The sequence below is a fragment of the Loxodonta africana genome, chromosome 13 (genome assembly GCF_030014295.1).
Source record: "Loxodonta africana isolate mLoxAfr1 chromosome 13, mLoxAfr1.hap2, whole genome shotgun sequence".
NCBI classification, from domain to species: Eukaryota; Metazoa; Chordata; class Mammalia; order Proboscidea; family Elephantidae; genus Loxodonta; species Loxodonta africana.
In genome coordinates, this window is record NC_087354.1 from 59,704,963 (window position 1) to 59,918,730 (window position 213,768).

The 213,768-nt window shown below is 41.1% G+C and overlaps 1 protein-coding gene across 7 annotated transcripts; it reads left to right on the forward strand.

Moving 5' to 3' along the window:
- Positions 1–12,130: 12,130 nt before the first annotated feature.
- Positions 12,131–133,529, forward strand: NEDD4 (NEDD4 E3 ubiquitin protein ligase). 7 transcript variants are annotated; one of them, XM_064267520.1, is made up of 30 exons: positions 12,132–12,261; positions 23,507–23,580; positions 28,435–28,513; positions 28,586–28,644; positions 55,914–55,967; positions 62,702–64,284; positions 91,163–91,213; positions 92,609–92,670; positions 95,016–95,118; positions 103,933–104,099; positions 106,267–106,384; positions 106,466–106,633; positions 109,988–110,053; positions 113,572–113,691; positions 114,987–115,190; positions 116,294–116,374; positions 116,587–116,641; positions 116,729–116,787; positions 117,815–117,880; positions 120,518–120,747; positions 121,093–121,214; positions 121,304–121,374; positions 123,040–123,135; positions 123,468–123,541; positions 123,813–123,873; positions 125,337–125,396; positions 125,484–125,591; positions 126,315–126,411; positions 131,058–131,130; positions 131,636–133,529. In XM_064267520.1, the coding sequence occupies exons 6-30, from the start codon at positions 62,782–62,784 to the stop codon at positions 131,736–131,738; spliced, it is 3,918 nt and encodes a 1,305-aa protein (XP_064123590.1). In that variant the 5' UTR covers positions 12,132–12,261; positions 23,507–23,580; positions 28,435–28,513; positions 28,586–28,644; positions 55,914–55,967; positions 62,702–62,781; the 3' UTR covers positions 131,739–133,529. The 7 variants fall into 7 exon arrangements, with proteins under 7 accessions (XP_064123592.1, XP_064123590.1, XP_064123589.1 ...); XM_064267519.1 differs by lacking the exon at positions 28,435–28,513 and having other exon boundaries at positions 28,606–28,644; XM_010597990.3 differs by lacking the exon at positions 62,702–64,284 and having other exon boundaries at positions 12,137–12,268; positions 28,606–28,644.
- Positions 133,530–213,768: the final 80,239 nt, after the last annotated feature.

Sequence of the window (213,768 nt, forward strand, 5' to 3'; positions counted from 1 at the left end):
TCACTTTACAAGTTTCCAAATAGAGTTTTGACTCTCCTGGTAGAGAAAACAGGCTGAGAGAAAGGGGTTTTTGAGTTTCAAAAGCCTGGATTTTGAGTCCAAGACTCATAGTTGTTGCCATATGCAACAGATTTGGGAAGAGTGAATGCTGATCAAAGAGCCATTTTTCCTAACCTGGAGACAGAGGTGGAGATGAAAGCAAGGTATAGATGAGTGTCTCTGAGAAAGGACCCTGCTTCCTGCCTTCGTCCTCACTGCTGAGCTAGCAGTAGGGAGCAATTATAGAATTCCCAAATAATTTTGGAGACCCAAGAGAAATTGTGACAGGCCCACTTCCATCAGGAACCCTGCCAAGCCGTAAGCCCCAAACAGTTCTCCCTCTGCCAGAAGACCTAGCAGCAAAGGTTGTAGGAGAAAGGGCAGAATGGTGTGACTTGGCAGGATAAACTGGGGACCAGCCCCCAATATGTCTGCCTCCAAAGCAGTAGGGGATAGCATCTGGAAGTTTCTTCAATCCTAAAGGACTCTTTCCTACAATCCAGAATAGTCCTTGGAGATGGGGCAATAACCAGACAGTGATCAGTAAACCAACAACAGCTGTGTGTTCCAACACAGAGACATAATGACAGTAAAAAACCAAATGCCTCCTCCGCTGACATGACCAGCAGAAGCTGCTCGTACTTACATTCTGCTTGTGAGAGAATGAGAAGAGAAAATACGTATTTGACTAAGTTAAAACATGAAAAGACAAAGAAAACCTGGAATGACTAAAACCAAAATTTAAAAAATCCATTTCTGTTTGACTCATAGTGACCCTATAGGACAGAGTAGAGCTGCCCATAGGGTTTCCAAGGAGTGGTTGGTAGATTCAAACTGCCGACCTTTTGGTTAGCAGCTGAGCTCTTGACCACTACACCATCAGGGCTCATATACCTAGTTCACTATTACAACTTTCCTACGTTAGACAGTCTAGGAGCTCAACCTGGAAATTAAGTTGGAAAACAAGGTTACATTTTCTCCCCACAATCATCAGTAGCCTGAAATATGATGCCTGTTACAAGGTCAAGATTTCAAAAAATTCTTGTGTAACGTATATCTGCACCTCAAGCTAATTAAGACACTGAACTGAAACTAGGCTGGAAATGTCTGTGCCTCTGAAAGAATTAGTGTGCAGAGAGGATTGAGAGTCTACATGACTAAGCCTGGAATTAAATTACAAAATGCTTTAAATTCTCTGGGCATAGCTGCAGAGGGAAGAAGGCGAGGGCATGGGAAATGGTTTTTAAATCCTCTACCTCAGGCTTTAACATTTCTAAATTCAGGCTCTGAGATTCTAAAAAGTTGGAGCTGCTTCTCACAGAAGGAAGTGTGATCATAGTGGAAACAGCTTGGATCTCTGAGCGAAGGAACCCTGTTACCCCCCAGTGTGGTACAATCCTGGCAGAACTCCTTCCTAGCTAAGAGTTTAAAGTAGATCAAGTGCTCATCTCTCAAGTTACCTCAGGGAAAAATGAACTCTGTTTGTAGTGGAACGTTACATATTTATAAAGGCAGGCTTGGGAATTCTCTGGAAATTTGAAAAGGACCAGATTACTGATATCTCAATAGTGAAGACTCAACTGACACTTCTTTTTCTCCTTAAGGCAGGTAACCAGAGTTCAGAGCTATAAACAAGATTCATGGCCAGAGCCTTTGGCCAGGGAAGTAGCCCAAGTTATTTTCCATCTCTAAACAAAAGATAGGTCCTCGCCTCAAACCCACACCTTGAAAAATCAGTTTTATAAGCCAATCCAAGTCAACTCAGGGAAAGACTGGTCTGCTTGCCTGTGACAGAAACTGGGAGGAGGGGTGAAGATAGTCCCAAATGGTCCTGAAACCATGGAATGAGTAGTTAAATTTTCCCACAAGGAAACATAAGACCCAGATGAATTTTACAGCAAAGTTTCACCAAATAATCAAGGCAGAAGTCATTCTAATCTTACATAAAACCTTCTAGAAAATGGAAGAAGAGGAAACACTCCTGAAATTATTTTATGGAGCTAATAAAACCTTATTAAAACCTTGGTATCACATCAGACAAGAACAACATGAAAAAGAAAAATTACAGGCCAATCTTACTCATGAACATAGATGAAATATCCTAAGCAAACTATCTGAAAACTGGACTTCCACTTTCAGTTATAATGGAGTACCTCGTGTCAGACCCACACTGCTACTGAGAATGAATAGAAAAGTCATATAAATTTTTAAAAAATCTGTTTGTAGACATTGAAAATCTTCTGAGGCAGCCAGGACTTGAGGGGCTAAAATCTTGGAAAGAAGAGGACTATCAAAGGTGAGCTTATTCCCTTAGGACATGTGCTGAGTCTCAAGGTGAAAGATAGAAAATGGCCGCTAAGAGCTAGAGAAACCATCAGAGCTTTTGACAATTTCATGGGGTTTGGGAGATGAAATTGGAGCTTAGGGCACTCAAGATAGTCAACACTTGAAGGCACCCACTGTCATCAAGTTGATTTTGACTCATAGAGAGCCTGTAAGACAGAGTAGAAGTGCCCCATAGGGTTTCCAAGGAACGTCTGGTGGATTCAAATTGCCAACCTTTTTGTTAGCAGCCAAGCTCTCAACCACTGTGCCACCAGGGCTCCACTTGAAGGGACAGGATCTTGGAGGAATAGGATCTTGGAAAGAGTGAAAAAGAGAAAAACAGCCCCTGAGAGCCAGGAGCTGGCCTGACACCGGAGCTAGGCCATGGTGCAGCTAAGCGCTGACCTGGCACTCACAGCTAGGCCATGATATTTTCCTGTTGAACATAGCAATTTCACAGAATACCCAAAACAGACAAAGCCACTCTGTGATCATGACTGAGCAAGACAAAACAAGATCATTTCATAATCACATCAACTGAATAGAGAAAAAACTGTTATCTAAACCAGAATCATGACCAAATATCCCCTTTCCTGGCTACAGTGAGTGATTCTGCATCTTTACCAATCATAGCTTTAGCACAGCTAAACAGCTATAGTAATACTATAGTAAGTTCCTTCTTACACCCTCTTACTGAAACACCCTACAGTTCTCCACAGTGTGTGTTCCCCCTGTTGCAATGAGTCAATAAACTCAACTTTGTTGTTCTTGGCCATCTTTGGCTGAAGATACTAACAGAGGGAGACACAAATATGTAGCTCCAATACTAGGTGGCTTCCTAGTCTTGAGGCATTTAATAAATGTTTAAGCTATGCTGTGTGAGAGGACAAGAATCCATATGGAAAGCCACTGAAAAGGAGAGCAGAGTTTTCACCAGTCTTATAGAGTTCTTGTGACTTCTGAAGGGCTCCATCCTAGGAGAAGCAGCAAATCAAAAGTAGACCAAGCCTTACAAAGACTGCAACCCAAATTTGAGATGGTACCATCCCTGTTTGGATTAAAGTGATTTGCCCCCACTCTAGCTGCCTACCACAAATAGGGTGAAACCACTCTGGAGAAAAATAATATTATCCAGAGCCTCTACAGTTTTTTATACAAAATATCCAGCATGTCATGAAACATTTCCAGCATACAAAGAGATAGGACTAAGAGAAAAAAGCAGGCAATAGAAATAGGCCCACAGATAATCCATCATTATCAGACATAGTTTTAAAAATAACCATGATTCACATGTTCAGGAAAATAAATAACTATAAAAAAGTTAACTGGTGAACTGGAATTTTTAAAACACAATTAAATGGAAGGTCAAGAAATGAAAGCTAAAATAAATTAAGCACTAATTGTTGTTATTAGTTGCTGTGGAGTCGATCCTGACTCATGGTAACCCCATGTATGCAGAGAAGAAGTGCTCCATAGGATTTTCAAGGCTGTGACCTTATCGAAGCAGATCACTAGGCATGTCTTCCGAGGCGCCTCTGGATGGGTTCAAACTGCCAACCTTTTGGCTAGTAGTTGAGCACTTAACCATTTGTGCCACCAGAGGCTCCTAATTGCTCAATAAAACCAAAACCAAATGTGTTGCCATTGAATCAGTTCTGACTCATAGTGATCCTATAGGACAGAGTAGAACTACACCATAGGGTTTTCAAGGAGCGGCTGGTGGATTTGAACTGTCAACCTTTTGGTTAGCAGCTGAGCTCTTAACCACTGCACCACCAGGGCTCCTCAATAGATGGATTTAATAGTACATTAGACACAACTAAAAGTAAGATTAGTGAACTAGAAGACAGATTAGTAGAAATCATGCAGGCTGAGGCACAGAGAGAAAAATAAACAGGAAAAAAAAGACAAGGAACATTGTGGAAAGGTCTAACATATGTATAATTGAAGTTTGAAGGGGAGGAAAGAATGTATTGTCTGGAAGCCATGAAGAAATAATGGCCAACCTATAGTAAAAATAACAAAAGCTATAACCCTCAGATTCCAAAAGCCTGACAAACTACAATCAGGATAAATACAATGAAAACCTAGGCACACAGTAGTCAAACTGCTGAAAATCAAAGACAGAGGAAATTTGCATAGGTTTTATTTACCCTTAAATTAAAAAAGAAAAAAAGATTTACATTTGGCTTCTCAACAGAAACCGTAGAAACTAGAAGATAGTAGAATGACATCATTAAAATGTGAAATAAATTAACTGTAAACATAGAATTCTATACTAGAAAAATACCTTTAGAAGTGAGGATGAAATAAAGACATCTCCAGACAAATTTAAAAAATTCAGACAATTCACTGTCGTCTATTGCATTGTTACACAAATAACGTGCACTTTCTATATTTGTTTGCAACTTTGCCCTCCTCCGTGATGTATTTTCATAAATACACTATGCTAATTTTTTTAAACATGTTTAAAAACTGGCATAGCAGCGCTTATGAAAATACCTCATGGGGGGAGGACATGATAAAGTAAACACAAAACACAGGAAATTATTCTGGTAAAACAGACTCTTTGCCTTCCAGACTGATTACCCAGAAGGTAAAGAAAAACTTTTTGCAACTTCTTATTAAGAGCAGACCAATAATCCAAGAAAATTTTGTCATTTTAATCAAGAAAAAACAAAATTCTAGTTTTACCTCAGTATACTAACCCAAAACCAAACCAAACCCAGTGCCATCGAGTCGATTCTGACTCATAGCAACCCTATAGGACAGAGTAGAACTGCCCCATAAAGTTTCCAAGGAGTGCCTGGCAGATTTGAACTGCATACCCTTTGGTTAGCAGCCGTAGCACTTAACCACTATGCCACCAGGGTCTCCCCTCGGTATACTATTGAATATTAATCAAAACCTGTTGCCATCGAGTCGATTCTGATTCACAGCAACCCTATAGGACAGAGGAGAACTGCTCCATAGGGTTTCCAAGGCTTTATGGAAGCCGACTGCCACATCTTTCTCTCATGGAGCTACTGGTGGGTTTGAGTACTCAACCACTGTACCACCAGGACTCCTTTATTGGATACTAGTGCTCTTAAATATATATATATCTCTTTATAAATAAACTTAACAAATTTTACCAAGCTTTGACCATCAGAAATAAATTCTTTTTCTCTGAACCTTCTACAACTTTTCATTTCCATTCAGGTTTGTCCTACATTTTCCTCTTTCTCATTCTGGAACCATCAGACATTTCACTTTAGAACAAAATTTCTCTCTTTGCTTCTTAGGCAGGAATATCACTGTAGTAATGTTATGTTCTTGCATCCTATCAGGTTGTGCAAGATTTTGATTGTCCCATTACTGATGTTCATTTTGATCACTTGATTAGGGTGGTGTCTTTCCTTTGTAATGTGTATATATATATGTACACTTAAGGAGCCCTGGTGGTGCAATGGTTAAGCCCTCAGCTGCTACCAAAAGGTTGATGGTTTGAACCCATCAGCCTCTCTGGGGGAGAAAAGACCTGGTGATCTGCTCCCATAAAGAATATAGCCTAGGAAACCTCATAGGGCAAGTTCTATTCTGTCCTATAGGGTTGCTAACGGTTGCTATGGGTTGGAGTTGACTTGACAGCACACAACAACAACATAGCACACATACACATATTATGTATAAATATGCAATACAGGTACATGTACACTCATTTCTAAATGTATCTGTATGTATTGAGAACACAGGGTTTTTTCTAGTTTTCTCCCTTTATGTGTTTCTAACTCTCTTCTTCAACAGTGAAAAACCTGGTTCCTGTTATCATTCATACATTTACTTATTTGATCAATCCTTCTACAAGCAACCAATTTCCCATCCCTACTGTCATCTCTAAAGAGGCCTGGTGGTACAGTGGTTAAGCACTTGGTTGCTAACTGAAAGGTCAGCGGTTCAACCACCAGCCGCCTGTGGGAAAAAGGTATGGCAGTCTGCTTCCGTAAAGATTACAGCCTTGGAAACCCTATATGGCATTCTATCCTGTCCTGTAGGGTCTCTATGAGTCAGAATCAACTTGATAGCACACAACAACAACAACAACCATCACCTGTACACCATACAGATGCCCTCCTTACCACCCTTAGGTTCTGAGACCCTGTGTCTGGCTGTCCCCCTCATCACGTCCACTGCTATGGTTATCTTCCTCACCCAGCTGGGGTTCTTACACTCCACCCTGCTTACCCCCTAAGTTGGACTCCTTCATCTTGCTCCCAACACCAGCCACCCCTCCATGAGAATGCTGTCCTCGCTCTCCCTTGGCTCTGGCAGCCCACACCGGTAAACCCTCATGTGGAACCCTCTTTACCCAACTTGCGCTTTGTTATGGATTGAACTGTGTCCCCCAAAATATGTGTGGTAATTCCTAGCATCTATGCCTGTGGTTATAATCTCATTTGGGAATTGGTTGACTTTGTTATGTTCATGAAACAGGATTAGTGTAGGATGTGTCTTGAATCAATCTCTTTTGAGATATAAAAAAGATTAAACAAGCTAACAAGCAGAGATGGGGAAAAGACATGCTAAGCCACATGAAGATCGCCCAGGAGTAGAAGCTTAGAAAAGACAAAGACATTCCTCCAGAGCTTACAGAAAGAGAAAGCCTTCCCCTGGTCCAGCACCCTGAATATGGACTTCTAGCCTCCTTGACTGTGAGGAAATAAACGTCTTTTGTTAAAACCACCTGCTTGGGGTATTTCTGTTATAGCAGCACTAGATGACTAAGACAGGCTCCAACACCTCATCCTGAGGCACCACAGCTGCCCCATCAGGCATAGATTCCTCCCTTCCTCTTCCCTACCTAATTGCTTTATGGAAAAATTGTTTAGAAAGGGAAAGGAAAGAACAGAAACAAGAGCAGGAAAAGGAAAGGAAGAGGAATAGGGCAGATCTATTTAAATAGAGAGACAGAACATGTTCATAGATTGGGAGATACAGTATCTTACAGATGTCAATTTTCCACATATTGGTTCCCAAAAGTTTCTTTCATGGAACTTGACAATCTGGTTTGATCATTTATATAGAGCTAAGATATTTCTGAAAATGAGCATGGAGCCATGAGGACCATGCCATCCCCCCATGCCCAAGACAACGAAGTACCACAACAGCCTGTGTGAACTTAGAATGAATTGATCAGAACTAAGTTTTCTTCCACTGGCAGAGATGAGGCTTGAGGTGAGCTCTGAGTCTGAGGGGGACTCTACAAGGATTGTACTGAAACCATGGCAATGGCAATGGATCAGGTCCAGAGAGTGTACAGTGGAAGAAGAGAAGAGGAAGAAAAAATGAACCTTAAAGATCTGAAGAATTTAGTTAGAGAGAAGGGGCTTCCAGCAAATATTGAGAAAGAATTAAAGGGCTTTTAAGCAAAAGACTTTTATTTTTTTCCTGAAAGAATTAATAACTAACATTAAAGTACCTTTTGTGATGGTTAAGATTCTGTGTCAACTTGGCTGGGCCACGATTCTGTGTTTTGGCAGTTGTATAACGTTGTGATCACTTCCCTGTTGAAATTTGATATGTGATCACCCCCATCATGGAATCTGCTGAGTGGTACCAGCGGGGTGGGGCCTCTGGTGGCTCTCTGCCCCCTCAGCCTTCATCTCTCCGCCTTCTGCCACCTACTTCCTTCCTGCTCACCTTGCCAAGGTTGTTGGCTTGTTCTGGATCTAGCAGCTGTCTCTGGTTTGACCTCTGGTTCTTGGGACTTGAGCTACCAGCTTACCTGTCCATCTGGGGATTCGTCAATCTTCACAGCCTGCGAGCAAGAGTCCTGCTCCCTGATCTGCTGATCTTGGGTTCACCAGCCCCTGCAGCTACATAAATCAGGAGAAACTTTGCAGTTTTGCTGCTGGCCTTGGGGATTCCTTGACCTTCACAGCCTGTGAGCAGAAGCGCTGCTCTCTGACCTGCAGATATTGGGTTCACCAGCTTCTGCAGTTCTGTGAACTGGGAAAGGCCTCTATCCTGATCCATGAACTTGGGACGTTCCAACCTCTACAATCGCATGAGCTGTTTCCTTGATATAGATCTCTCTCTGTATATATATATTGCATGTGAAAGCTAGACGATGAATAGGGAAGACTGAAGAAGAGCTGACACCTTTGAATTGTGGTGTCGGTGAAGAATATTGAATATACCATGGACTGCCAAAAGAATGAACAAATCTGTCTCGGAAGAAGTACAACCAGAATGCACCTTAGAAGCAAGGATGGCGAGACTGTGTCTTACATACTTTGGACATGTTGTCAGGAGGGTCAGTCCCTGGAGAAGGACATCATGCCTGGCACAGTACAGGGTCAGCGGAAAAGAGGAAGACCCTCAGTGAGGTGGATTGACAAAGTGGCTGCAACAATGAGCTCATGCATAACAATGATTGTGAGGATAGCGCAGGACCTGGCAGTGTTTCATTCTCTTGTGCATAGTGTCGCTATGAGTTGGAACTGACTTGACGGCACCTAACAACAGCAACAAATATATACATATATCTGCTTTACCGGTTTTGCTTCTGTAGAGAACTCAGCCTAAGACATTTGGTGCTGAGAGTGGGTGCTGCTCTAACAGAAACCTAAAATGTGGAAGCGGTTTTGAAGCTGTGAACGGATAGAGGAGCAGCAGCGACAGAGGGCCAGCAGTAGCAAAGAATTGGTAGCAGCAGAGAACCAACAGCAGCAGAACCAGGAGACCAGCACGAAACTGTGCTTGAGCCGACCCACAGAGCAAGAGAGCTGAGTGCCTGTGCACAGGAGGCTTCCTGGTGGAGTGGGGAGCCTCTGGGCACTTATCTGTGGAGCTACAGAGCTTTGAAACACTTGCCCCAGCAGGGCAGATGCAGGCGTGAGGCCTGAAGCTGAAGAGACAAGGAACACAAGAAGCTGAGCTCAGTCTCAGAAGGTATGGCCATGACCTCAGAGGTTTCAAAGGGTGGAGCCATGGCCTCTGGCATTTCTAAGGGTGCAGTCACCACTCAGCCGGACTAGGAGAGTGGCGCCTAAAGCAAGGGAGCAGAGTTGCTGTCCCAGAGAGCCTGGAAGGAGGAGCTGAAGTCCAGGGCGGTGGGGCCTCCACTCAGAATCTGGAGAGTGTGGCCAATACCTAGAGTCTGGGGGTCAAGGCCATTGTGTAAATTGTCTCAGAGAGCAGAGGATTATTTTCAAAGCTTTGAGGGCTAATGTGCTCTGCTAACTTGGTTGGTGCCTGTTATCCCTTCTTTCCTGCACTTTCTCCCATTTTTAATGGAAATGTCTAGCTTGTGCCTGTTCGGCAATTGTACCTTTGGAAGCAGATAACTTGTATTCTAGATTTCACAGATGAAGAGGAACTTTTGGATTTTGGACTTGGAGTTAAGACTTTTGCTATGAATGTTTTACATGTTGCAAAGATGTGATTTTTGGGGGGCCAAAGGGCAGAATGTCATGGATTGAGTTATGTCCACCAGAAATGTGTTTATTACTTTGGCTAGGCCATGATTCCTGGTATTGTGTGATTTTCCTATATGTTGTAAATCCTGCCTCTATGATGTTAATAAGGGAGGATGTGTGGCAGTTGTATTAGTGAGGCAGGATTCAATCTACAAAATTGGATTGTGTTTTGAGGCAATCTATTGAGATATAAAGGACAGAAGAGAGCAGAGAGACAGGGGGAACTCATACCACCAAGAAAGCAGTGCTAGGAGCAGAGCGCGTCCTTCGGACCCCGGGTCTCTGTGTGGAGAAGCTTCTAGTCCAGGGGAAGATTGATGAGAAGGCTGACAGAGAGAGAAAGTCTTCCCCTGGAGCTGACACTCTGCATTGGAACTTTTAGCTTACTTTATTGTGAGAAAATAAATTTCTCTTTGTTAAAGCCATCCACTTGTGGTATTTCTATTATAGCAGCCCTAGATGACTAAGACACTTGTATATTGTTGCCTTATTAGGTCATTTGACACCAGAATTTCTATCCGACGGTATCTGTATTTAAAAAAATGAAAGCCCCTTCAACTTCTGCAACATAACGAATACTATAAGCAGAGATAGAGAGGGCTACGTTACATATATAATACTAGAAGGTCTAGACCAAGTTTACTGATTTTCATTCATTTATTGCTCCTTTATCAGTTTGGGAGCTCATGTAAAGGATATTTGAATGGAGGATAGATTCAAGAACAAGGGATAGAATGATGATGCCATTGAAGCTTGCTAGACCAGCATGGGCTTTTACTTACGGCAATCCCTAGCAGAGTTACGAGGCTTATTATGGACAATATCACGTTTTCTCACACAAGCCTTTTAAATGGTTATGCACAGTAGTTCAAATCAAGTCAACAAGAATTTAACTGAAGGCAGCTTAGGTGGGCAAAGATCTTCACCAGGGTACCAGCCACTGAGTGATATGTCGAAGAGAAAAGGGTTTTCCCTTTCCACACAGCTTTCTCCACAGTGGTGGTGGTTACTGGACCATCTGATGTGACCTTCTGTATTTGAACTTCCTCATAACTCCAAGTGCCAGATGCACAGGGGCCCTCCTAACTTTCAGCTGGGAATAGTAATTACTCTAGCTGCTCATGTATCAGTAGCTGCCTGTTTATTTCTTCATTATGATTTTAGACCCAGACAGAAAGAATAAGAAATCCTGAGTCAAATTAGTGGTATTTGGGATTATCTTCATTACTCCTATCAGTTAACAAATGCTTTATTTTATAAGCATGGAGGATTTCTGGTTGATTATTTTACTAGTTTTAGACTGTGTGTATATATTTTAGTTTGGAGCCCTGGTGGTGCAGTCGTTCTGCTAACCAAAAGGTCAGCAGTTTGAATCCATCAGCTACTCCTTGGAAGCCCCAAGGGGCAGCTCTACCCTGTCCTGTAGCGTCATTTTGAGTCGGTATCGACTGGATGGCAACTGATAATGGAAGTTGTTTCTATACCTATTTGTAGCTATGCCCTGAAATGACATGCGTGTTCGACTTAAAAATAAAAAACATGCAGGAGAGAGATTAGGAGTATTATTCCCAAAGTAAAAGTACACACTGGATATTTTCAGATTACTTTATTCCTAACCCAGTAGAAACACAGGTTTGGGACAGTTTATAAAACAAAGAAATTAACGCTATCACGGCTTTGCATTTAGTTAACTCGACAATTCCCAACCACTCTGGAATTCTGCACTCATTGGCATCTCTTTCCCTCTAATAACATACAGTACAGTCTGGGCTCTGTATTAATAGAATTCTGATACATAATACAAATCAAATGGAACCTGCCAAACACAAAGTTTAACAAAATCTTAGGTAGTAAACCAAATAATATGGGCTTTAGTCTTGTTCCTACATATAAGCATTTTAAAACTGTTAAGACTGCATACCTGAAGAAAAAAAAATTAGGTTCTGAGATTTTAGAATTTTGCAACATTTCTGCAGCAAGTGTAGGAAAAAAAACAAAACAAGATTTGACTTATACAATGGGTGCTTCTTATTTTCCCCAATCTCTTGGGGGTGCTTTATTTGTTGGGGGTTCTTTGTATAAATACAAAACGATAAAGCTCATCAGACATGAAGAAATTGCCACTCAGCGCAGAATGCCCTACCTAGTTCATTTCATTTCCCCCTTCTTCGCTACCTTCCTGGGGCGCTGCAGGTCCCCGCTTAACCAGGCGGGCTTAGAGGTTTACGTCTGGCGGCTGGACGTTATTGGTGGGCTTTCTTTAGATGACAGATCTTATGACAGGAAATAGCTGATGTTCTGGCACAGGGTTTACAAATCACACGGAGAGGATTTCAGACCCTCAGTCTGATGAGGTCCCGTCGGGCCTCTCCCTCTGCGGCCACACTCTGAGGCTGGCTTCCTGGGGAGCCTTTGCAACGGGAGAGCGCTGTTCCCGGTGTGTGGTGAGGCATCTTATCTCCTCGCTTCGGGGGACGCAGACTCCTGCTTCCAGGCCTCCAGCCAGCGGTTCTGGGGCGGGTCGCGGGGAGACTTGTTGCTGAGGAAAACCGCAGCCTCCAGCCCCAGCCCCGCCGCGCGCCCCCGCCTGAAGCCCCCCACCCGCGCCCCTCCTGCGGCTCCCCACGCACGCCCCCGCCTGTAGCCCCCACGCATGTCCCCGCCTGCAGCCCCACCAACCTCTCCCGTATGCAGCTTCTCCCCGCCCCGCCTGCAGCCCCCTGCCCGCGCCTGCAGCCCCCCACGCGCACCCCTACCTCCAGACCCTCCGCACGCCCGCTTGCAGCCTTCCACGCGCGCCCCCGCCTGCAGCCCCACCGCACAAGCCCCGTCTCCAGCCCTTGCCTCCCGCCGCCGCTCAGCCCGGGGAGCGCGCCCCAGCCCCCACGCGCGCTCCCGCCCCCACTCGCGCCCCCGCCTTCAGCCCCACTGCACGCGCTCCCGCCGCGCGCGGCCGCTCAGCCCGAGATGCGCGCCCCCGCCTCCCGCCCGCCGCGAGCTGCCCCTCAGCCCGGGGAGCGCGCCGCCGTGCCCGCCGCTCTTCCTCAGGCAGTGGCGCCGGCTCGCCGCGGGAGGCGCTGTTGCCGCTGGGGCGCGCCACCCCCTCTTCCTCCAGCTCCGCCCCTCCTCCTCCTCCTCCTCCACCTCACTAGGGCTGCCAGGCCTGGCGGGGGCGAGCGTCCGGTTTGCGGGAACCCTACGGAAATGGCAGCTTGCGCAGTGGAGGTGTTCGGGCTCCCGGAGGACGAGGTGCGGGGGTCGCGGCTTGCAGGGCGGGCGTCCCGGCGCGCTGCCGTCAGCCGGCCCAGGCGACGGCGCCCGCGGCTCCGCGCTCAGCCCGCCCTCCGTCGGCGCGGCCCGGGGGGCCGGGGCAGCTGGCGCGGGCTCGGGGCAGCCGGCGCGGGCTTGGGCTTGCTTTCGGGTCGCGCTTTCCTCGCCAGCCTGTGCCCTCAGCCCCTCCGCCTAGTGAGCTCCTGCAGCAAGTGTGGGGCCCGGGCAGTCGGGGCTGCCTGCGCCGGCGTCGCCCTCACCCCAGCCCCTTCCAGCCGCCCACGGGACACGAGTCGACCGGCCAGCGCCCGCTGCTCAGCATCCCCGGGCTTGGCCACCTGCGCTGGCGGAGCGGGCGACTGTGGGCTTGACCTGGAAACTGTAGGGAATGGTCGTCAACATTGCTTCTTTTCTTTGTCTGAAATCCTTTTTACCCCCGAGTCGGGGCGGGGAGGGTGGGCCTGCAGATAGATGAGCAACAAGTGTCAGTGTGGGACCCCAATCCGTTAGCGACCCTATAGGACAGAGTAGTAGTGCCCCATAGAGTTTCCAAGGAGGGCTGGTGGATTCGAACTGCCGACCTTTTGTTAGCAGCCCGAGGGGTGGTACAGTGGTTAAGAGAGCGTCTGCTAAGAGGTTGGCAGTTCGAATCCACTAGCCGCTCCTTGGAAACCCTAAGGGGTAGTCCGATTCTGTGCTGTAGGGTTGCTATGAGCTGGAATCTATTCATGGCAATCGGTATGGTTTTTGGTCAGTGTGGGACGGTCATTCTAACTTTCATTGTCTTCATTGATATTTAAAAATAAAGCCGGAAAAAGTATAAAGACTTAGAAGAACCTCCTACAGATGTTCATTCTGAAAAGTACGTTCAATTCCGGGGCTTGAAGAAGAAGGCGAAGCTGTCTCTTCTCAGCTAAGTAACGTAGGCCGGTTATGCCTTACGATGATTAAGAAGAAGGCCATTTTGAGAGAATTGTTCTGTTCTAAATGAGATGTGGTTTCCTTCTATTCTTTGTGATTGCCTCAAAAACGGGAATGCGTGTAAGTGAAAAGGCTGTGTAGTCTAACAGTGAACAGTTCAGACTGAAAAGAAAATTCAGCGTTCTTACTGACAGACTAAGCTGTCACATGTGTGCTCTTTATCAAGATGGGACTCAATTAAGTGTAAACACGGCAGCGTAGCTTAGGTTTACTGCCTGGGTTACCTCTAATAGGGTTTTAATGGTGTCTGCTCTCAGTGACTCAATGTCTTCTACATTTCTCTGGGGTGTCCTTGGTTTGTAAACAGTAGGCAATTTATTAACGCAGGAAAGTTAAGTCAGGGTATTGTCACAATGCTTATGTGATGTGATTAGAGCTTCGTTTCTTAGTTCAAGTTGCCAGAAGAGAAGCAAAATGGTGGTGGAAAATGGTGGCAGCTTCTGGTAGGCCCTCAGAAAGGACAGTCAGTGTGTTACCGCTGAGGAGAGTTCTCTGGCTACTGTCCCGTTATTGCTCTGTAGGACACATTGGAGGGAACCCTGCAGCATTGCACCTGCGATGGGCTTCTTATCAGGCCAGTCTTCCTGCTGACTACAGGAGTTGCTCGCTGCAGATAACCCCAAGCCAGCCTCTGACCCAGTCATGCTGGCTGGACTTTTCCTCCTGTTGTTGTTACTCAGAGCCAGGCGCTGCTATTCTCCTCTCATCCCCTTTCAGCGGAGCTGATTGATCAGAGGCAGAATATTGGCCACAGGTATCCTTCGCGGTCTGTTCCCTCCCTCTTGGTACAGCCTCTGTGTTTTCAATTAGCTGCTTCTCTGCCCAACTGAAATAAAACTAATGGTGGCAGATGGGGGTCAGTCAGCGGCCAGGGCTGAAGGCCAGAAGCTCCACCCTTTGGAATCAGTGGTTCCTGAGCTAGCTGAAGGTTTTGCACTTCCGGGAAGTTTCATGTCTGTGCGAGGCCCCCCCTGTTTGCATGATGGGGATCTGGCCGCCAGTCCTGTGACTGAAATTTCTTTCCATCTCCCTAATCCTCTCTAGCATGGAGGAAGAGGGTGAGGGAGGAACCTGGGAGCCATGATGATGAACTGCCTTCCACTTACGCCATTATAATTTGGGCCGTTCATTCAGTGACGCTTACTAACTTTCTGCCCTGTATGCTGTATTGTGCTGGCCACTGAGGATATAGGGGAAAAACAGTCTCAGCCTTTAAGGAGCTCGCAGTCTGGTGGGAAGGGTGAAAATCACAGTGTTCTGGTAGAGGTTGCCATCTCTTGACTATGGTTTGCGTTTAGTTTCTGGCCAATTACAAAAGTAAGAGAGGGCTTAGAAGACTCCCCCTTTCTCTTAGAAGGAAAACGTTGCAGCTATGTCATTTCTAAAACGCACAGACTAGCCTGGGAATAGGTAGCCCTCTGCTGTTGATTAAAAGTAAGGTAGCTTTTCTATTGCAGCCAAAGGAGAGGATTCTTATTTTAAATTTGAAGCTGAAACAAGGAGAAAAATATAGAAACAGAATAGAAAATAGTGAGAATTGTTATTTAAGCAGCACATACTGAATAGCCACTGAGCCACACTGTGTATTAGTCCTGAAGTATTCTAAAGTTTACATCGTGATACTTCTTTCTCATTTTTCTTCCACGTGAAAGTGTCTTCTAGTAAGAAACAGCCCTGGCTTCGTATGCAGAGCTTTGCACAGGCATTAAAGCATTAATAAACTAAGGAGGAAATTTAACATAGATACCAAGCTTTCTCTGACAGCTTCTTGGGATTAAGAGTAGAAAGTAACTCCCGCTAGTCTTTGGTGGGGAAGGGTGTGGTGGACATGAGAGCTGGAATTCAGCATCCCTTCCAACTTCCTTCTAGTGGAGTCCCTGGTATGCAGGCTGGAAAGCTAAACACTGTGTTCCCCTGACTCCCTAGCACATAGTGTTCTGGGTGTGAAGTAGGTCCCCCCTGTTAGGTGAACTTTCTTGAGATTTGGAAGGTGGAAGTGAGGCGAAGCATGCCTTCTGTGTCTTTGGCTTTCTCTGCTGAAGCACATAGTTACGGAGACATTGAGTTTTTCTGCAAAAGCGTTCTAGAGCCTGGCCACTTGTTTTGTGGGTGTTGGTAGGAAGTTGCAGAAGTAGTGATGGTGGCTTCCTGATGTCTAGATGGCAGCGATAAGGTGTGTTCTTTCTGTTCTTGAGGTCAGCCGTTCTGTTGGTGGCTCCTGGTTCCCTGCCTTCATGGGGGCAGAGGAGGCAGCTTCCTGGGTGGGCCAGCTCTGCGATGTTGTTCTGGCCTCTGAAGGCCAAGCCTAGAACCTGCACCTAATTCTCGGTATTAACTTCTTTCTGTGTAAAACTGCTGAGGTTTCTAATAGAGTAATATTTCTGTTTCCTGCAACTGATCTCTGACTGAAGGAAGGGAAAGGGAGAGAAAGAAGAGAAATAAAGAGGGAAGAACTGAGTGTCGCCTGCCAGTTTGGAAATATGGTTGGCACATATGTAAGAAAGATGCTCTTGATGGCGCCAACCTGTGCAGTGCACAAGTGAGAGGGTAACGAAGAAGTGCGTATTCTGTCACTTTGGGACCCACTGAAGCTGAACAGGAGCAGACCCTACCTCCCCAGGCATTGTGCAGAGTCTGGGAGCAAAGTTCCCATACCTTTCTTCACTGCCCACAAAGAAGGAGAGGCACAATTCCAGCAGCATTAGTAATCTGTCTCAGCCTTTCATATACAGTCAGGGATCACTTCACATCCATGATATCTTCTGTGAAATAGGACATTATGTGGTTTGGACGTTGTGTGAACACCATATCCTATACCATGTAGAGATCACCTTGAGGTGTAGCTGATGGATGCGATCTTTGGTCCCGGTGGAGAGCACATCCAGTGTGTGTTACAGACCATTGACCGAGTGAGTCAGATGGACCACAAAGGCGAGGCTGAGATCTTGATATTTGGGCGATCTTATTACCAGAAGGACACAGCAAACTATTATAGCCAGCACTGGGTGCAAAGTTCAGAGAAGGGCCCTGCCCCGGAGGCTGGCACCCAGCAGGCTCCGGAAGCTGCAGAGGTCTGGGTTACCAAGCTTTGAAGGTAGTTTGTGCCCTGAGGTGGGAGCCATGCAGAGGTTAAAGTGGAAGCTCTGTCTTGAATTCCTTGTAGGTCCTGCTTCTACCCTCTGGGTTGAGAATGATGAGGTGGGATTTTTTTCTTTCCCTAAATTAAATATTAGCAAACACGAATTTAAAGAGTTCTAATAAAGAATCGAATTTCCAAAAGAAAAAAAAAAATGACCACAGATATATATATGGTTGAACATTGCCCTAAATGTATGGTTGAACATTGCCCTAATGGATGTTATGCTGCGCATGACTGTATTGTTTTTTGACACTATTGCTTTTTTGCAACTCTTTAATTCCACACTCACCCCAAGCATTTTTCATGAGTTTCCATGGGACCAGAGTGGTGAATAAATATAGTTTTTAAAAAATAATTTATTTTCTGATTACTTTAAACTGATGTAAAAGTCAGAAGTACAGTACGAAGAACTCCCATATCTTCCTCATGCTGTTTCATCAACTAACATGAAATTAACTAGCTAATTACCAGAAATTCAAGCTAGTTCAGAAGAGGTGATGTGGTTCCTGGCCTCTGAAGAAACCAGGGATATCGTTGCTGTTGTCAGATGGATCCTGTCTAAGAGCAGAGAATACCAGAAATATGTTTACCTGTATTTTATTGATTGTGCAAACGCATTCTACTGTGTGGATCATAGCAAATTATGGATAACATTGTGAAGAATGGGAATTTCAGAATATTGTGTTCATGAGGAATCTGCGTGGATCAAGAGGCAGTCATTTGAACAGAACAAGGAGATACTGTGTGATTTAAAGTCAGGAAAGGTGTGCATTAGGGTTGTATCTTTTCACCATAGCATGTTCAATCTGTATGCTGAGCAAATAATCTGAGAAGCTGGACTATATGAAGAAGAACGGGACATCAGGATTGAAGGAAGACTCATTAACAACCTGCATTATGCAGATGACACAGCCTTGCTTACTGAAAGTGAAGAGGACTTCAGGCACTTACTGATGAAAATCAAAGACTATAGCCTTCGGTATAGATTACAGCTCAACATAAAGGAAACAAATGGACCAGTGAGCAATATCATGATAAATGGAGAAAAGATTGATGTTGTCAAGGATTTCATTTTACTTGGACCCACAATCAACATCCATGGAAGGTGCAGTCAAGAAATGAAACAATGCATTGCATTGTGCAAATCTGCTGCAAAAGATCTCTTTAAAGTGTTGAAAAGCAAAGATGTCACTTTAAGGACTAAGGTGCACCTGACCCAAGGCATGGTGTTTTCAATTACCTCATATGCCTATGAGCTGGACGATAAATAAGGGAGACCATGATGTCTTTGAATTATGGGATTGGCGAAAAATATTGACTATACCATGGACTGCCAAAAGAATGAACAAATATGTCTTGGAAGAAGTACTTTGTACATGTTATCAGGAGGGGCCAGTCCCTGGAGAAGGACATCATGGTTGGTAAAGTGGAAGGTCAGTGAAAAAGAGGAAGACCCTCAATGAGATGGATTGATACAGTAGCTGCAACAATGGGCTCAAGGATAATGATTGTGAGGATGGTGCAGGACCAGGCAGTGTTTTGTTCTGTTGTACATAGTTTCACTATGAGTCGGAACTGACTTGATGGCACTTAACAACAACAGTGCTTTCATCTTTAAAAGTAGTGTAAGTTGTAAAATAACAGTGAGCTGTTATTTATTGGAAATTGTATTGATTGAATAAAGTTGTGGTATTCTAAATTTGTAATATCCTTGTAACTGCATTAACTATAGCACACTTTTCCCAACCGTCACCCATGCACTATATCTGTGGTTCTCAAACTTTAACGTCGATAAGAATCACCTAAAGGTTTTGTTAAGAAACATAGGTGGCTGGCCCCACCCCAGAATGTCTGCTTCAGTAGATGTGGCATGGAGCATGAAAATTTGCATTTCTAACAAGTTCCCATGTGACACTGGTACTACTGGTCCAGGGAGTATACTTTGAGAACAACTGCTCTGTCCTAAATCTACAGATTCTGTGTATTCTTTGCCATGGTTATTACTGTCAAAAATTCCTGAGGAGTTTGGACTCCTGCATAGCAAATATAGAGCAATCATATACTCCAGCTTTATTAGGACAGTTCTGATTTCATTTACTTTATTTTCCAGGACGGTCATCTAGCATTTATGTTGTTAGGTGCCTTTAAGTTGGTTCTGACTCATAGTGACCCTGTAGGACAGAGTAGAACTGTCCTGTAGGGTTTCCAAGGAGTGGCTGGTGGATTTGAACTACTGACTTTTGGTTAGCAGCTGAGCTCTTAACCAGTATGCCACCAGGGCTCCATATTTTCACTAAAACATTTCAAATAAATTTACATGCTGGGGAGAAAACTGCTGTCAGTCCATTTGTTGTTATTGTTGTTAGGTGCCATCCAGTTGGTTCTAACTCATAGTGACCCTATGTAACAACGAAACACTGCCCAATCCTGCACTATCCTCACAATCATTGCTATGTTTGAGCTCGTCATCGCAGCCACTGTGTCAGTCCATCTTGTTGAGGGTCTTTCTCTCTTTCGCTTACCCTCTACCAAGCACGATGTCCTCCTCCGGGGACTGGTCCCTCCTGATAACATGTCCAAAGTACATGAGACGAAGTCTCGCCATCCATGCTTCTAAGGAGCATTCTGGCTGTATTTTTTCAAGACAGATTTGTTCATTCTTCTGGCAGTCCATGGTATATTTGGTATTCTTTGCCAACGCCATAATTCAAAGACATCAATTATTCGGTCTGTCTTATTCATTGCTGTCAGTCCATAGGTTCCAATTTTTCTTTCGGAAAATATGGTCACTGTAAGTTAGATACATAATGTTGCTCAAAAAGAAAAAGAAAAAAATACACTTCCCTTCCACTTTAGCAATTTCTTTTGTTAGATATTTAATATTTACGTTAATAAATCCATTGCCGTCAAGCCAATTCCGACTCATAGCGACCCTATAGGACAGAGTAGAACTGCCTCATATGGTTTCCAAGGAGTGACTGTTGGATTCAAACTGCCTATCTTTTGCTTAGCAGCCAGGCTCTTAACCACTGTGCCACCAGGGCTCCATTTGTATGTAATAATTTACATTATGGAATAAATTACATTATTATGACTATGTAAATTCAGCATTCACATCTGAACCATCGTACCATGTTTCTAATTTATTGTACATCTTTTTTTGAGTATTTTTTATTTGCTTGATTGACAGAGTGGGAACTGGGCTTTTAGGGCCAATGGAATACTCCAATTGGCATATTTACTCAGTGCAACTACCAGGAAAAAAGAGTAGTTTATAAATCCCTTCAGATTTTGGGGAATCATAATCGCCCCAGAAAAACTGAAACTTCAATTTATATGTTTTCACTGGTGAAAAACAAGCCTCCGGGAATTGATGGAATACCAATTGAGATGTTTCAACGAACGGATGCAGCGCTGGAAGTACTCACTTGTCTATGCCAAGAAATATGGAAGACAGCTACCTGGCCAACCGACTGGAAGAGATCCATATTTTTGCCTATTCCCAAGAAAGATGATCCCACTGAATGAGGAAATTATGGAACAATATCATTAATATCACATGCAAGCAAAATTTTGCTGAAGATCATTTAAAAGCAGCTGCAGCAATATATCGACAGGCAACTGCTAGAAATTTAAGCCAGGTTTAGAAGAGAATGTGGAACTAGAGATATCATTTCTGATGTCAGATGGATCCTGGCTGAAAACAGAGAATACCAGAAAGATGTTTACCTTTGTTTTATTGACTACACTAAGGGATTTGACTGTGTGGATCATGATAAATTATGGATAACATTGTGGAGAATGGGAATTCTGGAACACTTAATTGTGCTCACGAGGAATTCGTACATGGATGATGAGGGAGTCTTTTGAACAGAGCAAGGGGATACCGCATGGTTTAAAGGCAGGAAATGGGTGTGTCAGGGTTGTATCCTTTCACCATACTTATTCAATCTGTATGCTGAGCAAATAATCCAAGAAGCTGGACTATATGAAGAAGAACGGGGCATCAGGATTGGAGGAAGACTTATTAACAACCTGCGTTATGCAGATGACACAACCTTGCTTGCTGAAAGTGAAGAGAACTTGAAGCACTTTCTGATGAAGATCAAAGACTGCAGCCTTCAGTATGGATTACACCTCAACATAAAGGAAACAAAAATCCTCACAACTGGACCAATAAGCAGCATCATAATAAATGGAGAAGAGATTGAGATTGTCAAGGATTTCATTTTATTTGGATCCACAATCAATGCCCATGAAAACAGCAGTCACGAAATCAAAAGATGCATTATATTGGGCAAATCGGCTGCGAAAACCTCTTTAAAGTGTTGAAAAGCAAAGACGTCACCTTGAGGACTAAGGTGTGCCTGACCCAAACTATGGTGTTTTCAGTCACCTCATATGCATACAAAAGCTGGACAATGAATAAGGAAGACCAAAGAAGAATTGACGCCTTCGAATTGTGTTGTTGGCGAAGAATATTGACTATACCAGGGACTGCCAAAAGAAACAAATCTATCTTGGAAGACGTACAGACAGAATGCTCCTTACAAGCATGGTTGATGAGACTATGTCTCACATATTTTGGGCATATTATCAGGAGGGATTAGTCCCTGCAGAAGGACATCATGCTTGGTAAAGTAGAGGGTCAGTGAAAAAGAGGGATACCCTCAATGAGATAGACTGACACAGTGGCTCCAACAGTGGGCTCAAGCATAGCATCGATTGTGAGAATGGCACAGGACCAGGCAGTGTTTTGTTCTGTTGTACATACTGTTGTTATGAGTTGAAATCGATTCAACAGCACCTTACAACAACAACAACAGCAATTAGTTATTACAAAAGATTATGAATTTTTGGGTTATCGTGTACAACAATGATAAATTCATGTTCTTATAATTTGACTATATTTTCTTAGAAGCAATGATAAATTCTTGTTCATTTTAGTAATTTGACTCTAGTTCTATTTGACTTTTCTTTGTAGGTAATCATGTTATCTACAAGTAGCAATTTAGTATTTGTTATTTTCTCCTACATATTTTTAATCAAATTAATTCTAGAAAAAGCAGCTTCTTCCAATTAGTTTTAATATCATTCTGTAAAAATGGAATGGTAGACAGCATCTGACATCCTCTAACTTCATGAGGGGGAAGGAGAATCAAGATCAACAGCCCAAGACTGATTCCTATCAGGTGGAGGTCAAATACACCTCCACCCTCCAATCAGTTCACCAATTCTGACACCAGCCATCCCCCCTGCAGTGCTTTCTACTTCTCTGCTGGATTTGATAATTCATTGCAAATGGCCACACAGAACTCACAGGCAGTATTCACAATTATGGGGTTTATTAGGGAAGTTACAGGTTACAGTTCAGGATCAAGAACACTCAGGGTAGAGTTCTTCAGACAGGACAGCCTCTTCTCAGCTGTGCCCACAGGCACACCTCTCTCTGACCCTTGGGCCCTTGGCCCCTGCTCTGCTTGGGTACGTGTTACAGAGCTCTTTAGCTCTGCCAGTGAGTACTCGGGGACACCCCACCCTGCCAGTAAGCCTTGGCCCAAAGGCACTCAGCTCCCTCATCCGTGGGCTGGCAAGAGTAGTTCTACTACCAAGTGCCCAGAGTCAACTCACTCTGCCAGGAAGCCTCCTGTCTGAAGACTCTCAGCTCTCTTATTCCATGGGTCAGCATATCCACTGTAGCTGCCTTGCTCCATAGGCCAGGAAACTCACTGCGCCATCTCATGCCAGTCTCCTGGTTCTATTACTGCTGTTTCTCTGCCGCTGCTTCTTGCAGTCTTATGCCATCTCCAGTGTTACAGCTCTCTCTTTCTGTCCCCTGGGTCTAGGAGGTTCTCAGTACAGGGATCATGGGACTAAAGAATGTGGTCTGCTTCTATCTTTTCTTGGTGGTAGTGAGGTTCCCCCTTTCCTCTGCCTTTGGGATGGCTCATTTTAAGCCTAGCAGGATGGCAAAACTGATCAATCCCCTTATTAGGGTTCCATATATCTCATTTGCATGTTCCCAACCCCACAAGGGTGGCATGTACCTTATTTGCATTACTGACAAGCTGTCCATTCCCCTTGGTGGGTCACAATCACCTTATTTGCATAGTCCCACCCATTCATTTGGTGAGAGTTACAAGACCATGGGTAGAAAGGCCATGTGGAAGCGATCCATTGTAGCACATATTCTAATTCATTTGAGATATATATATATTTCTTTTTCCAAAGGTGTGTGTTTTAGCTAAGTTATAAAGTACTTGAAAATAACATACAAATTTTTGTATTTCAGGAAAATTCACGAATCGTGAGGGTAAAAGTTATAGCTGGAATAAGCCTTGCCAAGAAGGATATCTTGGGAGCTAGGTAAGTGTATATCAAATTGGATTGTAATTCTAAAACTTAATATTTGTTAATGAATTTAAACTTTTTTTTCCCTTTTAAATTTCAAATTTTTTCCCTAAACCTTGATTAAATGAAAAAATCTAATGACATTATTAGCAAATTGTTGTGCTAGGTGGAATTTCCAAGTTGGTGGCTTACTAAATTTATTGATATCTGATTTTGTGAAGTTAGCAAAGGGCACAAATCTGAGTGGCAGTTATAAGATATGCTATTGAGCTTGTTTCCAGGAATGGAAAATTTTAACAGGCCGACTCTCTGAGTAGATAACAGCCATGAACGGTGGACATAATACAAAAAGCAGCAACTAGAGACTGTGGGGGTGAACAGAAGCAGACAGATTATGATGGGAGCCACATTTGGAGGAGAAGAGTTGTACTGAGTCAGTTCCTAAGTTTATAAATTTTAGTCTGAGGCCACGTAGAGTCAGAACCTGGAAAAATTGTAGTCTTCCTGGCCTGGGGAACCAGAAGACTGAATCTGAGGAGAAACATGGCAGTGAGTGAGGGGGGATTCTAGAAGGGAAAGAGCTAGAGAGGATATCACCAAACTATGTCTGCTGATGTTGCTTACTGATCCTGAACCACATGTGTGCATACCAGATTCAAAACAGCTCAGCAAAAGACAAAAGATCTGAACAGAGATCAGAGCTGCTGCCCAAGAAACAGGGTTTGTGGTTCTTGTCCAAACAGGATGATTAATCACATGCTAAAGTAAAAGACAAAGCACTCACTGGAGTGAAATAAGTCAGACACAGGAGGACACGTATGATCCCACCTACATGAAATATTGGCAGACGCAGCATAGGGACAAAGCCTACTAGTGGTTACCAGTGGTGGGTGAGGGGAAGGGAGCTATAGCTGAAGGGGTGCCGAGTTTCTGTTTGAGGTGGTGAAGAACTTTTGGAAACAGATTGTGATGATGGTAGCACAGTATGATGAATGTAATTAATGCCACTACATTGTGCCCTTAAAAGTGGTTAAAATGGCAAGTGCTTTATATATATATTTTACCACAATAAAAACAAACAAAAACCTACTCATGAGAGAAAAGTGGCAGAATCCAGTCTCCACAACTTCACATTTATGATATCAGGATATAACTCAAAATTACTTGAGCTATAAAATATGGAAAATGAAACACATGCTCAGTAGAGAACAGAAAATATTCTCATGTTAATCAAAAGATAGGAAACCTTGAATTAAATAGAAACAATAAAAACTGAAAATTCTAAAACTGAAAACTACAGTATTGGAAATTAAAATTATTGGATGGACTTAACAGTGGAGTGGAAATGAATAGGAAAGCTTATTGAACTTAAAGATAGATCAGTAGAAATTATTTCCCAACTGGAAAGTGAGAGAGAAAAAAGATTGGGAAAAAAAAAATGAACAGAACCTTGGAGACTCGTTAGATAATATCAGATGGACTTAACATGTACGTAATTGTAGTTCCAGAGGATGAAGAAAGAAAGAAATTGAGGAAAAACATTGTCTGAAGAAATAGTGGCCACATTTTCTGCAAATTTGATGAAATAAATAATAATATCAAAAAAACACCAAACAGTGTAAACACTAAGAAGAACACACTGTGGCATATAATAGTCAAACTGTTGAAAGCTGAGTATAATGAGGAAATCCTCACAGCAGAAAGAGAAGAAAATAACACATTACATACAACAGAAGTAAGATTCTAAGAACTGACTTCTCACTAGAAAATATGGAGGCTGGAAGAAAGTACAGCACTGTCTTTTGAGTGCTGAAAAAAATAACTATCAATGCAGAATTCTATATTCAGTGAAAATATCCTTCAAGAGTGACAGCAAAATAAATACATTTTCATATTAAAAAAACTGAAAGCATTTGTCACTGGCAGACATGCATTATAAGAAATGCTAAGGGAAGTTCTTCCAGCTGAAAACAGTTGATAACCCATTGCTAGTGAGTCAATTCTGACTCATAACAACCCTATAGGACAGAGTAGAACTGCCCCACAGGGTTTCCAAGGCTGTAATCTTTACTGAAGATTGCCACATCTTATTCCTGTGAAGCGGCTGGTGAATTTGAACTGCCAACCTTTTGGTTAGCAGCTGAGTGCTTAACCACTGCACCACTAGGGCTTCTCAAGACAATTGATCAGGTGGAAACTTGGATCCTCAGAAAGGAATAGAGAGCTTCAAAATGGTAAATATCTGGGAATATACAAAATACTTTTTCATCATAACTTTTTAAACAAAACAGGCCTATTTAAATCACAACTTATAAAATTGTCTTGTAGGGTTTATATTGTATGTAGATGGAATACATGTAACAACTATAATTGAAAGGATGGTGTAGGTGTGGGTTATGGACCTATTTGGTAAAGTGGTATGATATTAAGTGTAAGTAGAATAAAAACTTAAGGAAGTATATTGTACATCTACATAAACCACTAAAAAATAATGCAGACAATTACAGATAAAAAACAATAGAAATTTTAAAATGAAAAGCCTAGGAAAGGAAGAACAAATAAAAAAAAAAGGAAAAGTAGAAAACGAATAATAAATTGATAGACCTAAATCCAGTGATATTAATAATTACATCAAACATTAATGGCCTGAGGCAATTATGAGGTAGGAGTAAATGGATGCAGATAGATATGCCATGTGTTATGGGTTGAATTGTGCCCCCCTCCGTGAATACACAGGTTACAGTCTTATATAATGTAATCAAATCTTGTCACCTTTGCCATATTCTATTGGCTAACATGCACAGGTCCTGCCCACACATAAGGAGGTGTAGACCAATGGAGCAGACCTAGACTCTGCCTGCCATGGTATTATTCCGCCTGCCACAATATGATGGACCATAAAAGAATATGTCAGACAGTTACAAAATACACATGCTTTTCAAGTGTTCATGGTACGTTCACCAACACTGACCACGTGTGGGGCCTCAATAAATTAAAAAAAAAGAAAATTATATAGAGGATGTTCTCAGACAACAATAGAATTAAGTTAGACACCAAAACATTGAGATACCTAGGAAAAAACTCTAAAACATTTGAAAATTACAATCACAGTTTTGAATAATCTATAGGTCATAGAAGAAATCACAAGAGAATTTAGAAATTTGTTGAACTGATAAAAAATGAAAATATAGCAATATCAAAATTTGTGGGATGCAGCTAAAGCAGTACTTAGAGGGATATATGTAGCTCTTGGATATGTATTTACATTTATATTTGAGGGTATGTTGTTAGTTTTAAAACCCTGGATGAGATTGTCTAGGGAATCATAGAGAAAGCAGAGGCCAGGGGCAGTACTCTAGTGAATACCAATATTAACTTGTAGGTAGTAGAAGAGGAACCCAAGAAAGAAACTGAGAGAACAGTTAAAAGACTACAAGGAGAATTGAGAGAGTATCATGAAAACTAAATGAGATGAGTTTCAAATAGAAAACATTCAATAGCATCAAATATAATAGAGGATCAATAAAATAAGGACTTGGAAAGTGTTGATTGTTTTAGCAGGACTGATGATTTTTCAGGAGTATTTTCAGAAGAATGGTTCTGTAGGGAAGGGGCAGAGACCAGATGGCAGAGTTTTGAAGGGCAGTGGGAGTTGAGCTGGAGGGATGAAGAAAGGGAGGTGGTATTCTGTGGTGGTTAAGACCATGGGCTCTGGAGCCAGGCTGATGGAGTTTCAATCCTGGCTGTCTCGCTTACTAGCTGTGTGGTCTGCGATGAGTTGGCTTATCACTCTGTCCAAAATGAAGATAAGAATAGTGCCTATTTTGTAGGTGCTTAAAGGGTCACTATGACTTGGAATCGACTCAGAGATGTTGGGTGCTTATCAGGATTCCAAGAGTTAATGTATGTAAACTGCTTAGAACAGTGCCTGGCACAGAGTAATTGCTATGTAAGTGCTAGTTGTTATTGTTATTATTGTAGATTAACCCACCCTTGAAAAACTTGACTGTGAAGGGAAGGAAAGAGTTGGTTTTGCTTTTCTGAATGAAGGAGGGAGAATCAAGGGACGGTTTTAAAGAACACGTTTAATTACCTAGAGTAAAAACCTAGGTCAAAGGAGTGGTTGAAAGTATACAAGAGAAAAGTGAAAAGAGATGGCGCAAGATTTCAGAGACAGTAGGCAGGCGTGAGGAGGGACCCTTGAATCACCGAGGGGAGGGGCAAGGATGGGCTCTGATAAATACCAATTTATTGGAAGTGGTCTCATGGTTTTGATTTTTTTGTCAATTACAGTAAAAGTTCAGATTATGTGAGGAAATGGGAAGGAAATTGATGGGTGTGGAATAGGGGTGTATGAAGGAGGATGGTGAATACCTGGGATACCCAAGAGAAGTGGAAGGAATTTGACCATGGGCAAGTATCTAGAGTCTTTTGCTTTGCAAACCTAATTATCTTGATAGTAGAGGTTACGTGGCACATAATGATTTATACTGAAAGCAGGTTGTCTTTATTTTATAAAAAAAAGTTTTCAGCCGTGAGATAACGTGAAACTAGGCTGTGTAGAACCAGTCTTGGGACTCACTGAATTAACTCAGAAGAAGAAAGAACATAATAAAAACGAAATGAAATTTCAAAAATCTAAAAAGGTTGGAAATCATTAGGCTTGTGATTAAAAGGTTTTATTTCTAGTTCTTTGTGTTATTTCACTAAAATATCTTTACTTTTTGGCAAGATGCAAAAATCGCAATAAATTCTGAAGTAGGAAATAACTTTAGAAATTGTTAACAAGGAAAATTCTGTTTCTCGTACTTTGGGTCATTTGGACTTGAGATAAGCAACAATTAAAACTTCTTTTTTAAATTTTAACAGTGATCCCTATGTGAGAGTGACGTTATATGACCCAATGAATGGAGTTTTTACAAGTGTGCAAACGAAAACCGTTAAAAAGGTTAGACTTACCAGTACTTAACATTTTTTAGTGTACTGTTTTAATTTAAATAATGAAATATAAAAAAATTAGTTATGTTTATTATCTTTTAGACTTTGAATCCGAAGTGGAATGAAGAAATATTATTCAGAGTAAGTATGCATTTTATTTCATTAAGACAATAAAAAAAATTTTTTTCTGAATATGTTAGAATAAGTTCTCACTTATTGCTAAATATATATTTGATAAGAATTTGCCTTAGTTGTTAAACAATTCAAAAAGAATTAAATTAAGTGTTCCTGTGATGACATGATCCTGAAACGATTTATCTTATTATGAGAAATATAAATGTAAGGTAATGAAGAGGTAAAAGATGATTGTAGAACTGGAATATTCTTATTCTAATAAATGAAACTGATTTAGAGACTGTGTAATAATCATATTCCAGTTTAGCAGATTTTGGTGTGTTTTCCTTTAAAGATGATGTGGTATGAACGTCTACCCAATCATTTATCAAATAGACTGGTCCAGGTAAGAGATGATGTTGGTGTTGTTGTTAGGTGCTGTGGAGTCGGTTCCGACTCATAGTGACCCTATATACAACAGAAAGAAACACTGCCCAGTCCTGTGCTATCCTCCCAGTTGTTGTTTTGCTTGAGCCCATTGTTGGCAGCCACTGTGTCAGTCCATCTCATTGAGGGCCTTCCTCTTTTTCGCTGACCCTCTGCTTTACCAAGCATGATGTCCTTCTCCAGCGACTGGTCCCTCCTGATAACATGTCCGAAGTATGAGATGATGAGGGGCTATCAATAAGTAGGCGCGTTTTTTCTTATGGATTCTTTACTCGCATTTTGATAGACACCTTTACCTCCCTCTCTGTATGTAAGAGCACACTCCACCCAGCAGTTATTTCAGACTCCTTGGAAGGGCCCTCAAACTGAAGGTCTCCCTGTTCCTATCTAATTCCAGAGTCCTTACTGAGGCCATCACCCTCTCAGCAGTGGTAGAGTTGGTTGTTTTTGTTAGCTGTTGTCACGTTGGCCCCCGACTCATGACGACCCCACCCACAACAGAACAAAACACTGCCCAGCCATCCTGGTGATCAGTTGCAGATTGGACCGTTGTGGTCCATGGAGTTTTCATTGACTGGGTTTCAGAAGTAGATTACCAGGCCTTTCTTCCTAGTCTGTGTTAGTCTAAAAGTTTCGCTGAAACCTGTTCAGCATCACAGCAACACGGAAGCCTCCACTGACAGACAGGTGGTGGCTGCCATGAGGTGTATTGGCCAGGAATCAAACCCAGGTTTCTCTCATGGAAGGTAAGAATTCTCCTTTTCCTCTCTGCAGGATTATTCCCGTCTGTATGTCCATCCTTAATCCCATTTTCCCCTTTAGTTTTTAACTCATTTCCCTGTCCACCTGAATAACCAACATTCTCAAAGGAGTTGTCTGCCCCTCATTTCCACTTCTCTATACTCATTAAGCCCCCTAATGGAACTCACACCCCTGCCACACAAATGAAACCTCTTATTAAGGTCACCACTTGCCAAGTTCAGTCCCCATTTTCTTTGGAGAAGACATTTAAATGCAAACTTTTATTTTCACCCTGAGTTTGTAATTAGATGTCAAGTGGTCTGAGTTTCCTCCAACCTATGTGTCTTACTGAATGGCAGTAAGGCTTTGCATCGTGTATGCTTTTACATGTAAGTAGGAGATTCTTGGAAGATAAAAAAGGCTTTAAATCTTATCAGATTTGTTACTGAAGAATTTCAAGGAAGGGGGTCTTTCTTTGAAACTGGGAACAACCTACACTGCTTACTTTTTTTTCCCTTTTTTTAATTGAGGTGAAAATTCACATAACATACAATTAATCATTTTTAAGGGTACAGTTCAGCCACCACCTTTCTCTAGTCTCAAAACGCCGGATCGCTCCAGAGGGACACCCCATACCCGTGAAGGAATCACTCCCCAGGTCCTCTCCCCTCATGGCCTGGCCACCACGAAGATGCTTTCTGTCTCTATGGGTTTGCCTGTTCTGGATATTTCATACGAAAGAAGTCATACAAAATGTGACCTTTTATCTCTGGCTTCTTTATTTAGCATAATGCTTTCAAGGTTCACCCAACTCATCGTATGTATTGGTACTTCATTCCTTATTATTTGGTTGTATGGCTTTACCACAATTAGTTTGTCCACTCATTCATTGATGGACATTTGGGTTGTTTTGGATATTGTGAATAATGCTGCTGAAAATATTAGTGTGCAAGTATCTGTTTGAATCCTTGCTTTCAGTTCTTTTGGGTAACTACCCAGGAGTGAAATAGCTGGGCCCATATGGTAATTCTGTGTTTAACATTTGAGTAACCACAAATCTGTTTTCCACGGTGGCTGCACCGTTTTACATCCCTACCAGCAATGTACAAGTATTCTAATTTCTCCAATTTTTTTTTTTTTTAATTTTAGCCATCCTGGTGGATCTGGAGTTACATCTCAATGTAGCTTTGATTTGCATTTTCTTAGTGACCGATGATGTTGAACATCTTTCCATGTGCTTGCTGGCCATTTGTCTATCTTTGGAGAAATGTTCATCAAGTTCCTTGCTCATTTTTTAAATTGGGTTGGTTGTCTTTTGGTTATTGAGTTGTAAGAGTTCTTTAAATATTTTGGATATTAAATCTTTATCAGATATATTATTTCCAAATATTTTCTCTGATTTCGTATTTGTCTTTTTGCATTCTTGATAATGCCTGTTACACAAAAATTAGTAATTTTTCTGCAGTCCAGCTTGTCTACTTCTTATTGTGTTTCTGGTGCTTTTGGTGTCAAATCTAAGAAACCATCACTAATTTCAAGGTGACGAAGATTTACTCCTGAGCTTTATGGTTTTAGCTCTCATTTTTAAGTTATTGATATGTTTGAGTTAATTTTTCTACATGGAGTGAGGAGAGGTCCAACTTCATTCTCTTGTATGTGGAGATCCAGTTTTCCCAGCACTCTTTGTTGAAGAAACTGTTCTTTCTCCATTCGGTGGCCTTGGCATACCTATCAAAAATCAATCCATGGCCATATTTGGGTTTATTTCTGGATGCTCGATTATATTTCATTGGTGTATATGCCCACCTATAGGGTCGCTATCAGTCGGAATCGACTCCATGGCAGCCGGTATATGCCTGTCCTTAGGCTAGGACCACGCTCTTATGATGACTGTGGTTTATAGTAAGTTTTGAAATTGGAAAGTGTAAGTCCTCCAGCTTTGTTCTTCTTTATATATATATATATATATATATATACATATATATATATATTGGACTATTTGCAACCCCTTGTATTTCTTCACAAAAGGCCATTGAGGTTTTGATAAGGATTGTATTAAACCACTTTTGGGACTACTGTCATTGTAACAATTTTAAGTTTCTCAATCCATGAACATAGAATGTCTTTCCATTTAATTAGGTCCTTTTTAGTTTTTTCAGTAGTGTTTTGTAGCTTTCAATGTACAAGTCCTTCACCTCCTTGATTACATTTATTCCTAGGTATTTTATTATTTTTTGATACTATTGTAAATAGCTTTGTTTTCTTAAATTTCCTTTTCAGATTATTTATTATTAGTATATAGAAACACAGTGGATCTTTGTGTGTTGATCTTGTAGCCTGCAACTTTGCAGAATTTATTAGCACTAGTGATTTTTTTGTGATTTCCTTAGAATTTTTTACATGCAGAATCATGTCATTTGCAAATAGAGATATACTTCTTCCTTTTCAATTTGGATGGGTTTTGCTTATTTTCTTGCCTGATTGCTCCAGCTAGGACTTCCAGTAGAATGTTTAATAGCAATGGCAAAAGTGGGCATACTTAAAGGAAAGACAATACACAATATAGGTGAAGTCAGCGCAACTTCCAGATGCTCCTTGGAAACCCTATGGGGCAGTTCTACTCTGTCCTGTAGGGTCACTATGAGTCAGGATCGACTCAACAGCAGTGGGTTTGGTTTGGGTATACAGCCCTACAACAACAGTAAAAACAAATAATAACTTACAAGCAGATACATAGGCAGGTACATATGCTGAATAGGGGAAGGAGGGCGTATAGGAGTATACCCATGTACGTATATAGGTTAGGCTATGCATATTTTTACATATATATTTGTATGTACAGCATGTATATTCATATATATAATAGAGCACAAAGAGGGCACAGAGGGGGCATAGAGGCTTCCTAGACACATCCAAATACCTTGAGGGACCAAGTTACTGGGGCTTAGGGCTGGAAACCATAGTCTCAGGGGACATCTATGTCAATTGGTATAACAGTTCATAAAGAAAAGGTTCTACATCCTTCTTTGGTGAGTCATGTCTGGGGTTTTAAAAGCTTGCAAGTGGCCATCTAAGGTACATCTATTAGTCCCATCCCGTCTGGAGCAAAAGAGAATGAAGAAAACCAAAGACACAAGGAAAATATTAGTCCAGAGGACTAATGGACCACATGAACCACAGCCTCCACCAGCCTAAGCCCAGAACTAGATGGCTCCCAGCTACCACCACCAACAGCTCTGACAGGGATCACAATAGAGGGTACCAAAGAGAGCGGAACAAAAATGCAGAACAAAATTCATATTCACAGAAAAGACCAGACTTACTGGTCTGACAGGGACTGGAGGAACCTCCAAGACTGTACCCCCTGGACACCCTTCTGACTCAGAACTGAATTCACTCCCAAATTCCACCTTTCAGCCAAAGATTGGACAGGCCTATAAAACAAATAATAACACATGTGAGGAACATGCTTCTTAGATCAGTCAAGTATACGAGACCAAATGAGTGACACCTGCCCAAAAGCAAAGTTGCAAAGTCAGGAAGGGACGAGAAAACTGGACAAATAGAAATTGGAAACCCAGGGTGAAAAGGGGGAGAGTGCTAGCACGTTGTGGGGATTGCAACCAATGTCACAAAGCAATTTGTATATACATTTTTGAACGAGAAACTAATTTGCCCTGTACGCTTTCACCTAAAGCGCGCGCGTGTGTGCGCGCACGCACACACACACACACACACACAGAGTAAGTGGCATACTTATCTTCTTCCTGATCTTAGGAAGAAATCTTTCATTCTTTCACCATCGAGTATGATGTTCGCTATGGGTTTTTCATAAATGTCCTTTATTATGTTAGGGAAGTTCCCTTCTATTCCTAGTTTGCTGAGTGTTTTTATCATGAGTTTTGTCAAATGCTTTGTCTTTGTTCATTGTATTCCTGGGGTAAATCCTACTTTGTCATGGGTCACATTTTTTAATCTCATTTTACACATGCTCTTGGCAGGATTTGACATAGCTGGCTATTGGTAAACACTTGCTTCTCTGGAGGCTTCTGTCTTACCACTCTTGATTTCAGTCAGGAAAACAGAAGCCACTCTAGTGTATTCCATGTTCGAAGGGCTTTTTTTGTTTTTGTTTTGTTTTAATAAAGTGAACTGGAAGTTTATGTAGTCATAGTAAGGGAAGCTATTGCTAAAGCTCAGGTCAAGGAGGCTGTTACTGAAGGTCCTGCCAACGGCATCTACCAGGGTTTTCCTTGTTCAGAGAAGGATCTCCCCACTCTCTCTGCTATGGCATAAAAAACAGCATTCTAAATCATTTTGGAAAGTTTAGATTATTGAGGAAATGGTTTTGGGTTGATTGGATGGTCACATGGAGGAAAGTGAAGCTAAATCTGTCTTCTTTTTCCAGAATAAACTCCATATTTGATAACATCTGGTTTTGATTGCTTCTTTGGCACAAGTATTGCTTAGGAGAGTTTTTAAATTCCCAAGTGGTTGGGTTTTTTACTTATTTATACTTTTATTATTATTTTACTTATTTTATTGCCTTTTTCTCAGATATGTGTTTTCAGTGTGTTGAAGCTATGTCTTTGTTCCCTTTCCTAACTGCATTGGCTTACGCACGTCAAATAACAGTTAATGGTAGTAGTGATGGATGTATCCTTGTCTCATTCCTAATTTTAGTGGGAATGCATCTAACATTTCTCCATTAAGCATGAATTAAAAAAAAAAAATAGCTTTTATTGTTTTTCTTATTAAAAATGTTTTCAGCTACTGCTATTTTTTCAGGTGTTAAAAAGTAATATTGACACTTCCAGTTTCAGCCATGATGGAGTAACAGGGTGTTGGCCTTAACCTGATGCTGTAAACAACTATAAAGCTGGAACAAAATATATGAACCAACTGTTTTAGGCACAGGCCTGACAGAGGGAAAAACACAAGGCGAGCTCCACATCCATGTTCTTTGAGATTCAGGACAGTGGAGCCCAAAGTGACAACAGGAATTTTTTTGGTAAGGTGTAGAGATCAGAAATCAGGACAACTGAGGTGGCTGGAATTTATGAGGCACGTTACTAGAGAGGAAGGAGCTGCATAGAGAAGGAGCCCCGGAAATCTTCATTAGTGCCCCCTTGAGTCTTTGGCTGAATACTAAGCTATGTGTGTGCAGGACAGGATCCCAAAATGCCTGGCTGAGAATAACCACCAGTAGGCTGTGAGCTGAATGGAAATTCTGGAGGTTTCACAGTGCTGGCGGACTTTAGAGTTCCAACCACCCAGAGCACAGAGACCTTACCAGACACTCAGTGCATTCAACCGGGGACACAGAAAGGCTACATCTTAGGGGGAGGACTACTTTAGCCATAAAGTAAAGGCCACTCTAGAAACCTATTACACATCCGTCAGTTTGTCATACCGTGGTGGCGTGTATGTTGCTGTGATGCTGAAAACCGTGCTGCCAATATTTCAAATACCAACAGGGCCACCCATGGTGGTTAGGTTTCAGCAGAACTTCCAATCTAATATGGACTAGGAGGAAATCCTGGCATTCTACTTCCAAAACTTAGCCAATGAATACCCTATGAATCACAACAGAATATTGTTCAATATAGTGCTAGAAGGTGAGCCCCCTAGTTTGGAAAGCACTCAGAATATACAGTGGCTGTAACAGTGAACTCAAGCATACCAGTAATTGTGAAGATGGCGTAGGACCAGGCAATGTTCTGTTCTACGTGAGACACCATGAGTCTGAGCCAACTCTATGGCACCTAACAATTAACACTCTAGATCCATCCTACTAAAGCCTAAAACCAAGCCTCCACAGGAGCAAAGGGTGTCATCGGTAAACTAACGGCCTACTAGAAAAAAACTCAGCACTCTTTAAAAGAAGACAGCATAAGTCAGACCTTCTACAGTGTACCATCTACACTGTCCATCATACAATGAAAAATTTAAAAAGATGTGAAGAAACAGAAAATATAACCAAACAACCAGGGGAACAAACAGTCAATATAAATAGATCAAGAGATGACCCAGATAGTCTGATTATTCATATACTGAAGGATTTGAAGGAAAAGTTAGGCATAATGAGTGAACAGCTGGGGAGTCATCAATAAAGAAATAAACATGATAAAGAAAAGAATCAGGCACTTCCTTTGCTGGTCCAGAAGACGAAAATTATGCAACATGTTTTTAAATAACCAATAGATCAAAAAAAGAAAGTAGAAAATAAATATATTTTTAATTTAGAAAATATTTTAACATCAATAATTAAAAAATAGCATATAAAAATGTGAGATGATGCTAATTCAGTGCTTTGCTTAGAGACAAATTTATACTTTTTAAATACTTATATGGAAAAGAAAGATTTAAAGTAAGTGATCTAAGCTTTCATCTTAAGAAGCTAAAAAGAAGAGAAAATTAGCATAAAATAAATGTCTTTGTTAGGTGCCCTACATACAAGAGAACGAAACACTGCCCAGTCCTGCACCGTCCTCACATTTGGTGCCATGTTTAAGCCCATTGTTGCAGCTACTGTGTCAGTCCCTCTCTTTGAGCATCTTCCTCTTTTTCGCTGACCCTCTAATTTACGAAGTATGATGCTCTTCTCCAGGGACTGGTCATTCTTGATATCATATCCAAAGTACATAAGACAAAGTCTTGCCATCCTTCCTTCTAAGGAGCATTTTGGCTGTACTTCTTCCAGGACAGATTTGTTCTTCTGGCAGGCAGTCCATGGTATATTTAATATTCTTCGATAACACCATAAAGGCATCAATTCTTCTTCAGTCTTCCTTATTCATTGTCTAGCTTTCACATGCATATGAGGCGATTGAAAATACCATGGCTTGGGTCAGGCGCACCTTAATCCTCAAAGTGACACCCTTGCCTTTTAACACTTTAAGGAATTCTGTTGCAGATTTGCCCAATGCAATACCTCATTTGACTTCTTGACTACTGCTGCTTCTGTGGGCATTGATTGCCGATTCAAGTAAAATGAACTCCTTGACAATTTCAATATTTTCTGTTTATCATGATGTTACTTATTGGTCCAGTTGTGAGGATTTTTGTTTTCTTTATGTTGAGGGGTAATCTATACCAAAGATTGTAGTCTTTGATCTTCATCAGTAAGTGCTTTAAGTCATCTTCGCTTTCAACAAGCAAGGTTGTATCATTTGCATATCGGAGGTTATTGAGCCGTCGACAAATCCTGATGCTGTGTTCTTTTTCATATAGTCCATCTTCTCAGATTATTTGGTCAGTGTGCAGATTGAATAAGTATGGTGAAAGGATATAGCCCTGACACACACCTTTCTTGATTTTAAACCACACAGTATCCCCTTGTTCTGTTTGAACAACTGCCACTTGGCCTATGTACAGGTTCCACATGAGCAAAATAAAGTGTTCTAGAATTTTTTTCTTTACTTTTTGCCCATTTTCTGGTTCAGATATTTTCACTCTTATTTCCGTCCTTGTATTTAGTATTTTAAGAGTGAAAATATCTGAACTAGAATATGGACAAAAAATAGAGAAAAAAAAAATGAAACCAAAGGGTGATTCTTGAAGAGATTAATAAAATTGATATCCTGTCCCAGTTGCTGTCAAGTTGGTTCTGACTCATGGCAACCTCATGGTGTCAGAGAAGAACTGTGCTCCATAGGGTTTTCAGTGGCTGATGTTTTGGAAGTAGATAGCTAGCCCAAGTAAGACAGACAGACAGATTCAGAGAGAGAACTCCAAAAGCCAATATTAGGAATGAAAGGGATTGGGGGGTCTTTACACAGACCAAAAAAAAAAAAAAAAGGGAATATTATGGGCAACTTTATGCCAACAATTTTAACAATCTAGCTAAAATGTACAGATTCTTTAAAAGCAAAAACATAGCAAAACCAATATGAGCAGAAATAGAAAATATAGATATTTGTTAGAGGAATGAAAATTGTCATTAAATACCTTACCAGAAAAAAGCTCCAGACCCAGATGGCTTCATTGGTCAATTCTGTCAAATGTTTAAAGAAAAAAATAATACTTACCTTACACAGAGTCTTTCATAAAATAAAAGGAAATGTTCCTAATTTGTTTTATGAGGCCAATATAACCTTAATATCAAAACTGGACAAGACGTTACAGGAAAATAAGTTTATAGACCAGTATCCCTTGTGAACATAGAAACAAAAAAATATTTTAATAATTAGTAAAGTTAACCCACATGTATAAAAACAATAATACAGCATGACCAGGTAAGATTTAACCCAGAAATACAAAGTTAGTTTACATTTGTTAAATCAGTCAGTGTAATTCACCACATTACAGAATAAAAGAGAAAATTATATGATCGTCTATAAAAAAGCATTTTAAAAAATTCAGTACCTTTTCATGACAAAAACTGTTAGCAAACTAAGAATAGAAAGGAAGTTTATCACCTGATAAAGGGTATCTTTGAAAAACCTAACACTAACATTATACTTACTGAGAAAGACTGAACAGTTTCCCCCTAAAATCAGGAACAAGGCAAGGATATCCACTCTCACCAGTGTTCTTCATCAGTGGGCTGGAAATGCTAGGTATGTCAAAAAGGTTAAAATAAAATGAAATAAAAGAAAAAGATTAGAAAGGAAGTAAAGTCACTCTTTTTATTCACATATGACAGAATTGTGTGTATAGGCAATTCTAAGGAATTTATGAGAAAAGCTATTGAAACTGATAACTGAATTTAGCAAGGTTGCAGAATACAAAGTAAATATATTTAAAAAATTTATATTTCTATATACCATATCAAGGATAACTAGATAAATTTGTGGAGGCCAGTGCTAATTCATCGCAGCTAGGCAAGGAACTGAAAACACTTCGTGATTTAGTATCGTCTGTACAAAGGACATTATTATGCGTGGTCCAGTGTTTTCCTCTTTGTCATGTATATCATCATTTATACATAGCACAAAATGTTTTCAATAGAATGTATTTACCATAAAAATGTCTGCCAAAATAATATATTACAGTAATAACTTGGTTAGTGGGCATTTAGCCAAATGGAAGTTGTAGTTCCAAGTTGAAGGGCGCCTTTATATCATTGAAAAAACATGAAGTACAAAGGAAGTTAAAGTGGGGAAACGTTACTGGGAAGTTAACAAAATTGAAGCACTAAATTGAAGTTAGTGCTTAGGAGCAAATTATAGTAAAAAGTTGCTCAGAGAAGACCAAGGGAGGCAGCTATGGGGAGAAAAGAGTCCAGGAGATTAGGTGCCACACTCTGCACTTTCAGCATCTGAAAAAGACAACACCACTCCATTCCCTATATCCCCACGATGCTCCATTTGTGCCTTGTGCTCATACTTCTCATGTTATATCTCTAAGTATGTGCATGTGTATATTTGTATTATGATATATATAGAAGCAGTGTACCTTGTACATAGTAGATACTTCTGTATAGGGAAATAAAAATCAGCCGAAGTTTCATCTCCATAAAATCACCACTGATTGTGTCATCTTCCAGTATTTTTCCCTGTGTTCATTTATCCATATATTAGTACTCCACCAACTTCCGTAATAATTTTGGTGTCATGTATTTTGTTTGCCAGGCACTTTACTTGTTAATGAAATGGCACTGTTCCCCACGCTCAGTGAAGCTTACTGTCTGGTGTAGATGACTGAGAACAAGTTATTCAAAATAACTACAAGTGGGCTGAGCCTTATCAAAGGGGAAGCATAGAGTGCTGGGGAGTGACTCTCAGGAGGGGCTCGCTTAGTCTAGGGGTTTTAGGGGAGGCTCTCTGAGGAAGTTATTGTTTAGAATGCTTCTAGCTTCAAGTAATAGATTTGAAGTAATAACTAAGATTGGCTTCAACAGTGCACATCCGTTACCTCTAATCACAAGACTCTGAAACTTGCTCACGAATGTCGAGTAGCTAAAGCAAAAGGAAGAAATGATGAAGAGAAATGAACAGAAGATTTCAAAGGGCAGCTCGAGAAGACAGAGTAAAGTATTATAATGACACATGCAAAGACCTGGAGTTAGAAAACTAAATGGGGAAAACATGCTTGGCGTTTCTTAAGCTGAAAGAACTGAAGAAAAAATTCAAGCCTTGAATTGCAATTTTGTAGAATTCTATGGAGAAAATACTGAATGATGCAGGAAGCATCAAAAGAAGATGGAGGCCACAACCAATGACTGCCCTGACAGGGAGCACAACAGAGAACCCCTAGGGAGCAGGAGAACAGTGGGATGCAGACCCCAAATTCTCATAAAAAGATGAGACTTAATGGTCTGACTGAGACTAGAAGCATCCCGGCGGTCATGGTCCCCAAACCTTCTGTTGGCCCAGGACAGGAACCATTCCCGAAGACTACTCATCAGACATGGAAGGGACTGGACAATGGGTTGGAGAGAGATGCTGATGAAGCTACTTGTATCAGGTGGACACTTGAGACTGTGTTGGCATCTCCTGTCTGGAGGGGAGACAGGAGGGTAGAGAGGGTTAGAAACTGGCAAAATCGTCACGAAAGGAGAGACTGGAAGGAGGGAGTGGGCTGACTCATTAGGGGGAGAGTAAGTGGGAGTATGGAATAAGGTGTATATAAGCTTATGTGTGACAGACTGAGTTGATTTGTAAACTTTCACTTAAAGCACAATAGAAGTTATTTAAAAAAAAAAAAAAAGCTTCAGTCACAGCCTAAAAAAAAAAAAAAGAAGAAGATGGAAAGAATACACAGAGTCACTGTACCAAAAAGAATTGGTCGACGTTCATCCCTTTCAGGAGGTAGCGTATGCTCAAGAACCAATGGTATCAAAGGGAGAGGTCCAAGCTGTACTGAAGGCATTGGTAAAAACATGGCTCCAGGAATTGACAGAATACCAATTGAGATATTTCAACGAACAGATGCAGTGCTGGAGGTACTCACTTGCCTATGCTGGGAAATTTGGAAGGCAGCTACCTGGCCAACTGACTGAAAGAGATCTATATTTGTGCCCATTCCAAAGAAGAGTGATCCAACAGAATGTGGAAATTATTGAACAATATCATTAATATCACACAAAAGTAAAATTTTATTGAAGATCATTCAAAAGTGGCTGCAGCAGTATATCAACAGGGAACTGCTAGAAATTCAGGCTAGATTCAGAAGAGGACATGGAACCAGGGATATCATTGCTGATGTCAGATTGATCTTGACTGAAAGCAGAGAATACCAGAAAGATGTTTACCTGTGTTTTATTGACTATGCAAAGGCTTTCGACTGTGTGGATCATAACAAATTATGGATAACATTGTGAAGAATGGGAATTCCAGAACACTTAATTGTGCTCATGAGGAACCTTTACATAGATCAAGAGGCAGTTGTTCAGACAGAACAAGGGGATACTGATTGGTTTAAAGTCAGGAAAGGTGTGCATCAAGGTTGTATCTGTTCACCATACTTATTCAATCTGTATGCTGAGCAAGTAATCCAAGAAGCTGGACTATATGAAGAAGGATTGGAGGAAGACTCATCAACAACCTGTGATAGGCAGATGATATAACCTTGCTTGTCAAAAGTGAAGATGACTTGAAGTATATACTGATGGAGATCAAAGACTACAGCCTTCAGTACGGATTGAATCTCAACATAAGGAAAACAAAAATCCTCACAACTGGACCAATAAGCAACATGATGATAAACGGAGAAAAGACTGAAGTTGTCAAAGATTTCATTTTACTTGTGTCCACAATCAACGCTCACGGAAGCTGCAGTCAGGGAATCAAATGATATATTGCGTTGGGCAAATCTGCTGCAAAAGACCTCTTTCAAGTGTTAAAAAGCAAGGGTGACACTTTGAGGACTAAGGTGCACCTGACCCAAGCCATGGTATGTTTGATCACATCATATGCATGCAAAAGCTGGACAGTGAATAAGGAAGACTGAAGAAGAATTGATGCCGTTGAAATACGGTGTTGGTGAAGAATATTGACTATACCATGGACTACCAGAAGAACAAAGAAGTCTGTTTTGGAAGAAGTATAGCCAGTATGCTCCTTTGAAATCAGGATGGCAAGATTTGGTCTTGCATACTTCAGACATGTTATCAGGAGGGACCAGTCCCTGGGGAAGGACATGCTTAATAAAGTAGAGGGTCATTGAAAAAAAGGAAGACCTTCGATGAGATGGATTGACACAGTAGCTGTAATGATGGGCTCAAAGATAGCAATGATTGTGAGGATGGTGCAGGATGGGGCAGTGTTTTGTTCTGTTGTACATAGGGTTGCTTTTAGTTGGAACTGATTGGATGGCACCTAACAATAACAAAAACAACATTCATGAGAAGTAAAGAGGAAGGTTGGTTACTGCAGCAGCTAAACAAAGCCGTGTCTGACCAGCTTCTCTGGGAATCCTTTGGCTTTCTCTCTATGGTCACAAGACGCAGCACTTCCAAACACCATCTTCACATGATGATGTCCAGAGGCAGGAAAGGGGGAGCCTTTCTCCATGTATCTGTTTTGAAAAGTGAGGAACCCTTTTCTAAAAGCATCCACCTCCCCGCCTGCCCAACCAGGAGACTGAGTTGTATCAGTGTATATTTCTAACCCAGCCACTGGTAAGGAGAATGGAATTAATGTGTGGGTTAAAGGAATCAGGATTCTGTCCCTGGGGCAGAGGCGGTGCCATCAATCCCTGATGACATTGTCATCCAATATGTGAATAAAATCAGAATCCTTTTAGCTAGGAAGAAGAGGGTGCCAGCTACCCCACTGAAAGAGCATTAAGTAAGTTATGGTATATCCATACAGTGAAGTTCTAGTCAGTTGTTTAAAAAGAGGTGGATCTGTAGGTATTATTAGCGAATTTCACAGTGTGTTAAATGAGGAGACAAAGGTGCAGAACATTGTGTAAAAACTGAAACAAAAAATGATCTCTCATATGCTGGTATTTGCAGAAAATACTTCTGGAAGGATCTCAGAAATAGTTCGTGGTTTTGCTCTGCGGGAGGGACAAGAGTGAGAGAAATATTTATAATTCACTATATTTCCTTTTAAGGAGTTCTGGTGGCACAGTGGTTACAGTGCTCGGCTGCTAACTGAAAGGTCAGCGGTTCAAACCTACCAGCCACTTTGCAGGAGAAAGATGGGGCAGTTTGCTTCCATAAAGATGACAGCCTTGGAAATCCTCATAGCAGTTCCACTCTGTAGTGTAGGTTTGCTATGAGTAGGAATTGACTCAACGGGAACAGGCTTTGGCTTATAGATCCATTTGTACTGTTTGGGTTTTCCCCCATGACCACGTATGTGCGATTTATTTTTCTATTTGTTCATCAGAAATAACTGTGTCTAGAGAAACAAAGTAGAAAAACATAACATGTAAATAAAAATACTGTGATACTTTCTATTTAAATAATGCTTTATGCATGTAAAAATACTTTCTTGTCTAATTCTTCTTGTGACACGTGCCCACACAAAAACTTTTACACAAATGTTCTTATTACCATTTTTCCTAATAGCCAAAAAGTGGAAACACCCCACATGTCTGTCAGCTGATGAATGGATAAATAAAATGTGGTGTATTCATGCAGTGGAATACTATTTGGCAATAAAAAGAAACGAAATACTTACATGCTACTACATAGGTGAACCTTGAAAACATTGTGCTAAGTGAAAGAAGTGAGATGCAAAAGGCCATATATTATATAAACCCATTTATGTGAAATGCCTGGAAGGGGCATGTCTGTGGAGACTGGAAGTAGAGTTGTGGTTGCCTAGGGCTAGGAGGTCCGTGTGAAATGAGAAATGCCTGCTAAACGTACAGGGTTTCTTTTTGGAGTGATGAAAATGTTCTAAAATCGATTGTGGTGATGGATTCACAACCCTATGAATATACTAAAAACCCCTGAATTGTCACTTTAAATAGGAGAATCGTATAATATGTGAATTATGTCTTAATAAAGCTGTTTTTTTAAAATGTACCTACTCTTCTTAGTTCAAGTAGATTCTCGAGACTAAATGGGCAGCTCCTGTCCGGAGGTGAGATGAGAAGGCAGAAAGGGACAGAAGCTGGTTGGATGGACACAGGAAATCCAGGGTGGAAAGGGGGAGTGTGCCTTCACATTATAGGGAGAGCAATTAGGGTCACATAACAATGTGTGTAAAAATTTTTGTATGAGAAACTAACTTGAGCTGTGAACTTTCACCTAAAGCAGAATAAAAAAATAAAATGTACCTACATTTTTTTTTTCTAGAACCACCAGCAAAACTTTCAGGAGCATTGCAGTTCTTTGTAAACACAGTAGGATATAACTGACACTTATTAATACCTCTCTTCTTTTTCTAAAAATTATTGACTCCTCTGGCAAGTTTTTTTCTCTCCTTTTTTGCATGTGTGGCCTCATCTGTTTATCTTTTTTCCAAAAGCGTGTCACAGATAGTTTTATTTTTGTTTCTCCTGCTTTCATCTTTCCTTTAAATATGACCCTGCAAACTCTGTTTTTTGTTACCGTAGCTACTCCTATTTTAATAATTAAAAAAAGAAAACCTCATGAAAGAATTCACACAAAATTTAAAGATAAGGTGGTTTTAAAGGCTTTTTTTTTTAATATGTATATATATCTTTTAATGTAAAGAAGCAGACTGATACCCATCGCTCCCCTTCTGATTTCTGCTTCCCAGAGGGAATAGGTTTGTCAACTGTTTCTCTTTGTTATTTTGGTCATTATTCCTGTCTTGCTGAATAGCTTATATATCCATGTCTCAAACTGACTTCTGTCTAAGATAGATGAGTAAATAGCCAACAAATGTTTGACAGTAGTTTGGCTCTACATAGAATTCTAGGTATTGCTTAATCATCTTTTATCATCGTGTTGCTTGTTCCTTTGGGAGTGTCTTAGTCATACAGTGCTGCTATAACAGAAATAGCACAAGTGGATGACTTTAACAAACAGAAAGTTATTCTCTCACAGTTTAGGAGGCTAGAAGCTGGAATTCTGGGCACCAGGTCCCCAGGAAGACTTTCTTTCTCCCTTGATTCTAGGGGAAGTTCCTTGTCATCAATCTTTCCCTGGTCTAGGATTTGGCCCGCAACTACATTTGCCCTGTAAGATGAAGATTTCCCAACTCCTGTTTTAGGGCATTGGGGCTTATTCTGTCACTGAATCTGGTCAGAAGAACCTCTTTTATTTTCTCATATTTTTTTTCAACTTCTTTTTGTTCTACATTTTGAGAGATTTCTGCAAATGGATCTTAAATTGCTTTTATTTTTAAGTCATTTTTACTTCCAAGACCCCTTCTGTGTTCTCCGACTGTTTCCTTCTTATAACATCCTAGTTTTGTTTTATGGATGCAAGGCTTACAAAATATTTCTAAGGATACTACTTAACAGTTTTTAGAAGTGTTTTGTTTCCTAAATTATCTCTTTTTCCTTTGGGGGCAGTTTTTCTGTTTGTGTGTCTGTGACTTCTGGTTGTCAAACAGTGATACAGTAGAAAAATCATCTGTTGCTTCTACACATAGAATGCGTAAAGATACAAAAATTACATGTTATATTTTTAGTTACCATTTATATTTTATATATTAAACCCGATGCTTGCATTTTTGTTAAATCTCTACCTGAAATCAGACACAAAGAGAAAATCTTTGATGATGTGTGTGTGTGCGCATACCATCCAGGTGTTGAGATGGTGTGTGAAATGTTTTCTCTTAGGGCTCGTTGCCTCCTGTGTTTCAGCACTCTTTGTGTTTTGTTTTGTTTTTTAAACAGTTTTCAGCTTTGTCCACCTGCTTCATCACTCCCATCCCTGCTTCATCTGCTTACTAGGGAGTTGTTGAAATCACTTCCCTGCTGATGGCACTCTCATAGTTACCTTGATGGTGATGGTTTTATACCTTTACAAACTCCGTTACTATCATTTAATAGGATCTCTGGAGAGAGAGGATAAATGTTTATGTTCAGGTTGACTTTTTGAAATAGAATTCTCACTGCACATTTTTAATTGTATTTTTGCTTTATTTTGTGCCTCCGATATACAAAAAAAAATAAAATAACACTAAATAAGTATTTATAATTCGGTAGGGAAGATACCACATATTCTCAGTTAACTTTAATAAAAGGCAGAGTGTAGTGAACTGCTTTAAAAACAGAGGGTTAGGAACGACCTGGAAAATACGGTTTAAAGGAGAAGTCGACATTTGAGCCGAGCTTGAACTTGGGTAGAATTGGGGCTTGTCAAGCTGGAGAAGGTGTGGCGAGTGGAGAGATCTTAGTATGTACAGAAGCACAGATCAGAAACGCAGAAAGCAGCGAGTGGCCTGTTCCTGGTGTGGTTAGAGCGTAGGGTACAGTGTATTTGTGTGAACAGGGAGCAGTTGTAGGAAATGCAGCTAGAAGGGCAAACTGGGCTCAGCTTATGAAGAATCGGGCCATGCTGAGACATCTGGACTTTATTCTTAGGCCCTTGGGCACAGCTTTGGAGCAGGGTGGTAGTATCGTGATGAGTCATCCTGGTTGTAATAGGAAGGACAGATTAGAAAGATAAGGTAGCTGAGGTGGAGAACCCTGCTGGGAAGCTATGAATTATAGCCTGAACCAGGGCAGCAGAAGCCTGATGAGATCAAACATTACAGTTTTTTTTCCCTTAGCAATAGTCATTGAATGTCTACATTGTCTGCCAGTACTTTGACGGACACTGATACTTTTGATTTATTTTCTCAAAATGTTTTTCGTGGCCATGTCTCCCTCCTTGTTCTCACTTGGACATCCTAGCCAGAGCACTCATCGCTTAGTGCCTGAGTTACTGAAGCTGCAGTCCTTACGGACTCGAGGGTCACTCCCCAGTCCCATTCATCTGTGAACCACTGACAAAATAATATTTACATACTACCCACATCATCTCCTTTAAAATAGCTGCCCCCATCTCCACCCCCCCCCCCCCCCCCACAGTCAAGCCTTAACTCCTTTTCTGGATTTCAGTGCTCTTAGTTCTGGCTGTACGCTAACTAACCAAATTTTTCTCACCACTCTCTAAAACAAAAATGTTCTTGTCAGCCTGATCTCCTTAAAGGAGATCATTCTGCCCCCGTGCCTTCGCTCATGTGACTTCATTGCTCTGAATGTTCTCGCTGGTCTCTGACTCAAATTCTTCACATTCATCAAGTCTCAGCTCAAGTTTCGTCTCGTCCCCAAAATTTCTACGTCCTTATTAGAAAAGATTATCATCTTACCTATTTTTCTATCCCCATGTTGTCTAGCACTTGACTGGTGCATCTATCCTCTGAGTTGCTCCGTGGTTACAGTATGGCTGCAGGGCTGCCAGCTATCTTCACCAAGTTCCAGGCCGGAAAGAAAATTGCCAAGGGCAGAAGCTGAGTTGGCCTCCATTAAAGAGCTCTCCCACAAGTCCCATCCAGTAACTCCTACTAGGTTGGCATCATTCTTTATCCCTACCTACAAGAGAAACGTTTATAGACGGACATATTCAGGGTCTCCATGTTGGACAATTCCAGGGGCACTGTTCACATAGAAAACAACACATAGAGTAGAGTGGGAGCGTTCGATATCTTATCTGGGTGATGATTGTACAGTATGCCTAGGTAAACACTCATCACACTGCACACTTAAGATCAGCACACTTTATACTTTGGTGAATGTGTTATACTTCAATTAAAAAAAAAAAAGAATGGTCCGTGAAGTGTAGTTTCCTTGGGCACCGTGCTACAGATAAAATTCCGATTATGTTCTCAGAAGGAAGGGAAATCGGATATTGGGTTAGGTAGCTGCATAGCCTAGTTACTCTTTTAGGTCTTTTTCCTGAAGGCTGTGGATGTTTTTTCTTTTCTTAATTTTTATTGTGCTCTGGCTCTGGGAATGGTTCCTGTCCTGGGCTAACAGAAGGTCTGGGGGCCATGACCACCAGGGTCCTTCTAGTCTCAGACCATTAAGTCTAGTCTTTTTATGAGAATTTGGGGTCTGTATCCCACTGCTGTCCTGCTGCCTCAGGGGTTCTCTGTTGTGTTCCCTGTCAGGGCAGTCATTGGATGTGGCCGGGCACGCATCTAGTTCTTCTGGTATCAGGTTGATGTAGTCTCTGGTTTATATGGCCCTTCCTGTCTCTTGGGCTCGTAATTACCCTGTGTTCTTGGTGTTCTTCATTCTCCTTTGGTCCAGGTGGGTTGAGACCAATTGATGCATCTTGGATGGCTGCTTGCTAGTGTTTAAGACCCCAGACATCGCTCTCCAAAGTGGGATGCAGAATGATTTTTCTTTATAATTTTTATTGTGCTTTAAGTGAAAGTTTACAAATCAAGTCAGTCTCTCACACAAAAACTTACATACACCTTGCTACATACTCCCAATTGCTCTCCCCCTAATGAGACAGCCCACTCCCTCCCTCCACTCTCTCATTTCATGTCCATTTTGTCAGCTTCTAACCCCCTCTACCTCCTCATCTCCCCTCTAGGTAGGGGATGCCAGCATAGACTCAAGTGTCCACCTGATCCAAGAAGCTCACTCCTCACCAGAATCCCTCTCCAACCCATTGTCCAGTCCAATCCATGTCTGAAGAATTGGCTCTGGGAATGGTTCCTGTCCCAGGCCAGCAGAAGGTCTGGCGGCCATGACCACCAGGTTCCTTCTAGTCTCAGTCAGACCATTAAATCTGGTCTGTTTATGAGAATTAGAGGTCTGCATCCCAGTGTTCTCCTGCTCCCTCAGGGTTTCTCTGTTGTGTTCCCTGTCAGGGCAGTCATTGGTTGTAGCCGGGCACCATGTAGTTCTTCTGGTCTCAGGCTGATGTAGTCTCTGGTTCTCGTGGCCCTTTCTGTCTCTTGGGCTCATAATTACCTTGTGTCCTTGGTGTTCTTCATTCTCCTTTGATCCAGGTGGGTTGAGACTCATCCATGCATCTTAGATGGCTGCTTGCTAGTATTTAAGACCCCAGATGCCACTTTTCAAAGTGGGATGCAGAATATTTTCTTATGCCAATTGATTAGATGTCCCCTGAAACCATGGTCCCCAAACCCATGCCCCTGCTACGCTGGCCTTCGAAGCATTCGGTTTATTCAGGAAACTTCTTTGCTTTTGCTTTAGTCCAGTTGTGCTGACCTTCCCTGTATTGTGAGATGTCTTTCCCTTCACCTAAAGTAGTTCTTATCTACTATCTAATTAGTGAGTACCCCTGTCCCTTCCTCCCTCCCTCCCCCCTCTAGTAACCATCAAAGAATATTTTCTTCTCTGTTTAAACTATTTCTCGAGTTCTTATAATAGTGGTCTTATACAATATTTGTCCTTTTGCAACTGACTAATTTCACTCAGCATATGCCTTCCAAATTCCTCCATGTTATGTTTCACAGATTCCTCACTGTTCTTTATCGATGCGTAGTAGTCCATTGTGTGAATATACCATAATTTATTTATCCATTCATCAGTTGGTGGGCACCTTGGTTGCTTCCATCTTTTTTCTATTGTAAACGGTGCTGCAATGAACATGGGTGTGCATATTTCTGTTTATGTAAAGGCTCTTATTTCTCTAGGATAAATGTTCCAGGGAGTGGGATTGCTAGATCGTATGGTAGTTCTATTTCTAGCTTTTGAAGGAAGCACCAGATCGATTTCAAAACTGGTTGCACCATTTTACATTCCCACCAGCAGTGTGTAAGTGTTCCAGTCTCTGCACAACCTCTCCAACGTTTATTATTTTGTGTTTTTTGGATTAATGCGAGCCTTGATGGAGTGAGATGGAATCTCATTGTAGTTTTGATTTGCATTTCTCTAATGGCTAATGATTGTGAGCATTTCCTCAAGTATCTGTCAGCTACCTGAATGTCTTCTTTAGTGAAATGTCTGTTCATATCTTTTGCCCATTTTTTAATTGGGTTATCTGTCTTTTTGTAGTTGACTTTTTGCAGTAGCATGTAGATTTTAGAGATAAGGCGCTGATCAGAAATGCCATAGCTAAAAACTTTCTCCCAGTCTGTAGGTAATCTTTTTACTCTTTTGGTGAAGTCTTTGGATGAGCATAGGTGTTTGATTTTTAGGAGCCCCTAGTTATCTAGTTTTTCTTCTGCATTCTTAATAACGTTTTGTATACTGTTTATGCCCTGTATTAGGGCTCCTAACGTGGTCCCTATTTTTTCTTCCATGATCTTTATTGTTTTAGATTTTATATTTAGGTCTTTGATTCATTTTGAGTTAGTTTTTGTGTATGGAGTGAGGTATGGGTCTTGTTTCATTTTTTTGCAGATGGATATCCACTTATGCTGGCACCATTTGTTAAAAAGACTGTCTTTTCCCCATTTAACTGTTTTGGGGCCTTTGTCAAATATCAACTTCTCATATGTGGATGGATTTATGTCTGGATTCTCAATTCTGTTCCATTGGTCCATGTATCTGTTGTCATACCCGTACCAGGCTGTTTTGACTACTGTGGCAGTATAATAGGTTCTAAAATCAGGTAAAGTAAGGCCTTCCACTTTGTTCTTCTTTTTCAGTAATGCCTAATTTATCCGGGGCCTATTTCCTTTCCGTTTGAAGTTGGTGATTTGTTTCTCCATCTCATTAAAGAATGTCCTTGGGATTTGGATCGGAATTGTATTAAATCTATAGATCGTTTTTGGTTGCATAGACATTTTTACAATGTTAAGTCTTCCTATCTGTGAGCAAGGTATGTTTTTCCACTTACATAGGTCCCTTTTGGTTTCTTGCAGAAGTGTTTTGTATATTTTTTGTATAAGTCTTTTACATCTCTGGTAAGATTTATTCCTAAGTATTTTATCTTCTTGGGCTACTGCAAATGGTATTGATTTGGTGATTTCCTGTTTGGTGTTCTTTTTGTGGATGTAGAGGAATCCAACTGATTTTTTATGTTTATCTCGTATCCTGATGCTCTGCTGAAGTCTTCTATTAGTTTCAGTAGTTTTCTTGAGGATTCCTTAGGGTTTTCTGTGTATAAGATCATGTCATCTGTAAAAAGAGATACTTTTACTTCTTCCTTGTCAATCTGGGTGCCCTTTATTTCTTTGTCTAGCCTAATTGCTCTGGCTAGGACCTCCAACACAATGTTGAATAGGAGTGGTGATAGAGGGCATCCTTGTCTGGTCCCCAGTCTCAAGGGGAATGCTTTCAGGCTCTCTCCATTTAGGATGATGTTGGCTATTGGCTGTGTATAAATGCCCTTTATTACATTGAGGGATTTTCCTTCTATTCCTATTTTGCTGAGAGTTTTTATCATGAATGAGTGTTGAACTTTGTCAAATGCCTTTTCTGCATCAATTGATAAAATCGTGTGATTCTTGTCTTTTGTTTTATTTATGTGGTGGATTATGTTGTTTTTCTAGTGTTGAACCACCCCTGCATACCTGGTATGAATCCCACTTGGTCATGGCGAATTATTTTTTTGATATGTTGTTGAATTCTATTGGCTAAAATTTTGTTGAGGATTTTTGCACCTAAGTTCATTAGGGATATAGGTCTGTAATTTTCTATTTTTGTGGTGTCTTTACCTGGTTTTGGTATCAGGGATATGCTGGCTTCATAGAATGAGTTTGGGAGTATTCCGTCATTTTCTATGCTTTGAAATACCTTTAGTAGTAGTGGTGTTAACTCTTCTCTGAAAGTTTGGTAGAACTCTGCAGTGAAGCTGTCCAGGCCAGGGCTTTTTTTTGTTGAGAGTTTTTTGATTACCTTTTCAATCTCTTCTTTTGTTATGGGTCTATGTAGTTGTTCTATCTCTTTTTTATTAGTTTAGGTAGGTAGTGTGTTTCTAGGAATTTATCCATTTCTTCTAGCCTTTCAAATTTGTTAGAGTAAAATTTTTCATAGTAATCTGATATGATCTTTTAATTTCACTTGGGTCTGTTGTAATTATCACCTATCTCATTTCTTATTCAGGTTATTAACTTCCTCTCCTGTTTTTCTTTTGTCAGTTTGGCCAATGCTTTATCAGTTTTGTTAATTTTTTCAGAGAACCAGCTTTTGGTCTTGTTAATTCTTTCAATTGTTTTTCTGTTTTCTATTTCATTTAATTCTGCTCTAATTTTCATTATTTGCCTTCTTCTGGTGCCTGAAGGTTTCTTTTGTTGCTCTCTATTTGTTCAAGTTGTAGGGATAATTCTCTGATTTTGGCCCTTTCTTCCTTTTGTATGTGTGCATTTATTGATATAAATTGACCTCTGAGCGCTGCTTTCGCTATGTCCCAAACGTTCTTGATAGGAAGTGTCTTCATTCTCATTGGATTCTCTGAATTTCTTTATTCCATCCTTAATGTCTTCTATAATCCATTCTTTTTTTGAGCAAGGTATTATTTAGTTTTCAAGTATTTGATTTCTTTTCCCTGCTTTTCCTGTTATTGATTTCCACTTTTATGGCCTTATGGTCAGAGAAGATGCTTTGTAATATTTCAATGTTTTGGATTCTGCTAAGGCTTGCTTTATGACCTAATATGTGATCTAGAGAATGTTCGATGTGCACTAGAAAAGAAAGTATACTTAGCTGTTGTTGGGTGGAGTGTTCTGTATATGTCTATGAGGTCAAGTTGGTTGATTGTGGCATTTAGATCCTCTGTGTCTTTACTGAGCTTCTTCCTGGATGTCCTGTTCTTTACCGAAAGTGGTGTGTTGAAGTCTCCTACTGTTATTGTGGAGCTGTCTGTCTCACTTTTCAATGCTGATAGAGTTTGTTTTATGTATCTTGCAGCCCTGTCATTGGGTGCATAAATATTTAATAAGGTTATATCCTCCTGGTATATTGCCCCTTTAATCATTATATAGTATCCTTCCTTATCCTTTCTGATGGATTTAACTTTAAAGTCTATTTTGTCAGAAATTAATATTGCCACTCCTGCTCTTTTTTGATTGTTGTTTGCTTGATATATTTTTTCCGTCCTTTGAGTTTTAGTTTGTTTGTGTCTCTAAGTCTAAGGTGTATCTTTTGTAGGCAGCATATAGACAGGTCGTGCTTTGTAATCCATTCTGCCACTCTCTGTCTCTTTATTGGTGTATTTAGTCCAGTTACATTCAGCATAATTATAGATACATATGAATTTAGTGCTATCATTTTGATGTCTTTTTTTGTGTGTTGTTGACAGTTTCTTTTTCCCACTTAATTTTTTGTGCTGAGTAGATTATCTTTATATATTGTCTTTTCCTCATATTTGTTGTTGATTTTGTTTCTGGTGAGCCTCTATTTTTTCTTGTATTTTATTTTGATGTGTAGTATAGTTTGTCTCCTTTGTGGTTACCTTATTACTTACCCCTATTTTCCTAAATTTAAACCTACCTTTTATTTCTTTGTATTGCTTTGTCTTCCTCTCCATATGGAAGATCTATGACTGCATTTCTTAGTCCTTCTTTATTGTTTTAATGTCTTCTTTTATATAATTTTTATGTAATAACATCACTGTTTCCCTGTTTTGAGTGTTTTTTTAATCTTGATTTATTTTTGTGATTTCCCTGTCTAGGTTGACATCTGATTGCTCTGCCCAGTATTGTAGTCTTGGGTTGATACTTGATATTATTAATTTTCTAACCAAAGAACTCCCTTTAGTATTTCTTGTAATTTTGGTTTGGTTTTTACAAATTCCCTAAACTTATGTTTATCTGGAAATGTCCTAATTTCACGTTCATATTTGAGAGACAGTTTTGTTGGATATATGATTCTTGGTTGGCAGTTCTTTTCCTTCAATTCTTTATATAAGTCACCCCATTGCCTTGTTGTCTGCTTGGCTTCTGCCAAGTAGTCTGAACTTATTGACTCTCCTTTATAGGTGACTTTTCATTTATCCCTAAAAAAAAAATTCTCTCTTTATCTTTGGTTTTGGCAAGTTTGATTATAATATGTCTTGGTGACTTTCTTTTAAGATCTACCTTATGTGGGGTTCAATGAGCATCTTGGATAGATATCTTCTCATCTTTCATAATATGAGGAAAGTTTTCTGCCAACAAATCTTAATCAGTTCTCCCTGTATTTTCTGTTATCCCTCCCTGTTTTGGTACTCCAATGACTCTTAGGTTATTTTTCTTGAGAGAGTCCCACATGATTCTTAAGGTTTCTTCATTTTTTAAATTTCTTTTATCTGATTTTTCTTCTAATATTTTGGTGCCAGGTGCTTTATCTTCAAGTTCAGAAATGCTGCCTTCCACTTGCTCAATTCTGCTTCTCTGACTTTCTGTCGACTTGTTTACTTCTGTAATTTTATTGCTAATCTTTTGAATTTCTGATTGCTGCCTGTCTATGGATTTTTCCAGCTTCTTAAATTTTTCATTATGTTCCTGAAGAACCTTTTTAATTTCTTCATCTGCTTTATCTGTGTGTTCCTTGGCTTGATCTGCGTATTGCCTGATTTCCTTCCTGATGTCTTGTAGGGTTCTGTATATTAATCTTTTGTATTCTGCCTCTGGTAATTCCAGGAAGGTACTTTGATCTAGAAGATCCCTTGATTCTTTGTTTTGAGAGCTTGCTGAGGCAATCATGGTCTGTTTCTTTTAATGACTTCATATTGACTGTTTTCTCTGAGCCATCTATAAGTTATTGTATTAGTTTATTTTATGTTTGCTTACTGTATTATAGTTCTTGCTTTGTTTTGTTTGGTATTCCTAAGTGGGTTGCTTGAGTGAGCTAACTTGATAATTTTCATCTTTGGAGCTCTGACGTCCTGTCCCCAGATGACTAGAGCTGTTGTCAGGTATAACAGTCTAGGAGTCCATTCATTTTTCTTGTATGAATTCAGCTTAGGTGTCAGGTAGCTGATCATCAAGTGTGTGGTACAGGCTCTGTCTTACAGTCTTAGAGGGGCAGGGGTGATTGGTGTAGTTACCGGTATCTGATTGCAACAGAAGGTCACGCTCTGAAGAAGGCAGTGGTCTGAGAATCGTTTCGCAAGTGTCTCTGAGGAAAGCGTGTCCCTGTTCCCTAGATTGTACAGGTGGGTGGGTTCTGCAGACAGACCATGGGCACCCAGTGTTTTGGGTTGTAAGGACTGGGAGGTACCAGTTATCCTTAGACCCATATCACGGGTGGCTGGGTGACCTGAGTGGAGCCACGAGTTCTTAGGCCCCTGATGTGGATAGGTGAGGACCCTGTTTAATAGGGAAAGTGGTGTCGATCATCAAACACTCACCTCTCCACCGCACAGCTGAAACAGTTGTAGTCTGCAAACAAGGGCCTATTCTCCTGAAATAGGCCCACACAAGTCGTTGCAGAGGGGAAAGGTACTCAAAGTCCACGGACCATTTATGCCTGGACAGGAGCTGCTCTGTCCTGAGCTCCCCTGGTTAGTGGAACTGCCAAATTATCTTTTCCCCCAATTGCAAATTTATTCCTTCTCCATGGCCTGGAGGATTGCTCTAGGCACTCAACGGGGCCTACCTCAGGCCCGGGGAAATGAACAGCTGCTGAAGCCAGCTGGGGGGGGGGTGTGGGGAACGCAGTAAAATACACACAAGTACCTAGCTTTTTCCAGAAGCTCCATTCTTCTCTGGTTTTGGAGGTGTGAGTAGGCTGTGTTGCTGGCTGATTCTCCCTGAGGAAACTGCAGCCAAACACTAGTACCAGCCCACCACCACTGCTCCTGGGAATGGTGCCTGAGGGCTCCCTGCAATTCAGGTCTGGTAACTGCTCTCTGCTTCTGAACCATCTCTTCCTCCCCCTGCCCCTCAGTTCGTTTTCTAACCTTGCCTTTGATGTTCAGGGCTCCTAGCTTATCATAAATATACTCATTTCACTTGTTTTTTTTGGGTCTTTGTTGTAAGAGGGCTCGCCGAAAGCGTCTGTCTATTCCACCATCTTGGCTCCGCACCCCCAAAAACCAAGGCTGTGGATATTTTTGACATGTAAGCCAGAGTTTAAAATATTGCATTGATTAGTGTAATATGTGTGTCTTAAAGATAAAACATAAACCTAAGTGTGAGACTTTTTTGTACATCAAATTAACCTCTGGTGTAAGAAATGCATTAAAGATTTTCTTTGTGTTTGTTGTTTTGATAAGACTGTTAGAAAATGCTTGGCACCTGACTTGTCTGTTTTAGCATTAGGACTTTCATGTAATTTAAAATGTGTCGTAAATAACGGGAATTTAGAAACAGCAAAAAGTCCGCGTGTTTATTTCTCAGCGTCTGTGAACTGATAGTCACTTGTTTTTAAAAAAATGTGTTTTCCTTGCCTAGGTACACCCTCAGCAGCACCGGCTTCTTTTTGAAGTGTTTGATGAAAACCGATTGGTAAGTTATCTATAGAACTGCCCCACGGAGTTTCCAAGGAGCGTCTGGTGGTTTTGAACTGCTGACCTTTTGGTTAGCAGCCGAGCTCTTAACCACTGAGCCACCAGGGCTCCAAGTTATATGGTACTAGTGTGAAATATGAAGTCAGGGTATAAGTCAGTTGAGGAGGAAGGGGAAGTGTGTTGAGAATCTGTGCTTTAGAAGGTGATTGGGGTAGTTAGGAAGACTCCTGGAAAATGGTCACGTAGATAACGGTTTTCCTCCTTCTTGGTGATCTATTCTATCCTTCACTCTCCTCCCCAGCACCTGTCCTGACTGTCAGCTGATTGTAGATGTTCTTATTCAAGGCCTGTCATGACAGCAGACAGCAGAGAAACTAGCCCCCTAGTCTTGGCTTTCCTCAGACTTGTCTGTGGACCCTGGTCTGTAGCTCAAGGTGCAGGGAGCCTCCTCCCTGCAGTGGCTTTTCTTGGGTTTACTTGTATCCACCGTCTTATCCGCACTCTTCTACAGAGAACTATCCTCTTTCCACTGGTAAAGTAAAGAGCAAATCAAGTTCTCTAAGGGATCTCCAGCTCTTATAGAGGAAAAAAGCAAAGTAAAGCTTGATTTTATTTTTATAAAATAAGAGTTGCAATTGCTTATTTCCTAAAGACTGCCTTTAAGTCCTACGCTTCAGATTTTGTCTCTTTGGGATCCTATTTCAAACTCTCTTCTTAACATCTTGCATTTTAAACTTATCAGATTTGAACATATAGGTATAAGAACTGTTATGTGACAAAATGTATCAGTTTATTACACATATTACCAAAAAGAAACAGTTTTATTCATTTTTAAGCTAACAAGGAAACTGGAGGTTTTAAAGCATCTGTTTCTAGTGTTAGAATACATAATATACTTTTTTGTCTTGATAACTGTACCAGTCACTGAAATATTGCAAACAAAATCTATTAATTAGCATCTTAAAAAGCAAAGGTGATTTTTTGCTGCCAAGGAGATCTTCATTGATGACTGGCAATCTAATTTTTTTTAAGGCTGAGTGACAGATGTTGATTAGGTACCAAATATGGTAAGATGTGGAGCTTTTTGTTTTCTGTGTTTTGCTTTTTATATAGAATAGGAAGTGCTTTCTTTTTTCTTGTGTCTGCACAAATCTACTTTCCTTCTAGGTGGGACCAGATGAAATTTTGTATCAGTGTATTTTTAAATCATAAAATGTATCATACATACAAAGAAGGCATGTTATATAAATCTTTATTTTTTAAATTATGAGACAAAATCTGTACTTATTTCTCAACTAAGAACTAGAATACCACCAACGTCTCTGAACTCTCCCCTGACCCCTTCCTAATAGAATGACCTTTCCTTCCTTTTTAAGTAGCTGCTAGTCTGAATTTTGTGCTTATCATTTATTTGCTTTGCAAAATGTTTTTATCACGTATGTCTGTATCCCTAGTATACTGTTTCCTTTTGCATATTTTTGAGTTTATAAAAATAGTATCACTCTGAGTACATTCTTCTGTGACTTGCTTTTTTGCTTAATGTTTGTGAGATTCGTCCATGGTGACGTGTTTTCAGTGATGCATAGTGTTCTGTCATAGGCAAATGTCATAATACCGTAATTCATGTGTTTATCCTCCTTAATAGATACTTGCATTGTTTCTAGTTTTTTGCTATTATCAATCATTAAACCTTCTTGCTCTATCTCTAGGCACATGTACGAGGGTATCTCTAAGACACTATGTTGGAGTTGAATCTCCGGGTCATGGTGTTAGTGTGTTACTTTTCCTGTTGTTACTGATACTGATGTGAATTTCTCCCTGATTTTTGGGTGAATTGTTGGTGAACTGCTTTATTGTTTGAGTTTTTTGCATGTTATCTATAAGAGGCACAGCTTTCTAGCCTGCATAGTTGTCTAGTCCTTCTTGACAGTAACTTTAGTGTGGTCTGACTGTTTATTGCTGAAATTGATATTTGTCATTTACTGATTGGTACATTAACATTTGTTGAGCATTTGTTATAAATTTAGTAGTGTCCTTTAGTTGGAAAGGAGCCTAGTGGCACAGTGGTTAAGTGCTCAGCTGCTAACCAAAAGGTCTGCAGTTCTAACCTACCAGCTGCTCTGTGGGAGAAAGATGTGGCACTGTGCTTCTGTAAAGATTACAGCCTTGGAGACCCTATGAGGCAGTTTTACTCTGTCCTAGAGGGTTGCTGTGAGTCAGGCAGAATTGACTCGATGGCAGAGGGTTTGATTTTTTAGTTTTTGATGAGTTGGAAGAAAAAAAAAAGTTACTCTGATGTTAACAATTGGATGTTTCCAGATTGGTAAATATAACAAAAATTAAAAAAAAAAATTTTTAAGTAAAAGCAAAAACAAAAAAAAATGCATTAATCATGATATTGTCTATCTCCACACCAAGGAGTCAGCAGCCCTGTTGTAACCCTGCGTCTGCTCTGGCATGTTAGCTTGTAACCCTGGGCAAGTCATTCAGTCCCTCTGAAAATAGTTTCTCGTGTTTAAAAATCAGGGATAACAGTATTTGCCCTGCTTATCATAAATTTATTGTTAAGTTTAAAATGAGACAGCAGCTATGAAAGCGCTCAGAAAATTATTCATGTTACAAATATGAAGTGTTATTTAACATTTGTGGATACATGTGTTTATGGCTCTCTGATGCCATATTTTTGTATTAACTGAGGTTGCCTTTTAGTGTACCTACTGAGTTAGATGACTGCTATGCATTAGAAATACAGCTACTTTTCTCAAGAAGCTCACTTTACCAGCCAAAGGGAGCAAGAGACAATTAGAACAGAGTGGTGTGTGTCATTCTGGTCCTTTGATTTGTTGCTAGTTCTAGCAGGTAATTGAAATGTGTAGGTCACTGAGATATCATAGAAACTGTGGCTATAGTTAAGCACTCGGCTGCTAACCAAAAGGTCGGCAGTTCGAATCCACCCGCTGCTCCTTGGAAATCCTGTGGAGCAGTTCTCTTCTGTCCAGTAGGGTCACTGTGAATCGGAATCGACTTGACAGCAGCGGGTTTGGTTTTTGGTTATAGCTGTTGGTGGAGTGAGACGTGATTCTCCAGCAGTGACTGGCCTGTGCACTGTGATGTCATTCTACCTTTATTCTCCTGTAGCGTTCACAGCTAAATTAGGGACACATCCTTTTCTTAGCAAATTCTCCTGGGAAATGGAAGGAGACGGCACAGTTAGAAATCTAAGCAGAAACCATTTCTTGTCATCTGGAAAAGTTTTACAATATAACTGATATTTGCTTTTGAGAAAGAGGTGGCTTATAGACCTCTTTTTCAGCCAGTTTAATACCGAGAACTATAAGCTGTAATAGTGGCTTGGTGGGTCGTGGTGGTGGTGTGGACAGTGTTGGAATGTTTCAGAGTGGTATGCCTTTAAGAAGATTTTACCCACCAGTGCAAAAGTTGGTGCCTCTGTTCACCGACCTAAAGTTCTATATGCACACATCTAGCCACCAAGGATTTAGCAGACTGCTTTGTCTTGAGTGGAGATGCTGTGCTTCTCAGGTTTAATGGTCTCTAGCCTTCAAAGCTCTAGTCAGTGGTTAGGGTTACTCAGAGCCCACCCACACCATGTATGCAATCACATTGTTTTCTGTGTGTGCAAATAATAATAACCAAAATATCTCAGAATGTGGGCCATAAGCTTCCATCTAATCCTGAGACATTATCCTTTTAATTCCAGAATATGAAATTCTATAGGCCTTGCATAGGTTCCTGCTATAAGGGGCTACCTCTAAGCTTCTACTCTCTAGCTCTTTCTTACCTGAGTGAGGGCTGAGGCTTTTCTTTTGGCAACTGCTGGGCTAAAGGCCTACATTTTACCCCAGGTTCCCCAGGCTCCACATGGCAACTCCTGGGCTAAGGGCCTACATTTTACCCCAGGCTCCCTAGGCTCCACATGGCAGCTACTGGGGTAAGGGCCTACATTTTACCCCAGGTTCCTCAGGCTCCACATGGCAGCTGCTGGGGCAAGGGCCTACATTTTATCCTAGGTCCCTCAGGCTCCACATGGCAGCTGCTGGGCTAAGGGCCTACGTTTTACCCTAGGTTCACCAGGCTCCACATGGCAGCTGCTGTGATGGTTCTACAGATCCTGTACGATCCCAGACCTCAGCCCACAGTGCGGGCTGTTCAACCTCTCTAGAATTTAAACTCAGACTGGGTTTCTAGGAAATGCATGTATTTCTCTTACCTTTCCTTGGCTGGGTTCCTTTCTCCAAAATTTTCAAGCATCACTCCTTCTTATCCAGCTGCAGTGTTTTTTAATATTTCTTTACAAGTAGCAGCTGGATCAACTTAAGTTAAAAAAATAACACAAAACCTGAAAGGCAGTGTTGGGCAGTCAGAGTGACTGCATGACCGTCCATCCACTCAGCCTTCTCTCTGGTTCTTTAGTGCTGAGTCTGCCTGACATGAGCCCAAGAGGTCAGAAGAAATGTACAGTTGTGGTCCTCACATTCTGGAAGCTTTAAAATCTAGTTAGGGGACATGAAACTAATGCTTACAGCGAAGCTTACCAATGAGAAGACATTCATCTGGTCACATACATGGGTTCATAATTTTATATTAACTGTCAGGGGAGCTTTGCTTATTGACTGGACACTTTAGGCCAGAGACACGAGTGGTTAGATCTCTTTTGACTAGTCGTCTAAAAATAATCTGTTCTTCGAGTCGTTAGACCTCTAACTTAACCCAAAAAGGAAAGCTGAAGTCACTTGAAGGCAAAGTAAAAAGACTGACTGTTTCTTCTATAAAGAAAAAGGATGATAGGAGAATATTTGCAGAAGTCTGTATAATCGTAAGGGAGGCTATATGAAACCAAAATAACATGAACTTTATCGCTAACTTTGTAACTACTGTACACTTTCTAAAATATAGTACTATCTCATTCTTGTCAGAACTATAATAAATTCCCATATTTCTAGTTTGTCAAGTCTTAACTAATTAAAAACACTCTTCAGAAAATTGTGATTGAAAGCAGATTTATCGTAAGCAGTTTTTTAAAAAAAAAACAAGGTACAAGTATATGTTTTATATGTTTGCTTTTGCTTAGGAAAAAAACTTACTTAGAAAAATACAGCTTGGGTGTAGTACCATGTGGTATAAACAACGGAACTATTTTACTTTTCACTTTCCTATGAATGAGCCAGTATATATTTATTACTGGAGTTCCAACTATAAAATTCAGGTAAGGGGTTTAAATATACCCTAGAGTATTATTTAAAAATAAATTTGTTTCTTTCAAGTAGAATACCAACCTTGGTCAACGACATTTGGGGGAAAAATTAAAATATTAAACTTTTATTACCTAGTAAACTGAAAATAAATGAAAGGTTAAATAAATACAAAACAGAAAAAAAAGCATATGTACAAAAATCACAACATCTAAGAGGACAAACAGTCTACTGTTTTCCGTGGTAGGAGCTTTATCGGTAGTAGTAAGTAATTCCACCTCGGGGGCAGTGCTTGGTACTCAAAAATGTAAACAAATATGCACTTTGTTTATCTAAAGAAATATGCAGCGTGGCTTGTATTTCTTCGGGGATATCTAACAGCTAGAAGGATGGTTTCAAAGCACCAGCAGGGGCCAGCAAAGGGCTCTTCCAGTTCTTCAGAACAGAATTGGCGCTGAGATATGTTTATTTGATGTGTTAAATCTTTTTTAGACTTCTTTCTTACCACAGCCCTCTCGTAGCTGAATGAATTGCAGAGACAGTGGAATAAAATATTCTATGTGCTCCAGCTATATGGGCGTATAGTTTTTCTGCCTAATCTGCATGTATTTTTAATGGAATGTTTGCTTAGCCTATTTCTTGGCAGAGTTTTAATAGTCAAAATATAAATGGCATCATTTAAAGACTGTGCTACTTGGCTGGAAAAGGCCTTAAGATTACAGGAGAAAATGCTTGGTGACAGTTTCTCTTAAACTTTTTTTCCCTCGGTCCCATGCTCAATGTTTGTAGTAGTATTACTATGCTAATTTTGTAGTTCTGTTCCTTACAGTTTCAGCTTTTATAACTAGCAATTGGAAGCTAAACTGTTTGTCTATTTGATTTAATGGTAAAGTTTTATTTCACCCCAAAGTTTTCGTATTTCCAAATTTTGAACTGTTTGAACTTACCATGTAAAAAAATTAACTGTATATATTCCCTTCTACATTAACTTGACCGGATTCCTAGTATGGCAACTATTTGGAAATTCAATCCTTGATTTGATACTCAATTACATGAGGTTTCATTCCTACCAACTTCCTGTAATTCTATACCTACGGGTAAAAATATTAGTGGCCAAAGTCGGCCGGAGAAAGTACAGGCACAGTGGTTCCAATCGTTAAATGTGCATTTAGTAGAGCTGGAGGGAAAACATACTGTTTCAGCTTGAAATGCTAGGAGATTGTTGTTCCTGTGTTACTCACTCATGCAAATTGGAGAAGGTATAATTGAAACAAGGTTGGCAGTGTTTGAGTCAGTGTGCTGCTGCTGAGCTGAGCTGAGCTTAAAGGTCGCTGGAAATCAAGTGCTTTGTGAGTGAAGGCGTTTTGACTACAAGCGATTCAAGACATTTTGGAAACGTCGTTCTCAGGACTGGGTCGTCTTTTTCTTTCTGTGATATCTGGTATCTAGCGTTTTACTAAGGGTGAAGGCTGCTGCTTAAGACTCTTTCAGATACCACAAATGATTTTTTCTTTCGATGCAGTGCAGCTGCTTCTAGCCTGTCTACGGCCAGAGATCTTTGTTATGACTTTCAGCCCTTAACATGCTTGGAAATGAGAACAAATGGCACAAAGCTTACGATTGCACTTTGCAGCCAGAAGAAGCAATACTTACCCTTTGTCAGAAAGCTCTGGAGATGATTTGGAGAGCAATGTTCACATGTGCTTCAGGAGACCAACACGGATTTCAGCGTCTAACGTGGTTCAGATGAAGCTGACTCCCCGACAGGCTGCACTGGCTCCTTTAGTAAAGTCTCAGGAAAGATCGTCTGAAAATGTTAATAAAAAGAGCAGCTGTCTACAGATTTCACTACAGCCAGCAAGGTACAGTGGATGTCTTCAGTCTAGCAATGTCTTAACCGATGGTAATGACGCCTCCCTTACTTGTGTCTTGAAGGAAGGCACTGACAGCAATACTGTGGTTGATCATGAACTGAGTGCTGTCTGTAGTGGTAGCCTTAGTAACTTTTTAGCCAGTGATAACGGGTCTTACAGCAGCAATGGTAGTGATTACGGGTCGTGTACAAGCATCACGAGTGGAGGCTCGTACACTAACAGTGTCATCAGTGACAGCAGTGGCTGTACTTTTCCACCAAGCGATGATCCTTTTTTTGGTGGAAACTTATCTTCTGAGACCACGTCCAGTAGGAGTGTGCCAGACAGGAACCCTACTCCATGTGATGTTTTCTCAAGAAGTATGAGCACAGTTCCCTTTGTCCAGGATGACCTGGACCATGGGATAGAGATTATGAAGTTGCCGGTGAGCAGGAACTCCAAAATTCCACTGAAACGTTGTTCCTCCTTAGTTGTTTTTCCTAGGAGTCCTTCAAATACCCCACCAACTTCTCCAACAAGTACAGGCACTCTTTCAAGCAAAGGATCCTATCAGACTTCACACCAGTTTATTATTTCTCCCAGTGAAATTGCGCACACTGAAGATGGTACTGCTGCTAAGGGATTTCTTTCAACGGCTGTCAATGGACTGCGGTTATCTAAAACAACTTGTGCTCCTGGAGAAGGGAGAGACATAAGGCCACTTCACAAAAAGGGCTCGTTACAGAAGAAAATGGTTATTTCAAGTAATAGTCCAAAGCAGACTGTCTGCGAAGAGTCACCCGATGGATATTCTTGTGTTTCAGTGCATTTCACCCAACAGAAAGCAACTACGTTTGATTGTGAAGCAGCAAACGGTGACTGTCAACCAGAGATGTCAGAAATGAACCGAAATTCCGATTCAGAGTATACTAAGCTCACGCATAGGACATCTGCTTGTCTACAACCCAACCAAAGTACCGATTATCAAATAAATATCAGTGGACAGTTGGAAAGACCAAATTCACAGACAAACAAAAACCATGCTACTTTACAGAGGAGCATTTCACTGGGAGGAACTTATCCAAACGTTTCCTGTTTATCCAGCCTTAAGCACAATTGTTCCAAGGGGGGACCATCTCAATTACACATAAAGTTTGCCACTGGAAATGTAGGTAAAGTTAGTGATTTATCCAGAGACGGCAACAGAGATGTCACAGATGAACCATCTCATTCTTTGAAGCATTCTCGAAAGGTACGTTTCCTTGGTCTTAGTAAATGTTAATTTATACTAGAATAACTTAAAGAAATATTTGGCTAAAATTTGCTATAACTTAACCCAGAACCCAGTGCCGTCGAGTTATAACTTAGCAGTTTTACGTAATTCCTTGGTTCTTAACTAGCAAGTATTTTGTAGTAATGAACTTTGTATTTGAAAATCTGAGGAACTCCCTAATAGTATTCCACTCCATTTGTTATTTTGCCAATGTAAAAATTATATACATTAGAAAAAAAAAAACTTTCCTAAGTGATTTAAGCCATAAACATTTCTGTAGTATTAAAATAAGCTTTGAACAATAATTTATTTCATAACATTTTATCTTGATATGTTTTCCTTCAAGTGACATGGTATTTTCATATCTAACTTCATATTCTATCCTTACTTTAGAAAAGGATCATTTAATTTTCTCCCCTCCTTAGTCATTATGAAATAAAGTAGAATGTAAAATGCTTATTTAAAATACTAAATGATAAAAACCCACATAAAGATGTGAAGATCTTGTTATTAATGAACACAGAGGAAATGTTTCTCTAAAATGTTTGTATTTATTAGATCATTGATAAAAACTATGATGTTGCATGCTTAGCACAGAGGAAGAGTAGGTAGCGTTTGCATTTGTATATACCCTTAACCACAGGAATTTTGTTTCTACCCTATTTTTCTTTAGCCACCAGTTTAGACTGCTTTCTAAAATGTAACTCAATATTTCAACAGAATTAAATTCTAAATTTTATACTTAAAAATTTTTTTGATTGCTAGGCATTTCCCAGAATTTTCTAGTTACCTTATTAATAATTTTGTTGTTTTGATATTTTTGCTTTATTATATTAGTAATTTAACTCAATTGAATCTTAACCCAAACATTTCCTGCTACAATTTGACTTTCTGAAGTGTTTCAAACTTAAATTTTTTGAATTTCTATATTTGGAAGGTCTTGCCAGATTCTAGGACATTTAAAAAATTATGTGACTAAACCAGTTCTGGATGTCGGTATGCAAAAAGTAAGCTTATCTGTTTATTACTGTGTTTATATAACGTCCGATGTATTAAGGGTTTTAAAAACAAAACAACTGGTCGAATAGCTTTAGGTAAATAAAATACTAGGTAATTGTTAGTTTTCTGTTTTGAAATTTGGTAAATATAGTCGTTGTTGCCCAGTGCCCAGATGCCAATACAAGCAACTTATTTTACAGAGGATAAAAAGATGAGATTTCAAATTCTGATCTATGCTTTATAATTATTAATTCCATTTAGAAAACTTTTTAAAAACTAGTTTTTAGGAGATTATAAGCCATTCAGCTGTTTTCTCCCCAAAAGAAAGCAGTGAAGTGATATTATGGATAAACAGATTAATAGTTTTCTAATTGAATTACATGCTGCTGATAAATTAATTTTACACTTAATGAAATAATTAATCTGAGTGGAAAAGTTAACTTAGAAGTATTTATAGAAATACTCTTAAAATACTTATTTTATGGCAGTAGTATAGTTTGCTGTTGATGTTTTGAAAGAGTATTTTTAATGTGTTTTTTAATGAAGTGTGAATTAAATGCCTTTTGCATGGCTAAAAATATACATTTTTAAGTCAATTTTATTTAAACGTAGGTGAACTAATTTAATTTTTTGTGGCAGTCAGCTGCCCAGGTTTTTGTAGACTGTGATTTTTGTAGCATACTGGATTGTAGAGTAGTGCAGAAGTGAGCAGTTTGCTGGGAGCTTTAAGTTACTGTTCCTCCTTCTCATGACTCAATAGCTCTTCTTTCTAACAGTACTGTAAACAATGTAGTCACAGTTAAATTCAGTTATTCTAGGTCTAAACTGATCTAATTGATTAGTGATAAATCAAGGGCTTATTTTAAGAGGAAAATATTAGTGTTACTTTTTCTAAGCATAGCAGTGGCAACAATAGTGGGGTTTTAGAAATAACCCTGTGTTTATCAATAATTATATTTTAATCTAATTATAGTGGCATATTGTAACTCCTTTATAAATAAACAGCTCCCAAAATATTTCCCATGACTCCAGTTAGTCTGGGTTAGTATTCTGATATGCTGAGTCCGGAGTCACATTTAACAAGTTGATATTGGAGTAGCATTTAGTAATGTCAGCTCTCTGTACTGAGCAGCCGTGAAATTAAATCACTGCTCTGGTCCGTTTCTCAAGCACTGAGAGGTCCACAGATGCCTTTCTTATGTGTTTTGCTACCAGTCTCTAGCAGCGTGGTATCAAGTTTCTAACCCTCTGTAATCAACAGCTTGTTAATGGCTAATTTTTTTAATTTAATGAGAACTTTTACCTCTACCTGAGACACAGCCTCCATTCTGTGTTTACAACTTAGAATGAAAAGAGGATAATGTTTATTTTAGGAATACCAAAAAACAATAATAACTGGCATGTATTCTATTACGTATACATTTTGAAACACAGCATTACTTTTGTAAAGGCTGTATAAGGACTTTTGGTCTGAGAATAGATATTTTATGTTTTAATGTTATGTGTATATTTTGTCAGCTCTATTAAGAAATAGATTAAGAAATGAAGCTATTTCTAATCCAGTTACAGAAATTACTACTATTCAGATTTCTAAAATCTGTATAATAGTTTCTCTATTATTTTTTTTTTTTACTTTTCCTTATCTGTTGTTTTCTGAATTATATTATTAGAATGCTCAGAGATTTCATAGCTATATTATTTCAAACCTTAGCATTTTGCCCAGACTTGTACATGTCTTTCATTCTTCATGTATATGCATGTTTTTATCAGAAATTTTGGGTTTATATTTTTTCTTTTTGTTACAAACATTTTTGTTTATTATTAGTAACAACTTAATCCCAGGTAGGTAAGTTCCTTAAGCCTCTTGTAGTGGAAATTTAAAAAATTTATATCTCAATTATTTCAAAAGCCTCTAAGACTAATCTCAAGGTTCTGTATCTCAATAATTTATTTAGTTGCCTTAAATATACATTTATCCTAGCATTCCATTGTTTTCCTAGTTCTTAATTTATTAACTTTAGCAGAATATTTAGAGAATTTTAATTAACTTTATTTTGAACAACCGTTAATCTCTGATATAAAAACCAGTGTACTTTGTAAGATGTTGCTATGTGCTGTCGAGTCAGTTCAGACTTGTAGCGACCCTATGTGACGGAACAGAACTGCCCCATAGGGTTTGCTAGGCTGTAATCTTTACAGAGCAGATCACTAGCTCTTTTCTCCTAAGGAGTGGCTGGGAAGTTCGAACCACCAGCCTTTCAGTTAGCAGCCGAGTGCTTAACCATTGGGCCACCAGGGCTCCTTAATTTATAAACACCTACTTATAAATTTATAAATACAGAACTGTGATACAACAACATTACTGACCAGTTTTAAAAATTTGTTGAGAAATGTATACTTATCTGTGTATATTTCTTAGAACTGAGGAATTGAAACACTGATTTCAGGGAGGTTCAGGGAGCTGAATTGTTATTCAGAAAGACTTTACGCATCTTTGTAGCTATGTCTTCTAGTCATTTATCCAGCATACCTTTGAATGCCTGCCACCTGCCAGGTACTGTACCAAGCACTGGGAATAAACGGTGAATAAAATAGTCTCTACCCAGGAGGGCTCCCATTCTAGTGATAGAAACAAACTGGAAAACAAAAAATTTCCAATAAGATGTGTGATGTGCTAAAATAGAGATGTGTATGGAAAAGTGAGAGAGATGTGGCAGTGTTTTTCTGGAGGAGAGGGCCTGGTTGGTAGAAGAAGGCTTGAAGGCTTCCCAGAGGAGGTGACATTTGTGCTGAGCAGTGAGTTGGGAGTCACCAGGCTGAGAAATGGAGAATAACCTCGGACAGGGCATCTCAATCTCAGCTCTGTGTGGTGGCCCGAAACTGTGTTGTGCATTGTAAAATGTTTACTGACCCCCTACCTCTACTCACTAGATGTCCTTAGCACTCCCTGCCTCTAGTCGTGACCATCAGAAAAGGTCTCCAGGTATTGCCAGGTGTCCTGGGGGGGTGGGGAGGGGGTCACCCAGTTGAGAACAGTTTTTTTTTTTTTTTCTCAAATTGTGCTTTAAGTGAAAGTTTACAGCTCAAGTTAGTTTCTCATATAAAAATTCATACACATCTTGTCATGAGGCCCCAGTTGCTCTCTCTATAATGTGACAAGAGCAGTTGTTTTAAGCAGAAGACATGTAACGTGCAAGGCTGGAGGTTGGAAAGGGTCTCACACTGTAGGTAGTTCTGGGGATGTGGAAAGATGATGTGATGAAGTCTGTAGAGCTCCACTGGGCCTCTTGTCTGATGCTGCAGAGAAGACAGTGTGTTTCATGCCAGTAGACCATAGTAAGCCAACGGAAGTCTTTATATTGAGTGTAAAGTGCTCGTTTTTATGTTATTGAAAATAATTTTTTGTGGCACTGTGGATGATAAATGAGTCCAAGTTCTCTTAACCTGGATGACTGGGTGAATGATAACGTCATAAGGTGAGACAGGAATTCAGGAGCAGAGACTGGATGGGGAGGGTGAAGAGGAAGCCGTATGTTATGAAGCTGATGTGCGGGAAGGCTGTCCTGGTAGCTGCTGTCAAGCAAGGCAGCTGGAGATACAGGAGCAGGGCTCACGAGAGAAGTGACAGCTGGAAATATCAGTTGAGGGTTACAAGTCTAGTTGAATACATGAAAGTTAGACGGGAAGGGGGAAAATCAGAGCTCTAGGGAACACCAACTTTGGTGAGACTGTGAAAGAAGAATGAGGAGGAGACTGAGAAAGAGCCACGAAGCACTGGGAGGTCACCTTCCATCCAGGAGACCTGGGCTGCATTCCTTGGCCTGTGCACCTCATACATAGCCACCACCCACCTGTCATTTGGGGCTGGTGTGATTGCTGTGATGCTGAACAGGTTTCAGAGGAGCTTTTAGACTAGGAAGATTGGCCTGACACTGTGCTTCCAAAAATTAGCCAATGAAAACTCTGTGGGTCGCAATGGTTTGGTCACAACCTGTCATGGACTGGGTAGCACTTAGTTCCATTGTGCATGGAATCACCATGAATTGGGAGCCACCTCAAGGATAAGTTACAACAAGAAGAGAGAACCACTTCAGAGCCTGAGACCAGGAAAGCATGGTGCCATGGAGATCAAGGGAAGGAGGGAGCATACAGGGCCACACAGAATTAAAGTATCCATTGCTTGTGGCACTTAGAAGATCCTTGGGACTTTAGGAAGAGTAGGCTCAGGAGAATAGTGGGGTTAAAAGCCAGGCTGAAGAAAGAATGAAACAGGTAAGGAAGCAGAGACAGCAAGCACAAGCTGTTGGCTAAATGTCATAAAAGGTAGGAGGAAGATATGGAAGGCAAGGTACATGAGTTGCAATCGACTTGATGGCCGTAGGTTTGGGTTTTTTTTTAATGTATTTATAAGACACAGTATTCAGTGGGTGTAAGATGTGTAAGACAAACTCCCAGTGTACAAGGAGATTACAGTTTCTTTTCCAGAAGAAAAAAAGGCTGTAGCTCTTTGTTCTTTCGCCTTAAAATTATAGAGTAAATGAGTACGGGCAGTGAGAACTGAAATGGAGATGCAGTGATAGGAAGTGAAGGAAGCAGAAGTCGTGAGAAGTTGAAACTGCCTGTGAATATCCACACTCATTTTGAACATTAACTTCCTCGGCCCACTCCCTACCACCAAAAATAAGATAAAAGTAAAGCTTCCATGTAAAAAACAAGCCAGAGTTTAAGGCTTATTTCTGGCAACTACCTGGAGAATAGCTGCCCCGTCCCAGTCTCCTTCCAGGATGTGGAGCCAACCTGTGCTAGCTGTTGTGAGGCCTTACTCTGCGACGCCCACTCTCACTCTGCATTATGGGTGATGGTGGAACGAGACAGACCAGGAGCCTGTTTAGTCAGAAGGGGCTTAGCAGAGTCCCTGGGTGTAGCCAGGCGGTGTGCTGAGGTCAGGAGGGTGGTTAGCAGAAGCAGGGAATGGGTACTGAGAAAGGGACCCAGTTCTGGTGTCAGCATATCCAGGAAATATCTGAAGTATTGCTCAAGTGTCTGGTTCAGTATTTTTTATTTGCCCACATGTGAGATTGGAAGACTAGGGTCAGATGAATGCAGACGCTGAGATACAAGAAAGCCTTTCAAAACAAGAGGTGAACAGAGCCATCCCAGTTCTGTGACATGTTTTTGGGGAGATTCAACATGAGAGGAATTATTGAAAATATTGCAACCGTACCTTCTCTGAGATTTAACCAAAGTGCTTAGGCATTGATATAGTTACAGCAGCAGGTCTGAGAGCTTGGAAGGCAAGCAGCTAGCATGTCTGTGTAGTTTGTGGCTAGTTTGTGGGCTGGTCACAACAAAGAACACCTTGAACAGGGGAATTCAAGACATTTCCAGTTAGGCTCTAGGCTATTAGGGGGTGGGGAATAGGGGAAGATATCAGGCCTTCTCCTGATTCAGGTGTGTTACAAAACCCTAACACTGAACATTGTATGATTTACTTTAATAGAAGAAAAAAAAAGTTACCAAGCAAAAAAAATTTACACCAAGGATATTGGTAGTACAGCAGACAGTGTCTTTAAATTTAGTTGTTCATTAAGGACAGAAACGTTCTTAACAGGGTTTTTATCTTCTGTCCCCTTCACAAGAGGTAAGAGTGTAACATTTTACTACATAGGTAAAAGAAATGTCCAGCATTACTGTTTTTTTTGTTTGTTTCTTTTTCCTCCCAAATTTTTGTTCATAGACTACTTTCTAATACTTTATTAAAGGTTGTAAATCCTTAGTAAATAAAATGGCTTGTAAGGTGTCTGCTGTTGTTGTTATCTGCTGGGGACCCCATGCAAAACAGGATTGGACCTTTGTGATCCATAGGGTTTTTGGAAGTAGATTCCCAGGCGGACCTAGTCCGTCTTTGTCTGGAAGTTCGCTGAAACCTGTTCAGTGTCATAGTAACACGCAAGCGTCCACTGGCAGTCAGGTGGTGGCTGCGCTTGAGGTGCGTTGGTCTGGAACGAAACCCAGATCTTGGCCTGGTAGGGGAGCCGCCACTGCCCTCTGAAGACGTCGGTTAGACACGTGCTTTCCAGACATCCGTGTACTCGTAACAATACCCTGAGGTATTGTTAAAATGCTGATTCTGGTTCAGTAGGTCTGGGTGGGGCCTGAAATTTCTGAATTTCTAGCAAGCTCGCAGGTCCTGCCCGAAGTACTAGTTCCCCAACACATGCTGAGAAGCAAGGTTTTAGACCTTTTGTGAGAACCGTATGACAGTTCATAGTTGAATTATCCAGTAGTCCCTGAAGTGCCATTATAATGAATAATTGATTAAAGAGATAGCCACATACTTTAGATACCAGCTGTATATGAAGAACTGAAATTTTTATGGTGAAGACCAAGAAATTTGCTGTTGACCTCTGGTCAAATGGAGGGCTTGCCCACTTCTACGTAAAGGAGGATCATAGTTGTACCTGTGGCTAGGGCCAGTTATTTGCAGTTTTAAATCCACTTAGGCATTTAGACTAGTACTTGATTGAGACCATATAATATATAGAAGAAATTGTTTGGACCAAGAAAAAAATTTGAGAGAAGGTTGCCTATCTGTCACTTGATCATAAAAGAACCTTATAAGTATGATTCTCACAGAATTCTGACTTATATTTTCCAGGGTTGTATTTTAGTTTCATGTAAGAACTTAAATGTGTTGGTCTATAAGACATGCAGTTCTACTTAAAGATATCTCTTGATTTTGTCATGGCTGTAATTCTGATTTACGTTGTTTTTCAAATTGCTATATCATTATTATTTTTTCTTCTCAACATAAGATTTTAAAAATTTCACAATTGAAATGTTATATTTTCCTTAACTATTCTGGCTTATTCAAGCAACATCTACTGTCTTCCTCTTTGTGAACACTTTCAATCTTTTTAATACATTTTCCTCTAACAATGCCAGTTAGCACCTACTACAAATGTTTAAATATTACATTGCTCTGTGTAATGATTTGAAATCATATATCATCAATTCTTAGTTATGAGCTGTCTTTTTTATAGCCCTTATAAGCGGAAAGTTTAAAATCACTAATATTTACTGTCATAATGCTACTTAAATTATATATTACTTATCAAATATAAATCCATATTTGAAAGTCTTAAGAAGCTTGTATACGGCAGTATCCCCAGTACTTAAAACAGTGCCTGGCTCATGATAGGCACTCAACAAATATTAAATTGATGAAAGAAGCCAGAGACCCTTTGGAATGAGGTAGAGATGGCTGTAGAACCCTGATAGGTGAGGGTGACCATACCGCCTTGCATAAACAGATAACCAAACTAGGATATTTAAGTGCTGACTGTAATGATGAGTGGGAGCTACTTGATGCTTCATCCTTTGCATGGAAGAGTGGCACTCTTAAATGAATACCTTGTCCCTGGGGTGGATGCCAATGGAATATTATGATCGTGACTCAAGGATTAGTTTCCACAGCGGAGTCTGATTCATAGCCTACATATTCCACTAACTGGTACCGTGGAACTTTGAGTCCGGACAGAGGCTCAGATCAAGTTTTCTAAAGAGAAGATTGAAGCACAAGACTTTTAAGGGTTTTAAAACAAAGGCCATTCGACTTGCTTTAACTCTGTCATTGTTTAATAAAATGACTTTCTCTAAGATTTTCTCTAAGAGCTGGGATTCTCAGAGTTGTTCCTGGAGGTTCAAATAACTGTTTTAGCTCAGAATGACCTTTCCCTTTTGTACTAAGGCTGAAAGACTGAACCCTCTTAAAGAGTCACAGAGCTTAATGGAAACTCAAGTAGTCTTCAAAGCAAACGTGTTTAACAAGTATTTATCAGAAATAGAATATGTGCCTGTCAAAAGTGGCAAATATTATTCCTGCAGCTGAAGAGTTATAATTTAGAGGAGAAGGCAGGGCGTAATTTATAGGAAACAACCTGAACACATTACAGTAAAATATACAATAATGTCCATATAGCTGTTTCAGGCAGTTGAACGCCTAAACTCTGAGGTACGTAGTTGCCTGTATAATTTTTAATTGATTTTTATGCAAGTAATACATGTGCCTATTTTGAAAGGCAGGTGTTATTTCCTTGGAAGTTTTCTTTCTGCCTTTTTTCTCTGTGTTCTCTCTTCCTAGAATTTCTATCTTCCAAAGTTTGTACCTCTTGGATTGATCTTATTATTTTCTTTTATCCCCTGTTTTCTTTTTTGTTTCCTTACCTGCTTATTCTGCCTTCTAGAATATTGTCCCCCTTCTCTTTAATTTTAAAATTTTGGTTATTTTTAACTTCTAAAGTTCTTTCTTTCCTGATGATTCACCATTCCTAACACCCTGTTTGTTTTATAAATGCTATCTCTTTTTCCTCTGAGAATTTTTTTTTTTTTTTTATCTCTTTTTCCTCTGAGAATATTTTAGTTCAGGTTTCTTGTTTTAAGTTTTATTCTGGGTCCTTCGTTGTCACTGGTTCCTGTAGATCACTTTGTGTTGTTGTTGTCTGTTTCTCCTTGTTTTTGTACACTTTCCGCCAGGTGTCTGGTGAGCCTTGGCTGTCTGTTCATATTTGAGAGTAAGTTACTATTTGGTTGCTTAGAGGTTGTATGATTATGTGGGGCTTTTCAACTGGAAGGCTTCCCCAGTTGTGGCTTCCAACAGCCAAGATCTGGAGGTCTTTTCTTTGAGGTCCATTTATTTCTCCAGAGAAGAAATTTCTGATGATTACACACCTGTGTTTTGTAGCCATCATCAGTGATAAACTAAGATTGAAGGTTCTTTCTTTCTACATATTCTGAAACTGAGTTAATTTAGGGTATACCATGTCTTAAAAGCTGATATTTACTTACTAAATTCTTAAGGTAGTGGTGACAATTTAATTAATTTATAATAAAAGAGGTGTCTGATTTTCATACTTTTCATATACATCTAGAAAGACTAAACTAAACATTCTTTATAATAGAAAATGCTGTTCTCTTATCATATTTCCCAACCTTTTATATTCTTGGCAATACGTTTAAATGTAAATATGCACACCTGTCACTCTGAGGGAGCGACAAGATCTATTAAAAATATGTTTGCCTATAAAATGAGGAGAGAAGAGACCATAGTGGTCTCCTAACTGCTCTTTGAGTTTATTATTAGATGTTCACTATCACTAGGACTTGAAATTTCAGGTATAATTTTTAACTTTGAGAAAATCCTGATATATTCTTCCTAAAACTCTAACCCTTTATTTGTAAAATGCTAAAACAGTGAATGAATCATTTTTTTATTTCATATTAAAAAAAAAACTCTCTGGGGTAGTGGTTATCTCCATATTAGAAATAAAGAGACAAGCTCAGAAAAGTTAGAGTGATTTAGCCAAGATTATAAATCTAGTAAATGCTGTATTTGGACCGGAACTCAGCTTGGATGCATAGACTAAAGCACGTTTCTGCTACACCGCTAGCTCAAGGGACTCTCTTCTTGTCCTGCAGTAAGAGAAACCTACAGGATAAAGCTGTTGAGGAAGGTTATTTTGGTAAGGGTGACATCAGAAAGGGGGAAAAAAAGTAAGAGTTGTCTGAAGGGAATTTTCCATTTGGGCTGACTACGATGTGATAAGTAATTTTTGCACTCTGAAGAACGTACAGTCCAGATCAAGTCCTTTCTTATTGCCGTTGTTGAGTGGAAATTTTAAGTCCAAGGATTATTTTTCAGCACATTATTAGAAAACCAATTTCTTTTTCAAATTTTAAGGATCAGGGAGTTGAAATGATTGTGGTTTCAAGGTTTCTTGCCCATGAATCAAGGAAATATAATTTGGTAGTTTGCTGGACGATCACCTCATTAAAGTAATCTGTAGACTGAAAGCTTTGATAAACCCTGAGTTAGTAAAAATATTTTACTGAATGTTTGCAGACCCACTAAAGGTAGCTCCTATTCAATACACGAAGAAACATATATAGCATGAAGTTCAGTAGCTTATAAGGTCCAAATTAAATTACCTTTAAAGATGATTAAACTGGATTCTGGAGCAATTAATCTCCAGATTAATGAGCTAAATAATAATTTCCTACTGTGCACAAGGCGTTGCTGGGAATATTTAGGCACAGTTAGGAATTATTTTTAAGCTTCCCTTTAATCATTATTTAAATTTTTGAACTATTACATGGGCTAGTTTTACCTGAATCTGATTTCACTTGAGTTGTGAATCTCACCTGTTGTTGATGTATTTTTAATTTGGGGTTGGTATAAATAGGAGATCAGGGTTGTAATCTCATGGTACTTGAGTAATACCTTGTACCAGTATGGATTTAGAAGAGATTCATGTAAAATATTCTAATCTATCTCACTTTACCAATTATGTGCAGGTTACAAGTGGTGGATTCCGTATGCCAGGGATGGGAGTGTGGTTTATGGCCAATAGAGGGCAGAAAAGGTTAGGAACAGATGGGGAAAAGCTGAGGACAGTGTAGGGCAAAGCTTGCACCACCCCTTCCTAAGGAAGACAACCCCTCCACAATTCCAAGAAAACGATTCATTCCTTGGGGCAGGAGAGCCAAGAAATGATCCAGGAATATATGCCATAGACAAAGCTGCGAGACATGTGGGCAGGGCGTCTATAAACCAGTCTGGGGCTCAAACACTACCAGGCTATCACGGTGGTGACAGAAAGCTGAGTTCAAGTTCAGATTGTCAACCCTACAGGACTATACAGTCCGTGAAATCAAGAACGTTCACCCACACCTAGCATGAAGCCTGGGCATAGAAGCCAGTCTAACATTCGTTGACCTCAAGGAATTTACAGTCTAGTTGGAGTCAAGAAGAGTTCTAATACAGATGTTAAAAATAGATCAAGGTGAAATAGAATTACAGAGGTGGGAATTTGCAATTTAGTCTCATGAAGAAAATTTTCATTAAGATGGCATTGAGTTGGACCTTCATAAGATAAGTAGGATTTACACAGAGATGAGAAATGCTCCAGGGAGAGGGAGCAATGTGAGTTTGAGAGGGCATAATACAGGATTTGTTCCACAAAGCTAGAGCACTGGCCGCTTGGGTGGTGATCGTGGGGGGTAGGGTTAGGGCTAGGAAGATTGTTGTCAAGAATTTCATTTTCCTTGGATCCACAGTCAACACCTATGAAAGCAGCAGTCACAAAATCAATGCATTGCACTGGGCAAATTTGTTGCAAAAGACCTCTTTAAAGAATTGAGTAGAGCTGTGGTTCTCTTGGGAGAGTCCCTGACTGTCTGTATCAGTATCACCTGTAAGAAGTGCAAATCCTCAGGCTCCACCCTAGACCAACTGAATTAGAAATTCCCACAACTTTTAAAAAAAAACTCTCCAGGTGATTCTGATACACTCCAAAGTTTGAAGAAGTTGAGAACTACTGAGTAAACTATCTCTACCTGAATCCTTTGAAACTAGAGATTAGGTTATGAACAAAATCCTCCAGGCCGATTCCCTCAGCTACCACAGCTTCTGTTTATCCACTTTAAAGCAGAGCTTCAAACTGGTTCTTTCCAGTTCAGTCATGGCTAAGGAAGCGGCTATGGAACAAGCCCGAATTTTTTTTAGAAGTTTAGTAACCAGAACTATAACCAGAACAGGAAAAATTACAAATCGAAGCCCTGCTAGAAACTTAATCTCCTTCTTAGAAAACAAGGGCAGCTTACACGTTCCATAGCAACCATATCTCTGCCTGTGGGATTTTACACAGAGTCGGAGACAGCGCTGCCCCACTCAGAGATGGCAGCGGACCACGCTACTTTGCATGTGTGTCACTCTCCACAGTCCTGGCAGTAATTCCAGTCTCAAACATCAGGCCCCTGAAAGGGCTCCCTAAGCCTTGTCCCAGTCTCCCATTCTAGGGCTTCAACCCATAATTCTTCTGTTCTGGTTACCATTCTGGATCACTGAAACTGTAAAAATTCAGGTCTGTTCTAGTTTTGCTTCGTTGGCCATGACTGAACCAATTTGGAACAGCTTGAAGCCCTGCTTTAAAGTGATAACCTTAGTGTATTTTCTCACACTTGCTTGTTTTTAAATTAAATATCTGAGATTTTACTGAGCTCCTTGATTTCTTAGAATTCAAAGCAACTGTATCTTTCTCAAGGAGCCCTGGTGGCATGATGGTTAAAGGCTCAGCTGCTAACTAAAAGGTTGGCAGTTCAAATCCACCAGCTACTTCTTGGAAACCCTATGGGGCAGTTCTACTCTGATCTATAGGGTCACTATGAGTCGGAAATCGACTCGACAGCAGTGGGTTTGGATGGGTTTGAGTATCTTTCTCAAGAGTGGCAGCCATCTGCTAAGTTAGTTTCTCATTTAAACTAAACATGTAATTCCCCAGAGAATATTAGCTTCTACTTCAAAGGTTTACCTTTTTCTTCCACCTAGCAGCTTGGCACAAATTCCTAGAGAAAAGATTAGTATTATAGTTTTTTGGAACTCTGAAGGGTGAATCTCTGTGACTAATTTCAATCAAGAATGAATTTTTTTTTTCCCCAATGAAAGAGGCTTATCCCTCCTATTGTCTAGCTGTGGGTATTCCCTGATTAAATAATAACTTTATATATTTAGTCCTCTTGTTATTTTCCTTTATTTGGAAATATTAATTTGAAACAATGGAAGAAAATGACCCCCCCCCTTTTTGAGGGGAGAGTAAAATTGGAATAAATGCAAAACCTTTTTTCTCACCTTTTATAGTCATTATAGTCTAAAAGTAGGTTGTCTCTATTAAATTTCAATTTTGGAAATAATTGTAACAGCTGGACTAAACCAAAAGCAAAGAAGTTTCCTGAGTAAACCAAACGCTTTGAAAACTAGAGTAGCAGGGGTCTGGGGACCATGGTTTCAGGGAACATCTAGGTCAACTGGCATAATAAAATTTATTAAGAATACATTCTGCATCCCACTTTGGAGAGTGGCGTCTAGGGTCTTAAACGTTAGTGAGCGTCCATCTAAGATGCATCAATTAGTCTCAACCTACCTGGAGCAAAGGAGAATGAAGAACACCAAAGACACAAGGTAAGTAGGAGCCCAAGAGGCCGAAAGGGCCACGTAAATCAGAGCTTACATCAGCCTGAGACCAGAAGGACTAGATGGTGCCCTTCTACAACCGATGACTGCCATGACAGGGAACACAACAGAATCCCTGAGGGAGCGGAAGAGCAATGGGATGCAGACCTCAAATTCTCGTAAAAAGACCAGACTTAATGGTCTAACTGAGACTAGAAGGACCCTGGAGGTCATGGTTCCCAGACCTTCCGTTAGCCCAAGACTGGTACCATTCCCAAAGCCAACTCTTCAGACAGGGATAGGACGGATAGGACTGGACTATAAGATAGAAAATGATACTGGTGAAGAGTGAGCTTCTTGGCTGAAGTAGACACATGAGATTGTGTGGGCAGCTCCTGTCTGGAGGGGAGTTGACAGGGCAGAGGGGGACAGAAGCCGGCCGAATGGACACGAAAAAAGAGAGTAGAGGGAAGGAGTATGCTGTCCCATTAGGGGGAGAGCAACTAGGAGTACATAGCAAGGTATATATAAATTTTTGTATGAGAGACTGACTAGATTTGTAAACTTTCACTTAAAGCACAATTTAAGAAATATATATAGTAATAATTGTAAAATTCTATTTAGAATTTGATACAACACAGCCTGCGTTTCCTGTCACTACTCCCTGTCAGCTTCAGATGCCTTCTCTTCTGTGGCATATTAACAAATGGTGTCTGTTTGAGAATCCTGACAGTAGATTTAAGGCACATAAAGGTACTTTAAGGCCTGTAAAGGTGGTCAGTCAGCGTTCAGAAGTGTGTGATGAGTATCAAAGGAGAAACTCCAACTGTAACTGGCTTAGACAGTGCCCCCTGACTCCATTACAGCCCTCAACTATTAGTAAAAATTCCTTTAAGAATGCACAGGCTGCTGAGGGTTACAGGACGTGTTACCCGCATTGTCAAGCACATGACACAGTGTGTCCAAGAACAAGTATGATTTCTGTCCTGTACGAAAATCTTCCAGTAGGCTGACTGAGCAAATCACAAGCTTGGGACTTTGAATATTCACTCTAAGCAAAGATATCACTTTCTATAGAGGAGTAAAATCCCTGTCATTATGATCCTCGTAGCATAAATTGGGATTATGCTGTTTGTTTAGCTAAAGCCATTTTTCCCTTGACATACTAAAAAGATAGAATTAATAAATCTTGAACTTTTAGAAAAATGCTTAAAACAAGCAGGTCACAGTGTTGAGTGAGCTCGTATGTGAGCAGGAGAGTCTGTGTTGTGTAAATACCTTACCAAGCCTGGCTGACCTCAGGAAACAGTTCAGTTACATGTACAGTGATTTTCAAAATCCCTTTTTTCTATTTACAGTACCTAGTATGGAGTATGAAGGGTGGATTTTGGGGGAAGGATGTTCATTAAAAATAATAGTTTTTATAAACTTGAAAGCAGAAATTATATGTTTACTTACAAAAATACTATAAATGAAAATAAAAATTATTTTAAAAAATACTATAACTGGATCCTGCCACTCATATAAGTTTTGCGTATTTTTCTCAGTGATTCACGTGTGCTAATGTCCTCCAAGTCAAGATACGGACTTCTCATGCGTCAATCAAGGAGTCATCTAACCTCTTATATAGGAGAATGAGAGTTTAAATTCTACCTCAAACAAAGAGGTTCTTATATAATTTCACTTTTAGTTTTTCAGCTCCCGTGCTTTTAACTCTACTCCTATCCTTTCTGATTTCTGAAATAGTTCTTGATCTCTTGATTTCATTTAAATAGCATGAGTAACAGTGGCTTGAAAATTTTTATGGCTATGAATTTGTTCAGTTTCTTTTTTACTGCCTGTCCCCAGTTCATTTCTTGCAGTTAGGTGATCTATACAGAGGAATCCTGATACTTGCTGATAGAGAATTTGAATACAATTGTGTGAAAACACAGTACTTGTTTGTACTAATTAAGATATTCATTCAAGGATAAACCTCTTCATCTTGTGCTGAAAAAAGGTAACTTGAACTTAAGTGTGATTTTTATCTCATTCGAGGAAACTATTTCCTTTTGTAATAGTCAATCAGTGATTCAGATCTGTCTCTATTTTAAATTATACAAAATAAAAATTATATGCAAATGGTATACATATACAAAATGACAGTACAAGTTTATTCATGGAGGCATTGTTTGTAATAGTAAAAGATTAGAAACAGTCTGAACAATCCTAGAAGGGAACTCCATACTTCTGCTATTCCATGCAATGGCATACTATACAGCCTTTAAAAAGGTAAAGTATTTCTGTATGTCTGATAATGCATAAGATCCTAGAGATAGAGTTGAGGAGAAAAAAGTAAGATGTGGAACAGTATGCAAAAGAAAACTCTGAGGGAATACCCACACAAAAACAAATGATAACAGGAGCCCTGGTAGCACAGTGGCTAAGAGCTGGGCTGCTAACCAAGGACAGCAGTTCGAATCTACCAGCTGCTCCTTGTAAATTCTGTGGGGCAATTCTGCTCTGTCCTATAGGGTTGCTATGGGTCGAGATCGACTTAATGGCAAAGGATTTATTGCCTCTTGGGAGGACAGAGGGTGAAGCTGGATAGCTGGAAGCCAGGAACCCTTTTGTTTCCTTTGAATTTTGTACCCTGTGTATGTATTGTTGTTGTTGGGTGCTATGGAGCCCACTCTGACTCGTAGCGACCCCATGTGACAGAGTAGAGCTGCCCCATAGTGTTTTCTTGGCTGAAATCTTTACAGAAGCAGTTCACCAGGTCTTTTTCCCATGGAGCAGCTGGGTTAGTTTGAACTGCCAACCTTTCAGTTAACAGCCAGGTGCTTTCCTGTTGCACCACTAGGGGTCCTTATGTATGCGTTACCTATGTTTTAAAATTATTTTTTAAAAAACATCTTGATTAGAAAATGAGAGAAAAGTACTAATAGCTAAGTCTGAAAACTAAAAAAAAAGTACCTTATGCTATACTATATTTAACGTTCATGTATTAAATTTGTTTTTACTGATTAGAAAGGTTGACTAGAATGAATATGGTATGAAAGCAGGAAACTTTGTGTGTATTGTTGGGCTCTGGTTATGAGGAAGTAGTTTTTCCATTAATACTTGTTCTATATGTGGATTTATCCTAGGAAATTATTTGTAAATTAGATTTATTGGAAACTCTTTTTTTGTATACTTCAATGCTGTCACTCTTTAACTTACCTGCATTTAAAATTCCGATTTTTTGTTACATTGGATTCTCTTAAAGCTGAATATTCAACCACTTTTTTTTTTTTTATTAAGCCTTACCGAAGTTAACAAGAATTTGTCCTCCTAAAATTAGAGCCATAGTTCTAGTTGAAGTTTTGCAAAAATTAGTAATGTGAAAACGGAAATTTAGATTTTATCTTTTCATACTCTAAAAATAGTTTTAAGAAACTGAAATTCGTATCTTTAAGATAGTCCAAAAAATATTATTTACCGACTAAACTATGCCTGCTACAGATGGTCCTGTTTAAAATCACCTCCTGTTCTGAGTTCTTTCTCAGATATTTTAGACAATCTTAAATTGCGTGTATTTTACCAAATATGAATTTGCTTTATGAAATAAGCTGTATCCAGTTCAAATATAGGAAATAACTCATACAATGAAATGCTGGGTATTCTGAATTCTGGACAATTGATTGGCTAGGAAACAGTAATGAACATCACAGACTAACCTGCCTTCACAGGAATGAATTTTAAACTGTTACTTTTCCTTTGTAAATGGAAAAAAGAACCCCTAATTGTCCTGTATTTATAGCAACCATATGTCCTGGACTTTCCAGGATTGTTCCCAGTTTCATATTCTCTACCTCCTTGTCAGACCATGCATGTTGATTTTGAGCTTGGAAAACTTACTTGTCCATTCTACTAATATTAGAAATATAGTTCTCTGGGTTCATTTTATTTTAAGTAGATATTACGAAACTTATTTCAGACCACTTGTCTTAGAGAAGGAAGGTAGTGTGTTTTGCAAGAAATTTTTAAAATGCATTTTTATATACCAGTTCTTTGAGTTGTGGAGTTTTCACTGTGTGCGATTTTGTTCTGTGCTCTTGTTCACAAGTACAACCAATGAACAAGGAATATGGAGCAATAAAAGCTGGTGGCGCCAGCAGGTAGTTTTTCTTTCTGTCCTGCAGGGACCGGACATGGCCTCTGCAGTGGAGAGTGAGACTGTAGGGAAGACTTGTAAGTTAATAGATTTCAAGAAATAAGAAACTGAATAAGCACAAGAAAGATGCTCAACATTATTGGCCATCAGGGAAATGCAAATCAAAACCACAAGATTCCTCTTCACACTGACTAAACCAACCTGTTGCTATCAAGTCGGTTCCAACTCATAGCAACTCAAAGAGGGTGGAGTGGAACTGCCCCATAGGGTTTCCTAGGCTGTCCTTTTTACGAAAGCAGATTGCCACATCTTTCTCCTGCAGAGCATGTGGTGGGTTCAAACTGCTGAACTTTCAGTTAACAGCTGAGCAGTTAACCACTGCACCATCAGGGCTCCTTTCATATCCACTAGGAGGGTTATAGGAGCCCTGGTGGCACAGTGGTTAAGAGCTATGGCTGCTAACCAAAAGGTTGGTAGTTCAAATTCACCAGCCGCTCTTTGGAAACCCTATGGGACAGTTCTGTTCTCTCCTATAGGGTGCCTGTGAGTTGGAATTGATGTGACAGCAATGGGTTTGGTTTGGTTTGGTTTAGGAGGGTTATAATAAAAAAGACAGATGATAAGTATTGGCGAGGATGTGGAGAAATTGCAACCTTCGTGCACTGCTAGTAGGAATATGGGATTGTAAAATGGTGCAGCCACTTTGGACAACAGACAGTTCTTTTAAAGGCTAAACAGAGTTGCCCTGTGGCCGAGCAATTCCACTCCTGAATGTATGTCCAAGAGAAAAGGAAACATGTGCCCACACAGAAACTTGTACACGAATGTTCATAGCAGCATTGGTCACAACAGCTAAAAAGTGGAAACGACTCAGCTGTCCATGATAAATGGACAGATAAAAAAATCTTTTTTTTAGCAATAAAAGAGGAACAACATGGATGAATCTTGCAAACATTATACCGAGTAAAAGAAGCCGTAGTCACAGAGGACTACAAATATGATTCCATTTATAGGAAATGTCCAGAACAGGCAGATCTCTAGAGACAGAGGAGAAGGGTGGCTGCCCAGGGTTAGGGGGTGTAGGGTAAGTGGGGGAAATGGAAATGGAGAGTACCTGCTCATAGGAATAGGCTTTCTTTATGAGGTGATGAAAATTTAAAATTGATTGTGGTGGTGGCTGCACAATTCCTGAGACAATACTAAAAACCATTGAATTATATACTTTAGATGGGTAAATTGTATGTGAATTATATCTCAGTAAAGCTGTTATTAAAAAGAAGAAAGAAAGAAGGAGGGGTTTTGTACCCTGGTTGAGACATTCTGCCTTACTCCATAGTAGCTGTTCTCAGCTGGGGGTCGTTTTGGCCAGAGGGGACACTTGGCAGTGTCAGGGGAGACTTCGGGTTGTCGCATCTAATGGAGGTGCTACTGGCATCTGGCGGGTGGAGGCCGGGGATGATACTAAACATCCTATGATGCACAGGACAGCCCTCCACAAGAAAACATTATCTGACCCAAAATGCAGTTAGTGCCAAAGCTGAGAAAAAACCCTGGTCTATAGCTTTCTTACTCCAGAGATAATCCATAACAGCCATGCTTTTGAGGCTCTGCAAAGTCATAAATCATCAAGCACGTACATGTTCAAGGTATCCTGTTTACTAAGGGCAAGGCTATGCAGTAAGACCAAAACAACGACAAAAAAAGTTATTTCTTTTTCTGGTTAAGCCAAAACCTAAGGAATCTAGATAATTCAATTAACTAAAATATCTCATTCCTCAGTCAGACATGTTAATTGAGATTTTGTTGTATTTTACTTCCTTGCTTATAAAAAAAAAAAAAATTTTTTTTTTTTTTTAGCTTCTTAAAAATAAAATTTGTGGAATATAGCATCTACTTAAAATAAACACAAGAATAGAGAACCATACCATAGCACAGCCTTGGAAGTGTGGTTAAAAAGCTGACTTGTCCATTTCAAACATTAACATTATCTCATATTCTAGAATAGGAATATGGCCCAGAACTAAGATGATTTGCTAGGCTTCAGTCTCCATTTTTATTAGGTTGTTTTTCTGTTTATTATTTATTTATAGGAATTGTTTATAATTTCTGGATACAAGTCCTTTATGATAAAATTATATATATATATATAAATATATATAAAACACAAGTGTTTTCTACCAGTCTATGACTTGCCTTTTTCATTTCTTAATGGTGTCTGGCAATGAGCAGAAGTTTTTAATTTTGGCAAAGTCTGATCTTTTTTTTTCTGTAATGGATAGCTTTTGGGTTCTGGCTGAAAGGTCTTTGTCTACTTAAAGATCACAAGGATATCCTCCTATGTTTTCTTCTTGAAACTTTTTATTTTAGCTTTTATGTCTAAGTCTATGATTCATGTCAAATTATTTAGTATGGTGTGAAGTAAGGGTCCAGGTTCATTTTTTTCCACATGGATATCCAGTTGTTCTAGTAACATTTGATGGAAAACTTTCCTTTCCCCCTGATGCCTTTGTTGAGAAGAAATTGACCATGAATTTGTGGGTCTACTTCTGGACTCTCTCAGTTTTCCATTAATCTATTTGTTTAAGCTTTTACCAGTATTGCACGGTTTTGATTACTGTAGCTATACATATTGTCTTAAAATTAGAAGATATAAATCCCCTAACTTTATTTTTCTTTTTCAAAAATTTTTGACTGTTATAGGTTCTTTGCATTTCCATGTAAATTTTAGAATCAGCTTCCAGGTTTTTCAAAGAACCCTCCTAGGACTTTGACTGGCATTGCATAGAATCTATAGATGGAACTGGGAAGAAGTGACATCTTAAGAATATTGAGTCTTCCAATCTGTAAATATGGTGTAGCTCTCCATTTATTTAGGTCTTTAATTTTGCTTGGCAATGTGTTATACTTTTCAGTGTAGAGGTCTTACACATCCTTGTTAAATATATCCCTCAGTATTTTATGTTTTTGGATGTGGTTTCTTTTTCCAGTTATTTTTTGCTAATATGTATAAAAAAAAAATAGTAATATATATATACTATATATTGATAATACTATAATATATAGTATATAACATATAATATATAGTATATAATAATATAATTGATTTTTTAGCTTGTGACCTTGCTAAATTTACTTGTTTTAAGATGTTTTTGTAGATTTTTTAGGATTTTCTACAAATATGCCACCTGCAATCCTTATGCCTTTTATTTATTCATTTTTCCCAGTTGCGCTAGCTAGGACCTCTAGTGGAATGTTGTATGAAGGTGGCAAGAGTGAATATCTTTGCCTTACTGGCTACAGGGGGAAAGCATTCAGTATTTCATCATTAAGTATGATGCTAGCTGCAGGCTTTTTGTAGATGCCCTTTATCAGATTAAGAAGTTTCCTTACATCCCTATTTTGCCAAGAGTTTTTTTGATTAATTTTTGTTAAATGCCTTTTCTGTAGCTATTGAGATGGTCATATGGTCTTTCTCCTTTATTCTTTCAATGTGGTGAATCCCATTGATTGATTTTCTAATGTTAAACGAACCTTGAGTTCCTGGGATAAACCCCACCTGGTTATAATATACTACCATTTTATATATTGCTGAATTCCATTTATTAATGTATTTTCAAAGATTTTTGTGTCTGTATTCATGAGACACATTGGCCTGTAATTTTCTTTTTATGTAATAACTATCAGTTTTTGAAATCAGGGTTATACTGGCTCCATGAAATGAATGGGGAAGTATACCATCTTTCTCTGTCTTCTGAAAGAATTGATATAAGACTGGTATTATTTCTTCTTTAAATATTTGCTAAGATTCACCAGTGTACCATCTGGACTTTTGTTTGTAGTGAAGTTTTTAATAACAAATTCACTTTCTTTAATAGATATGATGTTCTTAGGTGCCATCAAGTTGGTTCTGACTCATAGCGACCCTGTGTACAACAGAACGAAACACTGCCTGGTGGTGCACCACCCTCATAATTGTTGTTATGCTTGAGTGTATTGTTGCAGCCACTGTGTTAGTCCATCTCATCAAGGGTCTTCCACTTTTTCGCTGACCTTCTACTTTACCAAGCATGATGTCCTTCTCCAGGGACTGGTCCCTCTTAATATAGGGCTATTCTAATTTTCCATTTCATCTTGTATCAGTTTTAGTGAGTTGCATTTTACAAGGAATTTGATCATTTCACCAATGTAGTTAAGTTTTATTGGCATGAAGTTGATTGTAATATTCCCTTATTACCTTTTTAATGCCTTTAGGGTCTTTAATGATACCATCTTTCATTTCTGATATTACTTATGCCAGTTTTCTCTCTTTTGCTTGATCAGTCTTGTGAGATGTTTATCAATTTTACTAAGGCTTTCAAAGAACTATATTTTGCCCTTTTTTCCCCTCCATTGTTTTTTTCCTATTTTATTGGTTTCTGGCCTTCATTATTTCCTTCTTTTTACTTTGAGATTTGAGGATAGGGAGAGTTTAAGGCAAACATAGAACACCTTGTGGTGCCAGAAAGTACAGAAGTGCTTAAAAAATGATGAGGACCGAACCCCCAAGAGTATGACCCCCCCCCCAGTGCCGTCAAGATACCAATTTAACTCAGTACAGTCACTCCTGAAGTTGACCCTTTAGCCAAAGATTAGACAGGTCTATAAAATAAACAGTAACACATGTGAGGAACGTTCTTCATGGTTCAGTCATGTATACAAGCCGAAATGGGCACACCAGCCCAACAGCAAAGATGAGAAGGCAGGAAGGGGCAGGAAAACTGGATGAATGGAAATGGGGAATACAAGGTGGAGGAGGGGAGAGAGTGGACACATTGTGGGGTTGACAACCAGTGTCACAAAACAATTTGTTTATTGTTTAGTGAGAAAGTAATTTGCTCTGTAAACTTTCACCTAAAGCACAGTAATAATAATAATGAGGACCTGTCACAATACACAAAGATGACCTTGAAGATCCTCTCAGTGGCTAAATCTGGAACAGTTTGAATAACCAAATAAGTGGCTGTAATGGATTATAAATATTAATAAGTCCAAGGTGATATAAATAAATAATTGGATAAATAAATAGGGAGAGTAGGAAAATTCTTCATTTCAGCAGAGTTCTGTTTAATAAATGTAAAAGGAATAGTGGAAATTTAAAATCACCATTTAGGAAACACCACAGTAATAATTGTTGCAAGCAAGAATCATCAGTAGATTCTAAAGTTAGCAAAATAGGATGAGAAACAGGATATTTACAGTCCTCGAAACATCCTCCCACATATACTGATTAATTTCAAAGCGGGGAAATGTTAGCTTTAAAGTAGAGAAACCTGGCAGACAGCATCTTAACCAAGTGGTCAAAGTTAGTATCACCAGTGATGAGACGGATCGGCATCATGCACCTTATGGTATGATGCAGAGAAGGGCCCAGCAACACCTTTATGGTATTCTTGCAAAAACAAAAAAGCATACTGTCTTAAATTAAATCATGAAAAAACATCAGAAAACCCAAACTGAGGGACATTCTATAAATAGCCAGTACTCTTCCAAATGCCAAGATTCTTAAAGACAATGAAAGAATGAGGTACTTTCCACATTAAAGGAAACTAAGGAGACGTGGCATATCCCTGGATGGTACAAACACTTTGCAATTGGTTGCTAACCTAAAGGTTAGCAGTTTAGATCCACCCAGCAGCACTGCAGAAGAAAGGCCTGGCAATCTGCTTCTGTAAGGAGTACAGCCAAGGAAGCCTGGTGAAGCAGTTGTATTCTGTAACACAGGGAGTTGGAATCTACTGAATGATAATGGGTTTGGCTTTTATTTTTGTTTTATACTTATCCTGCCTAGATTTGCTGAGTATATTGAATGTCTAAGCTTATGGTTTTCTAAATGTAGGAAAGTTTTGGCTGTTTTTTCTTCACGTATGTTTCTGCCTTGTTCTTTCTCCTCTCCTTCTGTGACTCCAGTTAAACATATGTTAGACTCCTTGACACTTTCCCACAAGCCCCCGTTGTTCTTCACGTTGGATAAACTCAATTGATGTATCTCTAGGGTCACTGAGCTTTTCCCCAGTTGTCATCAATCATTGTTAGCCCAGACAGTGATTTTTTATTTTAGAGACGATATTTTTCAGTTCTAAAATATACATTTGATTCGCTTTTATAGTTTCTAATTTCACTGCTGAATTACTCTTCATTCATTATGACCTTATTTTCCTTTTAAATCCTTGAATATCTTCATGATTAACCAAAACCAAAAGCAAACCCAGTGCCGTCGAGTTGATTCCAACTCATAGCGACCCTATGGAACAGAGCAGAACTGCCCCATAGAGTTTCCAAGGAGCACCTGGCGGATTCGAACTGCTGACCCTTTGGTTAGCAGCTGTAGCTCTTAACCTCTACGCCACAAGGGTTTCCATCTTTAAGATACCCAAACCCAATGCCATCGAGTCGATTCCGACTCATATGATGAGTTGATCTTTATGATAGCTGCTTTAAATTCCGTTTCTGCTAATCCAGATACTGGGCCGTATTGTGGTTGGTTTCTATTGACTACTTATTCTCTTTGAGTCATATTTTCCTGTTCATTGGCATGTCTAGTAATTTTTCATTGTATACGTGACGATGTGGATGGTATATTTTGGAGACTCAGAATTTTGTTCTCTTTCTCTGAAGAGTATTGATTTTTGTGCTAGCAGGAAGTTATCTTAGCTGAATTCAAACTCCAGATGCTGTCTCCCCTTTGGACAACATCAATTGAAATGTCTACTCAGTTCTCTCAAACTTTCCAGCTGTTGCTTTTCACATGTACAGTTTTGGGATCGAGTAGGGATTTGGGTGTGTCGAGGGCACTGGGATGGATTTGGGTAGAGTTTATATAGAGATTTAGGTGCTCTTCTGTCGCTCCTTCTTTTCTGGGATTTTCCCATGTATTTTCCAGCTATGCGGTCAACTCCCAACTAGGCTCTCTGACATCTCAAGCCAGTAAGATTGCAGATTTCTGCTTGAGTTCTTGTCGCGCCACACCATGTGGACTATGGAGTACTACCAGGTGAAAAGCTATATAAATATGAATTCTACCCAGTACCGTTCCTTCTTGCAAGGATTGATTCCTTTCCAGTTTCTGCTTGCATTTAGTCACTCTATGTTGCCTTTAAATAGGTTTTTTTTTTTTTTTTTGATCAGAGTATACAGTTATCTGCAGAAGGATTAGTCTAAGGTAACTATTCTGCCATTACCAAAAGTTGTACTACATTGCCTTTTGTGTTCCATTCATGGTACATAGGATTTTTTTTTATATAATTTTTATTGTGCTTTAAGTGAAAGTTTACAAATCAAGTCAGTCTCTCACACAAAAACTTATATACACCTTGCTACATACTCCCAATTGCTCTCCTCCTAATGAGACAGCCCGCTCTCTCCCTCCGCTCTCTCTTTTCGTGTCCATTTCGCCAGCTTCTAACCCCCTCCACCCTCTCATCTCCCCTCCAGGCAGGAGATGCTAACGTAATCTCAAGTGTCCACCTGATCCAAGAAGCTCACTCCTCACCAGCATCCCTCTCCAATCCATTATGCAGACCAATCCATGTCTGAAGAGTTGGCTTTGGGAATGGTTCCTGTCCTGGGCCAACAGCAGGTCTGGGGGCCATGACCACCGGGGTCCTTCTAGTCTTAGTCAGACCATTAAGCCTGGTCTTTTATGAGAATTTGGGGTCTGCATCTCACTGCACTCCTGCTCCCTCAGGGGTTCTCTGTTGTGTTTCCTGTCAGGGCAGTCATCACTTGTAGCCGGGCACCATCTAGTTCTTCTGGTCTCAGGCTGATATAGTCTCTGGTTCATGTGGCCCTTTCTGTCTCTTGGGCTTGTAATTGCCTTGTGTCCTTGGTGTTCTTCATTCTCCTTTGCTCCAGGTGAGTTGAGACCAACTGATGCATCTTAGTTGGCTGCTTGCTAGCGTTTAAGACCCCAGACCGCACTCTTCAAAGTGGGATGCAGAATGTGTTCTTAATAGATTTTATTATGCCAATTGACTTAGATGTCCCCTGAAACCATGGTCCCCAGACCTCTGCCCCTGCTACGCTGGCCTTTGAAGCATTCAGTTTATTCAGGAAACTTCTTTGCTTTTGGTTTAGTCCAGTTGTGCTGACCTCCCCTGTATTGTGTGCTGTCTTTCCCTTCACCTAAAATAGTTCTTATCTACTATCTAAGTAGTGAATACCCCTTCCCACCCTCCCTCCCTCCCTCCTCTCGTAACCACAAAAGAATGTTTTCTCCTCAGTTTAAACTGTTTCTCAAGTTCTTAGAATAGTGGTCTTATACAATATTTGTCCTTTTGCAGCTGACTAATTTCACTCAGCATAATGCCTTCCAGGTTCCTCCATGTTATGAAATGTTTCACAGATTCCTCACTGTTCTTTATCGATGCGTAGTATTGCACTGTGTGAATATACCATAATTTATCCATTCATGCGTTGATGGGCACCTTGGTTGCTCCCATCTTTTTGCTATTGTAAACAGTGCTGCAATAAACATGGGTGTGCATATATCTGTTCTTGTAAAGGCTCTTATTTCTCTAGGATATATTCCGAGGAGTGGGATTCCTGGGTCATATGGTAGTTCTAATACATAGGATTTTTAAAACCTCTAGATTTTCTATGAATGATAGCAGTAGCTCATCAAAAGCTTCTAAAGGAATTTAGCGTATTACTAATCTTATTTTTTCTTCCCTCGCTTATAGACAAGGGACGATTTCCTAGGTCAAGTGGATGTTCCTCTGTATCCATTACCGGTTAGTATAGATGTCCATGATTTTAGTTTTTGTGTTTATTCTTTTTAATTTGATAAATACTTTTAAATCCACAATATAGATTTTTAAAATGTATACTGCTACTAATCCTTCAGTATGTTATCTTCTGGAATCCTATCTCAATTTTCTCATTTCAATTTTATCTTCAAAAAAACCTCCATGAGCCTCAGTAAGAGACAGAGAGCCACTGAAGTGTGTTGACATCATGAAAGCATTGTTTCAGGAAAATCAGCATGGGACTATTCTACTGAGCAATTATAATGGGGAGAACCCAGGATCAGAGAAGGAAGCTAAGAGAGTTTACAACAACATAGCCATGAAACATAGAACCTGGACTAGGCTGTTATCAGTGAAGGAAACAGGCTCAGGAAGCATTCAGAATAAAACATGTTTGGACCTAGTGTCTGACGTGAAAGTTGAAAGAGATTAAGGAGAAAGTAAAGGTAATACAAGTTGAACTTGGAAGATAAGGTGGTGTCTCAAGTAGAACAGCTGGGAGACAAAGCCATTTTATTTTGGAATATAATAAATTTATTATTGGTTATATTAAATTTAAGTAGAAAACAAGACAAACAAAAGTTTAAAATGGGCAGCTGATAGAGATATGAAAACTAATTGTGTAGGGAAAAGTTCCGGAGAGATTGAGAGATACCGCTGTTGAGGTAACAGCAGAATCTCTGGGCAGGATTGGCCCCCCAGATAAGAGAGCTGTGGGCAGAGGGTCACGCCCTGAACTTTGGCCAGTGTGGTGTATCGGAGGGGAAAGAGAAGGCAGACGGGGAGAACTGGGAGGCAAACCAAGATAAAATAATATCATGAAAATCTAGGAAAAGAATTTCAAGACGGAAAGAGTAGTTAACAGTTCAAAATGCAGCAGAGAAATAGGGGAACGATAAAGACAGAAAAGGGTCTGTTGAATTTGATAAGAAAGAAAAAACATACTGCATCAGCCTTTTGAGGTCATTGACTGGATCTCTGTAGCCTTTAGAGATCATAAGCTTTTAATAATGTGTTCCGTCCAGTCATACGTTCCAGGCGCTTTGCTCTCTTTTCCCCTGCTGACATTGTGCATTTTCTGTGTTCCTTTGGGCGCCAGCACAGTAGCCACTCTATTTTCCACCTGTCTTCTCTTCTCTCGTCCTCCGCAACCCACTCATTCAGCTCGTTTTAGCCTTAGCTGTGATGCTGGCTGCAGTTTATATACACAGGAGAGTGAAAACATGACAGGTTACCACTTGTAACCATTCAATAGACTAAAGTTACTTTTTTTCATTTTTAACTTCATTTATGCTTTAGGTCATAGTTCATGAATATTCTTGAAAAGTACACATTTTTGGTGTTTGAGCTATGTCTTGAAAACCCATTGTTTTATTCTAGACGGAAAATCCAAGAATGGAACGACCATATACATTTAAGGATTTTGTTCTTCACCCAAGAAGGTCAGTAAATATAAAATAACAGCATTTTACGTTTTTTGTCTCTTCGTTATACCTTATAGTAGCCTCTTTGGAAATTTGGAGTTTAAACCTTTGTAAACAAGCTACTTGTAGATGCTATAATGTTATTTTTAAAAAGCTTTACTATTACCTCTGATGAAAAAGTAATATATGCACATTGCAAAATTTTTCAGGACGTACAGAAAACTGATCACGCTGTGGGAAAAACTTGTCCAGCTCATGTTTGTCAGACTGGAAGACTGAAATTTGTCATTTTATATTTATTTTTATCTTAAAATATATATAATTTTGTCCTACCATGCTTTGAAAAAATCATAAACATCAGTTCATCTAAAACCTGTATCTAACTTGACATGCACAAAAACAGTTTCAGAAGAATCTGACTACATTTTGCATACTTTAATAAAAAAGGTATTTCAGAAAAGTCAGATGTTTAGAGAAAATAACATGAGCCAAGACTGAAATTTAAAACCTGGATAGAAGGCTGATAATTTTCCTAAACTGAATTACTTGATTTTTGTGAAAATTTCTAAGTTTAAGCTGTAAATAAAACTCTTTTTGACCTTATGTACTACATAGTCAAGTAAAATCTAGTCAAAATGTATGTCGATTTACAGTCAAAAAGGTCAGAGAAAAGCAGAAGGACATCTGTGAAAATGCCCTTGAAAAAATAGACTGTTGGAACTCAGTAATATAAATATTAAAACAAAGAAAAGGGACAGTTTCTGTGTGTCTGTGTTAATATTTACTCTGTAAGAGAAGTCACATTTAATTTCTGCCCAAGTCTGGAATGTCAGTCTTTTTTCTTCCTTTAATTTTAGATGGAAGGCACAAAAGTGAGTGTGGCATCTGCGTACCAGGATCAACTAATTAAATATATCTTGCTTCTCTTATCTGATTGCCCTAACTGCCTGCACTTCAATTTGTCAGATGCCTTCTGGTACCATTACCTTTTAAAAATATAACAATTTACACCTCCTTCTGCACTGGATATTATTGCAAGCACAGAGGAACTTTAATTCAGATAGAAAATGTACTACAATTCTTAGGGGTTTTTTTTGAGCTGCATTAAGTCAAAACCCACAGGTTTACTGTCTAGTTCAAAAGACATGAAACAGACAAGCACAGAGAGACTTTTCCACAAAGCGTTATCTGAGCATACCGTCTACATCCACCTTCTGCAGCAGGCCAGAGTGTTCACATCCCCTCAAATAGGAGACCCCAGCCACGTTAGTGCCCTTGGATGTGAGCAGCAGGGATTTTATTGACCCCTCAGAAAAGGTACACTAGATTCTCCAAATCTGTGGGACCCACGGAGAGAAGAGCAACTAAAAAGATTAAGGGGGGCTTGAAGTCCTTGAAGACAGAATAAACGACAAAGGGCAATTAATCGGTTACATGACTGATGTCTATAAAAATCACACCCCCCAAAAAAAGAAAAGGCTATATTCAAAGTGAGGACAAGCAAGGATTTCTTATGTAAATCTTAGAATGTTAAAATTGGCAGGGGCTGTAGGTTTAAAAAAATAGAAGGCTTAAAATATTAATTCAGTGGTCAGCAGCCTTAGATAACCTTAGATAACTCATTATTCACAGAGATATGATACCAGGTGAAAATAGCTCAGGTAGGTTAATGTATGACAGAGTCAAACAGCCCTTAAAGGTAGTGAGTTTCAGACAATTAGCAGGCCTTGCCCTCTGCTTTTCTTTCATCCTATGCAATATGACCAAGTTAATATCCCTAAAGCACTTCTTGGGGTTTTTTTTTTTTTTTTAAAAGCACTTCTCAGATGACACTTTCCCTGTCATAAAAGTTCTCGGTGGCTTCCTAGCATCTGCAAAATAATGTCCAGAGTTCTCTTGTTTTGCAAGGACCTCACCATCTGGACCATTCTGCCTCCTACACTCCTCTTTCTGTGTTTTGTGCTCCAGCCATGCTCAGTTACAGCCACTGTCCTCGGTGGCACCCAGGCTTCCCCTCTGTTCCTTTGTTATTACTCTTCTCTCCACGCCATTGCTCTCCTTCCACCACCACACATGGAAATCCTACCCATTCTTTGAACCTCAGCTTAAATGGCAACTTTTCTGTGGAGTTGCCTCTGATCTCTCATGTAAACTTCCTTAGCATCTTCTTCATATCGTAACGCTTATTTGTTTATGTATGTTTCTTTTTTCTCTACTGTTTTTCCTTCTGCTAAATGTCTTCCACCCTGGCGCTTGTCTTTGAATCTCCCTTCATAGCTAGTACATGTTAATAAAATTCTTCTTAAACGAATGCTTTTCTTCCCAAGGTTAAATCTTATGAATAATTGTTTTCATTCCTACAGTCACAAATCAAGAGTTAAAGGTCATCTGAGATTAAAAATGACTTATTTACCTAAAACCAGTGGCTCTGAAGAAGATAACGCAGAACAGGCTGAGGAACTAGAGGTGAGACATTATAAATATTTTGGTTAAACTAAAATAGAAAAGATTTAATTCTTATTCTTCTATACTCTGAAAAAAAAAAAAGGAAACTTTAGCCAATGAAGTTAATGTGTGCAATAAAAATTATTTACCTGGAAATAATGTTTATTTCACTCAAACGTACACTAACAATGTCATTCCTCTAAGGATATTTCTGTAGAAATATGCCATTATTAACTGTATTCTTAAAGATTACGGAAGAGAGAATGTCCTGAAGGCGTTTATTGTCATTAACTGTTTCTAGTTTGTAAAAGTTTTCTAAGATTATGCCATGTTCCCGTCTATTAAAACAAGAACAAAATTTAGCATTTTAAAATTAAATAACTGGACATTTTGAAAGCCTCCACTGATTAGGACCTCTTTTGTGAGATGTAATTCCTGTTACTTACCCTATTGTGAGGGGAGGACCAGTGGCTCAGTGGTTAAGTGCTCAGCAGCTAACTGAAAAGTGGGTGGTTGGAACTCACCACCCTCTCTGCATGAGAAGGATGTGCCAGTTTGCTTCTGTAAAGATTTACAGCCTAGGACACCCTATGGGGCAGCTCTGCTCTGTCCTGTAGGGCTGCTATGGGTTGGAATCCATTTGATAGCAGTGGGTGTTATGCAGAACCAGGGCGTAGGGAGGGGAGAGATTGCTATATGGGAAGAAGGGGAATGAGACAAGGAGGGAGAGGATTCAAGTGATCTCATAAAAAAATGGATTTAAGACAAGTAGAATTTAACAATTTTCACTGAAGACAGGATCAGAAGAAAGGCCAAGCTGAGCCTGTGGCAGAACTGCAGACATCTGAGTGAGTGAAGAAGAGGCAGAGAGTTGGAGAGGGGTTTCGAGACTGAAGTCCTAGTCATAAGCTCTGCTGCTGGCCAGGCAGATGACCTTGTGTGAGTCACTGAACTTCTCTGAATCCCAGGGTCTTCATCTGCACAGTGACAGGGTTATACCTCATGACCCCTAGGGTTTCTTCTGGAGAAAAATGCATGATCTGAAAAGAGCAAAGATAACACCTGTCCCTTGAGGTCACATTTGAAGGAGCATTATCATCGAAAGATAGCGTCACTGGCTCAGCATTTATAAGAGCACGCTGTGGATTCGCCACCAAATTCCTTTGGCTAGTGCCTTTTTTTTGTGCCTTGGTAGTTTTAGTCAGACGATCTGCTTCTGAAAATTAGCCAGTGAAAACCTTACGGATTACAACAGAATATTGTCTGCTATAGTGCTTAGAAAAGGAGCCCTCTAGGTTAGAAGACACTCAAAATATGACTGGGGAAGAGCTGTGTTTGAACTGTGGTGTTGACAAAGAATATTGAATAAACCATGGACTACTAAAAGAATGAACAAATCAGTCTTAGAAAGAATTCAAACAGAATGTTCCTTAGAGACGAGGCTGGTGAGACATCTACTCCCTTACTTTGGACACGACGTCAGAAAACACCAATCATGTTTGGTAAAGTAGAGGGCCAGCGAAACAAAGGAAACCCTCAATGAGATGGATTGACACAGTAGCCACAATAATAGACTCAGACATCAGTGAAGATGGTGTAGTACCAGGCAGTGTTTTGTTCTCTTAGTCATAAGGTCACCACGAGCCAAAGCCAACTTGACTGGCAGTTAACGACTGTCTTGCCTCTTTGACTGAGGGTTGCTGAGATTGCCATAGAACCATGGAGCTGAGGGACCTCCGCAAGGGCTGGGCTCTAACTAATATGGCCACATGTCTTGAGAAAGAAAGCTTGAGAACAGGCAGTGAATTTGCAACAAAGCTTTCTGGGAACTTTTTATGTGCACTAATGAGACTTTGCAGCTGTTTCTTCTCATTTTGAGTCGTGCCACATCAGCAAAAGAAGGTCCCGAAAGCTTTACTCCATCCACGTCATTAAGGTCAACTCTACTTTGAGGAAGCAGCTCTTCCCCGGTCATTTTTTGAGTGCCTTCCAACTTGGGGGGCTCATCTTCCAGCACTATTTCAGACAGTGTTCCGCTGCTATTCATTAGGTTTTCACTGGCTAATGCTTTTTAGAAGTAGACTGCTGGGTCCTTCTTCGTAGTCTGTCTTAGTCTGGAAGCTCAGCTGAAACCTGTCCTCCATGGTAACCCTGCTAGTACCTGAATACGGGTGGCATAGCTTCCAGCATCACAACAACATGCAAGTCCCTCCCCGCCCACAGTACGACAAACTGACAGATGCGTGAGGACCTTCATTTGCTGATGTGGCATGACTCAAAATGAGAAGAAACAGCTGCAAACATCCGTTAATAATCGGAACCTAGAATTATGAAGTATGAGTCTAGGAAAATTGGAAATTGTCAAAAATGAAATGGGAATGCATGAATATTGATATCATAGGCATTAGTGAGCTGAATGGGCTGGTATTGGCCATTTTGAATCAGACAATCATATAGTCTATGCTGGGAATGACAGCTTGAAGAGGAGTGGTGTTGCATTCATCGTCAAAAAGTACATTTCAAGATCTATCTGAAGTACAACACTGTCAGTGATGGGATAATATCCATACACCTGCAAGGAAAACCAGTTAATACGACTATTATACAAGTTTACGCACCAACCACTAGGGCCAAAGATGAAGAAATAGAAGATTTTTATCAGCTGCTGCAGTCTGAAATTGATCGAACATAGCAATCAAGATGCATTGATAATTACTGGTGATTGGAATGTGAAAGTTGGAAACGAAGAAGGATCAGTAGTTGGAAAATATGGCCTTGGTGATAGAAACAATGCCAGAGATCAAATGATAGAATTTTGTAAGACCAACAACTTCTTCATTGCAAATACCTTCTTTCACCAACATAAATGGTGATTATACACATGGACCTCACCAGATGGAACATACAGAAATCAATTTGACTATATCTGTGGAAAGAGATGATGGAAAAGCTCAATATCCTCCGTCAGAACAAGGCCAGGGACTGTAGAACAGACTGTCAATTACTCATATGCAAGCTCAAGCTGAAACTGAAGAAAATCTGAGCAAGTCCACGACAGCCAAAATATGACCTTGAGTATATCCCACCTGAATTTAGAGACCATCTGAAGAATAGATTTGATGCATTAAACAGTAGTGACCGAAGACCAGACGAGTTGTGGAATGATATCAAGGACATCATCCATGAAGAAAGCAAGAGGTCATTGAAAATACAGGAAAGAAAGAAAAGACCAAGATGGATGTCAGAGAAGACTCTGAAATTTGCTTTCAAACGTTGAGCAGCTAAAGCAAAAGGAAGAATTGATGAAGTAAAAGAACTGAACAGAAAATTTCAAAGGGCAGCTCGAGAAGACAAAGTATTATAATGACATGTGCAAAGAGCTGGAGATGGAAATCCAAAAGGGAAGAACACGCTTGGCGTTTCTCAAGCTGAAAGAACTGAAGAAAAAAATTCAAGCCTTGAGTTGCAATAGTGAAGGATTCTATGGGGAAAATATTAAATGACGCAGGAAGCATCAAAAGAAGATGGAAGGAATACACAGAGTCATTATACCGAAAAGAATTGGTCAATGTTCAGCCATTTCAAAAGGTAGCATATGGTCAGGAACCAATGGTACTGAAGGAAGAAGTCCAAGCTGCTCTGGAGGCATTGGGAAAAACAAGGCTCCAGGAATTGATGGAAATCAATTGAGATGTTTCAACAAACCGATGCAGTGCTGGAGGTACTCAGTCGTCTATGCCAAGAAATATGGAACACAGCTTCCTGGCCAAGTGACAGGAAGAGATCCATATTTATACCTATTCCCAAGAAAGGTGATCCAACCAAATGTGGAAATTATAGAACAATATCATTAATATCACACACAAGCAAAATTTTGCTGAAGGACGTTCAAAAACAGCTGCAGCAGTATATCGACAGGGAACTGCCAGATATTCAGGCCGGTTTAAGAAGAGGACATGGAACCAGGGATATCATTGCTGATGTCAGATGGATCCTGGCTGAAAGCAGAGAATACCAGAAGGATGTTTACCTGTGTTTTATTGACTATGCAAAGGCATTCTACTGTGTGGATTATAACAAATTATGGATAATATTGCAAAGAATGGGAATTCAGAACACTTAATTGTGCTCATCAGGAACCTTTACATAAATGAAGAGGCAGTTGTTCGGACAGAACAAGGGGATACTGATTGGTTTAAAGTCAGGAAAGGTGTACGTCAGGGTTGTATCCTTTCACTATACCTATTTAATCTGTATGCTGAGCAAATAATCCAAGAAGCTGGACTATATGAAGAACGGGGCATCAGGATTGGAGGAAGACTCATTAACAACCTGCATTTTGCAGATGACACAACCTTGGTTGCTGAAAGTGAAGAGGACTTGAAGCACTTACTAATGAAGATCAAGGACCACAGCTTCAGTATGGATTGCACCTCAACATAAAGAAAACAAAAATCCTCACAACTGGACCAATGAGCAACATCATGATAGATGGAGAAAAGATTGAAGTTGTCAAGAATTTCATTTTACTTGGACCCACATCAACAGCCATGGAAGCAGCAGTCAAGAAATCAAAAGACTCATTGCATTGGGCAAATCTGCTGCAAGGACCTCTTCAAAGTGTTGAGGAGCAAAGATGTGACCTTGAAGACTAAGGTGTGCTTGACCCAAGCCATGGTATTTTCAATCGTATGATATGCATGTGAAAGCTGGACAATGAATAAGGAAGACCGAAGAAGAGTTGACGCCTTTGAATTGTGGTGTTGGCGAAGAATACTGGATATACCATGGGCCGCCAAAAGAATGAATGAATCTGTCTTAAAAGAAGCACAACCAGAATGCTCTCTAGAAGGAAGGATGGTGAGAGTGCATCTTACATACTTTGGACATGTCAGGAGGGATCTGTCCCTGGGGAAAGACATCATGCTTGGCAAAGTACAGGGTCAGTGGAAAAGAGGAAGACCCTCAACAAGGTGAACTGACACAGTGGCTGCAACAATGAGCTCAAGCGTAACGATTGTAAGGATGGCGCAGGGCCGGGCAGTGTCTCATTCTGTTGTGCAGAGGGTCGCTATGAGTCGGAGCCCACTTGACGGCACCTAACAACGAGATTTTACTTTGCAAAGGAATATGTAATAATAGAAGTAAAGAACTGTTTTTCCTCAAATTATAGAGGATAGTTAGCCCTTAGTTTTGTGATCAAAGGATTTGTTATCCTCTCTTAAGTCTGTATTCACTTATTTGATTACTCTTTGTTTTCTCTGATTTATCATATAATAATCATTTAAATTTTTTAAAGATATTTATTGAGTGGAAGCTTCTCTACCTGGCATTTTGGTGAACAGGGTATCCTGCATAAAGGCCTTCAGTTTGAAATGAAGCATGTCTGCTGTAAAGAAAGAAAATGCTTTATTTAGCAACTTTAAAAAATGTTAACAGCATTTTATTACGTAGTAACCTGCTCCAAGGTTTGCCCACACGCAGGTATCAGAGGTACCTCGTTCACAGTTCAGATTCTGTGGGCAGAGCTGCTTCACTTCATTTTGTGGTCTCCTGTCTGAATGTTTGAATTCCCTCAGAATGCACCTTATAATTTCCACAGATGTCAGCACGTAGGAGTTTATTTATGAAAGGCTAGGAATTCAAACACATGAATCCGTGCTTATTTATCTTCTGTGTAACTAATGACCAGAGACATTTTCCTGCCTAGTCCTTTAACATCTAGTGTGTGACTGGATATACAAATCCTACTATTTAAAGAAAACTATTGTAATTTTGAAACGAGGCTCAGTCTTAAGGCAGTTTGTATTCCTTAGTACAATAAAATGTGACCATAATAGATACGTATGTAATACTTGAGTTCTATATCCTTTGCAACTTTAGGGTTAGTCACCTCTTACAAGATTAACGTGTGACATTCCTTGTAGCTCTGAATGCTTTCTTTTCTACTCCCCTTTGACACTGTTGAATTGTGGGAAATTGTGTATTAGCTTTAAGGTCAGTAGTGAAGATTCACTGATATTTAAAAAGTTATTTTGCAAAGACTTTCAGCCGATCCATGTTTATTTGGGAGTCACTCTAAACCAAAAGTGAAAACTCAGTCTTTCTAAACGATGTTTAAGTATACAACTATGCCACTTGGACTTGAAACAAGTTTTTTTAAAAAAATGGTCCTTAATTAAATTAGTTTTTTCTCTCTCTCTTCGAGTTTATGTAAGTTCACTAAGCAGATCATTAGAGGAATCTTTTGAAGAAGCTTTTAAATAAATGTTCTTTTGATACCAGTTTCCCAACTCTGAATATTTTTACATTCCTTTAGAGCAGTAGTGAGAACCCTATTATCAATTAATTTCATTAATCTACAGAAAAATAATTAAAGGCCATATTCAATAAAAAAAAAAACCTTACGTTAATCTTTTTTTCAAGCAAATGGAATATAAAAACTCAATTCACATGCTTTTGAAATTGAGACTAGAGAAGTAAAATCTGATTCAATATATAGATTCATTGCTAGGTATGCTAGATCCTATATGATGACCATTTAAGGGACAGGAAGGAGAAAGAGAAGGAAAAACATAGATGGAGAGAAAAAGTAACAGGATAGACAGAAGAGCGAGAATGAAGTTTGGACAATAAAAAAAAAAAATTAAAGGGAAGTCAGTTCCCATAGAAAAGGTAAAAAGGAAAAAAGGAAGGATGAGAAAGAAAAGGAGTCAGTTTTACTTCCCATCCCACTTCCTATTCCCAGAATAATTCTTTCTGTCTTCTCCTCCCCAGGCACCTCAGCTTCTGTTCTGCCTTACTCTATAACCTTCCCACCAGAGGCTAGCTGGAATGGATCAGCCTGGCTGCAGAAACCTCTATCTTTCTCCCTGCTGCCAGAAGACATTCCATTCCTTCCCAGTTCTTCTCCCTGATCCCTCATTTTCAGCCAACCTTCCAAAGTAGAAGAGTTCTCTTCCATTTTCTAAGCCAGCAACATTCTTTGACTGCCGAATCCCCGGTGCCTAGAATGGAAACCCAGTATATATTAAGGAAATCATTCTTTGTCCATTATTCGAGTACCAAACAGGCTTTCCAATTTGTCTTTTTTTTTTTTTCTTTCTTTCTTTGATTTAGTAATTGCCATGTAAAAATCTATAGGTTTTATCATTGAATTTATCAGTATTCTCTTTTATGTCTTCTGGGTTTGGCATCCTACTTAAAAATGGCTCCCCACTCTTAGAATGTATTTTTAAAATTTCCCAAGATCTGTTCTAGTACCCTTTGATTTTCATTTTTAGCATTTAAATATTATTCAGACTGTAACTTATCCTGGTATAAGGTGTGAGGTGGGGACCTAAATAATATTTTTTCCAGATGGGTACCCATTTTCTAAATAATCTACCTGTTGCTCCACAGATTTGAAATATCTTTGTCATGTACTAAATTCCTGTAAATTTGGGTTTCTTTTTGGGCTTTCTAATCCATTCCAGTGAGCTGTCTATCTACTCCTACACAGTCCCACACTATTAGTGTAGTTTATGATGTTTTCTCTGATAGAATAAATTTCCCTGCATTACTCTTCTTATTTAGAATTTTGCTGGTTATTCTTGCTTGTTTGTGTTTCTCTTTGAACTTGAGAATTGGCTTGTCTCATTTTATTAAGGAAATCCATCTTGTAGTTTTATCAGAATTTTGACACATTTTTAGGTTAACTTGAGGAGAATTGACATCTTTGTGACCTTGTCTTCTTGGCCAAGATCATATTATGTCTTCCCATTCATTCAAGTCTTATTTTGTTTCCCTTTAGGAGAATTTTAAAGTTTTCTTCATTAGTTTATTTCAGTTTCCATTGCTTTCCTAAACCGTATCGGTATTTAGTAGAACTTTTTCCTACTGCCTTGTCTGTTATGGGGCTTCTTGTATAAACTCTAGCTGCCATTTTCAATTCATTCCTCACTTTAATTGCTCTAGCTGAGGCTTTATGGATATTTGCTAGTCTCCAGTGCCTTCCTGGTATTAAAATATTAAAACAGCAACAGCAACAACAAAAACTTTCTTCCTTTGGGTTTGACATGTCTTTACTTACGATGGCTTTGCTTGGACCCAAAGAGAAAGAGCATGGTCCCACAAATGAATCTTAATGACTTCTTAGGTACTTATCACTCAATCAGTTATTTCTAAATCATTTGCCCTTCCTTATCATGCCTCTACATATTTGACCTTCATCTAATAATTTTTTTCTGGTCTCAGCTAGTTATTGAATTTCCATCCTATGCAAAGTGTTTTCTCTGTGGGAGAGATGACTGACCAATAAGATATGATCCTTGCCGTTTGTTCAGTTGTCTATAACTTAGAGACTACACTAAGGTTACTGTAGTTTAAACTATGCTTCTCGGTTTCCCAGGGCTTTCCAACTTTATATCATTGCTTGTTTGTTTATTTAAGAGTTTTTATCCTTTTTTTATTAGGTATAGTTAAAAAAAAAAAAAAACTTTAAAAATTTTAGAACAGTTTCAAGCAGAATTTAAGTGGTTATCATTTTGCCAAAAAAAAAAAAAAGTCTTCATTATCAGAAAATATTCATATTTTGGTCTTACAAAGTTGATGATGTCTTAATTCTATGTAGGCATAATTTTAAGAACTGGTATTAACACTAATGATCTCACTTAATTTTCATTAGCATAACTGATGAGGCTAAAGAATCAAGCATGCAGTATGGCATATGTGATTAATGTCACTTAAGACTGGTTGAAATGGCAAATTTTTTGTGATATATGTTTTATAGCAATTAAGAAACAATGAGCCAAAAATGAAGCACGAATTCTTAATTGTTGCCACTCTGTTTTTCAGCCTGGCTGGGTTGTTTTGGACCAACCAGATGCTGCTTGCCATTTGCAGCAGCAACAGGAGCCTCCTCCTCTACCTCCAGGATGGGAAGAGAGGCAGGATATACTTGGAAGGACCTACTATGTAAACCATGAATCTAGGCGGACACAGTGGAAGAGACCAACCCCTCAGTACGTGCTGATGACGTTTGCGTTTGTAACCTGCATACATTTGGACCACTGATTGTTATTTTGAAGTCATGGCCCAAGTGGATTCGTAATGGTTTAGGGACCCACAGCCCATAAGAATACCAGGATTTTTTTTTTTTACAGGGCTTAGAAAATGCTGCCTCAACTCAGTTTTTGTTTTTTTTTAATGATAATATCCAAAATATATATAAACAAAAAAAAACCAAACCCGTTGCCGACAAGTCGAGTCCGACTCATAGTGACCCTATAGGACAGGGTAGAACTGTCCCACAGAGTTTCCAAGGAGCGCCTGGTGGATTTGAACTGCTGACCCTTTGGTTAGCAGCCACAGTACTTAGCCACTATACCACCAGGGTTTCCAAAATATATATATATGTATGTGTATATATATAAAATTCTCGACTTACACACATCAAGAACCTTCAAGATATGCTAACTTGTGCCTTCTCAGTGACATTTTTCTCTTATTATCAGATTTTCAGATATTACCAACATTTACACTTTCTCCCACTTTCATATTTATTATCCTTTCCCTTCTCCTTCCATATAGCCTAATAAAGTATTTCTTTAGTCTTCTCCTTTTTGACACAGACTTACAGTTTTTCATATTTGTTAACTTTATAATTCTTGGCTTTGATATTTTGTGCCTGACATAGCCTGAGCACTTTGATAGTTTTTTTTGTTCTCAAATCTTTCCAACAAATCAGCAGTCCAGGTTCTTCGTGGTGCAGAGGCATTAGCCTCTGGAATGACGTAGAGATTTCAGAACTGAAGACCTTGTGACATCCTGCGGGATTGTCTTATTGCGCACCTCAGTGTTACAGCAGGCCTGACTCGAACAGAATCACGCTTCTTTCAGTTATGGCGGACATTGTGTTCACCCATCCACAACCAGATATTTAGGGGAGAAAATTCTGGTGCATTTCCTTAGAAACATCTGCCAAAATTGTGTTTTCTTCAGCACAGTAAGAACTGTCCTCTGACCATAGTGTTAAATAAATTAACAATAATTTTGTTTTATTAAGTATTTGAACAAAATTCTTGATCTTATAGTCTGGTTATATTAAATGCAAATGTTTCTAGCTAAGACAACATAACTAATAAATGATCAGGGTAAGGGTATAAAGTCTGATTTATTGAATTTTCATAAACTCAAATAAGCCTTCGTTATCATCCTTTTTCAGACCAGGCCCATGGTTGTATATGATCAAAAACAGATATCATTTATCCCAAGACTATGGCCCTTAGACACCCTTCTAACTTGGAACTGAAGCCATTCCCAGAGGTGATCCTGGAGATCACCTTTCAGCCAGATGACAGACGGTCCTAGAAAATAAACAATAACACCCACGAGGAAAGTGCTCCTTAGAACAATGAAGACCAAAAGGGCAACATCTGCCCAAAGCAAAGATCAGAAGGCAGGCAGGAGCAGGAAAGCTGGACGGAAGGAAGTGGGGACCTCAGGGTAGTAATGGGGAGAGTCCTGACACATTGCAGGGATTGCAGCCAATGTCACGGGACAGTTTGTGTATAAACTATTGAGTAAGAAACTAATCTGCTCTGTAAACTTTCACCTAAAGCACAATTAAAAAAAAAAAAACTAATCCCTAATCTATTAAGCTTTTAATTAAGAGTTTTTATACTCTTTCATTCGGCCCTCTGCATCCACACATAGGGAATTCTACCCTGGGTGTCAGATCAGTTCTAGGAAATGTTACTGTTTGATTCTTGAAGATGTCTGTGTAACTCGTAAAGCTCCTCTTCTGTGAACCGCCTGGAGCTAGTTTAGGTTTACTCCCGTAGTAACATGGCGAGATGGTGATATAGTGAAGTTATTTATGAAACGCTCTGAATTCATTCATCGAGCATCATTTTAACCATCCACATGTGCCAGGCATTATTCTAGGCACAGTGATGAACTGAAATATCAAGGTCAGGTATATTAATCATTTCACAAAAACTCACTTTAACTCCATAAAATGCTCTCAGTGTTCTACTGTGCTGACTGCTTAATCTGTATTTGTCGAAATAGACTTTGGCTAAAAACGGTCAATGCTGATCTAACAGACGTTTTTAAACATGACCACAGAAACTTTGACTGTTTTAACTGTCCTAAGACATGGTTGATGGCTTCTGCATTCTGACACAGGGACAACCTGACAGACGCTGAGAGCGGTGACATACAACTGCAAGCACAGCGTGCTTTCACCACCAGGCGGCAAATATCCGAGGAAACAGAAAGTGTTGACAACCGAGATTCTTCTGAGGTATGAAAAAATGTTTGTTCTCGTTGACATACATATGTTACTGCGATTGATTACCATACTTGTGGCTTATGCTTGTTCTAGAACTGGGAGATTATAAGAGAAGACGAAGCCACCACGTATAGCAGTCAGGCCTTCCCATCGCCTCCATCATCAAGTAACCTGGATGCTCAGACTCGTCTTGCAGAAGAATTGAATGCCAGACTCCCTGCTTGTGGAAGTTCAGCCACCAGCCAGCCAGTCTCCAGCTCAGTAAGATGCTCTCAGATTCTGCTGAGGCTTCAGGATTTTTACTATGCATATTATTCCATCCAATAAGTGTGACTTTTACATAAAATTTTGTTTTAAATGCCATGTAATAATGTGTTAGGGAATTTGAGACTTTACAGCATTGTCACTGATATTTTTCAAAAATCCCCACTAATTATGGAGTAGAGTAGTGGATCATCCAAATGGTTGTCAGAGTCTTAACTGCCCTCCAGCCAGAGACCACCAGGAACACACCTGTAATGAGGAAGTTGCTTTATTACGTGTTTCCAGCAAGTGGGAACGTGCACAGTGGGGAGTGTGGGGTGTTTCAGTAAAGGGTATAAGAAAAGACTCATGAAAGGATGTGGGCTTGTATTAGGATGCAAGGTTTGCAGTGATTGGATGCTGTCAGGAAGCACGGGTGGCCCTTTGCTTGGGAATCTAGTACATCTCAGCTGTAGTTGCATTATAGCAGTGACAAACTCTCGGCAGGACAGGGAGGCGTTTGGAATTTTGTGTTCTGGACAGTGTCCATGTTTTGTCTGTGTCAAGGCATGATGATGAAATGCTCTTCTTTTGTCTTGCTCCATCATGACCTCAGAGCAGTGTTGTCTGATGTTGATGGTCTGTGAAATGGATTATGTTCAATAGGAGAATGCCAAGGTCTTGCTGTGAGTGCCAGGCCAGCTCCTAGATTTCAGGGGCTGCTTTGCTCTTTCTCAATTATGATGTGGTTTAACATGACATCACAGATGTCACCAGCACACATGGGTGACCAAGAGCTGATATACTTTGACTGAACAAGGAGATAGATGATACTCTGACCCCAGCAACCACTGTAAAAATTGTTGCCTTGCAGCCCACAATGCCATGACGAGATCTCTGTGGCTAGCTGTCTATCCTGAAATATCAAAGCAGATCTCACAGTGGAAAGCAAAGATAATTCTCTGAGGATGGTGTGGTCTCTGCAGTTGGAGCTCCCCTGCCTTTCATTTGTTCAGAAAATATTTATTAAGGGCTAACCATATGCCAGCCATCATATGCTAGTTTGGAGTCCTGGTGGATCAGTGGTTAAGTGATATGGCAGCTAACCAAAAAGTCGGTAGTTCGAATCCAGTAGGTGCTCCTTGGAAACCCTACAGGGCAGTTCTGCCCTGTCCTTTAGGGTCACTATGGGTCAGAATCAACTCAACAGCAACAAGCTTGGTTTTTTTGGTTTTATACAGTAGTTACTGGGGATTTATCAGAAAATAAAACAAACGAAATTTGCTGCCCTCGTGGCATTTACCTTCTACCGCAAGGGTTGGTAAACTACTACCTTCTGGCCAATCAGCTGTTGCCTTTTACCGTAAATAAAGTTTCATTGGCATACAGTCCCACCCATTTATTTGCATGTTGTCTCTGGCTGCCTTCACACCACATCAGCAGAGCTGAGTAGTTAAAACAAAGACCATGCAGCGCACAAAGCCTAAAATATTTACTTTCTGGATCTTTGCAGAAAAAGTTTGTAATTTATGTTCTAGCACCTTCTTCAAGACATGTCAGTGTAGACAGTCCTATGTCTAGACCTTCAAGACAATATCCAAGAGCAGATCTGCCTGCCTGCCTCCTTTTTTTTTTTTTTCTTCCATCCGTCTGTCCTATTTTCCGTTTATTTTGTCTTCTTTTTTGGCAGGGAAACGTGAAAGGTCAGTCAAAAGACTTAAAGAATGAGCTAGGTTGACTTGCTGATGACAAATCACATAGGCTTCTACTCCATTTCCTTCTGTTTTTTTGTTTTTTACTTATTAAAGTAATAACGTGACTTCCATATAATGGAAATCTGTGGAACCACTGGAAAGAATGAGGTGGCTTTGAACGTATAGGTTGTACGGGTGAATGCCGGAGGGATACCCATGAGCTAAAAGAAGCAAGGTGCTTGGTATGATACCATTTGTGACGGTTATTTAAATGATAGAGAATCAGTACATACATGATTATTTCTGAAGAGAGGAACAGAGTGAGCAGGACATACATCCTTTGTATATTTTGAATGTATATGTGTTACCTATTCTAAAAAATTAATTTATTTTTGAAGCATTATATGTTCATGGTTAAAAATGGAAAAAACATTGAGGTATATAAAAACTAAGTCTTCATCTTAGCTCTACTGTATGCTCCCTCAGTCACTGTTGATGGTTCGGCAGGCATTGCCCTAAGCATTTTCTGTATATTCATAGACACACAGGTACACACATACATTTGTGTATAATTTTTTACCTGAGATCCTTTTATACATACTTTTTAGCAACTTGCTTTTTTTAGCTTACTGTATGTTAGACATTAGACCATTTCAGTAAATATACATGTACTACTTTTAAAACCAACAAAAACAACCATCAAACTGTGGTATATTCTATTGTACAAGTAGCCCTTAAGGAGTTTAACCAGTCTTATCTTGACAGACTTGAGATTGTTTTCAGATTCTTTGTTACAGACAGATGTCCTGTTTTAATTTATATGCGTATTGTAAATATCGATGTCTTTAAAATACAAAACTAAGATATTTCAGATAGTGGCAACAGCATGTATGTAAAGGCACAGGAAAGAAAGAATATGAGATTTCCAGGAAACAAGTAGTCTGGAGTGTCCAGAGGGTGGGTGAGGTGGGAAGTGGGTGGAATGGTCAGGGAGAGCCAGCTTAGGAAGCTCACAAAGCGTTGTTCTCTGCTACCAGTTTTATCCTAGTGACAATAAGAAGTCACCAAGGGGCTTTGGGCTAGAGAGTGATGTGACTAGGTCTGCATTTTAAAAACCTCTCCAGCTACAGGGTGCAGCACAGAGAATGGGTTTAAGGAAATAAGACTTGAAGCAGGGCAATCTATTAAGATGTTGCTGCAGTAATAATCAAAGTGAGAAACAAAGACTTGAACTGAAGCAGTGCCCATCGGGGAAGGAGGGCTGTATTTGAGAGCTAGTAAAGAAAAGGAGGGTGGTTGACCGGGTGGCAGGAATAGGGGACGGAAGAGTTGGGTGACTTGCTGGTACCCAATTTGGGCAGCTGCTGGTACAAGTGCCCCTCATTGAAATGCGGAATACAGGAGAGGGTTGAGTGGGTGTGGATGGGGAAAATTGAATCCAGTGTTGGACATGTTGAGGGGTAGTTGTTAGATATTCCAGAGAATGTGTCCAGGGGTCAGTCTAGAACTGGAGAAGTCTGAGCTGGAGTGGCTGAATGACTTCACCTGCAGGGTCTCAGCAGTTCTCAGACAGCTTCCTTTCCTTTGCCCCATCTACCCACCCCACTAGCTTATCTGCCAGCCAAGGAGAAATCAGAACCTAAAGTTACTGTCATATCATTTGTTTGTTCTCTACTAGAATCATTCCAGCAGAAGAAGCAGCTTACAAGCCTACACTTTTGAGGAACAGCCTGCACTGCCAGTGGTGAGTTTTATCCTCTCCCCTCAATTAGTGATAAAAATATGAAACTCAGCACCTTTTTTTTTTGAGCACTGTGTAGAAAAGTTGACTGCCAAGCAAGGAACCCAATCCAGCATAGAATCTAGGTTTTGGCACATGATGTTTGGGGAGGGAGATGGGGTAGGACCTTTAAAGATAAACCACAGAGAGCTGTCTCTCCCATATTAAGAAAATCTCAGGGTGATACCTGGGCTTGTCAGTTGTTAGGCACTCTGCTCACTGGAGGTGGTCTGTTGCATACAGCATACAGTTTGGGATGATGGTGTCCAGCTGCCTCTGCTTGCACATGGCACATGGCGTCCAGCTTTACTCATGGCTCGTGGCATCTAGCAGCCACGTCTACTCTGCACATGAAGTGTCCAGTCAGGATTCTGTCAGCCAGTCAGGTGTGCCCTGATGTCAGCAGGCTGGGTGGTCAGGTCAGAGCATGTCAGTCTGCAGTCTTTCTTCCCTGCAGTCTCATATCTGCAAGTCCACTGAGGCCTTCTGCTTCATCCTCAGCAGTGTTCTCAGCCACAGTTTTGACTGGAGCTTGGACCTCAAGTACTTCATGCTAGACTGTCGTCCTAACTCCATTTTGGTCTCCAGCCTCCATCCTCTCCTTGCCTCCCTCCCTTCCATGCCCCACCCCTTGTTTTTTAAACCAAATTAAAAATCCCAGACTCCCAGCACGCAGAAATGTTCTGCTGCCTTCATTCCTGTGTCTTTTCTTCCAATCAGTCTGCTCCCATGTCCTAATATCCTCCCACTTCTAGATCTGTGGATGTTCCATTTCCCCACTTGGAATAGCCTCCTCACTTTTTCCACCAACTATTGTAATTTTGAATGGCAGTCTGTATATTAATTTTTAATAGTGGGGCATGTGTGTGCCCCTATGGAACTTCCCACACAGGAGTGCAGAGACTCTAAAATCCTCAACCCAAGAGTAGCTCATCAGGACAAGAAGATGGCCCTGTCCTTGGAGAAGGACACAGCCTGGGCTGAGGGAGGAAGGCAGTGCCCAGCCATGCGGTTGGTATTGACCATCAGCAGGTGGGTAGGTGCCACAGAAGGGCTGCTCTCACTGCCTTCCTCTTGCTTATTGTCACTTGTCTGACCCAATCCTTAGACTGGAACCTGGGTAAGCAGAAAACCACAGTGTTTCTCCACCACACCTTGCAATGGCCCCATACAGTGCAAGTGCTAATTTCTGATCGACTGACAGATATTGACCCAGGAGACAATTTCAGGGACACTGGATGATTCTTATTTTATGTAATAAAAAAAGACTGTTTCCATGCCTTTGCTTCTCAATATATTGACTTTTTTTAACAGCTTTCACGAGGTATTATTTTCCACTATAAATCCACCCATTTTTAAGTATACAATTCAATGAGTTTTAGTAAATTTATGCTGTTATGCAACCATCTCCCTGATCAAGTTTGGAAATCCTGCCATCACCCCAAAAAGCCCGCTCATTCCCCTTGCGGTCAACCTTGATCTGGCTTTCAGCCCCAGGCACGCACGCCTGCTTCTCTTGCTCCAGTTTTGTCTTTTCCAGAAATTTCATAGAAATGGAAGCATGTAGCACGCAGTCTACGTGTGGCTTCTTCACTTAGTGTGATGTTTTTAAGATTTATCCATGTTGGTGCATATCTCAGCAGTTTGTGGTATTCCGTCATGTAGATGTACATACTACGTTTTGTTTATCTTTTTTGCCAGCTAATGGACATTTTTAAAACTGAGCGACTTTTAATTTCATCATGCCCGACTCTCACAGCTCATAACTGTCAGCAAAGTACATGCAGCACCTGTGTATCTAAAAAGCAGTATATCTAGTGGACAGACTGCTGCTGATGGTTTTGATGTTGTTAGGCACTTTTGGGAGCCAAGCTGAGCCTTGAAGAGTCTAATCTGGTTCAGAATGACTCAGTGAAGGCCAAACCTGGGACTATTTTAAGTAAACCTGTAACTAACAGACTCTTTGTTCATCTGTAATAAAATATAATAAACAGACTTGCCCTTGGAGGAACAAGGCAAAGGTGGCTTTTTTTTTTGCTAAGAGGTCGGCAGTTCAAATCCGCCAGGCGCTCCTTGGAAACTCTATGGGGCAGTTCTGCTCTGTCCTATAGGGTTACTATGAGTCAAAATCGACTTGACCGCAGTGGGTTTGGTTTGGTTTGTCAGGTGAAAGTTTACAGCACAAATTAGTTTCTCACTGAAAAGTTTATGCACAAATTATTTTGTGACATTGTTTGCAATCCCGCAATATGTTAGCACTCTCCCCGTTTCCACTCCGGGTTATCTATTTCCATTGGTCCAGGTTTCCTGTCCCTTCCTGCCTTCTCATCTTGGCTTTTGGGCAGGTGTTGCCCACTTGGTCTCGTATACTTGATTGAACTAAGAACCAGGTTCCTTACATGTGTTATTGTTTGTTTTATAGGCCTGTCTAATTTTTGGCTGAAAGATGGACTTCAGGAGTGGCTTCAGTTCTGAGTTAAAAGGGTGTCCAAAGGCCATAGTCTCGGGGGTTCTTCCAGTTTCTTTCAGACCAGTAAGTCTGGTCTTTTTTTGTGAATTTGGATTTTGCTCTACGTTTTTCTCCCGCTCTGTGCAGGACCCTCTATTATGATCTCTGTCAGAGCAGTCGGTGGTGGTAGCCGGGCACCATCTAGTTCTTCAGGGCTCAAGTGGAGGGTGTGGTTCATGTGGTCCCTTAGTCCTTTGGACTAATGTTTTCCTTATGTCTTTGGTTTTTTTCATTTTCCTTTGTCCGGGATGGTTGGTACCAATAGGTATGTCTTAAATGGCTGATTGCAAGGTTTTAAGACCCCAGACACTACTCACCAAAGTAGAATGTGGAACATTTTCTTTATGAACTATGTTATGCCAGTCGACCTAGATGTCCCCTGAGACTATGGTGCCTAGCCCTCAGACCTAGTAACTCAGTTCCTTAAGGTGTTTGGATGTGTCTAGAACTTCTATGAGTTTGGTTTGGTCAAGTTGGGCTGACTTCCCCTTCACCAAAGTTAACACTTACTATCTAGTGATTTCCCCTCCCCCAGGGGTAAGTTTTGACTGTACACGTATGTGTGATAATTTCAATTGTTAGACCACCTGGGCTCAAATCTCAGCTCCCTTACTAGCAATGTATTCGTTAGCAAATTACTTCAATTTTCTAAGCATCAGTTTTCTCATTAATAAAATGGGCCAGTAGTAGCAATTATCTCCTTAAGATTCCTGTTGGGGTTAGGTGACACAATCTATGTTAACACACGTAATGTGGTTATTGGTGTCACGTTTTATTTTTGTTATCACCCTCATCATCATTGTTCTACTGGAGCGTTTTGTTTTAGCAAAATGCTATGTACTTTATTCCATACACTTTAAAATGTAATTTAAATATGGTTCATTTTAAAGTAAACTAGCAGCAAATCAGGAATGTGGTCCCTTTTTAAAGCCTTCTTACCAATTTTTAATTCTTCTATTACCCTTCACTTTAGCTTTTGCCTACTTCATCTGGACTACCACCAGGTTGGGAAGAAAAACAAGATGAAAGAGGAAGACCATATTATGTAGATCACAATTCCAGAACTACCACCTGGACAAAACCCACTGTACAGGTACCTACAATCTCGGTATTAACTTGTTGTCTTAGAGGATTTACACCTTCACATTCCTGTGGAAACTCTGAGATCACTTTGCAGTCCACACTAGATGCTTCTACCCACTTCTAGTTGTTTATTCCCTGACTGGTGCTTAGTTTCTGTTGTTTCTTGTGGCTCTCTAATACACATGAACTGTCCCTCGTTGTTGTATAAAACGAGTCCACATGGGAATAGGAGGATAAGGGAAATGATTGAGTCTATTGAATGGTTAAGTTTATTATTCGCTAAGATAATCTTAGTGATTAATCTCTATTGAAAAATTTGTGACGACAACACTTTGTCCATGGCAGCAGTGACTACTTTTTGTAACATTTCCTTGTATTTAGCAAAATAATTTATTTAATCTTATTACCATTTCTGTTTTAGAAAAAATTTTTAACACTAAAAAGTACAGAGAATAAAATAGTAAATACCTGTGTTCTTAACACCCAGTATTAACCACTATTAACAAATTATCATATTTGTTTCTAGATGCTTTATTTTTAAAAAATAATGTATTATAGAGCTAAATTCTCTTTAGCCAAGCTCTTGGTCCCATTCCTCACGTGACCACCATCTTAAATTTCTTTTGTATTCTTTCAGCCTGTTTTATATACTTACATAAGGAACTAAGCAAAGCCTAATGTCGTTTATGTCTACATGTATTTGAAAATTTGCATAGATGTTATGCTGTATCTGTTAGTCAACATCTTTTTGCATTGTGTTTAGACACCTTACCCTTGTTGCTATATATATATAGATCAAGTTTATTCCTGTTAACATTGTCTAGTAGTCTATCATGTGAATATATACTACACTTCAGTTACCCATTTCTGTAGTAGATACTTGTCGTGCATCTTGTCTTCCCAGCATTTGAACCCACGTCTACGTATGGAGAATTCCCCACTCTTTGAGCACTGTAGCCTCCCTTGCAGCAAGGGTACGGACTCATTGATCTAGGTTCCTCATTCAGATGCCCCCACAACAGACTTTGACTATTAGCTAGCATCTTGAGAATTAGCTAAAAAATTATAAATTATTATCAATAGAAGTTCAACAGAACATTTTATTAGAAAAGTAAGCCAAAGAGAAAAAAGATTTTGGGGGGGACAAATTAATTATATATCATAACTACATTTGCAAATGAGCCTCAGAAGTTTATAGTCCTATAAGTCTGTATAAACCTGTTTGCAGGTTAAGTTGTCTTTTTGACCACAGCTGTGTGTGAGTCCCCGTAACACATTGCGACTTTTATTTGATGACTGTGCCAGGCTACGGTGGAGACCAGTCAGCTGCCATCCAGCCACAGCTCCTCTGCGAGCCCACAACCACAGCCCCCCACCAGCGATTCAGCACAGCAGGTGACCCAGCCTTCTGGAATTGAGCACCGATTCCTTCCTGAGGGCTGGGAAATCCGGCATGCGCCCAACGGAAGGCCTTTCTTCATTGACCACAACACCAAAACCACCACCTGGGTAACTTCCACACTCCTCATTTAGATAGATGGCAGCAACAATGGTAACCTCTTATGTAGAGCTCTTTATGATCTCCAAGTGTTCCTCAGTATAACCTGTGTTTCCTGGTGTGCATTTGAAGAGATCGTTGAATGCTTACTAACGTGACTTTTTCAGAAGATGTTTATGCCTGTTTTTAATATTGTTCTGGATTGTTGTGAAGATACGTTTAGTCCCTGTTTCCAGTTTTTATCTCACTGCTCATTATGCATAAAGAGAGTTAGGAATAGCCCCTTACATTTATTTGAAGCTTCATAGTTTCCGAAGCATTTTTTAATTCATATCTCACTTCATATCAAAAATGATCCTGTGAAGCTAGGTAGAACAAGTATTTTTATTTTAAGATAAGTCTTGAAATTATTTAGTGATTAGCTTAGTACTAATAGAAAAGTTACTGAAAATCAGCAGCAGGTGAATAGATTTTAATTATTAGTTAAGTAATGAATTATTAAAAATACTAATACTTTAACCGAAAGTAATTTAAAATATAGTTGAGTTAAATAAAATAATATAAATAATAATATATATAAATTAATCCAAATAAATTGAATTATCTTCTCTTTTTCAGCAACCTGAAATAACTTTAATAACTTCCAGGGGGGCTCACCTTTGTACCTTTGATATATATTAATAAATCAGCATCTCAACAGATACGTGCCAAATAAGCATGTTCAGGGACTCAAAAATAACATATGGTCCAGTTAAGGTCCTACCCTTTCACCAGTTTTTATTTAGAGAAAAGCCCTGCAAAGTGACACAATCCCTGGAGTGGAGCAGAGTGCTCTGAATGGTTCCTGTGAAACAGACGACGAGTTACTACTGCGCCCCGCTGAGAGCTGGTCTTTATCATTCCTTCTAATAACTGTAGCCTGAGAATGATGGATTTTAGGACAGATTTTATTTCACAGATCAAGCACATGGAGTATAAATGGACTTTTAAAAGAAAGTGTTTTAAATATCCATTGATAATAGAAAGCATGGTAACAGTTAGGTTGACTTTCATTATTTTAAAACTTATTTTGTGTGTGTGTGTGCTGTTTTCTTTATTCACTCTACCAAAAAAGGAAGATCCAAGATTGAAAATTCCACCTCATCTGAGAGGAAAGACATCACTTGATCCTTCTAATGACCTGGGGCCGTTACCTGTAAGTTCACAGAACTGCCTCCAATCTAAGCTGGCTGTCTCAAACATTTTGTAGTTAGAAATAGTGCTTCTTTAACAACCATAATTAATATTATTATTATTAAAATGTTGGTGCCTTCTACTAAGAAGATAACATGCAAATTAAATTAACTGTAAAACCACTGCCACTTTTCTACCCATACATCTATAATCGAAATACATTCTTCATTATAGCCAGGATGGGAAGAGAGAACTCACACAGATGGAAGAATCTTCTACATAAATCACAGTACGTGCAGTGTGATTTTTAATTACATTGTATTTTTGTAATACTGAATTTTGCGCATGAAAAAGAACATCTTATTTTTCCTTTCAGATATGAAAAGAACACAGTGGGAAGACCCTCGGTTGCAGAATGTAGCAATAACTGGACCAGTAAGTTTCTTTATTTCACTGTGCTATTATAGAACTGTCCCCTCACCTGGCGCTTCAACGGTGAATGGTCACATTTGTGATTCTTCCCTCTCCCTACTGGCCCCAATCCATGCCTTGGTTATTTGGAAAGGCCGTATCAGCTGAAGTTGTTGTTCTCACCCTGTGCAATGGCCTAGGGAGACTGGTGGACCAGATAGTGAAGATGCTAAGGCTGAGCTGCTGAGCTCAGGCCGGTACCTGACATTGTCTAGAGGAGAGTGTTGACCATTTTCAGCAGATCAGAGATGAGCCAGGAGAGTGTCAGGGAGAAGAAGTCAATGGCGCTCTGTCACTCCACAGTCGCACCTTGAACGTTTTGGTTGTAATCACTGTGAATTCTAAGTATAGGAGACACAGCAATATTTGTATGTTACATGTGAATATTATGATGTGTATAGTGACTGTACTACTGCTGACTCTAATTATATGAAAATCATTATTTTTTTATGATAAGTATACCTACTTTTTCCATAGTTTTTCAGGTTTTAATTGTTTTCTAAATCAGAAAAATAAGTAAAATTGAAGATGCATTTTTTTTTTCAGTTTACTCTTGAGTATCTTGAAATATCTTCAAAATAATGAATAAAAAAGGCAGCTCCTCAGAGTTCAAGGAAAAAGTACATTTTTCAAATTGTTCCCTTAATGGAGAAATCACTTTGAAAGTCTCTTTAGAAGTGGAAATTTTCATTTCTAATATTTCTCTACTTGGAAGAAATATTCTGTTTCTGGCATGTTGCATTTCAAGAATATTGCATGATTAAAATTACAGCCATAGAAATTCCTGAATATAATTTGATGTTAAACAGAAGAATTAAAATTTTTTAAGTTTTGTTTTTGTTTCTCTCCAATTAAACTTTTCTTTCCAGTATTCTCTTTTAATGCCTTTAACTTATGTTCATGAGATAACCGGAGGGGAACTTTAAAAATTTTTCCATCCAGAATAAAAACACCTAAACCGTCTTTATTTTTCCAAAACCTTCAACTGAAGGCAGTGCCCTACTCCAGGGATTACAAACGAAAATATGAGTTCTTCCGAAGAAAGTTGAAGAAGCAGGTTAGTGATACTTACAGTACGTGCTTGGAAGCCGTCATTTCATAGGCTGGAAGTACTGGGAGTGCGTTTTAAAAACTAATAGGAAATGTATTCTGTATTTTTAACAACTTTAAGTGAGTAGTTTCCTATAGAGAAAGGTTGCTTATTTTTCAAGTAGCTGTTATATGTCATTAGAGACCATAGTTAATTTATGTTTTCCCTTATTTTTCAAGATACAGAAAAAAAAAGTTGGCTTTAAAGCCCTTTAACTTGGTGTGTCATGATGGGGCATATGAGACTTGGGCTTGGTAGAACTGGCAGGAGCAGCTCAGGAGATTATCATCCAGCCAGGCTGTGGGTTCCTTTCCTACTTTACTGTCTTCCAGTGACAGTCATGCTCTGCGACTTCACGTATATCCACGTGTAATTTAAAAATAGAGTTGTGATTGGAACAGTGCTCTTGTTATGTCTCCTTAGGTGTCGTCATTACATCTTTTTCCATCACCACAGATTCAGTATGCTTGGACCTAAATTTATCATCTGCCCATCTATTCCATCTCCTTGGTGATGACCACTTTTTAAAAAAAACAAAAAAATGCCTTTTTAATTTGCTCATTCTTCCCTTTCCCTGCACTTTAGGAATATTGCCACTAGGTGGCGATATTGGGTTACACATGCTTGTGTGTTCTAAGCCTGCTTTTCCAGCGGTTCAAGATGGTGGGTTGGCTACCTGAGATTTTTCACCCTGTTGCTGTTGTCAGGTGCCTTTGAGTTGATTTCAACTCATACAACCCCGTGCAACCGAGTAAAACTGCCCCATAGGGTTTTCTAGACTGTAATCTTTACGGAAGCAGATCACCAGGTCTCTCCTGCGGAGCTGCTGAGTTTTTCATCTTAAATTTTAACACACATAAGATAGTTTTTTACTGTTCTAATAGAGTCCTAAAGTGTCAGCAACTTTTTTAAGTCATCTTAAAGAATAATTTCTGTCAAAATTGCTGTGGAAATTTACCTTCTACTTCAGTTCAGGCGTTCCGGTTTCTCCTGTGGCTTCTCTTGCTTGCATTAACCTCACTCACTACCAGAGTGCCTCTCGTCTGTCCTCTGTAAAACCGCTCTGTGTATGTCTACCCCGTCAGCTTCTGAAACGACAACAGTCTGATCACGTTACTCCCGGCTCAGAAGCTCTCTTCTTTCCAGTCTGTCCTTCCCACTTGTCTACAATCTGGCCCCAGACTCCTCCCCGCCACCCCGCCACCATGTCTTCTTTCACTGGAATCACTCCCTTTTCTTTACCCTCCCCTCCTCCTTCTGTGTCCTCTAGCTACCAGAAATATGGCACAGCTCGTGCATCCTGTTCTCTTAGCCTGTTTCCGAGTCCGCCCTCCTTCCCTGCTGTCAAAAGGCGTCTACCCAGAAGCCTCCTTGACTGCCTCGCTTGCAGCTAAAATCCAGATCTTTTACGCCCCCACAGGACCCTGCTTGTACCTCTGGTATTAGCAGGTTCTCCACTCATTTAAGTCTCAGCATTAGTGACATCTATATATATTTTTTATACTTGTTTCTCACGCTCACATACACACCAGATGAGAGACTCCCTGAGGGACAGCCGTGTCCCCACTGTGGTGCCTACCTAGCCTGGGGCCTGCCCCGAGCAGGTCTTTGTAGATGTTTGCTGAGCAGTTATCTCCACTGTGCTGCCTGGTGTCCAGTCTCAAATCGATTTTCTCTGAGCTTACCATTATTATAAGCATTATCATAAGCAGAAAAGGAAATTGCTTGTATTTTTTGTAGTGTTTTCCACCGTTCTCTGATTATATTGAGAGTAAAATTGATTTTTTTTCCTTAAAGCTAAGCCTTTTTTTTTTTTAAGACAGAACGTTGATAGCGTGTTTTTTCTTATTTCCACTTGAAAGTTGCACGCAGAACACTCAGGAATAAAATATTTGGGTACATTTGTATAAAGTTTACAGTAACTCATGGTGATCTCCATTTGTCACATGAGCAAAGGAGGTGTGAAAGGTTAGTGAGGCGATGTGACTCATTAGTTCAGAGCAGAGATTCAGGAGCTAAGGCTAACTGAACTTCTGTCTTCCTCAGTTTCTTCATCCATAAAATGGGAACAATAATAATATCTACCTCATAGTGTTGCTATGATGAGTAAATGGGTTAATCCACTCAGAATGCTTGGAATGGTACCTGGCACTGTAAACGTTAGTCCTTATGAATGAGTGGGCAGGGTAGACTCCAAGAAGGGGTAAAATGGAGGAAAAACCCTGACCCTGCAGGCAAGTGACAGGAAGCAGCCAATGGCTAGACTACAGGTCATGGAATGATCTTCACTGGAAACCGACACGGAAAGGACTCTGTTAAATTCCTTCACGCGAGCATTATCATCACCGTCAGTAGCTTCTTCAGACGTAAAAATTGGAAGTCTGTATTAAGTTATTAGAGAAGATGTGTGAATTCTTTCAAACCACAGAGAAAACATTTAGGACAACATACTTAGTTACATTTTCCCCAAGGGCTTTACTTAAAGACACAGAGGCATGGGTACAGGGTAAATAGAGTACAGTCAATTTTGTAACTTCCATGACAGATAAATTTATCATCGTGTTGAACTGATTTAAAACACATCCCTTTTCTCTGGGTTTTCAGAATGACATTCCAAACAAATTTGAAATGAAACTTCGCCGGGCAACTGTTCTGGAGGACTCTTACAGAAGAATCATGGCTGTTAAGAGAGCAGACTTCCTCAAGGCCAGACTGTGGATTGAGTTTGATGGTGAAAAGGGGTTGGATTACGGAGGAGTCGCCAGGGAATGGTTCTTCCTGATCTCAAAGGAGATGTTTAACCCTTATTATGGGTTGTTTGAATACTCTGCCACGTAAGTACCTTTACAGCGACCATGTACAGAAAAGTATCTCACTGTTCTGAAAGTAGGAGAGTCGCATGATACAGGGAAAATTTATATTACATGTTGCCAGAACAGGGAGACGATAACTAATGTTTCAGAAATGACTGTTCCAAGAAAACCATATGGGGCAGTTCTACTCTGCCACGTGAGGTCGTTAGGAGTCAGCAATGACTCGATGGTACCCAACAACAACGAATGTGGTTCCAGTAGAGGTGAACAATTCTAAAAAGCGGGAGATAATTTACAATTATTTGTCATATTAAAATGTTTATATGAAATGTAGAGAGGAGTATTTAAGTGTGGTTTTCTTTGCAGGGATAACTATACCCTACAGATAAATCCAAACTCTGGACTGTGTAATGAAGACCACCTCTCTTACTTCAAGTTCATAGGCCGGGTGGCTGGAATGGCAGTCTATCATGGCAAGCTGTTGGATGGTTAGTATTAGGCATGAAACTTCTTAAAAATGTAATTGTCTGATTATTTTCACGTGGTGATCATTTTAAATATATTTGATTTTTACAAGGTTTTTTAATCCGGCCATTTTACAAGATGATGCTACAAAAACCAATAACACTCCATGATATGGAATCAGTGGTATGTCGTTTTCACTTATAATATAGAGGAAGTTTAATTTAACAGGAAGGTGAAGATTTTGAAGGATTCGCTTTTAATGATATAGAAATTAATAAATTATAATCTTCCAAAATGCAAATGACCATTTTACTATGAAAATTTTCCAGTATATAATAAGGTTGAGTTGATTTTACAGTGGACACCTGTATACTCACCACCCAGATTCCACAGTTAGCATTATTCTATACTTGTCTTATCACAAAGGAGCCCTGGTGGCGCAGTGGGTAAAGCACTCGGCTGCTAACCGGAAGGTCGGCAGTGTGAACCCACCAGCCTGCTCCACTGAAGAATGATGTGGCAGTCTGCTTCTGTAAAGATTTATGGCCTTGAAAACCCTGTGGGGCAGTTCTACTCGGTCCTGTAGAGCCGCTGAGTCAGAATCAACTCAATGGCAGTGGGCTTGGTTCAGTTTTTGATTTAGTGAGCCCTGTTGGTACAGTAGTTAAGAGCTCAGCTGCTAACCAAAAGGTTGGCAGTTTGAATCCACCAGGAGCTCCTGGGAAACCCTGTGGGGGCAGTTCTACTCTGTCCTCGGGGTCGTTATGAGTCGGAATCACCTCGACAGCTGTGGGGTTTGTTTTTTGTTTTTGTCGTATCACATATCTGTCCATCTATCCATGAATCCGTCTTATTTTTTTGATCCATTTCAAAGTAAGTTGCAGATACAAGTAAACTGCCCCTAAATACGTCAGCATTCTACACACCATTTTCATGTATTCTCCTGCATCAACATTTGAATTGTGATCTTTTATGATAAATGCTGTGTGCTTTCACAGTGGCACCCAAAGACAAGGACTTGATGTTAGGCCGCTACAAAGAAAAATAAACCCTAGGATCAATCCCTCATAGGCTTATTGTCACCTGTACTGCAAAGCCTCCTACAGTGGTGTACACATGGCCCTCAAGACCTTGTCCTTGGTCCAAGTACACTCTTTATACCTCTCTTGTTACACATTATCAGGGCAAACAGTGTAATTCTTTGTAGGTTGTAAGATTGCATGGTCATTTGAGTTGGTTAATTCAGGTTCTGTATTTAATTTGAGGTTGTTCTTTAACTTGGGACAGGTATATATAACAACCCTCATAGCTACTTACACATTTCATGCACCTTCTCGTAGGCCGCATGAGAAAGGTGCTAGGTGCTCCTGGATATCCGTGGAAGTTAGGACTTACCTGAAAACTGCTTTGTGTAGCTCTTTAATTGGGTCCTAAAGTCCGCCCTCCACTGCTTCCACATAGAGATTTCAGAACTTCTAAGCTGGCACTACTCTGTTGATTTATGCGTCCTTGCTCTGACAGTTACTGGTTTTGGCTCTAACAGTTACTAGTCATCCAGCTCCTTTTGAGATGTGTGTGTGTTGTGTGTGTGTGCGTTGTGTGTGTGTTATGTGTGTATTGTATGTGTGTTTGTGTTGTGTGTGTGTGTGCGTTGTGTGTGTTGTGTGATTGTGTATGTTTTGTGTGTGTTTGTGTGTTGTATTTTGTGTGTGTGTTGTGTGTGTGTAAAAAGATGTCCAGCTGGCCCTTTCATCATTCATTTACTCAGATCCTGAGTATACTTTTTTTGCAAGTTCAGGTGTCCTGTTTATACATACAAATTTTCAATGTGCAATTTTTTCCAACTAGGATAGTGAATATTACAATTCACTAAGATGGATTCTTGAAAATGACCCAACAGAACTGGACCTCAGGTTTATCATAGATGAAGAACTTTTTGGACAGGTTTGTAAATATTGATCAATTAAAATGATACAACTTGTAAAACAGATGTGACGTAAGTGTAGATGTTAAATAATGCGTATACTCAGCACTTCTCTGTGTGCTATTTTCTACATGTACTTTCCGGTAACAAAAGTTGTCTCTCAGCAAGAATTTGTGCTTTCTTTGACATCTGACTCATTCAATACTTATTTAGTAAAGCTAATATTTTCAGTTTTCTTAGCTTTTAAATTTGAATAAATTTAACTTAAAACACCAGGTTTCTGGTATAACTATAAAATGTGTATTTTTTTTTTCACTGAAATAACGTATCAAGATACCGTGTTTACTTTTAGACACATCAACATGAGTTGAAAAATGGTGGATCGGAAATAGTTGTCACCAATAAGAACAAAAAGGAATATATTTAGTAAGTATTTTATTATTAAGTATTTTACTGTATTTTATACATAAATTTTGTGCTTCTTCTCAGGAAGGCTCTTCTTACCTTCTTTCTCTTCCCCCATGGCCAGACTCTGAATGTTCTTCTCTTCTTGTAACAATGCTGTATTACCCACTCGTATTCAGTTTTGCCTCGTGCTTAGCTAGTTTTTATTTTTTGTTTCTAGTTGAAATTAATATACCCTACATTTTTTTCCTGGTTGATGTGAAAAAGACTGAAATGTTTTGTTTCCTTCTAGTCTTGTAATACAATGGCGATTTGTAAACCGAATACAGAAGCAAATGGCTGCTTTTAAAGAGGTATTAGTTTTCTTTTGTTTGCTCTTCTATAATTTCAGAGTACTTGCTGTAAGTTTCAAATATTGGGCCTCATCACATCTGAGAAAAGTTAGTAGATGGCTTTTTTAAACTATTTTTAATTACATTTTTATGTTAACAAAATATTATGTAAATAGATGTTCACTGTTAAAATCCAGCCATTCAGGGTTTTAGTACAATAAACATTGACAGTCCTCCTTCCCTTCTCTCAACCCCCCCTCACTCCGTCTCAGTCCCACTTCTGTCACCTTAAGTAACCTCAGGAGAGCAAAGAAAGAAGAGTGCTAGAGGGACATTATAATACACTGTTTCTTTTTCTAAATGGGATCACATTATACATGTCTTATGACTTGCTTTCTTCCCTCACAAAATATTTCTTGGAAGTCTTTATATGTTAAGATATATAGTTTCTCTGTGGCAGCATTTTATTCACAGTATAAATCTATAATTTATTTAAACTTTCCCAGTTGGTAGACGTTTAGGTGTTTTCAGGGCACTCATTTCATAAGCTGACGTACATATTTATCACACACTCTTCCATTTATTTAGTATTGGGCACTGACTGTGTGCCTGGTGCTGTGCTGGGCAAAAAGACACAGGTCCAGCGGTCAGGATGGTGATGGGAAGGGAGCCCTGGGTGGTAGTCCGGAAGGCAGAGCAGTAGCAGTGGGTAGTGTAAACCAAAGGGGTGTGGGTGGCAGCTTGGACTTGGAGCCACCTGCATCGTGTAGTGAAGCTGCGAACTAGACAAATTATCAAGACGGGGGAGCAGTGAAGGAGCTCCACATGGGGAGACTCGGAACACCAAAAAGGAAAATTGAGAGGAGGTGAACAAAGGCAGGCAGAGATGGGAGACAAAAACCAGGAGAGAAAGGTATGTTTCAAGACTGAGTTCTAAAGACAGGTGTTTCCAACAGTATCATACTGGAGAGATGTCAGATAAGGAACCAGAAAGTGTTTATTAAACTTAGCCACAAACTGTCTTTGACTTTTCCAGAACAGTTTCAGGCAGTAGAGGCCTAGAGTCGGATTGCTGTGGGGTAGAGTATAAATGGAAGGTGAACAGATGGATTCAGTAAGTGTGTAATGCTGTCACCCCAACCTTGGCTATGAGGGGAAGGAGAGTAGGACCTTTGCTTTCTTGTTTGTTTTTTAAGGCGGATGTGACATGAACAAATTTCAGTGCATGAGGAGCGAGCTAATTAATTAAGAGAAGGAGGTTTAGGGAGGGGTAGACCAAGCACGGGCAGAGGGACGGGCCTGAAGGAGGAAGTGGTCCCTCTCCACTGGGGCGCATGTTCTTGCCACACCGAGGTCTTGGTTGACTTAAGCCTGTGGTGGAAATCTACGTGGACATGGAATTCCTCCCATAGCACCCAGTAGCTGAAGGATAGGAATGTCTGTGGACCATGCTAACCAGGTTTTTCAATGCATTTTTCTTCTAGGGGTTTTTTGAACTAATACCACAGGATCTCATCAAAATTTTTGATGAAAATGAACTAGAGGTAAGAAAATATCATTTTTATTTTAAACCAGGAACTTTATACCCACTGTTTTTCTTGTTCACAGTTTGGCATTTCTTGTTTATGTAGCTTCTCATGTGTGGATTGGCAGATGTGGATGTGAATGACTGGCGAGAACACACCAGGTACAAGAACAACTACAGTGCAGGCCATCAGGTCATACAGTGGTTCTGGAAGGTAATTAAAGGCTTCTGTTTCATAAATTACTCTCTGATAGGTCCAGTCATATTTACAGTCAGCTCTGATAGGTCCAGTCATATTTACAGTCAGCTCTGGGTTGTCTGTGCTAAATAGGTTATAGATAGATAAAACTGAAAAACACATAACCCTGTAAAAATCATCTTTGATTTTGTATTAATGCATAGACTGATATGGATACCTTCGGGGTATGGGACCATACTCCATGCATAATTACAGATTAGTAAGTAAAAGGCTCAGAATAAAGTCAGTGGCAATAATAGAATGAGGTAGGTGCTTAGTTCCTTAATAAAGGGAAGCCTCTTCAGAGAGCTGTGATAATAACCAAGAATGTATTCTCTGGGACACCTGCCTGGCCCCTTTAAATGTGATTTTCTGTTTTATAAAGAAATTTGTATGCCACTCAATAATATCAGTAAGTATGATTTTTAAAAAGCCATGAGTCACATCTGGGAAGGAAATTTTTGTCACTTTATTATGCTTTAATCCCAATCTAAAGAGTTTTCTTTTAGCCTTAGAAATAAAGTTTCAACCAAGAAATAAGCAAACCACTCATAAACACAAGTTTAACTAAAGAAGCATGCAGATTTAACAATTAAGAATTAATCTGTAACGATATTCTGATAGCATATTTCTCAGGATAACTCTGTTACCTTTTTCCAGTGATAGACTGTTCCTAAATGCTATTTTTATCTCATTCAGGCTGTTTTAATGATGGATTCAGAAAAAAGAATAAGATTACTTCAGTTTGTCACTGGCACATCCCGTGTACCTTTGAATGGATTTGCTGAACTATGTGGTAAGAAGTTTCCGCAGATCATATGAAAATGGAGGGATGCCAGCTGCGTTTTTTACAGCTGATTGTTCTTCAAGCTTCTTTCATTTATATAAACATTCAGCTTTAAAAAAAAGAGAAATTAAGATTTTTTTAACGATGTAATTAGGTACAAGAACAAAACCAAACCTGTTGCCGTCAAGTCTGAGTCAATTCTGACTCATAGTGACCCTTCAGGACAGAGCAGAACTGTCCCATAGGGTTTCCAAGGAGCGCCTGGTGAATTCGAACTGCTGACCTTGTGGTTACCAGCCATAGCTCTTAACTACTATGCCACCAGGGTTTCCAGATACACAGAAGTAGGCCAAAATGCAGTTATACTTTCTAATCAGGTAGTGAGAAGTCTGAGTGGTGCCCATGGTTAACACAATTGGCTGCTAACCAAAAGGCTGGAGGCTGAATTCATGTAGAGGCACCTCAGAAGAAAGGCCTGGTGATCTACTTCTGAAAAATCAGCCACTGAAAACCCCACGGAGCACAGTTCTACACTGACATGCAGGGGATCACCTTGAGTCAGAACTGACTCAAAAGCAACTGTTTAATCAGATGGTGAAGAGGGAAACTGGAAACATGTAGTGTCTTGAGTTATTTCTATTCTTGAACTTTAGATTCTATTCCACTCTTCCTTCCATTGCAGACAAGCATGACCTCTACTGGGTCTAGCTCAGGGTGAGTGTACAACAAAAAACCAAGAGTTTTCTAGTAGAATACAAGATGGCGGACTAAGCAAAGTTAAATAGATTTTGTTGGGACTTAGTAAAACAAAAAAAATTTTTGTTTGTTTTTTTTGTTCTACAAAAAAAGTAAAATGCAAAGTTCCCAAAACTTACTTGATGCAAATTTTTCTTTGGCAGGGGGAGGGGTGGGGAATCTCCTCAGCCTATCGCAGAAAGGTGGGACCAGGGGTAATACTGCAGGTGTCTCTGTATATTCAGAATAGTTCACATCAATGCAGTTTTCTGTAAAGCGAAATTCTGTATATCCTTTCAAACTATTTCCCTGTTGATTTACATCATAACGCTAAAAAAAAACACTAGAGGTGTGTATTGTAAAAAAGAAAAAAAAGTACTGTGTTTGATGTAGATCACAGTAACTTTTCTTACTTTGGTTAATGGTCTGTTTGTTGGAGTGACATTTACTTTTTAAAGATATCAATAAGAACACATTGTTTTGAAAAGGGCTAGCTAAGGTTGGACCCTTACTTAGAGCAACAAGTAAGAACAGCATTGTCCTGGGAAGTACAGGTCAGGGACGGCTGCCTAGTAGCTGCTGAGCTGACCTTTTCCTGGGACATCCCAGTTAATTGGCCTAATATCTTGTTTAGTGCGTCTATTCCACCTCCTAGTTCGTTGCATAGCGCCTCAGGTCTTAAAAGCTTGCGAGCAGCCATCTAAGGCTCAACACTTGTTTTCTATTCACCTGGAGCAACAGAGCAAGAAGGAGAGTCAGGAATAGGAGGAGGAAATGGCATGTGTGGCTAATCGCCTTCATGAACAACTGCCTCTTTTGCCATGGGATCAGAAGAACTGAATGGTGGCCGGTTACCATTACTGAACATTGTGATCAAAGATTCCATAGACGAACCCTGATCAAAAGGGAGAAAATGCAGAACAGAATTTCAAATTGTCATGGACTCCAAACTTCTTGGAGGCATAAAGGTTGGATGAACCCCTGAAACTATTGCCCTAAATGAATCTTTAAACCTTAAGCCAAAAATATCCTCTGAAGTCTTCTTAAAACCAAACAATAATTTAGCTTAACAGTAAAAAATTTCTGCCTTGAGCATTATGCCCTTTTAAGATCTATATGGGATCAAACTGATAACAACAACTTGAAAGGTTAGATAGGAACCTCAGGGGGCAGTAAAGTTATGGAGAAGAACAAGTCAAAAAAGGAGGGCGAGAATGTCATGCCGCTCAAAGAATGTAATCAGTGTCACTAAATGGTACATGTAGAAACTGTTGAGTTGGTGTGTTTTTTGCTGTGTATATTCTCAACAACAACTAAATAAAAATAATAAGTAAATGAAAAAAAGGAAGAGAGCTATACTATCTGAAAGCATTCCTAGTGGTCTCCATCTCCTTGGCAAGCCTGGTTTCCTTGTTAAGCTTTATTTATACTCGTTTGCGAACGTGTCAGGCAGCTGCCACTTCTCCACTTAAGTAACCACTCCCAGCGGGAAGACCGAGGCAGGAGCTTTGCTGCTAGCCAATACCCTCCCTCCTTGCCTGATTCCATCTCTTAGCCTTTGTCTTTTAGTGGCTTCACCTGAAAATCAAGGCGGGACAAACTAACATCCTTGTCCATCTCTAGCTGCACTTCCTTCTTGGTGCACTGGTTAAGAGCTCCGCTGCTAACTAAAAGGTCTGCAGTTCGAATCCATCAGCTGCTCCTTGAAAGTCCTGTGGAGTAGTTCTACTCTGTCCTATAGGGTCGCTATGAGTCGGAATCAACTCAACGGCAGTGGGTTTCCCTCTTTTATGTAGTCCAGGTCTGTACCCATCCACACTGGATTTCATGAACTGTTTGGAATTGGGGAAAAATACTCCCCACACAAAGCCCAAGTTGTTTGTGTTAGAATATAAGTTCAGATTCTTGTGTATTTACAAAATGAAGTAGATGTTGTTAATATGACAATGCAGTATTACATGGCCAGTGATCCGAATGTTAAGTTTATGTCAGTTGACTTGAGGGATTTTTATGATGGATTGTTCAAGTTAGTGAATCAAAAGGCAGAAAAAAATATATAATACTGATTCCATATAATAGAAACCAAACGATGACAAAAGTCCTGCGATTTTAACAGTGAGCATAATGGTGATGAATGATGTGTGAAGAGTTATCCTCTGTGAGAGAAACTTTAATTCTGAGAATATTGAGTATATTTGTGCTGCATCTGGCAATTATACACACACACATACATTTGGATATGATTATAAGACATGGAGAAAAGTATGGAAGTTTATATATTGGATTATTAACATTGGTGACCTGGCTGGTTGGGGTATATTGAGAATTGGAGACGGAAGAGCTAAGTGAAAACCCTGCCAAAAAAAGATAGTTTTTAAAAATATCCATAATATGAGAAAAAAAGTAGCATGTGTGTATAACATGAGCACATGCACACAAAGGTTCATGATAGGATGTCCACCCAGAAGTTAGAGCCATGTACCAAGATGGTGGGGTCTGAGGTGATTTTCACATCCTTCACTATATTTTTCTGTATCGCTTTAATTTTTTACAGTAAACACATATTATTTATATATTGTTGTTAGTTGCTGTCCAGTCAGTTCCAACTCCTGGCAACCCACATGTGCAGACTAGAACTGCACCATAGGATTCTCAAGGCTGTGACCTTTTGAAAGCAGATCACCAGGCCTTCCAAGATGCCTCTGAGTGGATTAGAACCACCAACCTTTTGGCTAGTAGTCAAGCACTTAACTGTTTGCACCACCCAGGGACTACTGTATTATTTATATAAGCAGACAAAATTAAAGCTATTTTCAGTCCTACTGAAAAAAGAAAATACAAATTTCCTCTGTGTACCTGTGAGGGGAGCAGAATATGGGAATATAGTTGGTTCCATGGTTGGAGGTTTAGGGTCACAGTCTCATGGGACATCCCAGTTAATTGGCCTAATACGTGTTTAGTACTTCTTGTCTACCTCCAAGTTCACTGCACAGTGCCTGGGGTCTTACAAGCTGACAAGCGGCCATCCAAGGCTCAATAATTGGTCTCTGTTCACCTGGGGCAACAGAGGAAGAAGGAGAGCCAGGAATAGGAGGAGGATATGGAATGTGTGGCTGATTGCCTCCATGAACAACTGCCTCCTTTGCCATGAGACCAGAAGATCTGGGTGGTGCCCAGCTACCATTGTTGAACATTTTGATCAAAGATCCTACAGAGGAATCCTTATCAGAGGGAAAAAATGCAGAACAGAATTCCAAATTCTTACAGACCCTAGACTTTCTGGAGCCATGGGGGGCGGATGAACCTCTGAAACTATTGCCCTGAGAAAATCTTTAAACCTTAAACCAAAAATATCCCCTGAAGTCATCTTAAAATGAAACAATAGTTTAGCTTAACTAGTAAAAAATGTCTGCCTTGAGCATTGTGCTCTTTTAAGGACTATCTATATGGCATCAAATTGACAACAGCAACTCGAAAGATAGGGACCTTAGGGGGCAGTGAGTTTATGTTAATGAGGGAGGAACAACTCAAAAGGAAGTGAGAATGGCTGTACAACCCAAAGAGTGTTATCAGTGTCACTAAATGGTACTTGTAGAAACTGTTGAATTGGTGCATGTTTTGCTATGTGTATTCTCAACAACAAACTAAATAAAATTTAGAGAAAAAAGCAGCAGCATCAGACATGCCGCCCTAGGGCAGAGTGATACAGTGGTTAAAATGGGCCAACGGAGAGTGTCTCTTCATTTGAGGCTGGACAATGAAGCCAGCGGACACAGGACAGGCTTTATTTCTTTTGAGTTTAAAGAACCAAATTAGCTTCCTATGTATGTAAGTTCTGCATTTGAAAAAAGTAAGTTTTGAAATGCCTAGGGATTCCTGCATAAAGTATATGAAACCAGAGAAACTCTTCTTTCTTTTAGGTTCAAACGGACCACAGTGTTTTACAGTTGAACAGTGGGGTACCCCTGACAAGCTGCCAAGAGCTCATACCTGGTAAGCAAGTGCTAACAGGTAGTCCAGGCGCGGAAGAGCAGGGAGAAGTTCTGGTCTGTCTGTAATATGTTATTGGCAGCTGTGGGTGAGGAGTTGTCAGCGGCACTAACCCAGGAACAGACCTTTCTTTATCAGGTAGACCTGGTCTTGACGTCCAGGTAGCCAAATGTTGGAGAGGCCCATCTAAACTGTTGACCATATGTTGCCTTCATGGCATGAGGGTGGGGCCGCCCCAAGAGGGCCTGGAGCATTCGCTTCTGGAGGTTAAAATGGCAGAGGAACCAGTCATTGGATATTGAGGAGGGGGTGGGAAGTCTCCACCAGGGAGTCATGGAGAGAGTCCACGCCCTGAGCCCAGTTTTGTATCTCACTTCTACCCCTGTTGATAAAGTGTCTGTTAGTGCCGAAATGTGGCCTAATGACAAATACCGGCATCACTGTGTTTGCCATGGTGATAGGCGCCTTGTCAGTGTCTCTCATAACCAGTTCCTCTCTGTTCTTTCAGCTTCAATCGCTTGGACTTGCCACCATATGAATCATTTGAAGAATTATGGGATAAACTTCAGATGGCAATTGAGAACACTCAGGGTTTTGATGGGGTTGATTAGATACGCGTTAACGATCTATGATGTTTTATTGCCACAATTTCTGTAAGCAAAATCTCAACTTAAATTTTCCAGGGAACTACTAAAAACTTGGCCGTTGACTCTTCCCAGATACTTGAGAAAGTGATATACAAGCATTAGGAGGCACTGTGTGACAACGTAACCATTATTTCAGTCACTTTGAAACACCGCAGTACATTGACACGGCTGTTTCACTCTTAGAGTCCACCAGGCAGGGTACACAAGTCCTGTGTCCCCGAAGTAGTGAGTTTTGTTCTCAACATTTACCTCTTTGACAGCATTTGCCAGGCAGTTCTTTCTTTAACTACTGAAATTCTAACTGTGAAATATTTGTGATAAGTGTTATGTGTGAAAAGTTTCATACTTCTTGAGAAGAAAAACTGAAATTTGGAGAAAAAATAATTTACTATTGAGTAAACAGCAATCTATTTAGTGCTGCTTTCAGCTATTTGTTATTACATTGACATGCCTAACGCACCTTCTGCCCAGATTTTAGGAGAAACCATGTAAAGTGTGTTACCTGTACTTTTAGTCAACTGACTCAACTGCAGAAAACTGTTTACTTCATTTTAAAAGTATTTAACTTTTGTTAATATGTAGTTTTACTCAACAGTGATTCATAAGATACGTGAAGCAAATTCAAAACTGCAATGAGTGACAAGTGTTAAAGCCTTCCTCTTGCCTGTGTATCCTGTGGCTCAGTGACACAGTTATCACTTGTTCCTGTTTGTGTAGTGAGAAGAACTCCTTCTTCAAGCACTAAACGAAAGCTCCACAAAGCAGTGTTTCTAAGTGAGCTTTGAAGGACAGAGCTCACCTTTACTAGTCATTCTTTACGCTCGCACAGTTACGTAGTAAATACATGTTTACAGGGTTTACTATGTTTACAGACTAAGCCAATTTCTCTAGTTGCTTTTTTATATTTTTAGTACTTCACTTTAGTAAAAAAAAAAAAAAAAAAATTTGTTAAAAAATAGCCAAAGAGTAGTTATAACGCATAATTTGTATTAAATTTATTACCATGTTTCTTATGCTTTTTAAAAATACTGTTTACTATGAAAGTGAAGTTTTGTTACAAATCCAAAACTCTTTAGCAAAATGCTACAGGTAGAATCCAACTTCAGCCAAACCAATGTACAGAAAAACCGTATGTGCACATTCAACAAACGTGTGCTGAATGCTTGCTGTGTGCATGGCACTGGGCTAGGCCCCCGGAGTAAGAGGTGGCACTGGGCTAGGCCCCTGGAGTAAGAAGTGGCACTTGGTTAGGCCCCTGGAGTAAGAGGCAGCACTGGGCTAGGCCCGTGGAGGAAGAAGTGGCACTGGGCTAGGCCCTTGGAGTAAGAGGTGGCACTGGGCTAGGCCCCTGGAGTAAGAAGTGGCACTCAGTTAGGCCCCTGGAGTAAGAGGCGGCACTGGGCTAGGCCCATGGAGTAAGAAGTGGCACTGGGTTAGGCCCCTGGAGTAAGAGGCCTCAGCTTCAGAAAAGCAGCTCGGTCTCCATTCCCCAGGAACTGCAAATGTGTATGTGAATTTGTAAACAGTCACAAGTGGGAGTGAGCAGAATAAGGCAAAAGGGGAAGTGTTGTAGGTTCCAATGCACCTGCAAAGGTAAACTGTGCCAAGACTGTATTTATTCCTAGTTTCTTACCTATATTGAAATAATTATATGAATAGAGAATGCTCTTGAAAAAAATTAAACCTATTTCCCAATATAGTATCTTGGTAATTTAGAAATATATTTTAAAAATACATGTTATGAATCTTCTTAAATATGTGTGTTCTATGAGAGTTGTAAAAAGTACCCTGCCTGTTGGTTTAAGCTTACTGAGGTACAATGCGATAGGTACCTGTCAGCAAGGATCCCAATTTTGGAAACAGTAGCAAAACCACCTTCAAACACCACAGCGTCCGCTTGGTTTGGGAAAAACAGCTCACAGATGAAGATGCACTGTGTGTTGGCACCTGTGTTAGCCAGCAGTCGGGCAAAACCACCAGGTGTAGTCCTACTTTTATCACTTAACCAACTGTGTGAACTCAACCTACTTAACCTCTCTGGGCTCCTGTTCCTTCATCTGTCAAATAAGAACAGTCATGCCTACCCTCATTCTTAGGCAAGATTGTTGTAAATTCCAGAGAGAAGAGGTTTGGAAAAGGCTTTGTTAGCTGTAAAATCCTCTACAACCAGAAGATGCTTTGTGCTGACCACTGGATTTAGACAGATCAGGGGTGCACACCAAATACAATCCTGAAGAAGAACCTCTTCGTTTAAAAATACAATGGCTTCTAATAGACAAGGAAGTAGGAACACATCTGATATTGAATATACACATATCTACATATTTTGTTTGTTTGTTTGTTTTTTACATATACACATATTATCTATATATGGAGCCCTGAAGGCACGGTGGGTAAGAGCTCGGCTGCTAACCAAAAGGTCTGCAGTTCAAATCTACCAGCCTCAACTTGGAAACCCTATAGGGCAGTTCTACTCTGTCCTGTAGGGTCACTGTCAGTCGGAATCAAGTCGACAGCAATGAGTTTGATTTTGGTTTTGGTATCTATATAAAGGTCTTACCATCAGAATTCATTCCCCCGCGTCAGTAAAGTAATATTAATGTGGGCCAATGCTTGGAAATGTCCTCATTATTTATAAGTGAATGTGAAAATATTCTTGTTAAAATAAGATTCTACTGCGTCATTATTAAATATCAATTCTGTGAAACATCATAGCAGATACCAGTGCTCAGTGAAACGTAAAGCTTTCTTTTCATCTGGCTGACAGTCATTTGGATGGTCCTGTGACTCAGGGCATGGTGTTTGTTCATGAGCCAGACTCACTCCCACCAGCTCCAGCCACAGACCATCCTCCCCTTCTCCCAGGTGTGGACTGATGGTCCAGGAGGAACCTGATGGGGCAACACAGCCCCTCATCCCAGGTAGAAAAGTATGGTTAAAGGCATTCTACTTCTGGAGAGGCAGTAGGGTCATTTTCATACAGCAAGGATGTCATACTTTTCTAGAGATTGTAAGCATATAATTTTAGCCAACATTTTCTCTGTAATGAAAAATTTTAACAAAGACAAAATTGTGTTTCAAATGCATTCATCCTAATGCAAATTTAAATGGCATTTGTTTTAATATTTTTATTTATAATGTTGAAATTATTCCATATAAATACCAAGATAAGACAATTCTATTTGATTATAAGCCATTTGACATTGTTTTTAAAAAACTTCAGATATGGTAAATATAAAGATTAATGTATCAAAATTTATTGCATACTTTAAAGTATAAAATCATTTTTAAAAATCTTGATGCCATGAATAAAGTTCTATTCTAATAAAAAAAATTGTGACTTATTTTTAAATAGAAATGTTTTCAAGGCAGTATCCTGGGTGGTATTTGTAGTTGCACCTGGAATTCTCAGGACAGTCTGGAATTTAGATCTGATGAGTTAGCCTGACTATAAACCCCTAACCACAGGTAACCAGTCCCCACTTAACAAACAGGTCATGTTCCAGAAGTCTGGCTTGCTAGTTGTTAGTCAGTGATACAGTAAAGTTGCAGATGGGCTGGATTTCAGGTGTGCTGCTCATTCATGAGGCCAGCCTTGTAGCCTGACCACCATGTATAACGTTGTTTCTATGGAAGAAAAAGGAGTTCCAGGTGTTAATTCAGGACTTTGTCCTCCTTTGTCTTACAGCACCTTCCCAGTTAGAAGGGACTCTGCCACTCCCCCCCTACACACACCGGGTATTAATTCAGGAGTTTCCCCTCCCTCATCTTACAGTACCTTCCCGGTTAGAAGGGACTCTGCCCCCCGCCCCCCCACCCCCCACCCCACACACACACCAGCCCTGGAAAGGTGCTATTCCAGCCCTGTTGCTGCCAAAATCCAGACCAGAGCTTCTAACCCTAAAGCCCAGCCCCTGCCCTCCCTGCAGCCACGCCTCCCGTAGTGGGGGTCACAGCTGTCCATCACAGCACACCTGTCCATTTTACAGAGGACGTTAAACTAAGGTGTTAAGACTCTTGGGACCTACCCTCTATGAATAAAGGACCCCTCAGTACAGTTGTTTTTTTTTTTACATTTTGTATATTTTTCTTGAAAGCTAATCACTAAATTAGCCTCTGTTTGGATTCTGCCCTCTCTTCCCAAGCAATCCATCCAATACAGTCCCTCATCACATATCAGTGTTTTGTTTCTAGTATACAAACCTGATCAGCGTACTTTACTGCCAGGAAAAATAAAAGCCCTCAGGGCTCCCCAGAGTCCTAAGGATGAAGCCCAAACCCATTAGCATGCAATGCAGGCTACCCTCAGCCTGATGTATCAGCTCCACCTCCTGTGGTACCCTACCCAGGCACCCTGTACCCCACCCAACTCAGACCTCAGTCCTGGATCCCTGCAGGCTCTGCTGGAATGCTTTAGTCCTTTGTTTCCACTTGAGAAATCCTTCCTCCTCCTGGACCCGGATATTAATACCAATGGCAGAGCCCTGGTGGCGCAGTGGTTGAGAGCTATGGCTGCTAACCAAAAGGTCCGCAGTTTGCATCCACCAGCCACTCCTTCGAAACCCTATGGGGCAGTTCTATTTTGCCCCAATACGGTTGGCCATGGGTAATATCAATGGCATTGTATTACAATTCTTTGTTTACGTAATTCTCTCCCACTAATTTTTGGGCAGCTTGAGGACAGAGAGTGCTTTGTGAACATCTTTTTCCCAGCAGTGATTATTCCCCAGTATATAAATATTCTATACGTATGGATGGGTTCAACCTGAGGAGACCAATTGTTCGTGAATATAGTCCATTCACGCACGTGGACCTCACGGGCATTACTCTACCTGGCACTGCTGTCAAATCAGGACACTCCGCATTTAGGGAGATGCTGGGGGAATGTCTAAACGCACAGACCTGGGAGCCCGACTGAAATCTCACTGAGTGCTGGTTCTGCATAAACACTCCAGTGGAGCCCATTTAATCGTCATGAAAGCTCAGAGATGGGTTTCATAAGCTCAAGAAGGACAAGTCACCTAAGGCCACACAGCTTATAAACTCTCTGGATCAGTATTGTATGTCATTAAAACCAAAACCACACCCGTTGCCGACAAATCTATTCCGACTCACGATGACAGAGTTGAACTTTACAGAAGCCGACTGCCACATCTTTCTCCCACAGAGAGGCTGGTGGGTTGGAACAGCCAGCCTTTCGGTTAGCAGCCAAGCGCTTTAACCACTGCACCAACAGCACTCCTTATATGTATATTAAACCAAAACCACTGCCGTCGAGTCGATTCCGACTCATAGCGACCCTATAGGACAGAGTAGAACTGCCCCATAAGAGTTTCCAAGGAGCACCTGGCAGATTTGAACTGCCGACTTCTTGGTTAGCAGCCATAGCACTTAACTACTAGGCCACCAGGGTTTCCTATATGTATATTAAAAAAAAAAAAAAAGGTATTGTAAATTAAAATAACAATGAGATACTACTTCACACCTATTAGAATGGCTACAATCCAAAACACAAAACACTAAATGCTGGTGGGATGTGCAGCAACAGGCCCCCGTTAATGGTTAAAAAAAAAAAAAAATCCGTTGCTGTCGAGTCAATTCCAACTCATCATGACCTAGAGGGCACAGTAGAACTGCCCCATAGGGTTTCAAGGAACCCTGGTCGTGCAGTGGTTAAACCTTGGGCTGCTAACCGAAAGGTCAGCCATTTGGATCCACCAGCCGCTCCTTGGAAACCCTATGGGGCAGTTCTCTGTCCTACAGGGTTTTTATGAGTTGAAATTGACTTGAAGTCAATAGGCTTAATATTTACAGAAGCAGATTGCCACACCTTTGTCCACTAACTGAGCACTTAACCACTGCACCACCAGGGCTCTTATTGCTGGTGGGAGTGTAAAATGGTATAGCCATTCCGGAAGATAGTTGGGCTGTTTCTTACAAAGCTAAACATAAGCTCACCGTACCCAGCAATCATGCTCCTAATTTATGCACCCAACTAAGTAGAAAACATCCGACCACAAAAAAAAAACCTGCGCACAAACATTTCTAGCAACTTTATTCATAATTGCCAGAAATTGGAAGCAATCAAGACGTCCTCTAGTAGATGAATGGATAAATAGACTATGGTACATGTATACAACAGAATATTACTCAGTGATTAAAAGAAATGAGCTATCAAGCTACAAAAAGATGTGGGGGGTCCTTAAATGCACATCGCTAAGAAGCCAGGCTGAGAAGGCTACATACACTCTGTATGATTTCAACTCTCCCACATTCTGGAAAAGGCAAAACTATAGAGATGTGAGATCAGTGGTTGCCAGGGGGTCAGTGGGGCGTGGCGGGGGGGCGGAGGGGGCAGGGTAAACAGGTGGAGCACAGGACATTTCTAGGGTGGTAGAACTATTCTGTGTGATAAATGTGAAATGGTGTATGACACAAACATATGGCATTTTGCACTTGTCAGAACCCATAGGACCGTACAACACAGAGTGAACTCTAATGTAAACTCTGTACTTCGGTTAGTAATAATGTATCCATACGAATTGTATCAAATGTACCACACCAGTGCGAGGGGTTAACAAAAGGGACACTGTGACTCAAGGGAGAGAAGGAATGTAGGAACTCACTGTAGTTTCTGCTCAGCTTTTCTGTAAATCTCAAGATGCTCTAAAGAATCTATTAAATTTTTTTAAAAAATAGGTCATAACTGCTTAGTTTGTTTGAGGAGTCAGGGTTCTTGCAGTGAAATCATGTCCAGGAGTATGAGGTAGACCCAGATCAAAATGGAGCCAGGAAGGGAAGAAAGCCCTGGAGCTGCTGCCCTTCAGTGCAGAGGTGTTTACGCTTTCAGCCTCCAGGGGGGAAGGGCCTCCAAAGCCTAGTAATTAAAAGATCCTGTGAAATCAGGGCAACTTGGAAACAGAATCCTCTCTTCTTGTGACGTTAACCAGAGATTAAAGCCATAACCGTAGCTTCGTGAACTGCATACTTCCATGTGACTTTACCTACACTCAGTTCATCACTTAGGTTCTGATTTAAATTCTCTCATGAAAGATAATCAGCTATTATCATGGGGCAAACCCATATCTTCCTGAGAGTTATGTCTCTTTAACAAATGTTTTATAAATGAGAAATTCAAGCAAATTCTCTCGAATCAATAACAGGTAATCAGCACAGCGAACTGCTGTGTTTAACAGAAGGATTTCTGTTGATGCTAGGCTTGAAAACACTACCAGATTAACCCAAACCCACTGCCAGTGAGGCAGTTCTGACTTAGTGACCCCATAGGGTTTCCAAGGCTGTAAATCTCTGCAGAAGCAGACTGCCACATCTTTCTCCCATGGAGCTGCTGGTGGCTGCAAAATGCCTTTTGGTTAGCAGTCAATCACTTTTAACCAGTGCACCACCAAATTAATGGCTGTTAGTACTCAGTCACTGGGAGCTAGCCCAAGTGCAGCATGAATATCCTTTAAGTCTTAACAACACTAAGATACAGTATGTTTAGTCCTCCAAAGGGAGGACCAAGTTCTCAGTGATGAATGGATAACAACCAACTGGGTTTGCTTTTTTAGTATTGCTGTTTATTGTCGTGAGATAGCGTTTGTGAATAAATGTGGATGTTGCATGGTCTTCATCTACGAGGAACCCAGGGATGTCTTATCCTTGTCTACCTCTTCAAATGAAGTGTGAGAAGGGGAAAAAGAAAGCTCCATTAACTCTCAGCACTATCAGGACTCCGGTATATCTGGTGCCCCAGGGACTTGGTTTGCATACTTGCCCCATTGCTGTCTATGGACAATGTGAAGAGGAATTTGGGATTTATTGCCAAGACTTCTAACTACTGACTTAGGCATTGTCAGAGCAGGAAAGGCGGGTACATACTACAAGCTTTGGAAGGGGTGTTAAGATGTAGTTGTGACCTCACCCTAAGTCAAGGTCTAGTCCAGCTGTCCAACGGAAATACAATGCAAGTGACATGCAGTCAATCCTCATTTTTTGCAGATGTCATATTTGTGACTTTGCCTACTCACTATATTTTGTTTATAACCCCAAAACCAATATTCGCGGTACTTTCATGGTCATTCACAGACATGCACAGAACAACAAAAATTGTGAGTCATGTTCCCAGCTGAGGTTTAAGCTCTCAGACTGTAACAAATGTCCTTTTCATGATCAATTTAGTGTTACTTAATCTTTCCTGTTTTTGTGCTTTTTTGATTTTCACTGTTTAAAGTGGACCATGTGTGTAGTTCCGAAGTGTGGTCTAGTATTCCTAAGCTCAAGAAGACTGTGCTGTGCCTTACAAAGAAACCATGTAGATTAGATAAAATTGTTCAGATATGAGCTATAGTGCAATGGGCTCCAAGTTCAATGTAAATGAATGAGCAATATAAAAAATGTCTTTAAACAGAAACACCTAAAGTAAGGTTATATGTTAATCAGTGGACAAAACTGTGACCAGAGGCTCAGAGGAGCTTAACCCCATATTGCCCCTGGAAGCAGTGGCTCGGGATTCACTAGTTCAGTGTTTGTGGTGACTTTATAGGATGCATCTACTGCGAATAACGAGAAGGGGCCATATGTAATTTTAAGTCTTCTAGTAGCCACATTTAAGAAAGTAAAAATGAAACATGTGATATTAACTTTAATGATATTTATTATTTAACCCAACATATCCAAAATCTCATTTGAACATGTAATCAGTGTGAAATTAAGATATTTTACTTTTTTGTATACTAAATCTTCACAGTATGGAGGTATGTAATGCTTACAGAATATCTCAGTTTAGACTGCCACACTCCAAGCGTTCAGTAGCCACATGTGGCTAGTGGCCACAGTATTGGGCAGCACCGGGGTCAACAGGCCTGTGCCATCCCTCGACACAACGGAAGGGAGTTTAGAAGCAGCTGGAAGTGGTTCACCCAGTGACGGGGATAAATTAGTTTGCTTCCTCAGAGCAACTTGGCATAAATTCATCCAGGAGAGCTGAATGCTGAAAACTAAGTAACATTCTAACCTAGACAGTCATCCTGTGGCAATCCCCAAATTTAGATTTAGGAGGAGCTAATAATTTTTTTTTTTTTTAATGGGTGGCAGTCTTGTTGGAAGGGATGGTGTGTTTACATTGTAAGTGCACTGTTTGCATTTAGATTGTACTTTTCCTGGGAGCCCTGGTAGCACAGTGGTTAAAGCACTGGGCTACTAACTGAAAGGTTGGCAGTTCAAACCCACCAGCCGCTCCATGGCAGAAAGATGTGGCAGTCTGCTTCTGTAAAGACTCTAGGCTTGGAAACCCTATGGAGCAGTTCTACTGTGTCCTACGGGGTGGCTGTGGGTCAGAATCAATTTGCCGGCAGTGGGGTTTTTTTTGTATGTTTACCAGGGTGGCTTGGGGAGAGAGGCAGGTGCAGATTATAGGGAGGGTGGTAAAAAGCCCCCAATCACACCTGAGTCTGTCATGTAGCCACTGGAGAGGGAGGGAGCAGGAATTCTGCAGAGGGTCACTCCGCTAGCTGAAATACTTGAAGGTGTCCCACACTGAAGGTCACAGAAGCTGGGGGAGGAAGCCAACACAGGGACCTCTTAAAACCAGCCTCCTGTGAAGCGAAAGACCTGGGACCTGGAGAGATCGTCACCAGAGCAGGGGTGGCCTGAGGTGGTTTATCAGGAAGAAACAGCCAGAAACTGCAGGACAGTGATGAGACTGGAGCCGGGAAGATGTAATCGCCACTGTGGAGGGAGGACTGCCTCAGGGTCTCAGGGGGCCATCTGGGAAGGGGGGATATCTTAGAGTGAACCCCCTTGACATTTGGGGGAAGACAGAGACTGTGGGAGAGGCATCTGTTTGTTTTTTCTGGTGCAAAGAGAATAACAAAATGAGACCAGGAGGGCTAATAGACAGCAGATGGAGGAGTGCCAGAGAGCTCAGTCCTGCCAATGGCTTTGAACTGGAACCACATCTGTAATTTCCACAGTGAGTGTGGTCCATGAGAAGGAAGGTTAGAATGAAATAAAACAAGGAACTCATCAGAGGTAATTACGAGTTATTCTCAGTGGATGAAATAGCAGGGATTATGTTGAGCTGGAGAAATTGCAGGGGTTTGATCATGAATGGCCTTGTATTCCATACTAGCAAGTCTGAGCTTTATCCTGTCAACAGTTGGGGGGGGGTATATTCAAAAGCTATAACCCGGGGTGTGATGTGATTTGATATGCACTTTAGAAAGCTCATTGTACATATTTCAGGACAGTAAGTCTGGGAGCAGGAGCCCTTGTGGTGCAGTGGTTACAGTGCTCTGATGTTAACAGAAAAATGCCGATGGTTCAAACCCACTAGCCACTTGGCTGGAGAAAGGTGTGGCAGTCTGCTTCTGTAAAGATTACAGCATTGGAAACCCTATGGGGCAGTTCTACTCTGCCCTATAGGGTCGCTAGGAGTTCGAATCGACTCAATGGCAATGGGCTTAAGCTGGGAGCAAGTACTGGTCCTGAGAGCATGCCAGTGATGAAGTGAGAGATGGCGGCCGCCTGAACTCAGCATTGAGGGGTTGGTATGAAGAGAAGTGAGGAGACTGGATCAGCCCTTGTGGGTTGGGTGGAGAGAGGAAAGAGAGGCAAAGCCCAGAGCCTAGGCTGATACCTCAGTTTCCTACAGAGGCAGCTGGGTGGGTGGGTGCTGGTACCACCACCGAAGCAGAAAGAGGAGGGCTATTACCCTTTTATGTGGAGAATTTGAGATGCCTGTGAGACATCAAAGGGGCTGCGTCTGGGATGCAGTGTTCATGGTAGGTCTAAAGGTGGGTATCAGCAAATTATTAAGCCCCAGTGAGGAAATTATATGTGCAGCAGACTAAGAAGGCTGATCCAAATGGCCAAACATCTGTTAAGTTAATTTCATTACATTTTGTATTTAATAGAATAAGCAGTGATAGAATACTATAAACAATATAATTGTTTTTTAGCCAAAACCAAGCTTTTAGTGTTTTCTTTCCTCTTTGGTAGGTATTTCAGAATTGGTAATTACTGCCAACAAAACACACACACGTATTCCAAGTTTGCTGATGACCTGGGCTCCCAAAACTCCCTTTTGCTCACTCCCAGCTAAGACCCCACCTGTGTCGCTCGCCACCCTGAAGTGGTCTGCTCACTGCTCTTCCCCTTAGCATTTGGGTCCTAGGAGGCTAAACGATGGGAACTGGGAACGCTGCCGCTGCCCCATGGATAACTTCTCTGCTGGAAAGCAACTTGATTACCTCCATGAGGAAGTTTGGGTGGGCAGAGAAACGGAAACAAGCAGGTGAGCCTGTGGAGGAAGAAGCACTGTGAAAATGGGCTCTGATCCCTTCAGGGAGTCTTAAGAAGAGGATGTAGGGATGAGAGAGGAGTTAGGGAAGCCTATTGTTGTTGTTGATGGGTGCCATCGAGTAAATTCCAACTCATAGCGACCCCATGTGACAGAGTAGAACTGCCCCATAGGGTTTCCTAGGCTGTAATCTTTATGGGAGCAGATTATGAGGTCTTTCTCCTGCAGAGCTGCTGGGTGGTTCAAACCGCCAACCTTTTGGTTAGCTGCTGAGTGCTTGACCATCATGCTGCCAGGGCTCCTTTAGGGCAGCCTAGAGGAGCACAAAGAAGACAGTGAGCAGACAGGACTCAGCAGGGACAAGACTGGAGGCTGTTTGTCTTGAGCAACTACCTGGAAAAACACTTTGGCAGCTCCAGACCCCCAGAGGCCCAGCCCACCCCCTCAAGAGCAGGTAGGGAGGCAAGCTCTGGAGGGATGGAGGAAAGCCCCTCCTCTCCACCCTTGTACCCCAAATGACTACATGACCCTAAAGTACTAAACCTTAGTTCCCTCTCAGAGTGAGCTCAGTAGCTGGAGTTGTGGGATTCAAGGCCAATTAGACACGCCCCTGCCTGTTTGCTGATGACTGAAACCATCTTCATAGCAAATAAGGCCTTTTGTTTCCAAACTCAAAATCAAAGCCTGAAATTATAATACAAAGGAAAAAAGATTTCTGACTCCAAATATATCTGGAATGAAGTATAAGTGACTCAGGTCAGATCTGTTCCAGTGTTGATAGAGATGGGGGAAAAGATGCCTCCCCTAGGCTGGAAGGAGCACTAAAGTGGGCACACAGCATTGTTGTCACTGCTGTCGAGTCAGCCCCCGACTCATGTGGCCCCGTGTGCAACGGAGCAGAACGCTGCCAGGTCCTGCACCCTCCCCGTGATGGGTTGTGATCCATAGGGTTTTCACTGGCTAGTGTTTTGCAAGTAGATCTCCTGGCCTTTAGTCTGTATTAGTCTGGAAGCTCCACTGAAACCCGTTCGGCAACATGCAAGCCTCCCCGACAGATGGGCGGCGGCTGAGCATGAGATGCACTGGCTGGAACTCAAACCCGAGTCTCCCGCACAGAAGGTGAGAATTCTGCCACTGAGCCACCACTGCCCCCCAGCCTGGGGCCTAGAAGACCCATATTTCTAGCCTCACCGTCTCATCTTGGGTTCTGTTTACCTGAAGCCAACCTCAGCCCAAGAGAAACTGCCGGGACAGGGTTTCCAGTGTGGGCAGTGGTGTTCTTGGCCAGAACATTGGTCCTTGCTTGAATTATTTCATCTGCATGAGATTTCACTCTGGGCTTTTGTGTAGGAAAGTTATTTCACAAATCTCCAAATCACAAAATACGCCCAAGTATTGAGTTACTCAGGAGGTGCTTACTATTCCTGGGCATGAACTCAGAACAAATATGCTTGCACCAAAAGGGACAGATGAAAAATGTGAGGTTTTCTTTAATTATATTGGTTCCCTAGTTAAATATAACAGACACTACTTGTCTGAGTCTACAAAATCTCTCCAGAGTGACAATGGTTTTTTTCCTTTGACTCAACCTCTTTCTCCATCTTCTCAGTCTACCCTGCCAGCAACGTGGGGATGGTCTCATCCAAAGTCTGTTTGGGGCCTGGGAAGTCTTTTCACCTAGTGGAACACAGGTTTCCCAGCCCTCTTAAAATGATCTAACATCCATACAACTGTGGTTGAACAGTGAATGATTCACCCACTAAGTGAGTGGATTTTTTTTTAATCCATGACAAATATATTTTGAAAACTATTTAATTGTTGCCTCTCTAATTAGGGCATTGAAGAGTGCCGGAACGCGGAGCTCAGGGAACCACTCTAGAGAACCCCTTACATGTAGATGGCACTCTGGGTTCTCTTTCATGTATTTTCAGATCTATTGCCTCGTTTTATTAAATGCCAAAAAAGTAGGTAGGGTACATGTCATTACTCTCATTTGACAGATCAGAAAGGTAAAACAAGACGTAGCAAAGGTTTGCCTGTGGACACGGTAAATTAGGAGCATACCTGGTCTAGAGGTGAAGTAAGTTCTTTGGGTGTCTTCTGACCACCTCTGCTGAGCTACACACTTCAGAACTTTCTATCTAGCCTGATGAACCCAGCTCAACTCACTATGCCTGCTGTGCAGGTAAGTTCTAAGACAACCCAGCACCGGGGTATCAGTCATAAAGCCAGTATCCCTCTCTTCCAGCTAGAACAGGCGTAGATAAACGAAGTGCAGGCTGTCCATCCCTGAGCCAGGGACTATTGGTCAGCAGGACATAACCAGATTTGCCTTTTTTTTTTTAATGTAATGTTGTTAGGTTCTTAAACTGGGACAATACTCTCAAAGTAGCTTAAATGCCATCAGCAGACAAAATTTTCTAAGGAGTTAAACGTTACAAGCAATTAGAAATCTAATATATAGAGGTACTTTTAGAACACTATACTTCACTTACGGAGGGGGCTTGGCAAAGATTCTCTAGGGTGACTGAGGTGAGGCCACCCTAGCTAGAGTTCTTTGTTGTCTGTGTTGATCAGTTCTTTTCTGCTCCCTGTGTGTGTGTGTGAGGGTAGAAAGGGATATGTGTAAATTCTCTGTGATATGCCCAACACCTGATTGCTACATTTCAAGGGTTTTTCTGTCCTGACTACAAATGCTTACAAGTGCCTGTAATGTTTCATTTTCAGCGTTTTCTTGGCTATTCATACATGTCTGTTTTTCTATGTGAACTCTAACATCAGCTTGTCTAACTCCAGGAAAAAGCTTGCTGTTATTGTACAAGATTTTTAGATCAACCAATTTAGGAGAGAATGACATCTTTCTAATGCTGAGTCATCCTCTGTAAGAACGGGAGAGGGCTTTCCATTTGGCCAAGACGGCTTTTGTGCCTCCAGGGGTGTCAAATTACATTTCCAAATGCTTTTCAATGACTTTGGGGGATGGATTGCGGGTTTAGGGGTGTGATAACACGTCAAAATGGAAAAATACAGGTCACACTTTATGCAGAAAAAGGACCAATCTCTTAAATGCTATTATCACTCACATGGTAGTTATAATTGTTTAAAAGTCTGTAGTCTGACTGACCAGTGCCTTTGATGAAATTTTATCAGTGTCAGCTGCAGAGGGATGCTTTGGGGAGCCAGGAAATGCCAAAGATACAGAATTGTTTTCTTTCTTGGATCTTCCTCTCAGTGCTCTGCAGGGAGCCAGATTTTTCCCACCTAAACCATAAAAATTTCTTGAGAAAGATAAACAGGTTCTCCCTTCTTGCAGAGAGAGAAAGGAAGGCTGATACAACCACTGGAGTCAGTGCTCTGAGGCAAAAACATTTAAATAGAGTGGAGGAAAGAAAGTGAGCTTGTACAGGTATTCACCACGGCACTGCTGCAACCACAAACCCAAATGCTCGTTCATAGGAGACTGGCTGAATAAACCTGGTTCACCCACAAAGTGCCGCGCTAAGCAGCGGTCGCCATAAAACAAGTATGGAGTGATTTCCAAGACAGACTGTTAAGTGAAAAAAAAAAAAAAGCACGAAAAGAGCATCTGTAGTATGCTATCCTACAAGTAAGAAAGAAGGAATATAAAAAAGTGCATATGCTTGTTTGTGTAAAAGAAATGTAGGTAGAATAAGCCAGAAACTAAATAGAATACCTACAGAGGATGGGTGGTGGGTGGAAAAGGGATCAAAAGAAGGGGGAATTGGAATGGGGTAGTAAGGAGAAGGAGCAACACTTCTCTGAATAAACCTTTTGTAAAGCTCATACTTAGAACCCCATCAGTATTTCACATACCCAGAAAAAATAAACAATTAAAATCAACCAGGAAGTGGGTGAACCCAAAGTGGCAAAAAGGTAGTAGTTGTATTCAAAGAGAATAACCTACCTACACTGAAGGGGTTAGGGAAGAGAAGAAATAACCTAAATAACTTTGCAAAACAGTATTTTGAATAATACTGTAATAAGGCTAAAGAAAAAAAAAACTGTATGAATACTGTATTCTAGTTAGTAAACTTGTTTCTCACAGTGGTATGGGTTAGCAATTCTGAAACTACTCTAGGGGTGTACAAGTATTGAGCAAATAAGTGAATACATTGTAGATACTGAAGTCTCTATTTCTTACCATTGCAGAAGGAAGTTACCAGTACCAAAATAGGGAATGTTAGAAAGAACTCTGCAGTGCTGGATTAGATTTGGAGAAGACATTACGAACTCACAGTTTGGAATATATATAAAGATAGATACATACAGAAATACAGATATGTGTGTTAGAACATAGATGTATATATGTATATGTGTGTGTATACACATATATAAACACTCATCTGTCAGTTTGTCATACTGTGATGGCTTGTGTGTTGCTGTGATGCTATGCCACTGGTATTTCAAGTACCAGCAGGGTCACACTTGGTAGACATGTTTCCACGGAGCATCCAGACTAAGACAGACTAGGAAGAAGGACCTGGCGACCTACTTCTTAAAAAATTGGCCAGTTAAAACCTTATAAATAGCAGCAGAACACTGTCCGATATTGTGCTGGAAGACGAGCTTCTCAGGTTAGAAGGCACTCAAGATATGACTAGGGAAGGGCTGCCTCCTCAAAGTAGAGTCAACCTTAATGATGTGGATGGAGTCTAGCTTTTGAGACCTTCATTTGCTGATGTGGCACAACTCCAAATGAGAAGAAACATTTGAAAACATCCATCAGTAATTGGAACATGGAATGTACCAAGTATGAATCTAAGAAAATTGGAAGTTGTCAAAAATGAAAATGGAATGCATAAAGATCAATATCTTAGGCATTACTGAGCTGGAATGGATTGGTACTGGCCATTCTGAATTGGCAATCATATGGTCTACTATGCCGGAAATGACAAATTGAAGAGAAATGGCGTAGCATTCATTGTCAAAAAGAACATTTCAAGATCTATCCTGAAGTACAATACTGTCAGTGACAGGACAACATCCAGATACCTACAAGGAAGACCAGTTAATATGACTGTTATTCAAATTTACACACCAACCACTAAGGCCAAAGATGAAGAAACTGAAGATTTTTACCAACTTCTGCAGTAAGAAATTGACCAAACATGAAATCAGGATCCACTGATAATTACTAGTGATTGGAATGTGTAAGTTGTTACTTGAATCCACAATCAACACCCATGGAAGCAGCAGTCAAGAAATCAAACAACATATTGCACTGGGCAAATCTGTTGCATAAAACCTCTTTAAAGTGCTAAAAAGCAAAGATATCACTTTGAGGACTAAGGTGCACCTGACCCAAGCCACAGTGTTTTCAGTCGCCTCATATGCATGTGAAAGCTGGACAATAGATAAGGAAGAGTGAAGAAGAATTGATGCCTTTGAATTATGCTGTGGGTGAAGAATACTGAATATACCATGGACTACCAGAAGAAGGAACAAATCTTGGAAGAAGTACAGCCAGAATGCTCATTAGAAGCAAGGATGGAGAGACTTTGTTTCACATACTTTGGATGGGGACCAGTCTCTGGAGAAGGACATCATGCTTGGTAAACTAGAGGGTCAGCGACAGCGAAAAAGAGGAGGATGACCCTCAATGAGATGGATTGACACAGTGGCTGCAACAATGGGCTCAAGCATAACAATGACTGTGAGGATGGCACAGGACTGGGCAGTGTTTCATTCTGTTGTACGTAGGGTCACTATGAGTCAGAACCGACTCGATGGCACCTTACAACAAACAACAACATATACATGGGCCTAGCCAGATGGACTACACAGGAATCAAATCAACTACCTCTGTGGAAAAAGCTAATGGAGAGCTCAATATCATCATTCAGAACAAGGCCGGGGCTGACTGTGGAACAGACCATCAATTGTTCATATGCAACTTCAAGTTGAAGCTAAAGAAAATTAAAGATCAGGAGAGCCAAAGTATGACCTTGAGACTACCCCACCTGAATTTAGTACCATCTCAAGAATAGATCTGACACATTGAGTATTAATGATCGAAGACCAGATGAGTTGTGGGATGACATCAAGGACATTATAAAAAAGCAAAAGGTCATTAAAAAAGGCAGGAGAGAAAGAAAAGACCAAAATAGATTTCAGAAGAGACTCTGTAACTTGCTCTTGAACGTAGAGTAGCTAAAGTGATAGACAAAATGATGAAGTAAAAGAGCTGAACAGATTTCAAACAGATTTTGAGAAGGCAAAGTATAATATTATAATGAAATATGCAAAGGCCTAGAGTTAGAAAAACAAAAGGCAAGAACACACTCAGCTTTTCTCAAACTGAAAGAACTGAAGAAAAAATTCAAGTCTTGAGTTGCGATATTGAAGAATTGTATGGGCAAATATTGAACGATGCAGAAAGCATCAAAAGAAGATGGAATGAATAGACAGAGTCACTGTACCTAAAAGAATTGGTCGATGTTCAGCCATTTCAGGAGGTAGCATATGAGCAAGAACCGATGGTATTGAAGGAAAATGTCCAAGCTGCACTGAAGGCACTGATGAAATAAAAGGCACCAGGAACTGATGGATACCAATTGAGATGTTTCAACAAATGGATACAGCGCTGGAAGCGCTCATTTGTCTATGCCAAGAAATTTGGAAGACTGCTATCTGGCCAACTGACTGGAAGAGATATCTGTGCCCATTCCAAAGAAAGGTGATCCAACAGAATGCAAAAATTATCAAACAATATCATTAATACCACACGCAAGTAAAATTTTGCTGAAGACCATTCAAAAATGATTGTAGCAGTAGATTATCAGGGAACTACCAGAAATTCAAGCTGGATTCAGAAGAGGATGTGGTATGAGGCATATCATTGCTGATGTCAGATGGATCTTGGCTGAAAGCAGAGAATACCAGAAAGATGTTTACCTGTGTTTTATTGACTACACAAAGGCATTCGACTCTGTAGATCATGACAAATTATGGATAACATTGTGAAGAATGGGAATTCCAGAGCACTTAATTGTACTCACGAGGAACCTGTACATAGATCAAGAGGCAGTTGTTTGAACAGAACAAGGGGCTACTTCGTCGTTTAAAATCAGGAAAGGTGTGCCTCAGGGTTATATCCTTTCACCATATGTATTCAAGCTGATTCCAACTCAGAGCAACCCCATGTGCCCCACAGGTTTTCTAGGCTGAGCAAATAACCCAAGAAGCTGGACTATATGAAGAAGAACAGGGCATCAGGAATGGAGGAAGACTCATTAATAGCCTGCGATATGCAGATGACACAACCTTGCTTGCTAAAAGCAAGAAGGACTTGAAGCCCTTACTAATGAAGATCAAAGACTACAGCCTTCAGTATAGATTACACCTCAACATAAGGAAAACAAAAATCCTCACGACTGGACCAATAAGCAGCACCATGATAAACGGAGAAATGATTGAGGTTGTCAAGGAATTTATTTTACTTGGATTCACAATGAATACCTATGGAAGCAGCAGTCAAGAAATCAAACGATGCATTGCATTGGGCAAAATCTGCTGCAAAAGACCTCTTTTAAGTGTTAAAAAGCAAAGATGTCACTTTGAGGACTATGATGTGCCTGACCCAATTCATGGTGTTTTCAATCGCCTCATATGCCTGCAAAAGCTGGACAATAAATAAGGAAGCCTGAAGAAGAACTGATGCCTTCGAGTTATGGTGTTGGTGAAGAATACTATTATCATGGACTGCCAGAGGAACAAACAAATCTGTTTTGGAAGAAGTACAGCCAGAATGCTCCTTAGAAGCGAGGATGGTGAGACTTCATCTCACATACTTTGGACATGTTACCAGGAAGGATCAATCCCTGGAGAAGGACATCATGCTTGGTAGAGGGTCAACGAAAAAGAGGAAGACCCTCAGTGAGATGGACTGACACCGTGGCTGCAACAATGGGCTCAAACATAACAATTGTGAGGCTGGGACAGGACCGGGCAGTGTTTTATTCTGTTATACACAGTGTCGCTATGAGTCTGAAGCAACTCGATAGCACCTAACAACAACATACATGTGTGTGTTTCTGTATGTGTATGTGTGCACACATTATGCTGTTGTTAGGTGCCATCAAGTTGATTCCAACTCATAGCAACCCCATATGACAGAGCAGAACTGCCCCATAGGTTTTCTAGGCTTTATGGGAGCAGATTGCCAGGTCTTATTTTTTTCCCTGTCTCTGTACACGGAACAGGCCTAGAAGCAAGGACTCCGCAGTAGCACAATGGACCCACCTGGTGCCCAGATCTTGGTTTCTAAGCACCATTCTCCAAGAAAGGGAACCAGTGCTTCTTGGAGAAGTGGCTGAATCCACCGCCTGGGCAGGGAAAATACAAGTTTAGCCTGAAACATCTTATGGTGCCAGAAAGCAAGGGGGTTCTCAAAAATGGATACAGGGACTCAAAAGGACACAGGAATCAACCTGAAGGCACTCTCAATGGCAACAGCTAGAACATTTTGAGCAAGAAAATAATGACAGTATTGAATTACAACCCATAGAATAAAATAAGGAACACTGGTGGTGTAGTGGTTAAGAGCTATGGCTGCTAACCATAAAAGGTCAGCAGTTCGAATCCACCAGGCACTCCTTGGAAACCCTATAGGGCAGTTCTACCCTGCCTTGTAGGGTCACTGTGAGTTGGAATGGACTTGACGGCAACAGATTTTTGTTTTTGTTTTTTTTAAATAAAATAATTATCCATGAGTCCGTACATATCGTCAAAGAGGAAAACAGAACTTTATAGTGAAGAAACTCTGCGAACACCACCCTAATCAAGTAATCAAGGTTAACACTGTCAATATTGAGACACACGGATATCACTTCCCCCGATCTGATGCACTGATGGTAGTCTTGTCTAGAATGAATGACCTCAACGTACAAATGAGAAGATATCGCACAAACCACACTGAAGTCATTCTACAAAAAAAAAAAAACCAGTACTTTTCAAAAATGTCAAAAGTCATAAAAGATAAAAGACTGAGGAACTGTCATAGATTGGAGGAGACTAAAGATATATGACCACTAAATGCAATATAGTGTCCTGGGTGGCACAGTTAAGCACTTGGCTACTAAGCAAAGGGTTGGTGGTTCAAAACACCTGAGAAGCCTTGGAAGAAAGGCCTGGCAGTCTGATTCTGAAAGGTCACAGCCATGAAAACCCTATAGGGTGCAGGTTCTACTCTGCACCCATGGGGCCTCCATGAGTCAAAACTGGCTTGATAGTGATTGGCTGAATGTAATGTGGGATCCTATTTCAATTCTTATCATTTGTCTGGTGATCCTTGTGTTTCTGTTCATGTTTAGGAATGAGGGACTAAGAAGTGGCCTGGGACCCCCAGACCTTCTGTTAGCCCAGGACAGGAACCATTCCCAGAGCCAACTGTTCAGACAGGGATTGGACTGGACAATGGGATAGAAAAAGATGCGGGTGAAGAATGAGCTTCTTGGATCAAGTAGACACTTGAGACTATGTTGGCATCTCCTATCTGGAGGGGAGATGAGAGGGCAGCGGGGATCAGAAACTGGCAAATGGACACAAACAGAGAATGGAGGGAAGGAATGTGCTGTCTCATTAGGGGGAGAGCAATTAGGAGTATATAGCAAGGTGTATATAAATTTTTGTATGAGAGACTGACTTGATTTGTAAACTTTCACCTAAAGCACAATAAAAATTAAAAAAAAAAAAAAGTGGCCTGGAAGCCATGCGTGAAGGAGGAAGCCTACCAGACAGCAGGCGACTGAGCAGGAAGCCAGCCATACGCTGCAGAGTCCCAGACACTAGAATCCAAGAACTCCAGAGTTGCTCGATTTTGTTAGAACTCCCGATGTTTTTAATTTTTAAGTTTTTTTTTTTTTTTTTAATTTTTTGAGGGAATAGATCCTGGCTTCCAAGAGTTCTTTGTATGAGAGAAGGGAATGAGACGGTGGGGCCCAGCGGGTCTGCTAGTCTTCCTCCCGGCATGGCTTGTGCAGTGGAAGGCTCCAGCCTGGACTCAAGTCCTGGTACCCTGCCTGTGAAATGCCGAGTCGGTGGCAGCAGCGTCACAGGCCCCGGCTTTCTCCACCCGCAGGTTCCACGAGGACCTCCAGCTCCAACCTGAGCAAGGTCAGCTGGCAAAGGCGGTTGCTGAGAGGTGTTCTCTGTGCAGGTCACAAGCCGTGGGGCACGGGCAAGCTCTATAAATAGTAGTGGTGATTACAGAGTAACTCCTTTTAAATGCTTTGACTTTATAGCTTTCCACTCAAAACAGTTCTGGCTCCGTGTTTCTGCTCTCTGGGGGGCAGCTGTAAAGGCCACCTTGTTTCACAGCAAGGAGAGGTCACAAGGCAATTAAAATATTTTTGTCTGTCCCCTCTTTTGATGGTTATTCCCAGGCTGTGGCAGCCACCACAGCAGTTCCTGCCCTCGGTCACCCCTGGGGGATCCCAGCACACTCGGTAGCAGCCACAGCCTGAAGCTGAGCCACAGTTAGAGGTTTTAGTCTTAGCCCCTTTCTTGCTTTTCAGAGATTTAGAAGTAAAAGTCAGAAATCGTGAGTAGCCATGGGGCCCTGGTGGCACAGTGGCTAAGAGCTCGGCTGCTAACCAAAAGGTCAGCAGTTTGAATCCACCAGCTGCTCCTTGGAAGCCCTATGGAGAGGTTCTACTCTGTCCAACAGGGTTGCTGTGAATTGTAATTGACTCAATAGTAAAAGATTTGGGTTTTTTTTTTTTTGAGTAGCCATAGCCAGGCAATTGTCACTTACTTAAATGGGTTCTTTTCCCCTATGGTAAGATAGTAAATGTTTCTTATCCCAAAGTAATTACACACTGTACACTGTGTATTCCTTATCATGATAAATGCAGTAATTACACAACGGTCTAACCACTTGGAGATACCTGAGTAAAGACAAAGTTCCATGTCTACTGACTCTAACTTGTAACAAATAATAATGACGACAATAACCATGATGATAATCTTGGACATAAAAATTATCATATGAAAAGAGTAGCTATTGTAATCTTAAAACTGATCCTGACATGTGTACGGCCTCTTCAAAAATCCTTGTTAACTCCTCAGAGCAACCTCACAAGGCAGGCCAAGCAGGAAGCATGAGCTGTTCCCATTTTATAGGTGAAGACACAGGCCTGAGAGGCCCCGGCACTGGTTAGCGGCTCAGGCTGTATCAGGTTCACACAACACACTCCAAGTGGTCCATCCTCCTGGGGCTTGGTGGACAGTGGGCAAGACCCAGGCCACAGCCCTTGCCTCACCTCCCAGTTATCTCTCCCAGCAGCTGAAGGATGAAAGCTGGTGTCTGGGAGGTGCTCGTCCCTGCACTGGCCTGAGAAATGGATCACAAACGTGGGGAGGAGGAGGTGGTTTGGAACACTAAGGGTTCTCCAACTCAGCAGGGACAGATTCTGGAAAACCCCTCCTTCTTCTCCAAAATAACCTGTGGCAATTATGAAAAATGTTTCCAGGAAGGAAAATATTAAAATGCAAAATTAAATACGGTGTGACTGTAAAACATTAGAAGAAAATGTCACTGATGTTTTTACAGTCTGGTGTAGGCTCAGGACCTTTGGTGATGATGCCAGCAGGGCTTACATGAGAAACCCAAAAGGACCACAGAGATAATTGAGTCCAGCTTCCTCACTTTACAGATGAGAACACTGAGGCCCAGGGACGGTTAGCAATTTTCGTAATTATTACAGATGGTATTAGTAAAGGACCCTGCACAGAGCCAGGTACAAAGTAGGTACTTGTGTCAGGAAGGAAAGTATTTAGCTGCAAGCAACAGAAAGATCAGCTTTACAGGTTAGTTCTTCTCGTGTACGTCCAGAAGTAGGTAGTGCTGGGCCTGAATCTTCCAGGGCCTGAACAAGAGAAATAAATCCTGCTCCTTAGCAGTCAATCTTCCTCAGAAGGTGGGGTGGGGTTCTGGGGACACAGCATGACCAGAGAAGGGAGGTTGCATGGTGAAGACAAAGGGAAGCTTTGTTAGGACCAGTTGAAGAAGCCAAGGGTCTTTAACCTAAAGGAGAGGAGCCCAGGGGAGACTTGACCATTTTATGTAAAGACAGGTGCTGTGTTGCCCAAGAGGTCAGAATTAGAACCAGAGGTGGCAACTGTTGGGTGACAAACTGATTCAATCATAGGAATAATCTTAATGACAGGTGCTTACTGAAAATAGGCCACCTCTGAAAGTAGCTCTACTCCTCAACACATGGGATCACCAGGAGTCAGAATACACTTGGCAACAATGGTTTTTGGTTTGTGTGTGAGAGGGAGGGAGAGAGACAGAGATAGGAGGAGGAGTAAAGCAGTGGATCAGGAGATTAGACGATCCCTAAATTTCCTGTTGGAACAATTGATCCAACAAGTATCTGTTGAGTTTCTACCATGTTCTGCACAAGGCCCATATTTCCTAATAGGAAGCTGGACTGACATTTATGAAAAAAACTAATGGAGAGAACAGGGTGTCTGATAAGCGTTATTTGTTGATTGACTGCTCAGAACAACCTGCCTTCTCAGGATTTCACCCTACTGCTCCCTGGGGTTCCCCACCACTCCACAGAATGGGGCCTGTTTCTGCTCAGGCTCTCAGGACCCACAGAACGGAGCATCAAGGGTAACTCAATGGCAGCATTTTCCCCAGACACACAGGAGCCTGGGTTTAATATCTGGCCATGTGACCAAATTTGCATGGGCATCTAGTACCTGAAAGAGTACCTGGGAAAAAGCAGAAAGGTAGGGAGGGAGGAGCCCTGTCACTTATTGGCTGTCATGTGAGCGTCTCTGACTCTCATTTTTCTTACCTGTAAAATGGGCGATACAGCCTTCCTCACAGGATTGTTCCTCACAGTGCTCAGCCCTTAGTGAGAATTCGGTGGATGTCTGTTATTAGTTCCCCAGTCTCAGCTCTGCCACTGATCTGTTTAGTCACTGTTCTAGGCTTCATTACCTGTAAAATGAGTGGGTTCGACTAGGACAAACCCTGTGATTTCTTCCTGCTCTGAGCCCTCTGGTGCCTAGTGCCAAGACAAAATGGCTGCCATGTTTTCAGAGTGCTTTCCAGCCTTCACCCAGGGGTCCATCTCTGCCAGAAGGTGGCACCAGTAATTTCTGTTTCCAGCAAGGATGCAGGCTGACCATTTGTTTATCTCCCCCAGGCTTTGAAAACCTGCCTGCTTAGCAGCTGCCTCTAAACTCTTAAAATCTTAGCCCTAATGTTTCGACTCAACGGCACTGGGGTTTCTGTGTAATGTTTCTAAGTACGGCTGTATTTTCCACCCTTTTGCTTGTCGAAATTCTCTTCCCTTGGACAGTTCTCACTGTCTAGGAAAGGGGTAAAAGGGCCAACTTCCCCAACTGTGGTCTTTCCCTTGGCCCAGAAGAACACCGTGCTATGGAATGCACCACAATCAGCCGTTCGCATGAAACTCAGAAAGCACAAACGGCCACCGAGGCTGGCAATTGCCCCATTGCCACACAGGGAATCACAGATCCAATTTTGTAGCCTCCGATCTCTGGCAGCAGTGGCAGGCTAGGCAGGATAAAAAAAAAATAGGCCCAGAAAATGTGGTTTTTCTAGTCTTCCTGGGTTACTGTGGGCAGGGTCAACGTTGTGGAGAGTGAGCTGGGCAGGAAAAGAACCTAGGGCAGCACAGCCAAATCCTTAACTTCAGCCAAGGCAAATCCTGGGTATAGAAGGTAAACTTAAAATGAAAAGCCCCCTACCCTTTGATTTTTCTCAGGAAACAGAAGAGGGAGGGAGAGAAGAAGGAAAGGGAGGGAAAGGGAAAGGAGGGAAGAGGATAAAAGGAGAGCTGATTTTTCCGAAACAGATTACTTGTCTGAAATACTGAAGGTTTCAGTAGCTTATTCAGCATTTTCCCTCATAAGGAGTGAATAATTTTAAGATTTAGAAAGTAGAAAACATAAACATGTATTCAGTCTTTGCCTCTAGCTCTCCCTATCTCCTTTATACACACAGCACTAAACATTTATCTGGTTGGCAGGCTGGAAAATCGAGGGGCTGAGTCAGATTATCCTGTGGACTGATTCTGACCTTTTGAATGTTAGGTTGTCAAAACTTTCTTTTCTGGTACCAGCCTCAGTAGAGCATTTAAGGTATATTCATTTTGAAGAGGAAAAAATTCATTTCAGACCCTAGGGAAGACTTTTTCCGAATCATCCAGAAAAGACATGATTCCTCCTTGCTGACAGTGAAGGAGGCGGAGCAGGCAGGATGGGGTTTATTCTTTGGTCTCCTCTATCAGAGCTAAACTGATTAGATTGCTGGAGAAACCACATCACACACTATCAAGGCTCATTGCTGGCAGTGTAGCTCTTGCTAAGTGAAGCCATTTTTCTTCATTGCTAACCGAAGTGTTTTATATGTAGCTTTGAAATTTACATTTAAAAAGGCCACATCTCCTCATACAGATGCTTGTATACCAATGTTCACAGCAGCCAAAACATGGAGACAACCCAACTCTCCATCACTAGACAAATGGATAAACAAAATGTGGTATATGCATTTGATGGAATATTAACAACCAAAAAGGGAATGAAGTTCTGGTGCGTGCTATGGCAGGAATGGACCTTGGAAACACGACGCTGAGTGAAGGACGCCAGACACAGAAAGGCAAACACTGTGTGATCCCGCTTGTACACACCCTAATAGGCAAAGGCACGGAGACAAAGTTTATTAGTGGTTACCATGGGGAGAAGGAGGGAGGTTATTGCTTAAGGGGTGCTGAGCCTGTGTTTGGGGTGACGAAAAACTTTGGAAAGAGTTAGAGGCAATGAAAGTGATTTATGTCACTGAATCATACAGTTAAAATGGTTAAAATGGCTACATATGTATATTATCACAATAAATATTTATATTTTTATCACAATAGTTTTTTTTCTTTTTTACTGTAAAAACAAACAAAAAACACCCACATCTTTTCATTCTTTCAAAGTTCAAAAGGTGGGAGTGTCAAAAAGACGTTTCTGCAGTGCCACGCAGACTTTTCTTTACTGGAGGCTTGTCTTTCCCCGGGGTGAGGAAGGCCAAAGTAGACCCACTGCTGTCCAGTCCATTCCAACTCATAGCGACCATGTAAGACAGGGTAGAACTGCCCCATAGGGTTTCCAAGGCTGTAAATCTTTATGGAAGCAGACTGCCACCTCTTTCTCCCGCGGCTGACAGGTTTGAATCATCAACCTTTTTTGGCTAGCAGCGAAGTCTTTAACCACCAGACCACCAGGGCTCCCTGGGGAAGTTAGGGGTTGCTACATCCCAGAACACTTCCTTCTGCTCCTGCCCCCGCCCCAGCTGTTGAACGGGAGCAGGTGGTGTGTGGGTAGGAACATTACATGGTTCCGTCTGTTGTTGCTTAGGGAAAGCTGGCTTCCTGTCAGGGTTCTGGCATTCTCCTAGCCCAGCCATGACTCTACGCCAGCCAGGCACCTCATGTTGCCACCAACAAATGGATCCTGCAGTGGCTTTTAAAAATTTCATCAACACCATGCCCAGGCCTTGCAAAAGGCAGTTCCTTTCTCTTGTTTAAAGTCCAGCTTCTGGTGTGTTAGTACACTTTGTGATCGCGCGGTAGAGATTTTTCTGTTTTGGAGAAGCAAACCCAACTGAACTTCTGACCAACTGGAAGATGCCTTGGGTCCTTTCCCCAACAGTCAGCTATAAGGATTAGCAGACAAATCCTACAGGCTCTTATGAGAGATAGTGCTTTATTAAAATGCATATGAGGGGGAGAAAGAAACCAGCGGTGACTGGAAACATTCTATGAAGGAGAGTTTAACACTTGACATCAATTATCTCATTAACCCACCCTACAGTGGGAGCGAAGTAGTTAAGAGCTCGGCTGCTAAACAAAAGGTCGGCAGTTCAAATTCACCAGCTGCTCCTTGGAAACTCTATGGCGAAGTTCTGTTCTGTTCTATAGAGTGGCTAGGAGTCGGAATCAACTCAACAACAATGCGTTTGGGTTTTTTCGGTTTTCAGTGGGGGCAGTGGTGGTTCAGTGGTAGAATTCTCACCTTCCATGTAGGAGATCTGGGCTCAATTCCCAGCCAGTGCACCTCTTGTGCAGCCACCACCCTCCTGTCAATGGAGGCTTACATGTTGCTGTGATGCTGAACTGGTTCCAGCGGGGCTTCCAGACTAAGACGGACTAGGAAGAAAGGCCTGGTGATCTACCTCCAAAAATCATATGGATCACAAAGGTCTGATATGCTTCCAATTATTGGCATAAAACTGGGCAGCATTTCATCCTGTTGTATGTTGGGTCACCGTGAGTCAGGGGCCAAGTCGATGGTAGCTATCAACAGCACAGTGTGTGAAATAGGTTTTTTTCTTTTAAATCTTATTTCCTAGATGAAGAAATGGACCAGAGAATAAATACCTTGTCCAGAGTCACACTGCTTCTATTAATGGAAAGAGATTTGAAATCTAGATCTGTCTGATCCAAAACCTGTGCTCTTTCAGTATCCCATGTGGGTTGAGTGTTTTATAAATGCTAAATGCTAGCTGTCCACCATTTCTATAGCACACACTATGCACCAGGCACTGTTTTAAGTCAGAGCAACCTAAACTTGGTGGGTGGAAAGATGAGGATTGCCTGCACCTGGGAGAATGGGCCAGGGAAACGGAAGTCTGAAATTTGCCAAAGGAAGCACCCAAAGATGATTCACCGTGGGGCTGAGTCAAGGCAGGAGCAGTCGGCTATGGTACCAGGGTTGGATCTGTACCAGAACATTACTGTAGGTGAAGTCAGAGCAGCCTGAAGTAGGGTCAGACATTCTCCCTGGTGCTGGGCTGCTCAGCACTGCAAAGCTCAGGGCAAGACGGCTGTAACCCTGCAGCGTAGACCAGCTGGAGCTTTAGACTCAGCCAAGCATCTTCTTGGCCGACCCCCGACTCCCTCGAGGCAGTGAAACTCTCAAGTGTGTGGCTTTTGCAGTTGGACCTGCGTCCAGGGCTCTGTTTCCACCTGTTTTCTCTGTGGCCTTGCACCTCAGCTTCCTCATCTCTGGTAACAACTGCCCTATGGGGTTGTTGTTAAGATTCGAATGAGCTCATTTAAGAGATGTGCTTAGCACAACGCCAGCACATTTTAAGTGTTCTACCTATCTCCTCCAAGGTTTTGCTTTCTTAGTTATGCCATTATCTCACTCTCCCTGACATTTCCAAACTCCCCGTCTCTGCTGGCTCCTTCCCCTCAGCCTGAAGCCATTCCCTGGTCTCCCTTGTATGAAAAAACAAGGGAAAAAAATTAAACTCACCCTTCCCTCAATCTACTCTGTGCAGCTGTCCTAGTTATCCTCACATCACCTCTGATCTTCTTGAAAAGAGGACTCATGAGCTGCTGGTCCCAAAGAGTAGGGACCGTGTCTGTTTTTCACCCTTTTGTATCCCCAATGCCTAGCCTAGTGCCTAGCATATAGTTGGCATTCAGATATTTGCAGAATGAACGAATGGATGAGTGTCTCCATGTCCTCATTATACATTCCCAGCTTGCATCCTCACAGTCTAGTTTCTGCCTTTACCGCTCTTCTAAAACCTCTCTTTACAAAATTACCTCTGACTTGATTACCAAAGTTGGCGACTGTCTTTTCGTTCTCTTCCCTCTTTAGAGCAGGATTCCACTTGACAGTATAAAGTCAATGCAAACGTGCTCCAAGGAACACTGGCAAGGCCAGTTGCTTAGCCATCTACTTGGTCACTGAGGTTCAGTGTGCTGTGAGGTCTTTCGAGGTCTTTGTTGGGGTCAGTGGAGAAGACAGTGACATCCCGGGAAGGCATCTTCCCTGATCTCCACAGTGGGAAACAATCTCTCCCTCCTGTGACAAGCTGTGCCAAGCTGCATCTGTGCTTCTCCAGTGGAACGATTTCTTTCTAATTTAAGTTGTGGCTAGTTATAACCACGTCTGTGTCACCTACCATGTGTACACCCTCTGAGGGCAAGAGCCAGGCTTTTCTCAGACCTCCTGGCTCGGCCTCTAGAGCAGGCCCTCCGAAATGGACTGGCTGAAAGTATTACTAGTGGAAAGAAGAGGAGAAGAGCTTGGGCCACTACGGAAACCCTAGCGGAGGAGAGCTCTTACAACAGGCCCTTTCACTCAGATCTAGTAAAGCCCTGCAAAGTGCTCTTCCCTGGCCTAAATCCAGTGGGCAGGGTACAAGACAGAAAGACCCTGAGAACTGAGACCTAGCTTACAATCTAACTGGGACAACCAGATACCATGCAAAAGACAGCTAAATAGCAATTCAAAATGTCAAGAAATACTGCGAGGCGATGTGAGTAAAGACCAAACACGTACCCCATTGCAGTCGAGATGATTCCAACACATAGCGACCCTATAGGACAGAGTAAAACTGCCCCATAGGGCTTCCAAGGAGCGGCTGGTGGATTCCAACTGCTGACCTTTTAGTTAGCAGCCATAGCTTGCAGTAGCTCTTAACCACTGCGCCACCAGGGCTCTAAGGAAACACACAGTCACCTAATATTTATTAAGAACCAGCTACATTTTTTTTTACACGGCAGCTGTGTGTTACAGGACTGAACGCTGAGGAGGAGACCCCTGAGGTTGCAGCAATGAGAGCTGGTTTCTAGAAGAGGGTGGGAACTGAAAACTCTTGATTGCTCCGCTGCGTTTGTCGCAGCACCAGGGAGGTATGTCTCAGCATGACTTCCGATCTAGAAGCCGCAGTCATTGGACACCACCCTCTTTAAAGTGGAGATAGTTCCAGTATGGGAGAATGGTTAAGAGTTAGTGCTGCAGGTCAGAGAGATCTGGGTTTGAGTTCTGACTCTAACACTGTGGCTTTAGCGAGTCACTTTCTGTCTCTGAACCTCAATCCCTCCACTGTGATAAAGAGTAATGCCCACCTCTAAACACTACACATATATTTACTGAGCACCTACCAAGTGCAAGAAACTGTTGTAGATGCTAGGGATACGGTGATGAACAAAACAACCACATTCGGTTTCTTGACTGAACTCAGAGAACAAGATAGAGGCAAGGTGCTAAGTGTATGTAGGGGTTGGCACACAGCACTCACAACTTAGTCATCAGGGCTACTGCAAGTGTGTAATGGGGCTGAGTTCCTTCCCACTAGGCCAAATTCAGTTTCCACCTACTTGAGGAAGACTTCCTGACCACCCCATTGCATGCGGGAACAGAAGAATGAGGGGACTTTCTCTGAACCCACAACTGCTGCCTAATCATATGCTGTCTCATGACATTGCCGCCTCTCAGCCCAGGTGGTAGGCCTGTGGTCGCCATAATGAGAGGGGGGAGGAGTGGTCTGCCCAGCATTGCCTAGGAGTGACAGACCAGGACAGGGGCCAGGTCCCAGCTGGCCTCAGACTCTGGACTCCTTTCTACAGAAACTCAAACCCCAGGCCTGGCTGGGCCTGGACCTGCACCCAACGGCCAGCAGTAGCAGTGTGACCCCACGGCTGGCTTTGGGAGGGAGACAAGGGACAACCAGCAGAGCCTGGCTGGCTGGCTGCCCATGGACATGCGGTCTCTCTGATCTGGCAGCTGCCGTCCCAGAGTAAGATAAGTCCACTTTCTAGTATTTTCTAAATGTTCAAATGTCATGGTAGTATTTTCCCGACAGAAAGTATTTCCACAATGTAATCAGAACAGATGCTAACTGTAATTAGGTTGGAGCCTTCCCTAGTGTTACGTGAGCCCACAGCTGGGCTCAGGAGGAGGCAGGGTCTTCCACATGCCTGCCACTTCCTGGGCTGGGCTTTGCTGACTTGAAGCACCGCTTGACCATTAAGTGGGGGTCTCTCTCTAGGCTGCTGTCCCCTACAGCCTCCAATCCTCTGCTTCTGGCAATGGTGCTGGGTCCTCAGAAAACCCAGGACTGTTACACTCATCTGTATCTGATTTGTTCTGAGTCTGCTCTGAGCTTGTCTGAGGATGTGCTGATAACTAGGTAAGCTGACCTTTTATCCCTCAATTTTCAAGTTATGGCTACTTTGTTCTACACCCCATCACTTGACCTGCCCAGCTCAGATTTTGGTCTTAGTTTTCACAATAGGTTATCCTCATTTGTAGCCAAATAGAGCATCCTTGGTTATATATAAAAGAAATTCACCTTGATGAAAATTTGGCCCACACCTGGGATTCAGGGTAACCCAGGAGGCCAATGCAAACCCATTGAGAAGTACCTTAGATGAAGAATGTCACCACGCGTATGTGATCAGAAACCTGTCCTATGTCCTCTCAAAACCTCAGTTTTACTCCCTCTAAAATGAAGGCGCACTGTCCCTTCTAGCTCTGTGATTTTAATTCCTCCTCTGCGATAAGTCCTTCATCAGACCCCCAACTCCAGTCTTCACCTCATTCCCTTTTTGCGCTCTCATACAGCCTCCCCTGCTCCCCCTCTACCTGCCTCTCCCACCCCAACTCATCCTGCACACCGTGTTCAGACTCGTCTCTAAGCGCAGGACTCCACGGACAGGAGCCTCACTACTAAGTTCACTGCTCGTTAGCAAGTCATTTTGTCTCTCTGAACCCCAATTCCTCCACTGTGAAATAGTACTGCTCACCTCTAGATACTATATTTACTGAGCACCTACTAATTGCAAGAAACTGTTGTGGATGCTACGGGTATGGGGGTGAACAGAACAGCCGCATTTGACGCCCTAACAGAACACGGAGAACAAGATGCAAATTGCTAAGCATAGTGCTTGGCACACAGCACTCACAGTTCCAGAATGGTGTTTAGCGCCTGTGGGCGCTCAATAACAATTTGTTGAATCTAACAAAAACGTCTTTGTCCTACATGACAAAGCGCTGTGTTTATCTGAGTCAATGGCAATGGGTTTGGTTTTTGGTTTCTGTGCTAAAAATCTCTCTTAGAATATATTAAAACCAAAAGCCAAGCCAGTTGCCATCAAGTCTTGAGTTGACTTTGACTCATGGCAACCCCGTTTCAGTCACAGTAGAACTATGCTCCATAGGGTTTTCAATGGCTGATTTTTCAGAAGTAGATTTCTAGGCCTTTCTTCTGAGGTTCCTCTCGAACCTCCAACCTTTTGGTTAGCAGCTTAATTGGTTAACCATTTTTACCATTCAGGTCGCCATAGTCAGGGTCAACTTGACAGCAACTGGTAGAATATATTAAAAAAAAAAAACAAAAACCCACACACAAACCCATTGCTATCAAGTCAGCTTCAACATATAGTGACCCTATAAGACAGAGTAGAACTGCCCCATGGGATTTCTAAGGCTGTAATCTTTATGGAAGCAGGCTGCTACATCTTTTTCAGGCAGAGCAGCCAGTGGATTCAAACCACTGACCTTTCAATTAACAGTTGAGTTTTTTTTTTTTTTTTTCCATTGTGCTTCAGGTGAAAGTTTATAGAGCAAATTAGTTTCTCATTCGATAATCTGTGTATAAAATGTTCCATGACATTTGTTGCATTCCCCACAGTGTGTCAGCACTCTCCCTATTTCTGCCCTGGATTCCCCGTTTCCCTTCATCCTGATTTTCTACCCCTTCTTGCCTTCTCATCTTTGCTTCTGGGCAAATGTTGTCCTTTTGAACTCGTATAACTGATTGTTCTAAGAAATACGTTCCTCTCACATATCATTGTTTATTTTATGGGCCTGTCTACGGTTTTACGGTTTGGCTAAAAGGTGCTCTCTGGGAATGGCATCAGTTACAGGTCAGAAGGGTGTCTTATAGCCACAGTCTCAGGGGTTCCTCCAGTCTGTCTGACTAGTTAATCTGGTCTTTTTTATGAATCTGACTTTTTGCTCTACATTTTTCTCCCACTCTGTCCAGGACCCTCTGTTGTGATCCCAGGTCAGTAGTGGTAGCCGGGCACTATCTAGTTCTTTTGGTCTCAGGGTCATGTAGGTTGTGGTTCATGTGGCCCATTAGTCCCTTGAATCTTTTTTTTTTTTTTCTCACTCTCCTTTGCTCCGGACTGGAAGAGACCAGTAGTTGTATCTTACATATTCGCTCGCAAGCTTTTAAGACCCCAGAAGCTACTCACCAAAGTAGGATACGGAAATTGTCTCCATGAACTATGTTATGCCAATTAACTTGGATGCACCCCGAGTCTATGGTCCTTCACCTTCAAGCATAGGAATTTTGTCCCAGGAGGTGTTTGACTATGTCTGAGAAGTTTCCATGACTGTGCCCCTTGTGTGCTCTGTTGTCTGTATTAACATACATGCAGCACCTACAGTCATGTATGTAGAAATATCCACATCCAAACCTGTATCTGCAGGTGGGTGTGGTATCTTATACCCTCACACACTTCTTTAGCATACCTATCTACCTATGTATCCATTTGTAAATTATTGTTTGTTAATACTATTGTTGCAGGGTTGTCTATGTTATAGTAATTAGTTGCCCTTTATTCTTGCGTCCTTCTCAGTGTCTTCCTTTGCCTTAGGCATGTTGTTCTGACTTCCCCCACATTTGTGTATTGCCTTTCCCTTCACCGGTATTAACACATGTCTTCTATCTAGTAATTTTTCCTCCTTCCTACTTCCGTCCCTGGTAACCATTAAATACTGTTTTGTTTTTTTCTTTCTTTCTGTGTGTAAACCTTTTCTTGATTTTTTTTTTATAATAGTGTCTCATTCAATATTTCTCCTTTTGTGATTGGCTTATTTCAATCAGCATAATGTCCTCCAAATTCACCCACGTTGTAAGATATTTCATGGATTCATCGTTATTCTTTATCATCACATAGTATTCCATTGTTTCTATGTACCACAGTTTATCCATTCATCCACTGGTGGGCACTTAGGTTGTTTACATCTTTTTGCTATTGTAAATAATGCTGCCACCAACATGGATGTTGTCATGGATTGAATTATGTCCCCCCTAAAAATGTGTGTATCAACTTGGTTGGGCCATGATTCCCACTGTGGTATGGTTGTTCTCCATTTTGTGATTGTAATTTTATGTTGAGAGGATTAGGGTGGGATTGTAACATCACCCTTACTCAGGTCACCTCCCTGATCCAAGGCAAAGGGAGTTTCCCTGGGTTGTGATCTGTACCACCTTTTAACTCTCAAGAGATAAAAGGAAAGGGAAGCAAGCAGAGAGTTGGGGACTTCATATCACCAAAAAAGTGGCAGCAGGAGCAGAGCGCATCCCTTGGACACAACGTCCCTGCATCTGAAAGCCTCCTTGACCAGGGAAAGATTGAAGACAAGGACCTTCCTCCAAAGCTGACAGAGAGAGAAAGACTTCTCCTGGAGCCAACGCCCTGAATTTGAACTTGTAACCTACTAGACTGTGAAAAAATTAATTTCTCTGTGTTAAAGCCATCCATTTGTGGTATTTCTGTTATGGCAGCACTAGATGACTAAGACAGATGTGCATATGTCTGTTCATGTGACGGCTCTTATTTCTCTAGGATATATTCCTAGGAGTGAGATTGATGGATCATGGTATTTCTATTTCTAGCTTCTTAAGGAAGTGCCACGTTGTTATCCATAATGATTGTACCGTTTTACATTCCCACCAGCAGTGTATAAGAGTTTCATTCTCCCTATAACCTTGCCAACAGTTGTTATTTTCTGGGTTTTTTTTTTTTTTATTATTATTAATGCCATTATTGTTGGGGTGAGATGGTATCTCATTGTAGTTTATTTTTTTTAATTTTTATTGAGCTTTAAGTGAACGTTTACAAATCAAGTCAGTCTGTCACATATAAGCTTATATACACCTTACTCCATACTCCCACTTACTCTCCTCATTGTAGTTTTGACGTGCATATCTTTAATTATCACAAGCATTTCTTCATGTGTATTTTAGCTACCTGAATGTCTTCTTTGGTGAAGCATCTGTTCATATACTTTGCCCATTTTTTATTTGGATTGTCTTTTTGTTGTTGAGATGTTGAAGTTTTCTGTAAATTTGAGATTAGACCCTTGCTGGATATGTCATAGCCAAAAAATTTTTCTCAGTCTGTAGGTTCTCTTTTTACCCTTTTGGACAAGTTTTTTGATGAGCGTAAGTGTTTAATTTTCAGGAGGTCCCATTTATCTAGTTCATCTTCTGCTGTTTGTACACTTTTAGTTATGTTTGTTATACTATTTATGCCATATATTAGAGCCCCTAGCATTGTCCCTATTAGGTTTCATATTCAGGTCTTTAATCCATCTTGAGTTAGTATTTGTGTGTGGTGTGAGGTATGGATTCTATTTCATTTTTCTGCAAATGGTTATCCAGCTTTGCCAGTACCATTTGTTAAAGAAACTGTCTCTTCCCCGTTTAATGGACTTTGGCCCTTTGTCAAAGATCAGCTGTCCATAGGAGGATGGATTTACATTTGGGGTCTCAATTCTGTTCCGTTGGTCTATGTGTCTGCAATTGTATCAGTAGCAGGCTGTTTTGACTACCATGTCTGAATAACAGGTTCTGAGATCAGGTAGTGTGAGGCCTCCCATTTTGTTTTTCGTCTTCAATAATGCTTTACTTATCCAGGGCTTCTTTCCTTTCCATATAAAGTTGGTAATTAGTTTTTCCATCTCCTTAAAGAATGCTGTTGGAGTTTGGATGGGAATTTTTGTATTATATCTATAGATCACATTTTCACAATGTTAAGTCTTCCTATCCATGAGCATGGTATGTTTTTCCACTTATGTAGGTCTCTTTTGATTTCTTGCAGTAGTGTTTTGTAGTTTTCTTTGTATAGGTCTTTTATGTCCCTGGTTAGATTTATTCCTAAGTATTCAATCTTTTGAAGGGGGGGCTATTATAAATGATACTGTTTTCCTGATTTCATTTTTGAAGTTTTCTTTGTTGAGTAATCTAATTGATTTTTGTATGTTGATCTTGTATCCTGCCACTTCGCTGAATCTTTCTATTAGTTCTAGCAGCTTTCTTGTGAATTCTTGGGATTTTCTATGTATAGGATCACATCATCTGTGAATAGGTATTGTTTTACTTCTTCCTTACCAATCTGAATGCTCTTCACTCCCTTTTCTTACCTTATTGCTCTAGCTAGGACTTCCAGTAAAATGTTGAATAAGAGAGGTGATAAAGGGCATCCTTGTCTGGTTCCCATTCTCAAGGGGAATGCTTTCAGTTTCTCTTCATTGAAAATAATGTCGGCTTTTGGTTTTGTATAAATGCCCTTTATTTGTTGAGGAATTTCCCTTCTATTCCTATTTTGCTGAGAGTTTTTATCAGGAATGGTGTTGGACTTTATCAAATGCCTTTTCTGCATCGATTGAGATGATCATGAGATTCTTTTTGTGGTAGATTATGTTTATTGATTTTCTAATGTTGAACCATTCTTGCATACTTGGTATGAATCCTGCTTGGTCATGATACATTATTTTTTGACATATTGTTAAATTCTATTTGCTAGAATTTTGTTGAAACTTTTGAGTCTATATTCATGAGGAATATTAGTCTGTAATTTCCTTTTTTCTGGTGCCTTTGCCTGGCTTTGGGAGTATTCCTTCCTTTTCTACGCTCTGAAATAGTTTGAGTAGTACTGGTGTGAGCTCTTCTATGAATGTTTGGTAGAGTTCTCCAGTGAACCCAACAGGGCGAGGGCTTTTTTTGTTGTTCTTGGGAGTTTATTACCTCTTCATTTCTTCTTTTGTTATGGGTCTGTTAAGTTTTTCTACTTCAGTTTGTATTAGTTTAGGTAGGTACCGTGTTTCTAGAAATTTGTCCAGTTCTTCCAGGTTTTCAAATTTGTTGCAGTACAGTTTTTCACAGTATTCTCTCCGTTTTATTTCATTTGGTTCTGTTGTAATGTCACCCATCTCATTTCTATTGGGTTATTTGCTTCCTATCACGCTTTTCTTTTGTTAATTTGGGCAGAGGTTTGTCAATTTTATTGATCCTTTCAAAGAACCAATTCCTGTTCTTGTTGATTCTTTCTATTGTTTTTTGTTCTGTTTCATGTATTTCTGCTCTAATTTTTATTATTTCCTGTCTTCTGGTGACTGTGGGCTTCTTTTGCTGCTTTCTGTTTGTTCGAGTTGTAGGGTTAATGTTTTTATTTTGACCCTTTTTTTTTTTTTGATGTGCTCGTTACTATAAATTGACTTCTGAGAGCTGCTTTTGCTGTGTTCCAAAGGCTTTGGTGTGTTGTGTTTTCATTCTCGTTTGATTCTAATAATTTTTAAATTTTATCTTTGATTTCTTCTATTACTTAGTTGTTTTTAAGCAAGGTGTTATGCAGTTTCCATGTATTTGATTTTTTTTCCTTGCCCTTCCTGTTACTGATTTCTACTTTTTTATAACATTGTAATTAGAGAGAATGCTCTGCATTATTTCGATGTTTTGGGTTTTATTGAGGCTTGCTTTGTGGCCTAAAATGTGGTCTATTCTGAAGAATGATCCATGTGTGTTAGAAAAGAATATATACATTGCTGCTGTTGGGTGGAGCGTTCTGTATACATCTATAAGGTTGAGTTGGCTGATTGTAGCATTTGGATCTTCTGTACCTTTGTTGAGTTTCTTTCTAGTTGTTCTGTCCTTCACCGAAAGTGGTGTGTTGAAGTCTCCTGCTATTATTGTGGAACTGTCTATTTCTCTTTTCAGTGCTGTTAGAGTTTATGTACTCTGGAGCCCTGTCATTGTGTATGTATATATTTATTATGGTTATGTCTTCTTGGTGGATTAGCCCTTTAATCATTATATAATGTCTTTCCTTATCTTTTATGGTGGATTTTGCCTTAAAGTCTATTTTATCAGAGATTAATATTGCCACTCCTGCTTTTTTTTTTTTTTTGGTTATTGTTTGCTTGATGTATTTTTTTTCCCATCCTTTGAGTTTTAGCTGATTTATGTCTTTGTGTCTAAGATGTGTCTCTTGTAGATAACATATTGATGGGTCAGGTTTTTTAATCCATTCTGCCACTCTCTGTCTCCTTACTAGTGTATTTAAGCCGTTTACATTCAGTGTGATTACTGATAGTTATGAGTTTACTGCTGTCACAATGTCGTGCTTTTTTGTGTGGTATTGACAGTTTCTTTATTCCACTTAATTTTCCATGCTGAGTTCTTTTTGTTTGTGGATTTTCCTTTCATTTATTTCATGGTTGATGATTTTGTGTTTACTCTTTATGTTTTTCTTCTTTTTTATTTTGATGAGTAGGTTTGTTAACCTTCTTTGTGGTTACCTTGAAAGTCACCTTTATCTTCCTAAGTTTAAAGCAGTCTTTTGTTTCTTGAAACCAGTCTTGGTTTCCTCTGCATACGAAAGTTCTGTAACTACACCATTTATTCCCCTTTTGTGTTTTGATGTTGTCATCATTTACAGATCGTCATCTCTTGTTACCTGTTTTCAGTCTTTTAGTTTTGTTTTATTTTTGAGAATTCTTTATCTGGGTTGGTATCTGGCTGATGCTGTCCTGTGTCCTAATCAGAGGTTGTTGTCTGATGTTGTTGGGTCTCTGTCCAAAAGACTTCCTTTAATATTTTTTGCAAAGTTGGTCTGTGTCTTAGTTATCTACTGCTGCTGTAACAGAAATACCACAAGTGGATGGCTTTAACAAAGAGAAATTTATTCTCTTACAGTTTAGGAGGCTAGAAGTCTTGATTCTGGGTACCAGTTCCAGGGGAAGGCTTTCTTTCTCTGTTGGCTCTGGGCGAAGGTCTTGTCATCAGTCTTTCCCTGGTCTAGGAACTTCTCATTGCAGGGATCCCAGGTCCAAAGGATGTGCTCTGCTCCTGGCTCTGCTTTCTTGGCGGCAGGAGGCCCACCTGTCTCTCTGCTCACTTCTCTTTTATGTCTCAAAAGAGACTGACTCAAGATACAACCTAATCCTGTAGATTGACCCCTGCATCATTAACATAACTGCCTCTACTCCTGCCTCATTAACATCATAGAGGTTAGGATTTACAACGATAAAATAATCACATCAGATCACAAAACGGTGAACAACCACACAATACTGGGAATCATAGCCTAGCCAATCTGACACACATTTTGGAGGGACACAATTCAACCCATGACAGTCTGGCATTTACGAATTTCCTTCATTTCTGTTTATTTGGAAATGTTTAAATTTGCCCTCTTATTTGAGAGACAATTTTGCTGGATATTTAATTCTTGTTGGTAATTTTTTTATTTGAAGGTTTTATATATGTCATCCCTTTGCTTTCTTGCCTGCATGGTTTCCGCTGAGTACTCAGAGCTTAGTCTTATTGGTTCCCCTTTCTAGGTGACTGTTCATTTTTCCCAAGCTGCTCTCAGGATTCTTTCTTTGGCTTTGGTTTTGTCAAGTTGATATGTCTTGGTGACTTTTTTTGGGGGTCTATTCTGTATAGCATTCATGGAGCTTTTTGGATGGATAGTTTCTCATCTTTCATGATATTAGAGAAGTTTTCTGTCAGCAAGTTATCTCAATTCTGTGGGTTTGTGTGTGTGTGTGTGCACACATGTGTGTGTGTTGCCTCCTCCTGTTCTGGGATTCTGATCACATGTAAATTTTTCCTCTTGATAGTGTCCCACATAATTCTTAGGCTTTCTTCATTTTCTTTTATTATTCTTCCTCAGAGAAATTGATGTCAAGGGATTTGTACCCTATTTTGGTGATTCTGTCTTCCATTGATTCAGTTCTGCTTCTATGTCCTTCTATAGAGTTGTGTATTTCTGAAATTTTATTGTTAATTCTTTGGATTTCTAGTTGCTGTTTTTGTATGATTTCTAATTGTCTATTTTGTCATTTTGTTCTTGTATTGTTTTCCTGAATTCTTCTATTGCTTTGTCTGTGTTTTCCTTGGTTTGTCTGTGGTTTCCTTGATCCCTTAAAGAACCTTATATGTTTGTCTTTTGAATTCCTTATCAGATAGTTCCATTACCAAATATCCTCTGGAAAGTTGTCTGGTTCTTTATTTTGATCACTTGCTGGAGCTATCTTGTCCTGCTTCTTTATGTGATTTGATGTTGTCTATTGTCTTTGAGGCATTAAGATGTAATTATATTTATTTATTTGTTGTATGTTTGTTTGCTGCAGCCTGATTTTTTGTTTTGTTTTGATATATCCAAGTAGGTGGGGCATGCATGTTACTCTGACCACTAGTCTGACCGCACTGGAGCTTTCACCACCTTTCTCTGGGTGAGTGGGGCAGTGGCTGGGTCTGTGAGTGTGAGTCTGTTTGCTGGTCTTGGAGGGTGGCTGAGGATGTAGCTGGTATTGCTGGTGAGGTAATGTGTCTGTCCAGCTGGTCACCTGGATGTGGGTGCAGGGAGCATTCTCACTGGTCGCTTAGTTGGATATTATATGTACACACTGCAGGTTGCCAGGTGGTCAGGGTAAGGGTGCTTAGATTGTCAGTCACCAAGCGGGGGGTATACAAACTCTCACCAATGGTCCTGGGTGGGGAGGGCTGTGTGGAGGTGGCCGTAGCAGGCACAAGCCTCTGGTTTTGGGGGAGGGTGCAAGGAGTGAGGCAGGGAAGATGCCACCAGTTCATGGATGCCTGCTAGGAGGGTGTGCACCCATCTGCTATAGCATGACACAGGGAAGGGTATGCCCCTGGTCTTCAGCCCCCTGGTGTAGGTGACTGGAGAAAGTAGGATGTGATGCTGGTCTTCAGGCTCATGGCACAGGTAGCTGGGCATAGGGGCAGGCACCTGTGATTTACTGGCTCCTGACACCAGTGGCTGGGCAGAGCAGGGACACTGCTGGTCCGTGGGCCCCCAGGGCAGGCAGCTGGATGTAGCTGTGCTGCCAGTCCTTGGGCCTCCAGCACAGTTGGATGGGCAGAAGAGGAGCCTGGCAGCCAGGTGAAGAAGCAGACACTGCCAGTCTATGGTCCCTGGCTTGGGTTGCTGGGCTTAGGAGTGGGTCCCCAGCATGGTTGGGTGGGCGGAAGAGGGGATGCCACCAGTCCATGGGCCCCAGCATTGGTGGTGAGTTGGAGAAGCTAGTGCCACTGTTGTGAGATCCCCCAGTGCCAGTGGCCAGGCAAAGAGGTGAGCACCACTGGTCTGTGGGTCCCTGGTGCAAGTGGCTGAGTGAAGGAGGGGGTGCCACCAGTCCATGGCGCCCCAGCTCAGGGGGCAGGGCAGTGGTGGTTGCTGCCAGACCACAATTGTATGTGGCGGGGGTTGGGTGGCACCACAGGTCCACAGGCCTCCAGCACGAGGGGACTGGGAGGGATGCAGTGGGTAAGGTGAGTGCACTTAACTTCTTCAGGCAGGGTGCACTGCTGCCTGGCTGTGGATGTGGGTGCAGAGTCACTCCTGCTTGACTGCACTAAGTGATGAGGGCTTGGGCTGGGAATGCTGCTTGCTTTGTCTCAGTATGGCCATGTTGTGCAGGTTCAGCTAGTAGGGCGCTGACAATCTGTAATTCTCTGTATCCACTGTTTTTGTACAGTCTGTTCTACCACTTGGCATTCAGTCTGATTCTTCACCCTTGCCTTTGACACTCAGGCTTCCAAAGTTGTCATCTATATCCAATTCACTTGTTTTTTTTTCGTCTTTGTTATAAGAGGGATGTTATGAGGCATCTAACTACACCTCCATCTTGGACCACACTCTAGCAGTTGAGCTTTCAACCACTGGGCCACCAGAGCTTCTTTAGAATATATTAGACCCTAAAAATTAAGGAACTGAAAAAAGCCTAGTTAACTTTGTCTAACCCAAGGATTCCTTAAACATATTAGTTCGTAGGACTCCTTCAAACTGGAACACATACTAACAACCTAAGGGAACTGGTGTTCCTTGGGAATGCAACAGGAGAAAGGCTGGGATTCATTTCAAACTCTGTCACAGGCAGGCAAGACCCTTCACCATCAGGTTCTCACCAGCATTTCTGGCCCCTTTGCTTTTTAATCACTGCATCTCTCTCTTCCCACCTACTTCCCCAAATACCAATATTGTACGTTCAACAGACTGCCATTCCTTAATCATATTTTGCTATTTCCCACTGGGCCTTGGCTAACACTTTTCCTTCTGCCTAGCATGCCCTTCCCCAGCCCTCCAACTTCATCCACTCTGACATTTATAATTCAGCGTCTACCTGGTGAACATCTGCTCATCTCTTAAGACCTAGTTCAGATATTACTTTCTCCAGGAAGCCTTCCCTTAGGGCCCAGCCCTTCTCTCCCCCAGAGGAAGCCACCCATCCTCTGGGCTTATGCAGCCCCTTGGACACCCCTCTGTTATGTCCAGCTGGGCTGTAGTTACCTGCTTACACATCCATCTCCTCTACCAGCTAAGAGATCTCACTGGGCAGGAATTGGCTTATTCATCTTTGTAGCACCAGTGGCTATGATTTTGTTAAACTGAATGAATAAATGAATGGATGTTCCTTAGCTCTAAATCTTCCAAAGGTTTCTGAAGACTTAACAGAGCATTTAAATTGCTCTGACTGTTAAGATCCTCTATAATATAGCCTAGCCTTCCTTCTCACTACTGCCCAGCATGTAATGTCCCATCAGTATCCTGCTCTGTGGGAAAAAGATATCTGTTTCCATAAAGATTACAGTCTTGGAAATCCTATGGGACAGTTCTACTCTGTCCTATAGAGTTGCTATGAGTCAGAACTGGCTCAATGGCGATGAGTTTGTTTTCTTTGCTGTTGTCACTCAAGATGTTTGTCATTCAGACATATGACAGTCTATTAAAAAAGGTGGAAGCCAGCCTTTTCAATTAAATGGATTTTTATTTTTAAGTAGGATTTCCTTGATGGCCTAGCAGTGCAACCACTCGACTACCTCTACAACCTCTGAATATGACCCTTATAGATGAGGCTCCTCATTTACTGCTATAGAATGATTAGACAATATGAGAGGGTGTGGTAACGGTGTGGGCACTTCAGATAGGTTTCTGAGGTTTTAATCTTGCATCTGCCACTCAACTAGGTGAGAGATCTCAGGCAAACCATGCAAACTAAGTTTCCCTATCTGTAAAATGAGGATTATAAGAATTATACTTGCATCACAAAGTTGTGAGGTCTAGATGAGTAAATGTGTATTATGCAAAGTGCTTAGTACAATGCCCACAGATAGCGAGCATCACAAGTGTTGGCATTTATTATCTTTGTCCTTCACTAAAGTGTCAGCCACCTAGAAGACCCTCAATAAATGTTAACTGATGAGGAGGAAGAGATTTTGGAATAATGGAAAAGGACACTTTGGAGGGATGTCCTAGTAGGATCCATTTATTCATTTCTCCATTAATTCCACACTTACGGTGAGGCTGCCATATGCCAACCAAATAATTTGGGCAGATATCATCCCTCATGTCATCGGCCCTAATGTCCAGAGGGAGACATGTATACAAACAAAATCACAAATTGGCTGATGGTATTGGTTGAATGCACCTCATATACAGCCACCACCCATCCGTCAGTAGAGGCTTGCATGTTGCCATGATGATGAACAGTTTTAAGTGGAGCTTCTAAACTTTTTTTTCTAAACTAAGACAGACTAGGAAGAAAGGCCTGGTGACCTACTTCCAAAAATCAGTCAATGAAAACTCTATGGCTCACAACAGTCTGATCCACAACCAATCACGGGAGTCCAGCCCTCAGGACTGGGCCAGGTTTCATTCCATTGTGCATGGGGTTACCACGACTACAGGGCAGACTCAGTGGCAGTTAACAACATCAATAGGAAGGGATCAAGAGATTAAAGAAGAAGAAAAAATGAGAGACGGAGGGGAGGTTGACTTCATGCCATTGCCTGGAAAGACCTCTCTGTGGAGGTGAATTCAGCTGAGACATAGGGGACAAGAAGGAGCCAGGCCCCAAGTGAGAGTATGATAGAGAGCAGGGGGATGGTCGTCAAAGAGCTGGTGGAAAGGAAGGGAGACGCAAAAATGGGGGAGAGTGCCAAGGCTGAACTTTTCACACCTCAACCTTTTTGCCTAGGGTTGAGGCCCTCATCTCTCCTCTCTTGTTCGAGATAAGGTGGAAAGATGTTCCTTCCTTAGGAGGCCCAAGGAAAAGAGGTCCTAAGCCCCCAAAGCCCAGTCATTACCCTGCCTGTCCTGGTGAGCCTGGGTGGAGTGGGTGTGTTGAAATCCCTCTGTCTTCGTTGGGAACATTCATCTGCCCACTGCTGAAGGATCCAGCTCCCAAGCCTGGAAGCAGAGGACAGTCAGACAGACCTCTTCTCCCAGCTCCTCCTCACCCCTTCACTGCAGAATGCTTCTCTGCTGCCAAGGAGAAGGAAGCTTTTCCTCTCTCTGACTCCCTCCCTCTCCTCACCTGCCTGAGGAGCTCCAGCTGCCAAGGGAGAAAGAACCTCTTTGCCTTCTTGCTCCCTCCCTCCCTCACCTGCCTGGGGAGCTGGCGCCAGGAGGAAACCCACAGAGCCTGGAGAGATTCTTCTAGGACAAAAGCAGGAAGACACCAGAGAATGTGCTCTGACCATTAGGGGCCTCTGGCGGGGAGCCCTGTCTGCAACTCATCAAGCAACCTTTTGTTACCTGCTGCTGGGGGATTATTGACCCAATTGGCTATTCTGAAAAGGTTATCAGTTTTAAAATCCTACCTGGCCTGAGGGCTGTGCTTTCCTGAGCTTTAGCTCTACCACCAGACATGAGATTTGCATGTGTGAATCCATTAGGGTACAGCTTTTACTCCTTAGATTTATGTGGGACCCCTTACTTTGAAAGGCTAAATCCGGGCTTGCTAATCATGACAGTAGGAAACTGTCATTGTCCTGACAACAAAGCCTATTGCTTTTGCCATGAAAAGGACAAAGAATTTTGAGAGCAGACCTGAGGTTTATGCTAACCCAGCTGCTCCCTGCCTAACTGCTCCTCCCACAGGTATTCACTGATGTAGATACTCACAGGTCAGATTTTTGCTGAACTAAAAAAAAAAAAAAAAATTTTTTTTTATTATAAGCAGTTGATGCCTTTGAATTATGGTGTTAAAAAGCAAAGATGTCACTTTGAGGACTAAGGTGTGCCTGACGTAAGCCATGGTATTTTCAATCTCCTAACATGCACGTGAAAGCTGAACAATGAATGAGGAAGACCCGAGAAGAATCGATGCCTTTGAATTATGGTGTTGGCGAAGAATATTGACTATACCATGGACTGCCAGAAGAAGGAACAAAGCTGCCTTGGAAGAAGGATAGGCAGAATGCTCCTCAGAAGCAAGGATGGCGAGACTTCATCTCATATACTTTGGACATGTTATCAGGAGGGACCAGTCCCTGGAGAAGGACATCATACTTAGTAAAGTGGAGGGTCAGCCAAAAAGAAGAAGACCCTCAATGACATGGATTGACACAGGGGCTACAACAATTGTGAGGATGGCGCAGGACCGGGCAGTGTTTTGTTCTGTTGTGCATGGGGTGGCTCTGAGTCAGAACTGACTCCATGGCACCTAACAACAACATTACAGCCCTACAGTTTCATGACAACTTGAGTCTTTCCAGTTACTGAATTTCAGAAAGAATCGCTCTCCACTCCCACCCCCACTGGCTACTGAATCAGGCAGCAAATAAACAGAGATAAAACGTTGCTGGGGCTTCAGAGATGCCCCTCTCTTTGGTGGAGGAGGAGGTGGTGGCTGAGAAGAACAGCCAAGACATCAGGAATAGGAGCTCCCAGAGAGGTTTTGGCAAGATCTATGGAAGTGTCCAGAAAGAAATGCTAACAACTATTCCCTGGTGGCAAGGATAACAACAGGCAGCCCCACTGTGTTAACACCATCTCTCCTGTTTTTCTGTTTGCTCATCTAGTTTTGAACCAGTTTATCTTGGCATGGCCTCTGCCTACAAGCCCGAGTTGCCCTAACCGCTCCCCTCTCCAGGGATCCTGAGATGAGGATAATATGTGACTGTGGAAGGAAAGAGCTGGGTGCAGACACAGTCATATTTCGGGGTTGTTTTAAAGGCAGGGGGATGATTGGCCATTCCGAGCAGGGGTGGGTAAGTGGTGCTGGGAACCAGCTTTGCAGACAGAGAAATCTGTTTATCTTCACACTCGGAGAAGCAATCACTCTTCCCGTGACAGCAGAGAGTACTGTAGCGAGCACATTCCAGGGGCAGGGATGTGTGGGCTTCTTAGCCAAGTGGCCTTCCCCTAATCAGCAGTGGGTCTCAATGAGATAAAATGGAGCGAGATCAGCAGGAAGCCTGTTCCATCTTTCCCCTAGGTCTTCAGAAGAAACTTTGATCAAAGGAGAAGTGGTATTTGTGAAGAGCCGAGAAACTTGAAAGAAAATCCGCAGTGGGCATGGATATTTGTTTATATTTGTCTGGGTTTCTGGGGCAGCCTGGCCTACAGCTATTCAGCAACTGTTGCCTTCCTCCATTTCTCCAGTGACCTTTTTAAAAGTTAAAATGTTCTTATAACTCTAATATTTCCAAGCACCTAATCATTAACAATTTTACAGGTTAAGGAGGCACAGTGATGGTTCATTCTGACTTTACAACTTTTAATATCTCTGAGAATAGAAACACTTAGCAGTGTCTCAGCAATGTTTGTCTCTGAGGCTTCAGAAAAGAAGGCTCTTGGGTATGAGACTGTACAGAGAGAAACCAAATGTGTGTGTATGTGTGTGTGTGTGTGTGTTGGGGGCATTTTCTAGATCAAAGAGTTTCATTTGGTGTCCTTCCTTCCTTCCCTCCTCTTCCTCCCCGCCTCTACCACAGATCATTTTGAAAAGGACTCAGATCTCTTTTCCCACACACAGGCTGACCTGATAGTGGAGGAATGAGTGGGGGAGGGGTCCACTCTGGTGTGTAGTTGGCCAATTCAGCACCCTTAATCTCTGATCTAAAGAAAATCCCCGCAAAAGGAGACAGTGAAAGATGGCTATACAGTGTGGAGGTGCAAAGAGGAAAAACAGACGTCCCACTTTGATTAAGGACAAGACAAGTAGCATTGCTCGTACCACTACAGCCAAAACCACGTCTAATAACAGCTGCCATGTAGAGTGTCTCGTATGTTCCAGAGATTGTGTTAAACGCTCTACATGATTTATCCCATTTCAGCCTACAACAGCAGTGTGATAGAGATGACCCCTGACTTACAGATGCGGAAACTGAGGTTAAGGGAAGTTAACTGGCTTAAGGCTACCCAGCTAACAGGCTGGTAGAGCCTATATTGACACCCAGGTCTGCCTCACTTCAAAAACTGAGCTCAGTCACTCTGCGATAAATGTTGCCAAATGGTAACATGGATACAAATCCAGTGCAGGGACTCATCTGACAAGTGTGGGCAATACACTGTCCACTGAAATGGAAACAAAATTAACAACATATGTTAGTAAACACGGAAGTCTTTTTGAGAAAAGAAGGACTGTGGCTCGGCTGACAGATGTTATCCTATACGTCACCTACCGCGGCACATCTGGAAACAGAGGCTAGCCTTGAACTCAGATGTATTCCAGACACACACTGGTCCCCTGCCTCCCCCTTGGAAAAACCTTTGCTGGGTCCTGCTGTGCCCTCCAGCTAAGATCCTGCTCTCTCTTCCCTTTGCCTGCCAAACTTTCTGAATGAAAAATGGAGCCACTCATCATCCCATTTCCTCCACTACCCCGCCCCCCTCCCCACTCCAGCTTCCTCCCCACTGCTCTCCTGAAACTTTTCAAAGGTCACCAGTGAACGAGTCATTTCCAGATCCAATGATTTCTCCATCCTTGTTCTCCCTGACCTTCCTCAAGCATCTGATGTTCTTTCTCATGCCTCTCTCTCCCTCGATTCTGTGATCCTGCCCTGTGTGCATCCACCTGTTCCCTCAGCTCTGCTGGGACTCTTCACAACACAGCCTTAGAGGACCAGACATTGCCCGTCTTCTCCTTTTTCCCCACATTCTGCTCTCTCTTAGTGAGGTCTCCTGTTTCTAACTGCTTCAGCTATTGTCTCTGGGAAGAAGACATTTAAGGCGATTCTGTGGGAAAAGAATAGGATCAGAACCTGGCCATACGTCTCCACACCATCTGGTCCTGTGTACGTGGCTTAGTTTTCTGAATCTCTCTTTTTTTTTCTGTAAATTAAAGATGGCAACAGGTACTGCATAGGGCAGACAGGACTCTTGAATTAGATAATGGGTGTGAACATTCTACATAAACTGCAAAACACTGTAAAACCACTAATTGTTGCTGTTTCCATCATCTTTATTTTTCAACCTTCTGCTCTAAATACAGTACTCATCAACTTTCCCTGAAAATTTGGAGCAGGACTCCCCAAATCCCAACAGTGCCATTCCCATCCTAAAGTATAGAAATATCGTGAGTTATCATAAAAATATATCAATTAACATCCAATTGAGTGGACCTGACAAGAATTTTATGTCCTCCAGCTCAGTTGAACCCTAGCCACTTGCCAAATAGTCCTCTTCCTACCTCTGGTCAAGCTCAATACCCACAATGACTGCAGCTAACCTTCCCTCTCTCTTATTAAATTATCCATTTTCTCTATACCAACCCCCAGTTCACAAAGATGAGAGCACCTCAGGTTTTGGAGTAAGAGATACATGGATTGAAATCCTGGCTCTGATCCTCATTAGCTGGACAACCTTAGGCAATGCATTTAAACTCTCTGAGCCTCAGTTTGCTCACTGGGAATAACACCCATTCTGAAGGAGTTAAGTACAATAACAGATTAAGATATCAGGCAGGTAAAGTGTAGTCAGCCTCACTTCACACTTTGAAGCTCAGTATCACCTGCTTTTGCAGCTAAAATTTTTATCTTCCCCTGTAATCTCAAAGAGAGAGATGTCCTTCCTCTGTTGAACACATGGTGACCTCACCACCTAAGCTCTGGTCCTGATCCCTTCTTTCCTCCTTGAAATCCTGCCAGCAACTGGGTCGCTTTCAGAAGCTACCATGTCTGCCAGAGCCATGCCCCAAGCTTCCCAAGGATGCGTCCCACTACCCCCACTCCCTACCTCTGCCTACCTCGCCCCTCTTCTCATCCTTCTATCCTTTTGACTCAACTTCAATCACGCCCTCAGGTCTCCACCAACTTGGGAAAGAGAAACAATCACTGGAACTTGACGGCCTTCTTCCAACCATCACTTCCTTTTCCCATTAGCTGCTGAATCTGTAAGCGTGTGCTCAAATCTGCAGCGGGTTTAAGATGAACTTCTTTGTGATGCCTGCTTTTCCCCTTCAGCTTCTACCTCGTTGGTCTACGAAACACTGTCCTTAGGACACGGTAGCTTTTTTTTTTTAAACAAAGGCTTGTTTTTATTCTCCACCTTCTTGGAATTTGATAGTAATATCTTTTTTTTAACCCCAAATTTGCCTCCTCTAGAGGTTCATGTATTCTTTCTCCTGCCTTGGTCTCCCTTCTGCTGCTAAACTTTTCAACAAGAGTCTCTGACTCTGAGGCAGATGCTTCTTGTGTTTCTGCACAGCTCACAGCCTCCTTTTCTAAAGAGTGGCTCCAATGCACAGAAGGCCATGTCCCTACTGCGTGACCCTGTGACCTTGGACATAGCTGATTGATCCACGGATGAATCATGCCCTCAGGGCCCCGACCTAGAACATGTGGTATAGAGGGGAGAGACAGAGAACCTGGGCGTTGTCAGTACTAAATCACATCAATGGCAGGACCCCAGAGAAAAGATCACCTTCTACTGCCCCGTCCCCAGAACTGCCCTGGGTCTTTTCCTTCCCCACTTGACTTGCCCAATTCTTTCTCCTATTTCCAAATAGACTCTGTACATTCCCTTTCTTAGTTTAATCTAGACAGTGTTCTCTTATGTTGCTCAACCCTAGTGAACACAGTCTAACCCCTTATACATTCTTTCTCGTGTTCAGTAACTATCAAGTGCCCCCTACGTGCAAGGTTGTGTACTAGTCTCTGTGAGAGATTCGAAAGCATGAGATTCCTGCTTCCCTGTGTCTTACAACCTAAGAGAAGCAGATTTACAGAAACAACTCTAAATACAGGTTTGATTGTGATCTGTTATAGTGGAGGCACCAGGAGATGTTACCGGGAAATTCATTTTGACTGTGGGTCTTTGGGAAGACTTTATAAAAGCCATGATATTTGAACGGGGCTTCAGTGATGGGGGGAAAGTGCATGCTGTGCGAGGAAACCGAAGCAGGAGCCCAGGTGCGTGGGGAGCCGGGAAGGGCACGTCAGAAGAGCAGCTTCTCGTTCAATTTCCATGTACATAGTAGGAAAGGAGATGAGAGAGTTTGGGGCCAGGCCTAAAGGATAAGGAATGCTGGGAAATGGGAAGAAATAGAAGACTGGGGGTCACTGACGTTGTGGGAGCAGAGCTGTGATTTATGAAAGTAAATCTGACAGTTTGGTGTAAGATGAACAAGAAAGAGGGGAGAATGTCTAGGAGAGGTGCTTGTTTTTGAGGACTGCCACAGCCAATTATCACAAATCTGGCAGCTTAAAACACCCGAGATTTATTGTTTCACAGGTCTATAGGCCAGAAGTTTGAGAAACCAAGGTGTCAGCAGGGCCATGTTCCCTCCAAAAGCTCTAGGGGAGAACTCTTTCTTGCCTTCTCCAGCTTCTGGTGGCTCCTGGTATTCCTTGGTATCTGGCAGCATCACTCCAGTCTCCACCTGTTTCTTCTCTGTGTGTCTCTGTATGTTCTTTTTGGTCTCTTATAAGGACACGGTCATTGGGATTTAGAGCCCCCCCTAGTCTAGCAGGAGCCCTGGTGGCAGTGTGGTTCAGAGCTCAGGCTGCTAACCAAAATGTTGGCAGTTTGAATCTACCAGCCACTCTTTGGAAACCCTGTGGGGCAGTTCTACTCTGTCCTACGGGGTTGCTACGAGTCAGAATTGACTCGATGGCACACAACAACAATAACTAGTCTAATATGGTCTCATCTCCATCCTTACCTATTTCCAAATAAGGTCATATTCTGAGGTTCTGAGTGGACATGAATTTGGGGGGTATACTATTCAACCCACACGAAGTCCTGGGTGGTACAAATGATTAAGCACTTGACTACTAGGCAAACGGTCAGCAGTTTAAAACCACCCAGAGGCACCTGGAAGAAAGACCTGGTGATCTGCTTCTGAAAGATCACGGCCTTGAAAACCCTATGGAGAAGTTCTACTCTCCATACATGGCATTGCCATGAGTCGGAATTGACTCGACAGCAACTAACAACAACACAACCCTCAACCCACTGCAGGAGGTTATTGCAGCGAATCAAAGGAGAAGTACTTCAAACCCAATCTAGACAGAGGTGGTGAGCCCAAAGAAGAGGGGAGAGGGCCCAAGCTCTCTGAGAGGTGGGATGGATGGGATTCATTAGCTGGGTTGTGGACACGAGGGGGACAAAAGAAGCCAAAGATGAAGTCAGTGTCTCGTTGATCCATTTCTTCAACCCCAAACCCTGCAATCTGCTGCCACTGCCATCTCAGATGGGCCTCTCCTTCCTAATTTCAACCACTCCTCTGAGCCACTATGACCCCCTGATCTGAGACTATCTTAGGGGATGCATCCCCAGCAAATCCTGCGGTGCTGTGTGTCTCCCCAGCATCGTTCAAGTAGCGTAGCCTTAAAAAAGAAAAAAACTGTATGACATTTTCTGAGGAATTGTGTAGAACGTATGCGATGGGAGGAGTGGGGACGAGCAGCAGCCCAGCCACTTCCTTTGTGAGAAGGGCAGGTTCTGTGAACACATACGCACCTTAGGCCTTTTCCCTTTTCCTTCAGCACCTACTTCCAGAACACATCTTTATTCGCCCCCTAAGCTCTGCCCTTGTTGCTGTTCTGCAATTTGCATACATCACAGTTCAGTCACACCCCTGACCACTGAGACAGAGATTTTCCAAACTGAAAGTAATCTTGTAGATCACTTCAAGTATGAAGGAATTGGGGTCTAGAGGAACTAAGAAACGTCTCCAAACCTATACAAGTTCTTCCATTGTTACTCACCTACGCAAGCAACCCTAAGCAGGCAACCTTACCTCTCTGGACCTCAGAGTCTTCATCTACAAATGGAAATGAAAACTGTCCTTATTTCATAGGGTTTGGGATAGGAATAAATAAGACAGTGTATTTTTTTTTTTTTTTTTTTATGTAAAGTGCTTAGAACAGTATCTGGGACCTCAACAAATGTCCACAATTACTATTATTGACGGCTCAGGTATCATTTTTGTCACTTATAACTTTGAATGTATATATTATACCCATTGTCCCATTAAGCCAACAAGTATTTACTGAGTACCTACTGTGTGCCAAGCACTGTGCTAGGTGCTGGGATGAATTCAGTCTCTGCCCTAGGTTTTCCACAGGTCAGTGGCTGTGTGGTATAATGTTGGCGGGCAGACAGTGCTGCAGAATACCACTGCAGGCATCAGGAAAGCTTTCAGGGGAAGGTGACATCTGATCTTCTTTAGGGATGAGAGCCCCTCAGAGGCATTCCAGCCTCAGGGAACAGTCCAGTCAAGGCCCAGAGCTGAGCAGATGGTGGTCAAGGAGGGCAGCGCTGAGAAAAGAGGCTACAGAGGGGACTTCAGGCCAGACTGGGAAAGGTTCTTGTAACAAAATTGACTGTCCCCTAGGGGTAATTAGCAGTGCGCTTAATTCAAAAAATTACTTCATCAATCTCTTTTTCTCTTTTGACATGCAGGAAAATGGATTCATTCTCTGCTTCAGTGATTACACTATGTATTTGATTCCCAAATCTACATTTCCAGTTCTCCTTACCACAAACCCCACCTCACTGGACCCCTGTGTAGCTGAAATATTGAAGATTACACCCCAGTATTTCCTGTTACCCCATGCCCTTCCCTTACTGGAAACTAGACCAAAGGACATTATTCAGGGCCTTAAGAAGGGAAGGGTTTTGTCACCCAAAAGCCCAGGCCTTGGAGGGATTCTCAGCACACAGAAAAAACAACTTGATCAGGGCAAATTCTCCCATTCTTGAGGCACAGTGAAGATGTTCTGTTGTGGAAGGAGGAGGAAAGTCCACGCTGGGATGGGGCCAGTGACAAGAGCTCCCTAGCAGGTAGATTCCTGAGGAAGGATACCTGTGCAGCTTCTCATTTGGCCTGGGGAGGAGGGGGTGGAAATGACAACAGAAACCACAGATGGGTTTGGGGCAGGGCTTCCAACCTGTTCCTTCTGGTTTGAACCCCCGCTGAGAATTTGCATTTCCACCCCCAGATATACTGAATCAGAATCTACAGTTTAGCAAGATCTCCAGGTGATTCTTATGTATAACAAATTTTGAGAACTACTGCTCTGCTAGTGGTTCTCAGAATTGGTCCCTAACCAGCAGCTTTAGCATCACCTGGGAACTTCTTAGAAATGCAGCTTCTCAGCAGGGGTTGAAACAGGATTGAAAAGACCTGGTTGGGGAAGCAAAGAGCAGAGGACACTTACAGTCCAGTCCATGGGCAGAGTCCAGGAGGCAGCAGTCTAGAGTGGCTGTGTGAGTACCTGAGCTGCTGGGCAGTAGAAGCAGCTCCCCTGAGCCTGACAGGCGCAGAGAACTACCAAGAAGAGGAGACTTCTCAGCACCAAGCTGGGTAGATGAAGACTGAGTACAAGATACTCTACGTGAGCCCTCTAGGTCTCCATCAACCCTGAGGGAAAGCAGGAGGGCCGCCTAACTGACTGCTGTTAAACTTCTGCCACCCTGAGAGACATTCATTGGACTTACAGGAATTTCCTTTATTATACATGTGGGGCTTGGGGATACCCCCTACGCCTACATAAAAAATGTAAGTGCAAGGGGACACTGAGTTTCTGCTAGGGTGATGGAAAAATGGAAACGGTGATGGCTGAACAACACGACGGACATATTTCACGTCACAGAACTGTACGGTGATAACGAACAACACGATGGACATATTTAATATTACTGAACTGGGCAGGGACAGTTGAACAGCATGATGACAATATTTCACATCACTGAACTGTAAGGTGATGTTGAACAACACGATGGACATATTTAATATCATTCAACTGTAGATGTGAAGGTCATTTAAATGGCAAATGCTTTGTTACCTGTATATTTACAACAATAATAAAATAGACAAAAGGACTTCAGTACAAAAAAAATTAAGCCTAGTAAATCTATCTTTAAACTCTTCATATGCCATGTTTTATTTCAACAAATACTTTTTGGGCACCCACTGTGTAAAAGGCACCCAAAAGTGTCCAGTAGGGGAGTCAGACACACAAGTACGTGCATGATCGAAGTACTGGCAGCCTGCTGGGGGAGCAGAAAGGAAACGTGCATTCTGACTGGTGGGAGGGAAAAAGCTTGGGAAACGGGGTGGCATTTGGCCAGGGCTTGCAGGGATGGGTAGGGCGTTGACAGGGAAACAGAAACTGTTGCTGAATGCTGAAGAAGTCCTCTGAGCTTAGAGCACAAGGCTGGAGAGAAGGGTCCTCAGGGGACAGGTATCTCCCAGATCCCAGCTTAATTCTCTATAAACAGGTGCCTCCATTCCCCAAGTCCTTAGGGTCATATTTTGATGCTTTTCTTCCTTCTCGTAGCCAGTCACTTTCAGGTCTTGTTTTTAGGACTTAATCAAGTTTCTTACAACAACAGCAATAAACATCATAAACATAATAATAATAACAATGGCCATTTAAGGAGCTTTTTACCTAAATTATCTTCTTTATCCTCACAATAATCCTAAATGAAAAAAAAAATTATTATCCCATACAGGAATATTACCTTCCCTTTTCCAATCTCCACTCTAATCCTAATAGTGTCTAGATAACTATTAAGACTTCGAAGATGCTCTTGAATCATCCAAAATGATTTTTGTCTCATACATGTATTATTGTCTTCTTAACAAAAATAATTTTAAACCAACCTCCAAGGTATTCTTGCCTGTAAATATTTTTTCTGCTCTTCCTTCAACTATTATAATTTCACATCTCTCTTCCCAAATATGATTTTCAGTGTAACATTTAGTTGTTCAAGAGCATACTCACCGGTTCCTACCTGTCTGCCTTTCACCATTTTCCACCCTAGGATTTATTCAAGCTGTTTTCCTTCCCTCTCCCTGGAATATCTTCCCTGACCTCTGCCCTCTAGAAAAATCTGTTAAAATTCTACCCATTCTTCAAGACTGGGTTAAAATGCTACGTCTAACATGATGCCTTCTGAGAGTCTTCCCATCAGAATAGTTCTCTCCCTCCTCTCTGTTCCCACAGATTATTGCTTCTGTGTCTATTACATGTCTGGATTCACATTCTGTGTGGATTGCCCTTCCTCTCCCCCTAGACCGAATCCACACCCTACACCTTCTGCGGGTCCTGTGTATCCTCACTGCTCATGTACACAATTTTACTCAAACAAGCATTTGTTGAATTGAATCAATGAAAACAAAGCCCAGCTTCTCAACCAGGAGCTCAGGGACCTCCCTGGGGTTCTCCTTTCCCATACTCTGTTTCTCCAGCACATACACTGGATTTTTGTGAGGCCAAGGTCATTAACACTATCGTTTCCTCTTCCCCTGGTTATTGTCTCCTAAAATGGAGGCGGAAGGAACTCGATGAGCATCTGGCAGCCAGAACTGCCTGCTCCGTGTTCTCAACAGGCAAACGCCACAGGGCGGGGGCAGGGTGGGGGGGGTGCTCTGGACTTCCACCATTGGAGCAGTCTCCCGGGGGGCCACCCCGAAGCAGTGGGCAACCGTGGTTTCAGGGAGCTGAGATTGCTGCTGCTGGAAGCCTGGACAAAATTCAAAAGCCAGGCCCAAATTCCAGCAGATTTTCAAAGAGATGAAAGAGGAAATACAAAGGTGAAGAGGACTCATGGTGAGCTCTCGCTGATTTCTTTTTCAAACTAACAACAAAAAGCTAACCTGGAGGAAGTGTCCCTGAATCAGTTAAGGTACAGGCGAGCAATCCACTGAACTCTGTTTGAAAGATGTCTGTCCAAATGCGCTTTAAAATGCTCAGAAGGGGAAAAGACAACGTCCTTGTAGTAAGAAATTACTGTTCAAAATCTCTATTATAAAAGGGTGATGCTTACATGAATAATATTAGGTGCCAGAGATACCGAATACAACCATATGCTGAGCATATACCATGTGCAAGGTCTCAGAAGCTTGTACTAAATTTCTTGAGTAGTTTGGGGCTGGAAGCAAGAGGTTAGGACTTGGGTGTAGGTGCCCAAAATGTCTTGCTCCACCTTCTAAAACATAAGCGATAATACATAGAGCATAGCTTGCAAGAACAAGAGTAATCCCATGTCTTCATCCCTAGATCTTCATTCCTGGAGAGATGCAGATATTATAGAAAATGAATAGCATGTGGCTTGTCTTTAATTCTTTAGTAATCAGGAATTAAAAAGAATAGGTATTGTAGATATCTAAACTAACAAAATGAGAATCAAGAATATATTGTGTACTCCAATTTTCTAATTTTGTTGATGATAAAAGAATGAGTCTCAAAAAGGTTGACCGACCTGCTCAAGGTCACCAAAGATACAGATTCAAACATTCATAAACACAGAGAAACTGAAGGGAAATAACATCAGAAACTGAAAGCCTCGTTTTCATTAAACAATTCTTAAAGATAGCAAGAGGGATAAGGCGATTTCCCATCTTATTCTAATGGCTTTGGCCACCCTGGCAAACGGGAAGAGGTTTGACCCACAGCATCTGGCTGTCCATGTGCCCCCAGGCTGGAGAGGTCACACAGAAAAACAGCCGATGAATCAGTTTTCAAATCATGGTGGCTTTTAGAAAACAGCCAGCCAGGGTGAGACCAGAAAGAAGAGAGGGAGGGACAGAAAGTTAAAGCCTTTTAAAAGCTTTCCACAAAAGGCAAAGAGTTCTCCTCCACCAATCCTGACCCCTACCGACCTCGTGACCTTGTTACCTAAGGTCAGTTTAACACTTTAGAAATGGTCCTGGCTGGCTCTGTAACCTCTGTCACTCACAGCTAACAAATATGCCTTTTAAAGGGTCACCTTTTGGCCAGAAGCTGGCAGATTCTTTCCTTTCAATTCACATATTACCCATAAGTCTCTCTGGTTTCTATTAAGAATTCAAGCTATCTAATTTAAAACCATTTTGAGCAACACAAGATGCTGCAATAGTTTCCACTGACACAGAATTCTCTGAAGAGCCTAGTTAACACTCAATCTGGAAAACGGAGTACACTTTAAAGGAATATACAATGTGGACATTAACAGAGAAAACATAGTGTATGCCCCTGTAATCTTTCATGCCGCTTTCCAAGAAGGGGAGAAGATAGGGTAGCTGGAGGCTTAAATTTTAGGGAGTCAACTAGGTCCTGTATTTGGAGGAATTGTCAACAGCCTCTGGTACAGAGAAGGATGCTTGGAGAGAAAGAGCAGGGGGCCTGGCAAGGCAAGCTTAGTCATCCTCCGCCATTTACGGTTGTTATAGTCAAATGCTGAGAGACCGAGAGCAATTGTTTAAAGTGAGGAGTTGACTTGTGCAAATAGACAAAAAGACTGCAGGTATTTGGCATCGTTATCAAGTTTCAATTCTATTCAAGGCAGGAGAGCAATGAAAGGAAGTATTAAACATGGTCCCCAGCCCTCTAGTTGCTTATATTTTACTGTAAAAATATCTTGCTTCTCTAAGGATTTACTAGATCAAGATTTAAATAAGGAGCAAGCTGAATTCAGCAAGACTCTCTTAAAAGAGTAGACTTTGCTCCCCAGTTCTGGTCCTCAGGCTTCCTTCCCTAATGAAATTCAGTTCAACCACACTGTGCTGGGTGCTAGGAATTCAGAACTAAATAAAGCATAACCCCTAGTCTCAACAAGCTCAGGATGAGGGAAAGAGACACTAACTTGTAAACTAACATGTGAAATGAAGGGCAGTGTGAACCAGAAGTACGCAGGAGTGTAGTGGAGGAAGGAAAACAGGAAAGGCTGCATATGAGTGATGTGGCAGTGTGGTAGCCTGCCTCCAGGATGGCCTCAATTAGCCTCACCTTCTGGTATTTATACCCTTGTGGAGTCTCCTTCCACATTGTATCAAAGTTAGCTTCTGTGGCCTATAGAACATGGGGAAATATTGCTATGTGGCTTCTGAGGCTAGACCCTAAAAGATATTGCTGCCTCTGCTTTGCTCTTTTGGATCACTTACTCTGAGGGAAGCCAATAGACACGTCTTCAGGACGTGCAAGAGAGTCCCACATGAGGGAAATTGAGGCCTTCCACCAACAACCACCACCAACTTAATGAGTCACTTTGGAAATGGTTCCTCCAGCCCCAGTCAGCCTTCAGATGACTGCATACTTAGCTGACATCTTGACTGCAACCGCATGAAAGAACTGAATTAAACCACTCCTGAGTTCCTAGCCCATTGTGGTATGCACAGGAGCCCTGGTGGCACAGTGGTTAAGTGCTTGTCTGCTAACCAAAAGTTTGCTGGTTTGAACCTACCAGTCGCTCCGTAGGACAAAGATGTGGCAGTCTGCTTCCGTAAAGATTATAGCCATGGAAATCCTATAGTGCAGCTCTACTCTGTCTTACAGGGTAGCTATGAGTCAGAATTGACTCAACAGCAATGGGTTTGGGTGATAACCAGAATAACGACCTTCCCGAATGATGTCCATATCCTAATCCTGGGAGCCTGTGAATATGTTACATGGTAAAGGGTAATCAAGGGAGCAGATGGAATTAAGGTTGCTAATCAGCTGATGCTAAAATAGGGAGAGTAGCCTAGATTATCCAGGTGGGCCCAATGTAATCACAAAGGTCCTTAAATGCAGAAGAGGGGGGCAGAAAAAGACATCAGAGTGGTCAGTATGAGAAGAACTCAACCAGTCATTGCAGGCATTGAAGATAGAGAAAAGGGACATGAGGCAAGGAGTGCAGGGAGCCTCTAGAAGCTGGGAAGGGTGAGGAAATAGATTCCCCCTAGAGCTTCCAAAAAAGGACCACAGCCCTGCCAAGACCTTAATATTAGCCTAAAACAAAAAACACTAAACCCAGCATAGTAGACTATAGGATTGTCCGATTCAAAATGGCCAATACCAGTCCCTTTCAGCTCACTAATGCCTAGGATATTGATGTTTATGTGTTCCATTTCATTTTTCACGATTTCCAATTTTCCTAGATTCATACTTTGTACGTTCCAGGTTCTGATTATTAATGGATGTTTGCAGCTGTTTCTTCTCCTTTTGAGTCGTGCCACATCAGCAAATGAAGGTCCTGAAAGCTTTACTCCATCCATGTCATTAAGGTTGACCCTACTTTGAGGAGGCAGCTCTTCCCCAGTCATCTTTTGAGTGCCTTCCAACCTGGGGGGCTCATCTTCCAGCACTATATCAGACAATGTTCTGCTGCTATTCATAAGGTTTTCACTGGCTAATGCTTTTCAGAAGTAGACTGCCAGATCTTCTTCCTAGTCTGTCTTAGTCTGAAACCTGAAACCTGGGTGACCCTGCTGGTATCTGAGTACCAGTGGCACAGCTTCCGGCATCACAGCAACACACAAGCCCCCACAGTACGAGAAACTGACAGACAAAGTCATTATATCAAAAAAAAATTAGGCAATATTCAACCATTTCAAGAGGTGGCATGTGATCAGGAACCGATGGTACTGAAGGAAGAAGTCCAAGCTGCTCTGAAGGCATTGGTGAAAAACAAGGCTCCAGGAATTGATGGAATATCAATTGAGATGTTTGAACAAACAGATGCAGTGCTGGAGGTGCTCATTTGTCTATGTCAAAAAATACGGAAGACAGCTTCCTGGCTGACTGACTGGAAGAGATCCATATTTATGCCTATTCCCAAGAAAGGTGATCCAACCGAATGTGGAAATTATAGAACAATATCATTAATATCACATGCAAGCAAAACTTTGCTGAAGATTCAAAAATGGCTGCACCAGTATATTGACAGGGAACTGCCAGAAGTTCGGGCCGGTTTCAGAAGAGGGCATGGAACCAGGGATATCATTGCTGATGTCAGATGGATCCTGGCTGAAAGCAGAGAATACCAGAAGGATGTTTACCTGTGTTTTATTGACTGTGCAAAGGCATTCGACTGTGTGGATCATAACAAACTATGGATAACGCTGCGAAGAATGGGAATTCCAGAACACTTAATCGTGCTTACGAGGAACCTTTACATAGATCAAGAGGCAGTTGTTCGGACAGAACAAGGGGATACTGATTGTTTTAAAGTCAGGAAAGGTGTGCATCAGGGTTGTATTCTTTCACCATATCTATTTAATCTGTGTGCTGAGCAAATAATCCAAGAAGCTGGACTATATGAAGAAGGACGGGGCATCAGAATTGGAGCAAGACTCGTTAACAACCTGCGTTATGCAGATGACACAACCTTGCTTGCTGAAAGTGAAGAGGACTTGAAGCACTTATTAATGAAGATCAAAGACCACAGCCTTCAGTATGGATTGCACCTCAACATAAAGAAAACAAAAATCCTCACAATTGGACCAATGAGCAACATCATGATAAACGGAGAAAAGATTGAAGTGGTTAAGGATTTCATTTTACTTGGATCCACAATCAACCACCAAGGAAGCAGCAGTCAAGAAATCAAAAGCCGCATTGCATTGGGCAAATCTGCTGCAAAGGACCTCTTCAAAGTGTTGAAGAGCAAAGATGTCACCCTGAAGACTAAGGCGCGCCTGACCTAAGCCATGGTATTTTCAATCACATCATATGCATGTGAAAGCTCAACAATGAATAAGGAAGACTGAAGAAGAATTGGTGCCTTTGAATTGTGGTGTTGGTGAAGAATATTGAATATACCATGGACTGCCAAAAGAACAAACAAATCTGTCTTGGAAGAAGTACAGCCAGAATGCTCCTTAGAGGCAAGGATGGTGAGACTGCGTCTTACATACTTTGCACATGTTGTCAGGAGGGATTAGTCCCAGGAGAAGGACATTATGCTTGGCAGAGTACAGGGTCAGCAGAAAAGAGGAAGACCCTCAACAAGGTGCATTGACACAGTGGCTGCAACAATGAGCTCAAGCATAACAGTGATTGTAAGGATGGCGCAGGACCGGGCAGTGTTTCGTTCTGTTGTGCATAGGGTTGCTATGAGTCAGAACCGACTTGATGGCACCTAACAACAACAACAACAAGTTGGGGGTAATTTGTTACACATGAATAGATAACTAATACAGATTTTAATGCGGGGAAATGGGCTTCTGCCAAAATAAATACTTAGGATGTGAGTAAAACTTTGGAACCAGACAGTGGGAAGAAACTAGAAGGACTTTGAGTACTAGTAAAAGCCTAAGAGATTCTGAGGAACTGTCTATAGAAGTGTTGTAGTCTTTGAGGAGCTGCCAGTGAGGTCTTAAAGGAAAGTGAAGAACATTTTATTGAAAATTGAAAAAAAGGTGATCCTTGTTATGTATGACATTTTAGCAACACTGCTGCCTGTAGTAACAGGAAAGTAGCAAATGTATCTAATAAATTTCAGTGATCTAAAGATATTTCCGGGAAGAATGCTGGAGGTGCCACCCAGTTTCTTCTTGCTACTTACAGTAAAATGGTAAGTACGCAAAAGAACAGTCAAACAAAAAGATCTGAGGAATTACAGTAAAACCTGCAAAAGCTAGAACCTGTGTAAGGTGGAAACCTGTCAGAGAAGGAAAACTCAAATATTTTTCTCTAAAACGAGTGACAGAAAAGTGCTAAGATTGCACCCTGTCAAAGGTGGAAAACTTGTGAGACCCAGAAAAACGAGGCAGTCCCATCAAGTTCCGGCTGTCACTCAGGTTTCACTGTACTGGGTTTGAAAATTCCCAGCCTCTCCAGATGACAGAAAATGCTAAAATTAAGAAGTAATTTCTGGGCAAAGATAAAATACAAGATACAGGAAAAAATGGTAGAAAAATGAAGCTCACTGTAGAATCCTTTATTACCGATAAAAACCCTTTACCATTGAGTCAATTCCGACTCGTAGCTACCCTATAGGACAGAGTAGAACTGTCCAATAGGGTTACCAAGGCTGTACGTCTTTACAAAAGCAGACTGCCACATCTTTCTCCTGCTGAGTGGCTGGTGGGTTTGAAGCCAAGCACTTAACCACTGTGCCACCAGGGTTGCTTATCATTGTTAGGTGCCATCAAGTTGGTTCCAACGCACAGCAACCAGAACAAAACACTGCCTAGTCCTGCACCATCCTCACAATCATTGCTATGCTTGAGCCCCCTGTTGCAGCCACTGTGTCAATTCATTTCGTTGAGGGTCTTCCTCTTTTAACTGACCCTCTACTTTACCAAGCATGATGTCTTTCTTCAGGGACTGATCCCTCCTCATAACACGTCCAAAGTATGTGAGATATAATCTCGCCATCCTTGCTCCTTCATTCCGGTTGTATTCCTTCCAAGACAGATTTGTTCATTCTTTTGGCAATCCATGGTATATTCAGTATTCTTTGCCAGCACTATAACTCAAAGGCATCAATTCTTCAGTCTTCCTTATTCGTTGTCCAGCTTTTGCCTGGATATGGGCTCCTTAGAATCCTTTATTAAGACCTCATAAAGATTTAAGGCTCAAAGAAGAAACTAGTCTACAGGGTTAATAGCCCACACAAACCATGGCCTCATCTAGCCTGAGACCAGAAGGACTAGATGGTTACCACCACTGACCTTACATAACAGAAGATCCTGAATAGAATGGGAGAAAAATGTAGAACAAAACTCAAATTCCTAGAAAAGGTCAGACTTACTAGACTGATAGAGACTAGAGGAACCCCCAAGATTAGCCCTAAGATACCCTTTGAGAAAATATTAGCCCAAGAGACAGAAAGGGCCACATAAATCAGAGACTCCATCAGCCTGAGACCAGAAGAACTAGATGGTGCCTGGCTACCACCAATGACCTCCCTGACAGGGAACACAACAGAAAGTCCCTGATGGAGCAGGAGAAAAGTGGGGTGCAGAACTCAAATATTAGTAAAAAGACCAGAATTAATGATCTGCCTGAAACTGGAGGGACCCAGAAGACATGGCACCTGGACTCTCTGTTAGCCCAGAACTGAAACCATTCCCAAAGCCAACTCTTCAGTCCAGATTAGACTGGACTATAAGACATAAAATGATACTCATGAAGACAGTACTTCTTAGCTCAAGTAGATACATGAGACTAAATGGGCAGCCCCTGATCGGAGGTGAGATGAGAAGGCAGAAAGGGACAGGAGCTAGTTGAATGGACACGGGAAATCCGGTGTGGAAAGGAGGAATGTGCTGTCACATTATAGAGAGAGCAACTAGGGTCACATAACAACATGTGTATAAATTTTTGTATGAGAAACTAACTTAAACTGTAAACTTTCACTTAAAGCACAATTAAAAAAAAAAAGATACCTTTTGAACTTGGAACTGAAGCCGCTCCCGCAGGTTACCTTTCATTTGAAAAATAGACTGACATATAATAATAAGCCATATCACCCATGAGTGTTATGCTCCCTTAAATAATCAACTGTATGAGACCAAATGGTCAATATTTACCCTAGGGCAAAGACGAGAAGGTAAGGAGGGGTAGGGAAGCTAGATTAATGGAAACAGAACAAACAGAATGGAAAGAATGAAAAAGCTGACACTTTGTGAAAAATGTAACCAATGTCATGGAGCAATTTGTATAAAAAGTGTTAAATGGTAACTTAACTTGCTGTGTAAACTTTCATCTAACTCAACAAAATATAAAAAAAGATTCAAGGCAGTGCCTCAGCAAACTTTCCAGTTTAAAAAATAGGGCTTCTCAGAAGCTTAAGGGTGCTGTTGCACAGCAGTTTCAAAGACATCCAAGGTAAAGAAGGGCTTGTCTCAGAGAACTGTGAGTGTAACTTTCGTGCAGTGGCAGGAACCCCAATATCCATGTGGGTGTTCCCCCACCAATCATGAATATCTATAACATAAGCATAAAATAAACTTTTACTGTGTTAAACCCCAGACTTTTACAACGGCTACTGTTATTTATTTTTTTTAATACATGGGCCTAATAAGACAGCATGCAAAAACAAAACTTGATAAACTCATTTCATAAATCACTCAGCATCCTCTTATATAGTAAACACCCTCCTACCTGGTCAAAGCTGCCACAAAGATCTAAAAAATTATTTGAGTTAAATTAGTCAAATTCCTATAATCTAAGGTAATCATCACATGCAACATAAAACCAAAAAAAAAAAAAAAAAAAACCTGTTGATGTTAAGTGGATTCCGACTCATACCAACCCTATAGGACAAAGTAGAACTGCCCAATAGGGTTTTCAAGGAGCAGCTGGTAGATATGAAATGCTGACCTTCTGGTTGGAGCTGTACCTCTTAACCACTGCACCACCAGGGCTCAACATAGAAATCAGTAAAAGGTGTATGTAAGTATACTTTATAAATAGGTGTGTAACCTATTTGATAGGGGAGGTGGATTTGAAGTTTGTTGGTCATTATTGAAGTGGAATTGGATACCTGTGTTTTGATTTTTATAAGTCACATGGAGGAAAAGGTGCATCAAATATTTCCCGGTCTTTTGCAAGCCAAGAATCCTTATATTCACAAAAGCAAAATCTAACTAAATGCTTAGCTGACCACGGAGCATGGTTGCACATTTCATATGCAAATACAATATGACTCACATTTGTGGGGCATTTACTATGGGCCAGGTACTCTGCCAAGCTCTTCATGTGTATTACCTCACTTAGTCCTTATACCAATTCTGTAATATAGGTACTATTATTACCCACATATTACAGGTGAAGAAACTGAAGTTTAGGGGATTAAATGGCTTTCCCAAAATCATAAGATGAAGTAAATGATAGAAAGAAGATTTGAATCCAAGTGGTCAGACTTGAGCTTAGGGAGTTCACTCTTAATAGCTACCGTGGCTATAAAAATAAAAATGAAAGTTTGGAATGAGGCCTTCAAGTATACAGTTAGTTTCCAAATCAAATGAAGTTTAATAGTTAAAGTCAAGAATTTTTTGCCAATGTAGTCTAAGACTTAGATTTCTGTTGGACATAGAAAAAAACACCATGAAGCAAAAACAGTTTAACAGTGGAGACATGAGTTTAATAATGTTCTGGATATCTGTTTTACTCTTGGGAGCATGCACATAATAACTAGAAAGTCACTGAAGCTAGTCTTAAACCTAAGACCAAAGCAAGAGACACATTCCTGGTCTCAGGTTGAATGGGAATTCAAAAGATAGTTACTAAGTGCTGAAACCAGAGACTGAATAAACAATTAACTATCAGAAACCCTCCCCCATCTTCAGGCAGGGAAAGAGGTGGAGTCCTTGCTTAAAAAATTCTCTTTCAGGGAAGCTGGATCCTTACAAACCATGAAGTTAGACCTATTTATTGCTCACTACATAAAGTACACCACTTTGTTTTAATTCCTGTGTCTAAGACACTGGCCTGGTTCCTTTCACAGATTACTAGTTGTTTGTGTGTTTTGTCTTTTATTTTCTCTCTTTGAATTTTCCATTTCCACCTCCAAATTATCCATCTCACCTTCTACAGTCTTTACCGGTCTTTTTTTTCCATTCGTCTGTTCTTTTAATTTATCTAAAAAAATTTATCTAGAGCAGAGAAAATTCTAACCTAATCCCTGACACAAGAAAATCACTCTTATGTCTACCGTTTCTTTAAGAAACAGAAGAAAGAAACTCGAATGAGTTGTTGCATCTGGTCCTTCCTACAAATAAAAAGGAGGCACAATGCCTGGTGAGCCTTTTTGGGTTTGGAGGCAACATATTCCTCATTTAGGTGTGCTACTTCAGCCTATCTATCAAGTGATTTGAAAAGCTGCTTGTTTTGAGTGTGGCCCAGAACAAGAGAAGGCTCTACAAAAGGTTGAGGCTGCCCTGTAAGCTGCTCTGCCACTTGGGCATATGATCCAGCTGATCCAATGGTGCTTGAAGTGTTAGTGGCATATAGAGATGCTGTCTGGAGTCTTAGGCAGTCCCCTATTGGTGAATCACAGTGCAGACTCTTAGGATTTTGGAGCAAAGCCCTGCTATCCTCTGCAGATAACTATTCCCCTTTTGAGAAACAGCTTTTGGCTTGTTACTGGGCCTTAGTAGAGACTGGACCCTTAACAATGGGACACCAAGTCACCATGTGGCCTGAGCTGCCCATCACGAACTGGGTATTGCCTGACCCACAATGTCATAAAATTGGACTTACACAGCAGCACTCCCTCATTAAATCAAGTGGTATATACAAAATCGAGCCTGAGCAGGACCTGAAGGCAAAAGTTGCATGAGGAAGTGGCCCGAATGCCCATGGTCTCCACTCCTGTCACATTACCTTCCATCTCCCAGTCTGCACCTATGGCCTCATGGGCAGTTCCTCATGATCAGTTGACTGAGGAAGGGAAAACTCGTGCCTGATTTACAGATGGCTCTGTGCGATATGCAGTCACCACTCAAAACTGAACAGCAGCAGCACTATAGCCCCTTTCTGGGACTTCCCTGATGGACACTGGTGAAGGGAAATCCTCCCAATGGGCAGAACTTTGAGCAGTGCACCTGGTTGTTCACTTTGCTTGGACGGATAAATGCCCAGATGTGTGACTGTATACTGAGTCTTGGGCTGTGACCAATGACTTGGCTGGTCAGGGAGTTAGAAGGAACATGATTGGAAAAGTGTAGACAAGGAGGTATAGGGAAGAGTTATGTGGATAGACCTCTCTGAATGAGCCAAAGAAGTGAAGATATTTGTGTCTCATGTGAATGGCCACTAAAGGTGACCTTAGCAGAGGAGGACTTTAACAATGAAGAGGATAGGATGACACTTTCTGTGGGAACCCATTATTCTCTTTCCCCAGCCACTCCCATCATTGCTCAATGGGCTTATGAACCAAGTGGCCATGGTCGCAGGGATGGAGGCTATACATGGGCTCAGCAATATGGACTTCCACTCACCAAGGCCAATTTGGCTACAGCCACTGCCGAGTGCCCAGTCTGCCAGCAGCAGAGACCCACACTGAGTCCACAATATGGCACCATCCCTCAAGGTGATCAGCCAGCAACCTGGTGGCAAGTTGATTACATTGGACGACTTCCATCATGGAAAAGGCAGCATTTTGTTCTTACTGTAATAGACACTTTCTCTGGCTATGAATCTGCCTTCCCTGCATGCTGTACTTCTGCCAAAACTACCATTACAGTATGCCTTATCCACCATCATGGTATCCCACACAGCATTGCCTTGGATCAAAGGACTCACCTCACAGCAAAAGGAGTGTGGCAATGGGCCCACACTCATGGAATTCACTGGTCTTACCATTTTCCCCATTATCCTGAAGCAGCTGGCTTGATAGAACAATGGAATGGCCTTGTAAAGACACAATTATGGTGCCAGCTAGGTGGCAATAACTTACAGGGTTGGGGCAATGTTTTCCAGGAGGCTGTATATGCTCTAAGCCAGCATCCAATATATGGCGCTGTTTCTCGCACAGGATTCATGGGTCCAGAAATAAAGGGTTGGAAATGGGAGTGGCACCACACACTACTACCGCTAGTGACCCACTTGCAAAATTTTTACTTCCTGTCCCTATGACCTTATGCTCTGTGGGTCTAGATGTCTTAGTTCCAAAGGGAGGAATACTCCCACCTGGAGATGCATCACTGATTCCATTGAACTGGAAGCTAAGAATGCCACCTGACCACTTTGGGCTCCTTATGCCTCTGGGTCAATGGGCAAATAAGGGAGTTACCATATAGGCTGGTGTGACTGATCTTGATTACCAAGGGGAAAGTGGATTGACATTACATAATAGAGGTAAAGACGAGAATGTCTGGAAAGCATGAGATCGTTAAGGGTATCTCTTAGTACTGCCATGCCCTGTGGTTAAAGTCAATGGAAAACTACAGCACCCAATTCCGACATGATTACTAATGGCCCAGACCCTTCAGGAATGAAGGTTTGGTCACTCCACCAGGCAAAGAACCATGACAAACTGAGGTGCTTGCTGAGGGCAAAGGAAATACAGAACGGGTGGTGGAAGAAAAAAAAAAAAAGGTAGTTCTAAATACCAGTTATGACCATGTGACAAGTTGCAGAAATGAGGACTGTAATTGTTATGAGCATTTCTGCCTTGTCTGTGTACCTCAAGTAGTTTTATTTTAATCACTTATAAAACATAAGATGTAAACAGGGCTAGTGGTTATTCGGCTGTATGTTTGTTGTATGACTTTATAATTGTCTTTATTCAGAGATTATGTATGGTTGAAGGAGATGTGTATAGGTGCCAAGTTAACAAGCGGTGGACTGTGATCACTAAGGTTGTGTGTCAACTTGGCTGGGCCATGATTCTCAGTGGTTTGGCAGTTATGATGTAGTTTGGCAGTCATATGATGATGTGATCACTTCTATGATGAGATTTGATATGAGATCGCCTCCCTGATGGGTTCTGCTGTGAGGAGCCAAATGAAAGGGAGTTTCCTTGGGGGTGTGGCCTGTATCAAATATAAGTAGACTTTCTGGCAAGGCTCATGGGCTTTTGCTTGCTCTGGATCCTGCAGCTGACTCCTGATTGTCTGGCCTCCAATTCTTGGGACCTGAGCTAGCATCTTATCAGCTGTCTTGCCTGCTGATCTTGGGATTCATCATTCTTCACAGCCTGCAAGCAAGAGCCCCTGTGGCTACATGAATCAGGAGAAGCTTCTATCCTGACCCTGGACTTAGGATGTTCCAGCCTCTACAATTGTGTGAGCCATTTCCTTCATATAAATCTCTCTCTCTCTCTCTCTATATATATATTTATAGGCTTTACTGGTTTTGCTTCTCTTGAGAACCCAGCCTAAGACACCTCCCATGCATTCTTTCTTTAGCAAAAAAGAGTGAAATAAGCAAAGAAGAAAACATGGGATCCAGGAAACATGGTTCCAACTCTGGAGAGTCGCAAAGGGAAGTCCCAGGACAACAGTTATGCAGCAGGCTTGTGGAGTAACCAGCTCAGGTTGTAGCAAGAAAATGACTTTTTGCTTTTTGTACATGTGTTACTTTAGTAACATTTAAACTAATATTTAAAGTTATATCCTGCCTTGAATTGTCCTCTCTACCCCTAAGTACATTCACATCAAACCAAGTACCCCACTGCACACACTGCTGATACGGCAGGTATCACAGTACTCTATCAGCATTCGTTTATGGTCTGTCTCCACTGTTATGATGTGACCTTCATTCAGTAGAGAGCCCGAGTGGACAATACGTGTTTACCAAATTAAACCAAACACTGGTAAAGATAGTACTGCCTGAAAGAAATTTCTCAAAAAGAGCATTTTACATTTTATATAATAGAATTTCAAATCAGAAAAAAAAAAAAAAAGTCAATTTCAAGCAACTAACATTTCAGGGATATTCTGTAGACACTAATGGTAAATTACCTATGGATATAGTCTTATAAAATACATTAGTTCATTTAACAGATACTGAGTATCTGCTTTGTGCTCGAAACCCGACTCTGTTGTAAACCAGCTGAAGTCCTTGCTCTAGTGGAAGAAACAGAAAAATAAGTAGATCACAAACAAATAACAAATATATGAAAAAATGCTGTGCTGGGAAAGGAAGTAAAGCAGAGGGAGTACCTAGGTGGTGCAAAAGGTTCACATGCTCGGCTGCTAATCAAAAGATTGGAGGCTCGAATCCACCCAGACTTGAAAAGCCCTGGCAATCTACTTCCAAAAAGTCAGCCATTAAAAACCCCATGGTTCTGCTGTACATCATGTGAGGTCTCCACGAGTCAGAATCAATGACAATGGGTGCTGCTGGGCAGACACAGAGAATGGCAGTGGGGAAAGAATGGGTTGCTATCTTAGGGTGGCCAGGGATGGCCTTGTTCACCCCTTTGCTCCTGTACTTCCTTTGCCTTTCCCTACCCCGTTAGAAAACAGGGTAGCCTGAGGAAGATTTCATACAGCAAGGTTTTGGTCAGGACACCCATGAGCTATGTAGGACTTCTCAAGGAGAACTGTGTGAAGAGAAGGAAGAGAGGGCAGCTTCTCCCTCCTTCCCGACATCTAGTGTGATAAAGCAGAACAACCTCTATGGGACTCAGAAAACAATTCCCTGCACTCCCGAAGGCTATGATGGGGCCACTGTGAAGTCTTGGAAGAAATTACACTCCATCATCAGGACAAGGCCTTGGAACTGAAGGCAAGTGCCAAGCACCCCAGTCCATGTTAGCTGCCATTCAGTGAAGTTTCTGGCATAAATGAGAATATGACTACTTCACTGACATCAAACCAAAGGGAAACGAGGAACTAAGCTGTGGAGTGGAAATCTCCTCTAATTCTTTTAATGTATATAATCAAGGAGGTTTCATTTTTGTCAGCACCTGTGATAAATAAGTTATACCCACCACTCCCAAAATACATAGTCATACATTTTCATCTTGAAAAATGAAAACATATCAAGAGACTCAGTCTTTGTTCATAGTTCTTACGTTATCACCAGAAATGCTACCAAAGAAAATTACTTTATATTATAAAATGAGCATTTATTGGTAGACAGTATTTCTTATACATACAGTCTATATATTTTTTTTATATAGTGTAGGTATAACTAAGAACTGTTAAGCCATCAGTTCTTAGTTATTTTAATGAAAAGTTTCACCTTGCAAAATATTAATTTTCTGAAAACCACTAGCTAAGGCAGTGAAATTATAATCTACTTGGAGGGTTATGTACATCTCTATGTTTATGCCTTTTCTTCTCTCTCACAGTCAAGATATCTGGGGTCTTAAAAGCCTGCGAACAGCCATTTAAGATTCTCCACCAGTCTCATCCCATCTGGAGCAAGGGAGAATGAAGAAAACCAAAGACATAAGGGAAAGATTAGTCCAAAGGACTAACGGACCACAACTACCACAGCCTCCACCAGACTGAGTCCAGCACAACTAGAGGGTGCCTGGATACCACCACCAACTGCCCTGACAGAGATCACAGTAGAGGATCCCAGACAGAGCTGGAGAAAAATGCAGAACAATATTCTAACTCACCAAAAAAGACCAGACTTACTGGTCTGACCAAGACTGGAGAAACCCTGAGAGTATGGCCATGGACACCCTTTTAACTCAGTACCGACGTCACTCCTGAGGTTCACCCTTCAGCCAAAGATCAGACAGGCCCATAAAACAACACAAGACTTAATGGGCACACCAGCTCAGGGGCAAGGACAAGAAGGTAGGAGGGGACAGGAAAGCTGGTAATGGTGAACCCAAGGTCAAGAAGGGGAGAGTGTTGACATGTCGCAGAGTTGGCAACCAAGTGTTACAAAACAATATGTATACTAATTGTTTAATGAGAAACTAATTTGCTCTGTAAACCTTCATCTAAAGCACATTAAAGAAAGAGAGAGAGATCTAGTGATCCAAAAATCTTTGGACATTTTATATAAACTTTAAAAATTTTTCTTTGTAATTAAATTATTAAAACTATTCTCTCCAAATCTCCTCATAGTATCCCTTACCAAAGATAGGCATGTAATCTAGAAATTAGAGAAATATATAGCATGTTGTTAGCTGGAAACGTGTACTCAATGTCAAGGATCTACAGGTTTATGAGCCCCAAGATAGAGGTGGTGAATGGTGTGGGCATAGCCAGCCAACAGATAATAAACAGCAATTACTAAATACCACTAGTGCTATTATTCATGGTAGGTAGGAGCAGGAGAAAAAGTGAACCAATATGTAGTGACGAATTAAAATTTTTCCACCGATATAAAATGCATTTTCAAAAAAAAAAAAAAAAAAACCAGTGCATTTTCAATGAGACCTTAATTACCAATTTATAGAGGTCTTGGAATCTGCTGGACAACAGCTAGCTGGTCTGGTTTTGAGGAGTTGACCCAGAAAATTACTGGTCCATAAAGCCCAACCCAGTAAACAATGGGCTAGAAGTTGCCACTACATCTCCCTCCATGTACTCCATCAACATTTTATCTGGCAGGAGTTTGGAAAGAGCATGGTTTCCCTTGAAGTTTAAAGCTTGAAATGCTGGCCAGGGAAGCTGGGGCTGGGGAGGGCTCAGAGCAGAGGCTTCTAATTGTGCACTGTCTTTCTTTCACCTACTTCCACATCAGCGCACCACACACACACCAACCATCCACACAGAGTATTAGCAGCACTGCACTCATCAGGAGAAAACATGGAAAACAGCTGATTCCTCCCCTCTAAAATTTGGACCCCATGGTCTAGTGTGTACAAAGCACTTTTCTAGGTGTTATAACAGGTGTTGAGGCATGGCGTATTATTGGAGGACAGTCATAAAAGATTAATGAATGTACTAAATAAAAGCTTAGTGTGGGTGTGTCTGGAAAGGGAGTGCTGAAGTTGCTTTAGACTCCTGGAGTGCCTCTAATGAAGCATGAAGGTGTTGGGGTCCATACCTCAGTGCACCCTCTCCCTCCACCACCGCTGTTTTTTCTCATCTGCCAGACAGAGCATCAGTGGTCAGGAAATCAGCAGGATGGCTGGGAGATAGGGACTTTCTGAATCCCACAGCTGTTCTGTGGTCATGAATTTATTCCACAACTCTGACTTCTTTGGTTCTTCTCACCTCAGTCACCTCACTGTACAGATCTTCTGCATTACACTTCTCTTCAGCATCCTCATTTTCATTTCCTAATTGTTTTTTCTTTCTTCCTCCTGAAGTTGTATCAACCAGGCTGGAAATAGAGCTCTTCCAGGAAGATATGCCCATTCCTGAAGAGGAGGGAATGATTAACATTCAGATCACAGAAGTCATATTTAGGGATCCTATTGCCATGTTTTCATGCTTGTGTGTATTTTGCTTGTTATTTCTTAAATACATCAGAGTAGGACTTCGCAAATAAAAATCCTACTGATACTATACCTTGTCTACTATAGACCTATGAATACTCTCAAAGACTAGGCCCAATAATAAATCCACTCTTGGTGTGATTAGGGAAACAAATACACATAAAGCAATAAAAGAATGGATCAGACAAGCCCAAACTGGAATCCTGCATTATGTGATAAGTATCACTATACAACCTTGGGAGCCCTGGTGGCACAGTGGTTAAGGGCTCAGGCTGCTAATCAAAAGGTTGGCAGTTCGAATCCACCAGCTGCTCCTTGGAAACCCTGTGGGGCAGTTCTACTGCGTCCTATAGGGTCGCTATGAGTTGGAATCGACTCGATGGCAACAGGATTTTGGGTTTGGTACAACCTTGGGCAAATTTCCCAACCTCTCAAAGCCCTGTGTCCTTCTCTGTACAATGGATTAGCCATGGCTATTGCTGATATTATTATCACAGTTCCCAAACATTTGACCTCCTTGGTTATCTTCTGCCTGCATTCTAGGCTGTCCTTGTCTTTTTAAATGTGCACTCCAAAGATGAATGTAATACGCTAGGCCTAGTGTGACCAAATTGGTGTATATCGAGACTTAAGCTTCCTTGTCCTGGACAATACACCTTCATGAACACAGCACAGGTTGGCATTAGTGAGACTGACAACCGTACACATAGTTGGTTCTGTTGTGGTCAACACCCGCAGGTCCTTTTTCTTACAAACTGCAGGTAAGTGTAGAGTAGACAGGGTATAACGTCAGCAGAATTTTTATTTGTGAACTCCTACTCTGATGTATTTAAGAAATAACGAACAAAATACACACAAGCATGAAAACATGGCAAAAGGATCCCTACTTTCCCCTTTCCCACCCCAACTCCTGTCCATCCCATGCAATTGCATTCACCAAAAAGTAGGAGTTTATATTCATCTCAGTTAATTCCATGCTTTTTGAAGAACAAGGGAGATGTTTCTCACCTATCACACATCCAGCTACACCAGTTGTCTGTGGTTTACCGGCCCAGGCAAAGCAGAAAAAAGGTGGGAGTATCAGGTGGGCTATGAGAGGAGAATGGAAGTGTGCTAGCAAGAACCAGCGACATGTACCATTTCAGTGCATACGAAATATAGAATGTAGATATTCTATATGTTTTTATACGTTTCTAAATACAGAAACAACTTTTTGCTAATAAAAATTATCTTGTTCCTTCTACCTATCCATCTTCAACTCTCTATCTTTTTGACTTTTCACAAGCACACTCAGAGTTCTAAGAACAAGAACTCCAGATCAGGTAGACTTGGTGGGGAATTATGACTTGGTCATATTTTCTGCTGTGTGATCCAGACTGTAATTTAACTTCTCTGAGCCTCTGCTCAGCTGTCAAATGAGGATAATAATACCTAGCTTATGCAGTTGTGAGGCCTGAATGAGACAAAACTGCTACAGCAGCTGGCATAGGGCACATAGCAAACAGCACACCACAAGCAATCATTCCAGAGAACGGCCTTTAGGAAATCATAGCTCCGGAGCAAAGCTCAAGCTCCTTAGCACAGCATGAGGCCTCTTCTGACATGCCCTCCCTCTCCTCTCCACTTTCCAACGTGGCCTGCACGCCAGCTAGACTGAAGTACTTGCAATTTCCTGAATATGCCTTAATCTCCTGTACTTCAATTCCTTATTCATACTGTTCTCTCTGGAAGCCCAGCTCCAAACCAGTCTTGCTAGAAAACTTCCACTTAACCTCAAGATTCAGCACTGATATCAGTTCCACCGTGACTGTGGGCCGGGGGACAATTCTCCACGGTTCTCTCACATTTCTGCATACCTTGCAAGAGAGGCACTGGCTTCACTTTACTCCAGACTATCTTTTCAAGGATGTTTGTATACTGAATGGTCTTGGAAGACGGAGAGAGCATCTCTGTCTGGAGAAAGGACAGGCTTCCTTACTGCCCATTATAAGAGACTTAGGGTTCCTAAGCGTAAGATTCCCTTCCTGTATCACAACCCACTGCACATGCAAGCAGCATCTGGCCCTCTGCATGGCCCTGTGGGATCTGGGGCTTGGGGAACTAATGCAAAAATGCTGATATTTTGAGTACTGTTGTTGCCATGAGCAATAAACTGTCCTTCGTCTCTAACCCAGGAGTCTCGTGTCTTCTACCAGTATCCACAAAACTATGGAAGGCTAACTTGTTAGCTTTCAAACAGGGTAAAATCTGAAACCCTTCATAATTCTTGGTAGCATTCTCCCTCTCTTCCCATCTCATCCTACCTCAAAAAAACAAAAAAACCAAACTCGTTGCCATCAAGTCGATTACGATTCATGGCCCTATAGGACAGGGTAGAACTGCCCCATAAGGTTTCCAAGGCTAAATTTTTATGGAAGCCATCAGGGCTTTTCCATCCCACCTTAGAGTGGTAAATTGGTCCATAAGCTCTGTTCTTACATTACTCTGAACGTTGCAGACTTTATCACAATATTTGTAATCTATGTAATTTTCTGATAACCAAATCCGCATCATCTGTGAGTGCCTGGAACTCACTGGACACTCAATACTTTTGATGAATGGGTAGATGTGGTCAAGTCTTAGCAGTTCCTTTAAGATGCTTCCAATTGCTGGCACATGGCCAAGGAGATACCCAGTACTCTTGGCCTCAGTCCTAAACGTCCTGTGCTCCCCTCTACCACAAACCCTGATTTCTTCAGCCACCGGGGAGTTTACTTATGGCTCTTGTTTCCCGGCTCTTTCTTTTTCTTGGGAATTGTACTAGTAACAAATACTCACTTGAAGAGTCCCTCGGGGCCTTTCCTCTTAGTTTTTATCTACTTGATACAACAACCAAGAGTGGAAAAAATCCTCATTGCATTATGCAACACATTAGTTATGCATTCTGTTACATGCAAATGCAGATAAATATGTTCTCTGTATTTTAATTCAAGTCAATGGTAATAAATGTAAACTTGACAAGGACAGCCCCAAGGATAGGACTTTGTAATACCCTCCCAGGGACCTTTCTCCCAATTGCTTTCCATCTGTTTATCAGCATTTTTGGTATATAAAACCTGTTGCCGTTGAGTTGATTCCAACTCATAGTGACTCAGTTTTTTTTCAGTCAACAAATATCTACTCAGTTCCTTTTGATTTCAAGACACTGTGAGGGACACAAAGATGAATCTGAAATGCTGCTTACTGGCTAGTGATAAAATATGTACATGCTAGGCGCACAGAAGTACTGTAAGATTCCAGACAAAATAGTACTTATGCTGCCCTAAAAATACAGTTTAAGATTTGGAAGTTCATAATTACAGTGTGGAGTGAAGGATAGGGACGTTATCCCAGCCTTAGAGAAAAGAAGAGGACCTGCAAAGGTGCAGTGTCTGGACAATGTGGGTACTTTTGGGCAAACACCAGGTCATTCTCTTTTGCATAAGCGTGGAGTACACACAGGAACAAAGTGAGTGTAAAGTTGTAATGGTAGTTTCAGGCCAGACCACAGGGCCTTAGGATTAAGGAGTTTGTAACGAACGCTTTGACATTTTTACAAGCAATGAGGGACACTGAAAGTTTCTGATCAGAAGAAACACTTGGTCACAGGAAAATTAGCCTGGCAGTAACTATAAAAATGTACCAGAGTATGGAAAGATTGGAAGATTCTGGGGAAGCCGTTGAGAGCACACTCTAATGTGATGTCCAAGGTGAGAGGTACTGAGTTGGAACGTGGGCAGCGGCACAAGAAACTGAATGGAGGATGGATTCGAAAAAGATTTCAGAGAAAAATTTGGCACCTGGGAGTTCTTGGGTGGGAGTGAGTAAATGCCTCAGTCACACAACATTTTGCAGAATTCCTATAGCATGTAACCAGCATTTCATATAGTCCATAAGAACAGGATGAAGTGTGGTCAAATGTCTTGTTGAAATCAAGATGTGTTTTGCGTTTCCATTTTCTTGATCTACCCTCACTTACTTATTCTTAGGAAACCTGGGCTTCCACCTCATTATCACTACTGTCTTTCCTGTGCATTTACAAACTATTCTCAAAAAATTCAATTTCAGAATGTTTCTGATGACAAACATGAAGCTCGCCAGCAAGTGATTTCTGAAACGTGAAGAACATGGCATATGGTCCTTATCCAGGGCCTGGCCTGGTACCCAACATAGTCGGAACTTAATACACATTTGTTCAATGAAAAACTGAACAACTCTCTTGACTTTTGTTGCCTTTTCCTATTTTCGATGATTCATAAATATCTACTAATGGTCCTATGAGTCCATAGAACCAGATAATGTTGAGAAGTCAGAAGGCTTGACAATCGTTTGGTACAGCTCCATCATCTGACGGAAGAAATAAATGAGACTTGAATGTATTTAAAGCAACCTGATTTTTTTTTTTTTAACCTACCTTTAGATTTCAATTATCTTAGTGGCCCAGTGGTTGAGTCTGGCTGCTAAACACAGACGTCGGTAGTTTGAATCCACCAGCTGCTCCTTGGAAATCCTATGGGGCAGTTCTACTCTGTCTTATAGGGTTGCTATGAGTCAGAATCGACTTGAAGACAGCTTTGTTTTTCTTGTTTTTAAACTATATAGGCTCTACTCTTTCCAGTCTGAAAATAATTGTGCTTCCTTTAGAATATAAAAGAAAAATAGGGATTAGGTAGCTATTTAGCTCAATGAGATTTATCCTCTAAGTGGGTAAATTCTGGAGCACTCAGGCACTTCTCAACTCCTTCGGGACCAATCAGGAGCTGCTCAAAAAAGCCATTAGAGTTGGCATCAGCATAAGCACCCAACAGATTGATAAGATTGACTCTTAGAAATGTGCATTTAAAAAATCAAACCCACTCTGAAAGGACAAAGATTTGCCACTACTGGTAATATTTACTTACTATATAATAATATATATATAATAGGAGCCCTTGTTGCACAGTGGTTAAAAGCTGGGCTGCTAACCAAAAGGTCAGCAGTTTGAACCCACCAACCACTCCTTGGCAATTCTATGGGGTAGTTCTACTCTGTCCTCTGGGGTTGCTATGAGTTGAAACTGACTCGACAGCAATGGGTTATACAATAATAAGGCAATGGAGGTTCAGTGGCAGAATTCTCACCTGCCACATGGCAGACCTGGGTTTGAGTCCCAGCCAATTCACCCCATGCACAGCCACCGCCTGTTCATCAATGGTGGGTTTTGTTTTGCTATGTTGCTGAACAGGTTTCATTGAAGCTTCCAGACTAAGACTAGGAAGAAAGGCCTGGTGATCTGCTTCCGAAAATCAGCCAATGAAAACCCTATGGATCACAAAGGTCCGATCCGGATAATCATGGTGATAGTACAGGATGGGGCAGCATTTTGTTCCCTTGTGCATGAGTTCGCCATGAGCTGAAGCCAACTCAAAGGCAGCTAACAAAAATAACAATAACAGTAGTTATTAACAGAGTTACACATTGGGTATTTTTCATGCATTATGTTATATCACAGCAGCCCATTGAAGTATTATACTTATTCTCATTAAACAGATGAGGTTTGAGAATATAACTTTCCTAACTAATACCAAAATTTGAACTCTGGTGTAGTCAGGCACCAAAAACTATGCTCTTAACCACTGCATAGCTTAAGCACGGCACCTCCTATACATGAGATGTTGTTGTTGTTGTTGTTGTTGTTAGGTGCCCTCAAGTCAGTTCCGACTCACAGCGACCCTATGCACAACAGAACAAAAAACACTGCCCGGTCCCACGCCATCCTTACAATCGTTGTTATGCTTGAGCTCATTGCCGCAGCCACTGTGTCAATCCACCTTGTTGAGAGTCTTCCTCTTTTCTGCTGACCCTGTACTCTGCCAAGCATGATGTCCTTCTCCAGGGACTGATCCCTCCTGACAACGTGTCCAAAGTATGTAAGACGCAGTCTCACCATCCTTGCTTCTAAGGACCATTCTGGCTGTAGTTCTTCTAAGACAGATTTGTTTGTTCTTTTGGCAGTCCATGGTATATTCAATATTCTTCACCAACACCACAATTCAAAGGCGTCAATTCTTCTTCAGCCTTCCTTAGTCATTGTCCGGTTTTCACATGCATACAATGTGATTGAAAATACCATGGCTTGGGTCAGGCACACCTTAGTCTTCAAGGTGACATCTTTGCTCTTCAACACTTTGAAGAGATCCTTTGTAGCAGATTTACCCAATGCAATGCATCTTTTGATTTCTTGACTGCTGCTTCCACGGCTGTTGATTGCAGATCCAAGCAGAATGAGATCCTTGACAACTTCAGTCTTTTCTCCCTTTATCATGATGTTGCTCATTGGTCCAGTTGTGAGGATTTTTGTTTTCTTTGTGTTGAGATGAAATCCATACTGACGGCTGTGGTCTTTGATCTTCATTAGTAAGTGCTTCAAGTCCTTTTCACTTTCAGCAAGCAAGTTTGTGTCATCTGCATAACACAGGTTATGAAAGGAATACACAGAGTCATTGTACCAAAAAGCATTAGTCGATGTTCAACCATATCAAAAGGTGGCATATGAGCAGGAACTGATGGTACTGAAGGAAGAAGTCCAAGCTGCACTGAAGGCACTGGCGAAAAACAAGGCTCCAGGAATTGATGGAATATCAATTGGGATGTTTCAACAAACAGATGCAGCGGTGGAGGTGCTCACTCGTCTATGCCAAGAAATACCGAAGACAGCTTCCTGGTCAACCGATATTTATGCCTATACCCAAGAAAGGTGATCCAACCAAATGTGGAAATTATAGAACAATATCATTAATATCACACGCAAGCAAAACTTTGCTGAAGATCATTCAAAAACGGCTGCAGCAGTATATCGACAGGGAACTGCCAGATGTTCAGGCCGGTTTCAGAGGAGGACATGGAACCAGGGATATCATTGCTGATGTCAGATGGATCCTGGCTGAAAGCAGAGAATACCAGAAGGATGTTTACCTGTGTTTTATTGACTGTGCAAAGGCATTCGACTGTGTGGATCATGACAAATTATGGATAACAGTGCAAAGAATGGGAATTCCAGGACACTTAATTGTGCTCATGAGGAACCTTTACATAAATCAAAAGGTGGCTGTTCAGACAGAATAAGGGGATACTGATTGGTTTAAAGTCAGGAAAGGTGTGCACCAGGGTTGTATTCTTTCACCATATTCATTCAATCTGTATGCTGAGCAAATAATCTGAGAAGCTGGACTACATGAAGAAGAATGGGGCATCAGTATTGGGGGATTCATGATATACGCAAAATACTGTGCTGGAACCTGTAGGATATTTAAAAACTGGGGAACAAGCCCTTATGTGATTTGTGCAGCCTAGTACATGATGTAAGACAAGTATCAACACGAGATTAAACTAAGAAGACACGTACCAGCTTATTCAAAGAAGTGTGCTATGAATGCTGAAGCCAACAGAGATAGGTGGTCCACCCTGAGAAAGAGAAGTTTTACTTAAAAGAAAGGGTGGTTTAGAATAATGAGCAACAAAGTTGAAATCAGAAGATGTGATTTCTGGTTTCCAGTTATCACTGGGAGTTACCACTGAGTGACCTTGGGTAAGCCCCCATTTCTTCAACTTAAAATTGGAGATATTAGTCATAATACCTCCACTCACTTCACTGGGTTATTGTCAGTATCAAATGAGAATAGTGTATACGAAAGCCCTAGGTATACTGCAAATTTGACACAATATGGTATCATTACATCATCAGAGGAAGTCTACTGGCCAACATGGAACAGAAGTATATATATCAGAAAAGTTTGGTAGGCTTGTTAAACTAGCCTCATTCTATTCTACTAGCCTACTTCATATGAGATGCCATGATGCATTCTTCTCCAACATAACGCAAGCCTCAAAACCATCTTCCAAGAATCTAAGGCTTCTATGATTCATCAAAATGGTAAAGAAAAGGCAAAGTGGCAGTTAAAAAAGGAAGTTCTTCCCTTGCCTTTTAACTTATCTCCCCCCTCCCCCAGCCTTTATTCTTCCGGTTTATTCAAGAAAGAGCATAAAAGCATCTTATTAGCAATTCTTATCCGGGAAATATGAGCACTTAAGGTCTACTGAAATGGAACTGGGGCCGTGAGGAAGAAGAATGTCATACAATTAAAAAAAAAACTAGTTTAACTGCAAACACAATTAAGAATGTCATTTTCTATAAATTTATCAGATATTTAAAACATCCTTGCAAGTGTTTCATTTCATTCCCTCTAAACAGGTGCCTTTCCATAGACCTTTATTCTGATGCTCAGAAATACTTCAAATTCATCTAAATTATAAGTGAGATTTTGGAGGCAATGTAGCCAAGAGTATTACTGTTTCGCATGCCGGAGAAGTGGAAGCTTCAGAGTAGACTGATCTTATCAAAGCAAGCTTCTCGGGAAAGTGGTGCTGCCTCCCAGCAGTCGTTGTAAAACTTGGTTTTTCCCCACTTTTTCTTCATAAGGGGAGTTTCCGGAATACGCTGAAGGAGTGTGTCGATGCCTTAGCGACAAACAGCCAGGTTTTTGTCAGCAGCTTTCGTTAAAGTTGGCGTTTAGCCCACGCCTTCATCACGTGCCATAGACTTAGTTTTGGGTTAGCAAATGCTGATCCTGGCGTAAATATTCTCTACGATCCGCACGTGTTTAACGACCGTGACTACATTTTTTAAAACGTACGCTTCGTTCCTCTTAGTTATTCTAAATTTCAGGAGATGTGAACATAGTCACAACATTCGTGCCCTTCCCAGTCAGTTTAACTTCTAACCAAAGTCCATCAAAGCCTGGTCCCCAGCGCAGGCTCGGAGACTCTATAAATCTCCCATCTCTCCTCTCCTCTGAGGACGGCGCCTTTGTGTGCACAGCTCGCAGCAAATTAAAGAACTTGACTAACTCCAGAAAGACATCATAAACGTCTCCCCGAAAGGTAACTCTTCATTTTAAGGCGCTCCTCGGAGGTGTTTCTAAGCCAGCGCTGCAGCTGAGGGGGGGCAGGGAAGATAACAAGCGTCCCCAAATGGGGAGCCTGATCCCCGAGATGCCTGCAGTCGGGCCGACCA

Bases quoted from the DNA above. Each gene is read 5' to 3' on its own strand.
- NEDD4 (XM_064267520.1), top strand. From the start codon at position 62,782: ATGGCACAAAGCTTACGATTGCACTTTGCAGCCAGAAGAAGCAATACT. The intron at 64,285-91,162 runs GTACGTTTCCTT...CCTCGCTTATAG, and splicing joins CTTTGAAGCATTCTCGAAAG to ACAAGGGACGATTTCCTAGG. The intron at 125,592-126,314 runs GTAATTAAAGGC...TATCTCATTCAG, and splicing joins TCATACAGTGGTTCTGGAAG to GCTGTTTTAATGATGGATTC.